This window comes from Bufo gargarizans, chromosome 2, assembly GCF_014858855.1.
Source record: "Bufo gargarizans isolate SCDJY-AF-19 chromosome 2, ASM1485885v1, whole genome shotgun sequence".
In the NCBI taxonomy this organism is placed as follows: domain Eukaryota; kingdom Metazoa; phylum Chordata; class Amphibia; order Anura; family Bufonidae; genus Bufo; species Bufo gargarizans.
The window spans coordinates 161,392,214-161,680,312 of record NC_058081.1 but is presented as its reverse complement, the minus strand read 5'-3'; the positions used below and the strand labels follow the sequence as shown (position 1 = coordinate 161,680,312).

The 288,099-nt window shown below is 45.4% G+C and overlaps 2 protein-coding genes across 2 annotated transcripts; both read right to left on the bottom strand.

Annotated features, from left to right (window-relative positions):
- Nucleotides 1-74,896: 74,896 nt before the first annotated feature.
- On the bottom strand, nucleotides 74,897-259,496 carry DMXL2 (Dmx like 2). The gene is given in 46 exon segments (XM_044279637.1): nucleotides 74,897-76,748; nucleotides 76,857-76,910; nucleotides 76,912-77,075; nucleotides 78,565-78,617; nucleotides 82,759-82,850; nucleotides 99,210-99,287; nucleotides 100,764-100,891; nucleotides 100,977-101,037; nucleotides 110,698-110,836; nucleotides 110,917-111,038; nucleotides 125,582-125,668; nucleotides 126,234-126,296; nucleotides 127,133-127,250; nucleotides 127,463-127,664; nucleotides 128,844-128,929; nucleotides 130,573-130,709; nucleotides 134,089-134,270; nucleotides 134,892-135,035; nucleotides 135,143-135,391; nucleotides 138,001-138,131; nucleotides 141,164-141,240; nucleotides 142,354-142,545; nucleotides 146,166-147,238; nucleotides 147,412-147,676; nucleotides 147,812-147,977; nucleotides 162,224-162,321; nucleotides 163,425-163,594; nucleotides 165,010-165,120; nucleotides 172,969-174,645; nucleotides 175,178-175,405; nucleotides 175,924-176,043; nucleotides 178,161-178,278; nucleotides 180,856-180,945; nucleotides 185,858-185,979; nucleotides 199,481-200,156; nucleotides 204,286-204,548; nucleotides 205,300-205,506; nucleotides 207,178-207,352; nucleotides 209,298-209,475; nucleotides 212,168-212,346; nucleotides 222,395-222,461; nucleotides 225,216-225,369; nucleotides 227,713-227,791; nucleotides 229,091-229,165; nucleotides 229,428-229,553; nucleotides 259,100-259,496. Coding segments are annotated over 46 exon segments (9,273 nt in total). The 5' UTR covers nucleotides 259,187-259,496; the 3' UTR covers nucleotides 74,897-76,538.
- A 16,327-nt stretch (nucleotides 259,497-275,823) lies between these two features.
- LOC122929638 (protein ALP1-like) lies at nucleotides 275,824-280,623 on the bottom strand. The gene is made up of 3 exons (XM_044283271.1): nucleotides 280,604-280,623; nucleotides 278,120-278,218; nucleotides 275,824-276,730 (listed from the first exon to the last, which is right to left on the bottom strand). Exons 2-3 carry the CDS (start codon nucleotides 278,164-278,166, stop codon nucleotides 276,115-276,117), a joined length of 663 nt encoding a protein of 220 aa, XP_044139206.1. The 5' UTR covers nucleotides 278,167-278,218; nucleotides 280,604-280,623; the 3' UTR covers nucleotides 275,824-276,114.
- Nucleotides 280,624-288,099: the final 7,476 nt, after the last annotated feature.

Below are 288,099 nucleotides of genomic sequence, written 5' to 3'. Positions count from 1 at the left end.
AACATGCTTTTTAGCCTGGCTGATGGTATAAATTAGATGTTCAAATGCTATTTAAAATGAATAGCCTACTAAGGAGGTAAGACTTCTAGTAATAAACACTTAAAGGGCTTGGTCCATCTGGAACATTGATGGCATATCGTTATGGGACTGCTGGAAATAGCTGTGCCACCTCTCTATTTTTGGAACTCCCATAGCAGTGAACAGGGGGTGGCCACACATGAGTGGGTGCTCTCTGTTCACTCTGGGGTTATCATTCTGGAGATAAGAGTGGGTCCCAGACAATCTGACATTGATGGCTTGCACTAGCAATATATTATCCATGTCCTTGAAGAGAATATCCCTTTAAATATTTGCCCTTTGATGAACCAATTTTCTTTCCAGTGGCTCTCTGGTTAATAGAATGGGCCATAAGTAGTAGAAACGTATACTGTATGATGTTAATTTGCCTAGGCCAAATGGAAGTGGTTGTGCTGATGGGACAATCCCTTAAAATGTAATTATTAACAATGCCTTTATATACAGTATTTCTATTACCAGAATTTTTCCTCATTGCAAGTAGAAATACTTTAAGCAAGGGGGTACGTAACGTAGAGTCAGTGCACCTGGCTCCTAAGGTGACCTTGGAGACTTGGGACAATGCAACTCCTCTGGAGGGAAGTCCTAGATAAGTTCTCACCATCTAGTTGGTCCTACCCCATTTGCTATTAGGTGATGAGAACCTATGTAGAACTCCCCTGCAGAGAAGTTGCATCGTTAACACACCTGGTGCTGAAAAAATGGCTCAGGGGTCATGAAATAGGGTAGAAAGGATACACAAACACCAGGCCCTCTTTTGTTGGGTGGTAAAAGCTGGCACCACAATAAAGGGTCTAGTTTGATCTTTGCTATACGGCCTTCTCTTTGTGTACAAAACTTGATTGAATATAGAAGAACGGCTATGGGGACATAATCGGCATGTGTGGGCAGGGCCGCATTCCATCGCTGCCAGCCTCATGGAGGTAAATATATGTGTTTATTTTTTTTAAATATAGCTCACAATGCAGGAATAGAGTGCTATGGGGCATCTGGGGCACTTTTTATTGGCACATCATAAGGGGCACTATAGGGGCATCCACTGATAGCAGAAAGAAGGGGTATTTTATATAAGGAATGGTGAGAGGAGCACTAAGAGGATATTTTATACTGGCACATTATGTGGGCACTATGGGGAAGGGGGAGAGGAGCACTTTGGGGGCACTAATAGGGTATTTTATACTGGCACATTGTGGGGGGGCACTATTAGGGCATCTACTGGTGGCTCTGTATAGGGGAATTTTATACTTGGACACATAATGGGGACACTATTGGGAAGGGGGGAGAGGGGCACTAATAAGTATTTTATACTGGCAAATTATGGGGGACACTGAGGCAATCTACTTGGGCACTATATAGGGGCATTTTATACGGGAACATTATGGGAGGGACTATGAGGAATGGGGGAGAGGAGCACTATGGGGGAATATGGCGATATTAGCTGAACTGGGGGCACACAGAACAGGGACATTTTTGTACTTTTGCACATTAATACGTTTTTTTTTTCTACTGTCGCATTATAAGGAGTATTATAACTATGGGGGGCATTATGGTGGCTTTATTACTACTGGGGAACATGATTACTAGTATGGGCACTATGGGAGCATTATTACTTCTGGGGCACAGTGGGGACATGTTGGGGGCACTGTAGGAGCACTATTACTACTACTAGTACCTATTCACTGTGAGCACATTCATTCTTTTAGGGAGTATTCATACATAGGTTTGTAGTGAAGTTTTTTTTAGTACTTTTATTGATTGAGGCTCCAAGATGACTTCTAGTTATTTTTGTTGCTTTTGAAGGCAAGTCAACACCAAACACTACAACAGTGTATTACAAACCATTACCTTATTTGCCTCCAAAGCCCTAATTTTAAATTGGCTGCAAAACATTTGAAAAAACCTCTCCTCCCAGGTACAGTTTTAGAAATTCTCATTAATTCCATAGCATTAAACACGCAAGGATATTACTTCATTGCCAAGCTGTTTTTATCTTTTTCTTTTTTGTACTGCCAACCCAGCTTTCACCTGACCAGTGCAAACATGTCTAACAGTGTATTTGCTAGGGATGCATTGTGTGAAAGGAACCTGTCACATTAAACATGGTTTCTGAACTACAGACAGCATTATAGAGAGCACGAGGAGCTGAGCAGATTAATGTATATTATTGTATTGTTTTAGGGCTCTTTCACACGAGCGGATGCAATGCGTGGAATCCGCTGTGTGAAAGACATCCAAGCCCCACTCCGAACAGCAGAGACACGAAGCATTAACATGATTGACAATGCTCCGTGCCTCTCTGTGACCTTTTAGCTACAAAATCACGGTGACAACTTTATCTCACTGTGATTTCGTAGTAAAAAGATCAGAGAGAGGCATGGAGCATTGTCAATCATGCTAATGCTTCGTGTCTCTGCTGTTCGGAGCGGGGCTTGGCTGTCTTTCACGCAGCGGATTCCACGCACAACATTCGCTCTTGTGAAAGAGCCCTTGTAGTTTTTTACAGTGGAAAAAGATTCAGTATTACTTGTATGTCATTCATTTATATCCTTTTTTATTCTGTGCTTGGAGTCAAGATGGTGGTCCTATCAGTGATTGACAGCCTTCCCTGTTTGATTGTGCTGCCAATCACTAGTGGGACCAAGGCCCAGACTGAGTAGGAATATAAATGGATGAAATATAAGTTTTCTTTTCCTACCAAACTAGACATCACTTTGCTCAGCTCCTCCTGCTCTATAACGTGCAGCTGAGATCATATCCTTAGCACATTAATAAAATAAAAGATTGTACACTTTGTTGGATAAGAAGTAGAACGATTAAGGGTATGTTAAATCCAGAAAGGGAAATAAGAAAGAAATTAACACACTTGTCAGTCAGTAGAAATATACCTGTAGTAGCTGGGGTCAAACATTTCTGCTCCCATTTTGACTTGTCACAGGAACTATACTGAATAGGTAGGTCTTTACACAAACATATTGCTCTCATGCACTAAACCTGGAGGGATGAGTAGGAGATAGGGACAAAATGATACCTCCTAGGACACTTAGAACTGTATTTATGTTTTTTACTCTTTTCAACTAGGATATTAGGAGCTTCATGCTACCTAATGTGTGGATGCAGGTTACTCCCTTCCTCATCCAAATATGACTTGAGAAACTTCCTGTTGGCCAGAAACATTGTTCATCAATTATAATTCTGGATGTTTCAACTCTTCAAATATGGCCATTAGATGAAGTACATACTGTAAGTGATCAGCTACTACTTCTCTGGACACAATTAAAAACCTGTGATTGCTTGCATCTTGAAGGGTGTGCCTCGGTTTTCCGTGTATTATACTGTGTAACGAAGAATTCCTCCACAGGAGCACCCTAACTCTATATTTGGGAGTTTGGTTACATTATATTACTTACAGAACAATATTGAGACAGTTGAGGATCTCACACTTTCTATAAATCAAGTGAAATTAGATGAGTAAATATACATGGAATTAACAAAATAATGAACTATACAAAATATATATTGTTAGAGTAAAGTTGACCATAGGAGCAGACAATTTATACAATATTTCCATAAAGAGTGTGTGTCCAACAGCTATGTGTCTATGGTAGCTATCCTAAATACATTCTGTTTAATTGTCCTAGCCTGGTTGTCCTTCTGTAGGAGATGATACACTTGAAGTAATAAAGGTAATAATCGCAATATATTTTAGCACAACTTTAATTTGTTATTATGTATCCATATGTGGATCCTTTCTTTATATGACACTGCCAAAAAAATGCTTGCAAATAGGCACCTTAAAATATTGCACTTGACAGATGTCTAAGGGGAGTGAGCAATTATTGGATTACTACTAAAGCCCACAGTGCCTTAGGGATCTCACTATCCATACAACTGACCCAGTTTTCATATTGTATATTAACAATAATAGGCAACACGTTTTACTAACCTTTAAATGAAATTGAAAGCTGTCCTACATTATGTAAACACTCCTACATTTACTAATGTAATACTGATATCTCATACACAAAGCAGAAACGCAAGACTTTAGGACTGCTATGGAGATACTTAATATTTAGATTTTTATGCAACCTTTTGTGGAATATAGTATAATATTTCATAGTCATAAAGACTAAGTTAATGAAAATGAGATAAAATGTAATCTTTAACTTGTTTCCTAAAATATTTATTATGATTTATGGTAATTAATATTCCTTTTAAATGGGCTGGTTACATTTAAAATTTGATTTAGAAATAAAGAATATTGTTAATTGCTAGCCTCTCCATTATATACAGTATATAATGTAATTTGTAGTGTTGATCGAGCACCGGAGTGCTGGGTGCTCAGACCGAATACCTCGGGATGCTCTACCGAGCACCCAAGCACAATGGAAGTCAATGGGAGAACCCGAGCATTAAACCAGGTACCCCCTGCTCTGAAGAGGGAAGGGTGTCTGGTTCATACGAAAAGTTCCTAAATTGATAGAAACACCACTGAAATGGTTTGGTAACGGCATGGGGTGGATGTCTGGATGCATCTTGGACTCCCAGGTCGCTGCTGGGAACGATGTTGTCCGAGTAGTACACAACTTTTACAGACTGATAATAATACGCACCAAACAGAAGATAAAATCGATTTTAGACGGAGGAAAAATTGTTAGGAAACATTATTTCCTGTATATTTACTTCTATATAAAGTGCAAGTGCAGCCAAAAATTACAAGGAAGAGGCACTCCGATTTAACCTGTAAATCACATAAAAGAGGGCCTCATTCACATTGTGGTACAATTGTTCAGGTAGTGGGACTCCTACACTCATAAAGCCTATGCACTAAGTGAAAGGGCTGCCAAAAATTACAAGGAACCGGCGCTCCAATACACCCTTTATTACAAATAAAGGAGGGCATCATACACCCTTGAAAAATTATGATTGATGGCCTGCTGGTGTGCTGACCCTCTAAAAAATTATATGCGAGGGGCTGCAGTGTAGCTGCCCCTGTAAAAGATTTTAGGTGAAGGCCTGCTGGTGAGCTGACCCTCAAAAAAATTATATGCAAGGGCCTGCAGTGTAGCTGCCCCTGTAAAAGATTTTAGGTGAAGGCCTGCTGGTGAGCTGACCCTCAAAAATATTATATGCAAGGGCCTGCAGTGTAGCTGACCATGTAAAAGATTTTAGGTGAAGGCCTGCTGGTGAGCTGACCCTCAAAAATATTATATGCAAGGGCCTGCAGTGTTGCTGACCCTGTAAAAGATTTTAGTTGCAGGCCTGCTGGTGAGCTGACCCTGTAAAACATTATATGCGAGGGCCTGCAGGAGAGCTGACCCTGTAAAAGATTTTAGGTGAAGGCCTGCTGGTGAGCTGACCCTCTAAAAAATTATATGCGAGGGCCTGCAGGTGAGCTGATGTCATAAAATTGTCCCAGGCTTTGTAGAGTGTTGCCCTGCCTCTGTTGGAACTGCCAAGGAACTACGGACTCTGCCGCCAGGCGTTGTCAGATGGAAGTTCTATATAAAGTGCAAGTGCAGCCAAAAATTACAAGGAAGAGGCACTCTGATTTAACCTGTAAATCACATAAAAGAGGGCCTCATTCACATTGTGGTACAATTGTTCAGGTAGTGGGACTCCTACACTCATAAAGCCTATGCACTAAGTGAAAGGGCTGCCAAAAATTACAAGGAACCGGTCAGACATGCATGCCTACTGCTCGCTTGTGAATAGCGGAAGCTGACTGGAAAGGTGACGACCATGTTGCAGCTGGTATTCCACTACTGCCCTCTGCTGCTCACAAAGCCTGGCCAACATGTGAAACATGGGAGTTCCAGCGCGTGCTCACGTCGCACAACAGCTGGTAAGCTGGCAACTTCAAGCGTTGCTGCAGCATTGACAGACCGGCTGAAGCTGTCAATGACTTGCGGAGCTGTGCACACACGCGGCACACCTTCAACAGTAGCTCAGGCAAATTGGGGTAGGTTTTGAGAAACTGCTGAACCGCTAAGTTTAAGACGTGGGCTAGGCATGGGATGTGTGTGAGCTTGCCGATCTCCAAAGCCGCCACCAAGTTACGGCCATTATCAGACAAAATCATGCCTGGTTTTAGGTTGAGTGGCAAGAGCCACAGCTCAGTATGGTCTCTTATCCCCTGCCACTGCTCTGCGGCAGTGTGCTGTTTGTCACCTAAGCAGATCAGTTTCAACACGGCCTGTTGACGCTTCCCCACTGCAATGCTACACTGCTTCCAGCTATCGACTGATGGCTGACTGGTGCTGCAAGAGTATAATTCTGAGGTGGAACTGGAGGAGGAGGTGGAGGAGAAGTGGGGGTTGGAGCCACTAATGTAGGTGGTGGAGGAAACCCTGACGGAATTAGGGCCCGTAATCCTTGGCGTGTGCCATCCCAGTAGCACCTGTATAACTCGCTCCAGGCCTCCACAATGTTCACCCAGTGTGCGGTCAGGGAAATGTAGCGTCCCTGACCGAATGCACTTGTCCATGCACTTGTTAAGTGGACCTTCCCAGTAACGGCGTTGGTCAAGGCTTGTGTGATGTTACGGGACACATGTTGGTGTAAGGCGGGCATGGCACATCTTGAAAAATAGTGGCAGTTGGGGACTGCATAATGCAGGACAGCCGCTGCTATCAGGCTGCGGAAGGCCTCAGTGTCCACAAGCCTAAATGGCAACATTTCCAGGGCCAGTAATTTGGAAAGTTGCACATTTAGTGCTATGGCCTGTGGGTGGGTGGCTGGGTATTTGCGCTTGCGTTCAAATGCCTGGGATAAGGACATTTGTAGGCTGTGCTGGGACACTGAAGTGGATGTGGTCGCTGATAGTGCTTGAGAAGGTCCAGGTGCAGGGCGGGAGGCACCCGGGTCTGTGCTTTCAACAGGGGATTGGCCAGCATGTAACACAGGGTAGGAGGAGGCAATGGTGTGACCCGCAGACACAGACTGTGGACCCAGGCGTTCGACCCACTTATTACGGTGCTTGGATGCCATTTGGTGGATCATGCTGGTGAGGTTGCTAGTATTCACGCCCCGGCTCACTACTATTCTTTAGTCGACGGCACTTTTCTCAAAAAAGGGCCATACTGCGGAACACCTACCCCTTGGCAAGGGAGATTTCCGCAAGGGGGTGCTCCGTGGAACAGTTGCGGGCCTGTTTGGTGTGTCCCGCCTTCTCCATTTTGCCAACCCACTGCCTCTTTAAGCCTGTTGCGGTGCAGGATATCCCTCCCCCTCTGTACTGCTGTCCTCGCTCGGCTTTCCACCTTCCCAGGTTCGGTCAGTGGCTTCATCGTCCACACCTCCTCTTCCTCACTCTGCTCATCCTCCTGACTTGTTGACCTAACCACAACCTCAGTGATTGACAATTGTGTCGCATCCTCTTCATCAACCTCTTTAGACAGTAATTGCCGTTGACTTATTGGCAACTGTGTCTCATCATCATCCTCCTCATTAAACAGTAATTGCTGTTCCCCACAGTCATGTTATTGTGACTGTGGATGCTCAAGAGTTTGGGAATCAGGGCACAAGATCTGTCCCTCTTCAAGCATGCTTGGCAAGAGGGCCAAATTAAGGAAAATAGCCCTTCAGAATATCTGAGTGTGGGATTACTTGTTTGCCCAGACTCTCCATGGTGGGAGGATCAGGGTGAGGATTGTGTTGAGCAGACTCTTGGCTACCGAGACTGGACTTGTTGGAAGACAGGGTGGTTCTTAAGCGACTGGAAGCATTATCTGCTGCAATTCAACCGACCACCTGGTCCCACTGGTCTGACTTCAAGAGTGGGGTCCTGCGCCGCCCTACAAACTGGGACATGAAGCTAGGTATCGTGGCTGATTGTTTTTCTTGTGCCCTGGCAGCCGGCACAGTTTCAACGCGCCCAGGGCCAAAGCCTCTGCATCTACCATCAGCATCACGGCCACTTCCCCATCCCTTACTGCTCGCATTCTTCATATTAAATGTTATATATGCTTGAATGTATGTCACACGTACAGTAGCGTAGGATTTGGAAGTGTATGCGGGAGATATCCCGCAGATAATGTCAATGCTGTCACCAGCGGCTAAAAAAAAATTACAGGGAATGTCACAGGTATTTGGGATGAGGAAACTTTATACAGGAGAGGTACCACCGGTAATGTCACTGTCCAAAGCGTTTATGTTAAAAGTACACTGTATGTCACAGATACATTTTTTAAGCGCACACTTTACACTGGAGATGTGGCCCTGGTAATGTCACTGTCAGAAGCGGACACAGTCACGGTCTATTGAAAAAGTACACTGGATGTCACAGATACATTTTTGGATGTGCACACTGGAGATCTGACGCAGCTAATGTCACTGTCTGCAGTGGACACTGTGTATGAAAAAAGTACACTGGATGTCACAGATATTGTTGGGATGTGCACACTTTACACTGGAGATCTGGTGCAGCTAATGTCACTGTCCACAGTTGACACTGTCTATTGAAAAAGTACACTGAATGTCACAGATCTTTTTGGGATGCGCACACTTTACACTAGAGATGTGGCGCAGCTAATGTCACTGTCCGCAGCAGACACCGTCTACGGAAAAAGTACACTGGATGTCGTCAGATATTTTTGGGATGCGCACACTTTACACTGGAGATGTGGTGCAGCTAATGTCACTGTCAGAAGCAGACACAGTCACGGTCTATTGAAAAAGTACACTGGATGTCACAGATAAATTTTTGGATGTGCACACTGGAGATCTGACGCAGCTAATGTCACTGTCCGCAGTGGACACTGTGTATGAAAAAAGTACACTGGATGTCACAGATATTGTTGGGATGCGCACACTTTACACTGGAGATCTGGTGCAGCTAATGTCACTGTCCACAGTTGACACTGTCTATTTAAAAAAAAGTACACTGAATGTCACAGATCTTTTTTGGATGCGCACACTTTACACTAGAGATGTGGCGCAGCTAATGTCACTGTCCGCAGCAGACACCGTCTACGGAAAAAGTACACTGGATGTCACTGATTTTTTTGGGATGTGCACACTTTACACTAGAGATGCGGCACAGCTAATGTCGCTGTATGCAGAAGCCTAACTATTGCATGCTATTTAGCGCATGATGCGCTAAAGATAGATATTGCTGCCACACACAATATTCCTTAGAAGGACTTTTGGGTCTGTAAAGTTTTAGCTATATTGCTGCTGCCACACACAATAGTTTTTTTTTAGTTTTGGTAGTAAAAATATTCTTAAATCACTCCCTACACTGTCTGTCACTTCCTCAGCACAACTCTCCCTGACTGAGAATGAGCCGAACATGCGTCATGGGGTGCTATATAGCACCCGATGACGCTTTCCGGTCAACCAATCACTGTAATGCCAGCAGCCAACATAACTACGGCATTACATTTAGGGCAGTACTTACTTGCACGTTTATTGACTGTGTAGCAGCAAAGAAACGTGCGGGGCGGAGACTCGAGCACATGTGGTATTTGGCCGAATACCGCCATGTGCCGAGCATGCTCAAACATCACTAGTCATTTGGTTTTAGGTTTGAACAACATGTGAGCATTATGTTTGCTATATACATTAGGAAATGTTCCTGATAAATAATGTATTACTAATGTGCCATAGCATTTTAAATAAGACAAAGATTAAACCATATTGAAAAGCACAAATACATCTGGAAGCAACAAAAAATATAAAATGTGTTTTTTGCAATACCAATAAGTGACATATATATATTTTTATATTTATAGTTTATTATAAACTATAAGCCGTGTTTGTTCTGAGGACATTTGAAGTAATGCATACTGTAAGTTGGGTTGGCATATACAGGGGAAATAGAAGTATTTTGCCAAAAGCACAGAAATCATTTGCATTTTTATTCTTTTCTTCAAAGTATCAACCCCAAGAAATATTTTGAGAGCAAATTGTACAGAATTCTTCATACTGCATGCATAAATGGTTGAAAGCCAATTTATGACAAGAATATATTGATGGTTATTTCCATTAAATGAATCACTGTTATGATGAAAATGCTAAAATCTATGGAAAACTGAAGATGAAATGTAAAAGAAAAAACCCAGTTGAACAAAATTCATTTATTTTTATAATTCTTCTTTTATTATTATTTATCCTGAATAATGCTACATTATTTGTATTTTAGTTTGTAGTTTCAAAGCAGAAGACTTGTTAAAAATGCTTATTTAATACTTGCTGCAATTTAGCAAAAAACAAAACCTACTTCAGATAATGTTGGAAGACAGCCATCATGTATTCTTCATTTTTCTTTTTGCTCTCGAGCATCATAAATACACATTTCTTTTCATAGCAGTTCCTTTCATAATGAGCCATTACATTTTTATTTTTAATAGTCAAAATGATGGAAGTTTGCAATGCTTTCTCTACAGGGGCAGCTCAGCCTGATCTAAGTCAATAAAATCTAGTCCGCTGACTGCAATGCTTCATTATACAGTTGCTTTTCATTATGAACTTGCTGGTTTCCTTTGTCTGTGACACATGTGGCTCAGTCAGCCAAGGGAACACACTGTGCTCTACTGAAAAACAGAGTGGCGCAAACAAACCAGAAAACAGAGACGCATGGCAGACACTTGAGCCAGCAGATGATAGGACAATATATGATTTTCTCTTTGTAGGATATATCTAAGACTTTTCAGAAAGAACTCCTTGTAGAGAGTTCACCGTGAAGGATACATATGTTACTTTAATAATTATTTTAGACAACTTTGGTTGTGGAGATACTAATTAAGTTTATGGTTTATTTTTATTGTTTATTTTGTAAAATTGGGAAATAGGGTAATTTTTTTATTATTTGATCTTTAATACGTTAGTTTTTTATTATTTTTGCAAACTTTTTTCTTTTAACTTTATTCACCATTAGAGAACTTGTGTGTTCAATTGTTCAATCAATTGTATAACAGACTGAAATACTCTAGTACTGTCTATGGGGATTGTGGCATCTACCTTTTAAGTCCTGCCACAGGAAAGGCTTATAGGGAGATCACAATAATAGGCCTGGGTGCCTTCACAAAGCACAAGGCTTGCATGTCACCCATTTGGCACCTTGCAATTTTTTTTGCATTAGGGGAGCAATTGGGGATCGAAGGGAGCCCCCTCCCAATGACCAATTGCTCAGATGCTGCAGTTGCTGTTGATTTTAGTAAAGTTATGGTACTGGCTCAGCTTATGAGTCGGTGCGATCTTTACATTATTAACATCCACTGACACAAAGGGGTTAATATTTAATTATAAAAATGAAATGGTCGGCACTCACAATTTACATGGGTCACGCAGAATATTCGTATTGAATTAAAATGTATTCACATTAAAAGCACAAACAAACGTGATAAAATAAGTATTGGCCAATACTACAAAAGTTACAATAAAAATGAATCAATTGCCCAAATCAGTGGGACTCGCATAAGGAATACCAATTGATAACAATGAACGTGTGTTGGTCTGTTATCCAAGATGGTTACAATGAATCAATTGGTCAGAATATATATGACAGTTGCTGTCTCAACTTTATATACCCATATATATTCTGACCAATTGATTCATTGTAACCATCTTGGATAACAGACCAACACACGTTCATTGTTATCAATTGGTATTCCTTATGCGAGTCCCACTGATTTGGGCAATTGATTCATTTTTATTGTAACTTTTGTAGTATTGGCCAATACTTATTTTATCACGTTTGTTTGTGCTTTTAATGTGAATACATTTTAATTCAATACGAATATTCTGCGTGACCCATGTAAATTGTGAGTGCCGACCATTTCATTTTTATAGTATTTATTTGGTAAACGGGGGTTTATAATTGATCGTGCACCCGGCCAGAATTCTCCACACAGAGTAGAGCCACCCATATCTGAATTTTATTCATATTTAATTATTAACTACTCTAAAGGTTTTACACCTGCATATACTGTAGTCGATTGTCGGGAGGGCAGTGTTCCTTCCTGGCAATCGCCTGCTCACTAGAGGAGAAGACCTCTGCTATTACATGCAGGGATCTCCTCCTCAGTATGAGGATGAGTGGTCGCTAATGCCATAGCCTGTCCGCATACTGAATCACTGTTTGCCGGTAGCAGAGAGTTGATTACACGGCACAATCTGCCGCCAGCAAATGAGGATTTTTAAACCTGCTAAAAGATTCCGATTACCTGATGAACGAACGTTTGCTCAGGTAAATGGCGTCAGTATTACACTGCCAGATCATTGCTAACGAGCATTCATACAAAAGCTTGTGCAGCAGACCACTCTTAGGTGTCTGGGGTATCCCTTGCCCCTTAGGGGGTTTCTACGTAATATGTCCCTCTTATAGAGCAAGTAGTCGTGATGCCAGTTGCAGTTAAGCAACGAGCACATGGAGTACCCTTTGTAGATGGCAGTGTGAGTACCCAGATCTATGATTGCCAGAGTGGCGTAGAGGGGCCTACAGTCTCTCTGAAGGTGTTGTATACACATGTTACAGTGCTCCTACCTGGATATCCTTGGATCCCAGACGTGGTGGTCCGAAGCAAGTGCAAAAAGGAAGATTGTTGAACTTGGATGATGAAGGAATAAAATATATTGATATTAACGAGGAACACAACTTTACTTGGCATAAACGGTTATCCAAACAGTTTCCAAATGGTATCTTGGTCATCAGCAAACACTTCTCCAACAATCTAAGCTCTGCTATGCTGCAGCCTTATCAGCTCTGCTATGCTAGCTGGGTTAAACAGGAAACTTCTCCTCTTCTGCTGGAACTTTACTTAGCTGTCTGTAGTCTGTCTCTTACTTTAATCCTAGGAAACTTCTTCCAGACTTCAAGCATGCTAAGCTTGGATATAGGCAATGCAAGCCCAGGAGGGAACATGCAACCATGTAGATCTTGCAGCCAGGGCCTGCGGGCCCAGCAGAGCAGGGGTGCTCTGCTGGCCAACACACAACCTTTCCTTAGGAAGGGGTAGACTAGACTTCACACAACCTGTCCCCAAGGAGGAGAAGGTTAGACTGACCTCTAACGAACTAACTCCTCCCTCTCTAGAGAGGGCTGGAAGGAACAAAAAGATTCCTCTCCTGTGCAGAGCTAGTTTCCCTGATTGCCGCCATCTGCTGGTGAACCAAGGGCAAATTACATGTTAACAGTTACAAAATCAGGAAATACATACACACACATTGCATGACATAGAAATAAATATAAGAGATGACACATAATGCACCAACCAAGATACTGGGGGTACAAAAGAGGTGGTACTGCCACTCTGGGGTATTGCACTTGTTAGAGATGGTGTTTACGATTATCTTTGGGTGTAATAGGGCCTTAACAGTAAAACTCCAAAGGTGACACTCTAGAGCTATGCAGTACCAGATACGGTGCATTTAATTCGATTAAATCAATAAAAAAAACTTTTGGAAGGAGTTTCCAAGGACAATGCCATAAAAAAGATGTATTGCTGTTTTTAATGATTACATTTATTTGTTTAGAATAGGCAGTTACTTTTCATGTATCTAAAATTTTGCTTGCAGACCTTTCATATATATATGCTGTCTCAACTTTATATACCCATATATATTCTGACCAATTGATTCATTGTAACCATCTTGGATAACAGACCAACACACGTTCATTGTTATCAATTGGTATTCCTTATGCGAGTCCCACTGATTTGGGCAATTGATTCATTTTTATTGTAACTTTTGTAGTATTGGCCAATACTTATTTTATCACGTTTGTTTGTGCTTTTAATGTGAATACATTTTAATTCAATACGAATATTCTGCGTGACCCATGTAAATTGTGAGTGCCGACCATTTCATTTTTATAGTATTTATTTGGTAAACGGGGGTTTATAATTGATCGTGCACCCAGCCAGAATTCTCGAGCCACCCATATCTGAATTTTATTCATATTTAATTATTAACTACTCTAAAGGTTTTACACCTGCATATACTGTAGTCGATTGTCGGGAGGGCAGTGTTCCTTCCTTGCAATCGCCTGCTCACTAGAGCAGAAGACCTCTGCTATTACATGCAGGGATCTCCTCCTCAGTATGAGGATGAGTGGTCGCTAATGCCATAGCCTGTCCGCATACTGAATCACTGTTTGCCGGTAGCAGAGAGTTGATTACACGGCACAATCTGCCGCCAGCAAATGAGGATTTTTAAACCTGCTAAAAGATTCCGATTACCTGATGAATGTATTGCTGTTTTTAATGATTACATTTATTTGTTTAGAATAGGCAGTTACTTTTCATGTATCTAAAATTTTGCTTGCAGACCTTTCATATATATATATATATATATATATATATATATACAGGTCCTTCTAAAAAAATTAGCATATTGTGATAAAGTTCATTATTTGCTGTAATGTACTGATAAACATTAGACTTTCATATATTTGAGATTCATTACACACCAACTGAAGTAGTTCAAGCCTTTTATTGTTTTAATATTGATGATTTTGGCATACAGCTCATGAAAACCCAAAATTCCTATCTAAAAAAATTTGCATATCATGAAAAGGTTCTCTAAACGAGCTATTAACCTAATCATCTGAATCAACTAATTAACTCTAAACACCTGCAAAAGATTCCTGAGGCTTTTAAAAACTCCCAGCCTGGTTCATTACTCAAAACCGCAATCATGGGTAAGACTGCCGACCTGACTGCTGTCCAGAAGGCCATCATTGACACCCTCAAGCAAGAGGGTAAGACACAGAAAGAAATTTCTGAACGAATAGGCTGTTCCCAGAGTGCTGTATCAAGGCACCTCAGTGAGAAGTCTGTGGGAAGGAAAAAGTGTGGCAGAAAACGCTGCACAACGAGAAGAGGTGACCGGACCCTGAGGAAGATTGTGGAGAAGGACCGATTCCAGACCTTGGGGGACCTGCGGAAGCAGTGGACTGAGTCTGGAGTAGAAACATTCAGAGCCACCGTGTAAGGGCGTGTGCAGGAAATGGGCTACAGGTGCCGCATTCCCCAGGTCAAGCCACTTTTGAACCAGAAACAGCGGCAGAAGCGCCTGACCTGGGCTACAGAGAAGCAGCACTGGACTGTTGCTCAGTGGTCCAAAGTACTTTTTTCGGATGAAAGCAAATTTTGCATGTCATTCGGAAATCAAGGTGCCAGAGTCTGGAGGAAGACTGGGGAGAGGGAAATGCCAAAATGCCTGAAGTCCAGTGTCAAGTACCCACAGTCAGTGATGGTCTGGGGTGCCATGTCAGCTGCTGGTGTTGGTCCACTGTGTTTTATAAAGGGCAGGGTCAATGCAGCTAGCTATCAGGAGATTTTGGAGCACTTCATGCTTCCATCTGCTGAAAAGCTTTATGGAGATGAAGATTTCATTTTTCAGCACGACCTGGCACCTGCTCACAGTGCCAAAACCACTGGTAAATGGTTTACTGACCATGGTATTACTGTGCTCAATTGGCCTGCCAACTCTCCTGACCTGAACCCCATAGAGAATCTGTGGGATATTGGGAAGAGAAAGTTGAGAGACGCAAGACCCAACACTCTGGATGAGCTTAAGGCCGCTATCGAAGCATCCTGGGCCTCCATAACACCTCAGCAGTGCCACAGGCTGATTGCCTCCATGCCACGCCGCATTGACGCAGTCATTTCTGCAAAAGGATTCCCGACCAAGTATTGAGTGCAGAACTGAACATAATTATTTGAAGGTTGACTTTTTTTGTATTAAAAACACTTTTCTTTTATTGGTCGGATGAAATATGCTAATTTTTTTAGATAGGAATTTTGGGTTTTCATGAGCTGTATGCCAAAATCATCAATATTAAAATAATAATAGGCTTGAACTAATTCAGTTTGTGTGTTATGAATCTCAAATATATGAAAGTCTAATGTTTATCAGTACATTACAGCAAATAATGAACTTTATCACAATATGCTAATTTTTTTTAGAAGGACCTGTATATATATATTATATATCCTGTATATATATTATTATATCCTGTGTGCTGACCCAGCACCAGTATGCTTGGATGTCAGTGGAGTGTCACATGACTGATGCTATGTTTCAGTTAGGCCATAGATGCATTACACCAAATGGACTGATTCATTAGCTATACCATTCTACTGTGCTGATAGGGGTCAAATATTTCCTATTATATAAACAAAACAAAAAAAAATGGAATACCCCTTTTACTTCTTCCCACCCAGCACCGCTTATATGCACGGCGCTTGGTGAGTCTTTAAAGATGGCACCTGCTCACGATAACATCAGTCACATACATTTAACCACTCAGATGCCATGGTCAAATGTGACCAGAGTTAAAGAAAACTATGGTGTATGTGCTCCAGGGCTTGCAGCAGCTCCCCTCCTGAATGATATGAGGCTGTCACAGAAATGTTGCTATGGAGACCCTGCTTGTGGCAGGGCTCCATAGGAACATAGTGGAATTCTAAATTATTACATTGCTTCTCTCATAGACTCCAATACTAATGCCATCTAATAATTGTATGTTCAAGTTCCCCATAGGAACTTTTAAAAAGTGTAAAAAAAAAATGTTTTTAAAAATATAAAAAAATAAATAAATCAGATCATAACCCCTCTTTCCCCAAAACCAAAATATACAAAAGAAAATAAACATCATAAGCATCACTACGTGTGAAAATGTGCATACTGATAAAATATAAAGATAGTTTTCCCATACGACAAACAGCATAACGTAAAAGAATCTAAAAGCCAATTCGCCGTTTTGGTCACTTCACCTCCCACAGAAACTGAATAAAAAGTGTTTAACAAATAATGCACACTCCAAAATGGTGTCATCAAAAAGTACAAATCTCCCCGGAAAAAATGAGCCCGCAAACATCTCTGTAGACATAACTACAAAAAAAGTTATAGGGGCCAGTATGGAGATGAAAAGAGGAAATGACAGTACTTATTTTTTTTCTAATTCCTAATGAAAGGTGGAATCTGATTGGTTGCAACTAAGCCGATTTTCCTTTACACCAGTTTTGATAAATTTATTCCATAGTACAGGGTGGCCCATGAAAAAGTATCTTATCTCCAATACCTCCAAATCAAACTGCCTAATAGTAAATCTGTTTTAGTTGACTATAGCAACCAAGACTGGAACAGCAATGGTGATTGTGGAATACGGTGTGCGAAGCAGATCGACTAAGGAAACGAAAAAGACCTTTGCCGACAAGTACATAGGAACAAAACCACTAGGTAAACCTTGTATTCAGAGTCTGGTTTGGAAATGGCATCAAACTGGATCTGCTGCAAACATGAAGAAACTGAGGTCTCCATTAATCAGGACGGCTGAAGTTGTGCATGAAATTCCGCAGCGGATCGCAAGTAGCCCCCAAAAATCAACTTGAAGACTGTCTCAGCAGTGACATACTATGGGGGGAAAGGGGTGTAGAGGACGGTCTGCACCCTGGGTGCCCGCTCCCAGGGGGGTGCCAGGGGGGGTGCCAGAAGCAATGAGCACTTCCATCAATACAATTGGAAGCGCTCATTTCTGGAGCGCAGGGAGCTGGGTCCTGTTACTCACCACTCAGCTCCCGCGCTCCTCCTCTCCTTCGGGCCGGTGTCACACAGAATGGTGAAGCAGGAAGACTTTTCCCTGCTCCACCATTCAGCCTGCAGACACAGATCGCTCTGCTAGCCTGTGTGGAGCCTGCAACACAGAAATCTGCTCCACCCAAACAGCGATCTGTGCCTGCAGGGAAGAGAGGACTGTGAGCTTCAGGAACGGGACAAGGTGAGTAGCTACTGCGTTTTTGTTTTTGTTTTGTTTTTTAATACAGAGGGGGCACAGAGGACTTTATTACTATGGAGGGGGCACAGATGACTTTATTACTATAGAGGGGGCTCAGACAGAGGACTTTATTACTATGGAGGGGGCACAGACGGCAATACTACTATGGAGGGGGCACAAAGGACTTTATTACTATGAAGGGGCACAGAGGGAATAACTACTATGAAGGGGGCACAGAGGGAATTATGAATGTGAAGGGGGCACAATGAGCATTTCTACTATTTCTTTTACTTCAATGAAGGGGGCACATAGGGCATTATTACTGTGAAGGGGGCACAGTGAGCATTATTACTGTGAAGGGGGCCCAATGGGGATTTCTACTATGGAGGGGGCACAGAGCGCATTACTAGCACAGTTGGCATTACTACTGTTAAGGGGGCACACTGGGCATAATTACTGTGATGGGGCACAATGGGCATTATTACTATGAAGGGGCACAGTGGGAATTATTACTATAAAGGGGCACAATGGGGATTATTACTATGAAGGGGACACAATGGGAATTATTACTGTGAAGGAGGCATAATGCAGATTATTACTGTGAAGGGGGTACAAAGAGGGCATTACAACTGTGAAAGAGCACAAAAAATGCATAACTACTGTGAGGGGGCACAATGTGGGCATAACTACTGTGAGAAGGCACAATGTGGACATAGCTACAGTGAGGGGGCACACATCTGTACAAAACTACTGTGAAGGTTGTACAATAAGGGCAATACTACTGTAAGGGGGTACAATTTTTTTTTAAGTATTGGGGGGTGCCAAAGAAAGGACCTGCACCGGGTGCCAAACACCCTAGGCACGCCACTGTGTCTCAGCAAGTTGGTGTATTAATAACGACGCGTCAGCGAGGGCTGAAATCTCTGAACCTGAAACCGCACCAAATAACGTGTGTGCAAGAACTGAAAGAAATGTGTAAATTACTGGACTTGGCTGCTGAGTATGATTGCTGACAGACATTTGGACCCATTGCTGTGCTTCATGACGGACAAAGCTTTGTTTCATTTACCAGGTATCACGATCGGCGTGACTATCACATACGTGACACAGAGGGAGGGAAAGAGGAAGGCCCTGCCCAAGTGAGGGGGAAGGTGGTGACCCCTGACTCACCTTGCGGCTGGCACCTGGCTGCCCTGACGTCCCTAGAAGGGTTCCTCACCCGTACGCCGATCACGTGCCTAAAACCCTGGCTTTCCCTAAGATGAGCCCTAGATAGTGAACAGGGCGGTGGGAACACTAGTCCGCACCACTAGCTCTAAAGGAAAACACCAAGGGGAGGACAGACAATACAGACTCAACATATAATCCCAGGTGGGCGACAACAGGAGACAACAAAAAGCCCAACAGGGATCCGGAGGGTAGCACTCTGGAACAACAACCAGGATTCACAGCTCCAGTGGGTCAGTATAGAAGTCCAGGCAGGAAGCTCTATAACTGGCAACTAGAGAAGTGTGAGAGGAGAATATAAGGAGGTTGGGAGTGGCAGACAAGAAACAGCTGAGGAGGAGAAGCTACGGATCCCTGAGTGAGACAAAAAGGATTGCAAGGCAAACACAGAAAACAATCACTAAGAAACAACGTGATCTTTAGACATAGAGCGCGCAGCCACCCGCTGCGACTTCCTGACCCCGGGTATAACGGAGTCAGACGTGGCTCTTGACACCCTCGTGACACTAGGTCACGTAAAGTCCCAGAATACTGAAAATCCTCATTTGACTCACCAAACACTAATTCACGACCAGAAAATTTGCGTTAGGTGTGCAGTGTCAGGAACATGAATAGTAGGCCCAATTTTCTTTTTTTTTTAAATAAATATATATTTTTATTTTCCAAGTCATAATATTAATACATAAAACAATATTAATCACAGCGGTGTGCCCAGCATGGCAATCATAGACGTCATTACAAGAAAAATTTCTACACAACATCCTAAGGACACCCTCAAAGTATTATATAATAATAAACTATATAACCCCCCCCCCCCCATTGGCTGCCGTCCCTCCATTCATTATTATATAGAATAGTATCAGTATTAGTTATAGCTATGCAGTTATGCGTGCAACTCTCCGTTTCCTTTCAATGTCCTCATATACCTTAATTCTTTGGAGGTATGAACCCCACTCCCTTATTGAGGGCGGGGAGACAGAGCCCCAATACTTTAACAATATAGCCTTAGCAACCATCAATCCCCGCATCCAAATCCGTCTAGCCTGAGGCGGGACTTCCACTTCTGACCCATAATCCCCGAAAATCACTATCAAAATTCCCGGGTTATAGTTCATTGAACTTTCCTTTTGTAGGGTAGCGAAAACCTCATCCCAATAACTTCTTATTTTGCTGCAGCTCCAAAGCAGATGAACATAGTTTGCATTAACATATCCACATTTAGAGCAGCAGCAATCCCTATCTTTATTTTGGGGAAATTTTCCTTGGGTTTTAGGCGTACAATACAGTCTATGGAGTATCTTAAATTGAATTAACCTATGCGCACTGGAAACTGTCGCCTTTTTCACATTCCTATAAATAGTAGACCACTGCAGTGGGGGGCAATTCAGCTCTTGCTCCCACTTATCTGTACTTTTAAAAGGTGTTACAGTTGCCAGTGCCGTTCGGAGTTTCGCGTAAAGTCTAGATAGCTTCACTTTTTCATACTTCTGAGCGTCACAAAAATCAAAAAATATATTCTCTCGTGAAAAAATAACACCCCTATTCCTAGAAGTTTCAAATATATGTTTCAAACGTGAATACATAAATAGGTCTAATGGTGAACTATCTAAAAAACCAAATTCCAAAAGTGATTTGAAACGACCCATATAAAAAAGGTCGGACACCCTATTAATACCACTACGTAACCAATAACCAAAATCTGTAATTTTGAAGAACTCCTCCAGCCCCCTGTTCTCCCACAGAGGGGTGAAACCAAACGGACCGGAAGATTTAAGGATCTTCTTCAATCTGTTCCAAATCCTCTGCAGTGAGCAGGGGATCAACAAGGACCTCCTCATTCCCATAAACCCAGTCTCCAAACATGCAAAGATATTCTCCACTGGTTTATTAAAAACTTTTGTCAAATAACGTGAAAGTAACCTCTCTTTAGAAAAACAGTGCTGAATCTGTGCACATAAAAAATAACCTTGAAAAAAAGGTAATGACAGCCCACCATCTGCCTCCTACAGCCATAGATATCTCTGCTTTATACGCACCCTCTTCCTTCCCCAAATTAAATCATTAATCATAGTCTCCAACCTATGAAAGAAAATATCATCTATCCAAATAGGGGAGGCACACAACGGAAACAAAACTAACGGTAAGATAATAATTTTAATCAAAGCTATACCAATATCAATATCAATTTCCGCCAAGCGCTGATTTTGTCCCTAACTTTATTCAAAACCGGGGCCAGATTAAGATCATAAAACCTATTTATAGGGACCCCAATCTTAACCCCCAAATAATCCAAAGTATCATTAGGAGCCAAAACACGAACTCGCCTCCCCTCATCTACAGCTTTGCGGTTTAACGGGAGGAGCGATGACTTTGACCAATTAATTCTATAACCTGATAATTTGCCATAATCTTCTATTACCTCTATGACATACGAGAGGATTTTCCATCCCTGATCTAGGAACAGAATCACGTCATCGGCATATAAGCTTATTTTTTCGCCCACTCCCGCCACCCCAAACCCATCTATACGATTATCTAAACGGATCCGGGAAGCCAATGGTTCAATAAAGAGAGCGAAGAGGAGAGGAGACAGGGGACAACCCTGTCTCATCCCTCTCTGAATCATAACAGGGGAGGAGCTGATACCGTTGACACTGATAGATGCAACTGGCTGTGCATATAACATTTGAGTCATTTCCTGGAACGAATCCCCAAGGCCAAAATGGGACATTGTAGCCCACAAGAAGGACCACTCCATCCTGTCAAACGCTTTTGCGGCGTCTAGAGACAGAATGGAGTGGTCTATACTACCCCCAACAGACAAATTCAAATACACCCTATATAGACTCATCTGTATTTACCGTCCCGGGATAAAACCCGTCTGGTTAGGGTGTACCAAACCCGCTATAACCCCTTTTAGACGATTGGCCAAAATTTTAGCAAAGATCTTGTAGTCCGTATTTAAAAGTGATATGGGTCTATATGACCCCATATCACATGGATCCTTCTCCTTTTTTAAGACCAAGATAATCACTGCCTCTCTAAATGATGGAGGTAAGGAGCAGCATGCGCGGGATTCATTCAGGACTAGAAGCAGGATCGGCAAAAGTACTTTAGCATGGTACCTATAGAGATCAAACGGCAGTCCATCTGAACCGGGGGCTGATTTATATTTTAGAGAGGGAAGAGTCGCCTGGAGTTCCTCTAAAAGAATGGGGGAGTCCAAGCGCTCCCTATCTTGAGAGCATAACTGGGGGAGCTCTAATCTTTGAAGATATTGATCCATCTCGGTACGACTAAGCATAGACTCGGATTTATAAAGGGTAGAATAATATCTCGCAAATTCCTCCCTTATCTCCTCTGCAGAACTCACCCCAACACCCTGTAAGTTCCTAATTTCTCTTATACTGGTAGACTCTCTCTGATTGGCCACCAGACGAGCCAAAAACCTACCCGTTTTACCGGATTCGCAAAAACGATTCTGGCCTTGAAATAGGAGCTTATGTTGTGCTTTTTTATATAGGAGCGTCTTAAGCTGTAAGTTAGCCTCTTTTAACTGATTAATGGTTTGCTCCGTATAGGAGTCAATTAATGCGGCGCGTAAACTCCTTATTAAGTCTGTCAATTGTTGTTCCCTGCGCCGTACTTCTATTCTAAACCTATTAATTTTACTAAAGTATAAGCCCCTTATATGGGCTTTCAAAGCATCCCACACGTAATGAATATGTGTCGATCCCACATTAAGGTCCCAAAATTCCTGAATATCCTGGTCTATTCGGGATTGCTCCCCTATCACGTCAAGCCAGTGCGGATTCAGTTTAAAAATTCTACCTATATTTGGGGCCTCTGCAAATATAACAAGAACTGGGGAGTGATCCGAGATTCCATGAGGTTCATACCTCATTCTCAGGACGCGACCGCACAGCTCCTGACTTGCAAACGCCAGATCTATACGGGACATTGACCCGAATGACTGGCTAAAACATGAAAAGATTTTTTTGTTGCCATAGAGGTGGCGCCAGATATCGACCAGCGCCAACTCCTGGCATACAGCAGTCAAGGGGGATCCCGTACGACCGCACCCAGAGAACGACGAGAACCGATCCAACTCAGGATCAGGTACTGCATTAAAATCACCTGCCACTAATAGTGCACATTGATTTTTTGTGGATATATATTGGACTAACTGTGAAAGCACCGTTGCATTAAATGGTGGAGGAATATAGATAAAAGCCAGTATGACCTCCTGCCCTTTCCAATACCCATGGAGAAATACAAACCTCCCTTCCTTGTCAATCAGGTTATCTAGCGGTTGATACTCCATCCCATGATGAATATATACGCTAACCCCTCTTGCATAAGAGGAGTAGCAAGCGTGGTACTCAAGAGAAGCCCATTTCCTTTTCAGTATGTAAATCCTATCTAATGTAGCGTGGGTCTCCAATAGTACCACAATAGCCGGCAAATGTCGGACCACGAGATCAAATACCACCGTCCTCTTCACCCTGTCTCCCAGCCCTCTCACATTCCAAAATAGAATATTACACGGCATATCCTATGGATAAACGGAATTTCAAAATCCCCTTTCTTAACGGAGAGGCACGCACATCTGCACCGCAAATGACGACAGCCAATCCCTCCCTTAAACCCACCCCCCCCCCCCCCAAAAAAAAAAAAAAACCTGCATGGTTGACAGGGCATTTCGCAATACCCATCAACCTCTCTCCTACCACCAAACCTCCCCCCTGTCACCTCCCCTCATTAACCTCCCTCCTCACCCACCTTCCATATATTTCATAGGCCCTTAAGGTCCAACCATTGCGCCGCTTCCAACTGTGTGGAAAAGAACCGCACAGAGTCATTATATACCACTCTCAATTTTGCGGGATATAGCATTGAATAGGTAATCTTTGCTGCAATCAGTCTTTTTTTCACCTCAAAAAAAGATCTTCTTTTATTTTGTGTCTCTCGCGAAAAATCAGGGAAAATTGAAATCAGATTACCATTAAATTGTATATTTTCTAGTTCTCTTTTTCGTCTAAGGACCCAATCCCGATCCTTTGAACAAACAAATTTTGCCAGGATTGCCCTAGGAGGGGCCCCTGGAGGAGGTTTTTTGAAAGGGATTCTATGGGCTCTTTCCACACAGAAGGTAGATACGTCATAGTCAGGTCCCAGACTTTCTAGCAACCACTTCTGAATGAAAATTGGCAGGTTATCCTGTTCTGCCCCTTCTGGAAACCCTACTAGCCGCAGGTTATATCTACGAGACCTATCCTCCAGCTCTACCACTTTTCTTCTTAACCAAGAGCGATCTTCATCTACCTCTTCTAGTCTGTTCTTTAATAAACCATTCTCTACGGTGACAGAGTTGACTGCAGACTCCAATTCCTTCACCTTTAGTCTCAACTTCGACATTTCATCTCTTATTATGGTAACATCGCCTTGAACCACTGCAAGGGAAGAAGTCAGCTCTGCCACCGAAGTATTAGTAGCGTTAACTACTCCCAATATATCCTGAAGTTGTTTATTAATACTATCAATACCTTCAATCTGGGAGGAGCCCACCTTGGATGAACCCCGTTCTAACTGAACCGTATTATCTACTCCTGGCTCATTCTGAGAAGCAAATCTCTGTACCCCTCCTCTAGTTTTAGGTGGTGGTGACTTCAGAAATTTATCTAACCGGGCCTGTGGACTCCCCCCTGATCCTCCTTTGGGGGAGGTCATTCCTCCCGATTTACGAAATTTTGGCGGCATTTTTGTCTAAGTAATAAAGCTGCAGTTATAAACACACTTCAAACCCCTCACAAGCAAACCACTCACAGGCAAATATAATTGGTACTCATTCTATGAGAGTCATATACATAAATAATTAAGTAACTTATTGTGATTGGGATTAGTGTGTAAGTTCAGATTTCTAAATACGACAGCAGAATAATCGGCAATGGCGCCATTCTTACGTTCTGGTTAGAGCCCCAAACATATAGCTTCTCAGTCACCCCACTATGATAACAAAAGCGCCCAAGTAAGTTTCCCATTGACGACTGCAATTTCCAAAGGGTCAATCCATCTAGACAGACCATCCAAATAATATAGATAAAGGTTGTCCTAACATCTATCAATGGAAAGAGTTCCTCTTGGGTCTTGTCGCTTCTTCTGTAGAGAGAAAAGAAGGGGGGGGAGGGGGGCCATTCCTCAAGCCGTTCCTCAAGTTCCTTAAGTTCCCAAGGCCCAGCTCCACTGACCACAACGAAGCATTATAACTGATAGGCCCACAGGGATCCAACTATGGCCACAGAGATTCCGTATAGTACACCCCAGCCTCACAACGCCCCGCGCCAACAACACCAGACCACTGCCGTGTCCCAAAAAAAAAGTTAGTGTATTAGTAAACGAGATGTCATCAAATTCACCCACCGGACACCAATCCCAGGCTCTCCACTCCGCCCACGGACACCGCGGCTCACCAACCCAGCAAGCTCACCAGCTCCAGCGCCCCCAATACCTCGCAGGCAGTAGGCCACATGCAGACAAACCACAGGGACACCACCGATCAGAGGCAAACATGAGGCGGGTCACAGCCAGCAGCAAACAAGGGGCAGAGCAGTTACCATACAGCGGGCCGCGGGCAGGCAGCGGATCAAGGCAGGTACCGTAGGCCAGCAGCAGCCAGCAGGTGGCAGAGGGTAGTAGCAGGCAGCAGACCGCATCAGAGAGCAGGAGATCGCTCAGGGGAAAACGGCAAGCAGCGTCAAGGCGGCAGGCAGCAGGACGAAGCAACCGGCAGTAGATCAGGCAAGTCACATCCGAAGGTTGCTCCAGGCAGAGCGCGGTCCCATCAGTCCCATCCAGGCTCGATTAGCCAGGGCCGGTCCGTTCTGGGATCGGCACTCCTGCGGCGATTCACATCCGGGAGCGAGGCGGGGAGAGAGAGGAGAGGGCAGCCAGAGGAGGAGCGCGGCACACCTACGTCATGCCCAATTTTCTTTAAATCAACTATAAATACTGCAATTTACCTGGACATCTTTGAACAGTTCTACAACCAACTAACACTAGAAAAAAAATGTCCTGCTTTTCCAACAAGATGGGGCAACATCCCACACCTCACGGAGCTCACTGGCACGGGTTCATGAACTGTTTACGGAGGAGAGAACTGTGAGCACGGGGTTATTGCCATCACATTCCCCAGACTTATCTACATGTGATTTTTATCTGTGGGGAAATTTAAAACAGAAAGTGTCCGCTAACAATCCACATCCCCTGGATAAACTCAAGGAAAATATCACAAACACTATGGACAGCATCACAAGCAGCATCAGCCGACATAATCCGACATGATAGATGTGAACGGGAACCACTTTCAGCTTCTTTTGTGGATTGTTGGTAACTAAAAAAAAAAAAATCCACTTGCTTGTTGATTTTGTCACGCTATCACTGAGGTGGGCTGCTTTTTCCTGGGCCACCCTGTACTTTTGCATAAAATTTTTTATTTTTTTGCTTTTGGGTTGAAGACTTTTGTGGCAATAGCCTTTGATACTCACTTTTTATGTTTTAACTAGATATGAGCAAATTATTTCTAAAATTCTATTCGCTGGTTCGCTGAATAAAAAAAATAATTCGGATCGATCCAAATATATTTGTGGCGAATTTAGTTAAAAACTATTTTCTGGCTGCAGAGAGCCTTTATAGTGGTGTAGAACACTGTGCCTTGCAGTAACACGCATAGGGAGTCTGCTTTGGTAGCGAAATAATACTGTAAGTCCGTATGACATGCAGATAATGGGTGTCGCTCTTAGAATCACTGCACACTTCACTTATTTGGGCGGTCACGGGGCCAAAACTGACCAAATAACTCAAGCATGAACTCAGCCTTACATGTCGATGTTAGCGCCAAGAAGAAGCGCACTCCTTTTACACCATCATCAGCCGATTCACATAGGTGTCTACAGAACCTGTTCCATTAAAAGCTTATACAAGTAGAGCCCCCCGACAGAGTGGAGAGGGTGTCAGCAGTAAGTTTGTGTTGATGTCACTTATTATTTTGCCCTTCCTCTGATCCATCAGAACAATAACCCGCAAAAAACGGATGCCGTCTGTGGAGCATCCGCCTTCATTCAGTCAGCATTTGGTCAGTAAACCATCAGTATTGCTAATGCCAAAAAAACAGGAGTAGATCCAAAACAGAGATGACACTTGAACTGAATATTTGCATGTCTTCTGTGTTGTACCCACTCCGGCTTTTGGCTACCAAAAGCAGGCTACCAAATCATAAGCCAATTCTGATGGGACCATACAGGCCTTACAGCTGCTACACAGAGAGGATCCGTTCTGTGTCTCATTTTTCCTTCCTTTTGACAGTTCAGAAGAAGGGTCAAATAAATGATGATGTCAGCCAAGCCAAAAAGGCTAAATAGTGGCCCGGTCATAAAGTGGGGAGGGTGGGAACAGCATGAGTAGGTGACATATTGTGGAGCTAGCATTAGCATCAGGAGGCCACAGAGTGGCAAGGTGACATATTGTGGAGGTAGCAGCAGCATCAGGAGGCCACAGAGTGGAAAGGTGACATATTGTGGAGGTTGCAGCAGCAGCAGCAGCATGAGGAAGCCACAGAGTGGCAAGGTGACATAGTGCTGAGGTAGCAGCAGCATCAGGACACCGCAGAGTGGCAAGGTGACATATTGTGGCGGTAGCAGCAGCATCAGGAGACCACAGAGTGACAAGGTGACATATTGTTGAGGTAGCAGCATCAGGACACTGCAGAGTGGCAAGGTGACATATTGTGGAGGTGGGTGACAATAACAGTACCCGCTGACGATGGTGGGTGTAAGAAGAAGCACTTGGTATCAGATGTGTGGCATCAGGTGGGTGGCAGCATCAGAATAGTAGCTGAGGCATGTAGCCAGAACAAACTGGTCTCTTTTGTCAAAGTGTTGGTGTGGCACCATGAATGATCTAGTCTGACACATCAGGCATTGCTGGGTGGAAAGGTGAATTCTTCTTGGGGTAACTTTGGCCCCGCCTCACTAAACACCTGCTCTGAAGCCACACTACTGGCTGGGCAGGACAGTTTTTCCAGGGCAAACTCATCCAGTTGCAGTCACAAATCCAGTTTGGCTGTCCAGTAGTCCAGTGGATCTTCAATGACAGCTAGCAGGGTGCACTTCAAGTATGCCACCACCTGCTGGTTCAGGTACTGCTCCAGGTCTAGATGCTGCTGCGGGTGAAGAAAGCTGCTCATCAGCGACTCAGACCTGCTTGAGGATGGGTGATGGCGCAGATAAGCTGCTGCCAACTGACTACATAGGATGTCTCTACAGTAATCCGTGCGGCTCCCGGGGCGCTCCAGAGTGACGTCAGGGCGCCCCACGCACATGGATGACGTGATCGCATGGCACGTCATCCATGCGCATGGGGCGCTCTGACGTCATTCTGGAGCGCCCCGGGAGCCGCGCGGACTGTAAGTATACCGCTCCCCCCTCCTACTATGGCAACCAGGACTTTAATAGCGTCCTGGCTGCCATAGTAACACTGAACGCATTTTGAATACGGATCAGTCTTCAAATGCTTTCAGTACACTTGCATTTTTCCGGATCCGGCGTGTAATTCCGGCAAGTGGAGTACACGCCGGATCCGGACAACGCAAGTGCGAAAGAGGCCTTATGGAGGGGGATCTTTGGATGACACATACCGTTTATAGCATCTTATGCTATGTGTCATCCACAGATCCACCCCATATCAGTGCCATATCGGGATCCCTCTCCCTATAAGGCCCCATTCACACATCCGAAATTTGCGTAACGGAATTGCGGACCCATTCATTTCTATAGGGCAGCACGGCGTGCTGCCGGATACGGAAACGCGGACCCGCACTTCCGGGTCCGCAGTTCCGTTCCCGAATAAAAATGCGGACCCGCACATTGCCGCTGTTATGGACGTCTGAATGGAGCCCAACAGTGGCACAGATCCCCCCCCCCCCCATAACCGCGTCATCTACAGATCCCCCTCCCTATAACAGTGTCATCTACAGATTCCCCCCCCCCCAGTAACAGTGTCATGACATCCAAAGACCCCCGATCCCCCTCCCTATAACACTATAAGAGTATCATCTATAGATCCCTCCCCCCCATAACAGTGTAATGACTCATGACATCCACAGACCACAGATCACCCTCCCCACCGCTCACATTTGAACATGATTTCTCTAAACGGTAAAGTAAACACTGTAATCATCCAGGCTGCACTGACAGTAACTTTAAAGGGGTTCTGCACTTTCATTTAACTGATGATCTATCCTCTGGATAGATCATCAGCTTCTGATCGATGGGGGTCAGACACCCGGGACCCCCGCCGATCAGCTGTTTGAAAAGGCACCGGCGCTCCAGTAGCACCGCGGCCTTCTCACTGTTTACCGCCAGCCCACTGACGTCACGACTAGTATTAACTAGCCTGAGCGCGGCTAAGCTCTGTTCACTTGAATGGAGCTTAGCCACTCCCACGCTAGTTGATACTAGTCGTGACGTCAGTGGGCTGGCGGTAAACAGTGAGCTACTGGAGCGCCGGTGCCTTTTCAAACAGCTGATCGGCGGGGGTCCCGGGTGTCTGACCCCCGCCGATCAGAAGCTGATGATCTATCCAGAGTATAGATCATCAATTAAATTAAAGTGCAGAACCCCTTTAACTTTTAAATCAGGAAGATTCTGGGGCAGCCGCCAGCCAGCTCTCCTCTCAGACTCAGTCAGATCTAATCTCTCTAGTTAGAATAGAAAGAGACTTAGTCAGTCCACTCAGTCACTACTTGTAAGTTGTACCTTATTATTATTAAGTTAACCTGCTACACACCGTCACCACTAGGTCAGGCTCAGTCCAGTCTGTTCGGTATCGGTAGGTTAGGGTAGGGTAGGGCCACGCCACGCCACACACGGTCTGTTCTCTAGTCTGGGCCTGGCTGGCTTAAAGGTCTTCTGTCACCCCACTAAACTAATTTTTTTTTTTTGCCAACTTAAATTCCTTATAATGCGATATATCAATATATAGTGCGCTTACTCATTTTGGTTGGGCAGTTTCTTCAAAAAACGGACTTTCATAATATGTAAATGAGCTCTCTACCAGCAAGTAGGGCGGTTACTTGCTCATAGCAGCCGCATCCTCCTTTCATAAAGATGCCCCCTCCTCATGTTGATTGACAGGGCCAGTGAACGCGCTCGTCCTCTGGCTGGCCCTATCTGCGTTCAAAATCTGGCGCCTGCATCGTACCGGTCTTCAGTCGGCGCAGGCGCACTGAGAGGAGGATGCTCGCTCGGCCGCTCCTTCCTCAGTGCACCTGCGCCGGGTGTAGATGTGATGTCATCGGCACAGGCGCATTGAGGAAGGAGCGGCCGAGCGAGTGTCCTCCTCTCAGTGCGCCTGCGCCGACTGAAGACCGGTACGGCGCAGGCGCCAGATTTTGAACACAGACAGGGCCAGCCAGAGGACGAGCGCGTTCGTTGGCCCTGTCAATCAACATGAGGAGGGGGCATCTTTATGAAAGGAGGATGCGGCTGCTATGAGCAAGTAACCGCCCTACTTGCTGGTAGAGAGCTAATTTACATATTATAAAAGTCAGTTTTTTTAAGAAACTGCCCAACCAAAATGAGTAAGAGCATTATATATTGATAAATCGCATTATAAGGAATTTAAGTTGCTAAAAAAAAAAATATGACTTTAGTGGGGTGACAGAAGCCCTGCAGCTGCTGCCAGTAGTTGAATGAATCAGAATCAGCTAGTCTCAACTAGCGGCACGCTGATTTATGCACAGCACTGCCACCGAGTTTGACTGAGTCTGAATCAACTTGTCAGGGCCGGGGGCGTGGCGGGGGCGTGGCCGGGGCGGGGCTGGGGCCGGGGCCGGGGACGCGGCAGCGGTGGGTGGAGACTATAGAATGAGACTGCAATGGCACCAAGTCAGATCATCAGATGTGAAGATGTCCGGTAGGGCTGCCTAGTGCCTACACAGTGCACAGCAGCGCAGCATAGACCATCCACCACCAAAATGAATGGGGGACATTTTAGTTGGGGGGGCACATGGGGGGGCACAGCTTGATGTAGGGGGGGCCGTGGCCCCCTCTGGCCCCCCCCCCCCTGGCACCACTGCTAATGTAAAGTAGAACTGGCTTAGTTGCCCATAACAACCAGAGTCCACCTTTAATTTTTCAAAGGAGCTAATCAAAAATTAAAGGTGGGCTGATTGGTAGCTACGGGCAACTAAGCCAGTTCAACTTTACACTTGTTTGATAAATAATCCATTAGTATTCACATTTGTCAGAGTTGTGCCTGGACTGTGAACTAGTTTTATTTTCTGTAAGTTTTTTTTACCATATAGAGCACATCTTCTATGCTATGATTTTAGTCATCCAATGGTATTTTACACACTTTCAAATTGTGTCCCTCACCCAGCCAATCTTTTCTTCAGTGACTTGGCTTTCATCTCTAAAAGGATCTGTTTACATAACGTTTGTGACATACCCTATGCATATGTGCAAGGAAAGCTCTGGGTGCACAGGCTCTACATATCTGTAGGGTCATACCTGACATGCCAAAAAGAGTGTCCATTCAAAAAATACAGCAAAAAAAAAAGTGCACTGATCACAAACCATTTTCATTTTTGAAGGAGACCATTGTTAAAATAAGCCACTGTATGCCAATAAGTTGTAGACTTCTATCTGAGGTATACGCTTGGAAATCAATATTGATGTTCAACATACCGGTATGTGAACAGGCTATTACGAAATTGTAATTAATACACATTTTTAAATAAATAATTTAGGACTACTTAGGGTGCCTTTACATGCTGCATAACATTCTGCCAGAAAATGAGAATCTCTCCATTCAATTTAATAACAAACTAATTCTGCAGCAGGATTTTATTGATTTAAGATCTTTCTGCAGCGCTTTTCACTGCAGAATCAGTTTGCCATAGGATAACATGGTGGAAGTCTTGATGTGGATTTTCTGGCAGAATATTCCATAGTGTGTGCCTAGTATCAGGGTTTTCAGCAGAGCTGAATATTTATTTTCTGACCTGCTAGAAAGGTACTGTCATGCCTTGCCCTGTGAATGTGCGGAGGTCTGTCAGACTGGCTGCACATGTCTGACTTCTCTGTTTGTTTTGGTTTGAGCTGGATCCACCTTCCACTGGGTTTAATGGTTAGTGAGGCTATTTTTCCCTCCTTCCCCCAGTGGCCTGTGCGGGTTATAGTTCTTTCCTGTGAGCTGGATGTGTGGTGGATCGTCTGCTCCAGCTCTGCTCTAGATAAGTCCTGTCTGTTATTTCCAATTGTGTCTTTTATCTAGGCCTCTAGGGAGACGCTTGCTTCCTCCGGGTTTGAAGAAGCAGGCTGCCTCTTCCCTACAGCTTAGGGTATGTCCAGGGTTTATAGGTTTAGGCACGAGGGCATGCGCATATTTACCATTAGGGTATGCACATGGGCACAGCAGTTTAGGGAAAACGTTTAGGGATCGATAGGAGGTGACCCCTTTCTCCCTAGCTTTTGGGCCTAGTCATTTGTTCTGTTTGTTTTCCTGTGTTTGTTTTTTCCCCCGCTTACCTACCTATCGTGACATTATAACCCGCCAAAAAACTGTCATTTCCCTGCTGTTTGCGAAATGGAGGCTATGGATGCTTTGGTTGATTGCATGCAGGGATTATAGCTGGAGATTGCTGTCCTCCGCAGTTCTATTACACAGTGTCAGAATGCTCTGGCGTCTGGCGCCATTGGAGGAAATCAGGTCTGCTTAGAGCCTAAAGTTGCTCTCCCTGTTCTCAGGGGGTGGTGATGACTTTATTCGGTTCAGGGAGTCCTGCAAGTTGTATTTTCGTCTGCGGACGATTTCATCTGGTGATGAGAATCAAAGAGTGGGGATCATTATATCTCTGCTCAAAGAGGATGCGCCATCCTGGACTTTTTCTCTGCCGACCGGTGGATGAATTTTTCAGAGCCATGGGCTTGATTTATGATGACCCAGACCGGGTCTCTGTGGCTGAATCTATGTTGCGCAGTTTGTTACAGGGAAAACGTACTGCGGAGTCGTATTGTGCAGAATTTAGAAGATGGGCAACTGACTCGGGGTGGAATGATCCTGCACTCCGGAGTCAGTTTTGTCAGGGGCTATCTGAGAGGTTGAAAGATGCCCTTGCTTTTCAGGAGTATCCCGATTCATTGGAGACGTCCATGTCTTTGGCAGTGCGGCTTGATAGACATCTTAGAGAGAGGTATAAGATTCCGCTTGAGCGGGGGGTCCTGTCTGAAAGTGGATCCGTCCCACCTATTCCCGGGGTAATATTACATTTGAATCTGGGGCAGGAGAGGAGCCTATGCAGTTGGGCCAGGTTTCCTTTTGCTCAGGTGATAGGGATTTTAGGAAGCTGAATAAGCTATGTTACTTCTGTGGAAAAGAAGGTCATTTTGTTTGTGCGTGTCCTTTTGTTAAACCTCAAAGCGTTAATGAAATACTACAGAGGTATTCACATAAAGAGAAAATAAAAAAACTTCCCTGACTCTTGGTAGTGTGAATAGGGAGTCTGAGCAAGCAAATATGATTTCTCCCTGCAATACCCGTTTCCTCCTGCCTGCCATGGTGGCGCTAGACTCAGAAAATTCAGATTTTGAGGTATTTGTTGACAGTGGTGCGGGAGTAAACCTTATTGATTTTCATTTCCTCCAAAATCTTGGTTTTAGAACTAGCACATTAGATAAAGAGATACCAGTGTTTGCTATTGATTTCTCCCCTCTCTCACAAAAGAGTCTTACTCATATTGTTCATGACATTCAGTTAAGGGTGGGTGATTCACATGTTGATTTCATTTCTTGTTTTGTTATGAAGGGCTTGCCTGCTCCGATGGTTCTAGGTTTACCGTGGTTGATAAAGCATAACCCTACCATTGACTGGCAAACAAGATAAATCAGTAGCTGGAGTGAATTTTGTACGGACAACTGTCTTTGTGCTTCTATCTCAGGGGTGTCAACTATGGTCCTACCTCATTCTCTCTCTGATTTTGCAGACGTATTCTCGGATGGTGGAGCTCAGGAGTTGCCCCCCCCCCCCCCCCCATCGAGAATATGATTGTCCGGTCAATCTCATCTCTGGAGCTAAACTGCCAAAATCTCAGTTATGCAACCTTTCCCAAACCGAAAGAGACGCTATGCAGAAGTATATTGCCGAGAGTTTGGCAAAGGGACATATTAGGCTATCTAAGTCCCATGTGGCCACCGGCTTCTTTTTCGTAAAAAAGAAAGACGGATCACTTAGACCGTGTTTAGATTTCTGGGAATTGAATCTCATTACGGTCCGTGATCCATATCCCCTTTGATTTCTGATTTATTTAATCAAATTGTCGGAGCCAAAGTGTTCTCCAAGTTGGATTTAAGAGGAGCTTGTAATCTGATCAGAATTAAGGAAGGAGATGAGTGGAAAACGGCCTTCAATACACCTGAAGGTCATTTCGAGAATCTTGTCATGCCCTTTGGTTTAACTAATGTGCTAGCGGTCTTTCAGCGATTTATCAATGATATTATCCATCATTTAGTGGGTAGGTTCATTGTTATTTACCTTCATGACATACTCATTTACTCACCTGATTTGGAGACCCATCAGGATCACGTGAGACAGGTGTTGTTGATCCTTTGGGAGAATAAATTGTATGCAAAATTGGAAAAATGTGTATTTGCTGTCCAGGGGCTACCGATTTTGGGATACCTGCTTTCTGACTCTGGTTTTCTCATGGACCCCGAAAAGGTCCGGGCGGTACTGGAATGGGACTGGCCTGAGAATCAGAAAGCTTTGATGCGTTTTGGGGGTTTTGCCAATTACTACAGAAAATTAATCTTGAATTATTCCACCATTATTAAACCTTTTGACAGATATGACTAAAAAAGGCGCCGACTTCTCTGTCTGGTCGGATGAGGCATTACAGGCCTTTTCTGCTATTAAGAAATGTTTTGCCTCTGCTCCCATTCTGATGCAACCTGATGTGTTCAATTTTGTGGTCATCTTTCGCCTTGGGATTAAAAACTTCAAGGCAAAAGCGTTGTCACGTAGTTTTCCTGGGGGGAGTGATTTGGAGGATCACGCTCCGATTTTGGCTGATGGGGTGGTGGTTTCCACTCTGTACCCAGAGTTGAAGATGGAGGTTTTGGGGGCCCAGGAGGAGGCTCCTGATTCTTGTCCTCCAGACAAGTTGTTTGTTCCTGCTGAACTGCGATACGAGGTGTTTAAGGAACATTATGATACGGTCCTTGCTGGACATCCTGGAAGCAAATCCACCATAGATCTTATTTCCCAGGGATTCTGGTGGCCTGAGTTGCGCAAGGATGTGGAGAGTTATGTGGCAGCTTGTGAGCTTGTGAGCTTGTGAGGTGGCTCACACTCAGCCTTCAGGATCCCTTCTTCCTTTGTCCATCCCATCTCGTCCTTGGACGCATTTGTCCATGGATTTTATTACCGATTTACCGAGTTCCTCTGGAAAAGTGGACCGCTTCAGTAAGATGGCCCACTTTGTACCATTACCTAGCTTGCCCAATGCCGAAACTCTCGCTCAGGTTTTTATTGATAACATTGTGAAACTACATGACATTCCCTATGATGTGGTGTCTGATAGCGGGACACAATTTGTTTCCAGGTTTTGGAGGGCGTTCTGCTCTCGTCTGGGAATTCAACTGTCTTTCTCTTTGGCTTTTCATCCCCAGTCGAATGGTCAGACAGAGCGCACTAACCAAAACCTGGAGACCTACTGTATTCGAGGTGTTCTGTTGCCAAGAACCAGGATGACTGGTCCTCGTTCTTATCTCTAACCGAATTTGCCTTGAATAACCGTAGACAGGAGTCCACTGATAAGTAACAATTTTTTGGCGCATATGGTTTTCACCCCCAGTTTGGTAATTTTTCTGGGACTGGATCTTCTGGGATGCCAGAAGAGGAGAGATTCTCTTCCACCTTGTCATCTATCTGGCGGAAGATCCAAGTTAATTTGGAGAAGATGGGTGAAAGATATAAACGGATGGCTGAGAGGAGATGTATGACTGGTTCGGACCTGTGTGTGGGTGATTCGGTGTGGTTGTCCACTAAAAACTTTAAAAACATTAAGCTGAAGGTACCATCTTGGAAATTGGGTCCAAGATTTATTGGCCCTTACAAAATCTCTGCTATTGTCAACCCGGTGGTGTTTCATCTGGATCTTCTGCAGACCTGGAAGATCCATAATGTGTTTCACAGGTCTTTATTGAAGAAATATGTGGAACCTGTAGAAAAATCTCCATTGCCACCTCCCCTGGTCCTGGTGGATGGCAATTTGGAGTTTGAGATCTCTTGAATTCTCGACTCAAGTGTTCTTCGGGGTTCCCTTCAGTACCTGGTGCACTGGAAGGGATACGGTCCCGAGGAAAGAATGTGGGTTTCACAGGGAACACCTGGATAAAGTTGGTCTGGGGTGTCCGGAGGTCACCCGTAGAAAGGGGGGTACTGTCACGCCTTGCCCTGTTAATGTGCGGAGGTCTGTGAGACTGGCTGCACCTGTCTGACTTCTTTGTTTGTTTTGGTTTGAGCTGGATCCACCTTCCCTCAGGTGTACTGGGTTTGATTGTTAGTGAGGCTATTTATCCCTCCTTCCCCCAGTGGCCTGTGCGGGTTATAGTTCTTTCCTGTGAGCTCTGGATGTGTGGTGGATTGTCTGCTCCAGCTCTGCTCTAGATAGGTCCTCTCTGTTATTTCCCATTGTGTCTTTTATCTAGGCCTCTAGGGAGATGCTTGCGTCCTCTGGGTTTGAAGAAGCAGGTTGCCTCTTCCCTTTTCCCTACAGCTTAGGGTTTGACCAGGGTTTATAGGTTTAGGCATGAGGGCATGTGCATATCCACCATTAGGGTATGCACATGGGCACTGCACTTTAGGAAAAACTTGTAGGGATCGCTAGGAGGTGGTCCCTTTTCTCCCTAGCTTTTGGGCCTAGTCATTTGTTCTGTTTGTTTTCCTGTGTTTGGTTATTTCCCCGCTTACCTACCTATCGTAACAGGTACATGATGTAATCTGTGATGAATGTATTCTTCTCACCAGTGTCTGTGTTTGCAAGTTATCCCCTCCCTTCTTATGCTCAACTGTGTCATGTGACCAGCAATCAGACTTTCCAAATAACACTGCATCTTATGTGTGAACAGGAAGTCATTTTCTCTATGTATTCCTATGGGAGCCGCAGTCTTCCTGTGCTGTGTCAGTTTGAGATCAGAGAGTTGGTCACATGACACAGCTAAATATTAGAAAGGAGGGGATAGCTCACAAATATAGTCACTGATGAGAAGATTACATTCACTACAAATTACATCATGCACCTTTCTAACAGGTCAGAGAATAAACATTTTTGTGGGAGTGCTTCTTTAATTGATTTGTACTATATAAGTATAAGTTATTGCAATGTGGGTTCCATATCTCGTGTGATGCTTTGATTCTTCATCAGATAAAGAGGAAAGCAGTGATGCCAGTATATTGTGCCTCGCTGGTTAGCACTGTCTATGAAAAGGATCACTGAGCAAATGTATTTTACTTATGCACTTAAAAGAGGTTGAATGAGATGAGCAAAACATGGCTTCTTTGTTTCAAATAAATGGGATAGAACTACAATACCATACGTAGCCGAAGGATAATAGTAGCGCCATTTTTGGATGGGAGAAAATGCATTTTTTTTAAATCCCATCAACCGTCAAGGAAAAAAAGAATAAAATAATTAAATGTGGTAATTTTTTTTAAAATATCCTTAGTATTTGTACATGAGAATAACAGCTGAGCATATCTTTTTGTACCATCTGGCTACCCATTTTTAAAGGGGTTGTCTAGACTACAGAAATTTGTGACCAATCTCCAGGATAGGTTATCAATATCATAGGGGCGTAATGAGGGGGGGGGGGGGCAGATGGGGCACATGCTCTGGGCTCAGAGGGTGGGGGGGGACCCAACCACCTGGCAGTTCTTTTCACTGCCAGGCAGTTCTTTTGCATAGGGAAGCAGCCGCCCACTCCTTGCTTCACTGTTCTGCCAGCGTTCCCCCTTTAGGCCCCACATCATTCTGCTGGCTGTGGGAGGAGTGCTGAAATCCTGGGAATCAGCCTCCTGCACTGGGCATAGCTACTGTGAGGGCACAAAGATGGCCATAACTACTGTGAGGGGGCACAAAGGTGGGCATAACTACTGTGAGGGGTACAAAGGTGTGCATAACTACTGTGACGGGCACAAAGATGGGCATAACTACTGTGAAGAGGCACAAAGGTGTGCATAACTACTGTGACGGGCACAAAGATGGGCATAACTACTGTGAGGAGGCATAAAGTTGGGCATAACTACTGTGAAGGGGCATAAAGGTGGGCATAACTATTGTGAAGGGGTACAAAGGTGTGCATAACTAATGTGAAGGGGCATAAAGGTGGGTATAACTATTGTGAAGGGGTACAAAGCTGGGCATAACTACTGTGAAGGGGGACAAAGGTGGGCATAACTACTGTGAAGGGGGACAAAGGTGAGCATAACTACTGTGAGGGGCCACAAGATGGACATATCTACTGTGAAGGAGCACTAAGATTTGCATAACTACCATGACAGGCACAAAGGTGGGCAAAACTACTGTGAAGGGGCATAAAGGTGGGCATAACTACTGTGATGGGGCACAAAGGTGGGCATAGCTACTGTGAAGGGGCAGAAAGATGAGCATAACTACTGTGAGGGGGCACAAAATTGGGCATAACTACTGTGACGTGCACAAAGATGGGCATGACTACTGTGAAGGGGTACAACGATGGGCATAACTACTGTGATGGGCACAAAGGTGGGCATGACTACAGAGAGGGGCCACTAGGAGGACATAATTACTATGACGAGCACAAAGGTGGAAACACTTACAGTGAGGGGCCACAAGGAGGACATAACTATTGTGAAGGGGCCACAATGTGGCCATAACTAATGTGAGGGGGGCACAATGTGGGCATTAGTACTGTGAGGGGGCACAATGTGGGTATTTATGCTGTAAACGAGGCACAATTTGGGCATAAGTACTGTGAGGGGGGCACAATGCGGGCATTAATACTGTGTGGTAGCAGTAAGGGGAAATTACCTAGATTACCCTGTTATACATTGGGATGGCTCAGTCTTACAGCACCAGCACAATGCCCCCTCATAGGTATTTACCAGGTGCATTTACCAACCCTTCCTTACGCGTTTTTTTTTCTTTTTGCTCTATTATCGCAGAGACCTTGTCCCGGATCCAGATGATATCACGCCGACTTGCCAGCGACACCCTGGATGAGGTAGGACCAGTTGGATCGTTCTTTTATTGCAAGGTGTATTGGTACCGCCATATACCCTATAATAGATTTTATTAGGTGGGACTGGGTGAGCATAGTTATGCATTGGGCGGAGTTACAGGAGTGGCCTAGTGTAAAATAAAACCAATGCAAATCTGAATCCTTGCCCTGGGTGCAGGAAAGCCTCGCTATACCTCTGAATATCACATTGGGGGAGATCTGACTCCCAGAACCCCACTGATCAGCTGCGGCACTGGAAACTATACAGTGTACAGAATTGAAGCAGACTGATCCATAAATTGCAGTTTCCGGTGGCATAATGAAGCTCAGCACAGACACTGAACGCAGAAGTATCCGAAGTGGACTTCAATACGAATTTCAGTAAAAATTTGATTCCCCACGAAGGCGAACTTCCTACAACTTTATGGTAATGAATAAATTTTTCCTAAAATGGTGTCTTAAAAAAATACACTCATGTCATCCACTTTATCGCGGAGAGGCCGTATTGATTGAAGAAAACCCACCAAAGGACCTGCTGCAAGCGTGATGACCTCACAAGTATGATTTTATTTTTAACCCCTGATTAACAGCTGAGCAGCTGAATGTGAGTCACAAGTGCCGCGATCAGAGTTGAATGCAGCATCTGAGCAATTAAATGACGGGGATGGCACCCGCTCCATACAATGGAAAGTGATTCATGATTAAGTAATTTGTAACCAATTGAATTTTTTGTCAAAATTCAGCGGAGCTGCCGAATAGAATTTTTCAAAACTTTGCTCATCTCAAGTCCTGGGTGTCAGACCCCCACCGACCTGATATTGACAATCTTTCCTGAGGACTGGATAAGTTCTGTTTTGTTCTCAGCTACTAAATTCAAGAAAGCAATCAGCTTCAATGGCAAACAACAGCAGACATGATCAGCAGAGTTTATGTTCTCTCTATAATTCCTGTATCCCAGGCCAACCAAAATCCAGGTCATCTTTCACCTAGCAACAGGACCTATTGTATTCTGCCTCTCTAGTGTCAGAACACAGGGAAAGCAATCACAGAGATGATTCTATATCAACCTCAAATAGAAGAAAACTAACAGAGAAGATGAGAAATTAACCCCTTGATGACCAACATTTATTATACATCTACCTAAAGAATTATTAGGAACACCTGTTCTATTTCTCATTAATGCGATTATCTAGTCAACCAATCACATAGCAGTTGTTTCAATGGATGTAGGGTTGTGGTCCTGGTCCAGACAATCTCCTGAACTCCAAACTGAATGTCAGAATGGGAAAGAAAGGCGATTTAAGCAATTTTGAGCGTGGCATGGTTGTTGGTGCCAGACGGACCGGTCGGAGTATTTCACAATCTGCTCAGTTACTGGGATTTTCATGCACAACCATTTCTAGGGTTTACAAAGAATGGTGTGAAAAGGGAAAAACATCCAGTATGCGGCAGTCCTGTGGGCGAAAATGCCTTGTTGATGCTAGAGGTCAGAGGAGAATGGGCCGACTGATTCAAGCTGATAGAAGAGCAACGTTGACTGAACTAACCACTCGTTACAACCGAGGTATGCAGCAAAGCATTTGTGAAGTCACAACACGCACAACCTTGAGGCGGATGGGCTACAACAGCAGAAGACCCCACCGGGTACCACTCATCTCCACTACAAATAGGAAAAAGAGGCTACAATTTGCACAAGCTCACCAAAATAGGACTGTTGAAGACTGGAAAAATGTTGCCTGGTCTGATGAGTCTCGATTTCTGTTGAGACATTCAAATGGTAGAGTCCGAATTTGGCGTAAACAGAATGAGAACATGTATCCATCATGCCTTGTTACCACTGTGCAGGCTGGTGGTGGTGGTGTAATGGTGTGGGGGATGTTTTCTGGGCACACTTTAGGCCCCATAGTGCCAATTGGCCATTGTTTAAATTCCACGGGCTACCTGAGCATTGTTTCTGACCATGTCCATCACTTCATGACCACCATGTACCCATCCTCTGATGGCTACTTCCAGCAGGATAATGCACCATGTCACAAAGCTCGAATCATTTCAAATTGGTTTCTTGAACATGACAATGAGTTCACTGTACTAAAATGGCCCCCACAGTCACCAGATCTCAACCCAATAGAGCATCTTTGGGATGTGGTGGAACGGGAGCTTCGTGCCCTGGATGTGCATCCCTCAAATCTCCATCAACTGCAAGATGCTATCCTATAAATATGGGCCGACATTTCTAAAGAATGCTATCAGCACCTTGTTGAATTAATGCCACGTAGAATTAAGGCAGTTCTGAAGTATGGTGTCCCTAATAATTCTTTAGGTGAGTGTTGTGAACTGTTACACCTTCCTGCGGGGTTATTTTGGGCAGAAACAGGAACAATCGACACCTTTGTAGCTTGTGAGTAACACTTTTGCTAATTTATTTTGCAAGTTGCTCAAAACAACAAACAAAAACCAAAATAACAATAGCCGTCTGGCTCCTTCCTATCTCACTCGGCAGCCCTAGCTAAACTAATAACACAAAACACAAAGAGCATTTTCAAGGGGAAAACAGAGCAACTTACAGTTCAGTAGTTAGGTGGAGAAGCCAACCACTCTCAGAGATCCTAGGCTTGCAGCTTCTCAGACTGCCCAGACTCCCAGAGAGAGAGCTCCTGGGTCAGGGCTGCTGACTTAATTAGTACATCTGTGTGAGCAGTCCCCCTAGGCAGGTAAAACCCGGACTGGTTCCGGGTGGTTAGGGAACCCACCCAACTCTTCCCTGACCGACTCCAGTACCCTAAACTGGCTTTCTTTTTCCCAGGAAGCTTCTGGATACAAAGAAAACCAAACCTTCCTGGAGCCATTTAATACATGAAGTGCCGGAAACTTGGTGCAATGTACACACCATCCAGCACTTTCTCTGCAAAACATTGTGACACCCTGTCACAGTGTATATATATTGTCCCCCTTCTCTATCAATCACAGGGGTCCTGTTGCAAGAGGAGATCAAGTATGACTATTAAAGGGAGTCTGTCAGCACATTTTCCCCCTTTTTAACAGGTTCCCCTAGTGCTGTAGCCGCAACACAGATGATTAAAACAGTACCTTTATATGCTTTTGTGGACTTGAGGGCTCGCAAGTGCCCAGGGGCGGCGTCCACCGCCTTGGTGCCCAGGCAGCTCTGCCTCTTCGGCTCTTATCCCCGCCCAGCCTCTTCCTCTGCCCGCCCATCTGTTTTCTCTCCCCCTCAGCAAGATCCCACGCCTGCGCAATGACTTCCTTGGCCGGGGCATGCGCACTGCGATGCCCATTGCTAGCACGGCATTGCAGTAGCTTATGCGCAGGCTAACAGTGCAAAAACTGCAGAAAGGAGGCGGTCAAACGGCGCAGGAGAAGAGGAAGAAATCCGAGCGAGCAGCTGTCACTGCAGACACAGAGAGCCAAGAGAGGTAAATTTATCTGTTTGATCTGTTAGCCGGCGCATAAGCTACTGCGATCCGTGCCAGCAATGGGCATCGCAGTGCGCATGCCCCGGCCAAGGAAGTCATTGCGCAGGCGTGGGATCTCGCTGAGGGGGAGAGAAAACAGATGGGCGGGCAGAGGAAGAGGCTGGGCGGGGATAAGAGCCGAAGAGACAGAGCTGCCTGGGCACCAACGCGGTGGACGCCACCCCTGGGCAATTGCGAGCCCTCATTTACATATGCATCAAAGTTCGTTTTTAGCAGTTTTACAAGTCCACAAAAGCATATAAAGGTACCGTTTTAATCATCTGTGTTGCGGCTACAGCGCTATGGGAACTGTTAAAAAGGGGTAAATGTGCTGACAGACTCCTTTTAACTGACTGCAACTGGTCCAGGTGCAATACTGGGCACCCAGACCAGTTGCTCCTATGAAACGCTTGTGGACCACATCATGAATATTAACAGTGGTTAATTGCTGTGCCTGTTGCCCTGATGAGTTTGAAGATACTTTGCTCTTGCGCACAGAGCAACCAGCATGATCAGGTTGTCACACTGACAGTCCGACTCTGTACTGTCACAGGGAACAGACTTTGCTCATATTAAGCAATGCGTCCCAATGTCACGGTCCCTCCTGTGAGAGAGGTGAGAAGATCGGATAGACTTGCTGCGCGTGAGGCTATCTGACAGATCTCTCTGTTTTCCTCTATGTATGTTGTTGTTTGGCAGGATCTAACCTCTCCTCAGGTCTTGCTCGTTATCAGTGATGAGGCTCTATTTAGATCCGCCTCACACTGCTGACCATGCAGTTGATAGTTTCTGCTTGGAGTTGCTAGTGCTGGTTTGTCTTGGATCTCTTGCTTCTCTATACTTCTCTAAGCTAAGTACTGCTGCTACCTATCCTAGAGCTCGTCAGTTTTAGCAGGGCTTTAGGTATCCGATGCTTCAGTATTTCCACCATCAGGATCTGCTCATACTGGCAGGAGTTAGGGAAAGGCCTAGGGATTACAAGGAGGTCACCATCCCTCTTCCTTACGCTGGGTTCACACCTAGGCGTACTCTGTTGCGCTCTGTATGCGCAATTGTATCGGGCGTTTACATACGGGCTCCGGAAACAAGCAAACGCCCATTGTCGCGCGTTCCCGGAAGTCTATGTGCCACAAAGAAGCTCCTGTACTTCTTGGGGCGTAGGGAGTTTTACAGCGCGTTCAGAGCTGAACCCGGACATATCCTTATTTTCACCCAGGCAGCCCCCCTGAGGCTAGCATCGGAGCATCTTATGCTCTGATGCGCTCCCTTGCCCTGCGCTAGATCGCGCAGGGCACGGGCTCTTTTGTTTATGATAACACACTGCCGGGCGGAAGCTTCCGCCCGGCAGTGTGTTCGGTGATGTCACCGACTCTGATGGGCGGGCTTCAGCGCTGCCCTAGCCATTTTACTGGCTAGGGCAGCGCTAAAGCCCGCCCATCAGTGCCGGTGACTTCACCGGGCTTCCTGGCAGCCCCATGAAGAGCCCTGGTACATCACCGAAACTCCTAAAAATGCCTTTGCGGGATTTAGCATGAACTGCTCCGATGCTCAGGTCAGGGGGGCTAAATGGGTGAAAATTCTGAGGACCCTGCTCTGATATTGGGGGGCTGATGGGGTAGTTGTATCCACCCTTTATCCTGAACTTGAGGCAGAGGTGTTGGATGCCCAGGGAGAGACACCCAATTCCTGTCCTCCAGGGAAGTTGTTTGTCCCTTCGGAACTACGATACAAGGTGTTTAAGAAACATCACGATACTGTTCTTATGGGACATCCTGGGAGAAGATCCACTGTGGATCTCACTTCTCAAATATTCTGGTGGCCAGGGTTACGTAAATGTGCTGAGGGCTATGTGGCAGCTCGTGAGACTTGTGCGCGTGCTAAGGTGGCTCATACTCGGGCCTTCAGGATCTCTACTTCCCTTGTCTATACCATCCCGACCCTGGACTCATTTGTCCATGGACTTTATCACAGATTTGCCTAATTCTTCTGGGAAAACTGTGATTTTGGTGGTTGTTGACCGCTTCAGCAAGATGGCGCACTTTATATCATTATCAGGTTTACCTAATGTCAAAACTCTCGCTCAAGTGTTTGTCGATAACATCGTGAAACTACACAGCATTCCCTCTTATGTGGTGTCTGATAGAGGGACTCAATTTGTTTACAGATTCTGGAAGGCGTTCTGTACTTGTCTGGGGATCTACTTGTCCTTATATTTGGCCTTTCATCCTCAGTCGAGCGGGCAGACTGAGCGCACTAACCAGATTCTGGAGACTTATTTGAGATGTTTTGCCTCTCAGAATCAAGAGGAGTGGTCTTCATTTTTGTCGTTGGCCGAGTTTGCCATAAATAACCATAGACAGGAGTCCACTGATAAGGCGCCGTTTTTTTATGCATATGGGTTCCATCCGCAGTTTGGCAAATTTTCTGGTACTGAGACGTCTGGTATACCTGAAGAGGAAAGATTCTTCTCTTCGTTGTCATCTATTTGGCAGAAGATTCAAAACAAAATATTACAAAATGGGCAAAAACGATAAATGTATGACTGACAAGAGACTTGTGAGTGGTCCAGACCTGAGAGTGGGTGATTCTGTGTGGCTGTCTACAAGAAACATTAAGTTAAAGGTACCCTATTGGAAGTCGGGGGCCCATACAAGATTCATAATGTGTTTCACAAGTCATTACTGAAAAGATATGTTGAACCTGCTGAACCATCCTCCCTGCCAGCAACTCCTGTCATGGTGGTTGGTAATCTTGAGTTTCAGATTGCCAGGATAGTGAACTCACGTATTCTTCGTGGATCTCTTCAGTACCTCATGCACTAGAAGAGTTACGGTCCAGAGGAAAGAATGTGTGTTCCTGCGACCGACGTGAATGCCAGTCGCCTTGTGAGGGCCTTTCACAGGGCGCATCATGATAAAAATCGCTCCTGGGTGTCCAGAGGTCACCCGTAGAAATGGGGAGGGGTACTGTTACAGTCCCTCTTGTAAGAGGTGAGAAGATCAGATAGACTTGCTGCTCGTGAGGCTATCTGACAGATCTCTCTGTTTTCCTCTATGTATGTTGTTGTTTGGCAGGATCTTACCTCTCCTCAGGTGCCCCTCGTTATCAGTGATGAGGCTCTATTTAGATCCGCCTCACACTGCTGACTATGCAGTTGATAGTTTCTGCTTGGAGTGCTAGTGCTGGTTTGTCTTGGATCTCCTGCTTCTCCATACTTCTCTAAGCTAAGTACTTGTTGCCTTCGCTGTTTCTTATTATCTGGTGTGTGTTGTTTCTAGGCCTCAAGGAAATGCAGGTTCCTTCATTCTGGAAGGAACCAGCTGTCTCATCCCCTGATACCAATCCTAGGGCTAGTCAGTTTTAGCAAGGATTTAGGTATCCGATGTATGAATATTTCCACTGTCAGGATCTGCTCATATTGGCAGGAGTTGGGGAAAGGCCTAGAGATTACTAGGAGGTCACCATCCCTCTTCCTTAGCTTTTGAGGCCTAGATTGTTGTCTATTCGTTGTGGTGTGTATTTGGTGTTTTCCCTTCCCCTTAACCTGTGACACCCAAATGCGGAAGTGCTGCCTCCACATGCGGGTAGTTGCTACTGAACCCCATGATCTCAGTGACGCTTAAAGGCATGCAGAGAGAATGTGATTTGCAGCCTTTCTGAATGATTGTCTATATAGATTGCAATAATCCATGGACTATTACCATTAAAGGGGTTGTCCAATAAAAAATATTCTACAGTTTTCAAAACAGCACCTGGATCTGAATACTTATGTAATTGACAATTTAGTATAGCCACTGAGTTAATCAATAAAATGTATCTGTATGGCGCCACCTGCTGTTTGTTTTTTTCTTATGTCTTTGTCCTGCTCACATGCTCAGTTTCATCCTTCAACTATCTCCTGAGTTGTGATAGGGAGATTTGAGACACGCCCCATGAGCTGCAGCAGAAAAGACACTCCCCTTGAGCTCTCAGCTTGATATAAATCTTGCAGAGCAATGAATGTGGAGATCTCTGGATCTATGTGAGGTAGAGGGCTTTGTTAGAAAGAGATTGTGTCACGGGTAAGGGGGGGGGGGGTAACACCAAATGACACACAGAAGGAATAGACCGGAGTCTATGCCTCAAAGCTAAGGGAAAGGGATGGTGACCTCCTAGGAACCCTAGACCTCTCCCTGACTCTTGTCAGTATGAGTAGACCCTGAAGGCGGAAATACACATACACTGGAACCTAGGCCCTGAAGACCCTGTAATGTCCTAGGAATGGTGGGAGGGAATGAGACTACTGGTTCTTTCCCAGATGAAGGAACAAGCGTCTCCCTGAGACCTAGATAACACACACAAGCGAACAACAAAATGCAAGACAAAATGCACTTCGCTTAAAGCAGAATGGAGAAGCAGGAGATCCAAAGGAACAACACACCAGCTCAACCAACTCCAGCAGGAAATATCAACTGCATGGTAAGTAGTGAGGATCCAAACTAAATAGGGCCTCAGTAATGACTACAAGCTGCACCTGACAAGAGGTGTGGTAATTATCAAACACAACACTGAAAGGAGAAAACAGAGAGACTGTCAGATACCCTCACATTCCACCAGTCTCTCTGATCTTCTCACCTCTGTCATGGGAGGGACCGCGACAGTACTCCCCCTCTACCGGTGACCTCCGGACACCCAGGGCCGAATTTATCAGGATGCGCCCTGTGAAAGGCTTTTACAAGGCAACTGGCATTAACGTCGGTCGCAGGAACCCACATTCTTTCCTCTGGACCGTAACCTTTCCAGATCGCGAGATACTTAAGAGATCAACTGAGAAATCGTGGGTTCACTATCCTGGCAATCTGAAATTCAAGACTATCGTCCACCAAGACCGGAGCTGGAAGTAAGGAGGACGGTTTAGCAGGTTCGACATATCTTTTCAGTCATTATTTGTGAAAAACATTATGAATTTTAAAAGCCTGCGGAAGTTCAACATGAAAAGCAAGTGGATTAATAATGGAAGAGATCTTATATGGCCCAATAAACTTTGGCCACATCTACCAAGAAGGTACCTTCAACTTAATATATATAATGAGACTGGCACTACCTCGTATGTAAATAAAGCAATGGTAATAATATGAATGTTACTCAGTATTTAATAAGGCACATTGGCTTAAAATACAATGGTAAAAAAATTCACAATCACTGTAGCAAAAACATAATTACAATCCTTAAAATACCTAAAGTCTAAAACTTCAATAAAAACTCAAAAAAAGTCCAAAAAGAAGGGAACCATACGTCCTGAATGAGAAAAAAATATTGCAAGCCAAAAATATGGATTATCCAACCAGTCTATTTCTTATTATGATATTGGTATTTCTTTTCCTATAGACAATATAACATGAAAAACCATGCAAGACACTTTTTCAAATATTCGGAATTGTCTGATTAAAATATTCGATGGAGTATCCGGTTGGACACAAAGTTTTTACTCACAGGTAAATGTCGATTATCCTGTGGTCCCAATATTCGGTTTTTACTCACGGTATCTTTTCGTATTCCTGTGATCTCAGTGTTTGGCGTCCCACCTGGTTCGTGAGTCACTGGTCTTGTACTGACCAGTTTGAATAGCTGAGATTCCAGATCTTTGTCTTTATATATTGGAGCGCTCGAATTCTTTAGTATATGTCCGGATATTAATGTACGAACTTCCAGTGGGGGTCTTTTGAAATCACAGAATCAACAACCACCAGAATCACAGTTTCCCCTCGGAATTCGGCAAATCTGTGATAAAGTCCATGGACAAATGAGTCCACGGTCGGGATGGGATAGACAAGGGAAGAAGAGATCCTGAAGGCCGAGTATGTGTCACCTTGGCATGCGCACAAGTCTCACAAGCTGACCCATAGCCCTCAACACATTTACGCAATCCTGGCCACCAGAATCTCTGGGAAATGAGATCAACCGTAGATCTGCTCCCAGGGTGTCCCGTAACAACAGTACTGTGATGTTCTTGAAACACCTTGTGCCGTAGTAGAATCAGGTGCATCTCCCTGTGCCCCCAGCACCTCTGCCTCAAGTTCAGGAGAAAGGGTGGATACAACCACCCCATCAGCTAATATCGGGCCAGGATCCTCCGAATCACACCCCCCCCCCCCCCCCCGGGAAAGCTATGCGACAAAGCATCTGCTTTGATGGTCTTAACCCCAGGGTGATAGGTGACAACTAAATTAAATCTGGTAAAAAAAACACCGACCATCTGGCCTGCCTTGGGTTCAGACATTTAAACGACTCCAGATAGGCCAGATTTTTGTGATCAGTAATTACCGTAATGGGATAAATCGCTCCTTCCAACCAATGACGCCATTCCTCAAAAGCCAACTTAATGGCCAGCAACTCTCTATTACCTACATAATAATTTCTTTCAGCAGTAGAGAGTTTTTTGTTTTTTTTTTAGAAAAAAGCACATCGGCACCATTTGCTAGGAGAAGGACCCCGCAACAAGACTGCTCCAAATCCTACCTCGGATGTGTCAACTTCCACAATGAATGGCTGTGACACATCAGGTTGCACCAGTATAGGAGCAGAAGCAAAACATTCCTTCACAGCTGAAAAGGCTTGTAATGCCTAATCAGACCAGAATGAGAAATCAGCACCTTTCTTAGTCATATCTGTTAATGGTTTAAAAGCAGTCGACTAATTCAAGATAAATTTACGGTCATAGTTGGTTAACCCCAAAAATCGCATGAGCTCTTTCAGATTTTCGGGTCCATCCCCGTCCAACACAGCACAGACTTTTTACAGATCCATATGAAAACCCGAAGATGAGAGTAGGTAACCCAGGAATTTCACTTTCGCAACCGCAAATACAGACTTCTTCATCTTAGCATACAATTTATTCTCCCTTAGGATCTGTAAGACATGTCTCATGTGATTCTGAAGCTTCTCCATGTTGGGGGAATAATTTAAAATATCATCCAGATACACCACAACAAACTTGCCTACCAGATGATGAAAGATGTCATTGATGAAATGTTGAAAAACAGCAGGAGCATTGGTCAACACAAAAGGCATGACCAAATTCTCAAAATGACCCTCAGGAGTATTAAAGGCCGTCTTCCATTCATCCCCTTCCTTGATCCTTATCGGATTATATGCCCCCTCAAATCCAATTTAGAGAACACCTTGGCACCGACAATCTAATTAAACAAATCTGGGATCAAAGGAAGGGGATATGGATCACAGACCGTAATGCGATTAAGCTCACGGAAGTGCCAACATGGCCTAAGGGTTCCGTCCTTCTTTTTAACAAAGAAGAACCCTGCACCCACTGGTGATTTGGATGGTCTAATATGATCTTTAGCCAAGCGCTCGCGATATATTCTCACATGGCTACTGTTTCGGGTTCAGAAAGATTATACAACCAAGACTTTGGCAATCTAGCCCTGGGAATAAGGTTAACGGGGCAATCATGCTCCCAATATGGAGGTAACTCTTGGTCTCCACTTTCAGAGAATACATCAGAAAAATCTGAAATAAAATAAAGTACAATTTTAGTGGTTACAACAGAAAGTGATGTGCTAAGACAGCTGTCTATGCAAAAATCAATTGATAGTAGGGTTATGTTTGGATAACCATGGTAAACCTAGCACCAAAGGGGCAGGCAGACCCTCCAACACAAAACATAAAATGGATTCTTGATGAGAATCTCCCACCTTTAGGCGAATGTCCTGTACAATTTATGACAAATACTTTTGTAAGAGTGGAGCGGAATCAATAGAAAACACTGAAATATTTTTGTGTAATGCGCTTGTAAAACCATTCATACGGACGAACTAGCCATCCACTAGGTTAACCCCTGCCCCACTGTCAATGAATACTTCAATTCCCACAGTTTTGGAGTCTAGTGCCACCATCTCTAGTAACTATAACCTGTAATATTAATACACTCCAGAAATACATCCAGGCCCCTCTAGAACTTTTAGTGAACTCACCATCACCACCTCCTCAAGTGGTGATGGTTGATCCAGGGATTTATTCTGATTGCCTGATTGGAGTCGGGAAGGAATTTTTATTCCCCTAAAGTGAGGAAAATTGGCTTCTACCTCACAGTTTTTTTTTTGCCTTTCTCTGGATCAACTTGCAGGATGACAGGCCGAACTGGATGGACAAATGTCTTTTTTCGGCCTTATGTACTATGTTACTATACTGTAAAGAATCCTCTTCTATGTTTGTGTACAAACCTTCTTTCCTCTAGACGCTGTGGATGTTGTAAAATTCTATTCTGGTCAGGCCAAAAAGAAAGGTCATGAAAAGGTTAAGACTGTTCATAGGTATATTCAAAGGGGCTATCAAACTAGTATTTAGTTGATTTCAGACATTAGACATATTAAATGTTTTTATCAATATGGGTCTTTTCTGATCAGTTTTGATATAACACACTGTCAACAGTCAATCTATGAGGTCATTAAGGCAACTTTCACACTAGTGTTTTTCTTTTCCAGCATAGAGTTCCATCCTAGGGGCTCTATACCGGAAAAGAACTGATCAGTTTTATCCCCATGAATTCTGAACGGAGAGCAATCCGTTCAGGATGCATCAGGAAGTCTTCAGTTCAATCTTTTTGACTGATCAGGACAGACAGGGCCGGACTGGGGATAAAAACCAGCCCTGGAAAAAGTTTCATACCAGCCACACAGCATTGCATCATTATTTACTTGTTTTTAATAGGAGAAAGCATTTATTTTAAAACACGTGTGTAAACACGAATATGAACTTTGCCCCACGATAGCTCTTTTGTAGAACCCCCATTGTTCATATTATCACAGTGTTTTCCCAACCAGGATGCCTCCAACTGCTGCAAAACTACAACTCTCAGCATGCTCAGACAGTGTTTTACCACGCCATTTGACCTGCCCCTTTTTTGTTGGCCACCTATTTAATGATTGTTGCATGGAACATTTTACTTGACCAGCTATTTTAGATATTCTACGCCAGTCCTGTTACAATCACCCCTCCCCCCAATGAGCCTTTCAACCAAATAATAAAAATATTTATAAAATCTCAATGTAAAATTGATAATAAAGATCAACTACAAACAAACATATTTCACATGAAAACTTACAGTTACTTGGCTCGGCCCTTGGGGATCTCGGACGCCACTTCCACACTTTGGCCGGGGGCTCGGCGGAGCTGATGTTGTGTTTTATCCTAATGAGAAAGATTTCATAATAAGGATTTGGAGAAGGGGCAGAGGGATAGCAGAGCAGGGAGAGGCTGGTGCTGCTACTAGGGGGTCATACCATGGGGGAGTAATAAAGCCCACCATAATGCCCCCCCCCCCCCGTAGAAATAATTCTCCTTATAATGTGCAAAACATACCCCTTTGTAATGCCCCCAGTTGAGCTAATGTTCCCATAATGTGCCAATATAAAATACCCCTTCTCAGTGCCCCTGTAGATGACCCCATAGTGCTCCCCCCTTCCCCAAAGTACCCACCATAATGTGTCCCAGTATAAAATGCCCCTATACAAAGCCCCCCATATAAAATACCCCTTTTTTTGCCCCCATAGTGCCACCCATTTATCTGCCAGTAATAAGTGCCCCAATAGATGCACCCAATTATGTGCCAGTAAGATGTGCACCCATAGATGCCCCCAATCATGTGCCAGCAGCCAGAGCCCCCCATATCATGTGCCAGTAGCCAGAGTGCCCCCTATGTGCCAGTAGCCCCCCTTATGTGCCAGTAACCCCCCCTTATTATGTGCCAGTAGTTCCCCTTATGTGCCAGTAGCCACCCCTCATGTGCCAGTAGCCCCCCTTATCATGTGCCAGTAGCCCCCTCTTATCATGTGCCACTAGCCCCCCTTATCATGTGCCACTAGCCCCCCTTATCATGTGCCACTAGCCCCCCTTATGTGCCAGTAGCCCCCCTTATCATGTGCCAGTAGCCCCCTTATCATGTGCCAGTAGCCCCCCTTATCATGTGCCAGTAGCCCCCCTTATCATGTGCCAGTAGTCCCCCTTATCATGTGCCAGTAGTCCCCCCTTATCATGTGCCACTAGCCCCCCATTATGTGCCAGTAGTCATCTTTATGTGCCAGTAGCCCCCCATTATGTGCCAGTAGTCACAGTAGAAATTTCCCGGTATCTCGGCAGGCCAGTCCGGCCCTGAGGACAGAGATAAAACCGCAGCATGCTACGGTTTTATCTCCGGCTAAAAAAAACAAACACTTGCCTGAATGCCATAGGAATGTATAAGTGACGGATCCGGCATTCAAAATACCTGCGCAGACCAGTTTTTCCAGAAGACACCGGAAAGACGGAGCCGGCCTTTCGATGCATTCGTAAGACGGATCAGGATCCTGATCAGTCTTACAAATGCCATCAGTTGGCATACGTTTTGACGGATCCGGCAGGCAGTTCCGGCGACTGAACTGCTTGCCGGATCACTCTGCCGCAAATGTGAAAATACCCTTAAAGAGGACCTTTCATCAGTTTAGCCCTAGTCTAATTATGGTCTTACCTTATAGGGCGGCCCCCACTGATGCCATGGCACTTTATTTATTTTTCCAAAGAACCCCCCCCGTTTGTGCGCTGTTGGCCCTGTTGATTTTGGTGCATTATAATGAGCCGACTTGGTTATACTAGGCGGAGACTCGCAGTTCCGCTGGGGGCGGTTCTCTTCTCCCTGGCTGTGAGCGCATACAATCTGAGCGCACCGCTCTTAGTCAGGGAGAATGAGCTCCTCCATGGCTAAGAGCCATGGCATAAGTGGGGGCCTCCTTATAAGGTAAGACCATAATTAATCAAGGGCTAAACTGATGAAAGGTCCTCTTTAATGCCCTGAGCGGGCCATATGTCCCAGAGCGGCATACATCGTGCAAAAGGGAGCGCACACCATCATAGGTTACTATGATACTGTGCGCATTGGGCCGCCTGCGGGACTTTTATCCTGCACTCATATGATCATATAAGTGCAGGACAGTAGTCCCGCAGACGCCCAATGTGCACAGTATCATAGTAACCTATGATGCTGTGCGCTCCCGTGCACACAATGTATGCCGCTCCAATACATATGGCCCGCTCACGGACCGTATGTCTCGGAGGGCATACGGTTGTGTGCATGAGCCCAAATACTGAGGAAAAAACTGAACATTCCCATAATTGCGGCAATCATCTCCTCTGTATAAGATGACTGATTGCTACAGCAATTGCTCGTCCTTGTACAGATACATTATTTGCAGGCAGAACATCCCAGTTTACACAGGGTGATGCATTGTTGTCAAAAGATGATTTTATCATTGGGTGATCAGCAACACATTTATATGGGGCATGAACATTCGTAGACTCATCCCTGATAATTATATAATGGCCTTTAGGCCTCCCGACCGTTGTTTTATTCCGTGTCCTTTGTGCCGTTTTTCGTGATTTTCTGCGGACCCATTGACTTTCAACGGGTCCGTTGAAAACTCAGCTAATGCACAGTTTGTCATCCGCCTCCGTGATCCATGGTTCCAGTCCGTCAAAAAAATATAACCTGTCCTATTATTTCCGCGGAAAAAGGTTCGCGGACCCATTCGAGTCAATGGGACCGTTAAAAAACAAGGAGGCACACAAGATTGTCATCCGCGTCTTCATCCATTTTTTTTCCTATCATTTGCATGGCAAACCTGTCTTAGCTTTTTTTTTTTACCTTCCTTCATGTCTGGTGATCCTCCAAAAATAAAGGAAGACACACGGAAACAAAAACAGAAACGGATCACGGAACAACGGAACCCCATTTTGCGGAACGGAACACAACAACGGTCGTGTGCATGAGGCCTTAGGCACCTCAGAGAAATACAGAAAACTGCTTTACTGTAAAAGAAAGCTTCGAATTGTGACCACATTTGTACTTCTCACGTATGATCCTACAGTTACTTGAATACAGACTTACACATGGTGAATAGAACTGAATATATCAATGAAAATGCGCTTCAGCAACAAGCCTCATGTTATCCTCATACACCATAGGACAGTAGGGGTTGAAATAGGGATTTGTATTAAAATATTTAAACAATCTGTTATCTTTAATATTATATTTCAATCATCAACCTCTCCAATGGCCCAGTGCAAACAAATGTTTCATGTTATCTTGTAGTTACTTCATGCTGACAATCGATACCAACAAGGTATTCACTCGCTCGCCAGCAAAGAAGACCGCTGCATTTATATTCAGCGATCTCCTCCACAGTATAGACAGGAGGGATCGCTAATGCCATTGCTTTTCCCCATACTGACTTGTTGGTCAGCAGCAGATGCTGTTTACACAGCACGATTTTATTGCCGGCGTTTCGCTCATTCATCGGGTTTACACAGCACGATTTTATTGCCGGCGTTTCGCTCATTCATCGGGTTTACACAGCACGATTTTATTGCCGGCGTTTCGCTCATTCATCGGGTTTGGAATTTTTACACCGCCAGATAATCGCTAATGAGCATTCCTATGAAGACTCGTTAGTGATTATCTGGCGGATTCTTGGCCCATGTAAAAGGCCCTATAGAAAGAAGGAGAAAAGTTCCTTTACGGCCATTTATGTCAACAAGTCTCACATTTGCAGGACTGCCACATTGAATTAGAAAACCAAACTGGTAGGAAGTTTCATTCTCTTATTTATCTAATATCTAGCTCCCTGCATGGTGCACATTTAGTTATATATTACCAAGCTTACCCTGTGGCTTTTATTGTGACATCATCAAACATCAGTATTACTGAAAAAAAACGATTTAACTTCCAATTATCATAACATTACAACCGCTGACAGGTGAACTGAAGAACATTGATTATCTTGTCACAATAACATTAGACAAAAAGTGGGATATTATAAGCAGCAAGTGAACTGCCAGTTCTTGAAGTAGATGTGTTAGAAGGAGGAAATATGGCTAAACTGTGATGGCTAGAAGACAGGGATTGACCCAGGTCTTGTGAGGTGTTCCAATTATGCAGTGGTCATTAATAGGGTTGAGCGAAGATTCGTCTCCGCACAGCATTCAAATGTATGGTCTCCGGCGAAGCAAATTCTTTATTCCTGAAGTCTCGTGTGACTTCAGTGAATAACTTCGGGATTTGATTTTTAAACTTTAAAATCATTTAAAAACATGGCTCCGAAGTCGGCTTCGGCACAGAAGCCAACTTCGGATCCCTGTATTAAAATGTTTTTTTATTTTTTAATCAAATTTGGACGTTATTCACCGAAGTGTTGTGTGACATTGGGAATAACTCACTTTGCCTCGCAGGAGCCCATACATTTTAATACTGTACGGAGACCCTTATCAGTACATCATTAAAACAAAGTTTTGAGCGAATCGACTTCGGATATAGGATTCGCTCAACAATAGATATTACCCACCAAAAGTGGGGCAAGGAAAGATATCTGTTGAACTAGAAACAGAGTCAAAGGTGTCCAAGGCTCACTGATGTGGGGAGAGGAGCCTACCCTGTTTGGTCCAATCCAGCTCAGGTGCTACTGTAGCACAAATGGCTAAACAGTTAAAAGGGGTTGTCCGAGATAAAAATCTTGGACAAGCCCTACAATGTCTTTAAAAGAAAACAAAGATGATATACTCACCAATATCTGGTACTCCTGCTGCTATGTAACCTGATACAGCCACTACACGGTGGAGAGAACCTTGTGCTTTCAACTCCATACTCTGTATAGTTCTGGTACTGTTGCCCATCTGAAAAGGATGATCAGTGGGGGTGCGGGGTGTAGGACCCCCATTGATCTGTAACTATCCTCAGGATAGGTTTAACACTTTTGAAAGGGGTGGTGATCTAAAGGATTGACATGCTCCCCTGAGGGCCAATCCAACCCTGATGAAGCCCCAACTTTGCAAAGGATCTACAGTGAATGTATTGGCTCCAGATAACATGGGACTCCTTCAGGGATGCTGTGGATTCATGCCTCATCAAATCAATGCTGTATTGGCAGCACAAGAGACCCACACACAATTAGGGAATCAGATTTAATTCTATTAGAAATTTAGCCTGATAATGCTTTTGCTTTACATGCAAAAAATTAACAAACTAAAGACATGTTATAAGTCATAATAAAGTATGACAATCCATGTACAATGTATTTCAAGTTTTAAAGGGAGCAAGCACATTTTTGGCTTTTGGATGGGTTTTTTGTTTCTTCCAGAATAACTGGTGAGTCATATTTCACTATGACATGTCAAAATGTACTGCAGAATGTAAATGGATGTCTTCCAGCTAGTAGACATGGTAGTTGTATAAGATTGGACAGATGGGTAACCAGATGTTCAACTTTAAATGTATTATTCCACCAGCAGCTGGGACAAAACTTTGCTATTCTCTGAGAAATGAGATAATGGAAGATTGTTCTCGGAGTTACTCTTTAAGGCGTCTTTCTGCTGTAGAGGATGGTGTAGGGGTAGACAGTGAAAATGTCAAAATACTTGAATTGTGAAACAATAACTGTCACTGTCCTTCTAAGAACGAGGTGTATTTTTCCCTGTCACTGTGACGACAATATATCAGTGGATTCAGGGAAGACATGACTGAGCGTTTACTGTAATAACATCTGATGTGAGTATTGAGCAGTTCTTTTGTGAATACCATTTGGAGGAAGGTTATTCTAAAAAGGCTCATAGATAAAACGTTCTGACAGTAGGACTCTACGGAGGTGGACAGTGACCGCCGTAGAATTATCAAGTAGGTTTTTATTATACATGAAAGCAAAGTATATATTAACTAAAGGACAATAACTGACACAGTAGTTCATTTTGTAACATTAAAAGGGTTATCTCTTAATTACTATTGATGACTTATCCTTTGGATAAGATTGGTGGGGATCGGACAACTGGGACCCCCGCTGATCAGATATTAAACGAGGCCGGTGCTCCGCAAGTGCTGCAGCCTCTTCCTAGGCCATATGACATCATTATACATCAATCACATGGTCTAGTTGCAGCTTAGCACCATTAAAGGAGATGGGGGTGAGCAGTATTACAACCAAGGGCAGATACACCAACCAGGGGCAGTTGTGCTCTACTAACTTGAAAGGTCTTCTGCTTTACGGATTAAAATATTTTTCAATTTAGTGTTAATTTAGCACTTGCATTTCTCTGTAGCAGCTCTGCAATTTAACAAACTCAGTTGGTAAAAGCCAGCATCCTTATATATTACGATTTAAAGACATTGAGCCCTTTATGAATGGGCGTGTTCCACAATTATCACATATCCAGTTGACAGATGATAAAAGTCGTTAAAGGACATCTGTCAGCAGATTTATAGCTATGAAACTGGCTGACCTCTTGACTTGGCAGCTGAAGGCACCTGTGTTGGTCTCATGTTCATATGTGTTTGCATTGCTATGAAAGTATTTGTATCAATATATACAACTGAGCCTCCAGGAGCAACAGGGGCATTGCCCATACTCCTAGAGGTATTGAGCTCTCTGTAACTGCCGTGCCCTCTCCACTTTGATTGACAGGGCCAGGCAGTGAAAACATAATGCTTGATCCTGTCAATCAAAGTGCATAGAGCAGAGTCTCTAGGTGTAACGGCAACGCCACCGTTGCTCCTAGAGGCTCATTTGCATATAATTAAGCATCATATGAACATGGGAGTAACACAGATGCCTTCAGCTGCCAAGCGCACATGTAACAGGTCAGCCAGTTTCACAGGTACAAATCTGCTGACAGATGCCATTTAATGGAACATCCGCTTTAAAACTCACTGGAGAAACAGATATACTGTAGCTGAGCTTAACCTCTTGGGGACATGGTAATTGATGTCATGGTAATTAAGGACACGTGACGTACCGGTACGGTCATGTGTAGTTCCTATCACCACCATGCTACGGGGGGTGATCGGAACAAGGTGCCTGCTCAAATCATTGAGAAGGCACCCTGGGAAAATGCGCGGGGGTGACCTGCGGTTTGCGGCATTACGGGTTGCTACGGCGGGCGGCAGTGCCATCGGGTCCCCGTGCGGCTTTAACGGGGACCCGATGGCATGGAAGGCAGCACGATGCCTTCCTTAGGCATCGCCGCTGCCTTCCGAGGAGCCTGTGAGATCTCGCAGAAAGCTGTATAAGTAATACACCCTGTATTACTCATACAGCCAATGCATTCCAATACAGAAGTATTGGAATGTATTGTAAAGGGTATCAGACCCCCAAAAGTTTAAGTCCCAAAGTGGGACAAAAAATAAAGTGAAAAAAAAGTTGAAAAAAAGTTTTCCTCCCAAAAAATTTAAACTTTTCCTCCCAAAAAGTAAAAAAAAAATAAAATTCATTTCCCCCAAATAAACTTAAAAAAAATAAATAGGGAAAAAAAAATATGTTGAAATATTGGGTATCGTCGCGTCCATCGACTCTTTAAACATATGACCTAACTCCTCAGATGAACACCGTAAAAAATAAAAACTGTGCTAAACCATTTTTTGTCCCCTTACATCACAAAAAGTGTAATAGCAAGCGATCAAAAAGGCGTATGCCTACCAAAATAGTACCAATCTAACTGTCACCTCAACCAGCAAAAAATTAGCCCCTACCTAAGACAATTACCCAAAAAATAAAAATAAACTATGGCTCAGAATATGGAGACACAAAAATTTTTATTTTGTTTTAAAAAAGCTGTTATTCTGTAAAACTTAAGTAAATTTAAAAAAGTATACTTATTAGGTATCACCACGTCCGTAATAACCTGCTCTATAAAAATATCATATGACCTCAGGTGAATACGGTAAAAGAATAAAAGCCATTTTTTGTCACCTTACATCACAAAAAGTATAATAGCAAGCGATCCAAAAGTCATATGCATCCCAAAATAGTGCCATTTAAACCATCACCTCATCTCGCAAAAACTATACCCTACCCAAGATAATCGCCCAAAATCTGAAAAAACTATGGTTCTCAGACTATGGAGACACTAAAACATGATTTTTTTTGTTTCAAAAATGAAATCATTGTGTAAAACTTATATAAATAAAAAAATAGTATACATATTAGGCATTGCAGCGTCCGTGACAACCTGCTCTATAAAAATACCACATGCTCTAACCTGTCAGATGAATGTTGTAAATAACAAAAAATAAAAAAGGTGCCAAAACAGCTATTTCTTGCTACCTTGGCTCACAAAAAGTGTAATATAGAGAAACCAAAAATCATATGTACCCTAAACTAGTACCAACAAAACTGCCACCTTATCCCATAGTTTCTAAAATGGGGTCACTTTTTTGGAGTTTCTACTCTATGGGTGCATCAGGGGGGCTTCAAATGGGACATAGTGTCAAAAAAAGTCAAACTACAGAATCAGGGCCATAAATATTGAGTTTTGTTTGGCTGTTAACCCTTGCTTTGTAACTGGAAAAAAGATTAATAAAATGGAAAATCTGCCAAAAAAAGTGAAATTTTGAAATTGTATCTCTATTTTCCATTAAACCTTGAGGAACACATAAAGGGTTAACGAGGTTTGTAAAATCAGTTTTGAATACCTTGAGGGGTGTAGTTTCTAGAATGGGGTCATTTTTGGGTGGCTTTTACAAAGTGACTTCAGACCTGAACTGGTCCTTTAAAAAGTGGGTTTTTGAAAATTTCTTAAAAAATTTTAAGATTTGCTTCTAAACTTCTAAGCCTTGTAACGTCCCCAAAAAATAAAATGTCATTCCCAAAATGATCCAAACAATAAGTAGACATATGGGGAATGTAAAGTAATAACTATTTTTGTAGGTATAACTATGTATTATAGAAGTAAAGAAATTGAAACTTAAAATTAGACTCCATTTTACCAGTGTCGTGAAGTACAATATGTGATGAAAAAATAATCTTAGAATGGCCTGGATAAGTCAAAGCGTTTTAAAGTTATCACCACATATAGTGACACTGGACAGATTTGCAAAAAATGGCCTGTCCTTAAGGTGAAAATGAGCCTGGTCCCTAAGGTGTTAAAGGGGTTCTGCACTTTGTTTAAACTGATGATCTATCCTCTGGATATATCATCAGCATCTAATCGGCGGGGGTCTGACAGCCAGGACCCCCGCCGATCAGCTGTTTGAGAAGGCAGCAGTGCTATAGCAGCGCCGCGGCCTTCTCACCGTTTACCGCTGGCCCAGTGACGTCACAACTAGTATCAACTTACCTGGGCGGGACTAAGCTCCATTCAAGTGAACGAAGCTTAGCCACGCCCAGGCCAGTGATACTAGTTGTGACATCACTGGGCCTGCGGTAAACAGTGAGAAGGTCGCGGCGCTGCTATAGCACTGCTGCCTTCTCAAACAGCTGATCGGCGGGGGTCCCGGCTGTCAGAGCCCTGCCGATCAGATGCTGATGATCTATCCAGAGGATAGATCATCAGTTTAAACAAAGTGCAGAACCCCTTTAACCCCTTAGGGACCGCCGCTACCTTCTCAAACAGCTGATAGGCGGGGGTCCCAGGGGTCGGACACCCGCCGATCAGATGCTCTATCCAGAGGATAGATCATCAGTTTAAACAAAGTGCAGAACCCCTATAATTTGATTCTGATAACATGTGTTATCTTGTGTCGTCTTTTGACAAAAGCCATTGAAATGCATTGAAAGAGTTAGTTAACCTTTATGTGCCATTTTTTACTTAACGCGTTAACCATCAGGTTTAGCATCTGTTTTAGGCCTCATGCACACGGCTGCTGTTTTGGTCTGCATCTGAGCCGCCAAAACGGCGGCTCGGATGCGGACCCATTCACTTCAATGGGGCCACATAAGATGCTGACAGCACTTCGTGTGTGTGCTGTCCGCATCCGTTGCTCTGTTCCGTGGCCTAGCTAAAAAAAATAACATGTCCTATTCTTGTCCACGCTTTGTGGACATGAATAGGCATTTATATTGAAGGCTGTCTGTGCCGTTCTGCAAATTGCAGAACGCGCACGGACGCCATCCGTGTTTTTCCGGGTTGCGATTTGCATGAGGCCTTACATGATCGTATATTTCATTTTATGCATGTGTGTTGCAGAAATGTCCAAAACCCAATATCTGGGACACATATTGTGGCCAAATAGTATATCCATATCTTAGTATTAGGTCATCTAATATATGAAGCAGTGTGCATGTATGTACAGTATGTATGCCCGTTAACGGAATCCGCACCGTCGCATTTACACTCACGAAATCGAGCACACAGGTACATCAGATGTCCGGGAAGATTTTAGACTGTTTCTCAGCTCTCTAGCACGTACCGTTCCTGAGATATTCTTAAAAAAATGCAAATATGGCATATCACATGACCTACATTAGCCTCTCTTCATATCCCAACTGCCATACACACAGTCACATGTCCATTATCAGCCAATAGAAGATCACAGGCTCTTAGTCTCCACATACACAGTTTTACTCCAGGTTTCTATAACAACCCAGCCATTTTTCTTCACTACTGCAGGTCATCTTTAAAGGGGCAGGGCGCTGTGGATACACTGTTAAGGGAGAGGAGTGCTGTGGAGGTGACAGTTCAGGGGGCAGGTAGGGTGGCCATTCAGGCCACCCTCAAAAGACGACTTAAAAACCCCACCTCCCGGTCCCGCTGAGCCACGCCCTGATCTGGTTAGGCCATACCCTTCCCACTCAGCAGCAAATGGGGATTGAAAAAATAAAGGTAAAAATCAACTTCTGTCAGCTGCAGGGGTGGGAGGGTGACTTTCTCCCAGCAGCTCACGCTCAGGCAGCACAGTGATGCTGTCTGAGAGTGAGCTGTTCAAAAGGACATCCCTGTGTTCGTCCAGGCCCTGCACCGGACGGAGGACAGGGAGTCTAAAAGCCTGACAGTCCGGTATAAAACCGGACCTCTGGCCACCCTAAGGCAGGCTGCTGTCGAGGTCACAGTTAAGGGGACAGTCCACTATGGAGATCAGTGTTAAGAGGCAGATTGCTATAGAGGTCACTGTTAAAGTGGCGGGGTGTTGTGGAAATCACTTTAAAGGAGATGGGGTACTGTGGAGGTCACTAATAAAGGGACGGCCTCTGTGGAGGCCACTGTTAAGGGGGTGGGCACTGTGGAGGTCTCTGTTAAGGGGACAGTCCACTATGGAGGTCAGTGTTGAGGGGCGGGGTGCTGTAGAGGTCACTGTTAAAGGGGTGGGGTGTTGTGGAAGTCACATTTTAAGGGAACGGAGCTCTGTGGAGGTCACTGTTAAAGAGGTGGGTTATTGTGTCACTGTTAAGGGGGCGAGGTGCTGTAAATGCCACTGTTATAGTGGATACTGTCTATATCTTAATGACACACACAAACATGAAATGAAATAGATTAAATATACCTGTGTGAAGCCGGGTCCTTCAGCTAATGAATCATAAATCTCATTTTTATACAACATTCATAATATTATCTGTTTGGTATGCAAAGGGCCAACTCACTCCCACTTACAGTATGTCACACAAGAATGAACAAACTTGTAGAGTTTGTGACAGAGCAGAATGTGTCACACAATTGAAAATAAAATTCCACCTCCATCTTATTTCATCATGGAAGCATTCGGGAAGAAAGAAAACAGTTTTCTCGACTGCTCTCTCTAAATATTCAAAGTGCCAAATGTCACTCTTTTCCCAGGCCAGCATTGCCCTCAACACAAACATAAAAATGTCTGTGGCTGAGCAGAATAACGTTGGTGTTATTGTCTGCTGGACCATCCAAAATACATTATTCTAATTATCAAGGCCCTGGACAAGACCCATTTTCACTTGCACCTTTGGTGGCAGCTAGAAGGGGGTCAATTCTTAAGAACACCCTTGTTTTAATAACATTGGGTTTGAGCCAGAAGCTTGATGTGTGGGAAATCGCTGCAAATCAAATACTGTAAGATGATGCCAGAGATGCTGTATTCAAGCCTCTTTATGCAAAGAATTTTTTGGAACTTTATATAAGACAATGACAATAATTGTCATTGTTAGTCACTTGAAAAATGTAATCTGAAAAATGTTTAACGCCCAAGTAGCAGCTTAGTAACTCAACAAAGTTCTTCTTTATCCCCAAAATCAAATAATTCATGGTTGACGTACATAAATACTTCTTTTTTTGAGAGGGACAACTACAGTATCCCTTTGCGTTTGTAGATGAAAAATGTGTCGGTGATTAAAATGAACACATCACAACCACATAATATTCTCATAAATTATGAGTGAGCGATATGCATTCATGAAAAATATGGCCGTCATAATGGTACTTAAAATGTGCAAGAATGCTTTCCACCTTAATGGAGCTTTCTCATTAAAATCTTTGGCCATGTCACCATTTTGAGGTTGCTGCCCTATTTTTACAGTAGGGTCAGGTACCTTTCAAATAGAATCATAGAATGATAAAACGAGTTAAATATTCTGAGAGGTTTCATATATTGTGCTCTAGGGTATTATATTTCTGGACCAGATGTTCTGGGCGTCTTCTTTTAGCCCCTAAGTAATATATAATTTGGTAAGCTAAGGTAGAGGATCAGCCAGCTGGATTTCAAAATGTCCATTTCTGCTACCAGAGATGTCTTCCAGATGTACTTCCCTATCCCAATTCAGAATACATACAGTCAGGTCCATAAATATTGGGACATCAACACAATTCTAACATTTTTGGCTCTATACACCACCACAATGGATTTGAAATGAAACGAAAATGTGCTTTAACTGCAGACTGTCAGCTTTAATTTGAGGGTATTTACATCCAAATCAGGTGAACGGTGTAGGAATTACAACAGTTTGCATATGTGCCTCCTACTTGCTAAAGGGCCAAAAGTAATGGGACAATTGGCTTCTCAGCTCTTCCATGGCCAGGTGTGTGTTATTCCCTCATTATCCCAATTACAATGAGCAGATAAAAGGTCCAGAGTTAATTTCCAGTGTGCTATTTGCATTTGGAATCTGTTTCTGTCAACTCTCAAGATGAGATCCAAAGAGCTGTCACTATCAGTGAAGCAAGCCATCATAAGTCAATCACCTGACCTGAATCCGATTGAGCATGCATTTCACTTGCTGAATGCAAAACTGAAGGGAAAATGCTCCAAGAACAAGCAGGAATTGAAGATAGTTGCAGTAGAGGCCTGGCAGAGCATCACCAGGGATGAAACCCAGCGTCTGGTGATGTCTATGCGTTCCAAACTTCAGGCTGTAATTGACTGCAAAAGGATTTGCAACCATTTATTAAAAAGTGAAAGTTTGATTTATGATTATCATTATGTCCCATTACTTTTGTTCCCTTAACAAGTTGGAGGCACATATGCAAACTGTTGTAATTCCTACACCGTTCACCTGATTTGGATGTAAATACCCTCAAATTAAAGCTGATAGTCTGCAGTTAAAGCACATCTTGTTAGTTTCATTTCAAATCCATTGTGGTGGTGCATAGAGCCAAAAAATTTTGAATTGTGTACATGTCCCAATATTTATGGACCTGGCTGTACTTGCTGGGCTGAAAACAGTGCGCATGTGAATGTGTGAGGAGGAGCAGGAAGAATAACTATTCAATCTAAAATGCAAGACCAGCTTTAGCCTCAAACAATTGATCTTTACCCGACAAGAAGTTATTTCAGGGTAGCCAACCTCCTTTTTCTGTCTATTTCGGACAACTTACTAAAACGTTATGGATAGTCAACATTTTTATTAATAAAGTGGCAGGGCTCCATACTAAAAAAAATATCAAAGAGCCATTGGCTCCTAACCTGAAAAATTTAGGAGCCAAATTTAAAATACATATAATTACGGTATAAAGAAAAAAAAAAACACACGTCTTACCTAGGGTTGTCACGATGCCATAAAAAATATTGCGATACTCGATACCACGTGAAAAAAATAAACCACCAAAAAAGCCACGTGCATTCCACATTTTATGGAACGTCTGGACCATAATAGAACAGTCCGATCCTAATCGGGACAAGGTGACAAAAAAATGGCAAATTGCACTTTTTTTTTCTGTTACGGTATTCACCGCATAGGAGATATTTTTAAATATTTTAATAGTTCGCCCTTTTTCGGGCCTGGCGATATGTAATTTTTTTATTGTTTATATATTTTATATGTAAAATTGTGCAAGGGAGTGATTAAACTTTTTTTTTTACTTTTTATTTAAAACCTATTTACCCCCCTTAGGGGCTAGAACCTGGGATCTTTCATCCCTTGTTCTATTCACCCTGATAGATCTCTATCAGGGTGAATAGGACCTCACACGGTCCCTGCTGCTCTGTGCACACAGCAGCAGGGAGCCAGCCGACTATGGCAGCCAGGGCTTCAATACCGTCCTAGCTGCCATGGTAACTGATCGGAGCCCCAGGCTTACACTGCTGGGGCTCAGATCGGAACTGCCACTGCCACCAATGATAATACTTGGGGGATGGGGGGGCGCACTGCACCACCAATTATTCAAATTTATAATACTGGGGTTGGGGCGGGTGGTGCACTGCACCACCAATAAAAGTCATCTATGCTTAATACAAATGCAGGCTGCGGCACCAGAGGGGTTAATAGAGGCGGATCGCAGCGCGCAGTCATAGAGGCTGGGTGCCGGGTATGGGATATGTCCGGCACCCGCAGCCTACGTAAACGATATTCATTGGTGGCGCAGTGGCAATAGCCCCGCCCCTCCCCTCCCCTCCTCCTCCCTGCTATCAGCCCATTGGTGGCAGCGGCAGCAGCAGTACAGGGGGGAGGGACTGCCTCCTTCTCCCCTGTGTTGTTGAGAACATGGCACGCGCTGAGAGCAGTGCGTGCCATGTCAGTTTGTGAGAGTGGCAGAGCAGCGGCGGGTCTAGGCGCAAATGGCAACAAGACTACAAAGTCTTGTCGCCATTTAGCAATTCTAGGTCGCATTTGTGACCATTTTGGTCGCCATCTGGAGCCCTGAGTGGCATCATATTCTAAGCAATATTTATCTATAGTTCATATTAATCTGAAAACATATACTGTGAACTAAAAATTATGATGATTACAGACACAATAAACCTTCCGAGGTACTAGTCGTAAACTAAGCAGAGTTCAGTTTCAACTTTCAAAGTGGTTTTTCACTTTAAAAATCAATTACCAAAGTTATTCAATGAAGTCATGTGAGACTTCGTGAATAACTTCAGCTCATCGGAGCCCATACATTCTAATACTGTATGGAGATGAATCTCCATCAGTATTAGGCACAGGTTTAAAAAGTTACTATGTCTCATATTTCTGCTAGCTGGTAAGGACTCTGATGCTGCTTTCAGAAATCTTGAAATCCATGGGTGATATTCAATTATGGCAGAAAGGTTTACTTTAAATGTATCAACAAAAACCTATATTTAGGCCCAACTGCCAGAAATTCTAAATCTAGGAATTCCTGAGCAGACAAACTGATGTATCCTTAAATACTTTAAAAAGTTTTCCATACCCTAGTCGTGTATGTTCTGGGGTGACAACTTGCTACTTCTCAACAGAGTGGACACCACTATTTCAGATAAACCCCTGGTCACAAACATTCTCCACTGAAGTTCGAGGCCGTCAAGTGTAGACTCCTTATTTGAGGCTGGACAATTGACCTGGAATTGACCTGGGATGAAGGAGGTCTGGGAGTTCTGGAAGAACCCATGGTTCCACAACTAGCATGACTCAGAAGCAGGTGAACCATAATCTTCTTAGCCAGAACAGAGAGATTATAAATACACTGGCTTGGTCCTCCTTTATCTTCTTCAATAGCTTTGCAATTAAAGTGGGTCTGCGAGCATGATCAAACTATTAAACCAGGCAAACTGCCTGATAGTGCTCCAAGTTGCTCATTTGCATATGGATAAAAACACAGATATGAGCCCTAAGGGCTGGGGCTGGTCCTCTGAGCACTGGTTTTGTAAAACCCTGATGCTCTGCACACTTCCTCCTCCCCTTGATTGACAGAAATAGACATCGGCATGCCGAAGGCAAAGCTGTCGTAGACTGTACAGTCGTGGCCAAAGGTTTTGAGAATTACATAAAAATTGGAAAAGTTGCTGCTTAAGTTTTTATAATAGCAATTTGTATATACTCCATAATGTTATAAAGAGCGATCAGATAAATTGCATAGTCCTTCTTTGCCATGAAAATTTACTTAATCCCCCAAAAAACTTTCCACTGCATTTCATTGCTGTCATTAAAGGACCTGCTGAGATCATTTCAGTAATCGTCTTGTTAACTCAGGTGAGAATGTTGACGAGCACAAGGCTGGAGATCATTATGTCAGGCTGATAGGGTTAAAATGGCAGACTTGACCTGTTAAAAGGAGGGTGATGCTTGAAATCATTGTTCTTCCATTGTTAACCATGGTGACCTGCAAAGAAACGCATGCAGCCATCATTGCGTTGCATAAAAATGGCTTTACAGGCAAGGATATTGTGGTTACTAAGATTGCACCGCAATCAAAAATTTATAGGATCAAGAACTTCAAGGAAAGAGGTTCAATTCTTGTTAAGAAGGCTTCAGGGCGTCCAAGAAAGTCCAGCAAGCGCCAGGATCGTCTCCTAAAGAGGATTCAGCTGCGGGATCAGAGTGCCACCAGTGCAGAGCTTGCTCAGGAATGGCAGCAGGCAGGTGTGAGCGCATCTGCACGCACAGTGAGGTGAAGACTTTTGGAAGATGGCCTGGTGTCAAGAAGGGCAGCAAAGAAGCCACTTCTCTCCAAAAAAAACATCAGAGACAGATTGATCTTCTGCAGAAAATATGGTAAATGGACTGCTGAGGACTGGGGCATATTCTCCGATTAAGCCTCTTTCCGATTGTTTGGGGCATCAGGAAAAAGGCTTGTCCGGAGAAGAAAAGGTGAGCGCTACCATCAGTCCTGTGTCATGCCAACAGTAAGGGCCGCTTCACACGAGCGGATGCCGTGCGTGGCATCCGCTCCGTGAAAGAGTGCCAAGACCCGCTGCAGACTGCAGAGGCACGGAGCAGTAACATGACTGTTAATGCTCCGTGCCTCTCTGTGATCTCTTTACTACGAAATCACAGTTGTCACTGTGATTTCGTAGTAAAGAGATCACAGAGAGGCACGGAGCATTAACAGTCATGTTACTGCTCCGTGCCTCTGCAGTCTGCAGCGGGTCTTGGCACTCTTTCACGGAGCGGATGCCACGCACGGCATCCGCTCGTGTGAAGCGGCCCTAAAGCATCCTGAGACCATTCATGTGTGGGGTTGCTTCTCATCCAAGGGAGTGGGCTCACTAACAATTTTGCCCAAAAACACAGCCATGAATAAAGAATGGTACGAAAACACCCTCCAACAGCAACTTCTTCCAACAATCCAACAGTTTGGTGAAGAACAATGCATTTTCCAGCACGATGGAGCACCGTGCCATAAGGCAAAAGTGATAACTAAGTGGCTCGGGGACCAAAACGTTGACATTTTTGGTCCATGGCCTGGAAACTCCCCAGATCTTAATCCCATTGAGAACTTGTGGTCAATCCTCACGAGGATTGGACAAACAAAAACACACTAATTCTGACAAACTCCAAGAAGTGATTATGAAAGAATGGGTTGCTATCAGTCAGGAATTGGCCCAGAAGTGGATTGAGAGCATGCCCAGTCGAATTGCAGAGGTACTGAAAAAGAAGGGCCAACACTGCAAATACTGACTTTTTGCATAAATGTAATTGTCGATAAAAGCCTTTGAAACGTATGAAGAGTGTGTAATTATATTTCACTACATCACAGAAACAACTGAAACAAAGATCTAAAGGCAGTTTAGCAGAAAACTTTGTGAAAACTCATATTTGTGTCATTCTCAAAACTTTTGGCCACGACTGTACATATCATATTCAGCACTTACTACAGCTTTACCACATTGAGAAGAGTTGATTTCTATGTTTAGAAAGGCAATATATATATATAAAAACACCATTGGGGTAGACCCAAGGCCGAAGGGCAATGCCACGAAAATGTGGAGAACCTACTGCGAAGCGAAGGTACCTCTGATGAGACAGGGCTATGGGGACATGCTGATAAACCATCCCGGATGTCGATGGACGACAGAAACTCGCCCACCTCAAGGGATGCAATCACTGACCTGAGGGAAACCATGCGAAAGTGACAGACACGGACAAAGTAATTGAGCGCCTTCAGATCCAAAATGGGGCGAAGAGAACTGTCCTTCTTGGGAACAGTGAAGAGGTTCAAGTAAAACCCCTTAAAACATTCCGAGGTTCGGACAGGAACAATCACTCCATGCATATGAAGGGAATAAATGGCCTGAAAAAAAGCGGCCGTCCAGGAGGGGGACCTGGGTGGAGAGGATTGGAAGAACCGACCTGTGGGAAGGGCGGAGAATTCTATTTTGCATCTGGAGGAAACTGCAGAACCCTCCAGGACCCAGGCGACGTCCACCCTTGCGCTCCAGTAATCCAGAAGGGAGAGCAAATGACCCAACACTCGAGGGGGCGGTTCGAGAGGGGGAAAACAGTCATGTAGATGATGGCTTTGCAGACTGGGTTTTAGCATGCCAGGAAGCCTTGAAGGAAGGACGAATAGTCTTTTAGCTCGGGAGGAGGAATCCTGAAAGGAGCGGAAATGCTGTGATTGAGATACAGACACAAGTCGGCGGCGGGGATGGTTCTGGGGCAGGAGAGAACTTTTCCCACCCGTGGCCTCAGCAATAAGCTCCTCCAAACGCTTCCCAAAAAGCCTACCACCCAGGAAGGGGAGCGATATGGACGCCTTTTTGGAGGCGGCATCCGCCGCCCAGGCACAAGGCCAGACCGCATGGCGGATGGCCACAGAGTTAGTGGCCGCCCTGCTAGTGCGGCGGGCCAATTCCATTGAACCATCACAAAGATACCAGGATGCCTGGAGAATATGAGAGGCAAGGAGATGGAGCTCCCCCTGAGTAGAATCCGGGGGCAAGGACAGAACCAGCTGTTTGGCCCAGATCACACAGGCCTTTGCCACCCAAGGCGGGACAGATAGCGGAACCTGCTGCCACGAATGCAGACTTTGAAAAGGAGTCTATCTTCTTGTCTGACAGATCAGACAAGGAAGCCGCGTTGGCCAAATGAAGGGTGGTGGCTTTAGCAAGATGGGCAACCTGTGGATCTACCTGAGGGGGGACAGGCCACATAGTAATGCACTCCTCGGAAAAGGGAAAAAGGACGTCTCAACTCTTGGCAGGCTGAAGACGCCAATCCGGGTGATGCCACTCATTGGCCAGGAGTGCTCTGAGATCCGCATGGTTAGGGAAAACCAAAACGGAGTGCCTAGAGTGGCGGAATGATACGGATTCCTGAGCCGAGGAGGAGGGGTCTTCCTGCATGTGGAGAGTGTCCCTAACTGCCCTGATGAGATCCTGCATGGCTGCAGACAGGGCAGTACTCTGCTCTGATCCAGAATTTGAGTCAGAGGTGTCCCTCCGAGGCGGTAGAAGGTGCGGCAGGGGAGGATTCGTCGCCAGCCTCAGACCTGTCCTGGCAGTGACCGAAGGAGTAGCGGGACATAGTTGTGACAACCCAAGGTCATTTGCAGGACCTGGTGTTTGAACTTGAGCTTGCCCCGTCTGCGGAGGAGTCCCTGGAAGGGGCAGAGGCGGCCGCAAGTTGGGCAGGCAAGCGGTCCAGCGACTCCACCATGGATTGGGAGAGTCAGGCAAGGTTCCCTATGGCTTGGTACAGGGAAGAGGCCCATTCAGAAGGGACCCACACAGGAGGGGTGGACAGGGCATCCTGAGAGGGCCTGGGGACAAGGTACTGTGCACAGACAAGGTCGGGCAGACCACATGGCAACTTCTTATTGCATTGGGCACACGTAAAATAAGTGGCAACCTCGAGGGGGGCTGGGAATGGGAGTCTTTTCTGGAAGAGGGAATGAGGGCTGAGTGGGAGCCTAAAAAAAAAAAAAAAAAAAAAAAACAACAAGCCAGCCAGAGGCTGTCCTTCCGGACCCCAGGTGCCGTGTCCCCGAAGAGGCGCTACAGCAGCCGCAGAGGAGTGTAGGGAGGCTGTAGGAGAGATCCACAAGTGCTGACAAGATGGAGGCCCAGAAGAAGAAGCTAAGAGCAAACTCATCCCACAGGGCAAAAGCCTGCGCTCGACTGAGATAGGAGGGGGGGGGAGACCCCTCCCAAGAGCCGAGAGGGGCCAAGAAAAAAGAGCGGAAAGAAAAGGGATGCGGCCTAGGCGAGGAAAAAGCTGGGGCCTCGATTACTGAAGCGGCCAGAAAAGGAGCGCCATCAGCTGGTAGGAACCGCGGGAAGCCGGGGGCCCTCTGACAAAGAAAGAACAGGTGGGCGGGGGGCTCCTTAGAGGAAGCGACGCCCAGGGAGGGAAAAAAAGGGGCAAAAAGGTGCACCTGGGACCTGAGTACAAGCTAGAAAAAAATGTGGCCTAGTCCAGGCAGAAGGAGGGAGCCCAAGGGAGGGAAGAAAAAGGTCCCCCCACAAGTGTGGAGAAGATGTGACCCCCCTGGGGTAAAAGGTAAACTCCCTAGGCCCCTGAATATCCCACCCCCTGGCCAGAAGAGGGGAACTAACCCAGGAGACCCCATGGGGTAGGGATTGTAACGGATCTCCTGGCACCCCCGTTGATGGATGTTTTTACATAAACCAATAACATGCAGTTACAGGCAGAAAACACATGTTATACAATTAATCAACACAATGGGATAACGTAATCACTCACAGGCAGAAACTACCCATATTTCCCTTTGTAGAATAATGAGCCTGGGGAGGGTGGGGGGGAAGGGGTCTCCATAGTCCATAGGAAGGAGGCTAGCCCCTCAGGCCGAATGTAGCGGAGAGCTAGTGCGACATATGCTTTCTCCGCTGGTATTCGAAGGGTTACTTCAGGATCAAGTAGTTAGCACAGGAAGAACAGCATCAGTAGTAAATAAAAACCATACACGAATACCCGATCACTCTTCCCAATAACTGGATGACACACAGTATCAGGAGCAGAACCCTGTTTAATGCCACATACCCTGCTTGTATCAACTCTCCCATGCAAGGGAGACACCCACAGAAATTTATACATTCTTCAATCACAAACTGGTTACAACCCACACATCCCCTCCCCTCAGCCTGAGAAGTAATCCAATCAACAGTACAGTTGAAACATACATTGTAGCCATTGTGTTTCTACCGAACAACCAGACGAATGCTCAGCAGGTCACTGATTACTTTTTGTCTTACAAGTAATGAACCATAGGGAATTGAACATATTACAATAAACGTTTTAGACAGCCAAAATTAAGGATGGTGGATAGTATGCTAATACTGGTGTCTTTATGATCATGTGTCTGTGAATAAAGTAGTAATATGTATATTTGCTTTCTAGGCATAGACATCCACTCTTCTCAATGTATGGTTACATATATGATATGTACATGCTAGTACACAGCTCTGCTATCGGCATGCCTGTCAATCAAGAAGAGGGGGTGCAGAGCAAAGGGGGTGTTACAAAGGCAGTGGTTCAAAGATTTGGCATGATGACCCCTACCAGGCAGTATGCTTGATTTAATTAAGTTGATCATGCTGGCAAAGCCACTTAAAATGCATTGGAGATAAAGCGGAGTACAATTACTGGTTCTAAATCTGATGAAAGGCATCTATTGCTAGCAGTTATCCCTGTGTCTCAAGGAATATAATTTATCTAGTTTTTCTTGTTGGTCTTTGAGGCAAATAAATCTGTTTTAGACTTGCACCACAATTTTCAAATTTTTACAAACAAGTGAAATTGTATTTGATTTATTAGTGGAACTTTCTCCCTGGTTCAGCTTCTCAACAACTGAGAAATGCCCTGTTACACAAGAATGCAAAAGCAGACTTAAAAGGGGTATTCCCATCTGAGGCAATGGAGGCATATGGCTAGGATATGCCCCCATTGTCTGATAGGTGCATGTCCCACCCCTGGGAACCGCACCTACACAGAGAACGGAATGGAGAAGGTGGTAGCCGGAAGACCCCAGGTTTCCCCAGGTCCAGCCACCACCAAGAGCTCTTCCCATAGTGAATGGGAGCCCAACGTTCCGACCAGAGATGGGACCCGCATCTATCAGACAATGGGGGCCTATCCTAGCAGTATGCCTCATTGTATGAGATAGGCCAACCCTTTTAACACCTCTATGGCTCGAAGTTTAGGCCTGACTTTTTGCATGACATAACTTAACAGGCAAATATTACTCCTTTTTTCACTTCAGATGAACAATACTCACATTTTGTGAAAGTATGCTTTACTAGAGACCATGCAGATTAAATTACAACTCATCTGTATCTGATTTTGTACAATACTGCTAATATTTTATATCCTAAATTCACAGGTGATTAGAGGAAGAATGAACCTCAAAAAGACAAAAAAATGTATGGTAAATAAGAAATGTATTTCCCCTCACTACTTGTCAGTCTGTAGAATTTTCTGCGTGATCAAACAATCCGTCTTGTACAGGGGCGGACTGGGAAATTAAAGTGGCCCTTGAAAATAAAAACAACTAAAAAGTGGCCCCATTTTGTAGGCAGGTCCAAATTAACAGAAGGTGGTGCAACACAAGTAGGCGGGTCAACAAAACCATAGTGCAATATACCATCCCAGCAGAACCAAATAACATAGTGTAGCACAATTTCCAGACCCAGAGCTGGCCCTCTGTGGTGGCCATCAATAGCTACCATCTTCTGTCCTCCTCCTCCAGTTGTCTATGGAGCAGGGTGGGTGGGTGATGGGGGTGCGTAGGAGAGGAGATGCGGACCACAGCAGTTGAATTCTGAAGGGCATGTGTGCTCACTGGCTGGGTACATGAGTACCTGATTCTCACAGTGTTAATTACTGTACCCAGCCAGCAGCAGAGAGGAGGACTGGGGCATCGGCCCACCAGGAAATTTCCCTGCAGTGTCTATGGCCAATCCGCCCCTGGTCTTGTACAAATTGAGCAGGCAGCACAGGTGTAAATCTCCTAAGTGATCTCTTGCATCTTTGGCCTGTGGATGACTGAGAAGGTGGAGATTAGTAAAGTTTTGAGGCCTAACAATCTTTTTGTCCAACTGCAGGTGTGGCAGAGTGGGATAGCTGATGCTCCAGCCAGTGGTTTTACATCCAGTCACAGGACAGGGAGGAGGAAAATGGTGACACGGTTGAGACAGGAAGATTACTTTTACATATTTCTCAGTTTTATTGGTAACATGAGACAAAATAGGATCAATGGAAAGGAATAGATGAAGGGGGAGGGTCTGTGCCATTTTTGTCCATTTTCAGTATTTAGTGTTCTTTTAAGTAAATGTGTACAATTATCTCAGCAGTAAGTCACAGACTATGTTTCCATGAAATAAAAGGGGTTTATTTAATTTATTAAAGTAGACTAACAATGACTCTTTCCTTTCTATACATACTGTATACCTTTAAATAGTCTTCGAGGAAGGCAAAGTTATAAGAGAAAGGTGATTGACATGTCATTATATTTTATAGTACCACACACACATTGCAGTAAAAATAATAAGACAACTTGGAGGATGACAGGAAAGTACACACAGACAGTAAGTTCGGGGTAGCTTATTACAACAGAGAAAGTACATCACACAACACTGCTTAGTATTTTACAAGCCGACAATATTCAACTCTGCATAGTTATACATATGCTGTGTAATAATTTAATTTATATCGCTTTCCACTAGTCACTATCTGGCCACAGGAAGCCTGACATTCATTGTAAAATGTGTTGCTGTGAAATCTATCAGAGCAGTGCTCACAAGATTGTGGTGGGTTCTGCATGCTGCCAGATGGATAGGCATAAAGCCGAGTGTGATCACTTATGTGCACAAACTCCAAAAATGCAGAAAAAAATAAAGACTAAGCATGAATGCAGAGAAGTATGGTCATGTTCACTACAACCAACACATAGGTTTCAATGAATGAGAACGACTTAAAGCCAACAATTCCTACGGACACGTGGTAATGTGCAAGGAAGGGAATATGGTAAACAGCAGTTAAATTATGTGCAAATTACAAGGTTTAATAAATAAAATACAAAACATTAAAAGATACCCAACCAAGGATAACAATGAGTACCCACTCAAAAACAGATTGAGGGCCTTTCGGCAGCTATGAATGATTTTTCCGTAAATGTCATTACTAGTTGTCTTGGTTGTTGTATCTGAAAGTGACGGTGAGCAAATACATTACCTTCATGTAGAATGTAAGACTTAAGGAAAACACATACATGCTTTCTGTAAAGTACAAGAGTCTGGTAGGAAATGTCTGGAATATGTGTAAACAGTTTAAAAAGTTAACAAAGGAAAGAAATTCAGCATTTTTCTTTCTAAAGTGACCACAGGGACAAAGTGAATGACTTCCTTTTTGGTGGACTCTGCTCTGCCTACTGTTTGTGTACATGTACTTTGCCTGCACTGTAGAGTGGCTACATGCTTGCAGGCATGTATGACTAAAATCATGTAAACTACAAAGACCACTGCATCCCTTTTGGTTCTTTGCTCATCCCTCTTAAAATCAATCTCCGTAAAGATTTTATAGCAATTTATGGTGTTCTCATCTACCTCAAAACTAAATTATAGCATCCCACGAGAAGTCAGAATGATGCTAAAATGTTCAGCGATACTTCCACACGTGCCCTAGGCTCACCAGGAAAACCTTCATGTGTTCAGTTTGACAGATCTATATGGCAGGCATGCATATCCACTTGGTTCAGCAGCATAAAACCTGGCTCTAATGTGAATACCCTTTGATGTATCTTTCCTAAGCAGCTTCTAACTCCCCAGTTTCTAAATCTTCCTACACATTTTGCATCTGTGGATCAACATCTGGAGGTGGAGACAAAGCCTAAAAGTTGAAGTCTCTAGAGAATATCGAAAATGCCCGCCTGGGTCCTCAAGGCAGTAGGCAACATCCTCATTTTCAGCGTGCCATCTGCTCCACAGGAGAAGATACGCTTTTTCTCTCCCACTTCAATCTGCATGACACCCGCACCAATATTCCGAAATATCGACTGCTTTGCATGCTCGTTCTTAAAAGAATGAATTAGACCATAGCCTGTTAACTTCCATACCTGTGTCAAATAAGACAAAAACAGCCATTTAGCCTAGAAGCAGTACAGTAATGAAACAGATTTTAATTAAGCTTTAAACACAATCGGACATGTATGGATATGCATTACCTTCATATTTCCTTCTGCTGAGCCAGTGACAAAACATTCTTCAGAACTATCCATGGGCAAGAGCCTTCACTGCAGAGTCGTGGGCCTGGAAGGTATGAAGAATTTGCCTTTGTCTAATGTCAAAGATACAGACGTATCCTTTCCGGCCACCAGTAATCAAGAGCTGTTGTTTTGGAGCATATTGGAGAACTGTGGCACCATTATCATGGCAGTTGAAAGCTAAAAGTAAAAAGAGACAAAGTTACCACACAACTCCCTTACTAATGCTATATGCACTTTATACCTGTTAATCAAGCTTCCGCTTTTACTCAGTCTAAGGGCTCATGCACATGACCGTTGTTTTAGTCCGCATCCGAGCCGCAGTATTTCACTTCAATGGGGTCGCAAAAGATGCAGACAGCACAAAAATCAGAGCAAAAAAAGTGCGTAAACCACAACGTGTGCAGGTAGCCCAAGTGAACATTGTGTGAAGCAGCATGTATATATACAGTAGTATGAGTAGTATGTGTAAGCGTATATAGGTATTGAAAAAGGCAAAATCAATGAGGTATATTAATTAGTATAGAATATAAGCGCTGATATAGAGGATGTCTGGTTTAACTGGCTTCTTAGTAAAACTTAGGTTAGTTTCCCTCCTGTGTCTGGCTTGGTAAGCTGTTCAGGCAAAAGTGCTGGGAATCGGCCGGACAACAAAACGCTGTGTGCAGGGTTTCTTTCCGGCCAATTTCTGGCATATTTGCGAGGTACTGCCTAGATCTCTACCGAACCCCATTATAGTCCATGGGGTTCAGTGGGAAGGCAGCAGTATCTGGCAATGTCGGATCCGGAGAACTCCGGCAAGCTGTTCTATGCTGGAAGAGCCTGCCTGGGAGGTAGCTGCAGGTGTGAGACTAGCCTTCGTTAAAGGGGTTGCACCCAGTTATCCAAAGGAGAGGGGGATTATTAACTGGTCCAAACACTGCGACACCCACTGATTCCAAGTATGGGGTTCCCATTTCACGTGACCTAATGGAGTGGCAGGTCGAGCATACACCCTGCTGCTCCATCCATTTTCTATGGGACTGCCAGAGATAACAAAATACATGCTCGACTATTGCCAGCAGTCCCATCAAGAATGAAGTGACAGATTGCATGAGGTTTACCTACACCAATCAGTTAGTTATCCCCTATCCTGGGGATATGCCAAAAAGTCCAGAGGGAATACCCATTTAATTGCCTTCCATCAGCTGTCCTGCAATAGCCTAAAATAAAAAATATAAATTTTTTAAACCCACCCCCTGTTCTCTGGGGCACTGGTCCGGTTCTGCTGCTGCTACTATTTATGCAAAGCAGTGACAGGTTGCAGTGTCAGTGATGTGCAGATTACAGAACCTCACCACTGCAACCAATTACTGACCTCAGCGTTAGAAAGCTGATGACAGTGATTGGCTGCAGTGGTCAAGTGCACTGGACGTCACCTCTGCAGCTTGTACACGAGCAGTGGCAGGCGGACTGCACCAGCACTGGAGAAAGGGGCGAGGTGATTTTATTATTCTTGGCTATTGCATGGAGAATTTTTCATTATCTTGGACAACCCTTTTTACACTCCCACAACTCTCTAGCCGGCAGCAGCTTTACCATCGGCTTATTCTGTAAGATATATCCATATTTTAGTGCCCTGTCCTGTAACACTTGCATATACAAAAACAGTGCTGTACTTATTTCTTACCATGAACAAGACTGTTACTTGGTGATATCAATGTGTCCCAGAGACAAACATTTCTAAAATAAAATAAAATCAAGAGTTATGGCTACGTAGCTATATAGCAAAAAAACAATCATTGTACAGGAAAAACAACCAGGCACTAGGGATGAAATGGATTTTTTAAATTGGATAATGTTACCGTTTAACAAGGTAGGCAAGTATTTAGTGCCAGCAACATACAGAGGTGTAGGCAGACTGGCAATGGTTACCGAGTTCTCACACCAGTTATTTCCACTTGGGTTAGTCAACCACTAATATATTGCTGACTGTTGTGACTTTTCATAGGTAATTACATTGATATCCAATTCATTCTAGTCAAGATGAATGTTAATTGCCTTTAAGAGCCATGCTCGACTATAGTTACAATTTTGTATGTCTTGAGTAAGGTCGCACAAAGGTTCCACTCTTTAGTGTTATTCTTCTCATGAATGTACCAGTCTGAGAAGAATCCTCCTTGTCTACTTTTAAATTTATGACGGGAGATAAAGATAAGCTCTATGCAGCTGGTGATAATTACCTATACAATTAGGTATTCATTAATGAAGCAAAATATATAATATGTATGTATTCATTTAATGAGCCTTAGTCCTTAGCATAAGACAATCAGTAGAACATATAATATATATAATACTGTTATATGTTATGAAGACAACATGTATCCAGTATATTATATATATTTCTCATTAGGAGAATCTTTGTCTCTAAAAGAGTGTCTGTGAAGATGTGCGTTTTGTAAAAATTATTCACCTCTTTGGTATGACAGGAGATACTGATATCTCTGTGAGAAAACAAGGCCATTGAAGTTATTTATGATACACAAATCAATAGTGTGAGAAACATTCTGAGAGACGCCTAGAGGTCTGTCTCTAATTGCTACAAGTGTCAGAATTAATCCCTATAGCTTTGAATTAAAGCTTTTAAGGTCAAATGTATATAATACGTTTTATTCAGACTTACATAAGTTAACCCTTTATACTATGATGCAAATAGCTTACACAGCAGTGCCACCTAGGTATGAGTAGGTGACATTGCAACAGTAGCAAAAGTGCTATCTGGGTAAGGTTATGATGTCACATTTTTTTTTATCAATGGTCACGCCCATCCGACTATGATTGGAAAGTTCCAAACTAGGAAGGTGTGTCTAACTGATAAGTTTGTGATAATAAATCATACACAGAGGGAGACAACACACACACAAGAAAGAGGAGAGGAGAAAGAGGGGAAAGAGAAGTTAAGCTCTTTAGAGGGGTCTATCAAGATGAAAGCCATGGTGAGATGTGCTATAATGGACCACCCAGCTTTCCTAGGAGCAGAAGTGAGATTTCTACTAGGACTTGGTAAGAGACACAGAAAATTATATTTCATTTTATTAAGACTAAATTTGATAGTGTGGGTGAAATTATACCATATAGATTGGCGAATAAATAAATAAATTAATTAATCGATCATCTCCATATTGAGATGTAGTCTTAGGATATTGTGAGGCTTCATTCTACCTGCAGAAGAATCTAGACTCAATCTAGGAAAGCATTAAATAATTGCTTAGATATATATTGATAGAACATTCTTTGCCAAGCTAAGTGATGCATTCCCACAGGAAAGACTTATTTCAAATCCTTCCCATTTAAGATATGGTCTAGCAATATTCTAGATCTCTGTTATTTGTCTTAATGGTCTTACCAAAGTTATATGTGTGAAAATAGTCCAGGATGGGGCGGAAGGATACAGTTATCTCTTCTAAATTATATCCTTTAATGGATTTGCCCATCTTGAAGTCATGTGATGTGTAGTTGGTTAGAGGGGGGTGGAATGTATTTAGCATTCCATATTGATGTCTAGGGTTAGACATGCCCATCCTGATATCATGAGGTTTTCTCTGAACAGGAGTAATATATATAACTTGCGTTCATACTTTGATATCCTAACCTAATAATAGCTTTGTTATAATGTGACAAGTTATTTCCACTCACATGTATTGTTAAGCTTGTAATGCTTTATATTAACGCTATATATATTCATTTGCATGTATCATTGCGTTTATTTACTTATATATGTTTATAACCTTGTAACCAATAAATCTGCATATTTTTTATAAACCTGTGTATTATTGTATAATGCAGAACTACATGTTTATCATTAACGTCATCTTATGTCAAAAAGAACTTATTTATCTGAGGAAATAGTCGGACTCAGATGTGAATTGTATCAATTAGGTGGTCTACAATTCACCAGATCATGATTTTAGGAATTTATGACACCTTTTATAAATTAAATTTTTTTATGGTTAATTATTTTTATGACCATAATTAATAATTCTTAATTGAATTATTACAACCCGACATGACACCGGGGTCTCAATGTCGACACCACTCTGGAAACAGCTGATTTTACCGGGAAGGAATCAGTGGCCAAAGCGGGATTAATCCAGTATTACATGGTGGCCATTCTGATATACACAGTGGGTGAATGAACGGAGTTCCATCTAAGATACCCCCATATGCCTATAGTAGGGTATACAGACAGGGGGCGTCTTTATGCAGATTATAAAAATGCATAATTTTTTTGATTAGTCTAACCTCAATGCCTAGAATATATGCACACTTTCAAACACTGGATCTAGAGAAGCTATATATTACCTATCCTATTAGCCCATTAAAAAGCGCTGGAGGACTGAATCAAATTTACCCATGTACTCAATTCAACACGAAAAAAAATATCAGTTAAAAAGTGACTGTCCAGTCAGGAGCTCAAATAAGTAAGATCGTACATGTAGAGGATGCATACCATTAATTTGCTTCAGATCTTGCTACATAGCAGCTTTTTAGCTCAGCCCCATTAGGGAAGAGCTGTGATCTGTGACTACCGCTTAGCTACAGTAGTCTGAAACACACCTGCTTGATCATGATTGGTTTAGGCTGCTGTTCTCTCTCAGATCTGCCTGCTGATTGGCTACTGTGTATAACCACCAGTATATCACAGGCTGATCGGGAAGTCAGTGCATGAAGAACTGACTTAGGCCTCATGCACACAACCGTTCTTTGGGTCCGCATCCGAGCCGCCGTTTTGGCGGCTCGGATGCGGACCCATTCACTTCAATGGGGCCGCAAAAGGTGCGGACAGCACTCCGTGTGCTGTCCGCATCCGTGGCTCCGTTACGCAGCCCCGTTAAAAAAATATAACATGTCCTATTCTTTTCTGTGCTTTGCGGACAAGAATAAGCATTTATATTGCCGGCGCCCGTTCCGTAAAAATTGCGGAAGGCACCATGGGCGGCTTCCGTCTTTTGAGGATACGTGGTCTGCGGACCGCAAAAAACGGCACGGCCGTGTGCATGAGGCCTTACATTTTAGTAACCGTAGAGAATGATTATAAAGTGCAGAAATAAAACAATGATTATCTGGTAACTGGCACACATACTAAGGAATGAGCATTAGTAAAGTGAAGTCTGGTGGCTCTGAATATATTAAAGGGGTTGTCAGAGTTATTTTTTGGTTCTTTGTATGTTTCTAACTAATCAAATGTAACAGCTTTGCCATGTACTTACAGCATCTGTAGTTGCTCCTTTCTCAGATTTCACTGAGGGTCACATGACCTGTGATGTCAGCTTCTCTCCCTGCTCTGATGAGGATTCCTGCACAAACCTGAAATATCAGATGTGTGTCTGTACACAAGACTTCACTGTGCTGGCTACGCCCCCCTTCACTGCTGTCTGCTCTCTCCCTGGATTCTTAACCCCTTGAGATGTACAGACTCAGGGCAGAAGGCTTTACTGAGTAGCTGCAGGCAGTGAGGAGACAAATATATATTTTTTTACCTAAAACCTGCTTAGTGCAGTTATATATTAATGCCCATCAGATTTACAATGCTATATATATTTTTTTTATAACTCGGACAACCCCTTTAAAGGAAATAGCTGATCTCTTTGGGAACATATAACAAAAAAGCGTAAATCAATCTAATACATTTATTACATACATATTATTTGAAAACCCCACAATTCTAAAATGCTGTATATCTAGGGTTATGCGATATAAAACAAAATAAACTTATTAAAAGACTGGTACAGGGGGGTGAGGGCTTATAATCTACAAAGGAAGAGGGATGGAGACAGTAACTGGTAAAAGTGTAAAATGCAAGCAACGTAATGATATATCATACCTATTATCATTGGATTGTCCTGATGTAGCAATCAAGCTTGACGAGGTAATAAATGCAAAGTCACTTGTGGTTTTAGTATGACACTGCCAACTCTGTAAAAATGCAATAAATAGAAAAGATATGAAACCTGTTGTTTTGGGAGTACTGTGTATTAGTGATTGACAGATATTTCATAGGAGCTTCAAACAATCTTACACACTGTAGGCCACATGGATAACATAAGGATCAAATGTCAGGCAGCCTAAAAGACCACTTCCCTCTTTTTTTATGTGATGAATAGTTATATACATAGATAGGGATAGTGATGTACTTTTACTTAAAGGGGCTCTCCTATATGAGGATAGGTCATCAATATAGGAGAGCTCAGAGAACCCCTTTAAAGGGAACCTGTCACTGGGATTTTGGGTATAGAGCTGAGGACATGGGTTGCTAGATGGCCACTAGCACATCCGCAATACCCAGTCCCCAAAGCTCTGTGTGCTTTTATTGTGTAAAAAAAAACAAAAAACGATTTGATACATATGCAAATTAACATAAAAGAGTCATATCTTACTTGTGTGACCAGAGAAAAGTCATATTTTCAAGCTCCGACTCATCTCAGGTTAATTTGCATATGTATCAAATCGATTTTTATACACAATAAAAGCACACAGAGCTATGGGGACTGGATATTGAGGATGTGCTAGCGGCGATCTAGCAACCCATGTCCTCAGATCTATACCCAAAATCCCGGTGACAGGTTCCCTTTAATAGCAAGGTAATAAATAAATAAATAAGGAAGCAACACTGAAGGTAGGGCATTGCTGGATTTGAGGATATAGAATATATAGAACCATCTGGGCTACGTTTAGAAACCGGATTCAAAATGGTGTCAAATTCATCCCTTTTCCCTTACCTAACACAGCTATAAAACTATGAAAGTAACCTTAGGTCTAGACGGGGAGTCTAATCAGCAGGTACTAACCATTTAGAGTGGCTGGAAGGGCTTGAATAGACTATTGGAACAGCACCTTAGTTACTGTATGTTCATCAATTGCTGTACTGCTTCTGGTTCCTGGCCACGAGAGAAGAAATGTATGGCACAAGGAGCAGGAGTGAGATTAGAGGACCAGGCAAAAATAGGATTCAAACGCCTTGCCCTGTCAATCACCTGAAGAAAGGATGAGCTTCATGGACACAGAGACAAACAGTGCGCTGAGGTGCTAGAGCCCGCCCCTGGTGCTCCAAACAGCTAATTTGTATATTTGAACAAGCTATTTTTTCCACTGAATGCAGTAACAAATTAACAAATATGCTAGCTAGCTGTATGGAGCACAAAGGACGGGCCCTAGCACCTCAGTGCACCATCTGTCTTGTCTCTGTGTCCATGATGCTCATCCTTTCTTTAGGTGACCGACAGGAGAAGGCGCCCAAATCCTGCTTTTGCCTGGCCCTCGCTCCTGCTCTCCTGGGCAGGAACCAGAAGCAGTACAGCAGTAGATTAAAATAATTAAGGTGTCGTTTAACTAGACTATTCAAGGCCTAGCAGTCACTATGAAGGGTCTGATATGTAAAAACCTGCTGACAGAATAACTTTCAAGAGAATGTGTCATTAGAAAATGAAACCTATTTTAAAGAATTTTTGATGATTTTAATTTTCCACGTATTCCATATATTTAAACAAGAAAGGGGGAGGTAGTTCTTCATTGTGTATAAGAAGGAGATTTTAAGTTTGTATATTTGTCTTGATGAAGGGCTAAGATGTAACAGCCCGAAACGCGTCACAGCATACTGTTCTGCTTTTGATGTCTGTTTTTAAAGAAAGTGGAATAAAGAAGCCTTTTATTGCGAAGAGCTGGAATCTTTGTTCTTTTTCACATATATTTAAACAAAAATGATAAAATCCTGCAGTTTTTGCACTGGCGACTACCGTATTTTTCGCTTTATAAGACACACTTTTTTTTCCACCAAAAAGGGGGGGCTGTGTGTCTTATAAAGAGAATACTAGTGAGCGCTTCCAGCACTCACCCTCCTAGGTCTTCTTTGATGGGGCCGGAGCTGCACTGTCCTGACCCCGTACAGAGTCAGGACGCAGTGCGCGCACTATGACCTGATGCTGCAATCAGGAGACAGTGCAGCGCGGGCTGGAGAAGACAGGGGAGCGAGACGCCAGACCCAGAGCGGAGCCTCGGTGCAGGAGAGGCAAGAGTAGTTTTTTTATTTTATTCTGATCTGAGGTCTGATGGGGGTTAATAATAAATGGCGGATCTGAGGTCTGATAGGGGTTAATAATAAAGGTCTGATTAGAGGTCTGATAGGGGTTAAAAATAAAAGTCTGATTTGAGGTCTGATGGGGTTCTGACATGGAAGGCTGATATGGGGGTCTGATATGGTGGTCTGATCTGAGAATCAGTTTTTTTCTTATTTTTCTCCTCTAAAATCTGGTGTGCGAAAAATATGGTATGTTTAATAATTGGCACCACTTCTTGGTTTATACAGATCCCTTTACTGCAGTTGTATACCATTCTAATCCTGCCTGTAATGTTCACCTCTGTGTATAGATAAAATAGGATCCACCGTTCACAATAGGTGATTGTCAGAGCTTATCTATTCTTCCCTTGTACAATGACCTCTGCACAGATCACAGAGCATGTGTAGAAGACTCTCCCATAGAAGTCACTGAGGTCCCCTCCTGACCATTGTGTCTATGGACCATGGGGCTGCCGTAAAGCAATTTTCTAAATGCTGTTAAGAACGGCTCAGGCAAGATAGCCCATAATCATGTTCAGGAAATATAATACATAGATCTGCAGTCAGAAAATAAAAACAGATTACAAAAAAGGACATTTTAACTGGCAGATTTTTGGTGACATTTCCTTTACAAGGGGATTACTTTTTCAATACAAGTTATTCTTTGTATGGTGAAAAGTTATATTGTTTTCTAATATAAGTCCTGTTGTCTACATATTTCAAGTACAGATGTACATCTCAGTATAAGACACAGGTCAGACAACTGACTTTAACGCTCTCTCTGTCTATCACACTGCCAACAATGGAGGTTTCTACTGAACGACTGCAAGTAGAGATCCTAAAAGGATCAATAGATTTTTGCATCCTAAACCCCCAACTTGCTCTACTGCTCAGAATGAGGGTACTAAACATAGGAAGGCGTCACCAGCAGCTGGCAGGACCAGGTCAGCAGTTGGGTTAATATAGGAAGAAGGGGTAGAGGGAAAAGTGCCAGGGAGGCTAGTCCTGAAAATAGTCCTAGTAAATATGCCTGTTCGGCTGATATTAGGGATGAAAGCCCAGGGCCAGCAACACCTCGGCAAGTGTGTGTCAGCTAAGGCTACTTTCACATCTGCATTTTCCTTTCTGGTTTATGGCAGGGGATCTCAAAACTGGAGGAAAACGCATCTGTTTGTATAATACAACTGGCTGCATCCATTCAGAACGGATCCGATGAACATACCAGATCCAACACTAAAACCACTTTGTGGCTAAAAAAAAACGGATCCGGCACCATTGACTTAAATGTTTTTCTTATGCCGGATCTGGCATGTAATACATGTTTATGGCATGTTCAGTTTCCCATGCCACACACAAAAACCGCTGATTGCAGTGCGGGAGCGCAACAAACTGGAACGGAATGTATTCTGGTGCACTCTGTTCTGGTTTGTTCAGTTTTGTCCCAATTGACAATGAATAGGGACAAAACGGAAGCGTTTTCCTCCGGTTTCGAGATCCTCTGCCGGAACTCAATACCGGTAAGGAAAAAGCAGATGTGAAAGTAGCCTAATCCCCCGTCTTGATGTCACAATGCAGAGACACAAAAGAGCAGTAGAAAAAGAGATGCTCCAACTATGGCAAACAGAAAAAGATAATAGCTATTACTTAATAACAATACTATAATGGGTTTTAGTTCAGCAAAAGAAAACAAAAAAACGCCAGAGTGCTTCTTTAAATTCAGGAGATGGAATAAATAATGTAGATGCATTTTACTGGGTTCATGACTGGATACAGGATTTTATTTTCCCTAGCCTAATGGATGCAGCTGCTATATAATAACTCTGCTGTGCTTCTGCTGTATAGAACAGAGCATCGTGCTGTGTTATTGTGGATGCCAAAGTGCAAAGGAAACCACATAAAGTGAAAAAACATATATGTGCACCCTATAACACAATGTGAAAAGCAAGCTCCTTCTAAGTTTCTCTGCACATATTGGTTAAATCAGTCTGTTAACAAGATGTAACACTCTGCAATCAGGAAGCCTTACAGGTGAAAAAATAAAATAAAAATCAGAAATGGACGATTATTCAGAGTTTTATGGAAAAGGGTGACTTAATTCCACAGAATATACAAATGGCTTCACTAAAATAGCAAAAAGTGTAGTTTTAAGGTTTGCTGGAAGCATATGATTAAATTAAATTCTACATCTTCAATGTGAATACATATTCAAACGGGTTATAATGAAAAAGTTTAATCCAGTTATCGCTCTGCTTGCAGCTCTAAGCATAAAAATGACCTTCAGGGAGGAAATCTTCCTTTTCTGACTATACTGCTGTACTAAGTGGCTGCTGAATAAGTGGAGTTAAAGAACCGGAGTTCTGGTGCTGAGTGTGATTTCGTGGGAGTGATTGCAGGTGGCTGAGTGAGGTGTGACGCGTTAAGTACTTGTATTTTGGTACTGCCATTTATTGCACCACTGATCTCTTCCAGAGCTTGCTGCACTAAGTGGGCTGCTGAATAGGTGGAGTTAAAGAATCGGAGATTAAGACAAAGAGCAAGAAACTGAGGTTTGATAGATTTTCCTTGTGTGTTGTTGGCTTGATTCTAGCTAGTCCTCCAACTGCAGCAGACAGGGTCTAATTCTAACTCATATTTACTGTTTTCCTTCTTTACTGTTCATCCCCATTTAAACATGCGCTCCATGGACAATGATACCAAGTGTGTGTCCTGTGCAATGTATGCGTGCCTTGAAGAGCCTTTTAAGGGTGATTACATTTGCACTAGATGCAATCATGTTGCATATTTGGAAGCCCAAATCTTGGATCTGAATAGGCAGCTTGAAACACTTAGGGGCATTGCAGACCTGGAGAGAGGCTTAGACCTCACTCTGCAGGCACTGACTGGGGTCAGTGAAATGGAGGTGGGAGGAGGAGGGCAAGATCAGGACTATCAGGTCAGCAGTTGGGATAATGTAGGAAGAAGGGGTAGAGGGAAAAGTGCCAGGGAGGCTAGTCCTGAGCTGGAACGCCCTAGTAAATATGCCTGTTTGGCTGATATTAGGGATGAAAGCCCAGGGCCAGCAACACTGCAGCAGGGCGTTTCTCCTAGCAACCAGGAGGATGACCGCTGCAGGAAGGATGGGAAAAGAAGTGCAGCAAAGGTTAGACAGATGCTGGTGGTAGGGGACTCTATTATTAGAAGGACAGACAGGGTCATCTGTCGCCGAGACTGTGAATGCCGAACAGTGTGTTGTCTTCTGGGTGCCTAGGTTCGGCATATTGAACAGACTGACAGATTGCTGGGTGGGGCAGGGGAAGCTCCGGCGGTCATGGTACACATTGGCACCAATGACAAAGTCAGGGGGAGATGGAAGGTCCTTAAAAATGATTTTAGGGAACTAGGAGAGAAGCTCAAGTCCAGGACCTCCAAGGCAGTGTTTTCAGAAATACTACCAGTGCCACGAGCCTCACCAGAGGGACAACGGGAGCTTAGGGAGTTAAATAAGTGGCTCAGAAGCTGGTGCAGGAAGAAAGGGTTTGGGTTAATGGACAACTGGGCCGACTTCTCTGTCGGTTACAGGCTCTACAGTAGGGACGGGCTGCAACTTAATGGGGAGGGTGCAACTGCCCTGGGGGAAAAATGGTTAGACAGCTGAAGGAGCTTTCAAACTAGGATCTGGGGGAGGGTGGGGGGTCATACTAATAAGGGGGTAGATAGTGGGATATAGAAGTGTGCTGTTGTGTTTAAAACTTCACTTTTATTTGGGTATATTTATTTAAACTTTTTTATTAACAACAAATACTGCGACGACTAAAATTCCCGGTGGATGCAGATTATCTCCTTCACTTAGCAGGTTCCTGCTGTCTGCAATCCTTCACAGCAGCGTGCTCGCTAATCACTAGCAACTTCAGCCTTAAGTACTCCGGCTGACAGTTATCTATATTGCTATACTAGCTGTAAATGTACTCCTCTTGAGGAGTTCCCCATCTGCTGGCCACTGCTACTAAAAACAGACACACAAATAAATCCTGCCTCCCGACATGTTTCGCTGGACACCCAGTGTCTTCAGGGGATCGTGCAGGTATGTGTGTTGGGGGCGGAGACCATCCTTTAAGGGTTCGGTGTCACATGACCTTCCTCTAATGGCCAATTATGTTCCCTTTATATCCATCCCTCTGTCATTATGTACATCCGCGTTCCTTGTCGTTGCAGTATTTGTTGTTAAGAAGAAAGTTTTAATAAATATACCCAAATAAAAGTTTTAAACATAACAGCACATGAAAAAAGACGTAGACAAGTCCTAAGGACCATTTTTCGTGGCACTACTGAAGTAATCGTCGTACATGTGCTGAGAGGTCCCATGATTCTGTAATATGGTTGGAATATAGAAGGGGACAGTGGGGATTTAGTGGGGGCTGGGGTTAGCGAGGAAAGTAGGGAGAAGACTGGGCATAACAATACACTTATGAAATATAGAAATGCTGGTAACAATTACATACAAACATCAACCAAGGTAACCCAAAAATCCCGGATATTCACTTTACAGGTAATAGTAATTTATAATGTATTTTCACAAATGCCAGAAGTTTAGCTAGCAAAATGGGGGAGCTGGAGGTTAGAACTAGAAGAACATATAGATATAGTTGGTGTGGCTGAGACATGGTTGGATTCTTTGCATGACTGGGTCGTAAATATTAAGGGTTTTAAACTATTTAGGAAAGATAGGGTCAATAGAAAAGGAGGTTGCATGTGCCTGTATGTGAGGAGTGATCTGAAGTGTGAGAGGCAATTGTGGGTGAGGATTTGGAAACATGGGTGGAAGTTCAAAGGGATATAAACACTGAAAAAATAACATGCAATATAAATTATACCGTGCACAAGGATTGTACCTGGTATCATTTATATTGCATGTTAGTTAGGTAATTGAGCAGCAGTGTTGCGGTCCTGCTGCGATACCGCAGCCTAATTTAGTGAGGCACAAAGATAAACGCTATTGAAGCAATTGATCACGGGACTGAAAAAATAATACTTGGTGTAATCTATAGACCCCCTAACATCACAGAGAAGATAGAAATGCAACCGTATAACCAAATAGAGCGGGCTGCACAGCCTGGTACAGTGGTCATAATGGGAGATTTTAACTTCCCAGACATTGACTGAGGTCATGATTCTGCCTCAACCGCAAAGGGGAGAAGATTCCTCAACTTGCTGCAGGACCACTTTATGGGCCAGTTTGTAGAAGCTCCCACTAAGGGCGATGCTCCGTTGGATCTGGTAATATCTAATGATGCAGAGCTTGTTGGAAATGGTACTGTTCGAGAAAAACTAGGTAATAGTGACCACAATATAATTATATTCCCCCTAAACTATAAGAAGCAAACTCTGTCAGGCAGAGCAAAGACACTGAATTTCAAAAAGGCCAATTTCCCTGGGTTGAGGGCAGCATTTCAGGGCATAGACTGGGAGCAGCTACTGTCACATAATAACACTGAGGATAAATGGGAGAGCTTTAAATCCACATTGAGTAACTGCACTAAAAAATGTATTCCTTTAGGTAACAAGTATAAATGGCTAAAATTAAACCCCCTATGTCTTACAGCTACTGTAAAAAGGGCAATAAAAGACAAAAAAGGACATTTAAAAAATACAAATCTGAGGGGTTAGATGGAGCGTTTGAAGATTACAAAGGGCTTAATAAAATCTGTAAAAAGGAGATAAAATTAGCAAAAATACATATGAACAGCAGGTGGCAAAAGAGAGGAAAACAAATCCCAAAACATTACAAGTTATATTTATTGATGACCTATCCTCAGGATGGGTCATCAATATCAGATCGGAGGGGGTCCGACACCCGGCACCTCCTCCGATCAGCTGTTTGAAGAGAAGGCGTGCGCGGTGTCAGCGCTGCCTCCTCTTCACTGTTTACCTTCTAGCCGTTGCATCTGCAGTGGTGAGCAGGTGTAATTACACCCAAGCCTTCCTATTGAAATGAATGGGACGGCTTGGGTGTAATTACACCTGCTCACCACTGCAGATGCAACGGCTAGAAGGTAAACAGTGAAGAGGAGGCAGCGCTGACACCGCGCACGCCTTCTCTTCAAACAGCTGATCGGAGGGGGTGTCGGACCCCCTCCGATCTGATATTGATGACCTATCCTGAGGATAGGTCATCAATAAATATAACTTGGACAACCCCTTTAAATATATAACTTGTAAAAAACCTAGGTCTGAGCAGGTAGGTCACTAAATAATGGTAAGGGGGGGTAGTCACTGAAGATAAGGAAAAGGCAGAGTTGCTAAATGGGTTTTTAGCGCTGTATATACAAAAGAAGAGAAAGGAGCCGATATCTGTGGTGCTGGGGCTGTTAGTACATCCAGTAATATACTCAATTGGCTGACTGTAGATATGGTTCAAGACAAGTCTAATAGGGTAAATGTGAACAAGGGTCCAGATGGATTACACCCAAGAGTGCTTAAAGAGATCAGTTCAGTCATTGCTGTGCCCCTGTTTATAATTTTTAAAGATTCTCTAGGTACTGGTACAGTGCCAAGTGATTGGCGCAAGGCAGATGTGGTGCCCATATTCAAAAAAGGATCAAGGTCCTTCACAGGTAATTATAGACCAGTTCGTTTAAAGAGGACCTTTCACCGGATTTTATTAATTGAGATAAGTACCTGAACTTCCGAGGTACCCCCCCTCTGCTGATGCTGCCACCCTGCCTGTTTTGTTAAAATAGCGCTCCTACGCCGCGCTGTGCCCCCCGGTATTTTCCCCACTCAGTATGCAAATACTGAGCATCAGAGCAATGGGGAGGAGACGCAGACTTTCTCTGTGGGTGTCTTCTTCTCCCCTGGCTGTAGCACTGTCCAATCGAAGCGCAGAGTGTCACAGCCAGGGAGAAAAAAAAAAACTCTTTGGCTGTGATGCTCTCCGATGCAATTGGACAGCGCTACAGCCAGGGGACAAGGAGACCCACAGAGAAAGTCTGCGTCTCCTCCCCATTGCTCCGATGCTCAGTATTTGCATACTGAGCTGGGAAAATACCGCGGGGCACAGCGCGGCGTAGGAGCGCTATTTTAACAAAACAGGCAAGGTGGCAGCATCAGCGGGGGATACCCCGCAAGTACAGGTACTTATTATGCGCCGAGCCCAGTGACAAATATAAAGCTATTGCCCTCAGGAGCTTCTTCAGGTCCTTCTAAAAAAATTTGCATATTGTGATAAAGTTCATTATTTTCTGTAATGTACTGATAAACATTAGACTTTCATATATTTTAGATTCATTACACACCAACTGAAGTAGTTCAAGCCTTTTATTGTTTTAATATTGATGATTTTGGCATACAGCTCATGAAAACCCCAAATTCCTATCTAAAAAAATTAGCATATCATGAAAAGGTTCTCTAAACAAGCTATTAACCTAATCATCTGAATCAACTAATTAACGCTAAACACCTGCAAAAGATTCCTGAGGCTTTTAAAAACTCCCAGCCTGGTTCATTACTCAAAACCGCAATCATGGGTAAGACTGCCGACCTGACTGCTGTCCAGAAGGCCATCATTGACACCCTCAAGCAAGAGGGTAAGACACAGAAAGAAATTTCTGAATGAATAGGCTGTTCCCAGAGTGCTGTATCAAGGCACCTCAGTGGGAAGTCTGTGGGAAGGAAAAAGTGTGGCAGAAAACGCTGCACAACGAGAAGAGGTGACCGGACCCTGAGGAAGATTGTGGAGAAGGACTGATTCCAGACCTTGGGGGACCTGCGGAAGCAGTGGACTGAGTCTGGAGTAGAAACATCCAGAGCCACCGTGTACAGGCGTGTGCAGGAAATGGGCTACAGGTGCCGCATTCCCCAGGTCAAGCCACTTTTGAACCAGAAACAGCGGCAGAAGCGCCTGACCTGGGCTACAGAGAAGCAGCACTGGACTGTTGCTCAGTGGTCCAAAGTACTTTTTTCGGATGAAAGCTAATTTTGCATGTCATTCGGAAATCAAGGTGCCAGAGTCTGGAGGAAGACTGGGGAGAGGGAAATGCCAAAATGCCTGAAGTCCAGTGTCAAGTACCCACAGTCAGTGATGGTCTGGGGTGCCATGTCAGCTGCTGGTGTTGGTCCACTGTGTTTTATCAAGGGCAGGGTCAATGCAGCTAGCTATCAGGAGATTTTGGAGCACTTCATGCTTCCATCTGCTGAAAAGCTTTATGGAGATGAAGATTTCATTTTTCAGCACGACCTGGCACCTGCTCACAGTGCCAAAACCACTGGTAAATGGTTTAATGACCATGGTATTACTGTGCTCAATTGGCCTGCCAACTCTCCTGACCTGAACCCCATAGAGAATCTGTGGGATATTGGGTAGAGAAAGTTGAGACGCAAGACCCAACACTCTGGATGAGCTTAAGGCCGCTATCGAAGCATCCTGGGCCTCCATAACACCTCAGCAGTGCCACAGGCTGATTGCCTCCATGCCACGCCGCATTGAAGCAGTCATTTCTGCAAAAGGATTCCCGACCAAGTATTGAGTGCATAACTGAACATAATTATTTGAAGGTTGACTTTTTTTGTATTAAAAACACTTTTCTTTTTTTGGTCGGATGAAATATGCAAATTTTTTGAGATAGGAAATTTGGGTTTTCATGAGCTGTATGCCAAAATCATCAATATTAAAACAATAAAAGGCTTGAACTACTTCAGTTGGTGTGTAATGAATCTAAAATATATGAAAGTCTAATGTTTACCAGTACATTACAGAAAATAATGAACTTTATCAAAATATGCTAATTTTTTTAGAAGGACCTGTACATCGTGCAGGCAGTCCACGGTACTGCGCCTGTGTGAGATTTCACATAGCGGAGGGGGGCAGCGGCAAAGAGTTCGGGTGTGGGCAGTTACTTATGCTGGAAGAGGCGTGCTTAGGCTCTAAAGGAAGGTGGGCTGGGCACTGTACGGAGGAGTTACTGGGCTCCAGATTAGGATAATAACACCCCTCTGGGCACCTTGGACACTCATTTGCATAACATAAAAAGTGGATTTTATCGCTAATGAAACCATGAAACAAAAAATAAAGACTACAGAAAGAAATAAGGTATTTTATTGTACATGGCAGTAGTAACACCTTAATATGCTCAAACCAGGTGACAGATTCCCTTTAAGGGGCTATATACAGGAGTTTGTGACTGTAAATAATATTATAAGTGATAACCAACATGGGTTTACCAAGGACAGAAGTTGTCAGACTTGTTTTTACGAGAAGATGAGTAGTAGCCTGGACAGAGGGGCAGCTGTGGATGTAGTGTTTCTGGATTTTGCGAAGGCTTTTGATACTGTCCCTCATAGACGTTTAAAACGCCCGACGCCCCAAGAAGTACAGGAGCTTCTTTGGGGTGTCTTGTCGCGCGTTCCCGTACATAGACTTCCGGGAAAGCACGACAATGGGCGTTCGCATACTACCGGAGCCGCGTATGTGAGACGCCGGAGAATCAGTACGCTCAGGTCTGAACCGGCTGTTATAGAGAAGGATTTAGGTGTCCTGTAGATGGTAGATTAAATTACAGCATACAATGTCAATCAGCTGCTTCTAACGCCACCAGGATATTGTTATGCATTAAACGAGGCATGGACTCGCGGGGCAGGGATGTAATACTACCACTTTACAAAGCGTTGGTGCGGTCTCATCTGGAATATGCAGTTTAGTTCTGGGCACCAGTCCACGGAAAGGACGCACTACAGCTGGAAAAAGTACAGAGGAGAGCGACTAAACTGATAAGGGGCATGGAGGGTCTTAGTTATGAAGAAAGATTAAAAGAATTGAATTTATTTAGTCTTGAGAAGAGATGTCTAAGGGGGGACATGATTAACCTATGCAAATATATTAATGGGCCATACTAAAAATACGGTGAAAAACTGATCCATGTAAAATGCTCTCAAAAGACAAGGGGGCACAGCCTCCGACTGGAGAAGAAAAAGTTCAGTCTCCGGAAGAGTCAAAGCTTTTTTACTTTAAGAACTGTGAATCTGTGGAGTAGGCTTCCTCAGGACGTGGTCACAGCAGGAACAGGGGACAGTTTTAAAAAGGGTTTAGATGAATTCTTGAAAGCAAATGAGATTAATGCTTATGAAAACGTGTAGAAATCCGGGTCTCACTTCCTTCTGGGATTCGCATCCCGACCTATCCCTTGGTTGAACTTGATGGACTTGTGTATTTTTTTTTAACTGTATTAACTATGTAACTACCGTATTTTTCGCTTTATAAGACGCACTCCCCCCCCCCCCCCCCAAAAAAAAAGTGTGTGTGTGTGTGTGGTGGTGGGGAATGGCCGTGCGTCTTATAAAGAGGATACTTCGCTGGCCGCTATGCTGCACAGCGCGGCCAGCAAAGTATCAGTGTGGAGGGAGGAGGCAGGGACACTCATGACGGGGCTCGGCGCAGTGACTCTACTCTAATATACCAAGCTCCCTCCTCATGCACCGCCTGCCTGTTCATTCATAAAGTGAGATAAGCAGGCAGGCGGCGCATAAGGAGGGAGCTGCGGCAGGCGGCGCATGACCGAGGGAGCTGCCGGTCTGCGCTGTCTTAATGCTATACATACGGTGCTACAGTAAGTACAGAACAGTGCGGTATACATTAAGATATGGATCAGATTGAATGTACTTAACAGCTGCGGGGCCCGGTGTATTAGAGTAGAATCACTGCACCGGGCCCCGCCATGAGTGTCTCCGCCTCCTCCCTCCACACTGATGCATCTGATGGGGGATCTGTGGATGACACTTATGGGGATCTGTGGATGACATAAGTGTCATCCACAGATCCCCCATCAGTGTCATCCACAGATCCCCCATCAGTGTCATCCACAGATCCCCCATCAGTATAATCCACAGATCCCCCATCAGTGTCATCCACAGATCCCCCATCAGTGTCATCCACAGATCCCCCCCCCATAACAGTGCATCATCCACAGATCCCCATAACAGTGCGTCATCCACAGATCCCCCATAACAGTGCGTCATCCACAGATCCCCCCCATAACAGCGCGTCATCCACAGATCCCCCCCCATAACAGTGCGTCACCTAGAGATCCCCAATAATAGTGTCATCCACAGATCCCTCATAACAGTGCGCCATCCACAGACCACCATTAGTTCAAAACCTACCAAAAGCACACCTTTTGGTTAAAAATATTTTTTTCTTATTTTCCTCCTCAAAAACCTAGGTGCGTCTTATCAGGTGCGTCTTATAAAGCGAAAAATACGGTATGTACAGTAACTATGTAACCATAGCAATTTCTAGATACAAGGCCATGGACATTACCAGAATTAACTGCAGTTGAAGATGAAACTCAGCTCACATTAGTGCTGAAAGTCATGAATAAAATAAAGGACACAAGTTGCTGATATTTTTTTAAATTAATGTAAAAATAAATAAAAAAATCTGTAATTTTGGCGAGCAGCAGTTTCATCGTCAAGTGTAACCTTGACATTGTCTTGATGACAGACAGGCTGATAAAGTAGATTAAAATGCATATCAAATGTCCCATTTGTCTTACATTTGTAGACTACACAAGCTCACTACCATAAACCATATGACCAGGAGGGACTCTACAAGACATACCTCAACTCAAAGACAGTTACTCTTCTCATTAGAAAACTGGCACATTTTACCAAGGTAATTTACTAGCATACTGAAATTTAAAGGTGTTTTGTTCCAAGAGTTTTATACTGATGACCTGTCCTTAGGAGAGGTCATCAGTATCTGATTGGTGGGGGTTTGATACCCAGGAACCCCGCCAATCAGCTGTTTGAGAAGACACTGGAGTTTGCAGTACCACGGTGGTCTTCTCTCAGCTTTCTCTGGGCCAGTGACGACACACTCATTGGTCAAGTGGCCTAGGAGAAGCTCAGCCCCATAGAAGTGAATGGGGCTGAGCATGATAACAAGCACAGCCGTTATATAATGTACGGCACTGTGCTCGGTGAGCACAGAGAAGGCAGTGGCGCTCACAGGAGCGCCGGTGCCTTCTTAAACAACTGATCATCGGGGATTTTACACGTAAATATGGCCAAGTCTACTGTCTGACCTTTCATTGATAGGAGACAGAATTCTGAAACATAACTAATCACTACATGGCTCTTTATGAGCTTTTCCCTAAAGAGTTTATCCCATGAGAAGTATTACTATGTAATGAATAGTGCATTTCAAATGAAGCATTATTGCAATACATTTTTTGTTTTTGTAGATATCTTGTAGCACTCTGATCTCAAGTTGCATGGAGTAGGGTTCCCACTCTCCCATATAGTATAAGAATAACTCGAGCACTTCTGCAAAAAGTGATTTATTTGCAGAAATCTAAACAAATGATGTTTCAATCAATTGGGACAGTTTTGATACTTTTAACACTATATATATATATATATATATATACTGTGTGTGTAATATATATATATATACACATATATACATACACATACATACATACACACACATACAGAAAGTGACAAGGAGGGACAATAGCAGCGGGGCATGTAGCACATAGCGGAAAGTGTTATAATACTAAGCCATGTCTCTAACATATCTATACATGCCCAATTCTGCCCAGTCCCCTTAGTGCCCCCACACAGTAGTTATGCCCACATTGTGCACCCTTCACAGTAGTTATGCCCACATTGTGCACCCTTCACAGTAGTTATGCCCACATTGTGCACCCTTCACAGTAGTTATGCCCACATTGTGCACCCTTCACAGTAGTTATGCCCACAGTGAGCCCCATTTTCAGTAGTTATGCCCACAATGGCCCACCCTTATTCTACAGGGTGGGCCATTTATATGGATACACCTTAATAACGTGGGAATGGTTGGTGATATTAACTTCCTGTTTGTGGCACATTAGTATATGTGAGGGGGGAAACTTTTCAAGATGGGTGGTGACCATGGCGGCCATTTTGAATCCAACTTTTGTTTTTTCAATAGGAAGAGGGTCATGTGACACATCAAACTTATTGGGAATTTCACAAGAAAAACAATGGTGTGCTTGCTTTTAACGTAAACTTATAAAATGTGTTCAATGTGCTGCCCATTGTGTTGTATTGTCAATGCAACCCTCTTCTCCCACTGATGATGTGTTTCCCTCTTTATGCACTGAAGCTGGCACGTTCCCTGAGTTTTTCCAGCAAGATGGTGCACCACCACATTGTGGGTGTCAGGTCTGAGCATTCCTAGATGAACAGTTTCCTGGAAAGTGGATTGGTCGTCGTGGGCCAGTTGAATGGCCCCCAAGGTCTCCCGATCTGACCCCCTTAGACTTTTATCTTTGGGGTCATCTGAAGGCAATTGTTTATGCTGTGAAGATACAAGATGTGCAGCACCTGAAACTACGGATCCTGGAAGCCTGTGCTAGCATTTTTCCTGCGGTGTTGCTATCAGTGTGTGAAGAGTGGGAGAAGAGGGTTGCATTGACAATCCAACACAATGGGCAGCACATTGAACACATTTTATAAGTGGTCAGAAACTTGTAAATAACTCATGAAATAATAAAGTTACGTTAAAACCAAGAACACCATTGTTTTTCTTGAGAAATTCTTAAGTTTGATGTGTCACATGACCCTCTTCCTATTAAAAAAAACTAAAGTTGGATTCAAAATGGCCGCCATGGTCACCACCCATCTCGAAAAGTCCCCCCCCCTCACATATACTAATGTGCCACAAACAGGAAGTTAATATCACCAATCATCCTCATTTTATTAAGGTGTATCCATATAAATGGCCCACCCTGTAGTGAGGGAGTGTGTATTTATGTGACAACAAGGGGCTAGCTTTTGGCGGTGCAAGCAACTGGTCATAGATGGCCTGAAAATATAAATTTTCATGACTTTTGTACCAGGACACAGGAGGCTTAAAGAGGTCGGTCCTGACTGATAGGTGTTGGGACCACCTCTGGGACCCACACCTATTTCTAGAACTGAGCCATTCATTTTTTATTATTCAGAGCACTGGCTCGGCTATTTCTGTCAGTCCCATAGAAGTGAAAGGAGCGGTGGCGAGAGCAAAATCGGGCTGACATGTTTACTTTGAAGGTTTATTCCAGTTATACGCAATCCAACCTACCCACTGGATAAATGCTAAATAATAAATTGGCGGGAAAACACCAATATCACTGGAGCGGCAGAAATACAGCAATTGAAAAAAAGACAATTTCTTCCAGACTATATACTGATACACAATTATTTGTTTGTTTTGTCAGAAAACTTACCAAATAAGGTTTTGGATTGGAAACTGTCTGATTAACTTGCCAAATGCTCAAGAATCCTTCTCCATCAGCAACACCACACTGTAAATTACAAAATGACGACATATTAAAGGGGTTGGCCAGTTTATAATAGCTGCACATGTACTAGGAACAGTATGTGCATAAGTAATAAGTAGTTTAACATGAATAACTCATGTCTACACACAGGACCCCTGATCTGCATGCCGGCGCTGAGCTCTGGGGAAGGCCGCTGATTCCACTGAGGACCGACAGAAAAAGTAGCGCAGTCTGTCGCTAGTATAAGTGAATTAGGGCTCCATCCTCCACCAGTGGCCGTGTTCCTAGCGCAGTGCCAGCACGTACTGCATGTAAACATGAATTATTCATATTAAACTATTGGACATAAGTGCCGACAATTTAATAATGCTCAGTACTAGCTGAATGCATGTGCTGTTCCCAGCACATGTGCAGGTGGTAATATACCTTGAAATGACCAAAACAGAGGTTTCTGTTCAACACATCCACCTCTCACCCTATTACTCCTCTGCCTCTCCCCTCTGCCAATCCCATCACTGGCTCCCCATTGCCCAGAGAAATCACTTCAAAGTACTAACAAATACATACAAGGCCGTCCATAACCTGTCCCCTCCCTACATCTCTGAGCTACTTTCCCGATACACCCCCACACGCATTCTCCGATCCTCACAAGACCTCCTTCTCTTCTCTTCTCTCCTCTCCTCTTATCGCCTCTTCCCACAATCGACTCCAAGATTTCTCCCGTGCATCCCCCATACTCTGGAACTCGCTACCCCAACATATCAGACTCTCACCTACAGTGGAATCCTTAAAAAAAAAACCCGTGACCCTGCTGCCTCTATACCGCCATGACCAGCTTCACCCGCACCTACTGTGTCCTTCTCCCATACCATGTAGATTGTAAGCCCTCACGGGCAGGGCCCTCTCTCCTTCTGTACCAGTTTGTAACTCATCTTATGATTAGTGCAATTGTCTGTATTATGTATGTGAATATCAACATTCTACATTTTCCCTTTAAATGCAGGGTTAAGGTATGTTGGACTAACAACTAACTTTTAATTTATGTCCTTTGGGACTTTATTAACCTATTTTTCCCTGCATCTACCAATAGTCATAAGACTTAACTTTTAATTTCTCTCAAATAAAAATAAAAGTGATTTGGTAATATACCGACATAACAATAGTGTATTAAAATTTTCAGTGTCACTGGCCTTTATTTGTCACTTCAATATCTAGATACTCAAGTTGCCACAGCAGGCTACGCGTTTGCCTAACTTTATTATCGGCACTATATCTAGGATTCCTACATTTACTGAGGCACTAGTGACTACTGTTTAAAATTGGAGCCTCACGCTGCCCCCCTATTATGTATGTGCACCCCTTATCATATGTACAGCGCTATGGAATGAATGGCGCTTTAATAATAAATAATAATAATAATAATAACATAGGGGGCTCAGCTGCTCCTCTGACCATTGGAAAACTTACCTCCATTAATAACAGGATAAAACAAAGACATACCTTATTGCCCTGGGAATTAAAGTACAATCTTGTAACCCGGGCATTTCCAGCTTGGCGGAAACAAATAAGCTGTTGAGGCCGACTCCACTCAAACATACGGACGCTGCCATCCTGAGCTCCAGTAAGATCTAGTGTTCGTTAATGAAAATAAATTACAATTGTGTAAAAATGTTTAAATTGTGGACATACTAGACATTCAGTAAAGGCACTTACAGCACTGGTGGACTGGGTGTGACGCCATTCTTTTAACATTATTTAGATTCCTTTTTATCAGCTTGAAAGAAGAAAAAACACACATAAGAGATCAATATATTTTAAAAGCTCATTAAATACACACTACAAAATAAAAATATTACATGAACATAAATTTATGCAACTATCACATTATCTGACACCTTTTTTTGCCAGATATACTTTTATTGATTATCTATTCTCGGGGTCAGCTGTTATGCAGTAGCTCCAGAAGATGATGCCAAAACTACACAGCTCTGGCCATTGTATATTGGACAGAGCTGGTAACTGCAAAGTTGCTGCCACTAGAGCAGGGCCGGAGTTAGGGGTGAGGGGCAAACTGGGCAATTGCCCAGGGCCCCCATTGTCTAAGGGGCCCCCTTGCTTCAGTGCTGCTGTTCAGCTAAACGTCCGAGGAAGCAAACTGGCGAACAGCTGCACTTTACAATCGTACGGTCCCCTCCCTCACATATAAGAGAAATCATTACCACAGTGCCGACAGGACCTGCCATAATGTCAGATACAGAAGGCAGAGCTCAGCAGAGAAGAGGGGATGAAGGACCTGCGATGACCTCACCATCATGTGACCAGAACAGGAGGCGGAGCTCAGCAGTGCAGTAAAGTAATGAAGAAGACGACCAGCCATGCATATGAAGATGTATGGATTCAATGTAAGTGCCAGGGAAATGCTGAGAGTTGTAGTCCTCTCCTCTTATACTTCCTGTTATGTAATATCAGAGTACATTACAAGAGGAGGTATGAGGAGAGGACTACAACTCCCAGCATGTACAGCTTGTTATGTAATATCAGAGTACATTACATGAGGAGGTAGGAGAGATGAGGACTACAACTCTCAGCATGTCCAGTCCATTATTATATAATATCAGGGTACATTACAACACCCTGGATATGCTGGGAGTTGTATACCTCCTCCTATAATGTACTCTGATATTACATAATAACTGCTTGGACATGCTGGGAGTTGTAGTCTTCTCTTATACCTCTTATTGTAATGTACTCTGATATTACATAATAACTGCTCGGACATGCTGGGAGTTGTAGTCTTCTCTTATACCTCCTCTTGTAATGCACTCTGATATTACATAATAACGCCTTGGACATGCTGGGAGTTGTAGACCCATCCTCTTATACGCCCCCCTGTAATGTGCTCTGATATTAAATAGTAAACATGCTGGGAGTTATAGTCCTCTCCTGTTATACCTCCTGCAGTAATCTGCTCTGAATTAGGGCCGGGACGATGGATAGGGGAGGGTACCCATAAAAGGGGGCACACTCATGGTGGTCCAACTTCAAAAGCCTCAGGCCGCTAGGCCTCAAGCCTGTGAGGCGTTAGAACAGAGCAAGAAAACGAGATTTTTGTATAACTTACCAGTAAAATCTCTTTCTCGCTCTTTCCTTGGGGGACACAGAAGACCTTGGGTATAGCTCATCTCCATAGGAGGCGTGACACTAAGTGAGAACTGTTAAGCCCCTCCTCCACAGCTATACCCTCAGCCTGGAGAGAGAGACTGCCAGTTGCGTGTCCAAGTAGTGAGAAAAGGCAAAGTCCAAAAGTGGAACCAACAAGCCAACTACCCAACGGGTAAAACAACTCGGAAACAAAGAATGGGTGGGTGCTGTGTCCCCCAAGGAAAGAGCGAGAAAGAGATTTTACTGGTAAGTTATACAAAAATCTCGTTTTCTCGCCCAATTTCCTTGGGGGACACAGAAGACCTTGGGACGTTCAATAGCAGTCCAAGAGGGGAGGGACCACAGCACCAAGGCAAAGCACCCGAAGGCATCAAGAAACCGCCGCCTGCAGACCAGGCGGCCCAGGGCAGCAGACGCCGAAGCCCCAGTGCGCACCCTGTAGAACCCAGTAAGGTGCGCAAGGAAGACCAGCGACCGCCTTGCACAAAAGCATGGCCGAAGCCTTATGCCTCCGGCCCAGGAGGCACCGACCGCTCTGGTGAAATGAACGGTGACACCAAAAGCAGAACCCTGCCCTTGGTGCGGTAACCACAGCAATAGACACAGAGAGCGAAGGAAAGCCACCCTGGAGGCCGTCAACCCTTTGCGCGGACATCCTGGAAACACAAGAGACCGAACGCCGACAAGAGCCGGAGATCTCCAAGTAACAACTGCAAACCCGAACAATCTCCAAGCGGTGAAGCGCCCGTTCCCGGAGACGGGAAGGGGATGACCAAAGCCTCGTAGATAAGAAGGCAGATACCACCCTCAGAAGGAAGGGACGGGATGGAGAAACAGCCCCGTCCTGGAAAAGGACAGAGGGCACAGAACACGAAGGGCCACCCATCAGGCACCCGTCAGACATGATGGCAACAGAAAACACAACTGTACAGGACAGCAGGAGTAGGGAGAACTTCTACAACGGCACCAAGGGAAAGAAGGGGAGCGCCAAGAGCTCAGTGTGTAGTTCCCAGGGCGGTACCAGGGAACGGTACAGAGGAACCAAAGAGCCACTCTGTGGAAGAAGGTCATGACAGGCCCAGGAGGGCCAGAAAACGCTGCAAGGGGAAGGACAGCGCCGACACTTGACACTTCAGTAACAGAGCCCCAGTCCCAGGGCCAGGCCGGACTAGAGAAAGACAGAACCAAGGGAGAGAAAAGCAGAGTGGGGGAATGCCCCACTTACCACAAAACCTAGTCAAGAACCCTAAGTCCGACAACCGAACCTGGACGAAGCACAGTCGGGAGCGAACACTAGCGCGCTCGCAGGAATCGCCTGGCAAGCGGGAAAAAAACCCAATGTGATCAGGCGCAGACCAGTAACACGGCCCAAGGGTCGGAAGAAAACTCCCGTCGGCCCCCGAACAACATAGTCCCGTATCCAACCGGAGTGGGTGAGCAGAAGGACAGACGGAAGAAACCGGAAGGGTCCGCCCAGCAGCCGAAAGATGCCAGGACAAGACAGGCCAAAGTCCAAGTCGACGTAGCCACCACAGGAAGGAGTTCTACAGTCCTGGTGAGGGAAAGTCAAGGACAACCGTGACCGAAGGGTAGTCCTCCCAAGTTACCGAAAAGGTAAGTCCAGCAGGACCATATGCCCAGAATGGAAAGGCAATCTGCACCCAGCGGGAGGACAGAACGCAATAGGCCTGGCAAACAGGCACACAGCTAGTACTGCCAGCGAAAACGAGGGAGACGGTACGAGACCACAAGTAACACCGGAACCATCCAAGTGAACAACCATGCTCACCCCGAAGGGGAGGGGGCAATGACGAAACAGCCTCTGAGGCCTGGCCGGTGCAGAAGCCACCTCGGAGTGACAAACTCAGAGAGGAAGCCAAAACGACCGAGCCGGCGAGGAAAAGCAGTCGAGACAGAGGCCGGCATAACACCCTCCAACCCGAAAGGAGGAATGGCAAACAGGGAAGCCACAGGACAGTTCAAAAGCCGAATACCTGCTACTCTGTGAGACGACCTGCACATCGCCTCGCAGAAGGCGAAAACCCTGAAGAACCCAAAAGTGGAGGTCCCTCAGACCTGGATAGACGAGCACCCAAGAGAAGTTGGGTGACCTACCCGAGAGGAGCGGTCTGTTCCTGGTAGCAGATCAGACTGAAGTGCAGAAGGCGCCAAAGACAACGCTCTCGACCCGACGGCTTGCGCGGGGAAGCAATGTCACGGGAGGACGAACGGGTACGCATCAAGGTACCCCGAACACTCCCCAGGTGGAAGGGCCAATGAACATGGCTGGTGCAGTCACAACGGGACCACACCAGAGAATGAGTGCCACCCAGCTCGGTGCAGTAGCGAGCCAGCAGAGCCCGTCTACATATATACAAGGTATACAGCGGTGAATACATTGGGCATTCATTTGTTGTGTGTTGGACAACACCTTAGGCTCATACAGGTGGACAGAATGACCTCCTCAGAAAAGAGTGCAAAGCTAGCGACAAGCAGCCTCACCCCAAGAGAAAAAGGTATGTCGCAGGAGGAAGGGAGGCATACGTACTAGCAAACCGCAGGCAGCGAGAAGGCCAACCCACCCACGGGAGGAGAAGGCAAAAACGGCCCAAACAACGCACAGAGCGCACAGCCAAGCATCCCACAGTATCCATGGAAGTGCAAAGTGCAACCCGAAAGGGAGTTATGCACAAGGCTAGTACAGGGGGCATGCTATGGAACGCAAGCAGTCCGCCCAGAAAAGGGGAGAGAAAGGCACCTGGCAAACTCTGCAGACGGCAAGAGTGCAAAGGCCCGCACCAAAGGACCTAGTGAAGGGGGAAGGGCATGCACAGGATTATCCTGGCATTAAATTATTGTGCAATAATCCACCCAACACCGAATTTTGTGAGAGTGCAACGAGTAGTTCGCCAATGAAAGGGGAACGTCCAGTACAGCATATAGAAGGACAGCCGCGAATCTCATGAGCGCGCAAATTACCGCCCACGGAATGAGAAGTGGTCATGCACAAGGCCAGCACCATTTCCAAAGGGAGTGCAAGCAGCGCACCCATGTTTAGAGGGCCATGCTCCTGGCCAGCAACGTATTCGGTGAGGGTGCAATGAACCGCACATGGCAGCATCGCATCCCAGGAGAGCGCGAGCACCCCGCCACGGACGGGGCCATGCACATGGCCAGCAACGTACTGGCGCAAGAACAAACACCGTCAGTGAAGGTGCATGTATGTCGCCTGAGGAGAGGAGGCATGCCCATGCCGGCAGCAAAGCCAGCGAGAGTGCGGTCCACCGCCCAAGGAAGGGGGGGGGGGCCATGCCTATGGCTGGCAGCGGATCCGGTGAGAGTGCAAGCACCCCGCCATGGAAGGGGGTCAAGCACGTGGCCAGCAACCTACCGCGAGAGAACAACCCCAGCCAGGAAGAGTATGTATGCCGCCCGAGAGAAGGAGGCATGCTCAAGGCCGGCAGCGAAACCAATGAGAGTGCAGCCTACCGCTTATGGAAGGGAGTCATGCACAAGGCCGGCAGCGAATCCATTGAGAGTGCAGCGTTCCGCTTATGGAAGGGGGACGTGCACATGGCCGGCAGTGAATCCAATGAGTGCAGTGTTCCGCATATGGAAGGGGGACGTGCACATGTTTTATACCCATGGCCGACAGCGAACCCAGTGAGAGTGCAGCGTACCGCCATGGAAGGGGGTTACACACACGGCCGGCAGGAATCCAGTGAGAGTGCCGCGCTCCTCAAGGAGGGGGGGTCGTGCACATGGCCAGCACCGTATCCGGTGAGAGTGCAATTCTTCTGCCCCAGAAGGGGGTCATGCACCTGTCCGGCATTAAATCCAGTGAGAGTGATGCACATGGCCAACCTGTAACAGGAGAGGCGACGTTCTGCCTATAGACGGGGCGTCTGCCTTTGGTCAGCGCCGTATCCCGGGAGATGGCAAGGGTCCGCCTAGAAGGGGAACATGTAGCTGGCCAGAACCGCAGCCGAGGATCGCAACATGCCGCCTACGGAAGGGGGGCATAGCGTGCGGCCAGCACTACTGCATCAGGCTGCAGCGTCCTGCGCAACCATTCCGTTATTTATTAACTTCATTATTCTTTTTTTTTTTTTTTTTTTTAAAACACAGCCACTCTGAGGCAAAAAAAGGGGCCACCATACAGGGGCACAATCTCATACAGGCCCACCAGGAAGCCCAGAACATAGAGGGTGTCCTCTAGATGGGAGCCGGCCCCTGGCGGCCGGTACCCAACAGGTTAACAAACATCCGGCCTAGGGGGCGGCGCTGCGATCCCCTGGGGGCGGGGGACCTCCAGGCGGGAAGAATTCGCGCCGCGAGAAGTTCCCGCCCCCTCCAACCGAGGCTGGAAGTTTGCGGCCTAGTAGGCCGTGAAGCCGGGGCCTAGATTTTCGCGGCGCCCGGCCGACCGGGAGTACCGGCGGTCGGCCGGGACCGGGAGGGAGCCGGCTGACGCATGCACTAACGGCCGCGGGTGCCCACCCCGCGGGCCTGCAGAGACAAAGGGCCGGATTGCGGCCGAAAGGGCCGGATTGCGGCCGAGCAGGCCGAAGCCTGGGTCAAAAGTTTGCGGCTCCCGGCCGACCGGAAGCCTCAACAGACAGCCGGGGCCTGCTGGAGCATCGCGCTCAGTACATGCAGGCCGTGAGGGCCTTGCGTCCGGCAGCTTCTGGAGCGGGCCCTTGGCCCTAGACACCGGTAAGGAGGGCGGGGGGGGGGGGGGGGGGACCCTGAAGTCCAGCACTGCACCCCCTGCCCTAACGGACCAGGCGCCCGTGGAGGAGGGACAGGGCAGTCAGCGCGGGCCCCCTGTACTGAATCTGCGACCGGTAAGGGTCAGGGCCGGCATAACCCCTGTGTCAGAGGCAGCTAGGAGCGGGTCTCCGGTCCTAAAGCAGAATTCCTCCACAGCAATCCATTGCTCACCCCTGTGCAATGCCCTATGAAGGGGCAGTGTATAGTCGCCCCGCGGTCACCAGTATGGTGGTGGTGTGGGGCTATATGATTATTGGGCAACAGCTGGATATGAGAGACAGCCCTGGAGCCAGAAAAATGGCTGTTCCCAACGACACCTCAGGGGCCAGCCTAGGTCCAGCAGGGACCAGTATGGGGGTCCAGCACGCAGGAGACCGGGGAGGGAATGAGGGGAACGTAGGGCTGGAGAAGCCTCTCTCTTACCACAGCCGTCTTCACCCTCGGTCCGTTCCAGCAGGGTCGCCCCTTCAGCTACTGGCACCGTAGTGGCAGGACGCTGGAAGAGGGACTTGGCGTGCGGGCGACCCTTGCGCTGGCGGGATGCAGGGGAGCTGGGCTGCCCTGGTCCACCTTGCCTTCTGTGGGGGAGGCAGCAGTGCGGATGACCGGCACTGGCGCAGCTCGACCCCGGGAGAAACAGAGAGGTCTAGTGCGTCTCTGTTGTCCCTGATGATCTGAAGAAAAAGAAAAAACCAAAAATCAAAACTAAAAACCAAACAGGAGAAAAAAAGCCCTGCAGTAGCAGGGAGTGTCTTGCCTCCTTGGACACTAAGCAAAAACTGGCAGTCTCTCTCTCCAGGCTGAGGGTATAGCTGTGGAGGAGGGGCTTAACAGTTCTCACTTAGTGTCATGCCTCCTATGGAGATGAGCTATACCCAAGGTCTTCTGTGTCCCCCAAGGAAATTGGGCGAGAAACCAAAAATGACATCACTGCCAGCTCCTGCTCTGGGTCTCGCATGATGACGTCATCACATGAGACCCTCTGAGTGTGATGTAATTGGGACCGCATGCATCAGGACGCAGAAACACAAGCTACAGATAAAACTGTGGTCTGCATCGCAGACAGCGGCTGGGAGACGGGAGGGACTAAATGTCCACACTGCTAGGGGCAGCAGGGATGGGGGGGAAGCAAATCATTATATACCGTATACTTGGCACTACTGGGGAGGAATGGAGGAGTATTATATACATATTGGCACTACGGTGGAACATTATATATATATATATATGCACTATGGGGGGAAGCATTATATACTGGAACTAGTGGGGAGCACTATAGGGGGACATTAGAGCCACTGGGAGCATTATGGTTATATTATTACTACTAGAGTACTGTAGGGGCTTCATTATTATTCGATGCAATAGGGAAGGCATTGCTACTAATGGGGCCATCTTGGAGAGTATTATCACTATTGGGGGCACCATTACTAATGAGGGCAGTCTGTGTGTATAGTAAAGTATAGTGTTTGTGGACATGGGGGGGGGGGGGGGGGGAGCAGAACAGGCACAGTATTGGGGGTAGCTTCAAGAGGCTCCTCAGGTTTTTTTATATTGATGACCTATCCTTAGGATAGTTCATAAAAGAAAAAGATCAGCGGGGGTCCGACACACGGGATTCCTGATGATCAGCTGTTTGAGGAGACTGTCTCCCTTCTCTCTTCCTGATCTGCTGCTGTATGTCTATGGGACAGCAGCCGTGAACAGCATGCACCGTCTCTTTAAACAGCTGATCAGCAGGGGTGTCAGATGTTGGACTGTTTTTAGCACCTCATTTGATTTTGCCCAGGGCCACATTTTGTCTAAAACCGGCGATGCACCAGAGTGAATGTGAGCAGTACTGCAATAACTAGCTCCGTCCATTATACAACAGATGAAGCTGTAGAGTACCTATGCCAACCTCCAGCAACTGAGCTTCCCCTGATACAGCTGATCATTTATTGATCGCCTAAATACAATCAAAAACAATCCCTTTTTTGTCATTTTTTAATTGTTGCATTTCAAGACCTATAATTTTTCTCTGTTGAAGTAGAGTTATGAATGTTTATTATAAGCTTAGGATACAAAAAAAATGCTATTCCACCATTGATTTTTGTTTTGCGTTATTTAGGTTGTTACTATTTTGATGGCATCAAATATGATTTTTTATTTTTATTTTTAAAGGTAGACCATTTTTTATGTTGTTGAAATGTTTCTTATGAGAAATTGTTTATTTTTTTGGTGGTGGGGGTAGAATTATCTAATTTTCTTTATTAAACTTAAAGGACTTCCGCATTTATTTATTTTTGTTACTGATGATCTATCCTTTGGATAGATCATCATGCGTCTGATCAGCAGGGATCCGACACCCAGGATCCCCGCCAATCAGTTGTTTTAAAAGGCAGTGGTGCTGGCAGTAGCGCCTTCTTGCTGTTTCGCGCAAGCCCAGTGACATCATGACTAGCATTACAGGCCTGGCCGCGGTTAAGCCACATAAATGAAGTAAATGGGGCTTAGCCACGCCCAGGCCAGTGATACTAGTCATGATGTCACTGGGCCCGAGGTAAGCTGAGAGATTGCTATGGCGCTACTGCCTGTGCCACTGCCTTCTTAAACGGCTGATCGGCGGGGGTCCCAGATGTTAGACCCCTGCCAATCAGACGCATGATAGCTGATCGGCGGGGGTCCCGGATGTTAGACCCCTGCCAATCAGACGCATGATAATCTATCCAGAGGATAGATCATCAGTTAAAAATAGAATAAAAAAATGCAGGTAGTAGCGCTGCGGCCTTCTCACTGTTTACCTCAGGCCCAGTGACATCATGACTAGTAACACTGGCCTGGGCGCAGCTAAGCCCCATTTACTTCAATGTGGCTTAACCGCGCCCAGGCCAGTGATACCAGTTGTGACGTCACTGGGCCTGCGGGGAACAGCGAGAAGGCTGCAGTGCTACTCCCGGCACCACTGCCTTCTCAAACAGCTGATCAGCGTGGGATCCTGGGTGTCGGACCTCCACCGATCAGATGCTGATGATCTATCCAGAGAATAGATCATCAGTGAAAAAACTAAAACTGCAGGACCCCTTTAATTTTACCTTTTTTTTAGCCCCCAAGAGACTTGATCAATGATATAATATTTCCAAAGCATGTTTATGGCAAATCTGGGAGCTTTTGCTAGGTCCTCACCTCCCACGGTAAGACATCAGCACTCCATGTTTACATTCTTGAATGCAGATGGACTGACAGAGGGAACATATGTGAGGTTAAATGGCCAGGATCAGGGGCTTCTCTGATCCCTGCCATTAAAGCTGGAGCCGAGCTGCCGATCATCGTATGTGTGACTGTGCGATCCAATCATTTATATGTACAGTATTGTTACATGTATGCAGAAGGGTTCATAATGGATTTCAGTTTAACTGTAAATGGTGCATATACAAAAAAAATAACAATTGTATGCATATATCTGCAAGTGAAGGCACCATTATAAAATATTTTTATAAGGTAAACTGCAAAATGTGCATACAATGCCAGCTCCAGTGCTCGTCTGGCCACTCCCCAGCCATGGCATGGATGAAGACGACTGTATCTGTCCCAGGTGAAAGGGAGCCACACCTGACTGGTGAATGGCTGTAGTAGACCCTCTGAAATCAAGGTCATCAGAACTAAGGAGAAAACAATGCAATATTTAGAATTTCTCTGTAACTGAAATGAGTGAATTAACCATCAATAAAGAGATGCAGACCTTTTAGATTCTCTGTCATATTCCTCTCCAATCCATATATAAGGCTGAGCAGCCAAAAGGCTTGACACGTCCAGCTCTTGCACATCATGTGTAGAAGCTAGAACAATTTCATTGCTATTAGCCTGCAAACAAAAAATATTAAGTATTACTTCCTAGCATCATAATGCATACAGAGTGACGCACTGAATTATCTGGTATTCACAATTCTTTATTTATACATTAAAAGGACTAAAACTTCAAAGTCATAGAGCAGAAGTCAACAAATGAAAATGACCGTCAAAAGACGTGCCCATATGTCCCAATTGTATCGCAATCAAGTTCTTTCTGTAGCTCCAAATGAGTTTTCTGCACTTGACTATATGGCCCGTTCATCTCGAGACGATTTCTTCCAACGGCAATTTTCCAAAGATGTTCAAAGAGATTCTGAAAAGGCCACTTAAAATAGTCCAATGTTTTCTACTCTTCTATACTTTCTAAATATAGTTTTGGGTCATTATTCTACTGAAGGACTCCTGTCGTACGTAGCTTCGCAATACTAAGCAGTACAACTTCTGCCCTGAATGCATCCATTGATCTCAGTACATATTTTAGGCAGTCTGTGCTTTTTTTTTTCTGTTTAAGTGAAATTATGGAGAATTACCATATAATTCACATTTGTCTAAAGGACTGTTTTCCAAAAAACAGTGAATCTTTACGGAGTTTCTTCTCAGAAGTGGTCTTCTACCATACAGCCTGTATTTATGCCGTCAGCCAAGAATGGTATGACTTGGAACTGCTGCATCTTGCGAGCTAAATTACTGCTGATGTAGTCCTTGGTTCTCTCATCAATCTTAGTTCAATTTTCTTTAAGGAATGTCGGCTTTAATCCCATATGCAATAAAATTATTAATGGCTACAGTTACTATGCTTGGCTATTACCTAGTTCTTAAGCTCCTCAGACAATGCCTTGCTTTTCCTTACAATTATAATGCGTTGAAAAAGTATTGAACTTTTCCACATTACACAGTATTTGCAAAATAGTTCAAGCTCAGTCAGATTGGATGGAGAGTGTTTGAGCAGCAATTTTCAAGTCTTGCCTCAGATTCTCAATGGGATTAAGGTCTGGACTTTGGGCCATTCTAACACATGAATATGCTTTGTTCTAAACCATTATAATGTAGCTCTGGCTGTATGTCTATGGTCGCTTATTTAGAAAAAAAAATTGATTTGCACACCCTCTAGTGGTGGGTGCTCATAAAGGACAAAAGTCAATCCAATATAGAGAAGAATATCTATGGCACACCAAAATATTCTTTTTTCAAGCGATGCTTTAATACATATTTGTGCAATTACATCAACATAATTTTGTGTTTAACTTTCAATACATGGGGCCGTAAAGAGAAGTCCCAACTAGGGATGAGCGAACTCGAACTGTATAGTTCGGGTTCGTACCGAATTTTGGGGTGTCCGTGACACGGACCCGAACCCGGACATTTTCGTAAAAGTCCGGGTTCGGGTTCGGTGTTCGTCGCTTTCTTCGCGCTTTTGTGACGCTTTCTTGGCGCTTTTTGAAAGGCTGCAAAGCAGCCAATCAACAAGCGTCATACTACTTGCCCCAAGAGGCCATCACAGCCATGCCTACTATTGGCATGGCTGTGATTGGCCAGAGCACCATGTGACCCAGCCTCTATTTAAGCTGGAGTCACATAGCGCCGCCCGTCACTCTGCTCTGATTAGCGTAGGGAGAGGTTGCGGCTGCGACAGTAGGGCGAGATTAGGCAGATTAACTCCTCCAAAGGACTTGATTAACTGATCGATCTGCAGCTGTGGATCATTGAGCTGCTGATCCTCAATTGCTCACTGTTTTTAGGCTGCACAGACCGTTTGTCAGTCTCATTTTTCTGGGGTGATCGGCGGCCATTTTGTGTCTTGTGGTGCGCCAGCACAAGCTGCGACCAAGTGCATTTAACCCTCAATGGTGTGGTTGTTTTTTGGCTAAAGCCTACATCAGGGTGAAGCTGTCACACCAAGTGCATTTAACCAGCAATAGTCTGTTCATTTTTTGGCCATATACAAAATCAGGGGCAAGCTGCGCCTGTCACCAAGTGCATTTAACCCTCAATGGTGTGGTTGTTTTTTGGCTAAAGCCTACATCAGGGTGAAGCTGTCACACCAAGTGCATTTAACCAGCAATAGTCTGTTCATTTTTTGGCCATATACAAAATCAGGGGCAAGCTGCGCCTGTCACCAAGTGCATTTAACCCTCAATGGTGTGGTTGTTTTTTGGCTAAAGCCTACATCAGGGTGAAGCTGTCACACCAAGTGCATTTAACCAGCAATAGTCTGTTCATTTTTTGGCCATATACAAAATCAGGGGCAAGCTGCGCCTGTCACCAAGTGCATTTAACCCTCAATGGTGTGGTTGTTTTTTGGCTAAAGCCTACATCAGGGTGAAGCTGTCACACCAAGTGCATTTAACCAGCAATAGTCTGTTCATTTTTTGGCCATATCCCAGTCTAATTCTGTCACTAAATCCATACCGGTCACCCAGCGCCTAAATACTAGGCCTCAAATTTATATCCAGCTAAATCTGTCCCTAGTGCTGTAGCTGGGCGAGTTATTTAGTGTCCGTTCAAGCACATTTCTTGTTCTGGGTTGAAATACAATTCCCAATTTAGCAATTTCATAATTTAGTGGTTCCTGCTATATCAGAGCTATTTGAAATCTATCCCAAAAAGGGTATATAATATTGAAGGTGCACATTGGGTCATTCAGAATAACTTCACACACACCCGCTACTGTGTATTTCCAAGTCTAATTCTGTCACTAAACCCATACCTGTCACCCAGCGCCTAAATACTAGGCCTCAAATTTAAATCCCTCTAAATCTCTCGTTACCCACCGCTGTACTGTTGTTGCTGGGCAAGATATTTAGTGTCCGTCAAAGCACATTTTTTGTTCTGGGTTGAAGTACAATTCCCAATTTAGCAATTTCATAATTTAGTGGTTTCTGCTATATCAGAGCTATTTGAAATCTATCCCAAAAAGGGTATATAATATTGAAGGTGCACATTGGGTCATTCAGAATAACTTCACACACACCCGCTACTGTGTATTTCCAAGTCTAATTCTGTCACTAAACCCATACCTGTCACCCAGCGCCTAAATACTAGGCCTCAAATTTAAATCCCTCTAAATCTCTCGTTACCCACCGCTGTACTGTTGTTGCTGGGCAAGATATTTAGTGTCCGTCAAAGCACATTTTTTGTTCTGGGTTGAAGTACAATTCCCAATTTAGCAATTTCATAATTTAGTGGTTTCTGCTATATCAGAGCTATTTGAAATCTATCCCTAAAAGGGTATATAATATTGAAGGTGCACATAGGGTCATTCAGAATAACTTCACACACACGCTTCTGTGCATTTCCAAGTCTAATTCTGTCACTAAATCCATACCGGTGACCCAGCGCCTAAATACTAGGCCTCAAATTTAAATCCCTCTAAATCTCTCGTTACCCACCGCTGTACTGTTGTTGCTGGGCAAGATATTTAGTGTCCGTCAAAGCACATTTTTTGTTCTGGGTTGAAGTACAATTCCCAATTTAGCAATTTCATAATTTAGTGGTTCCTGCTATATCAGAGCTATTTGAAATCTATCCCAAAAAGGGTATATAATATTGAAGGTGCACATTGGGTCATTCAGAATAACTTCACACACACCCGCTACTGTGTATTTCCAAGTCTAATTCTGTCACTAAACCCATACCTGTCACCCAGCGCCTAAATACTAGGCCTCAAATTTAAATCCCTCTAAATCTCTCGTTACCCACCGCTGTACTGTTGTTGCTGGGCAAGATATTTAGTGTCCGTCAAAGCACATTTTTTGTTCTGGGTTGAAGTACAATTCCCAATTTAGCAATTTCATAATTTAGTGGTTTCTGCTATATCAGAGCTATTTGAAATCTATCCCTAAAAGGGTATATAATATTGAAGGTGCACATAGGGTCATTCAGAATAACTTCACACACACGCTTCTGTGCATTTCCAAGTCTAATTCTGTCACTAAATCCATACCGGTGACCCAGCGCCTAAATACTAGGCCTCAAATTTAAATCCCTCTAAATCTCTCGTTACCCACCACTGTACTGTTGTTGCTGGGCAAGATATTTAGTGTCCGTCAAAGCACATTTTTTGTTCTGGGTTGAAGTACAATTCCCAATTTAGCAATTTCATAATTTAGTGGTTCCTGCTATATCAGAGCTATTTGAAATCTATCCCAAAAAGGGTATATAATATTGAAGGTGCACATTGGGTCATTCAGAATAACTTCACACACACCCGCTACTGTGTATTTCCAAGTCTAATTCTGTCACTAAACCCATACCTGTCACCCAGCGCCTAAATACTAGGCCTCAAATTTAAATCCCTCTAAATCTCTCGTTACCCACCGCTGTACTGTTGTTGCTGGGCAAGATATTTAGTGTCCGTCAAAGCACATTTTTTGTTCTGGGTTGAAGTACAATTCCCAATTTAGCAATTTCATAATTTAGTGGTTTCTGCTATATCAGAGCTATTTGAAATCTATCCCTAAAAGGGTATATAATATTGAAGGTGCACATAGGGTCATTCAGAATAACTTCACACACACGCTTCTGTGCATTTCCAAGTCTAATTCTGTCACTAAATCCATACCGGTGACCCAGCGCCTAAATACTAGGCCTCAAATTTAAATTCCTCTAAATCTCTCGTTACCCACCACTGTACTGTTGTTGCTGGGCAAGATATTTAGTGTCCGTCAAAGCACATTTTTTGTTCTGGGTTGAAGTACAATTCCCAATTTAGCAATTTCATAATTTAGTGGTTTCTGCTATATCAGAGCTATTTGAAATCTATCCCTAAAAGGGTATATAATATTGAAGGTGCACATAGGGTCATTCAGAATAACTTCACACACACGCTTCTGTGCATTTCCAAGTCTAATTCTGTCACTAAATCCATACCGGTGACCCAGCGCCTAAATACTAGGCCTCAAATTTAAATCCCTCTAAATCTCTCGTTACCCACCGCTGTACTGTTGTTGCTGGGCAAGATATTTAGTGTCCGTCAAAGCACATTTTTTGTTCTGGGTTGAAGTACAATTCCCAATTTAGCAATTTCATAATTTAGTGGTTTCTGCTATATCAGAGCTATTTGAAATCTATCCCTAAAAGGGTATATAATATTGAAGGTGCACATAGGGTCATTCAGAATAACTTCACACACACGCTTCTGTGCATTTCCAAGTCTAATTCTGTCACTAAATCCATACCGGTGACCCAGCGCCTAAATACTAGGCCTCAAATTTAAATCCCTCTAAATCTCTCGTTACCCACCGCTGTACTGTTGTTGCTGGGCAAGATATTTAGTGTCCGTCAAAGCACATTTTTTGTTCTGGGTTGAAGTACAATTCCCAATTTAGCAATTTCATAATTTAGTGGTTTCTGCTATATCAGAGCTATTTGAAATCTATCCCTAAAAGGGTATATAATATTGAAGGTGCACATAGGGTCATTCAGAATAACTTCACACACACGCTTCTGTGCATTTCCAAGTCTAATTCTGTCACTAAATCCATACCGGTGACCCAGCGCCTAAATACTAGGCCTCAAATTTAAATCCCTCTAAATCTCTCGTTACCCACCGCTGTACTGTTGTTGCTGGGCAAGATATTTAGTGTCCGTCAAAGCACATTTTTTGTTCTGGGTTGAAGTACAATTCCCAATTTAGCAATTTCATAATTTAGTGGTTTCTGCTATATCAGAGCTATTTGAAATCTATCCCTAAAAGGGTATATAATATTGAAGGTGCACATAGGGTCATTCAGAATAACTTCACACACACGCTTCTGTGCATTTCCAAGTCTAATTCTGTCACTAAATCCATACCGGTGACCCAGCGCCTAAATACTAGGCCTCAAATTTAAATCCCTCTAAATCTCTCGTTACCGCTGTACTGTTGTAGCTGGGAAAGTTATTTAGTGCCCGTCAAAGCACATTTTTTGTTCTGGGTTGAAGTACAATTCCCAATTTAGCAATTTCATAATTTAGTGGTTCCTGCTATATCAGAGCTATTTGAAATCTATCCCAAAAAGGGTATATAATATTCAAGGTGCACATTGGGTCATTCAGAATAACTTCACACACACGCTTCTGTGCATTTCCAAGTCTAATTCTGTCACTAAATCCATACCGGTCACCCAGCGCCTAAATACTAGGCCTCAAATTTATATCCCGCTGAATTTGAATACAATACATTGGGCCAAATAATATATTTGTTGTTGTGGTGAACCATAACAATGAGAAAAACATCTAGTAAGGGACGCGGACGTGGACATGGTCGTGGTGGTGTTAGTGGACCCTCTGGTGCTGGGAGAGGACGTGGCCGTTCTGCCACATCCACAGGTCCTAGTGTACCAACTACCTCAGGTCCCAGTAGCCGCCAGAATTTACAGCGATATATGGTGGGGCCCAATGCCGTTCTAAGGATGGTAAGGCCTGAGCAGGTACAGGCATTAGTCAATTGGGTGGCCGACAGTGGATCCAGCACGTTCACATTATCTCCCACCCAGTCTTCTGCAGAAAGCGCACAGATGGCGCCTGAAAACCAACCCCATCAGTCTGTCACATCACCCCCATGCATACCAGGGAAACTGTCTCAGCCTCAAGTTATGCAGCAGTCTCTTATGCTGTTTGAAGACTCCGCTGGCAGGGTTTCCCAAGGGCATCCACCTAGCCCTTCCCCAGCGGTGAAAGACATAGAATGCACTGACGCACAACCACTTATGTTTCCTGATGATGAGGACATGGGAATACCACCTCAGCATGTCTCTGATGATGACGAAACACAGGTGCCAACTGCTGCGTCTTTCTGCAGTGTGCAGACTGAACAGGAGGTCAGGGATCAAGACTGGGTGGAAGACGATGCAGGGGACGATGAGGTCCTAGACCCCACATGGAATGAAGGTCGTGCCACTGACTTTCACAGTTCGGAGGAAGAGGCAGTGGTGAGACCGAGCCAACAGCGTAGCAAAAGAGGGAGCAGTGGGCAAAAGCAGAACACCCGCCGCCAAGAGACTCCGCCTGCTACTGACCGCCGCCATCTGGGACCGAGCACCCCAAAGGCAGCTTCAAGGAGTTCCCTGGCATGGCACTTCTTCAAACAATGTGCTGACGACAAGACCCGAGTGGTTTGCACGCTGTGCCATCAGAGCCTGAAGCGAGGCATTAACGTTCTGAACCTGAGCACAACCTGCATGACCAGGCACCTGCATGCAAAGCATGAACTGCAGTGGAGTAAACACCTTAAAACCAAGGAAGTCACTCAGGCTCCCCCTGCTACCTCTTCTGCTGCTGCCGCCTCGGCCTATTCTGCTGCTGCCGCCTCGGCCTCTTCCTCCGCCTCTGGAGGAACGTTGGCACCTGCCGCCCAGCAAACAGGGGATGTACCACCAACACCACCACCACCACCTCCGTCACCAAGCGTCTCAACCATGTCACACGCCAGCGTTCAGCTCTCCATCTCACAAACATTTGATAGAAAGCGTAAATTCCCACCTAGCCACCCTCGATCCCTGGCCCTGAATGCCAGCATTTCTAAACTACTGGCCTATGAAATGCTGTCATTTAGGCTGGTGGACACAGACAGCTTCAAACAGCTCATGTCGCTTGCTGTCCCACAGTATGTTGTTCCCAGCCGGCACTACTTCTCCAAGAGAGCCGTGCCTTCCCTGCACAACCAAGTATCCGATAAAATCAAGTGTGCACTGCGCAACGCCATCTGTAGCAAGGTCCACCTAACCACAGATACGTGGACCAGTAAGCACGGCCAGGGACGCTATATCTCCCTAACTGCACACTGGGTAAATGTAGTGGCAGCTGGGCCCCAGGCGGAGAGCTGTTTGGCGCACGTCCTGCCGCCGCCAAGGATCGCAGGGCAACATTCTTTGCCTCCTGTTGCCACCTCCTCCTTCTCGGCTTCCTCCTCCTCTTCTTCCACCTGCTCATCCAGTCAGCCACACACCTTCACCACCAACTTCAGCACAGCCCGGGGTAAACGTCAGCAGGCCATTCTGAAACTCATATGTTTGGGGGACAGGCCCCACACCGCACAGGAGTTGTGGCGGGGTATTGAACAACAGACCGACGAGTGGTTGCTGCCGGTGAGCCTCAAGCCCGGCCTGGTGGTGTGTGATAATGGGCGAAATCTCGTTGCAGCTCTGGGACTAGCCAATTTGACGCACATCCCTTGCTTGGCGCATGTGCTGAATTTGGTGGTGCAGAAGTTCATTCACAACTACCCCGACATGTCAGAGCTGCTGCATAAAGTGCGGGCCGTCTGTTCGCGCTTCCGGCGTTCACATCCTGCCGCTGCTCGCCTGTCTGCGCTACAGCGTAACTTCGGCCTTCCCGCTCACCGCCTCATATGCGACGTGCCCACCAGGTGGAACTCCACCTTGCACATGCTGGACAGACTGTGCGAGCAGCAGCAGGCCATAGTGGAGTTTCAGCTGCAGCACGCACGGGTCAGTCGCACTACAGAACAGCACCACTTCACCACCAATGACTGGGCCTCCATGCGAGACCTGTGTGCCCTGTTGCGCTGTTTCGAGTACTCCACCAACATGGCCAGTGGCGATGACACCGTTATCAGCGTTACAATACCACTTCTATGTCTCCTTGAGAAAACACTTAGGGCGATGATGGAACAGGAGGTGGCCCAGGAGGAGGAGGAGGAGGATGAGGAAGAGGGGTCATTTTTAGCACTTTCAGGCCAGTCTCTTCGAAGTGACTCAGAGGGAGGTTTTTTGCAACAGCAGAGGCCAGGTACAAATGTGGCCAGCCAGGGCCCACTACTGGAGGACGAGGAGGACGAGGATGAGGAGGAGGTGGAGGAGGATGAGGATGAAGCATGGTCACAGCGGGGTGGCACCCAACGCAGCTCGGGTCCATCACTGGTGCGTGGCTGGGGGGAAAGGCAGGACGATGACGATACGCCTCCCACAGAGGACAGCTTGTCCTTACCCCTGGGCAGCCTGGCACACATGAGCGACTACATGCTGCAGTGCCTGCGCAACGACAGCAGAGTTGCCCACATTTTAACCTGTGCGGACTACTGGGTTGCCACCCTGCTGGATCCACGCTACAAAGACAATGTGCCCACCTTACTTCCTGCACTGGAGCGTGATAGGAAGATGCGCGAGTACAAGCGCACGTTGGTAGACGCGCTACTGAGAGCATTCCCAAATGTCACAGGGGAACAAGTGGAAGCCCAAGGCCAAGGCAGAGGAGGAGCAAGAGGTCGCCAAGGCAGCTGTGTCACGGCCAGCTCCTCTGAGGGCAGGGTTAGCATGGCAGAGATGTGGAAAACTTTTGTCAACACGCCACAGCTAACTGCACCACCACCTGATACGCAACGTGTTAGCAGGAGGCAACATTTCACTAACATGGTGGAACAGTACGTGTGCACACCCCTCCACGTACTGACTGATGGTTCGGCCCCATTCAACTTCTGGGTCTCTAAATTGTCCACGTGGCCAGAGCTAGCCTTTTATGCCTTGGAGGTGCTGGCCTGCCCGGCAGCCAGCGTTTTGTCTGAACGTGTATTCAGCACGGCAGGGGGCGTCATTACAGACAAACGCAGCCGCCTGTCTACAGCCAATGTGGACAAGCTGACGTTCATAAAAATGAACCAGGCATGGATCCCACAGGACCTGTCCGTCCCTTGTCCAGATTAGACATTAACTACCTCCCCATAACCATATATTATTGGACTCCAGGGCACTTCCTCATTCAATCCTATTTTTATTTTCATTTTACCATTATATTGCGATGCTACCCAAAGTTGAATGAACCTCTCCTCTGCCTGTGTGCTAGGCCTAAATATATGCCAATGGACTGTTGCAGTGGTGGCTGACATGAAGCCTGATTCTCTGCTATGACATGCAGACTAATTCTCTGCTGACATGAAGCCAGATTGTCTGTTACGGGACCTCTCTCCTCTGCCTGGGTGCTGGGCCTAAATTTATGACAATGGACTGTTGCAGTGGTGGCTGACGTGAAGCCTGATTCTCTGCTATGACATGCAGACTGATTCTCTGCTGACATGAAGCCAGATCGTCTGTTACGGGACCTCTCTGCTCTGCCTGTGTGCTAGGCCTAAATATATGCCAATGGACTGTTGCAGTGGTGGGTGACGTGAAGCCTCATTCTCTGCTATGACATGCAGACTGATTCTCTGCTGACATGAAGCCAGATTGTCTGTTACGGGACCTCTCTGCTCTGCCTGTGTGCTAGGCCTAAATATATGCCAATGGACTGTTGCAGTGGTGGGTGACGTGAAGCCTCATTCTCTGCTATGACATGCAGACTGATTCTCTGCTGTCATGAAGCCAGATTGTCTGTTACGGGACCTCTCTGCTCTGCCTGTGTGCTAGGCCTAAATATATGCCAATGGACTGTTGCAGTGGTGGGTGACGTGAAGCCTCATTCTCTGCTATGACATGCAGACTGATTCTCTGCTGACATGAAGCCAGATTGTCTGTTACGGGACCTCTCTGCTCTGCCTGTGTGCTAGGCCTAAATATATGCCAATGGACTGTTGCAGTGGTGGGTGACGTGAAGCCTCATTCTCTGCTATGACATGCAGACTGATTCTCTCCTGTCATGAAGCCAGATTGTCTGTTACGGGACCTCTCTGCTCTGCCTGTGTGCTAGGCCTAAATATATGCCAATGGACTGTTGCAGTGGTGGGTGACGTGAAGCCTCATTCTCTGCTATGACATGCAGACTAATTCTCTGCTGACATGAAGACAGATTCTCTGTTACGGGACCTCTCTCCTCTGCCTGTGTGCTGGGCCTAAATATATGCCAATGGACTGTTGCAGTGGTGGGTGACGTGAAGCCTCATTCTCTGCTATGACATGCAGACTGATTCTCTGCTGACATGAAGCCAGATTGTCTGTTACGGGACCTCTCTGCTCTGCCTGTGTGCTAGGCCTAAATATATGCCAATGGACTGTTGCAGTGGTGGGTGACGTGAAGCCTCATTCTCTGCTATGACATGCAGACTAATTCTCTGCTGACATGAAGACAGATTGTCTGTTACGGACCTCTCTCCTCTGCCTGTGTGTGTGCTGGGCCTAAATATATGCCAATGGACTGTTGCAGTGGTGGCTGACGTGAAGCCTCATTCTCTGCTATGACATGCAGACTGATTCTCTGCTGACATGAAGCCAGATTCTCTGTTACGGGACCTCTCTCCTCTGCCTGTGTGTGTGCTGGGCCTAAATATATGCCAATGGACTGTTGCAGTGGTGGCTGACGTGAAGCCTCATTCTCTGCTATGACATGCAGACTGATTCTCTGCTGACATGAAGCCAGATTCTCTGTTACGGGACCTCTCTCCTCTGCCTGTGTGTGTGCTGGGCCTAAATATATGCCAATGGACTGTTGCAGTGGTGGCTGACGTGAAGCCTCATTCTCTGCTATGACATGCAGACTGATTCTCTGCTGACATGAAGCCAGATTCTCTGTTACGGGACCTCTCTCCTCTGCCTGTGTGTGTGCTGGGCCTAAATATATGCCAATGGACTGTTGCAGTGGTGGCTGACGTGAAGCCTCATTCTCTGCTATGACATGCAGACTGATTCTCTGCTGACATGAAGCCAGATTCTCTGTTACGGGACCTCTCTCCTCTGCCTGTGTGTGTGCTGGGCCTAAATATATGCCAATGGACTGTTGCAGTGGTGGCTGACGTGAAGCCTCATTCTCTGCTATGACATGCAGACTGATTCTCTGCTGACATGAAGCCAGATTCTCTGTTACGGGACCTCTCTCCTCTGCCTGTGTGCTAGGCCTAAATATATGCCAATGGACTGTTGCAGTGGTGGCTGACGTGAAGCCTCATTCTCTGCTATGACATGCAGACTAATTCTCTGCTGACATGAAGACAGATTCTCTGTTACGGGACCTCTCTCCTCTGCCTGGGTGCCGGGGCCTAAATATCTGAGAATGGACTGTTCCAGTGGTGGGTGACGGGAAGCCAGATTCTCTGCTATGGAACCTCTCTCCAATTGATTTTGGTTAATTTTTATTTATTTAATTTTTATTTTAATTAATTTCCCTATCCACATTTGTTTGCAGGGGATTTACCTACATGTTGCTGCCTTTTGCAGCCCTCTAGCCCTTTCCTGGGCTGTTTTACAGCCGTTTTAGTGCCGAAAAGTTCGGGTCCCCATTGACTTCAATGGGGTTCGGGTTCGGGACGAAGTTCGGATCGGGTTCGGATCCCGAACCCGAACATTTCCGGGATGTTCGGCCGAACTTCTCGAACCCGAACATCCAGGTGTTCGCTCAACTCTAGTCCCAACGTTTCAGATGCGCATCCAGAGAAAAACACTCCTCATATGTGCCAAGATCCCTTGATAAAGGTCACTTTTGGCCGAAACGTTGGGACTTCTCTTCACGGCCCCATGTGTTGTTACATACTCTGAATGAAAATTAAACACAAAATGATGTTGATGTAATTGCACAAATATGTATTAAAGCATCGCTTGAAAAAAGAATCTTTTGGTGTGCCATAGATATTCCTCTCTATGTCTATGGTTGTTGTCCTCCTGGAAAGGTGAAACTCTGCCCCAGTCGCAAGTCTTTTGCAGCCGCTACCAGGTTTTTCAACGGGATTGCCCTGTATTTAGCTCTATATATCTTCCCATAAACTCTGACCAGCTTCCCTGTCACTGCTGAAGAAAAGAATCCCATCAGCATGATGCTGCCACCACAAAGTTTCACGGTGGGGATGGCGTGTTCAGGGAGATGTGCAGTTAGTTTTCCACCACACATATTGTAGCTTTTTGCTTTTAGGCCAAAAAGTTCAACTTTGGTTTCATCTGACCAATGTACCTTCTTCCACATGTTTGTCCCCGACATTGCTTGTTACAAACTGCAAACGGGTCTTCTTATGGCTTGCTTTCAAAAATGTCTTTCTTCTTGCCACTCTTCCATAAGGGAAAGATTTGTGGAGTACACGACTAATAGTTGCACTGTGGAAAGATTCTCCCACCTGAGCTGTGGATCTCTGCAGCTCCTCCATAGTGACCATGGGCATCTTGGCTGCTTCTCTAATTAGTGTTCTCCTTGCCTGGGCTTTCAGTTTAAGTGGACAGGCATGTCTTGGTAGGCTTGCAGTTTTGCCATACTCCTTCCATGTTGGGATGATGGATTGGACTGAACAGAGCTTGGGATATTTTTTTTTATAATCTAACCCTGCTTTAAATTTCTAAACAACTTTATACCTGACCTGTCTGGTGTGTTCTTTGGTTTTCATTATGCTGTTTGATCACTAATATTCACTAATAAACCTGTGAGGCCTTCACAAAACAGCTGTAGTGAATAAATTACATACAGGTAGACTATTTACTAATTAGGTGACTTTTGAAGGCTGTTTATTACATTGGATTGTATTTAGGTGTATCAGAGTACAGGGGGCTAAATACAAATGCACGCCACTATTTTCAGATTTTTATGTATTAACATTTTTTAAAACCATGTATCATTTTCTTTTAACTTCACACATACTTGCTATATTGTGTTGGTCTATCACATAATATCCCAATAAAATATGTTTAAATTTGTGGGTGTAACGTGTGGAGTTCAAGGGGGTAACCATACTTTTTCTAGGTACTGTATAGACACTCTGAGTACCAATTGAAAGAGTCCACCATTTATTTTAACTTTTAATGAGATACAACATATGTTACATGATTACAAACCAAACTTGAACCAAATGCATGCAATGCTATTTCACCACTAGATGATCAGTCGTAATATATATATATATATATATATATATATATATATATATATACAAAAGAAATATATATAAATGATTTGAGCCATGAATAAAAAAAATAACATCTATCAATGACGTAGTAAGCAAACCACCATTGTCTGCGAGTCCAAAGGACAGGGGATAAGAGTCTGATTGGTATGGGTCCAACCACTGGGGCCCCTGCAGATCATTAGAATGGGGGCCCATGTTTCCATGTTTGAATGGAGCAGAAGGCAAGTATGTATATCCAAAGTTCCATTCAACTCTATGGGACTGTTGAAGATAGCCAAGCACTTATACTCTATCTCTGGCAGCCGCATAGAGTTGAATCTAGCTCTGATCAAGCAGGAGAGTATGCCTGTTTCTTTGACGTGTTATAGGTTTACAATAGACTTTAAATCATTTTCTTGAACAATCAAAGAGTTTATAGTAATATTAAAGGTTTTTTCCAAGACTTTTAAACTGATAACCTATCCACTGGACACCTGGGACCCCCACCGATCAGCTGTTGGAGAAGGCACCGATGCCCACAGTCGAGCTGTGGCCTTCTCTCAGCTTACAAAGCACAGTGCTGTACATTGTACAACGACTATGCTTGGTATCGCAGCTCAGCCCCATTCACTTCAATTGGCCTGAGCTGCGTCTAGGCCAAATGACAGGTGAACATGACATTACATGGCCTAGACAAAGCTGTGAGAAGGCTGAAGACCCCCTCTGATCAGATGACCTATCCAGTATGAAAGTCTTGGAAAGCCCCTCTAACTTTAATAACACAATATATAGTTACTGTATTTTGCATTTAAAGTTTGAAAGTCCTTACCTTATTAATCGCAAAAGCCATTATTATATCAGACTCCTTGTGAATTATTTTTGCTTTCCCACCTGGATAACCAAGATCAGCTTCAACCTGTATGGAAAAAAAATCTGTGCATCACCACAGTGACTCTTGGAACAGACTTTCTTACAGGCACATATACAACAGTAAGTTAGTGCGGCTGAAGTTCACTTGTTCCAGCATTTTAAGGATCTTATTGTTGCGTTAATTGTTTGCTTGTAAGGCCAACACAGAAATATTCCCCAAACCATTTAGAAAGAAGGCACCAAAATAACTATTAGTATGAAACTAAGAAAGTTAAAAAGAATGATAAGAAGGTCATTTGTCAGCCAGGTGCTGTCAGATTTTGCTGAGGGTAGGCACACCGCTGCTGTTCACTGCTGCTGTTCACTATCAGCACAACATTATTTCACAATTGCAAACAAAAGGCTATTTGAATGTATAAATGATATTAAATTTTTTGTGAAAATCTCAAAGCACATGTTCATTAAAGCACTGCATACCATCAGCAAATAATGTGAACATCTAATAAAGCAACAAACCAGGAGAAGCCAGGAAAAAACATACATAAAATGCTGGCACCAGTGACCATGGAGGTAAGTGCGAGAGGAGTAGAAGCCTTTGTAGGACATACTACCTGGTTTTTCTGAAGATCTGCTATGGAGTCTACTCTGAAACGCTCCGCACTGTCTTCTACAGACTACATGACACCACACAGTCAAACACAAAAACACATGCACAAAGAAACACACATAAAAAAAGAAAATGTATGAGACATTCCAGTTCACTATTAGGAAACAATCATATTAGCATGACCAATACTTGTGTGATGCTTTGTCATGCACAGTAAATGCAAGTCTATAGCAACCACACAATGATCAGACACAACATGAAACAAATGGCAATAATACAAACAAAGCAAAAAAACAAAAACTAAAAAAACTGCAAAAAAATAAAAATAAATAAAAGAATCAATGGTAAATAAATCTGGGGAACAACATGGTGGAAATGTCATACTTAGGCTACAGTCACACGAACGTATTTTGTTTTCGTGTCCGTTCCGTTTTTTGCGGATAGAAAGCAGGCCCATTCTTTTTCAATGGATCCACAAAAAATGCTATCCGCATCTGTAGGTCCGCAAATAAAAAAAAAAAAAAAAAAAATAGAACATGTCCTATTCTTGTCCGTTTTGTCAAGGATAGGCATTGTTGCAATGGATCCACAAAAAAAAAAAAACGGATGCCATACGGACATCGCAAAACACATACAGTCGTGTGAATCTATCCTTACACAGACATTTCCTAAACTCTGAGTCCCGCTAGCAGTATTTACTATTCACATTATTTTATGTGAACAAAAGAAACGGCAGGTATTTTAGAAGATGCGTTCACCTGACATGTCCATGTAATAGCACTATAATATAAACTGATCAATTTAGCAATGTGATATATAAGCTGGAAAATGGGAGACAACAAAACAATACCAAAGAGACAAGCCATACTACCCAAAAACGGTGCACAAGGGGTGTAAGAATACCTCACTCTGTTTTCTTTTCTTGGTAAAGATGTATCTAATAAACGTTTCCTGGAGAAGTTCTTGCTTCACAAGGTAATGCCACAGGCGCTTGACAGGAAGGGCGGTGTAATCTTTGGATCTGCATTAAAATAGCAATGTCAGATATGCCAGACTGTAAAAACTCTGAACAGACATACAGGAAAATTTTGATAATTACTGACATTTTATCTAATTTGTCTTAATTGTACCTTAAACATATTTTAGGTCCAAATTCCTTCTCAAATTGAGTCTATAGAACATCATATTAGATTACCAGTAATTAAACAGTTTTTAATCAACTTTGTTCCGTACTTGAATGGTGTATTTTCAGGATCCAGCATTGCCTTGTGACGCAGAATGGCAGGTCCAGTCCCTACGGTCAGTTCACTAGGAATAGTGTTAATATAATTTGGTGGTGGGCCCCCAAACTGGTCCATTGTTTCATGAAGAATTTGCTCCCAGTTTTCTAGGTTTTTGACAACTCCAATGCCAAGTGGAGATGTTACCGGAAGATCTAGTTTAAAAGAAAACGTCAACACCGCTGTAGTATTATGGCAAGAGTAAGAACATGCTTTTTCTTTAATTTAACAATACTATTTATTATTTTAATATCTGCAAGTAAAGCTTATAAAAAAAAAAAAATATGCAGAAAACGATAAGTAAAAAAAAATTGACTAGTAAAGGACCATTTTCTTAGTTGAACTACATTCCTGGTAGATAAACTGGGGTGGCATTTAAGTTCACACACTGGGGGATATTTATTAAACTGGTGTAAAGTAGAACTGACTAAGTTGTCCAAAGCAACCAATCAGATTCCACCTTTCATCTTTCACAGCTCTTTTGGAAATTGAAAGGTGGAATCTAATAGTTTTTTATGGGCAACTAAGCCAGTTCTACTTCACACTAGTTTGATAAATCTTCCCCACCGTTTTTGCGGGATGCCTAACCCATTGCATCTTGTTGCCATTAAAGGAGCTTCATTGAGGGCAGCATAGTGTAGTGACAGACCCCTTGATTTTAGCGGTCTGTCACTCCTCTGCTGGCATTCAGTACTTTTAGAGTACGGACCTGCCAATGCCAGCAGTGTACGCCAGCAATGCAGGAGAGTCTGATGCCACACACTGCCTTCAGATGAGGTTTTCTTTCCTATGCAAAACAGGAAAGAAAAGGGTCAATCATCGTCTGGTAGAGGGGAAGACTGAAAGCGTACAGCATCGTACTCCTCTCACACACAACTGTGGCATGCTCTGTGGGCTTTGGAGGGTCAGTACTCTAAAAGTACTAAATGTCATCACAGGAGTGACAGACTGCTAAAATTGGAGGCTCGGTCACTAAACTCTGCTGTCCATTGTCCATTGGGGACAGCATACCAGAGCTGACAGGTTCCCCTTTAAGTACAGTTCTTAAACAGGACTGTTTTAGTGGTAAATTGTTAAAAAAAAAAAAAAAAAGAATATTGGCATTTCACTATGTCAATTTTTCATAACAACAAATATAGAAATATATTAAAGGGGTTGTCTCACCTCGAACACTGGTGGCATATCGCTAGGATATGCCACCAGTGTCAGATCAGTTTGTGTCAGAACATCAGACATTGGTGGCATATCCTAGCGATATGCCACCAATTTTCAAGGTGAAACAAGACAACCTCTTTAAGGTCTTCATTCGTTGAACGATTGAGAGCCAAACATACCTGTGAGTTCTAGTCCAGCAATCGGGAAAAAATTCTTAAGATTTTGGATCGCAAGTTTTACCAATGCCAAACGGATGAGTGTCCAGCTGAAAATAGAGAAATACTGTAGCTTGACACTGCAGTTCTTCAGTATCAGTAGAGAAAATATATACCATACAAAAACAAAAGTAACTGCATTAAGGGGACATCATCTTAAACTGCACTGGTTAACTAGTTTATAGGATAGCCTGCGAGTCCCAGGTCAGGCCTAGTTCACACCTTAGTGATTTGGTCAATGATTGTGAGCCAAAACCGTAAGTGAAGCCTTCACAGAGATCAGGTACAAGGGAAAGATCTGCACATGTTCTGTGTTTTTTAACCGGACCTGGTTTGGGCTCACAATCAGTGATGGAAATCAATGACTGACAGACTGTGTGAACTAGGTCTCACTCTTCTGAAATTGGAGCCTTATTGCATATGAACTGAGTTAGGAGTTTTCCAAGAAGTACTACATTTATCAAACATTGTTAGAAATTTGGTGTAAATTACGGAAACAGAAACTCAAGAAAAACTGCCTTTAAAAATTCCCCCCATAACAAACGAGGGATGTCCAGTTTGATCTCTGAATAATAAGTGTTAAGCAGATTTCTGGTGTAAATTAGAGCAGATTCACTAATCTACACTAAATACAGATGGAGAGCGTGATATGCGCACACTCGCACACTTCTCTCCCCTTGTTCTCCGCACAGAGCCCCCCTGAGCAAAACTTTTGATATGTCTGACAGATCAAAAGCTTCTTGAAAAGTTAGTTATGCTTTATGACTGTTTTGAGTCACACTTTAAGTGTTTTTAAACGTCCAGAAAAGCGAGAGCGGTTTAGTAAATGTGTAAAATACATTTATTAATAAAAGGCAGTTTTTTGGCACACAATTATAGACTAAATTAAGCCAGCCTTGAGCGGAAGTATGGAAAAGGAATGTGTGTAACTTCGGATCAGATGCAAAAAATCTACCACCCAGCATGTGCCACTGGGATCAATCTGAAGTATCTTCTGACTGAGGCATCTAAGTTTACAGGGACACTTCTGTCAGAAAGGGATATTTTATTTACACTCAATATTCATAGAAAACAATTTTAAAAGAATTTCTGGCAGTTTTTCTTTTTCATTTTGGCAGTACTATACCAATTAAATACAAAATTAAATACAAAATACTCCTTCTGAAGAAGTCTGTACAAAGATAAAACTCCTGCATAGATGGAGAACCTATTGTTATTTTACTGCTGCTGTTAGAGGAAGATGGTATCTCTTAGTATAATAGTACATTTCTAGAATTAGGAAAACGGTATGACATCTCTGTAGTTCTCTTTAGACCTAGATAAAGATGCCCACAGAAGAGCACTGCACTTATCAGCGTAATGTGTGATGCTCTTATTGAGTCACCCATCCCCTTCCCTCTCTGGTCAGAGTGACTGGTCTGAATGAGAAAGTCAAGTGAGACTGTCTGCCATGTCCAAACAAAGGAGAAAAGTAAGAGCCAGGACAGGAAATAGAATACATGTTAAGGATCCTGTATAGGAGGAGCCTGGGCCTAGCGGACGGTATTTGTACTGTTGGATAACCTTTAATATTAAAGGGGTTGTCAGACTTTTTTTTTTATTGCCCACAGGTTAGTTCTTTATCTGTATGCATTGATCTAGATCTGTCATGTCTGGCACCAGTCTTTTCAGAGGATGCAGACATTTTCTTTACCTGTAAGAACTGGAATTTATATGCTCTTGTATTTGTGTATCAGAAAGGAATGCATCCTCATCATCCTCATCTTCATCGCTTGGAATGCTTTCATCCGAGTCATAAATGACCCCACTGTCCGACAGAGGAAGGAAGGGCTGCAACAGAATGTATGCAATTCAGAAAATGCTTCAGCTATAAATGACATACTAAATATTCCAACTGTACTTTTTATATCACAAAACCAATTTCACGGATATGAGCAAACAGTTAAAAAAATCAACCAAGCTAACAATCTATGGTTACATATGTTTCTGTATGACAATCTATAAGCCTGCTGTAAATGCTCTGAGTCTCTATGAAACCCAAGATGATAATCAGAATAGAGGTGACATCAGACAGAGAAGATGAGGGACAGAACGTGATATACAAAGTCTAGTTCAAGTGGTCACAGCAGAGGTGTGGTCAGAGAACAGAGGAGGTTGAGGTCCCAGGCAAACGTCTACAACCAGGTGCAGGGGGACATGGGCTTATGCAAGATTTGACAAGGGAAAGGTTCCCTGGATGGACATTCATATGAAATCTAGAAGCTTCTAGATGACTTATCACATACATTACATCTGGTGGCATTAGAGGCGGAGCTTGGTATGAGCTCATTTGCATCCCTTCCCTCCCAGAATTCCAGAGGAACATGTATGGCCTATAAGTCTCCTCGCACTTATTAAGGTGCTCTCTCCCCAAGGAGAGTTAGTTCCCCCCTTACCTTACCACATACTGACGCTAGATAATGCTGCAACATTGTCCACATATATAATCCTATTATAATATGTATTATTACTCATATATAGCACTGCCATACTGTACAAACATATAGTGGCACATTCACATGGACACCAGGGGCTTCCTGTCTGCCGGCAAGGATAAGAAGACATGCTATGTATACTGGCCAGTAAAAAAATAGTCGGATGGGTCCCATTCAAAGTCAACAGGATCAGTCAGCATCCATTCATATACAACCCATCTGTTAAGGCTGATGGATGCCACTGACACCAATGTGAGCAGAGCATATTGCCTACATAGAATGGTCACGTAAATAATAAATAGCAGCCATCAAAAGGCCATTACGAATCTGAAAAGCAATGATCTTATATAAATCTGCTTCACACACTCAGCAAGAAAAAAAAAAAAACCTCTGACGTAAGGACAATATTGTGTCTGGTGGATAGAAACCGGGGCAAAAGGAACAAAGTAGATTCATAACCTTCAAATATTTTGTCTGCTGAATAAAGGAGGGGATGATGTGAAATTCAGCTTCATCATCAGGAACAGCTAGATGTCCTGTTCATTCAGTTACTGATACAGTGAAAATGAATAAATGCCCATAGAATAAAGAGGCTGAACTTGTATCATCCGTCACTAGGATGGGTGATAAATGGGCTCTACCTCTGGGGTCTCCAACAATCATTAGGGGTAGTCACAGATGCACCCTGATGCTCTAATCCATGTGTGGGGCTACTACATCAGTAGACCCCAGTTGATCCCACATAAATGAATGGAGCAGAAGGGAGCATCTGTGACCCCCACTCTATTCACACTGCTCCTCATTTCAGTCAGGCAGCGAGGAGTAATGGAGAAACCAGGACCCCTGTTCTGGTGCTCATGGTTTGTGGTCAGACATTTATCAGATGACAAAGGTCCCCGGTGGGACTAATGGTAATGGTAGGCAATGCAAGGTGAGGAACTTGTCACTTTCAGCTTTTTACATACATTACAAAGTTTCATATATGCATATGTACTACTGACTTAGAGGCTATGGACATCTTTGGAGGCGGATCAGTCATGGATCTGCAAAAACAGATCCGTTACAATAATACAACCGCATGCATCAGTCATGAACGGATCCGTTTGTATTATCTGTAACATAGCCAAGACGGATCAGTCATGAACTCTGCTGAAAGGCAATGGAGGACGGATCTGTTTTCTATTGTGCCAGATTGTTTCCGAGAAAACTGATCCGTCCCCATTGACTTATATTGTGTGCCAGGACGGATCCGTTTAGCTCAGTTTCGTCAAGCGGATAGCAAAACGCTGCAAGCAGAATTTTGGTGTCCGCTTCCATTGCGGAATTGAGATGGAACGGAGGCAAACTGATGCATTCTGAGCGGATCCATTTCCATTCAGAATGCATTAGGGCAAAACTGATCTGTTTTGGACCGCGTGTGAGAGCCCTAGCTGGATCTTATAAACAGAAACCAAAACGCCAGCGTGAAAGTAGCCTTAAATGGGTGTTTAAAAGCGGTTTGGAAAATGAAGATACCAGCTACAGACTGAGGGGCCGAAGCAGCTCTCTGAGGCTAAAGGGCCCTTCACATGGGCAGAGAGAATCCTAAATATAAATCGCTAACGAATATTTATAGGAACACTCGTAAGCGATTATCTGGCGGTGTAAATGTACTGCCAATTAGGCCACATGCACACAAATATTTTCTTGTCGTGTCCGTTCCGTTTTTTTGAGGACCGTTCATTTCAATGGCTCCGTGTGCATTCTGTTTCCATATGTCCGTATTTCCTATTATTGTCCGCATTACAGACAAGGATAGGACTGTTCTATTAGGGGCCAGCTGTTCCGTTCCGCAAAATACGGAATGCACATGGATGTCATCTGTATTTTTTACGTATCCATTTTTTGCGCAAAATACATACGGTCGTGTGCATGAGGCCTTACCCAGTTAACAAGCTAAACACTCGTTCATCGGTTAATCCGATCGTTTGTGCGTACACAAAAGTCATTGTTTGCCAGCAGCAGATCGTTCCGTGTAAAACACGTTCTGCTGCTGGGAAATAACTCGTCGATATGGGAAAGAGCGATGGCATCTCCTACACTGACGAGCAGCAGACTGTCAGGAAGAAACACTTCCTTTCCGACATTCTGCTGCTCTGTCGTACCATGTAAAGTGACCTTAAATTCACACAGCAAAATCCACAGAAGAAAAAAATTAAGAAGCCAATTACTGGCAGAGCTGAAAACAGGTTGTTTTTGGTGGCCAATTTCTCATTTAATGCTGGATTTAGAGGAGTGTTACAAGCGTTTTAGAAGAGTATTTGGTTGAGTTTTTCTTATCTATCCCTTGGTTGGGATAGAATTCAGAAGCATTTTGTTGGCGGAAATGCTGCTAAAAACAACCTGCTAGCGTTTATTTCTGCTTCCCCATTGACGTCAATACAAAATCCTCAAACAATCAGCTTCTAAGAAGTAACGTGCTACTTCAGATCTCAATTGAGCAGCAGAAAAAAAAAAACTGTCAATAAAAAGCTATTGATGGCGGATTTAATGCATGTGAACATACCCTGATGATTTACAGTCTGTAGATGCTGTGAAATCGAAGGCTGTAGAAGACAAACTCTTTAAAAAAAAAGACCAAAAATATATTTCTAGCCCAAATAAGATCTTATAAAAATACCATTCAATTTCTTAACTTTACTGTACGTATCACTAATACTGTATTGTGCGAACATCAGATTAACAAATCAACCTACTTTGGCCACAAAATAGTCCCACATGCTTAGCTCTGGGGGAATAAACTTCTCTTTGTAGGTTGGTCTCTCAGCAGGGACTGGTGGTGGGGCAGCAACATCCTTTACTGGTCTTCCAGGCACCAGCATTCTCATATTGAAGCGCCGGCGATGCTTGTCTATTTCTTCAGACAGAGCAGGAATCGCTGGAGGAAGAGAACAGACCAAACCTTTTCTAAGCTGAAGTACACAGCATGTCCTTATCCCTTATAACCGAGCATGCAGAATTAGGCAACCAGTTGAAGACTTGCAATAGTGATGAAAGACAGAGATTTCCGCAGGAAGATTTTAAAGGGAACCTTTCGCTATGAAAATGCTGATCGATCCGCTATACAGCAGGAGGCGCTGAACAGATGGATATCATTTTGGGGGAGAGGATTCAATACAACTTGTAATTTATTGATTAAAAACTCTGTTCATGCTGGCGTTTAGAGTCCAGTGGGAGGTCTCATTCAACATAGACCGCTTTTCTTGTATCAATATGCATCGAGATCAGCGAGTGCGGCTGCCCACTGGACTCCAAAGTATAGAAAGAGCAAGGATTTAGATCAATGGCCACAAAACTATTTATCAATCTGTTAAGCTCCTCCTGATCTATAACATGTTGCCGCCAGACCAGACTGCATGTTCAAATTGACGGGCTCCCTTTAACACCAGGTGTCGTTTGGTGCCACTTTGTTACATGCACTTTTTACAAGGTGCCTTCACGTGACAGTGATTGAAGAAAAGGAATTCCAAGCACAGCACTATTCACACTGGGTTCTCACCACACACTGCCGACTCCTGCCCTCTATCAATGACAGGAGCAAGGTTTTTAGTGTTAGATATAGAAGATTCTGCTGTAGGTTGCTCCTCATTTGGCAATAGCAGAGCACATTGTGGTTTTTGCAGATCAAAGCTCTTGGTTCTACCTAGATGAGATACACCAGTTTTGGACATATGAACAAATCTTCCACTTGTGAAGAGTCCACGTTTGATAGGAGTCAGAGTACTTGTACATGCAAAATGAAACTTGTACCTGGAATGCTCTCTGGCGGTTTTCTTGGTTTTACTACAAGCTTTACGCCACCTCCAAAAACTGCTGCCCACATCCGGTTGTTCAGGGGATGAGCAGCAAGACGGAACAGTTCAGTGCTAGAGTCAGTGGCCAGGGCGTGAATCAGCAGGCTCACGTAGACTGCTACAACTGCTTCACACAGCAGCACATTGAGTTTAGGCTGGTCCTCATCCTGAGCCGTATTTAGTAGATTTATTAGAGAGCTAACGCCTGAAAAAATAAGATGGAAAAAAAATTATAATTTCAACCAACAAAAAACAAAACAAAAAAACAGCAACATTGAATCTGTCTACAAAACAATGTCCCAACACATGAGACTGTAAAGGAGAATCTAGTCAAAATGAACTCAATGAACGCCTATGTTCATAGAGGTTAATTCAAAGTTGAAATTTATAAAAGCCTGAATGGACAAATGGACAAGTACCGATCATAGCTGAAGATTGGAAACACACACATCATTCACCAGAATGAATAGTGTTTAAAGAGGTTGTCCAGAAATTACCTTCAGATGTATTTATAGAGGGCATTAAGATATAATTTGTTAAAAATGTTTCTCTCCGGTCCCTATGGCACCGAAGTCCATACATGGGTGACTCCCTCGCTCTACTCCCACAGCAGTGGAAGCTACCAGAGACAAAGTGAAATCTCTCCAAAAGACCCACTCTTTTAGAAGACCTTCCACCCCAAGACCAGTTTTGCTTTGATGGATTTTCAATTCATCTTTATGTATAGTGGCCTCTTCTTCGAGAGGAACTTTCTGTAAGATTTGGGGATCTTGTCTCAAAGTGGTTTCACTGTCTGTGACATGGAGCCTCTCAGTGCAATGTAGGACACTGCGGAAATAGTTAAGGGGGGAAACCACAAAGACTCATTCAGTGGGAGCCATAGGGTGGAAGGGGGACATTTTTTAAATAGACATTTTATTGCAAAATTCTCTTATTCTGCAAGAATAAAACTACTATATAAAAAGAAGATAAATCCCAGACAACCCCTTAAAGGGAACAAGACATCAGAAAATGATTTAATGTCTTACGTTAAACATTTTTTTTTACAAAATGTTGCAGTTTTCACACTGGCCACTAGGCCTAAAACATGTTAAAAGGAACCAGTCACCTTGAAAATGCAAAATAATCTGTTACAGAGCACAAGGAGCTAAGCAGATTAATATAGAGTTTTATTGGAAAGGATTCAGTAAAACTTGCATTTTATGCATTTAAATTCCCAATTCATTCTGGGCTGTGAAGTCACAGAGGTGGTCCTATCAGTGACTGACAGCCTTCCCTCTATGACTGTGTATACAGAGAGAGCTGTCAATCACTGATAGGACCGCCTCCTTGACTTCATAGCCCAAACTAAATGCGAATTTAAATGAATAAATTCAACTTATACTGAATCTTTTCCCATAAAACTATATATCAATCTTCTCATCTCCTGATCTATAACATGCTGCTGTTAGCTCAGACACCATGTTCAACATGACAGATTCCCTTTAAGACTTCCTATCTTTTGCGAGAAGCCCCATGGGCCATAGACACAATGGACAGAAGCTGACCCCACTGACTTCTATGGGGGAGTTTTGTAGGCATCCTCTGTGACCTGTGCAGGGGTCAGGAGTGAGCAGATGAGCTGCGACACCACCTATTGTGAATGGTAGATCCTGTGTTATCTATACAGAGGTGTTACTTGTCATTGTAATTATGCCTGCAGTGATAATGATAATAGCTAAAAGAAAAGATCTAAAGTTTGAACACCACTTGACTAGTCATTCTTAAAGGGATTCTGTCACCAGGTTTCACCCCTGTCAGCTAAACATATGCTGATGTTCAGGGCCTCATCAGGATTCCTAATGTGGGCTTCTAAATGTGATCCGTAGCCTTATTTTGCTAAAAAACTGGTTTTACTAACCTGTCACTCAAAGAAATAAGGTGCCCAAGGGGATGTCAAGGGATGCAAGGTGCCGTCCGCACCCACCGCCGTTCGTGCCCAGCGTCGCCTTTCCAGACTTCTGCACCGCCTCCTAATCCTCTGTGCCGCCTCTCGCTCTCCCTCCCTCCCCCCTCCTCCTGCTGCTGTAAGATCTCGCGCGTGCGCACAGGGCTCTGAGAGGCTGGCGCCAGAGTGCAGGTCATACCTGGGTTGAGCGAAGTGCCGGCACATGCGCACTTCGCTTTAAGAAGCCAAATCGAGAGAGTCTGCACGGGCGCATCAGGCAGAGCCCTGTGCGCACGCGCAAGATCTTACAGCAGGAGGAGGGGGGAGGGAGGGAGAGCGAGAGGCGGCACAGAGGATTAGGAGGCGGTGCAGAAGTCTGGAAAGGCTACGCTGGGCACGAACGGCGGTGGGTGCGGACGGCACCTTGCATCCCTTGACATCCCCTACGGATCACATTTAGAAGCCCACATTAGGAATCCTGATGAGGCCCTGAACATCAGCATATGTTTAGCTGACAGGGGTGAAACCTGGTGACAGAATCCCTTTAAGGTCTCTTTACATGGAACGACAGAGCAGCAGATTGTCGGGACGGAAGTGTTCCTTCTTGACAATCTGCTGATTGCTGGTGCAGACCGCTATTACATGCAGCGATCCTCTCCAGAGTATGGGGATGAGCGATTGCTAATGCCATTGTTCGTCACCATAAAGGCTGGCTGTTCGCACGCAGCTGATCGTGTTTAAACTACCCAACGCTCGTTCATCAGCAGTACATTTACACCGCCAGATAACTGTTAATAAGCGATCCTATGAATACTCGTTAGCGATTATCTTTCCGATTCTCGTCCAATGTAAAGGGCCCTTTGGTGTCTCTCATGTAATGTTGTTACCTGGCCATGTGGCAGGTGGTGAATTTGGAGTCACGTGTTCTTCAATACTTTCCGTCCGAAGTCTCCTACGTTCACTCAGGAGGAGGCCTTGGTAAACCATTCCTGTGAAATGATTTGCATCTGTTTGACTGCTGCATAAAATAAATGAGAAATGAACAAGACAAGTGACTAAGCAGAAGCTGCCCCATCTTATGTATGTTTAAGACTGTGTGCTTTCAGGTCTGAATACTTAATACCTCCCTAAATATTTTACCTTGTCAATCAAGTCAGTATGCAGCAAGAGCTGCAGGAAAAAGAGACTCCTAAGAAATATATTATATATGTTGTATAACATACGCAATTTGTTCAGGTGTGCCTCACAGTGCACTAATAGGGTCTTTGAGACCCCCATTTATCCAGTCCACATTTGTGACACATTCTCAGTTCCACTATAAAATCTGTAATTAGACCAGCCTCTAAAATATGCAATTTTTCAATGCAATTTTGGGTGGCCTTCTCGTTTCACTGTATATCTCATATACATGTATGGCAACCGGTTGGCCATGGACAGTTACCCAAGTTTAACATGGCTGAATATTGCAGCAAATTGTTTTCCTGAAATACGGAAGGAGTAACAGATGTGAAGCACAAATGGCTTCTCCAACAAACAAAATACTAGGCGGATTAAAGGTGGCTTCACTCATTTCTGCTGCATGTGTTAGGTGCGTTATTCTTTTCCGGTATTGAGTTCCGTCCTTGGGGCTCTATACCGGAAAATAATTGATCAGTTTTATCCCCATGCATTCTGGGGGGAAAAAAGCTGTACACTTGCCGGAATGCCGGACGCATCCTTCCGGTCTGCGCATGTGCAGACTGAAAAAAATGTGAAAAAAATAAATGCTGAATCCGTACTTCCAGATGACACCGGAAAGACTGATCCGGCATTTCAATGCATTTGTAAGACGGATCAGGATACTGATCAGTCTTACAAATGCCATCAGTTTGCACACGTTTTGACGGATCCGGCATGCAGTTCCGGCGACGGAATCCTCTGCCGCAAGTGTGAAAGTACCCTTAGGCTGCTTTCACACAGTCAGTGTCTGATCAGTGATTTCCATCAGTGATTCTGAGCCAAAACATGCGCCGTTTAAAAATACAGAACACTGATCAAACACTGACTGTGTGAAAGAGGCCCAAGGGCTCATTCACACAATTGCATTAATGGATCCGCATCCGTTCCGCAACACTGTGTGCTGTCTGCATTCGTTGTTCCGTTCCATGGCCCTGCAAATTATATATTTTTTTTTGGAATAGAGCATGTCCTATTCTTACCTGCAATTGCAGACAAGAATAGGTATTTTCTATCATAGTCTTGACCATGTGTGGTCCGCAAATTGCAGAATGCACATGGGCCGTTGTCCGTGTTTTGCAGATCCGCAATTTGTGGACCGCAAAACACTATGGCCATGTGATTGTAGACTTATAGATTTGGGCGTGCGTCACAGAGAGCAATGCAAGGCAAGTCCACTTCCAAATCTGTGTGCAACATGCAGCTTTTCCAACAGATTTGCCTTTTGCCAAATCCATGCCTAACATGCGACTCTATAATGGACCGTACAGAGTTCATTTTCATCCACACACAGATCCACGTTTCATCCCTATTTTGCCAAACTGGGAAAACCTTCCATGAGATATCCCTGGCTCTCTACACAGATTTGAACACAGAGCAAAAACTTTTCTTCTTAGTATCACAAAACCTAGATGTACATAAGTGCCTTTTAAAAACAAAATGCAGGCTACATAACATTTCAATCAACCTACATGCGGGAAAGATGAAAGCCCAAGCAACCCCAGATTGTGAAGCCTTTAATCAGGGTAACAGGCCTGAAAGAACGCTCCCTTCAAGTCTGAATTCTGCACTTTGCATTTTCCTCTAATGGATCTGCTAAATGTATTTGCTGCCCCTGCAGTCACAGAAGATGCCAGATAGCAGATGCTAAAAAACCGCCAAATGGAAAGAAACGTCATGTCTATTCACAGGACAGGGAGAAATCACTGATGCAGAGTTTCTTTTCCAGCTCAGCTGCACAGTGTAGAGATAAAGACACCATTACGCTGACCGTTTGGACACTGCAGGCACTGAAGATTGGGCTCCCACGCGGCGCAGGTCTTCAGCACCTCCACATGTACATACAGCTGGAGCCGACAATATAACATTTTCTCATGCGGTTATTTTCAAACAACCCAATTATCCGTTCTCACATCCAACTCTCTGCTCACAGCTTTTCCTTTACATTCGGTACACACGCCAGAAAAATAACCGAAAATAAGCAACTGCAATGCTCTCCTATATTATACTGTGGGGTATTATTATTATTATTTTTTCTGTATGAGGCCTCTGCATTGAAAAGTAAAGTCGAATGCACCTTTCAATGTGTTTCAAACACAAGCCAGTCTTGGCATATGTCCTTCCTGTGGACACGATCAGGACAGATATCATATTTGATGAACTGGTCTATGAAAGCTTGTAGTTTAGATATGAATGATGAGTGCCCAGGGACCTCAGTACCCCAATACCAGGACTTTACCACCAGTAAAGTAAGAGATAGCGATAACTGGTACATATTGGGCAATTTCTCAGACTGTAGAGCAGTCTATGCATTTATGAATAGAGCACAGTCCTATGTAGGCAATTTTTAACAGACACAACAGACTAGCTCGCCATTTTGATCATTATGGCACCACCTATCCTCTGGATAGGTCATCAGTATCTGATGGGTGGGGGTCCGACACCCGGGACCCCCGCCGATCAGCTGTTCGAGAAGGCAGTGGCGCTTGCAGTAGCACCGCGGTCTTCTCTCCGCTTTCCCTAGGCCAGCGAGAACATGTTCATCGATCATAAAGTGAATGGGGCTGAGCTGCAATACCAGGCACAGCTGCTATACTATCACTGCATTCTCAAAACGGCTGACCGGGGGAGGGGGTGGTCCTGGGTGTCGGATCACATACTAATGGCAGTAAAAAAAAAAAAATTATGAAAACCCTTTTAAAAAAAAAACTGAGTGCTTCTTTGAATACTGCCGACAGAGCAAATCATCATCATGTTTCCAGTTGGTTCTGCCATCAATGAAATCGAGTGGGTACATAGGAAACCGTATGGCACACACAGAAGATCTGGATTTACCTGTAGCTGTGGCTGTCACACAGTGCTTGGTAGATGGATGCAGAAAGTGAGGCTGCCAACAAATGAAGGGTGTATACCTGTGGAGGAATAAGTACACCATGAGCAGTCACTTATTTCTGGGAGTGTGTACTATAGAAGCAACTAAAACAGATTAACCAGTTCAAGACTGGGCCAATTACCCCCCTATCTGACCAGGTGCAGGTTTTTTTTTTTTTTTCTTTTTCTTTAGCACGTGCATCACTGAAAGTCATGGCTTTTTTTTTCAGGTCGGTTGTACAAAAAAAATTTTTGGGCCTTTTTTCGGTGATACATAGAGCTTTAGTTTTGTTTCAAATTTTTTATATATTTTTAATAACCAGGGGAAAAAAGTAATTTTTTTGTGCAACTAAAATATATATATATTTTTTTATTATGTCCCCTTTCCATAACGGTCATTTTGATTTATGGGATGTATTGGTTACGGTCGCTGGGGCCTGGGCTACAAGCTGTGGCATCTTTTTATTTCATTTTTTTTGTGTATGTTTATAATTTTACACTTTTACACACCAGTCTACCACCAGGAAATACACAGGGAGCTGATGTAATAAACCTCATATGTATAGACGGGAAGGAGCCTTTGGTAAGGGGAGCCTGGAGGGTCTTTTAATTCAAACATAATGACTTTTTGATGGCTTCCGACGAATAATTTACTGAATTCAATATTGGTGACATCTTTTGAGCAGAATACCAGAACATACTGTAGCTAAGGAGAAAGGGACTTCGTAATAAAACTACTGCTTTCCCAGACAACTAAATACATCACATCTACCATTCACCAACTGGCTCTGAAAAAAGGAAAGCTGGAATTGATGACGCTAATGTCACTTACCAACCACTTTAATTTAAAAAAAAGAAAATAATCTGAGCTTCTGGCAGAATTTTGAGAAGCAGGACAGCCCGTCTGACATAAGAATACAATGAACCCTTTTGTGTTTATTGGAACTGTAAGCGTGTATTCACAGTATGTTTGCAGTGTATGTGGTAAAGCGCCTGACATAAATAAACCGTATCCATAGTCCCAACAGAGCGTCCTCTGGGCCATTCTGCACAGATATGTATTTTTAGCTGTATAGAATAGCATAGCTTTTCTTAACGTACACGGCAAACCTAGTGTGAATGCACCCCAAGACTGAATTGTGGGGTTTCCTTACCTTTGGATCCTGGTTGCCTGGGTGTGGAGGATTCTTCATCTGAACAATGGTATAGAGAATGTCATGGATGTGATTATTAAGGTAAAGCACAGGATTAGCAATCACGGTCTTCGTAACAGCAATGCTTGCAGACAGTAATGGAAGTGTTGTAGGCAGGGGAAGTGGAGACTGAAGTTGCTTGACTGTTGTTTCCTGTGGGCAAAATTGAGAAAAATATCAAGTATTAAATGTGTTGCAAAGACCCGAACATAAAAGTGTATTCTTATGGCCATTTACATCTACAAGCAACAGCTTATTTCCCTGAGAAAAAAAAGAAAGGGCCGTTGAAATCAAAATATCTGATCCTTCTTAACATCTTCTATTAGGGGGAGAGTGAGGAGAGCCCATACAGAATAGATGGTCATCTGGTCCTGCGGAAATTGGCGCGTCCAGGTGACATTTATCTAATGCATATAGCCTGCTTTAGCTCACTGTACTTTAGTTTCCATTGCAACTTGTTGGCAATAGTGGGACCTCTTGCTTTCTGACCCTTGATTATAGGCAATTGAAAATAACCCCTCCATGGGCCCAGGATCTTGACTAAAACTGGACTATAGTTAGTTATACTTTGTAACCCTATAAGATTATTAACTTCAATAACTATATATCTAACCAATAAAAACAAGCAGCAGTTCCAGTGGCTTCTCATTGTAAAAATATACAAAAAGTTCAAAAATATATATATATATATATACACTAGGAAAAAAATACTTCACAAAACACTTAAGATTAAACTTTTATTTCTAAAAACATTTTTTAAAATATATTTTCACACTTATATTAAAAGGGTTTTCCAGGACTTTACTACTGCTGACCTATCCATATCTGATCGATGGGGGTCTGACACCCGGGACTCCTGCTGATCAACTGTTTGAGAAAGCACTGGTGCCAAGCACAATGCCGTCCATATCATAGCAGCTGTGCTTGGTATCGCAGTTCAGCTTCATTCACTTCAATGGGGCTGAGCTGTGCCTTGGCCATATGACCAATGAACATGATATCACATGGCCTAAGAAAAGCTGAGAGAAGGCTGCGGTGCTACAGGTAGCATTGGTACCTTCTCAAACAGCTTATCAGCGGATGACCCCCACTGATCAGATCCTGATGACCTTATTCAGAGGATAATCCATCAGTAGTAAAGTCTCAGAAAAAACCCTTTAAGTCCCCTTAGACCTCTTTTACATGGTCAGTATTTTTGCATCAGTATTTGTAAGCCAAAACCAGGAGTGGGTCCAAGACACAGAAGAGGCACAGATATTTCTATTCTACCTTTTCTCTGCAGGTTCCGCTCCTGGATTTTGGCTTACAAATACTGACCGTTTGAAAGAGGCCTTACCATTGCAGACCCAGGGAAGACTAGGGAGCAGCGATTGCTGGAGAGCTAAGTCTATTTAGCTATTTTTTGTCTGATCTCAGCTCTGATATGGGGGTCTGATATGGGAATCTGATATGGGTGTTTGATATGAGGTCTGATATGGGGGGGGGGGTCTGATATGGGAATCTGATATGGGTGTTTGATATGAGGTCTGATATGGGGGGGGGGGGGGTCTGATCTGAGGTCTTATAAAGATTTAATGTCTAATGAAAAATGGTAATTTCCTTTACCCACTAATGAAAAATAAATCTGAAGGACCACAAAAGATCTGCAGTCATTTTCTGGGTCAGTGGTGGAATAAATGTAGCAGGGTTGGGGATAATCCCAGGACATAGGATGTTCTGGGGCACGACAAGTCTTTGTGATTAGGGATGAGCGAAATGACTTCGGATGAAACATCCAAAGTCGATTCACTCATCCCTAATTGTGATTGTATAAAAATCTCAAGAGGTAATTATATCAACAAGTATTATATTCAATGTTATATAGTTTCACTTAGTAAAAACTTTGCATCAATAAATTAGATTTCTTAGATTTTTTTGTTATATTTATCTGAATATTCCATCACCCATCATTGTGCGTGATACTGAACTGACAGATGGGATGGGGAAGATGGAAGGAAATAACCTATGACTGCAGGATCAGACTACAGTATAAACAGGTTGTTTGTTGTCTGTAGCCATGGAGACACTTAGTTTTTCATAGGTACTGCATCCATAAAACAAGAACACGTTTCTAATGTGGGGTTGTTGCAAGGTTGCTCAGATGCACTGAAGTGTCAAAAGCCTTCAGACCGTTATTTTGTATGATTATTCATGATAATGCAGATGTCCCTGCAGATTTTATACTATGTGCTGTTATAGTTATATTGGATAATAAATGAAAAGAGTTATAACACAAAAAAAAAAAAAAAAAAAAAAAAGCATACTCTCTCTGCCAAGAAAAAGAATATGGTTAGTTTCACAGCACGTTTGAGAACACTTCCTCATATATTGGTTTATTCATCTGCTGTGCTCATAGACTTTTATTCAGTAAACGCAGGTCAAACAAGTACACGGACTAGCAGAGTTAGGGTCCATTCACATGTCCGCAATTTCGTTCCGCATTTCGCGGAACGGAATTGCGGACCCATTCATTTCTATGGGGCAGCACGACGTGCTGCCCGGATCCGGAATTGCGGATCCGCACTTCCGAGTTCGCAATTCCGTTCCTGAAAAAAATAGAACATGTCCTATTCTTGTCCGCAAAATGCGGAACGCACATCGCTGATGTCCATGTTTTGCGGATCCATGGATCCACAAAACACAGACGGACGTGTAAATGGACTGTTACACTAAAACTCTTAACTCAAATTTCTTAACTTATTGTGATATCCCAAAACAAAAGCCACTGAAACGCAATTGAAGATGTTTGTGGAGCACAACTAGTTTAGTTACCACGTTAGGCAATACAAGGGGATCCTGCAAAAAATTACACTGCATGTCACACATTTTTTTACAATAGTAATCAATGGTAGATGTATACATTGTAGATGTAGACCTGTGTTGCGACTCTAAAGCCCATACTGCGGCTTCCTTCACTGATGAGCAGGTGATTGTCCTTCATAATGCTCACCTTCTAGTCCAGGAGTCAGCAACCTTCGCCAGTTCAGCTGTTGTGAAACTACAATTTCCAGCATGCTCCATTCATTTCTATGAGCGTTCTTTGAAGAGCAGAGCAAGCATGCAGGGAGTTGTAGTTTCAAAACAGCTGGAGTACCGGAGGTGCTAGTCTAATACAGCCCTAAGCCCTGAATCCAGTGTGCATCTAACCGAACTATAAAAATGTAAACAGATTACAGATTAGTGATAGAATAGGAGAACCCCTTTAGCCTTTTTTAAATTAGGCAGGGAGCAGAGGGCATTGTCCCCTGTTTCTCCTGTTCCACCACTCGCAGTCTGATCCCAGATAGGTCTTAAGCGGTCACATACATTCATTGTTCATGTGACGCTACAGCCATGATGCCTGCCGTTATGATGACAGGAACAGCTCTGCAAGTGATATCTTCAGCCAAATGCCCACGTTACACATGCACATGGGTCCAGATATTTAGACTGTTTCCACAACATATTTTTTAAGCTGTGTGTGAACTTAGGTTACAGATAATATAACCATAATTATTACAATTTTCAATATTTTTGCCATGATTTTCCTTGAAATTCATACATCTGTAGTAGGCCATTATGGGAAGGTACTAGAAACTTGGAAATTAAAGAACAAGCACAAAAATGTTGCGTCAAAATAACAAACAAGAACATGTAATGTGCTGAACATAACATTTCTAAATCTGCACAACAAATATAAATGATATCCTAAATTTCTGCAAGTCACGCATGCGCAAAAAGTTCCATGTTATTACCTGCTGAGACTCTTGTAATAAAAACTTCAGCTCCATCCTTACAGAGGCCAAGCCACCACCCTGAGCACCATGCAAACTGCAGTAGCTCAGGAACACTCGGAGAAGAGCTTGGTTCTTTTGCAACCACCATTTGCGTTTTTCAGCATGCTCCCGCTTCGCTTGTAACCTGCGGCGTTCAATTTGATGCCGTTCATAGGATCCTATATCTGATTTATCTGGAAATTCATGGCCGTCCAACATATCCACGGGCGGAGGAGTTTCAATTGTGAAGTCTTTGCTTTCAGTTTCATGGTTGAATATTTTGTGCATGGCAGCTATCTCTTTTTCCAGCCAGTTATACAGCTGGAACCTCAGTTTTCCACCATCTACTTCATGCCCTGTGGCCAAAGTCCTCAGTTCCGTCATAAGAATCTTCAAGCAAGCTCTGAATTTAAGCTGTTCTGCAATGACGTCAACTTCATTCCCGGCTGGCACGGAGTTGTCTATGGTTGGTGTTTCAGAACTGACATCTTTTAGGCTTTGATCTTTTTGCTCCAGATTTAAACTTTTTAACACCAAACCATCATCATCCCCTGTGTCACTCTCCTTATTCTCTTCCCAATCCAGCTGAAGTGGCTCATCCTCAATTTTAATAAGAGGAGAGCCCCAGTCAAAATTATTTACAGAGTCTTCAAACATTGATGGTTTGGCTGATGATGGTGCCAGGGAGAACCAGTCAGACTCACTCCCTTCCTCCAAGTGACTTTTTCCTATAGAATGGAAACTGTCCGGCCCAACAGATCCCACACTTAGGAGATCTTCATTATTAAACATTGACTTGCTAAGCTTGGGAATCTTAGACAAAACTTCTAAAGCAAGAACTGGACATCCTACTTTGAAGTGAGCATTTGCGGTGGTAAAAAATAATTTCCTTTCTATAAGATTTATTTCATCCATGTGGTTTTTATCTGTTTTTGAACTAACAGTAGCAAGAGTGGCTTCTGGAACAGTGACACGACGGCGGATCAGAAGAGGGTGAGTGCGAAGAAAGTTGTAAAAACTAAACACCACAGGGTTGCACGACTTGACTAGAACTAAAAAAAAAGAAAAAAAAAAAGACAATTAATCCAAGCTTCATATTAGTGTCTTTCCATCTACATATATGAAGACACACACTACTTATCAAGAAATGTACATGTATGAACCCTTAAAACGGATCCGCATGAAAATTTCTAAAAAAGGATTACTAACAAGGAAATATGCTTACCAGGGATTTCATCATCTTCCTTTGGAGTTTGTTCTAATAAAGTATCCAATGCTTTGGTGTAGTCCTTTATTATCCAGTAGGCAATACTCCGAAGGAAAGGGTCAGGATGCAGCTTTGAACAGCAGAACCCTGTCCCGTCTTTCTGACATCCCAATACTCTTTCGTAGAGGAGAGACTCATATGTAGAATAGGTGTCAAATTCTGACTCGTACAACCGAGCAATAACCAATGCCAGTTGAATGTCTTCCATTTTTTCCAGACAGACCTAAAAACGAAAAAGAAGTTTGCACTGGATACTGCTTCATTTAGGCAACTGCTAGATAAAGCTTAGTAATACAAAAACAAAAAAAATATATTATAATATTTAATAATAATAAAAAGCAGTGGTACCCCTGTATACCTCAATAGCATCCTTCAATGAACCAGCCAGTAAAAAGAAAGCTGCAGACTGCTCAAAGCGCTGCTTGCCAAGCAAGGAGAATGCATTCTTTAGGGCTGCTTTTCTCCATCGATCCTCCTTAAAATTATGGCTGAAGAATGTTGTCATTTTCTCATCGTGCTGTGATCTGCAAAAAGATGAAAAACAAAACAAAAACATAAAACAGTGTTTTAAAAAGAAGTGTCAGATATTCAATTACAGTTTTGTATTTACAAATGATCTCCAATTTATAAAAAGCCTCTAAATTACCATTACAGCAATTAAAGGCTTTGGACACATTTGACATGAAAAAAAAAAAAAAGCTATTTTGACCAAAAAAATTTTTACAGCGTTCACCTGATGGGCTAGATTATGTGATATTTTTATAGAGCTGGTCGTCACGGCGATACCAAATATGTTTACGTTTTACACACTAAGCATTTTTCTGAGTGCCATATTTTTAAAATTTTCTGGTTATGGTCTTGTATTGGTGTGGAAAGAGCCGATATTTTCATTGGTACAATTTTCACCTGATGGGAGATTTCATGTTATATTTTAATATAGCAGGCTGTTATAGACGGGGTGACACCAAATAATTGGATTTTTGTACTTACCGTAAAATCCGTTTCTCGTTCAATGCATTGGGGGACACAGCACCATGGTATATGCCCAGCTACCACTAGGAGGCACTAGATATAAAAAAAAAGGTTGGCTCCGCCCAGGTGGGCTATAGCCTCTCCACAGCACTAGGCTATTCAGTTTGTACCAATAGCAGTAGGAGAGAGAAACAAAAGCGAAGAACCAACATGTCCTGGACCGGGAAAGGAAAGGAGAACAGCAGCCCGGTGATAGGGAGAGTAAGTAAAGAGGGTGCGATCTGTGTCTCCAATGCATTGAACGAGAAACGGATTTTACGGTAAGTACAAAGACCCAATTTTCTCGTTAACGGCATTGGGGAACACAGCACCATGGGACGTCCTAAAGCAGTCCTCGAGGGTGGGATCGAAATCTCATGCAATTAGAAGGGTGCACAGGTGCAGAGGGACCATGTGACCCAACAGGACCAGGAGAGACCCTAGCATGAAATGGTTCCAAAGAAAAAAATGGGAGAACATCAGGATCCCAAGGACAGGTGCCTGGGAAACTAGGCCTGCAAGAAGGAACAAAGGGAAACACCTAGCTCCACCCAAGGTAGGGAAAAAATAAAGCACTAGAGGATAAGGGACAGGACCAGATGTCCTGCGCGAGAATCAAGAGTTGATCAAGAGTGCACTAGAGAGCCCAAGGAAGGATCTAGAAGAAACAGGAGAGTAGCACAGCAATATCTGTATTATATCGACCTAGCGCTCTGCATAGATAAAGAAGCTCCAGGAGGAGAAGCCCTAGGAGGACAGACCCAACAAGCCAAAATAGACTATGAGGGGCCTGGCAGGAGATAAAATGCCTGGAAAAAGGACAGAAGCAGTCCTCAACCAAAGACTAAAACTTTAAGTTGTCTCAGACCAAAACACGGCCTGTCCGTGGCCAACCACATGTAAAGGCCAGGGTAGAGAGGAAACAACGAAGCACTGGAGGCTAAACGCTTGAGAGAAGTCATAACAAAGACTCACAAGGGAAGGGAGCAAGCCTCTTTTCACAGCAAGGAAGGGGGGAAAGAGAAACACCCTATGAGAAGGTAGAAACCTCTTCCTGCCAGAGAAAACAGCCAACCCCTAGAGGAGGGGAGTCTTAGGTAATGGTCAGGAGAAGGGAACGTAAAGACCTGCTTCCCATACAGAGGAGGCGAGGAACAAGCCTCTGAAAGACATAATATCACTGTGAAATGTAAGACCAGAGAAATCTCTGGCCACATAAAGTCACAGGGAAAAAAGGAACCAGTCACAGGCCCTGGTAATACAAGCAGAGACCCACTGGTCTGAGAGATATTGGAGTAGAAGGAGAGGACTCCAAACAGCCTAGGAGGAACAGTTCTCCAAACGAGGGAAGGCTCCGTCCCAAAAGTGACCAATAAGATGTAAACTGCAAACCATAGCACTAAACAACTAAGTACCAGGTACTTGACCTGGGGGGGATGGGAAGAGAGGTTAGAACCTCAAGAAGGAAACAACCTATGAGGACCCAGGAGGGAAAAAGGAAACTGGTGTTCTGCCAGATTCCTATACCTTGGCAGAACGCTATACCGGAAGTGACGCAGCCGCACAGGAATCAGCTGGAGGAGGGTGTGTGCGGCGCTGCACAAGCGCACATCCACTGGATTAGCAAAAAAATCATTGCAGCATGCGGGAGTGCGCATGCGCACTTAGGGGTAGGTAGATTTTCCAGCGCAAAATGTACCATCAGAAATGTACCATCAGATCTCCCTACCCCGCACGCACATAGAAACATAGAATTTGTTGGCAGATAAGAACCATTTGGCCCATCTAGTCTGTCCAATATACTGAATACTATGAATAGCCCCTGGCCCTATCTTATATGAAGGATGGCCTTATGCCTATCCCATGCATGCTTAAACTCCTCCACTGTATTTGCAGCTACCACTTCTGCAGGAAGGCTATTCCATGCATCCACTACTCTCTCAGTAAAGTAATACTTCCTGATATTACTTTTAAACCTTTGCCCCTCTAATTTAAAATGATGTCCTCTTGTAGCAGTTTTTCTTCATCAGGAGCAGTTCATCCTTACTGCAGAGCTGAGTGCAGAATATCGAGGTCACCAAGCAGTGTCCCCCAATATCCCGCACTCAGCTCTGCTATGTGGTGACCTCGATATTCTGCACTCAGCTCTGCGGTAAGGATGAACTGCTCCTGATGAAGAAAAACTGCTACAAGAGGACATAGTTTTAAATTATGACCTGCTCCTGATGATTTGTTCGCGCGTGCGCACTCAGGGGTAGGGAGATCTGATGGAACATTTTGCGCTGGAAAATCTACCTACCCCCAAGTGCGCATACTTGGTGTACGGTTTTGCGCATGCGCACAAAGTCCTTCTCCCGCGGCGCTGCAATGATTTTTTGCTAATCCAGTGGATGTGTGCTTGCGCAGCGCCGCACACACCCTACTCCAGCTGATTCCTGTGCGGTCGCGTCACTTCCGGTATAGCGTTCTGCCAAGGTATAGGAATCTGGCAGAACACCGGGCCCAAAGAAGCAGCTGTCATACAGAGTCTGTGCGGTCAAAATGCCATGGGTAGCTTTCCCAGAAGGGAGCGGCCAGCTAGATGGTCTAAGAAAGAGTGGGGTCAGGGACTCCAAGCACGATTACCTGGACAGGGGCTCAAGAAGGGTCCAAAGAACTGGACCACCTAAGGACAACAAAAGCCAGAAAACCAAGGAAATAACATGGGTGACTAACGATCCCAAGTGTAGTGACCAGCCAACTGTATAACACTGTCCTAGAAGGGGCAAATACAGCAGCCTGGATTTGGTAAAAGAATCGACAAACATCCATATGCCAGAAAGGATGCAGAAGTCAGCAGGGGAAGCTGGGAGAGATTACACTGACATGTAGAGACCAGCTACCAGCAGAGCACAATGAAACCCCCAGGGAAGGGGAAAGGAACTGACAGGTGCAGACAACGTCCAGGACCAAGGGAACGGCCCTTCTGTCATGTAGCACAACTAATCAGAAAACATAAGGGAGTACCAAGAACACCCGGACCAAGGAAGAGGTTCGGGATCATGTCTGATACCAGAGCAAGCAGTGGAGAAGTCCACCCGCCGGCAGGTGTGTGGTACTCACTAGTCCTGTCACAGCCATATCAGAGGACGTCCGGCAAGATAGAACATCCAGTGGTGATCCCTGTACTCTGCCATGTAACTCTGTGAAAAGAAAGCAGAGAAGCAGTAATAACACAAGTACTCCATCATGAAATGGGGTAACGCGACTGTGCAGCATGCAGTAGTACTTTATAGGGTTGACAAAGAACAATCCTAGCATGGCAGCCAACAACCTGCCCTTGGGGAAGAGTAGTCGTCTTGTGCATAACAGGACTGGGAAGGCTTGTTAAATAGTGCGTCAGGCAATGAAGTAAAAATCATTCCTAGTATGCCCCTGGAGATGGAGCACTAGAGAACCAGACAGGTGTAATGACTACAGTATCTGGAGATGAAGCACCAGAGAACCAGACAGGTGTAATGACTACAGCATCTGGAGATGGTACAGGTACTATACCTATGAAGGGAGTAATGTAGATGCTCGGATACGGCTGCATAATGTACTGTAATGGCTACAGGCACTCACTCTGGTGAACCAGGGCTCCCTCTGTATATATGGTTGCATGTCGCACGCTAGCACCAGAATGGCTATTTTGGCTACAGCGCCTGGCGGGAACACTCTCCGACTAGGAGGGTGTGTAGAATATAGCCCCTGGTACAGAGAAATAGCTGCAGTGCTGGGTTCAGCATTTGGCAGTGGTACAAGTACCCCCCTGTTAAGCGGAAGGCGTACGTACCTGGGACACCACGTAGGTGTGTCGGCATGCTAACAACATGGCGGGCTGACTTACCTTGTGCAGCCAGGGGAGCACCATCCGAAAGTCCACTAGAGGGGATACCAACCCTGGAGAGGAGAGGTTCCTCAGTGGACATTTGTCTTTTACCACCCAAAGAGAATTAGTATGGTGGAAGACCGCCTGATGCTCTGTTACCGAGAGAGAATCGTAGCAGAGGTGTCCCCAGAGGCAACGGATGGAATGGCAGGGAAGGGTTTGTCACCAGCCTTAGACTTGTCCTGGGAGTGACCCGAGGATGCCGAGGAGGAGCGGGACATGGTTGTGACAACCAGAGGTCATCTGCGGGACCTAGCCGAGTGTGCCCCATCCGCGGAAGAGTCCCTGGGAGGACAGAGGTGGCCGCAATTTTTGGACAGGCAGTCGGTGCAGAGACTCTGCCATAGACTGGGAGAGTCGGACAGGATTCCCTATGGCTTGGGACAGGGAAGAGGCCCAGTCAGGAGAGACCGACAGAGAAGTAGGTCTGGGTGTCATGAGAGGGCCTGGGAGCTACTACGCACAAACAGGGACAGGCTGACCACATGGCAACCCTTTATCGCAACAGGCGTACCCAAATACATGCTACCCCCGAGGGGAGCTGGGAATGAGAGTCCTCAGAAAGAGGACATGAGGCCTGAAAGAAAGAAGCCAGCTAAAGGCTGTCTACTGGATCCCAGGGGCCGAGTCCCCAAAGAGGTGCTGCAGCAGCCGCAGAATCTCAGAGAGAAAGGACCCCCCTGCTGGCAAAATAGAGGCTATTTCTTCTAGAAAACAGCACCCACAGGGTTAAAGCCTGCGCTTGGCTTGCATAGGAGGAGGAACCCCTCCAGAAGCCGAGAGGGGCCAGCAAAAGACCGGGAAATGAGGGAAGGGGGTGGGAGAGAACGCGGCCTAGGCGTGGAGGAAGCCAGGGCCTCAATTAATAAGGTGACCGGAAAAGGTGCGCCTTTGGCGGGACGGAACCGCGGGAGACCGGGGCCTTCCGGAATGAAAAAAAAAAAAAAACTGTGAAGGGGGAGAGGGGGTTAAAGAAGGGGGAGTAGCACCCCGGACCCCTGACAAAGTGGATACCATCCCCGGCCACGACAGGGGACCTAACCCGGGAACCCCAGTAACTCTGGGACAGGGACACAGGGGGAATACTCACCGTCCAATGTCTTTTGGCGCCGGAGGGTCACCTCATTGGCAGACTCAACACGGGGACCTTGGGAATGCCGGCATGCCACTGTGGATGAATTCAATGGGGACTGGGTGACTAGCAAAGTACCTGACTGAGTATGCGCCAGCAGGGGGTCCAACTAAAGTGGCAGCCCACGATGGAGCACCCACCTGCAGCAGGTGAAAACCTGCAGAAGAGAAAAAAGCAGGTCAGGTCTGCCTCCTACAGACACTAGACTAAGGCCTCATGCACACGGCCGTTGTTTGGTACTGCAGACTCCGATGCGGACCCATTCACTTCAATGGGGCTGCAAAAGATGCAGACAGCACTCTGTGTACTGTCCGCATCCGTTGCTCCGTTTCGGGGCCCCGCTAAAAAAATATAACATGTCCTATTCTTGTTCACGCTTTGCGGACAAGAATAGGCATTTATATTAAAAGGCTGTCCGTGCCGTTTCGCAAATTGCAGAACGCGTACGGACGCCATCCGTGTTTTGCGGATCCACGATTTGCGGACTGCAAAACACACCACGGTGTGTGCATGAGGACTAAAACTGAATAGCCTAGTGCTGTGGAGAGGGTAGAGCCAACCTTTTTTGATATCTAGTGCCTCCTAGTGGTAGCTGGGCATATACCATGGTGCTGTGTCCCCCAATGCCATTAACGAAAAATGTCTTTGTTTTCTATTTTTAACAATTTTTAAATGGACTTAATTGGGGAAAAGGGCGTTTTTACAAAATGTTATTTCTTAGTTTTTATAAGGCTACTTTCACACTTGCGGCAGAGTGATCCGGCAAAACATATGCCAACTGATGGCATTTGTAAGACTGACCAGGATCCTGATCAGTCTTAAAAATGCCGGATTCGTCTTTCCGGTAAAACGGATCCAGCATTTTTTTCACCTTTTTTTAAGTTTGCGCATGCGCAGACCGGAAGGACGGGTCCAGCATTCAGGCACCAATACATTCCTAAAAAAAATGGCATTCAGGCAAGTCTTCAGTTTTTTTTGGCCGGAGATAAAACCGTAGCATGCTGCGGCTTTATCTTTTGCCTGATCGGTCAAAATGACTGAACTGACGACATCCTGAACGGTTGCTCTCCATTCAGAATGCATGGGGCTATACCTGATCAGTTCTTTTCCGGTATAGAGCCCCTAGGACGGAACTCAGTGCTGGAAAAGAAAAACGCTAATGTGAAAGTATCCTAACACACCATTTTATTTTGATTTTACACTAAGGTCATACAAGACCTCTGGGGGACATTTAACATCACATTTTGTTTTCATGTAGGTTTCTCCTGTAAATGGGGCTGACATAGCTATCCCAGTGACAGAAGGAATGCAGTCCCCAGGGAGGCTGTAAAGCAGTATACTATTCTGTACAGCCTCACTGCAGGGGCTGATGGAGGTCTAAGGAAGACAGAGCCGCTCCTGCAGTGTCACGGCCACATGATCGCTGGGCCAGAACAGGAAGTGGCATATCGCTTACTTAGCTGTACACACAGCGCTCACACAGCCATCCAGAAGGCAAAGACACCCTGGAACGGTCCCTGCCTTCTCTATGAGGTCACTGACTAATTAGGGTGCAGCTGCAATCTCTGAATGGATGTTCCAGAATGTCCATTCAGAGATAAGTCCCAACCCCCAGTGAATGGCCAAAGTGGCGACATGTCATCCATTCTTCACGTGACCCAGTGACGTAATGCATGGGTGACACGTCACCGCAGCAGCTAGTCACTGGATGCTGCTGGCATATGGCCCATGTCAAACTATATGTTAATGCGGGGAGACCCCAGGGTAGTGCTGGAGCCAGAACCCAGCGGTAGGGATCAAGCCACGCTAGGGAGCTTGCAGAAAAGGTCCCCACGTGTGAATAACCCTATTAAAGGGGTTGTCCAGGTTCAGAGCTGAACCTGGACAGCCCTCCATTTTCACCCCAGCAGCCCCCCTGACATGAGCATCGGAGCAGTTCATGATCCGATGCTCTCCTTTGCCCTGCGCTAAATCGCGCAGGGCAAAGGCATTTTTCAGAGTTCCGGTGACGTACCGGGCTCTCTATGGGACTGACAGGCAGCCCGGGGACGTCACCGGCACTGATGGGCGGGATTTAGCGCTGCCCTAGCCAGTAAAACGGCTAGGGCAGAGCTAAAGCCCGCCCCTCAGAGCCGGTGACGTCACCGAACACACTGCTGGGCGGAAGTTACCGCCCGGCAGTGTGTTATTGAAAACACAAGAGCCTGTGCCCTGCGCGATCTAGCGCAGGGTACTGGAGCGCATCGGAGCATGAGATGCTCCGATGCTAGGCTCAGGGGGGCTGCCGGGGTGAAAATAAGGGTATGTCCGGGTTCAGCTCTGAACCCGGACAACCCCTTTAAGGTGGTTTTCTCTTTAAAGTCACTTACACAGTCAGTACTTTGGTAATGGAAAGATTTTGACCTCTTCCATGTTCTGAAACCCCTACTAGTTTTTGCATTCAAATACTGATGCTAAATAATGACCAAATATTGAATGTAGCCTAAAGTTGTTGAAACACTCAGAAGTCAACTATACCCCTCTAGTCTATTGTGTCTACATCTCATATTGTTGCTGTAAAGCATCTCTCTAACACATGAAATCTTGAAATATTATTAGGCTTAGTGGCCAGTGCAAAAGCTACAGGATTTTATCTAAATACTTAAGACTGACTAGGGATGAGCGAATCGACTTTAGATCTCTTATCAGAAGTCGATTGGCATAAAACCTTGATGTAATACTGTACGGAGCAGTAAGATTACTCTTACCAGTAATTGGATTTTCCTGTACCCACGACAGCATCACGAGAGAGAGAGGCTCCACCCCACAAACAGGAAACCTGAAGTACAAAAAGGCGGAGGCTCTGCTCCCACTTCAGTATGTCTTTCCAAAGATGAGAAAAAACTGCACCGCAATTATTATAATCAACTCCTGTCAAAAAAAAGGTTTTTTTTTCTTTTTGCAACACCCACACATGCACCAACCACCAATAAAAATAGGGATGGGAAATAAGGGTGCTGTCGTGGGTTCAGGAAAATCCAATTACCGGTAAGAGTAATCTTAATTTTTCCCCTCACCCACGATAGCACCACGAGAGTGAGAACCAAGAAGACCATTAGGGTGGGTTGACAGCCAAAAGCACCTTAGTAGCAAAGGTTAGATCCGAAGAAGAGTCTAACTGTAGACTGTAATGTTTGAAGAAGGTAGTCGGAGAAGACCAAACAGCCGCCTTACAGATATCCTCTATAGATACAGCAGCCCTCTCAGCCCAAGAAGTGGAAATAGCCCTAGTAGAGTAAGCCCTAAGGCCTTCTGGAGGAGACTTCCCTGAGGAAGAGTAAGCCAATGATATTGCTGAAGTAATCCACCTGGCCAAGGTATTTTTTGATGCTGCATGGCCCTTTCTTTTCCCCTGAAAAACAACAAACATTGAGGAAGATTCCTCCAGTCTTTAGTCCTGGACAAATACTGAGTCAAACACCTTCTAACATCAAGACAATGATAAGCCTTTTTCTTCTTCAGTAGATGGTGACTGATAGAAGGTTGGAAGTACAATCACTTGACACCTGTGAGACTTGGAAGCCATCTTAGGAAGGAAGGCTGGATCAGGTTAAATCAGTGATGCCCAACCTACGGCCCGCAGGCCTGCGAAGCAGTGTAATGCGTCCCGCTCAGTGACCGGGCTTTATCAGCGCAGGGTGGGCTACGAACGGCACAGGCAGCAAAGCGATGCTGCCTGTGCCTGCAATCTCCCTGGCCAGCCCCGCCTCCTAGCTAATTTATTCACTGCACTTGCCTCTGCTAAATTGAAGAGAAGCACCGTAATGTCGCACAGGCGCACTGACAGAGGCCTGGAAGACGGTGCATGCGCACTTCAATGCCTCTGCCAGTGCGCCTGTACGAGATTATGGCGGCGCTTCACTTCAATTTCAGAGGCAAGTGCAGTGAATAAATTAGCTAGGAAGCGGCTCTGGGTGAGGGGGATATCTGTGGACGACACTGAAGGGGGGGATCTGTGGACGACACTGAAGGGGGGGGATCTGTGGACAACACTGAAGGGGGGGGGGATCTGTGGACGACACTGAAGGGGGGGGGGATCTGTGGACGACACTGAAGGGGGGGGGATCTGTGGACGACACTGAAGGGGGGGGGATCTGTGGACGACACTGAAGGGGGGGGGGATCTGTGGACGACACTGAAGGGGGGGGGGGATCTGTGGACGACACTGAAGGGGGGGGGGATCTGTGGACGACACTGAAGGGGGGGGATCTGTGGACGACACTGAAGGGGGGGGGATCTGTGGACGACACTCAAGGGGGGGCTCTGTGGACGACACTCAAGGGGGGGGGTCTGTGGACGACACTCAAGGGGGGGCTCTGTGGACGACACTCAAGGGGGGGCTCTGTGGACGACACTCAAGGGGGGGCTCTGTGGACGACACTCAAGGGGGGGCTCTGTGGACGACACTCAAGGGGGGGCTCTGTGGACGACACTCAAGGGGGGGCTCTGTGGACGACACTCAAGGGGGGGCTCTGTGGACGACACTCAAGGGGGGGCTCTGTGGACGACACTCAAGGGGGGGCTCTGTGGACGACACTCAAGGGGGGGCTCTGTGGACGACACTCAAGGGGGGGCTCTGTGGACGACACTCAAGGGGGGGCTCTGTGGACGACACTCAAGGGGGGGCTCTGTGGACGACACTCAAGGGGGGGCTCTGTGGACGACACTCAAGGGGGGGCTCTGTGGACGACACTCAAGGGGGGGCTCTGTGGACGACACTCAAGGGGGGGCTCTGTGGACGACACTCAAGGGGGGCTCTGTGGACGACACTCAAGGGGGGGCTCTGTGGACGACACTCAAGGGGGGGCTCTGTGGACGACACTCAAGGGGGGGCTCTGTGGACGACACTCAAGGGGGGGCTCTGTGGACGACACTGAAGGGGGGGGCTCTGTGGACGACACTGAAGGGGGGGGCTCTGTGGACGACACTGAAGGGGGGGGCTCTGTGGACGACACTGAAGGGGGGGGCTCTGTGGACGACACTGAAGGGGGGGCTCTGTGGACGACACTGAAGGGGGGGCTCTGTGGACGACACTGAAGGGGGGGCTCTGTGGACGACACTGAAGGGGGGGCTCTGTGGACGACACTGAAGGGGGGGCTCTGTGGACGACACTGAAGGGGGGCTCTGTGGACGACACTGAAGGGGGGGCTCTGTGGACGACACTGAAGGGGGGGCTCTGTGGACGACACTGAAGGGGGGGCTCTGTGGACGACACTGAAGGGGGGGCTCTGTGGACGACACTGAAGGGGGGGCTCTGTGGACGACACTGAAGGGGGGGCTCTGTGGACGACACTGAAGGGGGGGCTCTGTGGACGACACTGAAGGGGGGGCTCTGTGGACGACACTGAAGGGGGGGCTCTGTGGACGACACTGAAGGGGGGGCTCTGTGGACGACACTGAAGGGGGGGCTCTGTGGACGACACTGAAGGGGGGCTCTGTGGACGACACTGAAGGGGGGGCTCTGTGGACGACACTGAAGGGGGGGCTCTGTGGACGACACTGAAGGGGGGGCTCTGTGGACGACACTGAAGGGGGGGCTCTGTGGACGACACTGAAGGGGGGGCTCTGTGGACGACACTGAAGGGGGGGCTCTGTGGACGACACTGAAGGGGGGGCTCTGTGGACGACACTGAAGGGGGGGCTCTGTGGACGACACTGAAGGGGGGGCTCTGTGGACGACACTGAAGGGGGGGCTCCTTGGACGACACTGAAGGGGGGCTCCTTGGACGACACTGAAGGGGGGCTCTGTGGACGACACTGAAGGGGGGCTCTGTGGACGACACTGAAGGGGGGCTCTGTGGACGACACTGAAGGGGATGTTGGGGTGGGAGGTTCTGAAGGGGTGTTTGGGTGGGAGCTCTGGAAGGGGTGGGAGGTCCGATAGGTATGTGGGGGTGGGAGATCCAGGAAGGGGGGGGGGCATAATTTATTTTGCTATGGGGCCCAGTCATTTCTAGCTATGTCCCTGATTGGTAAGATTGGGCGGGCACTGGAGCGATAGAGCGCCCTGCTGTAGAAGAAGCCGGCGGGAGATGAAAGGTGGAGGGGCCAGCTCCTGGTGGTGTTGGGCACACGGAGCAAGCATGGCGGTGGAGGATCTGACTGAAGCCTAAAGACCAGACATCAAGGTAGACCTGCAGAAGAAGGTGACAGCGCAGTATGTGATGTATACATGTGTGTAATGTATGTAGTGCAGTGTGTGATCATCACATACTGCACTACATACATTACACACATATATACATCACATGCCCCCTCACAGTAATAATGCCAAGATATGTGCCCTCTTCACAGATGTAATGCTCACACATGCCCCCTCACAGTAGTTATGCCCAGATATGTGCCCTATTCACAGTAGTTATGCCCTGATATGTGCCCTCCTCACAGTAGTTATGCCCTGATATGTGCCCTCCTCACAGTAGTTATGCCCAGATATGTGCCCCCTCACAGTAGTTATGCCCAGATATGTGCCCTCTTCACAGTAGTAATGCTCACTCATGCCCCCTCACAGTTGTTATGCCCTGATATATACCCTCCTCACAGTAGTTATACCCTTATATGTGCCCTCCTCACAGTAGTTATGCCAGATATGTGCCCTATTCACAGTAGTAATGCTCACACGTGCCCCCTCACAGTGTTTGCATTTCTTTCTGGCAAAGCTACCTGGTTCCAGCCCGCAAAATTTATACCAAGTCTAGTGCGGCCCTCAGATGAAAAATGGTTGGGCACCACTGGGTTAAATGATCACCCCATCTTCTAGTATAGTGGTATAGGAAGGATTGATAGAAATACTGTGGAGTTCACTAATCCTACGGACCGAAGTCAGAGCTACTAAAAGACATAGTTTGAAAGATATACATTTTATGGAAAATTCCAAGGCGCTACCTTGGGTGAACGTTTAAGAGAAGAACGGGAAACTGATCTAAAAAACCTAGATATCTACGGATCCGATGACAAATTTTCATTAAATAAGGCCGAGAGAGCCTAACTGCAACTTCTTCTGAAGGAATTCTAACACCTGGAAAACCAGAACCTGGGAAGGGATGTCCCTAAAATCAATATCCACAAAACTGAGGAATTTCTTCCAGACTGCGATAAATGGAATTTGTCACCTTCTCTCTACATTTCAAGAGGGTATTTATTAAGTTGGATGAGAATCTCTTCTTGGCTAGCAGGAACCTTTCAAATTCTATGCCGTCAGATGGAGGCTCTTAATCTGTGGATGGAAACTTGGCCCCTGAGGCAGAAGGTCGTGGATTTCCGGAAGGACCCACGGGTCCAACACAGACCTCTTCCTTAGCCAAGTAAACCACGTTCTTTTGGGCCAAAAGGGAGCTATTAAAATCACCTGAGCACGATCTTCCCTCATCTTCTGCAATACTCTGGGAATCAAGGAAATTCACAGGAAATCTTGCGTCTTGCGAGATGACACGCCGATGCGCGACTGTGCCTGAGTGAGCCGCATACGGAACGCGATCCTGCGTTAGGCGGTCCGAAGGCGGTTAGTTTGATAAAGGGGAATGGGCGCATTTTGAAATTTTTGTATTTTGGGGGGTTTTGTGTGTTTTATTTTTAAACATGTTTATATATTTTCTTTTTGCTCTCTCAGGGAACTTGACAAAGCTCTCACTTGTACACTGCAACACTAAATTCACCATAGACTGCATTGCAGTGTATAGTGAGTTTACCAACAACCTACTACACCCTGCCAGAGGTTATAGAAGTCTTACATGACCCCCTGCCCCCCAGGCTGATATCTGCTTGGGACACCACAGGGAAAGAGGGGCGATTGGAGTTCCCTCCGTCTGTTTATAGAGTCCCTGTCACTGCTCCGGACATGCCTGTTTTAATAGGTTCCCATGTAATAACAATTCTGGAGCATCTATTCTTATGTTTTGCCATTCCTTTATTATTTCTACTAGAAGTTATCAATGAATTACCAGCAGTCTGCAGTAAGGGTACAGAGGGGTGGTACCCAGTTGGGGGGGGGATGTACCTATGCACATATTTGCTCTATCCAATCAGTACTGCCATTTTTAGACTGTGCAGGTACACCCCCCCCCCCCCAAACTGGTTACCACCCCTCTGTACCCTTACTGCAGACTGCTAGCAATTCATTCATAACTTCTAGTAGAAATAATAGAGGAATGGTACAACATAGAGCCATAAGGATAGATGTTCCAGAATTGTTATTACATGGGGAATGCATGATGCTATTAATACAGGCATGTCAGGAGTAGTGGCAGGGACTCTGACTGCTCAGATTCCACTGTTACTATGGACCATTTGCAGCAAGTGGGTGTCAGATGTGTAGCACAGCGGGCAACTGTTGTGTATGGAGTGGACTTAACTCCTGGGCCCGCTCAAGATACTCCTCGTACACCTGTGGCGTACATGTACATCAAGGAGCTAAAAGGGGCTAACATGGAAGCAAGGTATATAATAATAAACAAAATAACAATAAAAAAATGCTAATTTAGTAAAAGGATGACTACATCCCATACAAGCCAATAAAACAGGGAGGAATTACATATTTAATTCAAATGCCTTTTTAGAACAAGTAACACTTTTCTTAGGAAAGCTATGAACCACGTCAAATATAATATGGTAAATGTTTGGACAAAATAAATCAGATTTTAAGTATTATTTCATACAGAATTTCATTACACTGTACTTGCCTGAATAAACCCCAGAGAACTGCCTTCTTCTTCATTGCTAGGTAGAAAATTGCAGCATCTAAGGGATCACTGTTTCTCTGAAATGACGCTTTAGCAACCTGTTAAATAGGAACATTCAAATCACATCCATGTGAACATCAAAGTCATACATAAAATTTTTTATATTTCTGGGCTGACTAACCATGTAAAAAATTAAAGGGATTGTCCAATTAAGACAATGTATCCCCTATCCACAGGACAGGGGATAAGTGTCTGATAGATCAGTGTACGTGGCAGGACCAAGACTATTCTGATGCCGATGACGGTGACATCACCGGGCTCATTTCTAGGTGGAAGTCTCCGCCTAGCATAGTGTTGTGAAGCCCAGTACGTCACCGGCTCACAACAAACAGTGGCTCGCGATGCGGAAAGAAATGCCCGATGCCCCTCTCATACATAGTAAGGGAATACAGAAGAGGTGATATCCGGGTTCAGCCCTGAGCCTGGATAATCCCTTTAATTGGACAACCCCTATAAAGCACCCCATTTAAAGGGGTTTTCCAGGACTTAACTATTGGAATGGTGTGGGTCTGACTCGCTCCACCCCCATGATCCGCTGTTTTCAGGAGCTGTGTGCCGTAAGCAGGCACACCCCAATACAAAAGGCTACTAATATACTGTAATTAACAGAAATGTTTGTTTAGGAGTGACTTCATGAACTTCCTACAGTCAGCGATAGTGATAACCTGCATCCCACTGCATGGCAGATAGAGCCCTAACCACATCCGATTCTATAGTGACTGTTGTATGAGCCACCAGGTCTTTAGTGACAAGTGACAACACTGATCTCCGCAGGAGTCCAGGCATACACTGGGGTCGCCCATACATTGCAGCACCTGTCGCTTACAATGGGAAGCTGAAGATTTCATTGTAAAGTTGGATACTGTCTTGCTTAATGAGACCACAGGAAAAAAGCTTTTGGCCTCCATATATAGAGGTGCAGAACGTCCATGTACAAAACCACACAAGGAAAGCAATTTTACAGACATTCACTAATGGGAAGGGATTGTGCAATAAATATCATTCTCCAACATTACCGCACAATGGCAAGCCCAATTCCAGGGAATGAAACTTTACACCATTTACACCCAAAAACATTACACTGTGTAGTTTCAGTATTATTTTTATTAATGCACATTTCATTGAATTAGTAGGTAACTACCTTTTCTATGCATCTGCGGAGAGTGTTTATGTTCCGCACCCACCAACCAATGCCCATTGCTCTCAGTTCAGACCACTGTGGATCGCCCCTCTGAATCGCTGGGGCCATGTTGATTAATTCTTCCTCAGCCTCTGAGTGAAAGGCCCATGCAAAATGACACGTGGACAACCCTGCAGAAGATGAGAAGGCATGTCACCACAGCAAGTAAATCATCTAGAACTGACAAAGAATGTTTCTACAATACAGTAATGAAATAACCACAGATTAAAGGGGTTTTCTGAGATTTTGATACTGATGAAGTATCCTCAGGAGAGGTCATCAGTATCTGGTTGATGGGGGTCCGACACCCAGGACCCCTGCCTATCAGCTGTTTGAGAAGGCACTGCCTTCTCGCAGCTTACCAAGCACATTGTAGAGCCCCTGTGCTTGGTATTGAGCTCAGATTCATTCGCTTCAATGGGGCTGAGCATGATACCAACCACAGCTGCTATGCAACGTATGGCGCTGTGCTTGGTAAGCATGGAGAAGGTCGATTGGCTGGGGTCTCAGGTGTCGGACCCCCACTGATCAGATATTGATAACCTATCCTGAGGATTATCAGTATCAAAATCTCAGAAAACCCCCTTAATATGAAAAGTTAGATAATCTCTGTACAGAGCTGAAAGGGCCCCCTTAATAAAATCCACATATAAAACTTAGTTTGCGGTATGGATTCCAAATCTGTAACATGTCAATTTATATATAGGAGCTTTAATATGAATTTCACCCTTTGCAATGCAGCATACACAGAGAATTCCGGCAGATGTGCTGCTGTTTTTGCTGTGAGGATATAAACTGAAGGTCCAGCAAACTCCAGCTGAAGCCAGTAGTCTAGAATATATTATATGTAGTGCCATACCACACTATGTGCTGGTGCTAACAGAGTTACTTCCTATACAGGATCCAGTGTTTGGGGATTAACTTTCTTTTCTGGTATGAGGTAAGATGGAAATAAACATGATTAGGACCTTTTGTAAACCAATAAGCTATTAAAGGGGACCTGTCACCTCTCTGTCAGTTTTAGTAACTACTTGCATTCTCCACGTAATAACGATCCTGGAGCATCTATTCTTATGACTCTATGTTGTGCCATTCCTGTATTGTTCCTGTTAGAAGTTTACTAATTATTTGCCAGCAGTCTGCAGTAAGGGTACTGCTGGGTGTTACCAGTAAGGGATGTGTCTGACTTTATCCAATCTGTGCTGCTGGTGTCAGACTTTGTAGAGACACCCCCCCAACTGGTAACACCCATCTGTACCTTTACTGCAAGCAATTCATTAATAACTTCTAGTAGAAACAATAAAGGAATGGCACATCATACAGTCATAGGAATAAATGTTCCAGATATGTTATTACACGGAGAAAGTAATAATAAAAATAATAATAAAATAATAATCATTTTAATAATAATAATAAAAACACGAATGGAGAGGGGACAGATCCCCTTTATGTTACAAGTCTTTGTTCACAAATGAGAAGTAACCTACTATTCTTTCAGATCAGAAGTACCCACAGTTTTAAAGAAAGGGGGAAAAAAAAAGGATACCTTGGTGGAGTAGCTGAAGACGATACAACGGAGGAAGGGATGTTAATAGACATGTGTGCAACCTCATAGCCAACAAGTACCTCAAGCCACATTCATCAAGGTTATCTCCTCCTAGAAACACAACATTTATAAAGTGTAAGTACAATCTTATTGTATTATTAAGTATCGTATTAAGATTCGTATAAGGTTATTCCTCGCGAACACCGGCTAAAGGAAGGGGAGCAGTTACATATTAAAACGTAACTTTTATTAGAATTAAAAGAACGCTCCCAAGGCTGGGAGTAAAATGCCCCTCACAAACAAGTAGAAACAAACATGTGTAGGACCTAAATTGGTGTGCTACCCATAGACATGGCGACACACCAGGCTAGGTGCAAACCACCCCGATACTGAATGCACTTAGAACTAGGTGCATGCAGGGCAGTCACTAGGGCTGTATAGGTCAAGTAGGGTTTTAATAGGGATAGTTTATTTTTCATTTTGAGGTCTCCCTACTGTTACGATTGACCGAAGAATCGGATGCCTGTATTACCGACTGGACATCTGGTACTGACAAGCCCACACTGTGTGACCACCTTCTCTACCAACACTTTCATACATTGTGAATAGTGAGGTTTTCAACGAAACCGGTAAGACCTTTACGTGTTTTTCTAGTGTCCCCACAGTCCCGGCACCCCTGTTTGAGACTCGTACTCAGGGACCCCATGCCCTGCCCTGCATGCACCTAGTTCTACGTGCATTCAGTATCGGGGTGGTTTACACCTAGCCTGGTGTGTCGCCATGTCTATGGGTAGCACACCAATTTAGGTCCTACACATGTTTGTAAGGGGCATTTTACTCCCAGCCTTGGGATCGTTTTTTTTAATCTAATAAAAGTAAAGTTTTATTATGTAACTGCTCCCCTTTCTTTAGCCTTTGACCATTTTTGAGCAGTATCCAGGAAGAACTGCACACGCAGCCAATTATCCTGGTAAGACAACCCATTTTTTCCTTCCTCACGAACACCTCATACAAATGCATGCCCGGTTCAGTAGAGTATGCAGGTGTTCTCAATGGGGAGAGAGGAATAACGAGATTTTTGTATAACTTACCAGTAAAATCTCTTTCTCGCTCTTTCCTTGGGGGACACAGAAGACCTTGAGTATAGCTCATCTCCCTAGGAGGCGTGACACTAAGTGAAAACTGTTAAGCCCCTCCTCCATCAGCTATACCCTCAGCCTGGAGAGAGAGACTGCCAGTTGCGTGTCCAAGTAGTGAGAAAAGGCAAAGTCCAACCAGTGGAAACAACAAGCCAACTACCCAACGGGTAAACAAAACTCGGAAACCGTGTAGAAAAAAAAACCAATGAATGGGTGGGTGCTGTGTCCCCCAAGGAAAGAGCGAGAAAGAGATTTTACTGGTAAGTTATACAAAAATCTCGTTTTCTCGCCCAATTTCCTTGGGGGACACAGAAGACCTTGGGACGTTTAAAAGCAGTCCAAGAGGGGAGGGACCACAGCACCAAGGCGAAGCACCCGAAGGCAGCAAGGAAATGCCACCTGCAAAAACCAGGCGGCCCAAGGCAGCAACCGCCGCCGAAGCCAGAGTACGCACCCAGGAAAACCTGGGAAAGAGTGCAAGGAAGACCGTGGCCACCCTGCACAATGACATGGCTGAAGCCCATGCCTCCAGCCCCGGAGGCACCAACCGCTCTGGTGAAATGAACGGTGACACCAAAAAAAAAAACTGAGCCCTGCCCTTGAGCAGTAACCACAGCAATAGCCATGTGGTTAAGCGGAGGAAAGCACCCAGGAGCCGTGAACCTTGGCGCGGACCTCCTGGAAACAAGAGACCGAGCGTCGACAAGAGTCGGAGATGTCCAAGCAAAAAACTGCAGACGGACAAACGGAAGGAACCGAAAGGGACCCGGCCAGTTTCCAACAGACTCCAGGACAAGTCAGGCTAAAGTCCTTGTCGTTGTAGCCACCACAGGAAGGTGTTCTACAGACCCGAAGAGGGGGCTTGAAGGGTAATCTTGACAGAAGAAAGTAGGCACGCCAGGTTACCGAGAAGGTAAAGTCCAAGCAGGACCAGCGCCCAGAATGGTAAAAGTAATCTGCACCCAGCGGGAGGACAGAATGCGGCAAACCCGGTAATAGGCACACAGCTAGTACAGCCAGTGTGAACAATGGAGACAGTACGAGGTCATAAGGAACACCGGGACCATCCATATGAACAACCATGGTCTCCCCAGGGGGGAGGGCAGTGAAGGAACAGCCCCTGAAGCCTGGCCGGGGCAGAAGCCACATCGGAGTGAAACTGACCCAGGAGAAGCCAAAACAGAGCCGTCGAGAGAAAAAATAGCCGAGAAGACGGATGACACCCTCCAACCGCAAGGAGGAGTGGGCAACAGGGAAGCCACAGGACCGCTCAAAAAGCAGAACTCCGCTACTCCGAGATGTCCGGCTCACCAATTCGCAGAAGGCGAATACCCTAACGAATCGAAAGTGGAGGTCCCTGACCTCGGTAATCGAGCAACCAAGAGAAGTTGGGCGACCTGCTCAAAAAGAGCGGCTAGAACCTGGTAGCAAAACAAACTGAAGCACGGAGGGTGCCAACAGGAAGGACTCAAACCAAAACGCATCCAAGAGGAGGAATGGCAACAGGCGAGGGAACCGTAATCCGGCCAGAGCCAACGTAGACTGCGAGGGACGCTGGAGACAGCACTCTCGACCATGTGACCGCTTGCGCTGGGAAGCAACGCCACAGGGTAACTAATGGGTACGCATCCAGGAACCACAAACACTCCCCAGACGGAAGGGCCAACGAATATGGTGGATACCGTCACAACGGAAACACCAAATATACCCTCCGAACAGAGAACGGATACCACCCAGCTCGCTGCAGTAGAGAACAATAGAGCCCATCCAGGCCAGGTGAACAGAAAGATCTCCTCAGAGAAGAGTGCCAGGCCGGCGGCAATCACCGTATCCCAAGAGAAAAACGACAAGTCGCAGGAAGAATGGAGGCATACGTACAAGCAGCCCCATAAGCAGTGAGAAAGCCAACCCACCTACGGAAGGAGAAGGCATACACGGCCCAACAACGCACAGAGTAGCAGCCCCCAAGAGTGTCCGCCCACTGCGAAATAGTCATACAGCAAGGAGGGCCAGCCACAGAGCCCCACAGAAGTGCAAAGTGCAACCGGAAGGGGGGACACACACAAGACTAGTATGGCATGCGACGGAGCGCAAGCAGTCTGCCCAGAAGAGAGGGCAATGTACTTGGCAAACAGTGCGGGCAGCAAGCGTGCAAAGCCCGCCCAACAAGGGGGTGATGCCCAAGACCAGCACCTACTTCAGAGAAGGAAGACATACCATATTCCTCCCAGAAGAGGGCCATGCACATGGCCACACCGCATCCAGCAGGACGTCCACCTAGTGAAAAGGGGACATGCACAGGGTAATCCTAACATTAAGTGAGTGTGCAATAATCCACCAAACACCGAATTTTGTGAGAGTACAACTACTTCGCCAATGAATGGGGACAAGTACAAGTCCAGCACAGCACATACAAGGACAGGTGTGAGTCCTGTGAGCGTACAAAAAGTCCACCCATGGAATGAGGGGTGGTCACGCACAAGGCCAGCACCGTATCCAATGGGAGTGCAAGCATTTCACCCATCTTAGAGGCCAGCAACGTATCTGGTGAGAGTGCAGTATGCTGCCCAGAAGGGGGAGCCATGCCCATGGCCAGTATTGCAACCAGGGAGAATGCGAGCACCCCGCCATGGATGGGGGTCAGGCACCTGGCCAGCAGCACACTGGCGAGAGAACAAACACAGTCAGTGAGAGTGTGTGTATGTTGCCTGAGGAAAGGAGACATGTCCATGGCCGGCAGCGAATCCAGTAAGAGTGCCGTACACCGCCCACGGAAGGGGGAACATGTATATGGCCGGCAGTGGATTTAGTGAGTTGCAAGCATCCCACCATGGAAGGGGGTCCTGCACGCGGCCAGCAACTTATCAGCGAGAGAACGACCCCAGTCAGTGAGGGTGTATGCATGGCGCTTGAGGGAAGAAGGCATGCCCAAGGCCGGCAGCGAATCCAATGAGAATGCAGCATACCGCCTATGGAAGGGGGTAATGCACATGGCCGGCTGCCCAGCACCATAACCAATGAAGTGCAGTATTCCGCCTAGAGGAAGGGGGTCATGCACAAGACCGGCAGCGAATCCAGTGAGTGCAGCATTCCGCCCCTGGAAGGGGGTCATGCACAAGACCGGCAGCGAATCCAGTGAGTGCAGCATTCCGCCTATGGAAGGGGGTCATGCACAAGACCGGCAGCGAATCCAGTGAGTGCAGCATTCCGCCTATGGAAGGGGGTCATGCACAAGACCGGCAGCGAATCCAGTGAGTGCAGCATTCCGCCTATGGAAGGGGGTCATGCACAAGACCGGCAGCGAATCCAGTGAGTGCAGCATTCCGCCTATGGAAAGGGGTCATGCACAAGACCGGCAGCGAATCCAGTGAGTGCAGCATTCCGCCTATGGAAGGGGGTCATGCACATGGCCGGTATCAAATCCAGTGAGAGCAGCGATTTCGCCTATGGAAAGGAATCACGCACATGGCCGGTAGTGAATCCAGTGAAATTGCAGCGGTCCCCTATGGAAGGGGGGTCGTGCACCAGACCAACACCGTATCTGGCGAGAGTGCAGAGTCCACCTATGGAAGGAGGACATGCACAAGACCGGCAACGAATCCAATGAGTGCAGCATTCCGCCTATGGAAGGGGGTTGTGCACATGGCCTGCAGCAAATCCAACGAGTGCAGCGTTCTCGTGCACATGGCCAACACCGTATTCGGTGAGAGTGCAGTATTCCACCTAAGCGGGGGGTCATGCACCAGGCAAGCCTGCATCCCGAGAGAGTGCAGTATTTCGCCTAGGAAGGGGTTGTCTGCACATGGCAGTTACCATAGCTGGAGGGCGCATGCACTTGGCCAGCGCTGCATCCCGGAGAGGGCTAAAGAAGGGAAGCATGCACCAGCCGGGGAGTGCGACACCATGCCGCTCATGGAAGGAGCACGCATACAGGCGGCGCTACTGAGACAAGGCTGCAGCGTCCTGCGCAGCGCACAAGAAATCCATTAGCTTAACCATGTTATGCATTCCCAAATAAAAAATAGCCTCACTGAGGCAGAAAGAAGTGCCACCATACAGGTGCCCAGCATAGAAGTAGAGGGGGGGGGGCGCGCCAGCCATATAGGCCCATCAGCCGAGCAAAACAAACAGAAGCACGGGGGCCGGTACCCGAAGGGTTAACAGCCACCAACCTGGAAGGGAGGAGGAGGCGGCGCCGCGATCCCCTGGGGGCGGGGAACCTCCAGGCGGGAAGAATTCGCGCCCGGAGAAGTTCCCGGCCCCTCCAACAGAGGCCGGAAGTTTGCGGCCTAGCAGGCCGTGAAGCCGGGGCCTAAATTTTCTGCGGCACCCGGCTGACCGGGGCCGCACAGGAAACCGGAGCGGACTGCCTGGACAAACCGGCCGCGGAAGCCCACCCCGCGGACCGGAAGTCAGGGGCCCGGGTGGAGCGCCGGAATGCGGCCCAGTAGGCCGAAGCCTGGACCAAAATTTACGGCGCCCGGCCGGCCGGAAGTCGCCGACGGCCGGCCGGAATCGTTGGAGCATCGTGCTCAAGCCAATGCCGGCCGCGGGAGTCTACCCCGCAGGCCGGAACAGTCGGGGGCCGGGAGGAAGTGCGGCCCAGCTCGGAGGTGCGGCCCAGCAGGCCGGGAAGAAGCGCCGGAGGTGCGGTCGCCCAAGCAGCACTGCCGTCAGGAAAAGGCCCCCGGTCCAGAGCAGCGCATCGGTGAGGGGATGGGGGGACCCTGAGACCGGGTGCCCGTGAGGATGTGAGCACAGCGTTCCAGGAGGGACGCTGATATGTGAAGGGAGGCGATGTGGCTGCCTATTCGCAGCATTCTGCTGCTAAAATGTCCCATGAGGGCCAGAAGGGAGGGGAGGGAGCAGGGAGTGGAATGTCGCCCCGCAGCACCCCAGGGGCCAGCCTAGGTCCAGCAGTGACCGAAGGGTCCAAGTATGGGGGGTCAGGCACGCAGGAGACCAGGGTGGGGGGTGGGGGACGTAGGGCTGGAGAAGCCACTCTCTCACCATAGTCGTCTTCACCCTCGGTCCATTCCAGCAGGGTCGCCCCTTCAGCTACTGGCACCGTAGTGGCAGGACGCTGGGAGAGGGACTTGGCGTGCGGGCGACCCTTGCGCTGGCGGGATGTAGGGGAGCTGGGCTGCCCTGATCCACCTTGTCTTCTGTGGGGGAGGCAGCAGTGCGGGTGACCGGCACTGGCGCAGCTCAACCCCGGGAGAAACAGAGAGGTCTAGTGCGACTCTGTTGTCCCTGATGATCTGGAACAAAAAGAAAAGAAAAAGTAAAAATCTAAATTTAAACAAGGAGAAAACAGCCCTGCAGTAGCAGGGAGTGTCTTGCCTCCTTGGACACTAAGCAAAAACTGGCAGTCTCTCTCTCCAGGCTGAGGGTATAGCTGATGGAGGAGGGGCTTAACAGTTTTCACTTAGTGTCACGCCTCCTAGGGAGATGAGCTATACCCAAGGTCTTCTGTGTCCCCCAAGGAAATTGGGCGAGAAAAGACAACTCTAGCAAGCGGAAGGCTTATCTCCTGTGAAAACAAAGGATCAGGCATGTTGAACTTCAACTACTTAAAGGGTTCTCTGGGCTTTTAATACTGATGGCCTATCCTCAAGATAGGTCACATAGTAAGATAGTATATAAGTCCGAAAAAAGACATTTGTCCATCCAGTTCCGCCTGTTATCCTGCAAGTTGATCCAGAGGAAGGCAAAAAAAAATAAAAAATCCCCACTTAAGGGGAAACAAATTCCTTTCTGACTCCAATCAGATAACTCCCTGGATCAACGACCCCTCTCTAGTAGCTATAGCCTGTAATATTATTACGCTCCAGAAATACATCCAGGCCCCTCTTGAATTCCTTTATTGTACTCCCCATCACCACCTCCTCAGGCAGAGAGCTCCATAGTCTCACTGCTCTTACCGTAAAGAATCCTCTTCTATGTTTGTGTACAAACCTTCTTTCCTCGAGGCGCAGAGGATGTCCCCTCGTCACAGTCCTGGGGATAAATAGATGATGGGAGAGATCTCTGTACTGTACCCTGATATATTTATACAGTTATTAGATCTCCCCTCAGTCGTCTTTTTTTTAAGTGAATAACCCTAATGTTGATAATCTAGGTCATCAATATCAGATCGGTGCTGGTCCGAAACCCGGCAGCCTGCTGTCTCTCTTCCTGCTGCTGCTATGTCTATGGCAAAGCAGCAGCGAGCAGGAGGATAGACAGGAGACGGCACGTGTGCGCCGTCTCCTCATACAGCTGAATGGCGAGGGTGCTGGATGTTGGACCTCCGCCGATCTGATATTTATGATCTATCCTGAGGATAGGTCATCAATACTAAAAGCCCAGAGAACCTCTTTAATCCTTCTTTGCCCCTACATCTGCAGTTGAGGCACACCTGAGACACCAGAATAAAACAGCAAACTCATAGCACTAAATACAAAGGCTATATATAAACTAATACCCACTTTTCATATGATAAATAACTCTGAGGTTCTTGGCAAATATATTTTAATCAAAACACATCTGCGCCCACCTACCACGGCAAAGTGACCTCAGTCCAGGCAGGAACCTACTCTATTTACTACCCATCTCTATGCCAGTGAGCATCTACATATGCTGTGCTGCTACTTGTTACCTCTGTGTGCATTCAAGCATCCAATGAGAGGAAGAGCAAACTCTGCTATATGTACCACCTAATCAAGGTTGCCTGTGGAATAGGTGGGATAATAGGAAGTAGCGGGTTCAGACAATGTTAATCTAATGCATATTGGCACCTCTACATTTGTTTTACTAAAGTATTACACCGATTTATTACCTGTGTAGCTGTTATCTCTGCTTTCCCCGAGCTCCGTGCTGGTTGTTGCCACTGTGCCCGCTAGAGCCACTAGAAACATCTGTTCTAACCGGGTCAGGCCAGGTAAACTGGAATGCATAAGATGGCTTGAAAGTACACTGGCGTGTTCACGGCCAAAGTAGGTAGGCCCGTACTGAGAGAGATTGATAACTTTGGATCTGCTTTCTCTTTTTTCAGTTTCAAAGCCTATAAAATCGTCTGTGGTCACATTTTGTACTTGGAACAAATCAGAATACTGGTCATCTGTTTTTTTATCAAAGCTACGTTTTGAGGTTTGGGATTTTGTCACAGATTCTTCCGGCGCAGTGTACGCTGCATCTTGATCGGCAGACAGCAGTGCATAAAGTGGTAGTGGAGGAATGGAGTCAATCTCCGTATATTCCCGAGTACCATCCTTTCCAGTGATTATCATGTCCTTGGCTGTGCTGCCACTTACGCTTATAGTCCGTGAGAGGTGGCGTTTTGGAGCAGCCTCATCTCCAGTATCTAAATCCTTTACAACTGCAACCTCCCCTGCAATACACTTAACTAAATGTGAAAGGATGGCTTTTGCTCGTCTAACTTTTCCCAAGTCCATGAGTTCAAGCAGCTGAGTTGGGTGATACTGAGGAAGAGTTGGAGAAAGTACGTGGGCAGCCTCAAAAAGGCCACCATCTTGAATAACAGTTGGGCTGCCAAAGACGTCATCGACAATAGCTGCTCCATCAATGACGCTGGTTTTCTTAGAAATAGTATGCATTTGTTCTGACGGTTCTGTATTACCTTCAGAGGCCGAGTTGTCAGCGTCACCTAACTTCACATTATGTTTCCACTGAGCATAGACATGCATTTCACAATCCATCCCAACTACTAATATGCCATCTCTAACCCAAGACAAAGATACTGGTAGTGAAGGAGTACCATCAACTGACGATACCAGATCAATTGATCGCAGCAGGACCCATTTGGATTTTATGCCCTGTTTTATACTACCACCTAGTGGTAAAGTGATGACAGCAATGCCATCCTTGCTATTGGTCTGATCAGTAACAATGCCCGATAATCGTCCATACATAAAAATATTGGACCCAACTCCAACAGTAAGTATATGTGAGCCATCTTCTTTTGATACCCAGTCCAAATGCACCAAATGTTTAATGTTCGGCATGAGATGCTTGTCTCTATTAAGAAACACATCAGATTTAGAGTATACAAATAAATTACTATCCACGCTCACATGAGCGTCAAGCATGGTGCCAACTCTAATTAAGTCATCCAGATGTATAGTTTGTTCTAAAACCCATTCTGATCCACCAGTGGATTCACATTCAAAGAGACATACGTGCATAGAAAATTCTTTGGAGACAAAGCCATTATGCTGAATGGCCTGCTTATATGCCACCGCAAGTCTTCCAGTGTAGGAACAACTTACTGCAACTGGTTTTCCTGCTACACTCACTGAACTACTACTCTCATCCCGTCCTTCATTCATTAAAGACCATTCCTTCCAGTAATAGCTATGCTGGTCTTCACTTCCGTCCAGATCTTGCATGGTTTGCACACTGCACCTCCAGAATCGCACTTTGTTGTCAGAGCATGTAGTTACCACTAGGTATGGTGCAAGGCACACTGGGTAAATAGATGAAGAACTAAGATGGCCTGTTTGGAGAAAATATAAGACCTTTAGGGGGAAAAAAAACTACATTGGCATCAAAAACTAAATTCAATCTATCACTGAAGTCTTGAATAGATGCATAACCCTTTTAAAGGGGTTCACTGAGTGACCAAAAATGTAACAGCTGCAAATAACCTAAAATAACAAAAGAAGTTATACTTTTCACATTTCTTCCTGCACTCCTGTCCTGCAGCTGTGACGTCGTCTTCCTGGCTGCAGCAGTAATGTTCCATGCACACCACGTCACTGCTGCAACCAATCACTGACATCAGCAGTGATGTTCCATGTGGTGTTGAGGACAGTTATTGGCTGCACAATGACCTGCGTGCACTGAACATCACCGCTGCAACCAGGAAGATGATGTCCATGTTGCAGGACCGGAGTGCACCACAGGAAGCAGTAGGGGAAAAGTGTTAAGTATTGCTTCTTTTGTTACTTTAGACCATTTCTAGCTGCTTCCTGAATTTTCATTTAACATGGACAAGCCCTTTAAAAAACAATATCACAAAGACTCACCTGCCGAAGGCGTCGCTCTTATTACTTCTACACCATCTGGGATGTCCAGTGGTTGGCTGTATACTAGTTTGGAGCTCAGAATCAATTTACTGGCTGTCTGAAGATTAGCAATTGATGCAGAGCGGGTCATGGGGCTTGTGCCAGGAGATGTTTCTGGAGAAGACTCAACCACGACTTGCCCAGGAATTGTTAGAAAGTTTTCTGACGGAGTTGGGTCTGCAGGCTTTGCTTTAAAGACAAGATTAAAAGGCATCATACTAAAGAAATTCTACTGAAACTGACAACCCTGGCTGTTAGAGGGGTTGTCCAGGCATACTCTCCAACCCGATTTAATAAGGGGCTTGAAGATACCCAACAGAACCCTGGTCAGTCGGGTTGCTGAGGGACCTGTCAGTCACACATTGAGTGTTTTGCACAAGTTCCGTTAATTCAAAAAGGATCCGTGCACAATATCCACGGATTGGCCAGCCTGCAGTTGAGTATTCCCACATCTGATGTCAGATCAAGCAGGAGAACATGTCTTCATAACCCCCTTAAAGGCCTATTTCAGGCCTGTCTATTCTCTAGAACGTTTTGTGACCCCTTCAATGTTTATCCACTCATAGCACTAGTACATGTGGTTGTGCTTGGCACTGGAGCCCAGTCCCTTTCAAGCAAATCTCACTTCTTACACACACAGACAGTAGGAACTTTGTTGTATCTAATGTAAAACAAAAAAAAACTTTCAACGACAGGCAGACACTTACCAACACATGCTTGCACTGACTTCAAATGAAGATGCCACATATTTAGAACCGAATGGTTTTTACTATCTTTTTCAATCACAACGAGGAAAAATTTTTCAGAAAAGGGAGGTGGTCGGTAACCTGTAAATAATAAAATATATACGTGTCATTATTCAAATTCACATCAGACATTATAAATGTAAACTAGTAGCACGCAGAAACTGCAGACAGAAAATTAACACAAATTCTTTATTTTTCTGCCTCAAATCAGCATTGGATCCAGGGCAGTTTTTATTCCAAAACATCAACTGTACTTTACTGAAAAACACAGATACAAAAACTAATGTAATATTACAAAGCAATAACCAAAAGTTGATAAGATTTAATCAAAATTGTTTTATACATATACATGCATACATATAATTGACAGTAGCCATCGCTTGTCCCCATACAGTGGAGGTGATCACTGCAGGTAAATGCAGCACTTCACCTTCCCTGACGAGCAGGCAACTGTCGTAAGGAGCGCTTCCTTCCCGATAATTGCCTGCTTGTCGACCCTGTGTAAATGCAGCAATAGCATCCATATTTCCTTTGTTCCTATTTTATCTCGTCTGACTTCCAGCACCCCCTCGGATTAGCTGTCTGAAGAAGCCGCTGGGCTCACTGGAGCTCTGATGAGCGCTGTAACCTCCTTGGAGCTTACCAAGCACAGCGCCGTCCATTAGCTTTGGTTTCAAAACATCTGAACTAGAGAGGAGCGAATTTCAGGGGTATTATGAAATTAGTTCGCAATTCTTACTGGTAAAAGGTAAATTGCATTATGGATTCCGTTACCACGGACCATAACGCAATTCTATGACGAAATGCCTTTAGAGGCATTCCGTCATAATAGAAGTCTATGGCCTGCATAAAGGATCCATCCCGTTTCTGTTATGCAGGAGTGGACTCCCCTGCATAACGGAAACGGGACGGATCCGTTATGCAGCCTATAGACTTCTATTATGACGGAATGAATAACGTAATGCCTCTAAAGGCATTCCGTTATGCATTCCATCATAGAATTGCGTTATGGTCCATGGTAACGGAATCCATAACGCAATTAACCTTTTACCAGTAAAAAGAGCGTGAACGAATTTCAAAATATGAAATTCGCTCATCTCTAATCTGAACGTGTAACCCCAGCCTAAAAGGGTCCTAGTTCATAAAAAATTTCTATCAGGCAACGTCCAACCAGGACAGCTGACATAAAGCAAGTGCATCCAGCAGCACTGGATACACAAAAATACAGGAAGGAAGAGTGTCTTTCCAATATGGCCGGACACAAGAAAGTTATTTTTAATAACATAATAAATAACTACAAAACAAACACTTTTTTTTTTTTTTCTACATACAGTACTTATATCTAACAGACCTAATACACAGGACATTACTTGATAGACACTCTGTCACCCCCCAAAACATCATAACCGATGGCAACTCGTAAGCAGCTTAAAAGATGCCTACTCTGAATCTGTCATTTGTATCTTTCAACTCGCTATGGCAAAAGCCGGATCTGGATTGACGGAACACATGGCGCCGGATCCGGCATTAATGCAAGTCAATGGAAAAAAAATGCTGCATCCGGCGTTCAGTCAAAGTGTTCCGGATGTTTGGCCAGAAAATACAACATGCTACGGTTTTCTGAAAAGCCTGATCAGTCAAAAAGACTGAACTGAAGACATCCTGATGCAAACTGAACGGATTGCTCTCTATTCAGAATGCATTGGGATAAAACTGATCAGTTCTTTTCCGGATTTGAGCCCCTAGGACGGAACTCAGCACCGGAAAAGAAAAACGCTAGTGTGAAAATACCCTTAGATTTCCCCACAGTGTGCCTGCAAACCGGCTGATGAACAAGTCCTAGGAGTCTTTTTCATTATATTGCACAAGCGTAGGTGTCATTTATGTATCCGCCTGCAGCGCACGGCCCGTTTGCAGGCACACCGAGATAAAAGCATGTGAGTAGAAAGATAAAGCGGCATTCTGAACCAGAATGTGGTTTACTGGGATTTTGGAAGAGACGTAGTGTGTTTAGGCAATTAAGCGAATAAAATTACAAATGTTTATAGTACAAATAAAGTACTAAAGCACAATACAAAAACAAAAGATTAAAATGCTGTTTAAAAATTGTTTGATGGCAAATAAAAAAAAATAAGCTTATAATTTCTAGATAATTATAGAAAAAAAATAAAAATCAGTACCTGCTTTCAAGCTCATACCTTGCGACGGCTGAAAGAAAACCTCAGGTTCCTTTGCTTTTATTTCATCTTTGTGTTGCTTGTATCCCAAAATGAAGTCTTCTTGGAACACGTGAAGTAGCTGAGTCCGTGAGCCACACTGGAAATAAAATAAAAAATAGACAAATAAATACTCAACCAAGAGAACGACCTGTTTTACGTCAAAGAAGCCAACCATGCAAGCGGCAGCATGCATCAGTTAGACCAAATTATACAATTCATACAACTTACCAATATAGTGCTATACCATACAGTAAAAGGTTTACTAGCTGTACGTTAGTAGTCGGTAATGCACAGCCGGGGGTCAGGTTTGACAGAAATGATTATACAATGTGCAGCACAGACCTTTGGTTTAACAACTAAACTGACTTCTTTCCTGCTTGTAGAAAGACACATGAAAATCAAACTGAGATATATTTTAATCTTCTCACAGAAGATTAAAATTGCCTCCAAAGATGCCATTCTGTGTGGCCCCCAACTATCTAGACACACACACGTTTGTGTCAAGTTTTAATCTCAAAGAGAAGAAGAATTGTACACGGTGTGCGGTGTTCATGTACTGATGGTCCACTGTGTGGCCATATCTAGAGAATGGAAGTAGTTTGGGGCCTCTTTATAAACCTGTTGTGGTTGGTATAGTGCCATGGTGGTAGTTAAAGGGCAAAAAATATGGTGACAGGTTGCCCTTTAAAATGTCATTGTACAATTAAAATTGCGTTGATAGCTATATGGAAACTTGCAGTCTTCTACGTAATGGTGAGTGGTGGTCTCACACTAAGGGTCCATTCACACGTCCGTTGTTTCTTTCCTGATCTGTTCCGTTTTTTGCGGAACAGATCTGGACCAGATCTGTCCCAATTCATTTTCAATGGGTCCTGAAAAAAAATCTGACATTGTGCTGTCCGATTTTTTTCAGGACCCATTGAAAATTAATGGGTACAGATCTGGTCCAGATCTGTTCTGCAAAAAACGGAACAGATCAGGAAAGAAACAACGGACGTGTGAATGGACCCTAAACATTAGATACAGATGTGATCAATAGAACTGGCGGGACATCAAAGTCAGGACTGCATGGCTCTCCAGGAGACCAGGACCAGCCACATGACTCCTCACAGGTAATTAACATACCGCGCTCTGCACACTATAAAATAAACCATTCGATGGTTATCATTCTTTATAAAAGTGTAGTCTAAGGTTTTGGAAACTATGAGGTCCACTATTCCCTAAGTATGGAGACTTATAAAAACCACGCTGTAGTACTAGTTAAAGTCCTTTCCATATGTGAATCCAGCTCTCAATGGATGGCAGCAGCTTGTGGGTCTTTGAGAAGACTATTACGGTTCTTCTGGTCATTTGCCTTTGATACGAAACCTAAGGTGTGGATGAGACCCCCTAAGTGTTGTTGGAGCTGTTCCCATTTTATTGCTCATTAATACTGTGATACGCTTGTGTGAACTGTGTTGGAACATTTGTCGTTACAGGTCCAGAGCCAAAAAAACATTTCTGTTGCTGCGACAGTATTTTTAATGGTGTCAACACTCTAAGGCTACATGCACACGACCGGGAAAACTAAAAAAGTCCATTAAAAACCGATAAACTGTCCATTTTTAACAGATGTTTATTTTCACTGATGTCTGAGAAACAGACATTAAAAAGGACCCATTTAATTGTATGGCGGCAGTTGGTCAGTGAAAAACGGACATGTTCTATTTTTTTGACGTCCGTTATTTACTGGCCGTCAAAAAAACTGCTGTGTGAATAACCCCATAGACTAGACTACCATTGGTCTTAAAATGGACGTGTGATGGTCGGTGTTATTGCCTGTAGCCTTCATCTGTTGTATGCTTTATTGTGTATACTATACATCTTGCATCACACCTTATGTAAAGTTTGATGGTTTCTGGTAGGCAATGCTTGAAGACTGGAAAACATCCAGTGGAAACACTGCAGTAAGATATGGCCCAAGAAGCCATGGCCGATGGGGAACGACATAGTGTTGGCTTTCTTTAGGGTGATTGCGCATAGGCATATGGGCACTGCGCTTCTCATGTGGGCCAGTGGCTACATTATAGTCTTAGATAGTTTGGATGCATGCTTATCTTGCAATTACACCCCCCCGTGCAACAAGCTGGGTACTGCTAGAAGCCATGGGAGATACCATAAGAGTGCAGGCTGATGGTGCTTCAGGTATGAAGTCTGTTTGGCTGGATTCCATGGTGGACTGTGCGGCAACGTTGGCCGCATTAAGACTGATGCAGGAGGGAGAGGTAGTGGCGACAGCCTACAAGCAGGTTTTAGGGAGACTTTGTGGACTAACGCCACCACATTCCCCTGCATCAGGGGAGAATTGCAAGCACTGCAAGAGCTGGATCTGCACAACCTGGACACCACCGCTTCTACAGTTGCGAGTTGGACGACTGGTTGCCTTGCAGTAAGTGGTCAGAGCACTGCTTCTGTAAAGGCTGGCTTGTTAACCTGTCCTCCTTCAGTACAGTTACGTGTTCTTGCTGCACCCACTGTTGGATGTATTACTTACGATTTGACTAAACCTACTCTCAGCCTCGCATATACCTAGCAGGGCCACGACTACAAAGCCCTTAAAAAAAAAAAAAAAGCCTTGCCATAGAGCACATGAAAATAATTGACAGCAAAATCATTAATTTACAGAACTTCTTACCTTGCTAGTTATTGCATCAAGCTCAATGATGCAGCCAGGGCGTGCTGTAGACTGCTGGCTGACAATGTTAAACACTTCACCGATTAATTTCTAAAAGAATCAAATAAAAAAGTTAGAAGTCTGTGATAATAATTAAAAGGGTTGACCATTGTCCAGTTATTGTTGACCAATGTGTTTTTGATAGGATTATATGGCACCTACTAATATAGTCTGTGTTGAAATCACACATCATTTTCTATATTTCATAAGGTATACCCCCATGTTGGCCAAGTCTTTTGTGCTGTCCACACAGAGGTCCTCTCCATAAGATGGCTGCTGAAGGAGGGTCATGTGACCAGGCAAATCTCCTCCATGTGAAGTCTCCTCCATTCAGATACACTGCACCTGTCGTCTGCACTTGTTCTGTTGTGATTTTAGAGTAGGTGTAGTGTGTCTGAATGAAGGAGACATCACATGCAGGTGATTTACTTGGTCACATGACCCTCCATCACCGGTCATCTTATGGACAGGACCACTATGTGGACAACACAAAAGATTGTGTGTACAAGGAGGCAATATTTTGTTATATTAGTCAGTGCCATATAATCATCTCACAAACACATTGGTCAACGATAACCAGAAAGTGGTCAACCCCTTTAACATACACAACATATTTCTCTGACTGTCGCTGAGGGTCACTTACAATGGGATCTTCTAGAACAGAGCAATTTTAGCTCACTCAGCCAATATTTTTCTACTGGACAAAGATTTTTCCAGGTGCTGAATATCCTCAGTATAGGTCATCAACATCAGTTCAGCAGGTGTCTGATACCTCACAAAGCCACTTCCCAGCTGTTTGAGGAGGCCACGGTGCTCATAGGAAGTCACCTCACAGATTACCAAGCACAGTGCTGTCCACTGGATAGCAGCAGTGCTTGATACTGTAGCTCAGCCCCTTTCATGGGACTGAGCTGCACATAGGTCATGGGACCGATGAATGTGACCTCACTGGCGTAGGAATTGGCCACATCGTTCACCAGCGGGTTGCAGCTACTTTGCACAGCTGATCGGCAAGGGTGCCAGGAGTCAGATAATCTGATCTGATATTTATAACCAGTCCAGGGGATAGGGCCTCAATATCAAAATCTCAGACAACATTTTTAAGTATTAAATTAGCATGCCAGACTCTAGACGAGTAATTATTAGCTGCAGAGTAATCGACTAAGACAGGGATACACAAGGCATACACAAGGTGATGCACTTTTTAGTGATGGAGTGCTACTTTACCTAAAGTGGTGCTTGAAAGTTTGTGAACCCTTCATAATTTTCTATATTTCTGCATAAATTTGACCTAAAATAGATTTTTACACAAGTCCTAAAAATAGATAATTGTTGATTAGTCCTGCACATCAGCTTGGAGGAATTTTAGCCCATCCCTCCATACAAAACAGCTTCACCTCCATTATGTTGGTGGGTTTCCTCCCATGAACTACTCGCTTAAGATCCTTCCACAACATTTCTATAGGATTAAGCTCAGGACTATAACTTTATTTTCTTTAACCATTCTTCGGTATAATGAACTGCATGCTTAGGGTTGTTGTCTTGCTGCATGACCCATGTTCTTTTGAAATTCAGCATCACAGACAGATGTCCTGACATTTTCCTTTGGAATCTGCTGATATAATTCAGAATTCATTGTTCCATCAATGATGGTTATCCCTCCTGGCCCAAATGCAGCATAACGGGCCCAAACCCTCATTCTGCTACCACAGTGTTTCACAGATGGGATGAGGTTTTTATGTTGCAATGTTTTCCTTTCTGCAAACATAATGCTTCTCATTTAAAGGGCTTCTGTCACCCCACTAAACTTTTTTTTGGGGGGTACTAATAATCCCTATCCTGCGATATAGCTATACATTATGTCATTAATCATTTTCGTTCTGTAGATATGTCAAAAAACGTACTTTTATGATATGCTAAGTACCTGTCTACCAGCAAGTAGGGCGGCTACTTGCTGGTAGCAGCCACAAAAAAACGCTCCCTCCTCCTGTTGATTGACAGGTCCAGCCGCGATCTCCTCCTCCGGCTGGCCCTGTCAGCATTTCAAAAATCGCGCGCCTGTGTTGATTCGTTGTGTTGATGCAGGCGCTCTGAGATAAGGAGGCTCGACTCCTCAGCACTCCCTCAGCGCGTCTCCGCAGATTACGTCACCGAAAGAGAAGACGTCATCGGCGCAGGCGCACTGAGGGAGTGCCGAGGAGGCAAGCCTCCTTATCTCATCGCGGCTGGCCCTGTCAATCAACAGGAGGAGAGGGCGATTTTTTGCGGCTGCTACCAGCAAGTAGACACCCTACTTGCTGGTAGACAGGTAATTAGCATATCATAAAAGTAAGTTTTTTGCCTTATCTACAGAACGAAAATGATTAATAACAATGTATAGCTATATTATAGGGATTATAAGTACCCCCAAAAAAATAAAAATGAGTTTAGTGGGGTGAAGCCCTTTAAACCAAGAAGCTCTATTCCGGTCTCATCCATCCACAAAACATTGTTTTAATAGCCTTCTGGCTTGTCTAGGTGATTTTTAGCAAACTGCAGAATGGAGCGATGATTTTTTTTTTTGGGACAGCAGCGGTTTTCCCCTTGCAATCCTTCTGTGCACACCATTGTTGTTCAATATCCCCTCCTGATGGTGAACTCATGAGCAATAACATTAGCTGTGTGAGAATGGCCTTTAGTTGCTTAGAGGTAACCTTGGGTTCCTTTGTGATATCACGGACTATTACACATGTTGGCCTTAGCATGATCTTTGTTGGTCGATCACTCATGGGGAGAGTGGTCATGGTCTTGAATTTCCTCCATTTGCACACAATCTGACTGTGGATTGGTGGAGTCCACACACTTTAGAGATGGTTTTGTAAGCTTTTCCAGCCTGATGAGCATTGCTAACTCTTCTTCTGAGGACCTCAGAAATCTCCTTTGTTTGGTCCATTATACACCTCTACAAACGTGTTGTGAAGATCAGACTTTGATAGATCCCTGTTCTTTAAAGGGCATCTGTCAGCAGGTTTGGACCTATGAACCTGGCCGACCTGTTACATGTGCATTTGGCAGCTGAAGACATCTGTGTTAGTCCCATGGTCATACGTAAATGACCCTCTAAGAGCATCGGGGACGCCGACGTTACACCTAGAGGCTCTGCTTTCTCTGCAACTGCCGCAGCCTCTGCACTTTGACAGGGCCAAGCATTATGACGTTTTCACGGTCTTGCCCTGCCAATTAAAGTGTAAAGGACAATGCAGTTGCAGAGAGAGCAGAACCTTTAGGTGTAATAGCAACGCCCCAGTTGTTCCTAAAGACTAATTTGCATATATTAACTCAGTTTTAGATCAAATTTATAGATAAATAAAATTCTGATGGTTCACAAACTTTGAAGTACCATGGTATTAGAGAACATCACAGGAGTCACTAAGAAATCAAACTACAGCAACAATGTATTAAATCTGTAAGTTAAAACAAAAAATAAAAGTATAATAAAACTGGGTGAAGGCTAAGCATGGGAATGCCACCGTCTGTCTGAGAGAACTGCCTGCCTCTCTATGCTCTATCACCCCTCAAGTAAAAGCTTCAACTTGATACTAGTAATGTTTGGATTCCCTATGAAACAACGGTTACAAGTCTTCTTTCTTTAGAACCCTGCATTGTGCTAGAGCAGGGGTGTCAAACTCAAATGCATCGGGGGCCGCATCAGCAGTTTGGTCACCCTCAAAGGGCCGGTTGTATCTGTAGGACTATGTGTCCACTCACTGTATAATCGTATCTCTAATAGTTAATGGTTACCGTATGTATATAATCGCATAAGGAGCGCTGACAGTGGCGTTGCTAGGGCTGGTGTCACCCGGTGCAGTAGAAAATGGTGTCACCCCCCCAAGCCCCCCCCCCCCCCCCTAGTAGTTATTAACCCCTTTTAGCAGTCCCCTGCTGGGACTGCTGAAAGGGGTTAATTATAACTACTGTGGGAGAAAAAGAGGGAATAAATAACTACACTGAAGAGGGGACTGAAAGGGGTTAATAAATACTGTTAAGGAGGGACTGCTGAAAGAGATTAATAACTACTGTGAAGGGGCTTCACAGTAGTTATTAACCCCTTTCAGCAGCCCCCTTCACAGTAGTTATTAACCCCTTTCAGCAGTCCCCCTTCACAGTAGTTATTAACCCCTTTCAGCAGCCCCCTCTTCATAGTTATTTCCCCCTTTCAGCAGTCCCCCTTCACAGTAGTTATTAACCCCAGCAGTCCCCCCTTCACTGAAGGGGGACTGCTGAGTTTAATAAATACTGTGAAGACTGCTGAAAGGGGTTAACTACTGTGAAGGGGCTTCACAGTAGTTATTAACCCCTTTTTCAGCAGTCCCCCATTCACAGTATTTATTAACCCCTTTCAGTCCCCTCTTCAGTGTAGCTAATTATTCCCCCCTTTGCTCCCACAGTAGTTATAATTAACCCCTTTCAGCAGCGCCAGCCCAGTAGCCATTCACATACGGTCTTTCCCCCCTTTCAAGAGAGGAGGCAGGAGGCAGGCCGGGAGGACAGGCGCTGGCAGCGTGAGTCATACAACATGCGCCCACGCCGCCTGCTTCATTCATAAAGTGGGCGGCGCAGGCGCGTGACGTATTACTCACACTGCCAGCGCCCATCCTCCCAGCCTGCCTCCTCCCTCCTCTCGTCGAGCGCTTGTAGATGTAAGTACCGCCTCCCTCACAGCTGATCCTCCCGGCTCCTGTATCGAGTGTAAGTGATAATGATAATAAGAAGGTGAAGGCTGGCGGCGGCTACGCGGGCCACATGACAAGGTCTGGCGGGCCGGATTCGGCCCGCGGGCCTTGTGTTTGACACCCGTGTGCTAGAGGCTTCATTATTCTTGATGGGAGAGAAAACAAGATGAGCTAATTAATTTCATAATAACGTTTGACAAAAGGTATGGCTGTAAACTGGTCTGAAGACAATCTCCTTATACAGAACTTACAGATGATTCAGGGTCTGAGAGTTCATCAAGTAACTTTCGTGCATCGACTACTGCCTGATACAGCCTCAGGCTTGTCCCATCAGAGGCCACAAAGCAGGCACTGGCAGAATTACAATACGTGCCTGAAAAATGAAAGGAAGATCATATCATTTATGGAACAAGGTCTTAATGGCGGAGTCCAGAGGAAAGTATCATACATTTTTCATTTAATAACTTAACCAAATGATGACCGCATCTTTTTTTCTACTGCATTATACCACAGGGAGCTATTTGCTTTTGTTCATTTTGATATACAATGGGGCAGATTTACGGATTGTGTCTTATGGCCTGTTCACATCTCGGTGTGGATACGTTTAGACATACAGTACTAAAATGTATACAAACGCATGCAATTGTGTGGTTAGCCATCCTTTAACGTATAAGGCTACTTTCACACTTGCGTTCGGAGCGGATCCGTCTGGTATTTGTACAGACGGATCCGCTCCTATAATGCAAACGATGGTTTCCGTTCAGACGGAACCGTCTGCATTATATTTTACTAAAAAAGTCTAAGTACAATTTGAATTCAGACGGATCCATCCAGACTTTACATGGAAAGTCAATGGGGGGCGGATCCGTTTGAAAAATGCACCATATTGTGTCACCTTCGAACGGATCCGTCCCCATTGACTTCCATTGTAAGTCTGGACGGATCCGTTTGCCTCCGCACGGCCAGGCGGACACCCGAACGCTGCAAGCAGCGCCTGCTGAGCGGAGCGGAGGACAGACGGTGCCAGACTGATGCATTCTGAGCGGATCCACTCAGAATGCATTAGGGCTGTACGAATCCGTTCGGGGGCCGCTTGTGAGAGCCTTCAAACGGAACTCACAAGCGGAGCCCCGAACGCAAATGTGAAAGTAGCCTAAGTTTGATTGATGTGCATAGATTTTAAAATGCTTTTTTTTGTTTTTGTTTTTTCAAAACATATCTATTTTTTCTTAAACCTTTGGCTCTGGCTATGGATTCCTCTGGAGTTGGGGTGGTAGCAAGCATACTAACATATCGGCTGCCCTGGTCAACTGTTGTATACAACATGTCATAGTACTGAGGGTACACGGGCAGAGTGAAATTCAAAGGGCATGTATATTCTCAGATGTTATTGCAGATACAGTCAAATACTGTGGAAGGGCAGGGAGCGTATGGCCCCCTGTCCCACCTTTCATCCTCAGTAGCCTATAAGAGGGTGGATCTACGACATGGGGTGGGAGGAGGCCTGTGGCCAAAGCCAAACTACAGATGACGGCATGGAACAAAAGTGAGGTAAGTAATGGCTTTCTTGTTCTTTTAAAGGGACTCTGTCACCAGTTTCTAACCCCCCCTTTTAAAACTATTGTTCTCTCCATGGTGCCCTTGTGATTACAAAGCTGTTGTTATAAGATAAATCCGCCGTCTAGTTTTGATAAAAATAGCTTTTATCTAACCTGTCAATCTTCTGGATAAGGTGCCCAGGGCGTTTCTGAAGGTCTGAATCTGCCGCTCTCCGCCGCCGCCGTTGGTGTCCAGCTCCTCCCCTGATCCTTTCAGCGCCGCCTGAATGTAAAGAAATCCGCCTCCGGCTCTCCTCAGTGCCTCCTCCTCCTTTTCAAAGATCCCGCGCGTGCGCACAGTCCTGTGCCTGATGCGCCCGTGCGGACTTTTAGATTCTGCCTCGTTGAGCGAAGCGCGCGTGCGTTTGCGCGCATGCGCACTTCGCTCAACGAGGCAGAATCTAAAAGTCCGCACGGGCGCATCAGGCACAGGCCTGTGCGCACGCGCGGGATCTTTGAAAAGGAGGAGGGGGCACTGAGGAGAGCCGGAGGCGGATTTCTTTACATTCAGGCGGCGCTGAAAGGATCAGGGGAGGAGCTGGGCACCAACGGCGGCGAGCGGCAGATTCAGACCTTCAGAAACGCCCTGGGCACCTTATCCAGAAGATTGACAGGTTAGATAAAAGCTATTTTTATCAAAACTAGACGGCGGATTTATCTTATAACAACAGCTTTGTAATCACAAGGGCACCATGGAGAGAACAATAGTTTTAAAAGGGGGGGTTAGAAACTGGTGACAGAGTCCCTTTAATCTCACTGTGGTGAGGGCACAATGGGTAACCATTATTATTATGGGGAGGGCATATACAAAAGGGGGTACAAAATCAGGAGGCATTATTACAATTTGGGGCACCTGAAACAACACTTACTGTCAGGGGCACTATCTGGTCGGTACAATTACGGTATATACAGGGGGACACTCTGGGGGAGCATTACTACTAAGAGAGGACAGTATTACTAGTGGGGGGACTCTGGGATCTGTGAGAGTATTATTTTTACTGAGGGAACTCTTGTGGAATCATTATTACTATTGTATGCACTAATACTATTGGGGGCACTCTGGGGGAGAATTATTACTACTGGTGGCACGTTTAGTGGCCCTGTAGGAAAGAACTATTACTGTTGAGAGCACTCTGCTTGGCCCCATTTTTAGGGGAGTACTTGAGGGCACTATTATATGGAGGGCACTCTGCCCAACACATTTTTTTAAAGCACTATTTCAGACGTATAACTGTCAGGGGCACAACCTAGTTGCCAAATTTATTTTTCAGTAGCTTAAAGGGGTTGTCCCACTTAAGCAAATGGCATTTATCATGTAGAGAAATTTAATACAAGGCACTTACTAATGTATTGCGATTGTCCATAATGTCTCCTTTGCTGGCTGCATTCATTTAACCTCACTGTTGGTCAGGACCGTGGGAGTGTGCATACGCCTTTTTCCTATGGTGTGCAAGTACAATCACCACTGCTGGATTGTAGGGTGGTCATATATAATATGATGGAAAAATGAATCCAGCCAGCAAAGGAGGCAATATGGACAATCACAATACATTAGTAAGTGCCTTGTATTAACCCTTTCAAGACCAAGCAATTTTTCACCTTCGTGACCACATCTAATTTTGCAAATCTGACATGTGTCACTTTATGCGCTATTAACTTTCCAAACCATTCTGAGACAGTTTTCTCGTGACATATTGTACTTCACGATAGTCATAAATTTGAGTCAATATATTTCACCTTTATTTATGAAAAAATCCCAAATTTACAAAAAACTTTGAAAAATATAGAATTTTCTAAATTTCTATTTCTCTGCTTTTAAAACAGAAAGTAATACCTCAAAATATTTATTACTTTACATTCCCCATATGTCTACTTTATTTTGGCATCATTTTGTAAATGTAATTTAAATGTTTTAGAACATTAGAAGGCTTAGCATTTTAGAAGCCATTCTTAAAATTTTTAAGAAAATTTCCAAAACCCACTTTTTAGGCCCCTTTCACACGGGCGAGTTTTCCGTGCGGGTGCGATCCGTGCGGCGAACGTATGGCACCCGCACTAAATCCTGACCCATTCATTTCTATGGGGCTGTGCACATGAGCGATGTTTTTAACGCATCACTTGTGCGTTCAGTTGAAATCGCAGCATGCTCTATATTTTCCGATTTTGACGTGACGCAGGCCCCATAGAAGTGAATGGGGTGTGTGAAAATCGGATGGCATCCGCAAGCAAGTACGGATGCCGTGCGATTTGCACGCATGGTTGCTAGGAGACCATCGGGATGGAGACCCGATCATTATTATTTTCCCTTATAACATGGTTATAAGGGAAAATAATAGCATTCTGAATACAGAATGCATAGTAAACCAGCGCTAGAGGGGTTAAAAAAAATAAAAAATAATTTAACTCACCTTAGTCCACTTGCTCGCGAAGCCCGGCATCTCCTTGTGTCTCCGCTGCTGATGAACAGGACCTGGGGTGAGCTACTCCATTAAATAGAGCTTAACCCCTTAAGGACGCAGGGCGTATCGGTACGCCCTATTTCCCGAGTCCTTAAGGACTCAGGGCGTACCGGTACGTCCTAACTTTAAATCGGTATTCCGGCGCCGCGGGGGTTAATCGGAACGGGATGCCGGCTGAAATCATTCAGCCGGCATCCCGTAACAACGCAGGGGGGGGTCATTTGACCCCCCCGTATCGGCGATCGCAGAAAACCGCAGGTCAATTCAGACCTGCGGTTTTCTGCGTTTCCGGTCCATTCGGGTGTCCTGTGACCCGATGAACCGGAAAAAGACTGCGATCGGTGGCGTAATTATACACCACCAATCGCAGTCCGAGGATTTGAGGAGGCGGTGCTGGCCCTGGTGCTGAACACTGCTGTCCAGGGTGCTGATTGGTGCAGGGGAGAGAGGCGCGAGATTCAAACTTCCTGCGCTCCTCTCTCCCCTCCTCTTCCTGTTCTGCACGAGCACCCGGCAGCATCGTCCAGCACCAGCTCCTGTGTCCCCCTAATCGCCATCCATCACCCTCCTGCACCCATCGCCACCCAGGTAGGTTAGGGTCAGTGAGGGAGAGGCACCGTTAGGCAGGGAAAGAAGGGAAAAGTTAGAAAAAAAAAAAAAAACTTTTATTCCTAACTTTTTGATCCATCTATCAGACCCCAGCCTCCCCCCTGCCACTTGCCCCCCCCCTACCAGCCCCCCACCACCACCAGCCCCCCCACCCCCACCAGCCCCCCCACCAGCCCCTTCCCCCCCCCCCCCCCCCCCCACTTCACCACCAGCCCCCTTTTTTTTTTTCTGCGTGCACTGACTGGTCGGCACTTTTTAGTGTCCGTCCACTGTTAGCGCCCGCCACCCCACTGTTAGCGCCCCACCACCCCACCGCTGATCAGCCTTGTACCGCTGATCAGCAAGTTTTAACTTTTTTTCCTAACACTTGCCCTTTTTTTCTTGCCTTTTTTAGTACGCGAACACCCGTTGCCCCCACACACACGCACATATAATAAAGTTTGCCACACACGCACACCTACACGCACACACACCCATGGCCCGCCGGGTGTTCTCGGCCGAGGAGGCATATGCCCAGATTGCCTCCGACTCTGAGAGCCCCAGTGAGGATGAGGATGACCCCACATTCCTTTTATCATCCGCATCCTCCTCATCATCATCGGATGACGATGAGCCACCAAGGCGGCGGAGACGCCGCCAGGCGGAGCCAGGGGCCCCACATGCTAGGGATCCTGTGGCCCACCCTAGTACGAGCCGCCCTGGGGTTCGTACTGGTTTCCCGGCCCACCAAATAAGTTCACCGGAGCCCCCTGCCGATGAACTTAGCTGGTGTCCCCCAGTGGACTTTGAGCCTGAGATTCCGGATTTTGCTGGCAATCCTGGAATCCAGATTCCCACAGTGGGGTTTACTGAAATAGACTATTTTAGTTTTTTTTTCAGTAACCCACTGGTGAATCTGATGGTGGAGCAGACGAATCTGTACGCCCAACAGTTCGTCGCTCAAAACCCAGGCTCATTTTTGTCTAGACCCGGTGGCTGGACGCCGGTCAGTGCAGCCGAAATGAGGACATTTTGGGGCCTCGTGCTGCATATGGGTCTAGTCCAAAAACCCAGTGTCAGGCAATACTGGAGTGGGGACGTCCTATACCAGACCCCACTGTACAGTATGGTCATGACACGTCCCCGGTTTGAGGCCATCCGGAAATGTCTGCATTATTCCGATAATGCAGCATGTCCACCCTGAGGTGATCCTGCCTATGACCGGCTGTATAAGATACGGCCGGTCATCGATCACTTTGGGGCCACATTTCAGCAGGCCTACGTACCTGGAAGGGAGGTCGCGGTTGATGAGTCTCTCGTTGCGTTCAAGGGGAGACTCAGTTTCCGCCAATATATTCCCACAAAGCGGGCGAGGTATGGCGTGAAGCTATACAAAATTTGTGAGAGTACCTCAGGGTACACTTACAAATTTCGTGTGTACGAGGGGCGAGATTCCCGTATTCAACCCCCAGAATGTCCCCCCACTCTGGGTGTTAGCGGGAAACTCGTGTGGGACCTTATGTACCCACTGCTGGATAAGGGTTACCACTTGTACGTGGATAACTTTTATACCAGCATTCCCTTGTTCAGGTCCCTTGCCGCCAGATCCACGTTCGCTTGTGGGACCGTGCGGAAAAATCAACGCGGCCTCCCTGCCTACCCCCTCCAGGTACCTATCCCCAGGGGTGAGACCCGTGCACTTACCAGTGGAAACCTGTTGCTGGTCAGGTATAAGGACAAGAGGGATGTCCTTATGCTGTCCACAATCCACGGTAACGGCACCACCCCAGTCTCTGTGCGAGGTACCACGGCAACGGTCCTCAAGCCCGATTGTATCGTCGACTACAATCGGTATATGGGAGGAGTTGATCTCTCTGATCAAGTCCTCACGCCATATAACGCCATGCGCAAAACCCGGGCATGGTACAAAAAAGTTGCGGTCTACTTGGTGCAGGTTGCCATGTACAACTCTTTTGTACTATCCCGAAGCGCTGGCAGCACAGGGACATTCCTCCAGTTCTATGAGGCAGTCCTCAAGGACCTGATCTTTTCGGACCGGGAAAGAGCAGGCCGGAGTACCTCGGGAACTGGAGGCGCCCGGATCGTCCCTGGCCAACACTTTCCAGGTGTGGTCCCCCATACTGGAAAGAAGGGACGAACCCAAAAAAAGTGCAGAGTGTGTCGCAGGAGGGGGATACGGAAGGACACCACCACTCAGTGCGACACGTGCCCCGATCATCCGGGCCTCTGCGTTATCGATTGCTTCAGGGAGTATCACACTTCCATGGAGTACTAAATTTTTATAATCCCCAACAGTCCACTAGAGAACATAAAAAACTATGGCTCTCAGCCTTTGGAGACACGAAAACATTTTTTTTTTCCCCCAAAAATATTAGTTTTAGTGCAGGCATCCTCAAACTGCGGCCCTCCAGATGTTGTAAAACTATAACTCCCAGCATGCCCAGAAAAACCTACAGCCATCAGCAGGGCATGGTGGGAATTGCAGTTTTACAACATCTGGTGGGCCGCAGTTTTAGGATGCCTGCTTAGTGTCTCCAAAGTCTGAGAGCCATACATATGGGCATCGTCGCGTGCGTAAAAGTCGTCGCTATAAAAATAACTTTTGACCAAACGCCTCGGATGAACGGTGTTAAAAATATAAAAAAAAAACGGTGCCAAAACAACAATTTTTGGGCAAAATTTCCATTTGAATCCTTTTTGCCGGTAATAAAGCAAGGGTTAACAGCCAAACAAAACTCAATATTTATTGCCCCGATTCTGTAGTTTGCAGAAACACCCCATATGTGGTCGTAAATGGCTATATAGCCGCACGGCAGGGCATAGAACGAAGGGAACTCCATACGGTTTCTGGAAGGCAAATTTTGATGGACAGTTTTTTTTTTGACACCATGTCCCATTAGAAGCCCCCCCTGATGTAGCCTAGACTAGAAACTCCAAAAAAGTGACCCCATCTAAGAAACTACACCCCTCAAGGTATTCAAAAGTTACTTTACAAACTATGTTAACCCTTTAGGTGTTCCACAAACTAAATAGCGAATGTAGAAACAATTTTAGAATTTTTTTGTTACATTGCCTCAAAAAAGAGTAATATAGAGCAACCAAAAATCATATTTACCCCTAAAATAGTCCCAAAACAACAACCCCCTTATCCCGTAGTTTCCTAGATGGGGTCACTTTTATGGAGTTTCTACTCTAGGGGTGCATCAGGGGGCTTGAAAGGGTACATGGTGTAAGTAAACCAGTCCAGCAAAATCTGCCTTCCAAAAACCGTTCCCCTTCTTCTATGTCCTGCCGTTCGGCCAAACCGTAGTTTACGACCACATATGGGGTGTTTCTGCAAACTACAGAATCAGGGCAACTCATTTTGAGTTTTGTTTGGCTGTTAACCCATTTTTTCCAGTAATAAAGTAAGGGTTAAATTGGAAAATTTTCAAAAAAATAGAAATTTCAAAATTGTTTCTCCATCTGCCATTAACTCTTGTGGAACACCTAAAGGGTTAACAAAGTTTGTAAACCCAGTTTTGAATACCTTGAGGGGTGTACTTTCTTAGATGGAGTCACTTTTTTGAAATTTCTATTTTAGGGGTGCAACAGGGGGCTTCAAATGGGACATGGTATAAACAAAACCAGTCCTGCAAAATCTGCCTTCCAAAACCCATATGGTGTTCCCCTCCTTCTATGTGCTCCTGTTCGGCCAAACAGTAGTTTACAACCACATATGGGGTGTTTCTGCAAACTACAGAATCAGGGCAACCCATTTTGAGTTTTGTTTGGCAGTTAACCCTTGTTTTACTCCTGGAAAAAATTGATTATATTGGAAAATTTTCCAAAAAATAGACATTTCAAAATTGTTTCTCCATCTGCCATTAACTCTTGTGAAACACCTAAAGGGTTAACAAAGTTTGTAAACCCAGTTTTGAATACCTTGAGGGGTGTACTTTCTTAGATGGAGTCACTTTTTTGAAATTTCTATTCTAGGGGTGCAACAGGGGGCTTGAAATGGGACATGGTATAAACAAAACCAGTCCTGCAAAATCTGCCTTCCAAAACCCATATGGTGTTCCCCTCCTTCTATGTGCTCCTGTTCGGCCAAACAGTAGTTTACAACCACATATGGGGTGTTTCTGCAAACAACAGAATCAGGGGAACCCATTTTGAGTTTTGTTTGGCAGTTAACCCTTGTTTTACTCCTGGAAAAAATTGATTATATTGGAAAATTTTCCAAAAAATAGACATTTCAAAATTGTTTCTCCATCTGCCATTAACTCTTGTGGAACACCTAAAGGGTTAACAAAGTTTCTAAACCCAGTTTTGAATACCTTGAGGGGTGTACTTTCTTAGATGGAGTCACTTTTTTGAAATTTCTATTCTAGGGGTGCAACAGGGGGCTTGAAATGGGACATGGTATAAACAAAACCAGTCCTGCAAAATCTGCCTTCCAAAACCCATATGGTGTTCCCCTCCTTCTATGTGCTCCCGTTCGGCCAAACAGTAGTTTACGACCACATATGGGGTGTTTCTGCAAACTACAGAATCAGGGCAACCCATTTTGAGTTTTGTTTGGCAGTTAACCCTTGTTTTACTCCTGGAAAAAATTGATTATATTGGAAAATTTTCCAAAAAATTGAAATTTCGAAATTGTTTCTCCATCTGCCATTAACTCTTGTGGAACACCTAAAGGGTTAATAAAGTTTGAAAAAACAGTTTTGAATACCTTGAGGGGTGTAGTTTCTAGAATGGGGTCATTTTTGGGAGGTTGCTATTATCTAAGCCCCACAATATGACTTCAAACCTGAACTGGTCTATAAAAAGTGGGATTTTGAAGATTTCTGAAAAATTTCAAAATTTGCTTCTAAACTTCTAAGCCTTGTAACATCCCCAAAAAATAAAATATCATTCCCAAAATTCTACAAACATGAAGTAGTCATATGGGGAATGTAAAATCATCGCAATTTTTGGGGGTATTACTATGTATTACAGAAGTATAGAAACTGAAACTTTGAAATTTGCTAATTTTTCGAAATTTTTGGTAAAAATTGTATTTTTTTATGCAAAAAAATTCACTTTTTTGACCCAATTTTAGCAGTGTTATGAAGTACAATATGTGACGAAAAAACAATCTCAGAACGGCCTGGGTAAGTCAAAGCGTTTTAAAGTTATGAGCACTTAAATTGACACTGGTCAGATTTGCAAAAAATGGCCAAGTCCTTAAGGTGAAATAGGGCTGAGTCCTTAAGGGGTTAAGGACCTTCGATGACGTCACTCCGGTCATCACATGATCTTTTACCATGGTGAATCACCATGGTAAAAGATCATGTGACGTACCATGTGATGACCGGAGTGACGTCATCAAAGGTCCTTAACCTGTATTTAATGGAGCAGCTCACCCCAGGTCCTGTTCATCAGCAGCGGAGACACAAGGAGATGCCGGCTTCGCGATCAAGTGTACTAAGGTGAGTTAATTTTTTTTTTATTTTTTTTTAACCCCTCTAGCGCTGGTTTACTATGCGTTCTGTATTCAGAATGCTATTATTTTCCCTTATAACCATGTTATAAGGGAAAATAATACAATCTTCAGAACATCAATCCCAAGCCCGAACTTCTATGAAGAAGTTTGGGTTTGGGTACCAAACATGCGCGATTTTTCTCACGCGAGTGCAACGCATGACAATGTTTTGCACTTGCGCAGAAAAAATCGTGCATTTTCCCGCAACGCACCCGGCTCTTATCCGGGCAAAAAAACTCACGCCCGTGTGAAAGAGGCCTTAGGGACCAGTTCAGGTCTGAAGTCACTTTGTGGGGCTTAGATAGTGGAAACTCCCCATAAATGACCCAATTGCAGAAACTACACTTCTCACGTTACTCAAAACTGACTTTACAAACTTTGTTAACCCTTTAGGTGTTCCACAATAATTAATGGAAAATGGAGATGAAATTCAACTTTTTTGGCAGATTTTCCATTTTAACAGCCAAACAAAACTTAATATTTATTACCCTGATTCCGCAGTTAACAGAAACACCCCACATGAGGTCGTAAACTGATGTAAGGGCACACGGCAGGGCGCAGAAGGAAAGGAGCGCCACATGGATTTTGGAAGGCAGATTTTGCTGGACTGGTTTTTAGATGCTATGTCCCATTTAAAGCCCCCCTGATGCCCCTACAGTAGAAACTCCCCAAAAGTGACCACATTTTGGAAACTAGGGGATAAGGTGCCAGTTTAATTGGTACTATTTTGGGGTACATATAATATATAATATAAAAAAATGGCTGTTTTGGCACAGTCTTTTTTATTTTTTACAATATTTATCTGACAGGGTAGATCATGTGCTATTTTTATAGAGCAGGTTGTTATGGACGTAATGATATTAACTATGTCTACTTTCTTTGTTTGTTTCAGTATTACATAATAAAGCATTTTTTTTAAAATAATGTTTTTGTGTCTCCATTTTCTGAATGCCTTATTTTTATTTTTCTGCCATTCGTCTTGTGCAGGGGCTCTTTTTTTGCAGGACCATTGTTGGGTACATATGATTTTTTGATCATTCATTGTTACACTTTATCGGGCAACAGTTTTTGTTTATTTATTTTTACGTTCCCCTGAGGGGTTAGGTCATGTGAAATTTTTATAGAGCAGATCGCTACGGACATGTCAATACCTAATATATATACTTTTTCTTATTTATTTACATTTTACACAATAGCAGCATTTTTTAAACCACAAAAATGTTTTAGTGTCTGTCTCCTTAGTCTGAGAGCCATAGCTTTTTTATGTTTTGACTGATTGTCTTAGGTAGGATCTCATTTTTTGCAGGATGAGGTGACGGTTTATTTGGTACTATTATGGGGGGCATAAGCCTTTTTGATTGCTTGGTGGTGCAATTTTTGTGATGATAGATGACAAAAAATGGCTTTTTTTGGCACCGTTTTTATTTTATTTTTTGTACGGTGTTCAGCAGAGGGGTTAGTTCATGTAACATTTTTCAGAGCTGTTTGTCACGGACACGGCGATAACTAATATGTATACTTTTTAAAATTTATTTCACTTTAACACAAGAATAGTATATTTTAAACAAAAAAATTAGGTTTAATGATGCGTCTCCGTGTTCTAAGAGCTATATTTTATTTTTAATTTTTATTTTTTTTTTAAGAGATTTTCTTATACAGGGGCTCATTTTCTGCAGGATGAGGGGACTGTTTTATTGGTACCATTTAGTGGGACATACGCCGTTTTGATCGCTTGATGTTGCACTTTTGTGATGTAAGGTGACAAAAATTGAATTTTTTGACACAGTTTTTATTATTATTATTTTTTTATGGTGTTTATCGGACGGGGTGGATCATGTTATATAGTCAGTCGTTACAGACGCGGTGATATCTAATATGTGTAGTTTATTTTTATTTTTTAATCTCTTATAAATGTGCGGATGTGGAAAAATGCAATTTATTTTATTTTTTTATTTACTTTTTTTATGTTTTTACATTTATTTTTTACTTTTTTTTGTTATTTTCACACTTTTTTTTTGTCAAGTCCCACTTGGGTCTTGGATATCTAGTGGGGCTGATGGCTGTACTATACTTTGCAATGCTCTTCCATTGCAAAGTATAATGCTACCAGTTTTACACTGGACGATGGCAACACTGGACGCCTGGACGCTATGGCAACCATCGGGCCGCTGCCATCGCAGCACGGCAGCCCAATGGTTGAGAGATGGAGCCCCCCCCCTCTGTTAACCCCTTGGATGCCGCTGACAGCGGCATCTAAGGGGTAAAAGCAGAGTGTCAGCATACAGCTGACACTCGCTGCTGATGGTGGCGGCTCAGGAACAGAGCCGCCGCCATCACATAGAGCAGGGGCACCGCACAAGGGGGCACAGATGAAGGCTAGGGAGGGGACACAGATGGGCAAAAGACACAGATAGCAAAGGCCATGGATGGGGGCAGGCGGGCACAGTGCACGGCCGGCACAGGGCTCACATATTGGGGCCACGGAGCATATGGTACCCAATTTCAGGCTCTGATCTGAAGAGTGCAGATTGCAGATCAGAGCCTCAAATCAGCACTTTTACACTGCAGCGATCCGATTGGTTAGTCTGCAAAGACTAACCAATCGGAGCAATCGCTGGCAAGGGACCTCTCTAATTGGTCCCTTGCCGGCATTACTGGACTCTGCACTGTGCCCGACATTGGCAGTGCAGGGGAAGAAGCTTTAATCCAAGCGCTTTGCAGCGCTTGGATTAAAGAGCTGCCATAATGTTTATACACGTTCTAGCTGCACGGGGTATAGCTACACATATATAGCAGTATGGCAGTCGTGAAGGGGTTAACTTTATCTTCATAATAAATATAATTTGCTGAAGTGAGACAACCCCTTTTAAGGGCTCTTTCACACAAGCAAGTTTTCTGGACGGATGCGATGTGTGTAGTAACGCGTAGCATCTGGTCTGAATCCTGGCCCATTCAATGCAATGGGTCTGTGCACATGAGTGCGTTTTTCATGCATCATCTCTGCATTTTGGAAAAACCTTAGCATATTCTATAATGTGCGTTTTTCACGCGGCTCAGGCTCCACAGAAGTGAATGGGGCCTGCATAAAAAATAGAAGGCATCTGGATGTAATGCGCTTTTCACAGAAAGTTGCTAGGAGATGTAATTTGTAATACTTAGGTATTTTTGGGGGTTTTTGTTTTTTGTTTTTTTCACGTGCAAGAAAAACACATACAATCCAGACGGAAAAAACGCAAACACTGAATGCAATGCGCTGACAAAACTGATTGATGCAAAACCATCAGTTCTTTTCTTAACAGATCCTGATACAATCCGTATCGCTCATGTGAAATAGGCCTAAAAGCCATGACAGTATTAATGCCCACAATTATTTCAGGGGATGGCACTTTTACTGTCATGGGCAATATCTGGTGGGTACAATTATATTGAGGGGGGCTATCTGTATGGAATTAATATTCATACAGTACAGCATTTAGGGGCACCGGGCAACACGGTAGGTACAGTATAGTGTTAGACAGCAGGATAACACTGTTGGGTATCTGTGTGGGGAGTTGGAGTGGAGGGGATCAGGACCACGGATATGACACATTCAATGCCTAGTACAACCCCATAGTATATTGCATTCTGCTAAGCACATGTACTTAATAGACTGGAGCGCAAAAATAAAATAAAAATCACAACTACATATTTTAGAACACTCACCTAAACAATAACTTGGTATAAGTGTTGGAAGCCATGCCACATTACAAAAGGCAGAAGTACGAAGAGAGTTAATGCGGGCCAGTTCAGAAACTCCCCCACTGTATGATAAGGGCCCAATTGGATCAACTCGCCATAATATAAGTTCACTGTAAATTGCATTTGGGTCATGAAACGTCTGAGTAGCTGCGTTTCTAAAATGTTGCTTGGGGAACCCTTTTAAATTCCTCGCAGGATCCACTACTTGTTCTGTCTCCCATGGATTGCACTCAGAGTCTGGAGTCACCAGCACATTATGGTGAGAGGACGTCAACAGCAAAGGGAGTACAGAATGGCAGGCCAAATCATTCAAGTGGAATCGGTGGCCGCAATAGCGAAACTTGTGTGACACTGTGAGCACTGAAGAAAAGGCAGACTTATTTGCAAAGGTCACAGCCCATTGATTCAATGACCCATCAATATGTTTGGAAACCATCAGGACCGTTGGCGCCATACTGGTTCCATTTGGAAGCGCATTCAAAGGATTTACAGATAGGTCACTTGCCATCATCGCTTGCTGCAGAAGGGCAGAAGCATCTTCCTTGGAGGAGGTAGTACACGCATACATCATTATGTTTTTGCTTAGCGAGCTAGCATCTCCTGATGGAAAAGCAACTGGTATCCGAGAAGAGAAGGCTATCTGAAAACAAAACACACAAATTATCATCTAGGCATAAACATATTCCGTAGGCTGATCTAATGGTCAATAACAAAAAGAAGAACATTCTACAAAAATAAAATCATATGCCTGAAGCATTGTACTCTGGAAGTATGTAGGCACTAGGGGACCTGGAAAATGTCACGTTTTGCTTTCTTTTACTTAAGATATGGAACATCCCAGAAGCCATTACTACACCGCTGTCTCCTAGCATCCATAAATGAACATCGGCGCTGGAAGCTAGGCATTATGTGGATTCGGAGATACACAATAGAACTTGAGAGAAGCATATTATATACTAGTGGAAAAGCCTCAGGATAAAAGAGCAAAAGAACTTCAGGCACAAAATCTGTTCAGTTATTAAAAGGAAGGTCACAGGAGCATCCACTAATGGATGATGAAAGCACCAGGGAGTCCGAAATAACTAAAGGATTGTCGGCTCTGTGACCTTATGAATCTGCTAAACGCAAACTCAACCCACACATGAATGATGCTTTCTGCTGGATGGTTTTTTATACTGATGGCCCATCTTGGGCATAGGTCATCAATATCCGATTGTTGAGGGACGGACACCCTGCTGAGCAGCTGTTCTGCAGCACCTCCAGAGGTTTGCACTGGAACTTCAGCTCCGTTCACTGCAGCGCTGCTCCAACTGAGCAATAACCAGATTCATCCACTACACACAGTGGACGGAGTTATGTAGTACTGATGCCGACAGTACTGCAGAACCGCAATTTTTTCCATTCCTTTTAGATTGATGAACTATCCTTTAGATGGGTATCAATATAAAAATAACAGAAAAGCCCTTTACGGCAACTTCATAAAATGTGAAATTCTTAGCACTCCTGCAGATTATAATTTGAGTACACTGGATAAAAGGAATAATATAATAAACTATATATTTACGTAGTTCCAAAATATATTATGTAAAGCAGCTGGAGTTCCACTTTAAATGAACTTGAAAAAACTGGACATTAAGTTGTTTAATAAAAGGCATTTGACAACTAAAAAGGAGACTAAAGTTGCAAAAAGGCATAATGTTGTATAAAGCAAACAATTTGGGTTAGCGTCAGACTAATGTTAAAACCTTCCAGCAGAGAAACTGTCTGCCGGAGTCCATCGTGTCTGGCAGAGCTGACTATAATTGGACCCGGCAGAAATCCAGCATTAGTGCCAGTATTTGGCCGGCCAAAACCAGTGCTTGTCCAGCTGAATCCCAGCACTTATGCCAGAAACAGGCCAGCTTCCCGCCGGGTCATCATTATAGTCAATGTGCTCCGGCGGGGAAAGGCTATGCCAGATACAATGAACTCTGGCAGGCTATTCCTCTGCCAGAAGATTCTGTATAGTTATATCAACCAGGGACTTGTGAGCTCAACTATACTGTAGTCATGCTGCAAAGGAGCTTGGAGAAACTTCTTCAAACACAGGGGCAGATAGGTCCGCTAGTTGTTACATATAAAAGTAGAAAAATCAATAGTGACAAAAATAAACTGGAAACGAAACTTAAAAGACTTGTCAGTATTTCACAGATTTTTAACAGCCTTAGGCCCCATGCACACGGCCGTGTTTCACGGCCGTGTGCGGGCCGTGGAACCGCGGCCTGGATCCCTCCTGAGAGCAGGAGCGCACGGCGTCACTGGTTGCTATGACGCCGTGCGCTCCCTGCTGCCGGCACAGTACAGTAATACACTGGTATAGATCATACCAGTGTATTACTGTATTGCAGGCGGCAGCAGGGAGCGCACGGCGTCATAGCAACCAGTGACGCCGTGCGCTCCTGCTCTCAGGAGGGATCCAGGCCGCGGTTCCACGGCCCGCACACGGCCGTGTGCATGGGGCCTTATGCATCAACCTCATTTGGTCATTTTCTTCATTAAATGCTTGCAACAGATAGACTAGTGGACGACTACGCTGAACCTTTGCACACACCGATGCGCTGCATGTCAACAAATACAGCAACTTCTCTCGCTACAGCCCCATGGACTGATTGACATATTATATTATCAGGAACGAGCCGTTTAGCAGTGGAGAGCTGCATTTACACCTATATGATCCCTTGTCCCTATACAGATTCACTGTTTTTGGCAGGAGATCCCTGGTGTGGTGCCCAAAAATGACGAATTTGGGTGCTGACCGAAAGATAAGTGACCCAAAGAAAGAGCATGGAGACAATTATTAGGAATCAACGTTTCTACAAACCTTTATCACTGATAATGTCCCAATGATCTGCCCGTATAAAAGGACCTTTAAGGGGGTTGCGTCATCTCACACTTTCAGATAAGTGCAGGTCCCACCTCCGGGAGCTACACCTACTGTACCTCCAGAACGGTCCCCCGAAAGTGAAACAGAGTGCACCGTGCATGCGCGGTGTGCTCTCCATTAATTTCTATTGGAGTTCCAAAAATAGTTGAGCGAGTGCGCATGCATGGCCACCTCTCCATTTACTTCTATGGGACTGCCGGAGATAGCCGAGCCATCCTAGCGAAATGCCTCCAATGTCTAAGATGAGACAACTCCTTCTAAGATTGCTTTTACACAACCATTTTCTTATCCATGAAATCCAGTCCATGTGACAGGCACATCATAGTGACCTAAGATGCTGCGAGTTCTGCTAAATGGCAGGTCACAGTTGGTGAACGCAGTCTAAGAGTGGATCTCTGAATGGAACTTAAACACATACTTTAGTAAGATATTTTTGCTCTGTTGAATACCCCTTTGGCATCCCCACCGATCAGCTGTTTGAAAACGCCATTGCATTCGTGAGAGTGCTGCGGCCTCTTCGGTTTTTACTGTGCTATGCTGTTCATACTCAGAAGACCGTACGTCTCATAGCAGCTGTTCTAAGTACTGCAGCCTTGTTCCAATCAAGTGAATGGGATAATGCTGTGATTCTCAGAGGAGCCTCTATGAAAAACCCTGCACTCCGAGTACAAACATCGCATAGAGCAATGTAAAGTCTGAAGTGGCTGCAGCGCTCACACAGTGCCATGGGCCCTTCAAACAGCTGGTCGGCAGGGGTGGGAGCGCCAGAACCCCCAGCTATCTAATATTGGTGGCATAGGTATTAGAAACATGGATGTTTAACATTTTGCCATTGTTACATACCTTCTGTAATGGACAGTTCTAAAGAAAGAGAATAAGTAAATGCAATTGTGTATTTCAGCAACTGATCCTCTGACTAGTAAGAATCTCCGTAGTATTTCATGAGAGAAGCACAATCCCTGAAGCATCTTTCCACAAGTGTCCACTGGCATAGTCACAAAGTCTATTGGGAGTGGTAACTACCACTATTACATGTGAGCTAAAAAAAACTAAATTACTACAAAATTCCAAGTAATAAAAGAGCTGCCAAGAAAATAAATAAAATGGTCAGTACTTACAGGGCATCTGTCAGCAGACTTTGGCTGACCTGTTGCATGTGCACTTGGCAGCTGGAGGCATCTGTGTTGGTCCCACGTTCATATGAGCCTCTAGGAGCAACGGGGACATTGATGTTTTACCGAGAGGCTCTGCTCTCTCTGCAAGTGCCGCACCCTCTGCACATGCTGACCCTGATTGACAGTGTAAACGTGATCATGCCAGGCCCTGTCAATCATAGTGCAGCGGGTGCAGCAGTTGCAGAGAGATCTGAGCCTCTCGGTGTAATGGCAACGCCCCTGTTGCTCCTAGAGGCTTACATGCAAATGAGCTTCTAGGAGTGTGATCACATTTTCACACTTCTAGAGGCTCATTTGCATATATTGAAACGTCATTTTTCTCCGATGCGGGCACATATGACTATGGGACCACACAGATGCCTTCAGCTGTCAATCGGAGATGTAACAGGTCAGCCATTGTCATAGGTACAAATCTGCTGACAGACGTCCTTTAAAGTGGTATTCCGGTGTACACTTTTTTTTACCTACAAAAATGCTAAAAGCTAAATAAGCAGGGGGAGAATACTCCCATTGGTCAACTGAATGGGGGACTGCAAGACTGCAGCTAGGAGGAGTCTGAATGGAGCGGCAATCTGGCACCGGCAGTATTAGACGAGTGTTGTGCATCTACCGCGTGATTACACCACAGATGGGAAAACCTTTTTAATACGCACAGGATCATAAAATAATACCTGAACTTGTCTGAAGATTCCATGATTGTATTCATCCAAATAGTTAACATGCCACAGTAGAAAAGTACCATCCACAGGGTGAATAGTGAAGAGCATGTCCGCATTCTTGTTCCACTCTGCGAGGAGGGATTCAATTTTCCGCTCTAATAACACAGTGGGTAGAGGAAGGGTAGCACCAGGTGAAGATGCTTTTGTACTCGAATCCTTATCCACTTCTTCATGCTCAGGAGATCCAGTCAAAGACCTTTCACCCTCCAGCTCCCCTAGAACAAAGATTGAGAAAGTCTGTAGACGTGCAGTGATGGACACATCATTCCTTGTTAGAATTACATGTGATCCCATCTGACTGCCGGAGTTCACAATGCAGATGTAAACCCAGCCTGGGGATCTGTCGGTGCGCGGTGGTATCCGGCTATGCCGGATATGGTGAACTCCAGCAGTCTGTTCCTCCACCGGAACTGACTGCCGGAGTTCACAATGCAGATGTAAACCCAGCCTGGGGATCTGTCGGTGCACGGTGGTATCCGGCTATGCCGGATATGGTGAACTCCAGCAGTCTGTCTATTCCTGCACCGGAACTGACTGCCGGAGTTCACAATGCAGATGTAAACCCAGCCTGGGGATCTGTCGGTGCACGGTGGTATCTGGCTATGCCGGATATGGTGAACTCCAGCAGTCTGTCTATTCCTGCACCGGAACTGACTGCCGGAGTTCACAATGCAGATGTAAACCCAGCCTGGGGATCTGTCGGTGCACGGTGGTATCTGGCTATGCCGGATATGGTGAACTCCAGCAGTCTGTTCCTCCACCGGAACTGACTGCCGGAGTTCACAATGCAGATGTAAACCCAGCCTGGGGATCTGTCGGTGCACGGTGGTATCTGGCTATGCTGGATATGGTGAACTCCAGCAATCTGTTCCTCCACCGGAACTGACTGCCGCCGTTCAAAATGCAGATGCAAACCCAGCCTAACTGAAATATGTAGCTTCCAACAGCTTTTGCTGTTATACTAACCATCATCTAGTTTCATTAATAAGCCATCTGCATCCTCTTCATCTTCAGCATTCTCCGTCTGCTGGTCCACAATGGCTTTCAGATGCTGTATAAAGATTTCAATGGAAGCTGTAAAGTGCAATTCCTTGTTGTTAAGCCAATGGACCACAAAACCTCCATAACCTTCATCCAGGTTAAAAGCTGCTCCAGCCAAAACAGAAGGAATATCTGGAAATATGTAAATTATTGTTCAATTTAAGCAACAAGGGAAAGAAAAAAATCTCATTTGCTTTGCTAGTACTATTTTTAAAGAGGTTTTCTAGGAGTACAATGTTGCAGACCTATCCTCAAGGTAGGTCATCATTATTAAATAAGTGGGGGTACAACCCCCAGCACTCCCACTGATCAGCTGTTTGAAGCGGCCTTAACACTTCATTGACCAGTCCCATTGAAACATGGGGCTGAGCTGCAATACCAAGCACAGCCACTACAAGATGTATGGCGCTGTGCTTGGTATGCTGTGGCCTCTTCACAGAAGTGTGTGCAGCCTCTTCATACAGCTGATCAGCAGGAGTGTAACCCCCCCACTGAACTGATATGGATGGACTATCCTGTGGATAGGTCCTTAATATTGTACGTTATTTTCTTAGCCATCTTACATAAAACCAGGATTCTCTGCAGCAGACCGATCACAACAGGTACTTATAATCCCTATCCTGCGATATAGCTATACATGATGTTATTAATCATTTTCGTTCTGTAGATATGTCAAAAACGTACTTTTATAATATGCTAATTACCTGTCTACCACCAAGTAGGGCGGCTACTTGCTTGTGGCAGCCGCAAAAAAACGCCCCCTCCTCCTGTTGATTGGCTAGCCTCCTCGGCACTCCCTCAGTGCGCCTGCGCCGATGACGTCTTCTCTTTCAGTCACGTCACCAGCGCAGGCGCACTGAGGGAGTGCTGAGGAGGAGAGCCTCCTTCTCTCAGAGCGCCTGCGCCGAATCAACACAGGCGCGCGATTTCTAAAATGCTGACAGGGCCGGCCGGAGGAGGAGATCGCGGCTGGCCCTGTCAATCAACAGGAGGAGGGGGCGTTTTTTTGCGGCTGCTACCAGCAAGTAGCCGCCCTACTTGCTGGTAGACAGGTAATTAGCATATTATAAAAGTACGCTTTTTGACATATCTACAGAACGAAAATGATTAATAACAATGTATAGCTATATCGCAGGATAGGGATTATAAGTACTCAACAAACAAAATAAAGAGTTTAGTGGGGTGACAGAAGCCCTTTAAAGGGATTCTGTCACCAGGATTATGCGTATAGAGACGTTTATATGTGCAGAGCATGTTTTAAATATATTTGTGTTACTGCCATCAATGATTTAGGGCATATACAAAAAAAAAATGCAAATTATCTTCCTAAGGAGCCCAAGGGACTCTCCCTGTCGCTGTTGGAGCCCAGCCCCGCCCCACATTTAATGCCCTGCTTCCAGCCCCAAACTCACTGGCCAGAAGCACCGTAATCCCGCACACGTGCATGCACATGGCACATAAGCGCCCGCGCAGTCTTTCTTCCCTGTGCTGGCAGCAGCCTTAGGGAATGCACGTGTCAGTGCGCGGGATTACAGCGCTTATAGGCAGGGACGTCAGGGCTAAAAGGAGGGCATTTTTGCATGTGGGGCGGTGCTGGGCTGCAGATAAAGGGCCATGGCTGGGGTCCAAACTAAATGATTGATAACACAAGTATATTTAAAACCAGCAGAAGGAGACCTATGAACGTCTCTATAGGCCCAATCCTGGTAATAGAATCCCTTTAAATACAACACATACATACAGGAGGTATACACAACATAAGAGTACAAAAAGGGAAATCAAATATCTAAGCTTCCACGTTACCAGTGTTTGGATTTATGCTTGCTGCTATGTGAAAATGACACAAAGAATTAGCGTGATGCGAGATGTGCCTGTGGGCTTCCTGCTGGCTTGGCTGACTTGGTAGCAATTCGGTGTGAGCAGCCAGAACAGAAGAGCGTCTTCTGCCTCTTCTCAAGTGTTTCAAGTGATGAATTGTCTGAAGAAGAGCAAAAACAATAAGCATTTTCTATACGGCAAAGATACCGGGCTAAGAAAATAGTTTTAGCCTTTGCCTGCTATAGGTTGTATAGGTGTATAACCAGGCCCAGGAAGGTTTGCCATGCTATTCTTTTTCCTGTAGTCCACACAACGGCTGAGGCCGATGACGTAAAGTCAGGCTTTGTATGGTCTATGTCATAGACTGAAATTTGCTGGTTGTCTACTACGTTACCTCTAATGCTGAGTGTGCAGAGATCTCTTAGACACTGAATCCTGGGGCACTGAGGAACAAGTGTCATAACATATGGGGAAGATTTATCAGGATGAGTCTGTGTGGGAGATGGATCAACACCAGCATGTGCTATGACCCCGCAGCTTCCTGGAGGAGGCACAGGTCATAACTTAGGCGCATCCTCCGGCAGTCCGTGCACCTAAACGGAAACACATGGCAGCTCCGAGCTGCTGGAATTTGCTGGGCCCACTGTCCCTGTCCCTTCTCAGAAAGTGCTGAGGGCAGCATAGAAATACATTTAGTAGCAGTGGCATAGAAAAAGTAGCAAACATGAGATTTGTGGGGGGGGGTTTTAAGGCAGAAAACTGGCATAGGGAGATTAGATTGTGAGTCCCATTGGGGACTGTGTGCTGCGGAATATGTCAGGGCTATATAACTGCGTAAAATAAATAAATAATGATAAATCTCCCCGTTTTTCCATAATTTGTGCCAAATGTTGCACAATGTTTTAATACATTTGCTGCATCAAGTCTAACACAGAGATGTTCCTTCACTTTCTACACCACCTCCCTACTGGAGTAAGTTTGCAACACAATTTTGTTATTTTTTATATTTTTTATTAAGTCGCAGAGATAAACCTGGAGTAGAATTATTTAACATCGTTAACCATGCCCATTTCCCCCAAACACTTTTCAAAACCGGAGCAAGCAGTGTAAAATTGCAAAAAAATAAAAAAAAATGGACTTTTTGGAGCCAGAATTCTGGAGTGCAGGGCCTGATGAAATTCCTCTGTATGTCTTCTTCCCCAGGAGACGCCAAATGACGAAGATTAATCGATTGAGGGACGGTAACCCTGCCAGTATCATTTCCTTTCCAACCTGTCACAAAAATAGGCGATTGCAGTACCCACTGGGTATGGAATGGTCCTTCAGCTCTGGCATTGTGCTCACTGGCAACGGAGGTTTTACTGTGACAGCCAGGAGTCTAAGACTGGGTTCACACAGGCGTTGCGGGAAAAGATGCAGGTGCGTTGTGGGAAAATGTGCGATTTTTCAGCGCGAATGCAAAGCGTTTTAATGCATTTTGCACGAGCGTGAGACCACGGACCATGTGATGAGAGCAGTGACGTCACCAAAGGTCCCTTTCCTCCAGGGCCTCAAAGAAGAAGAAAGAAGACAAGCCGGGCTGCGCGTACGAGTGGATGAGGTGAGTTTATTTTAACCCCTTCATTCCTAATTTACTAAACATTCTGTATTAAGAATGCTATTATTTTCCCTTATAACCATGTTATAGGGGAAAATAATAAAGATTGGGTCCCCATCCCTATAGTCACCTAGCAACCATGCGTGAAAATCGCACCGCATCCACGCTTGCTTGCGATTTTCACGCAGCCCCATTCACTTCTATGGGGCCTGCGTTGCGTGAAAAACACAATATAGAGCATGCTGCAAGTGATGCGTGAAAATCGCCGCTCATCTGCACAGCCCCATTGAAGTGAATGGTTCCGGATTCAGTGAGGGTGCAATGCGTTCACCTCACGCATTGCACCCGCACAGAAAACTCGCCCCATGTGAAAGGCGCCTAATTGTCTGAAAGCAATTAGCGTAACTTCTTAAATTTAGTTATATTTTTATTTTCTACGTTTATTTGAAACGCACACATTTCCATATTTTCCATATTTATGTCCATATATTTTTTTTTTTTAACTTACCTCAAGAGCATGTTCAATCTTGTCCTTCCGCTTCCCTGCATTTGACAAACTGCTGCTGGAGCTGTCATAATTGACTATTTGGCCCCCGAGAAGGCTATCCTCTGGCAAAAGTGTCTCAGCCCAGAGGCGACAAATGCCATCTTGACAGGATGTAAGTAGCACATTGCACACAGATCCCCTGAAATTGAAATAAATGCTCAGTTAAGGAAATATAGCAAAACTAATAGAGGTCAGAGGGTAGTTAAAGGGGGTTGTCCGGGGTCAGAGCTTCTCCGATGCTCAGAGCTGCTCTCATGCTCCTATGCGCTGCCTTGCCCTGCGCTAGATCTCAGGCTCTTTTTGTTTACAATAACAAACTGCCGGGCCGAGGCTTCCGTCTGGCACTGTGTTCGGTGACGTCACCGGCTCTGATGGGCGTGCTTTAGCGCTGCCCTAGCTGTTTCACTGGCTAGGGCAGCGCTAAAGCCCGCCCATCAGTGCCGGTGATGTCACTTGGCTTCCTGGCAGCCCCATGCTTCACCGGAACTCCTGAAAATGCCTTTGCGCGCAGGAACTGCTCCGATGCTCAAGTCAGGGGGGTTGCCTGGGTGAAAATGGAGGTATGTTCCAGGTCCCAGGCAAAAAAGTTAAGTGAATTTTACAACCTTCCCCCATACCTCTTAGTTGATGTCCACATTAAAGGGTCACTGAGTTTTCAAACAAATTTTGATATGTCATAGAGACATGCCAAAAGTTTTGATATCATCTCAGACAGTGGTACTGTGACCGGTAACATCACTGTATAGATAGAACTGGATCCATCTTATCTACCCCCTGTTCCTGTACAGGGATCTCTGCATTGACCACATGAGTCTCAGTGGTCAGTGTGAAAACAAAAGGATTTTAGGATTGTTCTACACATAATGAAAAGGAAAATAAAAAAAAACAACATCACCAAAAGTATGTTTAACACAAAACATTAAAGGGGTTATCTTACAAGGTCTTAAAATGAAAACACATGATATACTCACCCGTTTCCCCTGGCCCTGGTCAGGCACTCTCGCCACTGTTTGTTTAAAGGGAACCGGTCACCGGGATTTTGTGTATAGAGCTGAGGACATGGGTTGCTAGATGGCTGCTAGCACATCCGCAATACCCAGTCCCCATAGCTCTGTGTGCTTTTTTTGTGTAAAAAAAAAAAAAGATTTTATACATATGCAAATTAACCTGTGAGATGAGTCAGGGACAGGACTCATCTCAGGTTAATTTGCATATTTTGTATGCAAATATTTGTATCAAATAGTTTTTTTTACACAATAAAAGCACACAGAGCTATGGGGACTGGGTATTGCGGATGTGCTAGCGGCCATCTAGCAACCCATGTGCTCAGCTCTATGGCCAAAATCCCGGTCACAGGTTCCCTTTAAGGTTTGTGCCTGGATATGGCATTTGACCACTGCAGCCAATCACTGTCCTCAACTGAAACCCGCTGAACACAATGATTTGCAGCCGCGTTCATGTGCCTATCCAGGCATAGGAGTACCGCACCAGTGCCGTAGACAAAGGCGCTAGAGAAACGGGCGCAGATATCATGTATTTTTATTTTAAGACTTTGAATTACCCTGCATGACCCTTTTAATTTAAACAATGGGTCATTTACTGAAGACACATTCCCTTTACACCAGCTCTTAGATCATTAGGCTAGGTCTACACGACGACATTTGTCGCGCGACATTTTGTTGCACCAATGTCGCGCGACTATTTTTATAATGGCAGTCTATGGTGTCGCACTGCAACATGCGACATGCTGCGACTGCGACGCGACAGTCGCAGAAAATCCATTCAAGATGGATTTTTCTGCGACTGTCGCGTCGCAGTCGCAACATGTCGCATGTTGCAGTGCGACACCATAGACTGCCATTATAAAAATTGTCGCGCGACATTAGTGCAACAAAATGTCGCGCGACAACTGTTGCGCCCTATCTGTCGCGCGACAAATGTCGTCGTGTAGACCTAGCCTTAGACAAAAAATACAAAGAAAACTCTAAAGGTACAATATGTATTACTTAAAGAACACACACGCTCTAAAGCGGCAACATGGGCCAGACACTTGTACTGCACACACTGCAGATGGGTAAACAGACCGAATATAGCTGACTTCTCTCTACAATATTTATCACTTATTACTGCACTTAAAAGGAATCTGTCAGCAGATCTGTACCTATGACACTGGCTGACCTGTTACATGTGCACTTGGCATTTGTGTTGGTCCCATGGTCATATGTGTTTGCAATGAAGTCTTAATATATGCAAATTAGCCTCTAGGAGCAATGGGGGCATTGCCATTACACCTAGAAGCTCTGCTATCATAGGTACAAATTTGCTGACAGAAGCCCTTTAAGGATACTTTGATTTATTCTTAGGGTAAAATTACACGTACGTAGTGCATTGCGGATCCGCAACACACCCAGCTGGCACCCCCATAGAATTGTCTGTTCTTGTCTGCAATTGTGGAGAAGAATAGAACATGTTCTATTTTTTTGCGGAGCCGTGGACCGGAAGTCCGGGGCCGCGCTCCGGAAATGCGGAAGCTGACAGCACACTGTGTGCTGTCCGCATCCAATCCAGCCCCATAGAGAAACGGGTGCGGACACATTCTACAGACGTGTATATGGACCCTTATTATGGTATTTTAACCTCCTAACGTTACTGCAGCACACCACGTAAAATATTACTGTAACAAAATAACTCCAAAAGCATAAGAAATTTCAGCCTCTAGATACAAAGTACACATTGTCACTTACTTGTAGCCAGCTAGAAAGAAAGGGCAATGAACATGTTACCACCATCTTCCACCTCAAACTATACGATGGCTCACAAAAATGTTTTACCTGGGCATAAACCTGCTTGTGTTCCTCCATGAAAAACCAATCACTGCTCGGGGGTGGGCTAGGTACACAAATGAAAAGTTGACATCAATGGGGCTCCCCTTTTTCTCTTGAACTTCATGAGGTAAAAAAGAGGATTTCCACCCTGTCAATGGGTACCAGACCTTCAGAAGACAGTCCTCCTGTTGAGAGATTTGTGTTTATTACACAGCTTTACATTTCCTTATAACGGTCTGGCATCAACCCTGAATATTCAGGTCAGGGTGTCTCGACACCTTTGCCTATTTTCCCCTTTTGCCTGTCTGACTTAGAGCAATATATGTTCTGACATCATGAAGGATCACCTTGATATTAATAACATTACAACTCCAATGGAACATTAGGCATTAGGATACCTACACACAAGTGCAGATTTCAAAACACAAATTCCACACGGTTTTTCATGTGGTTTTCTGTGCATTTCTGCACCAAAACCTATGCATTACTTGCGTTTTTTTCACACATCTCACCCGTGCATTGAAAAGGGTAAAATTTGTGCAAAAGAACAGACATAGAATTGACATGCTGTGGATTTCAAAATCATGACCGTCAATTTCCACACTGAAAAAGAAAACAGCTAAATGTGCCTGACAATTGACTAATCTCATACACTTTGCTGGCAGTGTACGCCGCAGTTTTATTGCATGAGAATGTGTAATCCACAATGGTGTGCCACAAGCCAGTTTTCAATGAAATCGGGACGCAATGCATTTTTCACGGATGGTTGATAGATGTTGAGTGTTAAAGTATAACTGTCATTTTATTTTTATTTTTTGGAGTATTGGATTGTGGTGATTAATATCACTTTGGTGGCCCTATTTCAACTTTTCACTGTGTATTCAATTACCCCTTAATTCCACAGTTTTGTTCTCTGTACTGCCTACTTTTACCTGTGCTTAAAATAGAGTTGCTAGGCATGGTCCGTCTATGTGTTGAAGGATTGAGGACGTGCAAGGTCACAGTCCTGACAGCCAGGGACTGTAAGTAAATGATCAAAGCCAGGTCCTCCCCAGCAGCTGATAACAGTGCCTGGGCTGTGTGCACTTCTCCCTGTCTCTGCACTTGGCAGACGCTCCCTCACTCAGCAGACTGGGACAATGCAGAGTTGGAGCAGCGCAGACCAGGGAAGGGAGATCTGCCATCTGCTCAGTGTATAAATGAAGGCAACATGTGATAAGAGGACCCCTTTGTGCTGCAGGAGATTAACCCTTTAGGGGGGGGAGGGCTCTGGTTACTGACACTTTTGGGGGGCTATTGTTACTGGCAAGTGAGGGCAGGCGGGATTAGCCTGAAGGTGAGGGCAGTGGCGGCCATCTTAACTGAATAGAGAAATTGCAGTTTTATGCAGACTGGTTGCTAAGGGCTGAATCTTATTAAATATGGAGTAAGTCAGTCTAATAGTACCCGATTCTGGAATATCATGTTATTAGTAACTGCATATATGAAAATTGAAATTGGGGTCTAAATGTGACAGTTATTCTTTAAATTCTTCAGTTTTAATTCATGTGCGTGAAAAACACATCAAAAACCGATTGCATCCATGCACAAAAAACTGTACGCAATTGCAGTCGATTTTCCCATAACAGATCCTGACAGAATCTGCATTGCTCGTGAGAAATAAGCTTTAGGCCTCATGCACACGACCATTGTGCGTTTTGCGGTCTGCAAATTGCGGATCCGCAAAACACGGATGGAGTCAGTGTGTGTTCCGCAATTTGCGGAATGGCACGGACAGACATTGATATAACTGCCTATTCTTGTCCGCAAAACGGACAAGAATAGGACAGGTTATAATTTTTTTTGCAGACCACGGAACGAAGCAACGGATGCGGACAGCACACGGAGTGCTGTCCGCATCTTTTGAGGCCCCATTGAGGTGAATGGGTCGTGTGCATGAGGCCTTAAATGTAGCATCCCCCCAATAGGCAAACATCTCTAAATCATTACTTACAGCAGAAATAAGAGGGCAAAAACAAATTCACATTGGATTGTATTCTTGAAAGTTTGTGATCAGTGCAACATAAGCATAGATTCATAAAGTTTAAGAAACTTTTCTTGCAAATTGTATTTAAAAGGCTATGGACGCTTTTGATTCTATCAAATTCCATGTATTATGGGCTAAAAAAAAGTTTTGTACTTGGCTTTTATTAAAAACTCTGCAGCCTGTTTGGTATCTACAGTCTGAATGTATTACAAAATATAGAAAGCTGCAGAGCGGCGTTCAATGCAAAATCCATCAGACAAGCTCTCTGATGGCTCAGTCCCCAGCCATTCGGTGTTCTCCTGATTGCTCCATGCTTCCTCTTCATTACACAACGCATCATCTCCCTTGCAGCCGTGACGTACTATAATTAAAAGTACTTGCTCCATTCAAGCGAATGGAGCGAGTACTATTAATTGCACTGCACTTCTGAGATGAGAGGCAGTGTAATAAACTGGAAGGAGGGGTTGCATGGAGCACCACCTCCTCTTCAAACAGCTGATTGAGGTGCCGGGTATTGGATCCCCGCCGATAGGATATTGATGACCTATTCTGACCCTTGCATAACCCTTGCACAACCCCTTTAACAACTTAAGGACCCAGGGCGAGAATCGTCCTAAATGGCCGGTACTTTGCGCCCCAGGACGAGCATTCTCGTCCTGCAGTCCTTCCTCCCACCAGGAGCGGTCCGGCAATCAACAGCACGGATCCAGCTGTTACTGACAGCCGGACACCTGCTGCATCAACCAGCATCGGTGATTATGCAGATGGCGGTGGATTAACCCCTCATATGCCGCGGTCATATGGGAGGTTTGTGCTCCCTCTCCTTAGCCATCAGGTCCCTGCGCTGCGGTGGCGGGGACCCGATGGTTGCCGTGGCCATTTTACACCGTGTAATACACTAATAGTAAATGCAGTACAATATAGAGTTGTTGCGATACCAAATTTTTTATTCGGTTTCGATACCATAAAAAAGTATTGCGATACTCGATACCACGCAAAAAAATAAACCAAAAAAGCCACGTGCATTCCGCATTTTAAAAAATGGCGAATAGCACAGTTTTTATTTATTTTTTCTGTTCCGGCGTTCACCGCATAGGTTTTTTTTTATATTTTAATAGTTTGGACTTTTCTGACGTGGCGATATGTAATATGTTTATTTATTGTTTAGACATTTTATATGTGAAATTGGGAAAGGGGGTGATTCATACTTAATATTTTTTTTTATTTTTTTTTACACTTTTTATTTAATAATTATTTCACCCCTTAGGGGCCAGAACCTGGGATTTTTTTCATCCCTTGTCCTAGAGCGCTAACAGGGTTAATAGGACCTCACACTGTCAAGGCTGCTCTGTGCACACAGCATCAGGGTTGTTACCATGGCAGCCAGGGCTTCAGTAGTGTCCTGGCAGCCATGGTAACCGATCTGAGCCCCAGGCTTACAATGCTGGGGCTCCGATCAGAAGCTGCCACTGCCACCAATGATTTTAATACTGGGGGGTGGGGGGAGGGGGCACTGTGCCAATGATTTTAATGGGGTGGGGAGGGGAGGGCACACTGCGCCACCAATGATAATTACCCCTTAATACAGGAAGCGGGTACTGGCAGATCAGCGACAGTTAACCCCTCAGGTGCCGCACTCTCTTCTCCCTGGCCAATCGCAGCGCAGGGAGAAGGAACGCCCCCTAGAGAAGCTGATTTCTCCTCCCCATTGCTCCGATAGTAATTGGCATATGGAGCAGGAGAGGAGACAGTAATGGGGCACTGCGGGCGAACTGATCGGCGCCCAGGAATAATGGTAAGTGCTGGGACATCGCTGGGCGCCACTCTGTGTAGTGAAAGTCGTATCATTGGTGGCGCAGTGCGCCCGCCCCTCCTCCGCCCCTCTCTCCTTTCATTGGTGGCAGCGGCAGCAGCAGCACAGGGGGAGGAAGAGACTGCTTTCTTCTCCCCTGTGCTGCTCAGGGAACATGAGAGCACTAAGAGCAGCGCGCTCATGTTCAGAGATACTAGACTGCGCTGCAGCGCAGCCTAGTATCGGAAAAATGGAAATCCCGGTATCGTATCGATACCGGGACAAAAGTATCGATTGGGTATCGAAATTTCGATACCCGCAATAACCCTAGTACAATACAGATGTATTGTGCTGCATTGAAACAGGGATCAGACCCTGTAATGTTGAAGTTCCATAGTGGGACAAAAATAAATAAAATATTAAAAGTGAATAAAAAAAGTGTTTTTAACAATAAAAAAATTTAAGTTTCAATAAAAAAAAGCCCCTTTCCTATAAAGAGACATATACAATTTTAAAAAACAGAAAAAAAATATATATAAAAAAAAAGACATATTGGGTATCAACGCGCAAATATCACATGATCCACTCCATCTGGTCAACACCGTAAAAAGAAATTAATAAAAACTGTGCTAAAAAAGCCATTTTTTTTTCACTGTTCATCACAAAAAGTAATCTCACCTCGCAAAAAATTAGCCCCTACCTAAGGCAATCGCCCAAAAAATAAATATGGCTCTCAGACTATGGAGACACAAAAATTCTTTTTTATTCTTCTATGGTGTTAAATGTAAAAAAAACATAAAAAAGTAGACATATTAGTCATTGCCGCGTTCGTAACAACCTGCTCTATAAAAATACCACATGACCAAACTCCTCATATGAACACCGTAAAAAAATAAAAGAAAAAGTTTGGCAAAAAAGCCCTTTTTTGTCACCTTACATCACAAAAAGTGTAATATCAAGCGATCAAAAAGTCAAACTGTCATCTCATACAAAAAAAAATAAGATTTGCCCCTACATAAAGACAGTCAAAAAATAGTTTTTAGCAAAAATGCTTTATTATGTAAAACTGAAACAAAGAACCAGAAAAAGTTGTCATATTTGGTATTGTCACATCCATAACAACCTGCTCTATAAAAATACCACATGATATAAGCTGTCAGATGAACATTGTAAATAACAAAAAATTAAAAATGGTGCTAAAACTGCTATTTTTTGTTACCTTATCTCACAAAAAGCGTAATATAGAGCAACCAAAAATCATATGTATCCTACAATAGTACCAACAAAACTGCCATCTTATCCCGTAGTTTCCAAAATGGGGTCTTTCTTTGGAGTTTCTACTCTGGGGTGCATAAGGGGGTCTTCAAATGTGACATGGCAACTTAAAATTATTCCAGTGAAATCTGCGTTCCAAAAACCTTAGGTCATTCCTTTCCATCTGCGCCCTGCCGTGAGCCCATACAGCAGTTTACAGAAACACCCCATATGTGCTCGTAAACTACAGAATTAGGGTAATACATATTGAAAAAAACAAAAAACATGAAGTGTGAATGATGTACACACTGTGCTGAAGCTCTCAAACTCATTAACCCCGTGCGGGGTATGCCTGGATGTATTTGGCTAGACAATGAGAAGAAAAAAAAAAAAAAAGGCACAATGTGAATGATGTACTACATATAAAAACATATGATAACATTACTAAAATAACCTAACTCATGCCAGGAGATTTTCAACACAAAGGATCTGTTCATAACCCCTAAGAGGAAGATGTATATAAATGAGCATAAATATAAATATGAGAACAATATCCTTCCTCAGTAATTTACTGGTAGATGTACATTAGCTCTCTTTTTAGATTTAATCCTGCTGGGACTCTGGTATTTAATCTAAATATCCAGAATGCCTCCCGCAGGAGGAGTTTTTTCCGGTGGTCCCCACCTCTTGGGGGTGCAGTAACCCTCTCAATTGCAAATGCATTGAAACTTTTGGCTCTGCGGGCGTGCATCTGCACAAAGTGTCTTGCTGCATTAGAGATGTTCAATGCGTTGGGATTACTGATATACTTCAGATGTTCCAACAACCAATTTCCAAATTTTCGCTTTGTACTCCCAACATACAGCAAGTCACATTCAGTAAAATCAGTTTTAAATACCTTGAGGTGTGTAGTTTCTAAAATAGGGCCATTTATGGGAGGTTTCTATTATTTAAGCCTCACAAAGTGACTTCAGACCTGAACTGGTCCTTAAAAAGTGGGTTTTGGAAATTTCCTGAAAAATGTCAAGATTTGCTTCTAAAACTTCTAAGCTTTCTAACGTCCCAAAAAAAGAAAATATAATTTACAATATGATCCAAACATGAAGTAGATATATGGGAAATATAAAGTATTAACTATTTAGGAGGTATCACCATCTGTTTTAAAAGCAGAGAAATAGAAAGTTGATAATTTTTCAAAAATTATTATTTTTTTAAATAAATAAAAATTAAATATTTGGACTCAAATTTACCACTGTCATGAAGTACAATATGTGACAAGAAAATCTCAGACTGGCTTGTATAAATAAAAGCGTTTTAAAGTTATCACCACATAAAGTGACATGTCAGATTTGCAAAAAATGGCCTGGTCCTTAAAGAGTCCCTGTCACCGCTCCTGACACTGCCTGTTTTAATAGTTTCATGCATCCCCCATGTAATAACAATTCTGGAACATCTATTCTTATGGCTCTATGATGTGCCATTCCTTTATTATTTCTACCAGAAGTTATAATTGAATTGCTATCAGCCTTCAGTAAGGGTACAGAGGGGTAGTAACCAGTTGGGGGTGTGTACCTGTACAGTCTGAAAATGGCAGTACTGATTGGATAGAGTCAGTCTGTGCAGGGACACACCCCCAACTGGTTACCTCTCCTCTGTACCCTTACTGAGGGCTAATAGCAATTCTATTATAACTTCTAGTAGAAAAAATAAAGGAATGGTACAACATGGAGACATAAGATGCTCCAGTATTGTTATTACATGGGGAATGTATGAAGCTATTTGAACAGGCATGTCAGGAGTGGTGAAAGGTCTTCTTTAAGGTGGAAAATGGCAAGGTCCTAAACCCCCTAAGGACTCAGCCCTATTTCACCTTACGGACTTGGCCATTTTTTGCAAATCTGACCAGTGTCACTTTAAGTGCTGATAACTTTAAAATGGTTTGACTTAGGCCTCATGGACACGACCGTTGTGTTCACCCGTGGCCGTTGTGCCGTTTTCCGTTTTTTTCTGCGGCTCCATTGACTTTCAATGGGGCCGTAGAAAACTCGGCTTGTGCACCGTTTTTACACTGCGCCCGTGACCCGTGTTTCGAGGCCGTGAAAAAAATATAACCTGTCCTATTTTTTTCACGGCCAATGGTTCACGGGCCCATTCAAGTCAATGGGTCCGTGAAAATCACAGATGCACACAAGATTGTCATCCGTGTCCGTGATCCGTGTCCGTGATCCGCGTCCGTTTTTTCCTATCATTTCAATGGCAAACTTGACTTAGATTTTTTTTTCATCTTTCATGTCCGTGGATCCTCCAAAAATCACGGCAGACCCACGGAAGAAAAAACGGGCACGGATCACGGTACAACGGAACCACGTTTTGCGGGACGTTAAAAAATACGTTCGTGTGCATGAGGCCTTATCCAGGCCATTCCGAGATTCCGAAGTGATTTTACAAACGTCGTTAACCCTTTAGTTGTTCCACAAGAGTTATTGGCAAATGGAGATTACATTTCAGAATTACAATTGTTTGGCAAATTTTCAATTTGAATCCATTTTTCCCAGTAACAAAGCAAGGGTTAACAGCCAAACAAAACTCTATATTTATGGCCCCCGATTCTGGCGTTTACAGAAACACCCCATATGTGGTCGTAAACTGCTGTACGGGCACACGGCAGGGCTCAGAAGGAAAGGAATGCCATACGGTTTTTGGAAGGCAGATTTTGCTGGACTGGTTATTTTGACACCATGTCCCATTTGAAGCCCCCCTGATGCACCCCTAGAGTAGAAACTCCCAAAAAGTGGCCCCATTTTAGAAACTACGGGATAGGGTGGCAGTATTGTTGGTACTAGTTTAGGGTACATATGATTTTTGGTTGCTCTATATTACACTTTTTGTGAGGTAAGATAATAAGAAATGGCTGTTTTGGCACCGTTTTTATTTTTTGTTATTTACAACATTCATCTGACAGGTTAGATCATGTGATATTATATTTTTATAGACCAGGTTGTCACAGATGTGGCGATACATAAATAAATAAAAAAGTATACATATTAGGTAAGTTTTACACAATGATTTATTTTTTGAAGCAAAAAAATAATAATCATGTTTTAGTGTTTCCATAGTCTGAGAGCCATAATTTTTTCAGTTTTTGAGCGATTATCTTGGCAAGGGTATGATTTTTGCGGGATGAGATGTCGGTTTTATTGGCACTATTTTGGGGTGCGTGTGACTTTTTGATCGCTTGCTATTACACTTTTTGTGATGTAAGGTGACAAAATTTTTATTTAGCACAGTTTTTATTTAAAGAAAATTACGGTGCTCATCTGAGGGGTTAGGTCATGTGATATTTTTACAGAGCCGGTCGATACGGACACGGCGATACCCAATATGTATACTTTTTATTTTATTTATGTTTTACACAATAATATAATTTTTGAAACAAAAAAAAAAAAAATCATGTTTTAGTGTCTCCATATTCTGAGAGCCATATTTTTTTCAGTTTTTGAGCAATTATCTTAGGTAGGGCCTCATTTTTTGCGGGATGAGATGACGGTTTGATTGGTACTATTTTAGTGGGCAAACGCCTTTTTTTTTTGATCGCTTGCTGTTGTACTTTTTGTGATGTAAGGTGACAATATTTTGGACGCGGTGATACCTAATATGTATACTTTTTTTCCCCTATTTAACAATTTTTTTAACTTTATTTGGGGAAAATGACGTTTTTGTTTATTTTAACTTGAAACTTTAAATTTTGGGGGGGGGGGGGGGGACGACATTATTTTTTCAACTTTTTTTTTCACTTTATTTTTTGTCCCACTTTGGGACTTGAACTTTTGGGGGTCTGAATCTTTACAATGCATTCTAATACTTCTGTATTGGAATGCATTGGCTGTATGAGTAATACAGTGTGTATTACTCATACAGCTTCCGGCCTGTGAGATCCAGGGGGCTGGATCTCACAGGCTCGTCACCGGAAGGCAGCGCGATGCCTTCCTTAGACATCGCGCTGCCTTCCATACCATCGGGTCCCCCCCCCCCCCCCCACAGCCGTATGGGTGTTAAGGGGTAAAAGGTCTCACTTCAGCAAATGGCATTTATCATGTAGAGAAAGTTAATACAAAGCACTTACTAATGTATTGTGATTGTCCATATTGTCTCCTTTACGGGCTGGGTTCATTTTTCCATCACATTATATGCTGCTTGTTTCCACAAGTTACGACCATCCTGAAATCCAGCAGTAGTGGTTGTGCTTGCACACTATAGGATAAACCACAAGCCTATGTGCGCTCCCACGCTCCCAGCCACCAGAGAGGCTGAAACTTTTTCCTACAGTGTGCAAGCATGACCACCACCGATGGATTGCAGGGTGGTCGTAACCCCTGGAAATGAGCAGTGTATAAAGTGATAAAAAATGAATCCAGCCAGCAAAGGAGGCGATATGGACAATTACAATACATTAGTAAGTGTATTGACTTTATCTACATGATAAATGCCATTTGCTGAAGTGAGACAACCCCTTTAAGTGTAAACTGTAAATCAGTTATTTTTCTTCCGCATGAGAACTTGAAAATAACTGGTCAATGCTTTTTAACCAATGACTAGTTTTAAATTTGCTTTACTGAAGTCACGGCACAGGGGGTGATCCCTCGGTCAGGCTGTTTCAGGGAGCAAGGCAAGCACAGATGAGTCACACCCATGATGGAAGTGGAAACAAACATGCCATCTGAAGCGGAGGCAGTAAACGCCTTCTAGCTGGAAGTCTAACCATGCCATCTGTCACAGAATCATATGCCTGGATAATCATGGACGCTGCAGCATGCCTTCAGAGGATAGAGCAAAACAACCAAATCTGGCATCACTAAGCTGCTAAGATACGCACAATATAAAACCTAACTCATCATCATTATGCGGTTTTATTTATCGCTACTGTCCCCGACCAAAATAGAAAAAGCAATTAAATGAGTATTACATTCAAATAAGGCCTGTATCAAGATTCCTTGAAGATATAGTCGAGTACGGTAGATGTACCCAAGGTAAGTGGATACTAAAAAAAGCAATAAAAATAACAGTTTCCTGCCCCAAAATATCATGCTTTTCTTGTGTTTTCAGTTATCACACAAGAGCACATATTGCATGGTTAGTCACCAACATGGCAGAGACATCTTACCTTTCCTGCAGTTGCAAAGTATTCGCCATCCGGGGACCATTTCATCAAAAGTACGGGCACTGCAGTTCTGCGAGCAAAGAGACATTAAATATTCATCGCCGCCGTCTGCCGTTTTGCAACATATGTAAATGAGATCAATAAATAAAGAGCCTGCTATATCAAGCAAGTTCCATCAGTCAGTCAAGCTGCAACCTAAATGATCAGGCCAAATATACAGTGGATCATACAGAAAACGGGCCGCTATTAGTCTTCCACAGTAATATACGGACCCCAGTCCTCGCTCATGCACAAGACTCATCCTACGTTACCGAGGCTCACTAGTGCCATGTATTTCTCAAGGAAAGTACAAGGGAACATCACGCATGCAGAAGATCCTACACTAAATACATACTCTACATTACTCCATTTAGATACATCACCAAGTTCTGAGGTAAGTAGCCGAGGGTCAACGCTGCTTAGAGGGAAATCCTTTAACTTAGCTGAATATAAAACCGCCCATGAAATCGCAAGGGCAGCTCAATACAGTGTCCAAGCCTTCAGTGTGACGGTACATGGCTTGCACTGAACTTATTATTTTTTTTTTATAGCTCACGTGCTTCCTAAACGAAAATTAAGCCCCCTCTTAAAGACTTTAATAGTCTTAAAAACGGCCTAGCAGTCTGCATTTTTCTGCCATCTTTCTCTGTTCTGACCTCCCTTCAGAGTGTATAGTGGGGGGAAGGGTGGGCAACTCACACTGGCTGCGGACATGTAGTAAATTACACAATGCAGCAGAAGTTCATAGGCTGTGAACAAGTGTAGGGAGAAAGCAAGACACCCCCAGCACGTTATAAATAAATACAATTATATATAACACTTCTGATGCTCCAGGGGTCCACCATGGCACACGACCACTGACGTCACTGATTAGCTGCAGCGGTCACCTACTAGATTGCTGGAAGCTTAAAAGGGAACCTGTCACCGGGATTTTGTGTATAGAGCTGAGGACATGGGTTGCTAGATGGCAGCTAGCACATCCACAATACCCAGTCCCCATAGCTCTGTGTGCTTTTATTGTGTAAAAAAAACGATTTGATACATATGCAAATTAACCCGAGATGAGTCCTGTCCCTGACTCATCTCATGTACAGGACTCAAAAAGTATTTTTTTTACACAATAAAAGCACTCAGAGCTATGGGGACTGGGTATTGCGGATGTGCTAGCGGCCATCTAGAAACCCATGTCCTCAGCTCCATACACATAATCCCCGTGACAGGTTCCCTTTTAAGATAAAGACAGGCAGGGGATCACTAGAGCGTCTGAGCAGGATTAGCAGAAGGTTGATGAAGTGAGTGGTGTTTTTTTTTTTGTTCTCATAACATTTGTGGCTTTTCTTCCCTCCAAGAACCAGATGACCCCTTTAAGTAGGTTTTCCAGGATTACTATGGTTTTTAACAGATTTGCTCATGTACTCACATACGTCTTCCGCAAACATTTTTGTTTGTTATTTGGACTCTCCTGACCTGTTTTCAGTATGTAATAGATGTAATAAATCACTCGGGTTTACATCCTGTATGCAGCACTTCCTGTTTCTGTATCCAACCAAACCCATGATGCACTTCTCCTTTCTCTGCCACAGCTCCAGCCCCGCCCTTACTACACCCAGCTAGTTTATAGCTCCTCCCACCAGCTAGTTACAGAGATACCCCCCAACCATTGCCCCTGTTGCTGCTTTGACGCGGCGCGGCACAAGATTATGGTGCTGTAGCTTTCTGACGTCGGGGAGCAAGGAGAAGATTCTGAGGATGCGGGGCGGTGCTGAGCTCCTTCACGCTGGACTCATCTCAGGTTAATTTGCATATGGATCAAATCGTTTTTTTTACACAATAAAAGCACACAGGGCTATGGGGACTGGGTATTGCAGATGTGCTAGCGGCGATCTAGCAACCCATGTCCTCAGCTCTATACACAAAATCCCGGTGACAGGTTCTTTTTAAATTTTATTTTGGGCCCTTGACATTGGTTCAGTCCGATAATGTGGGCCCCAGCCAGAAAACGTTGTGCACCCCTGCTTTAAAAGATGTTGAAGCAAACAGAAAAAAACCTTCATAGATAATGGGGAATGGTTCACAAAGACTTCCAGACAGCTATTGAGTTCTGAGATTTTATGCAATAAATTACTAGTTTTAGTGGATCTTTTCCCATAAAAAATGGTAAATCAATCCGCTCAGCTCCTCCTGCTCTATAACATGCAGACTGCACTGCATTTCATGGTGACAGGTTCCCTTTAAATATGACAATGCATTTAGACAGGTAAACCTTAGACCTACAAAGTTCAGAAAAAAAAACCACAGCCATTGCTACAGACATTCAGGTCATCTCCATGTATGATGAAGGACGGGCATTAATATGGAGCTGCTCTGTGTAAGCCTGCACTCTTCTTCCAAGGGACTCGAAGAACCGCATGCTGCGGTTTGCTTTCCGCCCTGGGACACGGAGCAAGACGGATCAGTCATGACCCACAATGCAAGTCAATGGGATGGATCCGTTTTCTCTGACACAATGTTACACAATAGAAAACGGATCCGCGCCCCATTGACTTTCAATGGAGTTCATAATGGATCCATCTTGGGTATGTTAAAGATAATACAATGTTGTATTATCAGTAACGGAAGCGTTTTTGCTCAACCCTGCCTAATAGGGCCGGCATACTCTGATAAATACCTCCCTCCTGGAGGACATTAGTATATCAACACGTTATGTCACATAAGAGACGGCAATTGTAATTTTAGAACATGAACAGAACTGCCGCAGCATGACCAGAGTCACTTCTCAACTTACTTGCATTGCCAGATACAGTTCCAGTCGTTCAAGGCAGGCTGAACTTTATCCTCCATGACATCTCTGTCAAGATCTTCCTCATCCTCTTCTAGAATATCACTGGAGGGTGGTGCCCATAATTGTAAGTAATTAGTGGCTGTCAGCAGTCTGTTACCTGCGGATCATTCATGGTTATACAGGAGATAACATAACTGCACCAGAGTTACACAAGATACCTCTTACATTCAACCCATCATTAGACGCCTTGATTTCTATTTTGCAGTCTCATCCCAAATTTGGCATGTGTCTACGGGAAAGTAATTAAAGGGAATATGTCATTTTTTTTTTCTGCCAGTTAAAACCATTTTTTTCTAATCTCTTTTTATTCTCTGATTTTTTTTTTATTCTGTTTCCCGAACATGCTTATGGGGGCTGATATCTTGCCCGAGCTGTTCTTAACTGCAATTACAGATCTGCTTTACAGCAGTCACATGGACCATAGACATATTAATCTGGAGGAGCCTCACTAATTTCTATGGGAGATTTTTCTAGGCCTTCTCTGTGACCTGTGCAGAGGTCGGGAGCGAGAAGATAGGCTTTGACAATCACCTATGGTAAAAGGTGGATTCTGTGATATCTATACGTAGGTGATATCGGTTATTGAAATCCTGCCTGTGAAGACAATGAGAGGACTGCTGAAATGTGATTTGTACAGACCAAGATGTGCACCCTTTTTATTAGACTTAGTGGTCAGTGTGAAAACTGCAGGATTTAAAGAATTTCTTTTAATATATAAATCGTGGCATAAAAAATATTACCAAACATTAAAAAATATGAGTAACATAAAACATGACTTTGATAACAGGTCATTTTCTAATGACACACTCTCTTTAAAGGAATGTGTTGTCAGAAAATGACCTATTCGTTAAATGTTTTTCTGTTGTCAATATAACATTTTCCAGTGTCAATATATTTTTTAAAAAGATTTATATAATAATGCAATTTTCCCACTGGCCACTGGGTCTAAAATATATTAAAGGGGTTGTCTGCTTTCGTAATATTGATGACCTATCCTCAGGCTAGGTCAGCAATACCTGACTGGTGGGGGGGCGGACTGCTGTCCCCCCGCCAATTAGCTGTTTGGAGAGAATGCACTCTATTCTCTGTTTACCTTTGCGCCGTCAACATTGCAGGGACGAGCAAGTGTAATAATTACAGATGAACTGTCCTATTCCCTTCAATGGGTCAGCCCCTTGCTAATTATTATGCAAAAAATAAATAAAAAATGCTGCAAAAATAAAAAACTAAATATGTTTAACATAAAAACGTGATTTAAACAATAGGTAATTTACTGATGACGCCTTCCTTTTAATTACAGCATCGGCAGGATTATCACTACCCATTCCTGTACAACACATATATAGCAAGCTATATGCACTCCAGTACCATCAATAATAAAGTGCCATACAAGATGGGTAATGGATACAGGCTACAAGCCTAGTTTCCTAGAACAGGTTCCCTCCTAAATGAATCCCTAAAACCGTAAATAGATGTTAAAGTAAAACCAGGAGTCAGTAATGGCTCTTTCACACGAGCGGATGCCGTGCGTGGAATCCGCAGCGTGAATGACAGCCAAGCCCCGCTCCGGACAGCAGACACGGAGCATTAACAGGATTGATAATGCTCCATGCCTCTCTGTGACCGTTTTATTACAAAATCACATTAAGATAAAGTTGTCACCTTGATTTTGTAGTAAAAAGGTCACAGAGAGGCACAAAGCATTATTAGCCATGTTAATGCTCCGTGTCTCTGCTTTCCCAAGCGGGGCTTGGCTGTCTTTTATGCAGCGGATGACACGCATGGCATCCGCTCGTAAAAAACAGCCCTAAATCTTTACTCAGAATCCTTCAGCACCGCAGAATAGAATTTGTATAAGGCCTCTTGCACACAAATGTGCCGTGTTTTGTGGTCCGCAAATTGTGGAACCGCAAAACACGAATGCTGCCCGTGTGCCTTCCGCATAGAAATGCTTATTCTTGTCCGCAAAACAGACAAGTATAGGACATGATCTATAATTTTTGCGGGGCCACGGAACGGAACAACTGATGCGGAGAGCATACGGAGTGCTGTCCGCATCTTTTGCGGCCCCACTGAAGTGAATGGGTCCGCCCCAGAGATGCAAAAACTGCGGCACGGATGTGGAACCAAACCATGGTTGTGTGCAAAAGCCCTAAAAAAGAAGGGAATGGGTGGAAGGTCAAAAGGAAAAACTAAAAAATCCCAATTAGGGCACTGTCATGCACAGCTTTTTGTGGCAGTTTTCAATCCAGTTTTCTGAGCTAAAGCCAGAAGTGTGTTGGAGGGGGAAGGAGAAATATAATGGAGGAATCCATACTTCTTCCTGCTGGATCCACTTCTGGTGTTGGCTCAGAAAACGATCACAACAAGCTGTGTGTGACACCACCCTGAATTCAATACTGAAAATCAACCATGTGCCTGAATAAACAAGGCGACTTACCTTGAGGGTCCCAAGCCAAATTGTAGGTCACAGAATTGAGGAAAAACTGACCCATCCGAATCCACTGATATTTAAGTTGCTAGACAACAAATAAAAGATATAACATGTTAGAGTTCATATGAACGGATGTACCACCAATGACAAACACATGTAATAAACTTGGTAAACAGGTTTATATGTTACTAGATCTTTGGACTCTAAACCACCAGCATGGGGGGGGAAGAAAAAGTCTTATACTCTGTCGGGATCCAGACCATGCTCAGTGAAGTGAGAACTACTGGTCTAAGCTTTATCTGCACACTGCGCATGCGTCAGATACCACTTCTGGACTTATGACACCCCTTTGGTAAGTGAGATACAGCACACTCTGTATGTAATCTTCCTTATATACATAATCCTGGAACAGACATGTTCCCCTAAACAGCAGAAGTATGACTTACTGGTGAGTTAGTGGGTTATTAAAAACTAATGACAAGTTCCTTTTAAGCTACTTTCACACTAGTGTTTTTACTGGATCCGGCAGGGTTCAGCAAAAACGCTTCCGTTACTGAGAATACAACCATCTGTTATGAATGGATCCGGTTGTATTATATTTAACATTGTCAAGACGGATCCGTCATGAACTCCACTGAAGGTCAATGGGGGGCGGATCCGATTTCTATTGTGTCATTGAGAACAGATCCGTCCCCATTGACTAGCATAGTAGGTCATGGCGGATCCGTCCCCGTTGACTTGCTCCACATCTCAGGACAGCATGCGGTTTGCTCTCCGGTATGAGAACGGAATGAAAGGCATTTTGGAGCATTCTGTTCTGTTAAGTTAACAATGAATGGGGACAAAACGGAAGCGTTTATTTTTCCGGTATTGAGACCCCATGTTGGGTCTCAATACTGGAAAACATTAACGCTAAAGTGAAAGTCGCCTTAACTGTAATATCAAACTTTACAGTCCCTTCAGTTAAAGGTGTTGTCTTGCAAATAGCATTTAGTTTGTAGAGAAAGTTAATACAAGACAATTACGAATGTATTGTGATTGTCCATATTGTCTCCTTTACGAGCTGGGTTCATTTTTCCATCACATTATACACTGGACGTTTCCATGGTTACGAGCACACTGCAATCCAGCAGCGGTGGCCGAGCTTGCACACTATAGAAAATAATGCTGGACTATTCGCACTCCCACAATCCTGACCACCAGAGAGGCCACCGATCAAATATTGATGACCTATCCAGAGCATAGGTCATCAACATCTAGAAACTGGAGAACCCCTTTAAATGCACTTTAAGATCACACTGCTAATGTTTTCTTGTGTGAACAATTCACTTCCTAGTACATTTTTCGAGCAAGAATGAAGTGCATACAAGATCTCACAACTTACACTATTTCTTTTGTAAGAGTTAGTTGTAGCAAGTGGTTCGAAAATGCAAACTGTGTTTCCATAAGAAGCAGCAATCTGGAGAAGAAAAACAGATTCACTATGAATGAAATGTTGATTGATGTTTAATTATGTTTATTAAAGTTTTATGAAATTTACAAAAAGATTTAAAAAAAAAAAATGGTCCCAACAAGTGAAAAAAAATGACAAGTAGAATATTCTGGTATAAATCTAGCCTCCTCTTGATGTCAGACTCTCCAAGATAAGAAGATAATGGGTCACATGTAGCTCTATTACATCACATAACAATAATTCATAGTGAAAAACACCACCACATTACCCGGCCTTGCTGTTGTGAACACTCCACACAACTGACTTGGATATTTCCATGTTTAGCACCAGGAATAATCTGAACACACTCAAAGTCATGTGATAGTATAACAATATCACAGCCGGATCCATAGGCCTGCAGAGAAAAGAAAAAGATTAAATATGACTACAAGAAATACTTCTTTAACCATGACAACAGACTATGAAATGTGTGATATTAGATCATGGGATTTTATAAATTATGGCCTGCAAAAATCACACTCAGATCTAAACGGCCAGTACAATAATAATAGGTGTAAGTAAGGAAGAGATAAGTGATTAGAATTAAAGGGGTTTTCCAGGATTTATTTATTTTTTACGGATGACCTATCCTATAAGTCATCAGTATCTCATCTGTGGGGGTCCGACACCTCGGACTTCCCAAGGATCAGTTTGAGAAGGTAGCGGTGCTCACAGTAGTGCAGCAGCCTTCTCTCAGCTCACCAAGCACAGCGCCGTACATTGTATAGTGGCTATGCTCGTTTAAACCGATGATCTATCCTCTGGATAGATCATCAGCATCTGACCGGCGGGGGTGCGACACCCAGGACCCCCGCCGATCAGCTGTTTGAGAAGGAAGCGAGTGACGTCACGACTAGTATCAACTGGCCTGGGCGGGGTAAGCTCCATTCAAGTGAACAGAGGTTAGCCCCGCCCAGGCCAGTTGATACTAGTCGTGACGTCACTGGGCCAGCGGTAAACAGTGAGAAGGCCGCGGCGCTGCTGGAGCGCCGCTGCCTTCTCAAAGAGCTGATCGGCGGGGGTCCCGGACCCCTGCCAGTCAGATGCTGATGATCTATCCAGAGGATAGATCATCAGTTTAAACAAACTGCATAACCCCTTTAAGGGAGGTGAGAGGCACCAAAGTGTCATGTCACACCATTCAAAACTGTTTAAATCAGCGTGGTCTGCATGCTAGACAACCTCCAAGGGTACCTGACCATAGGTGTCATCGTCTTACATGGGCCAGGGAGCATCTACACTGGACGAGGTACCAGTGGGCCTCAGTGCTGTTCGCTGATGAAAGTTGATTCACGCTGAGCAGAAATGATGGCTGCCAATGTTGGAGCGCGCTATGCATCAGCCACTGTTGTCACCAAATGAGCCTTTGGTGGTGGTGGTGTTACAGTGTGGGCAGGTGTTTCTAGTCCATACAGAACTGCCCTACACTTTGTGAATGGTACAGTGACAAGACCATACTACTAACAACATCATTAATCCAGTCATTGTGCCTCTGCATGAACAATACAGGTCTAATTTCATCTTCATGGACGACATTGCACCAGATCATCGAGGTCACATCATTAGGAAGCGGCTGCTGGAGACTGGGGTACCTCAAATGGAGTGGCCTGCACTTTCTCCAGACCTGAATCCCACTGAAAACCTATAGGATCAGCTGAATCTCCAGAGGCTTGTAACACTGTACCCCAAAACCTCAATGATCTAAAGGGTTAAAATCCTGCGCTCGCTATTATTGGTGGTCGCAGACATTAGCCGCGGGCCTCTGCGGTTTGAAACAGCAGAGACCCAGCAGCTATGGTACCTGCTGCGATTGCGAGTGGGCACCATATTTAAAGGCCTAAGGGTTAAAGGGGTTTCTAGGACTTTCATACTTAAAACTGGCCATCAAAATCATATTTGTTATGGTCCAACTCCAGGAACCCCCATCGATCTTCTCTGAGTACACTGCATCCCTTTCATTATTTAACAGGCACAGGCACACTACTCACAAAAAGTTAGGGATATTTGGCTTTCGGGTGAAATATATGGAAAACATAAAAAGTTCCCTCTACAATGACATTATATCATGAAAGTAGGGCATATAAGTAGAAGCAGCAATGGAGATTTCCTCATCTCAAACAAAGCCAGCAGCAGTGGTGGGTATACCCCCACAAAAATGTCACTGTCACAGTAACTTGTCATGTGGCCCTGAGCATCAGTTACAGCTGGAGAACGACGTCTCGTGCTCTTCACAGGTCGACTTATTGTCTGCTGAGGCATGGCATCCCACTCTTATTGAAGGGCGGCCCTCACTACCAGAAAACAAACAAAACTGAAAACTGGAAAATTTTATGCAATTAAGCAGATATTGAGAAAGTAAAGTCTTCTAGTGGTGCTTGGTCAATGATCACAAAACCAATGTGGTGCACCCTATATTTTTGGTTCTGCAGCAGGGTACATACAGAGGCAGGGACACATTAAAGGGGTTGTTTTACCTTAGGAATTAGTAGAATATCGCTAACCACCAATGTCAGATAGGTGTGAGTCCCACCTCTGGAACCCACTCCTATCTCAAGAACAGGTCTCCCAAAGAAAAGGATGCATTGTGCATTCACTTCTATCGGATTTTTAAATTAGCCAAGCACTGGCTTGGCTATTTCGGACAGTCACATAGAGGTGAATGGAAAGGTGGCCTAGTGATATGCCACCAATGTCTGAGATGACACATCCCCTTTAATAGTGGGTGGCAACTCCCCTTGCTGTGATACAGGCCACCACTCTGTCATAGTAATGGTCATCCAGATGCTGGATATCCTTCTGTGGCATGCCATTTTAAGTTTTTTCAATTTGGATCCATAGCCAAGGTGGTTGTTGACTGCTTCTCATGGGAGATCCATCGCCCCATCCAGCTCCTAACATTGTTGATGGGGGAGGGAGCTGGCGATAGAGCTGGCCAGGGGAGCTGCAGGATAGCCTGAAGAGCATGTTGTGTAATGTGGGCAGTGTGCGACGGGTGTTCTCTTGATGGCACTCCCCTTCTCCCGAGTCAAATGAGGTAGTAGGACTGGTTCCATGATGTCCGGGACAAACCGAAGGCTGGTCAATATCCATATGTAGACTTAGCATTTTGGAACATTATTAAAAAAATATAAATTTTTCCTATATTTCGTATTCCAGCTATATACCCATCTTCAAACAGAATCTGGATTTTAGAGTGCATCAACTTATTTCCAAAGGAGATATTTCTCGCTACAGCTGTAATTAGGGATGTGAGCCGGGTGGCAAATCCATGTAACACTTCTAAGCACTTTGAGGTTCCCAAGATAAAAATATCTTTCTGGCAAGAAACCAAAACTGTCAGCTCAAAGCCGACTGATGAATAGAAGAAGCAGACTAATTTGGGAAAAATACTTTCACTTGGCGGTATGCTTTATTCCCATTCATGTTAACAGCGAGAGACCACCCAAACATGTCCTGTCCTCCCCCAGGACTAAATCTGGCCTCATACTAAATCTGATGTCAGATTAATGTCAGATCAAGCTGAGATTTCAGCGGGACCAGCTCACCGTATAATAATGTGTATAGGGGTCTCCCAACTTTTCCCAGATGGCAGAAAGAAGTATTGGGCATGCTGGCTTTCTACAAGCCCTATTCTATTATTCTCAGGAGATACTGTAAGACACCCAAGAACTGTGTCTGGCCGCGGCTTTCATCCCTTTGCCAATTCAGAACAGAGCAAACTTGGAGAAGTTGAGTACGTAGGCATATGGGAGTGCCCTATAGGTGAAGAATAGCTAAAGCGATGGCTTGTCCCCATAACGATTCACTGCTTGCTGGTAGCACCCCCGTCTGTACAGGCCGAGGTGCTACCGGCAAGCAATGATTTTATGTGCCGCAAAGAAGAAGATGCGATCACCAGATGTACAAGCGTTTGCTCATTCATCAGGTGATCAGCAGAATGTTTACACGGCACAGTTATAGGGATTGAGTGTTAATACAAGGAGTCATTCCTTATAATTGCCTAGATCCTCAGCTCTTGTAAAGGAGCCTAAGGCCTCATGCACACGACAGTATTTTTTCACGGTCCGCAAAAACGGGGTCCGTAGGTCCGTGATCCGTGACCGTTTTTTCGTCCGTGGGTCTTCCTTGATTTTTGGAGGATCCACGGACATGAAAAAAAAAAGTCGGTTTTGGTGTCCGCCTGGCCATGCGGAGCCAAACGGATCCGTCCTGAATTACAATGCAAGTCAATGGGGACGGATCCATTTGACGTTGACACAATATGGTGCAATTGCAAACGGATCCGTCCTCCATTGACTTTTAATGTAAAGTCAGGAGTCCCTTTTATACCATCGGATCGGAGTTTTCTCCAATCCGATGGTATATTTTAACTTGAAGCGTCCCCATCACCATGGGAACGCCTCTATGTTAGAATATACTGTCGGATAGGAGTTACATCGTGAAACTCAGATCCGACAGTATATTCTAACACAGAGGCGTTCCCATGGTGATGGGGACGCTTCAGGTTAGAATATACAAAAAAACTGTGTACATGACTACCCCCTGCAGACCCCCCCACGGTTTTTAACTCATTGGTAGCCAGTGTTTAGCTTAAAATGTGATTTAAACAATAGGTGGTTTTCTGAAGCCACATTCACTTTAAGAATACACAACTACTAAAACACACAAAATACTTAGAAAATATCAGATTCCGTTAATAAATCTACAGTTGAGGAAGATTATGGAACAGATACATCTCTTCTACTAGTCTTAAAGTGCAAAGCTATGCACTATTTTCAACTGTACGGTGGCCCACAGAGAAGGAATGATAGGGGCATGGCCTGAATGGGCTTTGCACCTCATGGTGCCATTGAAACATGGATTTTTGTGGTGTTTCTACCCCCCCCCTTGTTTCTTTTCTTATTATTTTTCTCAGGTCAAGTGAGTCGGTGAGATACTGGACAGCTTCAGGATTGGTCAATTACCTGATTATTTCAGTAAAGGATTTTAATATTTATTCAATATGAATTTTATATTGGTTTGAAAATGGTTGAGTTATGTAACCCCCAAGAATTTAATAAAGACTGCGGCCTTTTCATCCATATTGAAGTTTGTCTCATTTATTTATTTTCTAAGGTTTTATTGTTGAATATGGCACCAGGGATGCATTATCCCACCCTCTTCTCACCATACACCTCAGGTTAACTGATCTAACAGGCTGTTCCAGCACAAGACAGCCTGCCAGAGTTCACCGGACCCGCCCTAACCAGATACTGTCGATACTCACTGCCAAACCCCATTGACTACAATGGGATCCAGATGGTTTCCGGCATGAGTGCAGCGGTTTGTGTCCAGCCAAAATCCGGCACTCATGTTGGAAACTTGACGGATCCCATTACAGTTAATGGGGTCTGGCGGTCAATGGCAGTACCCGGCTAGGCCAGATCCAGTGAACTCTGACAGGCTGTTTTCTCTGCCGAAACAGCCAGCCAGATGAGTTAAACTGAGGTGTGAACCTACCTTCAATAAATGCCATGTGTAGCTGGCCAGCTAAGACTTGTGAATAGAGATGAGGGGCAGTAACGTATTATAAAAAACTAAAGTTTATTAGGATTAATTAAGATCCCAGACTTGGGAAAACAAGCCCCTACTAGACGAAACAACACAGACAACAGTGTGGGGCTCACGTGGGTGAGTCCCCACAAGGTAGGTCCCTCAGTCAGAGCTGACCACCAGTTAAACACAAAATTGGGGTCTTTGGCAGGTGCCGTAGACCTAAAATGATGCCATAAGGCAAAGTGAAGGGTAGATCTTACCGGGAGTGCCAGTCAGGACAGATGTACTCCAGTGCACAGGAGGTGGAGGAGCTGCTTGTGTTATGAGACACGTCCTCTTGTCCGTGATACCAGGGTTCCAAGGGGCTACAGGGAAGAGTCTATCCCTGTTAATGCCCTACTTGGCCTATAAGTCCCTATGGTATCCTCCTAACACGGGGTCCTGTCCCCGCAAGGGGTGGCCACGTCCGGAACCTAGCCCTATTAGGTCGCCCTAGGTAGCCCTAAGGGGACAACAATTTAGTCCTGATGATAATAAGGGCTGCTAGAGTGAGATGGGGGAAATGGGTATGATATATGTACAGTCATGTGAAAAAATTAGGACACCCTTTGAAAGCATGTGGTTTTTTGTAACATTTTTAATAAAAGGTTATTTCATCTCCGTTTCAACAATACAGAGAGATTAAAGTAATCCGACTAACCAAAGAAAACTGAAGAAAAGTCTTTTCAAGATCTTCTGTAAATGTCATTCTACAAAAATGCCTATTCTAACTGAGGAAAAAGATAGGACACCCTTGCCCCTAATAGCGAGTGTTACCTCCTTTGGCTGAAATAACTGCAGTGAGACGGTTCTTGTAGCCATCTACCAGTCTTCGACATCGGTCTGAGGAAATTTTACCCCACTCCTCAATGCAGAACTTTTTCAGCTGTGAGATGTTTGAGGGGTTTCTTGCACGTACAGCCCTTTTCAAGTCACCCCACAGCATCTCAATGGGATTCAAATCTGGACTTTGACTTGGCCATTCCAGGACTCTCCATTTCTTCTTTTTCAGCCAATCTTTGGTTGATTTACTAGTATGTTTTGGGTCATTGTCATGTTGCATGGTCCAGTTCCGCTTCAGCTTTAATTTTCTAACTGATGGTCTCACATGTTCTTCAAGCACCTTCTGATACACAGTAGAATTCATCGTGGATTCTATGATGGTGAGCTGACCAGGTCCTGCTGCAGCAAAGCAGCCCCAAACCATGACACTTCCACCTCCATGCTTCACAGTTGGTATGAGGTTCTTTTCTTGGAATGCTGTGTTTGGTTTACGCCAAACATGTCCTCTGCTGTTGTGTCCAAATAATTCAATTTTGGACTCATCTGTCCAAAGAACATTATTCCAGAAGTCCTGGTCTTTGTCAACTTTATCTCTGGCAAATGTCAGTCTGGCCTCGATGTTTCTCTTGGAAAGCAAAGGTTTCCTCCTTGCACACCTCCCATGCAAGTTAAACTTGTACAGTCTCTTTCTGATTGTAGAGGCATGTACTTCTACATCAACAGTAGCCAGAGCCTGCTGTAGTTCTCGAGATGACACTTTAGGGTTTTTGGAGACCTCTTTTAGCATCTTGCGGTCTGCTCTTGGGGTGAACTTGCTGGGGCGACCAGTCCTGGGCATGTTGGCAGTTGTTTTGAAAGCCCTCCACTTGTAGACTATCTTCCGGACAGTGGAATGGCTGATTTCAAAATCTTTTGAGATCTTTTTAAATCCCTTCCCAGACTCATAGGCTGCTACAATCTTTTTTCTGAAGTCCTCTGACAGCTCTTTTGCTCTCACCATGGTGCTCACTCTCACTTCAACAGTCAGGAGCACACCAAACTAAATGTCTGAGGTTTAAATAGGGCAAGCCTCATTCAACATGCAGAGTAACGATCTACTAATTATGTGCACCTGGTGTGATATACCTGTGTGAGATCTGAGCCAATTTAAGAGGGAATACATGTGAGGGTGTCCTATCTTTTTCCTCAGTTAGAATAGGCATTTTTGTAGAATGACATTTACAGAAGATCTTGAAAAGACTTTTCTTCAGTTTTCTTTGTTTAGTTGGATTACTTTAATCTCTCTGTATTGTTGAAACGGAGATGAAATAACCTTTTATTAAAAATGTTACAAAAAACCACATGCTTTCAAAGGGTGTCCTAATTTTTTAACATGACTGTATATAGGGTCCCGTCCCTACGCGTTTCGTTATTACGGGAATATATCAAAGTATAGAGGGTGCCTCCACTTTACTACAAATAGACCCCTTAACTCTTCAGGGGACAGGGGTCAAAGAGTGGAGGCTGGTATCTCAACTCCTACCACCCTACGATATTGTACCTAGATCTATAGGGCCTATTGGTTAAAAAACCTGACTCGACCGGTGTGGTCCAAATCAGTCCAGACACCTGTGAACAGCAAAAATGACAAAGAAAAATCCATTCAAGTACCAAACCTGACATTAATCTAAATAGCTATGTCACATGGATCATAGATTTACTCACAGTTCTGTTCATGAGGCATAAGGCATAAGAGACAGCGCTCTCAGCCCAAGGTAGTAAATATCTAGGTTGGAAGGAGGGGTAAACAGGGGTAGCCCTGTGGGTTGCGCAGACCTGATTGGACTGGTATAGTCCAAAACAGTCCAGATACCTAGGAAAAATATACGTATATACAATCCATTAAGAACCTGTGTCTAACAACAACCATTGCAGATATGGCAAAAGAGTTTAAGAGTTAACTTACAGTTTTCAACATGGAGCGCGTATGGCGAATGCCATGTGAAGCGGTAGTGCAGGTGGACTGACCGCTTCTGTATCGGCGTCTGTCAGCGCTACATTGAGCGCTAGTCAGTTTAAATCCAGAGGCAGGCTGGCTGTGCGTGAGGAGTGCGGTCGGCGTCATGTGACAATCGCATGTCAGGTGACACAACGATCCGCCTCCGTCCCGGCGCTTGCGCAATAGTTCAATGGGCAGTCCGACTGCTGCGTAGTTCCAGTGACGCTGTAATGGACGTCATTGTCCGGATGCGCCATCACATATGGGGCGCGGCATCGGCTGCAAGGATGAGGATAGCGGTGGTGGGAGGAGTCACTCAATAGATAACTCCTACTACTACACCTGTGTTGGTGATAGGGGGGTCACCAACACCGTGGGACCTCAGAGAGGGGCATTAAATGACAGGCCGCCCCCTAGGCCTAGGCAAGGTGTGATTTGCCAATTTAGGCAATAAGACAATATTTAATTAATTTATTCCATTAACGAGTGGTGACATCCGAATGATGCCCACAATAGGTGGATGGGCCCAGATGGAGTATGATGGCCACTTGGAGACATAACCCAACGAACCATACATGATTTAGAACATAAGCAACTAGTTGCATCAGGGGGTATCGTTGTGAGATCCGCAAAGTATACTATGGTCCCATGACCAGATGGCCCTTAATATATGGTGATCGGAGTAAAACTTTGGGGTCATGAGGCCACACCTACAACTGGAATATTGCAAAAAATGCAGAAAATGCTGAAATTGCAAAAAATGCAGAAATTGCTGAGATTGCACATAATGCAGTTGGCAAGGATCAACAGGGATATCCAGAATCCATCACGGAGACTGGTGGAGGGGAGAGGGATATTGACGCAATCACAGAAAACAGCCGAATTGCAACTGGTCATTAAGACCAAGGGGGTTGGTGGTCCTCAACCTGAAGATCCACCAACACTCCCTCTGGAGAATTCTCCTATCCCAGTTCCCTCCGCGTGGTGGCTTCTTGATCACCTCCAGTCCTATAAACCTAATCCCCGATGAACTCCCGTCGTGGGCGGATTGGATGTGCCTTGCTACTGGGGTGTCCCTATTGTTGCGGATGTCGCCTAGATGCTCTCCTATGCGTACCCGTAGTTCCCTACGGGTCTTACCAACATACCTAATGCCGCACTCACAGGTGAGGAGGTAAACCACGCCTGCGGTGCGGCAATTGATAAAATCCTGTATACGGTGGTCTGGGTGCGCAGGGCCGATTGTAACCACTTTGTCCTGGGTGACATATTTGCAAAAGCTACATCTACCGCATTTGAAACAGCCATTCACCGGTTGGTCCAGCCACGTCTTCTTTTTGGGAGGATTGTAATGGCTATGTACAAATTTGTCCCTCAGATTGGTCCCTCTCCTGAAGGTCACTGATGGATAAGGGCCTACAACAGCGGTCAAATTTGGATCCATCAGGAGAGTGTCCCAATTGCGTGCCAGAATCTCCTTAATTTCTCTAGCGGCTGAATCAAATGTACCGATGATACGTAACTTCTTTTGTTGTGGGCTAGTTGTGGAACCCACCGTGGGATGTAGGAGGGTGGTACGCGTCTCCTGACAGGCCCTTTGGTAGGCCTTTCTCAGCGTATTATCCGGGTAACCCCGTGCCCGGAAGCGCTGTCTGAGCTAGTTTGCCTGTCGTGTAAATTCACGGGATTCTGAACAATTGCGTTTGAGTCTCAGATATTGGCCAACTGGGATCCCACGTTTCAGTGGGACAGGATGGCAACTGTCCCACCGAAGAAGTGAGTTAGTGGATGTTTCCTTGCGGAAAATGGTGGTCTGTAGACCCCCCATGGTGTCTCTCGAGATGCAGATGTCTAAAAAAGGCAAGTTGTTATGCACAATCTCCAGCTAAGACTTGTCCTAGGTTGCTACTATAGCTTGTGTTTTTATACAGCTAGACCTTCCAATAACCTTAATACAGTTCCTATATTTGTGTGTTAAAGACAAAAGCAGAGTTATTTACAGTGACTTCATGTTCGGATGTCATATAACTGTTATATATATATTGTGTTCACAGAAGCAGAAAAGATAATATGCCTTTAAGATTCATTATATGGATGTGAGGTAATCTCAATGACACAGCAGAAGCAACAGAAAGCATAGAGTTAAACTGTTGCTGCTGGGCAGGAGTCTAAACCAATCACAGCCAGCCTCACACACAGCCTGTGCGGGAAATTCCCTAGCAGGAATTGCTAGAAATTATTATTCACCAGCCAGAGAAGCTGAACAGACATTCACTCCACTAAGAGCTGTGTTTTATGGAAGCAGAGAGGCCAAAATAGGTATTTAAAACAGTTATATGTTCCTACTGTTAATATAGGGATTATAACTTGTGGGGATGTGCTCGTGGTAGGCTACGGTAGCGGCGGCAGTATTGAGGCAATCATAGACAGTCTTTGTGATACACTGTGACTTTATTCACACCAACGGCATAACAGGCAATGTGCAGACCACACAGGTGCATATCCACATAGTGCATAGAACAAAAGTCCTTCCATAGAAAATAAACAGCAGGTTTGAGTCACCTTGTTTTGGACAGACCACAGCAGCTCTGCAGGCTTCTAGGCTATCTGCCTTTGTCTCCCTCAGGCCAGAGCCCCTTTGGCTTGTAGCACCACAGGTCCCAGGGCTATCCTTCAATGTGTGCTGCGCCCAGACTCTCCTCCATCAGCACTCACTCTGTCTCTGGAAAATCTCCAGCTCAGCAAGACACACCCCACCCCCATCATCAGCAGGCTGGGTTCTTAAAGGCCCAGCTCCACCAAAAACCTGGGCTGGCCGTGGGGAACAGGCACCCCCCCACTCTTTACCTGTTCCCAGTAAGAACCGGCCCGGACACGCTGCGCCAGCAGCATTCGCCGCTGTAACCGCAATGATCCGGTTCTTACTCCACCGAGGCCAGGACCTCTGGTGGCACGTATCATCCGTCCATTATTATTCCGGGGACTCTCCTACATATCCCCCCCCTTTGTTCACCCCTGAGGGCTTGAACATACTGTTCAAGCCTGAGGGGGTGAACACATGCACAGCAGTGTACCCGGGACAGGGCATCTGCGTTCCCCTGTAAGCGGCCGGCCCTGTGCTCAACAGTGAACTTAAAGTTCTGGAGGGACAAGAACCACCTGGTAACCCGAGCGCTCCCCTCCTTAGCCCGACTCATCCACTGGAGAGGGGAGTGGTCGGTCACCAGACGGAACCTTCTCCCCAGAAGGTAATATCTGAGAGACTCGAGTGCCCACTTGATGGCGAGGCACTCTCTCTCCACAATGCTATACCGGGTTTCTGCTGGGGTAAGCTTGCGGCTTAGAAAAACCACGGGGTGCTCTTCCCCGTTGAGCTCCTGGGAAAGCACAGCCCCTAGTCCTACTCCCGAGGCATCTGTTTGAACTACAAACTCCCGCTTGAAGTCGGGCGTCACCAGAACTGGGGACTCACATAGGGCCGACTTCAAACGGGAGAACACCTCCTCCTCCTTCTCCCCCCAGCGAACCATCACCGACTTTCTACCCTTCAAGAGGCCGGTTAACGGGGCTGCCAAGGTGGCAAAATGGGGAATGAACCTCATGTAGTACCCAATCAGGCCCAAAAATGACCGTACTTGCTTGGACGTACGAGGCCTGGGCCAATTCCGGATTGCTTCAACTTTATTTACTTGGGGCCTAATGACTCCGCGTCCAATCACATACCCCAAATAGCGAGCTTCCTCTAGTCCCACCGAGCATTTTTTTGGGTTGGCAGTTAACCCCGCCTTCCTTAGAGAATCTATCACTGCCTGAAGTTTTGACAAATGACCCTCCCAGTCTGGGCTAAACACGACTATATCATCCAGATACGCGGAGGTATACTGGTGATGGGGCTTGAGGACGACATCCATCAGACGCTGGAACGTAGCCGGAGCGCCATGCAACCCAAAAGGCAACACCCTATACTGAAAAAGCCCCTCCGGGGTGACAAAGGCCGTCTTCTCCTTTGCCGCCTCCGTCAGAGGTACCTGCCAGTAGCCCTTCGTGAGATCTAGGATCGAAAAATACCGGGCTTTTCCCAGCCGCTCTATCAACTCGTCTACCCGAGGCATGGGATAGGCGTCAAATTTTGATACCTCATTCAATTTCCTAAAATCATTACAGAACCGTAATGAACCATCCGGTTTGGGAATAAGGACAATCGGGCTAGCCCACTCGCTCTTTGACTCTTCTATGACCCCTAGACGTAGCATCGATCTTACCTCCTGCGAAATGGCCTGTCGCCGAGCCTCCGGTACTCGGTATGGTCTTAGGCGGACTTTCACCCGGGGCTCGGTGACAATGTCATGCTCGATCAAGGTGGTACGTCCAGGAAGGTCAGAGAATACGTCCCTATTCCGACTAACAAATTCTTTCACCTCTTGTGCTTGTTTGGTCGACAGTCCGTCCCCTATCGTCACCCCAGCGGCGCTCTCCGGAACACCTGGTGACCCCGGGTCACTCCCTGACGTCCCGACAGAGGGCGGGCTGTCTGCAAACAAATTCTCTCTGTCTCTCCAAGGTTTTAGTAGATTCACATGATATACCTGTTCGGGCTTCCGCCTCCCTGGCTGGTATATCCTGTAATCAACTGGGCCCACCTTCTCCTTAACTTCATAGGGTCCTTGCCACCGGGCCAAGAATTTACTCTCGACCGTGGGCACGAGTACAAGAACTCGGTCCCCCGGGTGAAATGTCCTTACCCGGGCGGTTCGGTTATATACCCGACTCTGGCCCAGTTGTGCCGCTTCCATGTGCTCACGGACGATCGGCAACACGACCCCTATTCGGTCCTGCATTTTTCCTATGTGCTCTATCACACTTTTATGAGGCGTAGGCTGTTGCTCCCATGCTTCCTTAGCGATATCCAGTAGCCCACGGGGATGTCGCCCATATAACAACTCAAAGGGCGAGAACCCCGTGGACGCCTGGGGCACCTCCCGTACCGCAAACAAAACATAGGGCAACAGTAAGTCCCAATCCCTCCCGTCCTTAGCCACGACTCTTTTTAGCATGGACTTCAGGGTCTTATTAAACCGTTCTACTAACCCATCGGTTTGGGGATGGTAGACGGACGTGTGCAGGTGTTTAATATTTAATAGCTTACACAATTCCTTTGTTATTTTGGACATAAAGGGTGTCCCCTGGTCCGTCAGAATCTCCTTTGGTATCCCCACCCGGGCAAACATACTCATGAGCTCTTTAGCTATTACCTTGGCCGACGTATGGCGCAATGGGACCGCCTCCGGATAGCGAGTGGCATAGTCTAACACTACCAGGATGTGTTGGTGACCTCGGGCTGACTTAACAATGGGGCCTACCAGATCCATGGCGATCCTTTCGAAGGGCACCTCTATAATGGGCATAGGTACCAGTGGACTGCGATAGTGAGGTTGGGGGCTAGTCAGCTGACACACTGGACAGGACTGACAGAACCTCCGGACTTCCTCATATATCCCAGGCCAATAGAACCGTTGTAGAATTCGCTCCAGCGTTTTCTTAACCCCCAGATGACCACCCAACACATGCGCATGCGCTAAATCCAAGACCATTCGCCGGTAAGGCTGGGGCACCACCAGTTGTTCCACCACCTCCTGCCTCACCTTGTCTACCCTATATAACAGGTCCTGGTTATAGGCCAGGTGAGGAAATACGGTATCGGCGCCGGGACGCTGGGCAACCCCATTAACCACCGACACACCTTCTCTAGCCCGCAATAACGTCGAATCCTGGAGCTGTGCGGTCCCGAAGGTTTCTCGGGGTACCTCCAGATCCAGGATGGACGAACTTTCTACTGTCTCACCCGCCAATACTTCTAGGGGAAACCGGTCAGGGTTACACTCTACCTCCTCTACGGTGACCCCTACAGCTGGGGTCCCTGCCTCGGGGTCCTCGGGCTCGGGACCTGGACATTTTCCTTCCCCATAGGTAGGCAACCCGTTCCTCCACAAAGTCCAGAACAGGGGAAAGTCCCTCCCCAATATTGCGGCATAAGGGAGCCGTCTCCCCACCCCGACGACATGTGGTACCTCCTTTCCACACACTGCCAGGGTAACCTTAGTGGTGGGATACTCCCTGCAATCCCCATGTATACAGACAATGGTAAGGGTTCGCCTTTCTGGGAGTTTTTCCGTTACCAGCAACTCATGGACCAGAGTTACCAGGCTCCCAGAGTCCAGCAGGGCCTGCACGGAGTGTCCATTAACAACGACATCACACACCGGAGGGTTGTCCGCCGCCAGCAGGGGGTCAGCTATATACACCGGTTGGGCATAAAAAGAGGACCGGCGAGCGAACCCGCAGTCCATGGGTTCGGATGCCCTAGGGCAGTTGGATGCCACATGTCCCCAGTCCTGACAATGCCTGTTGCTGCTGTACATTACTCTGAATCAGGTGCTTAATGGCCTCCTCCATCTTGTCAGGAACCATAAAACTTGCAGGCCTGATATATGACATGCAGTCCAACACAACTTTTGCCTCAGGCCTGCCTCACTGCAGGAATGCCCGCATCCTCCACCAATTGTGGGGATGTGCTCGTGGTAGGCTACGGTAGCGGCGGCAGTATTGAGGCAATCATAGACAGTCTTTGTGATACACTGTGACTTTATTCACACCAACGGCATAACAGGCAATGTGCAGACCACACAGGTGCATATCCACATAGTGCATAGAACAAAAGTCCTTCCATAGAAAATAAACAGCAGGTTTGAGTCACCTTGTTTTGGACAGACCACAGCAGCTCTGCAGGCTTCTAGGCTATCTGCCTTTGTCTCCCTCAGGCCAGAGCCCCTTTGGCTTGTAGCACCACAGGTCCCAGGGCTATCCTTCAATATGTGCTGCGCCCAGACTCTCCTCCATCAGCACTCACTCTGTCTCTGGAAAATCTCCAGCTCAGCAAGACACACCCCACCCCCATCATCAGCAGGCTGGGTTCTTAAAGGCCCAGCTCCACCAAAAACCTGGGCTGGCCGTGGGGAACAGGCACCCCCCCACTCTTTACCTGTTCCCAGTAAGAACCGGCCCGGACACGCTGCGCCAGCAGCATTCGCCGCTGTAACCGCAATGATCCGGTTCTTACTCCACCGAGGCCAGGACCTCTGGTGGCACGTATCGTCCGTCCATTATTATTCCGGGGACTCTCCTACAAACTGTATACTGAACCTGTTATGTGTGTTTACTTACAGTTCCACCAATTGCAAACTACAATGTTCACAATTCAAATTCCATATTGCAATCCAAATTGCATATAACCATACCAGATCATACTCAACCAATCTGCAAATAGTTACTGCTAACTGCATATTGCAACCAAATTCAGCAAGTCAACTACTAGTTAGACCTCCGATATACCTCTCAAAGAGATCATAAAGTGCTTAAATAACAGAGTACAGATACTCAAGAGAGAAACATATCCACCATTTTATGTTGAATGACAATGCATATTGCCGTTCTGTGATATATTTTCAACACATGTTATGTACATGGACTATCTGCTGCGGAGGCGGCAGTGTTCTATATGAAGAAAAGTTTACGTTAATAAATAAGTTATTTCAAGCATTTGGTGTGCTCTTTAAACACACTGTTTCCATAGAACGACGCTAGAGGAATTGCAGAGTAACAGACAGTCTGGTTAGACTAAAGTCACAGATATCAGAATTCTTCTAATGCCACGAAAAAGGCACTTTATAGTGATGCGCCTGCCACACCATGCTTCGCCTAATCTGAAAGATTTTAGCATATTTCTCTAAGGCCTCTTTCACGCGGTCGTCGCGTGTGAGGACCGGATAGGATGCGGGTACGTCGCGGGAAAATGCATGATTTTTCTGCGCGGTTGCAAAGCGGTTTAATGCGCTTTGCACGCGCGTGAGAAAAATCGGCATGTTTGGTACCCAGACCCGAACGTCTTTACAGAAGTTCGGGTTTGGGTTAGGTGTTGTGTAGATTTTATTTTCCCTTATAACATGGTTATAAAGGGAAAATAATTGCATTCTTAATACAGAATGCTTAGTAAAATAGGGATGGAGGGGTTAAAAAAAATAAATTAATTCAACTCACCTCATCCATTTGTTCGCGCAGCCCGGCTTCTCTTCTTTCATGACCTGGGATGAAAAGGACCTTTAGGGACATCACTGCGCTCATCACATGGTCCATCACCATGGTGATGGACCATGTGATGAGTGCAGTGACGTCACCAAAAGTCCTTTCCTCCCAGGCCCTCAAAGAAGAATGAAGACGAGCCGGGCTTCGCGAACAAGTGGATGAGGCGAATTTAATAAAAATAAAAAGAATTTAACCCCTCCATCCCTCATTTACTTAGCATTCTGTATTACGAATGCTATTATTTTCTCTTATAACCATGTTATACGGGAAAATAATAAATATCGGGTCCCTATCCCGATCGTCACCTAGCAACCATGCACGAAAAATCGCACCGCATCCGCACTTGCTTGCTTGAAAAATGCCCAATATAGAGCATGCTCTGATTTTCTCGCAACGCACAAGTGATTTGTGAAAACCCCCCACACCCCTATAGAAATAAATGGGTCCTAATTCAGTGTGGGTGCATCTCACGCATTGTACCCGGTGAAAGAGGCTTGAGGGTGGGGGTCCGATACCCAGGACCCCCCTGATCAGCTGTTTGAAAAGGTACCGACGCTTGCAGTAGCGTCACAGCCTCCTCTCAGCTTACCAAGCACAGGGCCATACATTGAATAACGGCTGTGCTTGTTATCGCAGCTCAGGCCCCTTCACTTCTATGAGGCTGAACGGCACCTACGCCATGTGACCAATGAACGTGACATCACGTGGCCAGGGGTGGGCAAAGGCTCAGGGCAAGTATACATACTGGGAGTTTTAGTTTCACACATTATACATTGTTTGTATCCATGGTAACGACCACCCTGCAATCCACCAGTGGTAGCCGTGCTTTAGACAACCCCTTTAACCTATCCAATCTAAAAATACACCACATTTTTTTCACACTGACTGATCCTGGTTGATACATTTGGTGTGTCTTTAGACTCTCTTAAGCCATGTCTATCTTCCCAATTAGCAAAATAAAAGCGTCTAAACCACTTGAAGGAAATGTGTCACCCAAAAATGTTTTCTGCCAGTTAAAACCAGATAGTGACACATCTCCTTTTTCGAATCTGTTTTATTTTCTAATTGTAGATTGATTTATTCTGTTCCCTCAACATGATAATGGGGGCGGCCATCTTGTCTGAGCCGTTCTTAACAGCATTTAGAAAGCATTAAAGGGTTTCTGTCATGAGAAATAATGTTATGTAGCTGGGCAGTACATAATAGTATGCTTTATAACTCCCTGTCTGCCGCCGTTCTCTTAAAATAAAGACTTCTAAAATATGCTAATGAGCCTCTAGGTGCTATTAGGGCGTTGCTTCAGCACCAGGAGGCTCGGTCTACGCACCCTTTGGCACGCCCAGGTTCAGTTGATTGACTTTCGAGTTCTCATCAGTGTCCCGTAAATCCTGTGCTTGCGCCGTCCCTGTTAGTATTGGGCGCAGGCGCAGTGAGTGAAGGACGCGCTCCTGCTGCAGGCGTCCTTCCTTCGGCGCAGTGAGGACGCCGGCAGCAGGAGCGCGTCCTTCACTCACTGCGCCCAATACTAACAGTGATGGCACAGGATTTACGGGACACTGAGGAGAACTCGAAAGTCAATCAACTGAACCTGGGCGTGCCAAAGGGTGCGTAGACCGAGCCTCTAGGTGCTGAAGCAACGCCCTAGTAGTACCTAGAGGCTGCTAGGGCTGCAGCTAACGATTATTTGAATAATCGATTAGTTGCCGATTAATTTCTACGATTAATCGATTAATCGGCAAAAACGACAAAATTACAAAACAAAGAGGTTTATATGATCTTACTTGAAAAAATATGTTCAAAGGCCATATTAAAACAAATTGTGGACGACACTATTATGGGGGATCTGTGGACGACACTTATGGGGGATCAGTGGACGACACTATTATGGGGGATCAGTGGACGACACTATTATGGGGGATCAGTGGACGACACTATTATGGGGGATCTGTGGACGACACTATTATGGGGGATCTGTGGACGGCGCAGTTATGGAGAGGGGGATCTGTGGGCGGCGTAGTTATGGAGAGGGGGATCTGTGGGCGGCGTAGTTATGGAGAGGGGGATCTGTGGGCGGCGTAGTTATGGAGAGGGGGATCTGTGGGCGGCACAGTTATGGAGAGGGGGATCTGTGGGCGGCGCAGTTATGGAGAGGGGGATCTGTGGGCGGCGCAGTTATGGAGAGGGGGATCTGTGGGCGGCGCTGTTATGGAGAGGGGGATCTGTGGGCGGCGCAGTTATGGAGAGGGGGATCTGTGGGCGGCGCAGTTATGGAGAGGGGGATCTGTGGGCGGCGCAGTTATGGAGAGGGGGATCTGTGGGCGGCGCAGTTATGGAGAGGGGGATCTGTGGGCGGCGCAGTTATGGAGAGGGGGATCTGTGGGTGGCGCTGTTATGGAGAGGGGGATCTGTGGGCGGCGCAGTTATGGAGAGGGGGATCTGTGGGTGGCGCAGTTATGGAGAGGGGGATCTGTGGATGGCGCTGTTATGGAGAGGGATCTGTGGGTGGCGCAGTTATGGAGAGGGGGATCTGTGGGTGGCGCTGTTATGGAGAGGGGGATATGTGCACTGTTATGGGCATAACAGTGCACAGATCCCTTTCCTCATAACAGTGCACAGATCCCCCTTCCCATAGCAGTGCCATACACAGACACCCCCTCCTCCCCATAGCAGTGCCATACACAGACCCCCCCTCCTCCCCATAGCAGTGCTATACACAGACCCCCCTCCCCATAGCAGTGCCATAGACAGATCCTCCCCCCTCCCCATAGCAGTGCTATACACAGACCCCCCTCCCCATAGCAGTGCCATAGACAGATCCTCCCCCCTCCCCATAACAGCCCCGGCCCCGATGCTTATAAGTCGGACTAATCACGTCTGCATCTTTATTTTACCTTTTTACAATGACGCTCCTGTAACAGCCAGGCAGAGCGGACGGCAGCGTAACGTCACTCACTCACGTGAAGCACCTGCTCCGCCCACCTCATGAATTTACATTTCCATTGTTAAATTCCCCCAATATGTGGTATTTCAGTACTTGAGCATCAGAAGTGCTAAACATCAGCTCAAACAATTGCATAAACACTGAAAAAGAAATAAAGAGGTATCTCCTAACCACAGGATGGGGGACCAATAGATTGATGGGGGTCCTACTGCTGTGACCCCCACTGATCACTAGAACAGCGGTCTCGTACCCCTTTAAATTTCACAGAAGGAATGGTCAGCTTTAGCACCAGACAACTGAGATCTGGCCATCACCTTCCTACCCAGTCTCCGTCTGGACAACGTCTGTGACCATGATCTGATGACCAAGAAACCAACCACATTATGATACCACACATAGACATATTCCACTGAAAGAAGAGCAGGTACATTGTGATGTGTATAGTGAAATACTGTGACGGCATCATATAATCCAGCAGAACAGGTAAAACAATGGCGCAGCTCGTGTAGCCAGCTAGAAGATAAGACATATGTACTGCTCCGCAACGTGATCTGACGCCGCGCATACAGACTCAAGGACACGCTGCCTGACTCACCAATGACTCACCGCCCGCTCAGACAGCACAGAGAATATACATTGTCCATCTACAGCACAACTTTATCTTTTCCCTATAATCTATACATTTGTACTTGCATGGACTCCTTGTATCACATCCACAACATGAACAATAATGCTTCCAAGCTTTTCCACATCAAACATCATTTTCACTGACTTATTTACATCTATATATGTACTGTCAACGGAAGCGCTTCATGGTGTTTCCGTGGGCTTCAAATCCGTGTCTCTGCTCCTCAAAAGTTAGAACATGTCCTATCTTTGGCCATATCTTGCGGATTGCGGACCCATTCAAATCAATGGGTCCACATCCACAGCACAGAGTGCACACGGCCAGTGCCTGTATATTGTGGAACCGCCGTTTGCGGTCAACAATACGGGCACGGAGCCCTTACGTCCATAGGCATGACCCCTTAATGTGTACAAGGGCCAGCCCACTCCATCAAATCGGGCATGTTAGAATATAAGCAAATTTGCCATTATAGACCATTATGTACCATATCTTCCGCACCATAAGACGCATCTAGGTTTTAGAGGAGGAAAATAGGAAAAAAAATATTTTTCATCAGACCTCAGATCAGACCCTTAAAGGGGTTGTCCGGGATAGAAATTATTTTTTCAAATATAGTTTACTCACTATTACTAGCCGAGTCAAGATTCCCCCAATGTTTTTAGGTATTTTTTAACCTGCTGCATGGCTCCTATGGTCCCCAACAAATTGTGTACATGGATGTTTATTTCTGTGATGACTTCCTGCCGCACTGCACTGCGGGTCCCAGCACAGCGCGGCATCTCCTGGTTTCTACTGTCTTTCAACTCGTCCCTGCACCCGCCCCCCTCCTGCCGCACATCGTCCACTCCCCTATCGATCCGCCCCCCTCATACATATCCCGCCTCCAGCAGCGCATATTACTCCCCCATATTTACACCCATAACTCCTCGTAGCTCTGTCTTCATTCTGCCTCCATTCAGTAGAAAGATCCATGCCCGGTGACGTCACTGGACCGGAGGGGCGTGGCTTAACGCGATGTCTGCAGAGCCCCTCCGTGTACTTTTCCACTGATTTGATTGGGGATGGTAGCCTCAAAAACACTTCAAAGAAGTAACACACCACTTCTAAGTCATTTATTAAAAACATAAAAATACATGCCCAGGTAAACTTAGGCATGCATTTTCCACTGAAATCAATGGGAAGCTGTTCGGTAGTGTTTTGAATGCGTATTATACAGCGTAAAACACCCATTTTACAAGACCAAACATACAATGGTCCAGATTTACTAATATGTCTGAGCCAAAACTCTGTCTAAAAGGTGGTGCAATTTGAAGCATCTAGGTTTTCTACACTTTTTTCCAACATGCTTGACAAGGGGATGGGGCTTAGCAGAAAGCGGTGGGGCCTGTAGGGTTGTTGCGGGTATCGAAATTTCGATACCCAATCGATACTTTTGTCCTGGTATCGATACGATACCAGGATTTCCATTTTCTCGATACTGGGCTGCGCAGTCCAGTATCTTTGGACATGAGAGCACTGCTCTCACCGCGCTCATGTTCCCTGAGCAGCACAGGGGAGAAGAAAGCAGTCTCTCCCTCCCCCTGTGCTGCTGCTGCCACCACTGAACGGAGAGAGGGGGGGGGGGGGGGGGGGTCGGGCGCACTGCGCCACCAATGATAGGACTTTTCCTACACAGAGCGGCGCCCAAAGATGTCCCAGCACTTACTATTATTCCTAGGCACCGCTCCGTTCGCCCGTTGTGCCCCATTACTGTCTCCTCTCCTGCTACATATGCTTATTACTATCAGAGCAAAGGGGAGGAGACATCAGCTTCTCTAGTGGGCGTTCCTTCTCCCTGCGCTGCGATCGGACAGCGCTACAGGCAGGGAGAAGGAACGCCCACTAGAGAAGCTGATGTCTCCTCCCCATTGCTCCGATAGTAATTAGCATATGAAGCAGGAGAGGAGACAGTAATGGGGCACTGCGGGTGAACTGAGCGGTGCCTAGGAATAATAGTAAGTGCTGGGACATCTCTAATACTGAAAGTCTGGACCATATACAGTTGCAAGAAAAAGTATGTGAACCCTTTGGAATGATATGGATTTCTGCACAAATTGGTCATAAAATGTGATCTGATCTTCTTCTAAGACACAACAATAGACAATCACAGTCTGCTTAAACTAATAACACACAAAGAATTAAATGTTACCATGTTTTTATTGAACACACCATGTAAACATTCACAGTGCAGGTGGAAAAAGTATGTGAACCCTTGGATTTAATAACTGGTTGAACCTCCTTTGGCAGCAATAACTTCAACCAAACGTTTCCTGTAGTTGCAGATCAGACGTGCACAACGGTCAGGAGTAATTCTTGACCATTCCTCTTTACAGAACTGTTTCAGTTCAGCAATATTCTTGGGATGTCTGGTGAGAATCGCTTTCTTGCGGTCATGCTACAGCATCTCAATCTGGTTGAGGTCAGGACTCTGACTGGGCCACTCCAGAAGGAGTATTTTCTTCTGTTTAAGCCATTCTGTGGTTGATTTACTTCTATGCTTTGGGTCGTTGTCTTGTTGCAACACCCATCTTCTGTTGAGCTTCAGCTGGTGGACAGATGGCCTTAAAAGAGGACCCTTCACTAGAATAAAACTTCTAAACTAACTATACAGGCATGTAGAGCGGCACCCAGGGATCTCCCTGCACTTACTGTTATCCCTGGGCGCCGCTCCGTTCTCCCGGTATAGCATCCGGTATCTTCATAGTTAGGCTCCACCCAGGGGAACCTGCCGGCGTCTCATTCTCCCATGCTGTAGCGCTGGCCAATGCCGCACCTGAGGGGTTAATTGTGCATTTCATAGCCCCCTGTAAGAGATCAGGTGCTGCCAGGCAGAAGGGGGCCAGACCCCCCTCCCTCCCCAGCATTAAATTCATTGGTGACCAGTGCGGCCCCCTCCCTCCCTCCCCAGTATTATATTCATTGGTGGCCAGTGCGGCCCCCCTCCCTCCCTCCCCAGTATTAAATTCATTGGTGGCCAGTGCGGCCCCCCTCCTCAATTAAAATCCCCTCCACCCCATCATTGGTGGCAGCGGAGAGCTCCGAATCTTAGAAGCATTATACTTACCTGCTCTGTCTGTGGCCGGCCAGTCGCTTCTCTTACTGGTAAGTGAAAAGTCTGTGCGGTGCATTGCTTATAGCACAGACCTGTCACTTACAAGTAGGAGGAGCGACCGGCCGGCCACAGACAACACAGGTAAGTATAATGCTTCTAAATTTCAGAACTCTCCGCTGCCACCAATGATTGAGGGGGGGGGGGGGGATTTTAATTGAGGAGGGGGCGGGGGGGATTCCGCACTGGCCACCAATGAATTTAATACTGGGGAGGGAGGGGGGGGGCCGCACTGGCCACCAATGAATTTAAAACTGGGGAGGGAGGGGGGTCTGGCCCCTGTTGCCTGGCAGCACCCGATCAGGGGGCTGAGATCCGCACAATAAACCCCTCAGGTGCAGCACCTGAGGGGTTAATTGTGCGGATCACAGCCCCCTGTAAGAGATCGGGTGCTGCCAGGCAGCAGGGGGCAGTTATGTACACAGTTTAGTATATTCTAACTTGAAGCGTCCCCATCCCCATATCCGATGGTATATTATTAGGGACTCTTGACTTTACATTGAAAGTTAATGGGGGACGGATCTGTTTGCAATTGCACCATATTGTGTCAACGTCAAACGGATCCGTCTCCATTGACTTGCATTGTAAGTCTGGACGGATCCATTTGGCTCCGCACGGCCAGGCCACTCAGAATGCATTGGGGCTGTACGGATCCGTTCGGGGCCGCTTGCGAGAGCCTTCAAACGGAACTCACAAGCTGAACCCCGAACGCAAGTGTGAAAGTAGCCTTAGATGAAGATCAGATCACATTTTATGACCAATTTGTGCAGAAATCCATATCATTCCAAAGGGTTCACATACCTTTTCTTGCAACTGTACGTTTGTCTTTAACACACAATACAGGGGGCAGGTGCCGGCGGCAGAATCGCATTGCCGTCACCCTGCCCCTGACAGGGAGATGCAATCAGCAGCAGTTAACCCCTCAGGTGCAGCACCTGAGGGGTTAACTATTCCTTTAATCAAAGGGGTTCAACAGTTTAGTCACATATGTCTCAAGACAAATAAAGTGGAATGGGCGACACAGAGGAATAGAGGGATGGTGGCTCTTTAGTCCCTATGCTAGTATAAGACCTCATTCACATGTCTGATGACATCCATGACAAGATGGTCAGTAGTTCATCTGTGAAGATGTCCGTGTTTGGTCAGTGTGTCTAATTTTTGTCCTCCGCGTCTCATTCGTACTCCACATACACTGCTAGTGTGAATAAGGACTTAGGGCTGCATTACATTGGCCATCGGTCGGCCAGATCATGGCCAACAAGCTTTCTTAGGAATACTCGTTAACGATGATCTGCCCGTGTGAAGATGCCGCCGACAAGATTTCTTGCCACTGGCGCAGCGATTCCATTCATTTCTATGGGATGACAACTCTGCAATCCTGGTCGCAACCAGTGTCGCCGTGTAGTCCTATCCTAATACAGCCCTTAGGAATCATGCACACAACCGTGTGCCAGCCATGCCCATGCTGCGAACCGCAAATTGCAGTCTGCAATGCACGGGCACAGACTGTGTGTTCACTTGAATGGGGTCAACGATCAGCATCCAATGGTCTGTACCGCAAAAAAGTAGTGCATGCACTACGTTTTTGCAACGCGGAGGCATGGACAGAAAACTCATGGAAGCACTCCATAGTGTTACCGTAGGCTTTTGATCCGTGCCTTCATTCTGCACCGCAACGTACCTTTTGGATTGAGGACGCTCAAGGTCCTCATCTGTGATACGGTTCGCACATGGCCGGTGCCCATATATTGCGGACCCGCTGTTTGCATGGGCCTCCCAAGAACGTGTGCTTGAGGCGATAGGCTGGGGCTACACCTAGACTTTTTGTAGCACTACTAATCGATCTTAAAGAGTCCCTGTCACTACTCCTGACATGCCTGTTTTAATAGCATCATGCATTCCCCATGTAACAACAATTCTGCAGCATCTATTCTTATGGCTCTATATTGTACCATTCCTTTATTATTTCTACTAGAAAGGGTACAGAGGGGTGGTACCCAGTTTTGGGGGGGGGGGGGATGTCCCTGCACAGTCTGACTATCTAATCAGTGCTGCCATTTTCAGACTGTGCAGGTACATCCCCCCAAACTGGGTACCTCCCCTCTGTACCCTTACTGCAGACTGCTAGCAATTCATTCATAACTTCTAGCAGAAATAATAGAGGAATGGTACAACATACAGACATAAGAATAGATGTTCCAGAATTGTTATTACATGGGGAATGCATGAAGCTATTCAAACAGGCAAGTCAGGAGAGATGACAGGGACTCTAACGCTGGGTTCACACCTAGGCGTTTCTCAAACGCGCGTTTCTATGCGCGTTTTATGCGCTTTTTTTTTTAATAGTGAACGCGTGTTTGACACGCGTTTGGGTGATTGACAGCAGTGTTGTCCAAAGAGTCTATGGCCCAAACGCGCGTCAAACGCGCCAAAAAAAGCTCCTGTACTTGGTTGAGCGTCGGGCGTTTTACAGCGCGATCGTACGCGCTGTAAAACGCTCAGGTGTGAACCCAGCGTAACTGATTTTATCAGGCTACAGCTGCATTCCAAAGCAGTATATTGGTTTGTATTCAATCTTGTGTGCTGCAGCTGTGTGTAATGTAAAAATGTAAATGTAAAAATACATTTGTAGCACCACATAAAGTCTAGATGTAGCCCCAGCCTTAGACATCCTTAACATGAGCGTGTCTGATCCGGGAAACACGCTTCATGCGACGGCCGCATTTCCTGGGCTGAACACAGCTCCTCTAATCAGAACTCGCAGCACCATAACTACTTACTGTATGATGCTGCGAGTCCTTGCCTGACCGCAGGTCTACTGTACTGCACACACGGTCAGTCAGGAGCTCACAGTAAGGCCTCTTTCACACGGGCGTCATGTTTTTGGCCCGGATAAGAGGCGGGTGTGTCGCGGGAAAACGTGCGATTTTTCCGCACGAGTGCAAAAAATTTTAATGCGTTTAGCACGCGTGTGAGAAAAATCAGCATGTTTGGTACCCAGACCCGAACCAGGACTTCTTCACAGAAGTTTGGGTTTGAGTTAGGTGTTGTGTAGATTTTATTATTTTCCCTTATAATATGGTTATAAGGGCAAATTATAGCAATTCTGCGCTCATCACATGGTCCATCACATGATCCATCACCATGGTGATGGATCATGTGACGGACCATGTGATGACTGCAGTGACGTCACCACAGGTCCTTTTCCTGCACACAGCAAAGATGAAGACAGAAGAGATGCCGGGCTGCGCGAGCAAGTGGATTAAGGCGAGTTATATTTTTTTTATATTTTTTTTAACCCCTCCAGCGCTATTGTACTATGCATTCTGTATTAAGAATGTTATTATTTTCCCTTATAACCATGTTATAAAGTGAAAATAATAATGATCGGGTCCCCATCCCGATCGTCACCTAGCAACCGTGTGTGAAAAATCGCACTGCATCCGCACTTGCTTGCGATTTTCACGCAGCCCCAGTCACTTCTAGGGGGCCTGCGTTGCATGGAAAACGCACAAAGAGGAGCATGCTGCGATTTTCACGCAACGCAAAAGGGTATGCGTGAAAATCACTGCTCATGTGCACAGCCCCATAGAAATGAATGGGTCCGGATTCAGTGCGGGTGCAATGTTCACCTCACGCATTGCACCCGCGCGGAAATCTCGCCCATGTGGAAGGGGCCTCAAGTCTTTTATAATGCAGCGAGTTCAGGTCAAAGGAGCAGTTTTCTGTCCAGGAAATGCAGATATCGCACGGTGCGTGCATCCCGGACTGAAAACGCTCATGTGAAACTGGCCTTAGGCCTCTTTCACACGGGCTTGCGCGCCCCGTGGTCGTGCTGCGGCCCACAAATTGCACGAGCCGCAATGCATGAGCACAGTCCGTGGGGCAGCAACCGATCGCGGACCCATTAACTTGAATGGGTCCGCGATCCGGCCGTTCCGCAAAAAGATAGAACATGTCCTATCTTTTTGTGGAACAGAAGTATGGGACGAAACCCCACGGAAGCACTCCATAGTGCTTCTGTAGGGTTCCGTTCTGCACCATTCCGCATCTCTGGATTTGCGGACCCATTGCTGTAAATGCCCACGGAACGGCACCAGTGTATTGCGGATCCGCACACGCCCATGTAAAAGAGGCCTTAGGCCGGGTTTACACGTTTTATCTGTGTGTGGTGTCCGTGGCGGTTTTTCAATAGTCTGAAAAATGTACAACAGATGCTAGGTGGCAGCAAGGTGCAAATCGGGCCCTAAAGAGGACCTTTCATCGGTCCAAACATTGTAAGATAATTCTCAGGCTGTGTAGAGCGGCGCCCCGGGATCTCACTGCACTTACTATTATTCCGGGGCGCCGCTCCGTTCTCCCGCTATTGGTTATACTAGGCGGAGTCTGCCCTGTTTCTCCCTGGGCGTTCCTTCTCCCAGGCTGTAGCGCTGTCCAATCGCTGCACAGAGCTCACAGTCTGGAAGAAAAAACCTCCCTGGCTGTGAGCTCTGCGCTATGATTGGACAGCGCTACAGCCTGGGAGAAGGAACGCCCAGGGAGAAACAGGGCAGACTCCGCCTAGTATAACTAATTCAGCGAAAATAGCAGGGGACACAGCGGCACCCCAGAATAATAGTAAGTGCAGTGAGATCCCAGGGGGACCGCTCTACACAGCCGGATAATTATCTTACAACGTTTGGACCGATGAAAGGTCCTCTTTAAAGGAGTTGTCCACTTCATTTATATTGATGACCTATCCTCAGGAGAGGTCACCAGTATCAGATTCGGAGGGGTCGACTCCCGGAACCCCCACCAATTAACTGTCTGAGAAGAAGCAGCGCTCGTACAGTAGTAGCATTTGTCCAGCCGCTCCTTCATGCCGGAAAAGCAGCCAGATCAGCACCGTTATAGACAGACAAGAGGGATCCAGCGGTACACAGTAGTATACGGCAATGCCGGATCCAGGGAGCTCCGGTAGCCTGGTCCCCAGCCGGATCAGGCCACCGGAATTCAAATGTAACTGTGATCAGGGCCTTACCAGAGGGGTCCACCATGTGTAGAGGCCTTTATCACAGCAAACAGACTCACCTGATTCCATCAGTCAGACCATTCACTGGGCCAGAGAGGGAAAGGTATGGATTCAATAAGAGCATCACACATTCCACTGATAAGTGCGGTGCTCCTCTGTGGGCATCTTTATCTAGGTCCATCAGGAGAACAATAGAACCATCATACTGTTATCCCAAATCTACTAATCCACTATTAGGCTCTATTCACACATCCGTAATAATGGGTCCGCATCCGTTCCGCAATTTGCGGAACGGGTGCGGACCCATTCATTCTCTATGGGGACGGAATGCACTATGTGCTCTCCACATCAGCACTTCCGGAGCACACCGCCGATCTTCTGGTCCACGGCTCTGGAAAAATATAGAACATGTCCTATTCTTGCCCACAATTGCGGACACGAATAGGCATTTCTATGGGGGTGCCGGACGGATGCATTGCAGATCCGCAATACGCTACGGACGTGTGACTGGACCCTTATACTAAGACCAGGGTCACATCTGTGTTGTGGACTCCAGCACTGTGATCCGGTCAGTCTCTGGCATACATGACGGCTGTCAGCTACACACTATTTTTGTCCAGCCGAAAGTCTGCATATATACCGGAAAGTTGCCGGATTACTGTCGGAACCCACTACAGTGAATGGGGATCCAGCGGTGCACAGTGGCATCTGTTATCCTCCGCTGGAACAGACAGCGCAGACGTGAACGCAGCCCAACAGACATCTTTCTCTCACAGCAGCAGTAAACTGACATAGGGATAACTATCTATAATCAGGGAGCCACACAGACCCGCACCTCCAGGCCGCGTCGCACACGGACCCCAACACCGGACACCAAACGTTACAATAACTGTCCAGGTACCTTTTTTTTAACCCACAATGAGCACCCTGTCAATGCTCTTATTCAAGGGGTCCGTCTGAAGGCTGTTTCCTTTTAGAGGTGTCTTGAAGACAAGAAGCCGCATTCCCTCGGGTTGTTAGTGATGGAGGAAGAAGTCATGGGCGGCCACACATATCTCCAGCCCATCGGCTACATAATGCTACAGCAATATGGCGACTCTGGTCGCGGTCTAGATAGCAACAAAGCGGTCATCCAACTGTTGGATGGCGCTGCGACCCCATTCATTTCTATGGGATGACCGCTACTCTGAGATGTCGCCATATAGCCCTAGTAGCCTAAAGAGTTAAACATACAGCTAAAATAGTAGGAGCTGTAACTTCTCAGCTGGGGGGTGAGGTCTGATTTGTTACATGCGTCCTCCACATTTATAGTGGTGCGTGGCATCTTCCAGATGTCACTGCCCGGTCAGCGCAGGGCGATGACCCTCTATCTGGGCGGCTCGGTACATACTGCACACATCTGATACACTATGCTGCACAATGCACCAGAGATGGAGGCACAATCATTGTGGTCCCCTCGACCTGACCATTATGGGTACTGATGGTTGGTACCGGATACCAGTGCCTGCTGGTCCCAGTACCTGCAGCTCGTCACAACACTGCAGATACCATCATGCCCTCCCCCTCCTCATGACCGAGCACAACCAGACCCCAGGCCTGCAGCATTGGGGGGATTAGAAGGTGGGCACAGCAGGGGAATCCCGGGCGAGGCCACATCTAGCGCACATCATACCAGCCTGTCCTCCCCGGAATCCCTTACCGTGAAGGGGACGTCACTGACGCTGCCCACTGAGTAGCAGTTGTCCCCGGGGTTGACGGCTCCGGTGAGCACTTGGTGCAGATGCATGGTGGGGTGTGCGGAGAGCTGCTTCTTCAGTGATGGACGCCCTCCATGTAACGCAGAGGCCCCGCTCCCGGCCTCAGCTGCGTCTTATTCTGGCAGCTGGAGACAGCCGCTCCCGCTCAGGTGTTTGGCCAGCGGCCGCCCTTCTCCATGACCCAGGAGGGTGAGCGCGTCTCTTCCTTCCCGGATGCTGCTCCCGTGTTGGCCCGGCGGTGTGAGGAGGAGAGCGGGGATCCCGGCTGATGGGCAGGGAGAAGGCGCGTCCACTGAAGGCGGGTTCACCGGAGCGGACGCGGGACCGCGCACATGTGCCCGCCGCTCTCCTGTCACCTCCTGCGGCTCTGCCTGTGTCCCCTCCCGCTGCGTCCCTGTCCTCCCCTCCCCTCCCCTCCCCTCCCTGTATCTTCTCCATGTCTCTCCTCCCCAGGGCCGGTGCAAGGATTTTTGCCAAGACAAGCGAAACTACATTTTGGCGCCCCCCCCCCCCCCCACGCTTCTCCTCTCTGTGGTCCTGGTATCTTCTCTCTGCTTCAGACAATGGCTGGTTTGAGGACCCTATTTTTCGCCCTCTGAGACACACCTAGGTTTTAGAGGAGGATAATAAGAAAAAAATATTTTCCATTACACCTCAGGTCAGACCAGCAATCGGACCCCCAATGTTAATCAGACCTCAGCTCACTTCCCCAATCAGACCCCCAATGTTAATCAGACCTCAGATCAGAACCCCATGTCAGACATCATCCCCCAGCCATCAGCCCCCAATGTCAGCCATCAGACCCCCATGTCACATTTCTCCCCCTCCATGTCACATTTTTCCGCCCTCCCCCAGGGTGCGCCCTAAGGCGGCCGCTTGGTCTGCCTTATGGTAGCACCGGCCCTGCTCCTCCCCCTCTGCCTGTGAGAGCCCTCTCCGTATTCCCTCACTGTATTTTCTCCATAGTAGGTCTCTGCCCTCACTCTATGTTCTCCTGCATCCTCTTTTTGGCTCTGTGTCCCTTCCCCTATAGGGATTCATCCCTATAACCACCTGTATCTCTATCCTCCCTATAACCCCCTGTACCTGTATCCTCCCTGTAACCACCTGTACTTGTATCCTCCCTATAACCACCTGTACCTGTATCCTCCCTATAATCACCTGTATCTCTATCCTCCCAATAACCACCTGTACTTGTATCCTCCCTATAACCACCTGTACCTGTATCCTCCCTATAACCCCCAGTATCTCTATCCTCCCTATAACCACCTGTATCCTCCCTATAACCATCTGTACCTGTATCCTCCCTATACCCCCTGTATGTTTATCCTCCCTCTACCCCAGCACCTCTATACTCCCTATACCCCCTGTATCTCCATTCTCCCTATAACCCCCTGTACCTGTATCTCTATCCTCCCTATAACCCCTGTACCTGTATCCTCCCTATACCCCCTGTATGTCTATCCTCCCTCTACCCCAGCACCTCTATACCCTCTGTATCTCTACCCTCGGTATAACCACCTGTATCTGTATCCTCCCTATAACCTCCTGTACCTGTATCCTCCCTATAACCCCCTGTATCTCTGTCCTCCCTATACCCCCTTTATGTCTATCCTCCCTCTACCCCATGTACCTATATCTTCCCTATAACCCCCTGTATCTTAACCTCCCTATACCCCCTGTATGTCTATCCTCCCTCTACCCCAACACCTCTATACTCCCTATACCCCAGCACCTCTATGCTTCCTATAAGCCCAGCACTTCTATACTCACTATAACCCACGTATCTCTATCCTCCCTATACCTCTATCCCGATTTATCCTTTTAACCCTGTACACCTCTATCTTCCCTGTAACCCCTGAACCCAGGAGCAGACTGGGAACTGTGGCCCTGGAAAAAATACTAAAAGTGGCCCTGTTTTTTAGTCGGGTCCAAATTGATGGAAAGCAGGACCAGCAATACCATATTGTAGCACATTATACCGTCCCAACAGAGCCATCACAAAATACTGCCAGCAGCACAAAATACATCCCCAAAAACTTTCATTGGCCGGTCACAAGGAGTATTCAGGCGGCCCCCTGGGCATCGGCCCACTGGGAAATTTACCTGTAAGGTCTAGGGCCAATCCACCCCTGCCTGTACCTCTATCCTCCCTATAGCCGCTGTATCTTCTCAGTATCTACCTATATCGCTTCCCCTCACCATCTCTGTCCTCAGTGAATTACCTTCCTTCGCTCTCCCTGTATTCTCCCTCCACTGTCTTTGTTCTCCTTATATCCCCTGTACCTCACTGTCCCTACTGTTGACAGTTTTGGCCAGCTTTCATCTAAAGTGAATGGACTCCTTCAACGAGTTGAGGAATAAATGATAGAGGCTAAGGCTAGTTTAACGTCTGTGTTTAACTGATCCAACAGGCTGTTCTAGCAGAGGAACATCCTGCCGGAGTTCACTGGATCCAGACTAGCCAGATACTGCCGTTCACCGCCAAACCCCATTGACTATAATGGGTTACAGCTGGTTTCTGGCATGATTGCCAGGTCTTTGATGGACAAAAACTGGTACTGTTTTGTTTGGCTGCTTTAATGTGAATTCAAAGATTCGAGAATAAATAGGCTTACACGGGCTAATTATTTAAATATTTCAATAAAAAATTAAGCGTGATCATCGCACTATTAAGAGATTTGTGGCTGATTCAAAGCGCAGACGGGTTTGTGCAGATAAAGGCACATTGAGGAAGATTTCTGCCAGATCTATGCATCAGATCAAGAAAGCAGCTGATAAAACACCATTACATAGCAGCAAACAGATATTTGAAGCTGCTGGTGCCTCTAGAGTCCCACAGACATCAAGGTGTAGAGTCTCCCAGAGTCTTGCAACTGAGCATAAACCTTCTTTTCGGCCACCACTAACCAATGCTCACAAGCAGAAACGACTGCATTGGGCAGAAAAATACATGAAGACTAATTTTCAAATAGTCCTGTTCACTGATGAGTGCCATGCAGCCCTGGATGGTCCAGATGGATGGAGTAGTGGATGGTTGGTGAACGGCCATGCTGTTCCAACAAGGCTGCGACGTCAGCAAGGCGGTGGTGGAGTCATGTTTTGAGCCGGAATCATGGGAAGAGAGCTGGTCGGCCCCTTTACGGTCCCCAAAAATGTAAAGATGACCTCTGTAAAGTATGTGGAGTTTCTGACTGACCACTTTCTTCCCTGGTACAGAAGAAGAACTATGCTTTCCATAATAGAATTTGAATTGTACTCTTAGTAGTTGATAACATGAGAATTATGCTGACTGTTATTTATTTATATTTAGGTAAATTAGAAAAATATAATTTGCATAATAATTTGGAACAGGGTGTAGTATAGTGGGGATAGAGTGCCTGGCTATAAAGTGGGCACTAGAATCTCTCCTCTATTATTTATTGGGGGGAAAATTCCGCCTGATGATTGACCACTTCCCTCTCAAGTGGATGAGCCAGGCCAAGGACAGAAATGCCCGGGTCATGAAGCAAGCCATCATTAGGTGGAAAAAACTAAACAAACCCATCAGAGAGATAGCAAAAACATTAGACGTGGCCAAAACAACTGTTTGGAACATTCTTAAAAAGAAGGAACGCACCGGTGAGCTCAGCAACACCAAAAGACCCGGAAGACCACGGAAAAGAACTGTGGTGGATAACAGAAGAATTATTTCCCTGGTGAAGAAAACATCTTTCACAACAGTTGGCCAGATCAAGAACACTCTCCAGGAGGTAGGTGTATGTGTGTCAAAGTCAAAAATCAAGAGAATACTTCACCAGAGTGAATACAGAGGGTTCACCACAAGATGTAAACCATTGGTGAGCCTCAAAAACAGGAAGGCCAGATTAGAGTTTGCCAAACGACATCTAAAAAAAGCCTTCACAGTTCTGGAACAACATTCTATGGACAGATGAGACCAAGATCAACTTGCACCAGAGTGATGGGAAGAGAAGAGTATGGAGAAGGAAAGGAATTGCTCATTATCCTAAGCATACAACCTCATCAGTAAAGCATGGTGGTGGTAGTGTCATGGCGTGGGCATGTATGGCTGCCAATGGAACTGGTTCTCTTGTATTTATTGATGATGTGACTGCTGACAAAAGTAGCAAGATAAATTATGAAGTGTTTCGGGCAATATTATCTGCTCATATTCAGCCAATGCTTCAGAACTCATTGGAGGGCGCTTCACACTGCAGATGGACAATGACCCAAAGCATACTGCAAAAGCAACTAAAGAGTTTTTTAAGGGAAAGAAGTGGAATGTTCTGCAATGGCCAAGTCAATCACCTGACCTGAATCTGACTGAGCATGCATTTCACTTGCTGAAGACAAAACTGAAGGGAAAATGCCCCAAGAAAAAGCAGGAACTGAAGATAGTTGCAGTAGAGGCCTGGCAGAGCATCACCAGGGATGAGACCCAGCGTCTGGTGATGTCTATGCATTCCAGACTTTAGGCTGTAATTGACTGCAAAGGATTTGCAACCAAGAATTAAAAAGTGAAAGTTTGATTTATGATTATTATTCTGTCCCATTACTTTTAGTCCCTTAACAAGTGGTTAAAGAGCACTACTTCCTCTTTATTAGGTCTCATGCACACGGCTGCATGAGACCGCAATTTGGTTCCGGGGGGTTCCGTGCCTCATTTCCGCACTGCAGCTCCAAAGCTGTTTGCGGACCACAATACGGGCCACAGCCAACATTCACTAGAATGGAGCAAGTACTTGTAATTACACCACGCCACCACTGCAAAGGAGATTAGATATTGATGAACTATCCTGAGGATAGGTCATCAATATAAAACCTCTGCACAACCCCTTTAATTCATCAGGCACGCAACCGCCGTTTTGGTCTGCATCTGATTTGCAATTTTGGTGGACCCAATCATTTCTATGGGTCTGCAAAAAATGTGGACAGCACACGTATGCCATCCATGCATAGGCGTGCGCAGCCTATTGCATTAGGGTGTGCACCCTAAAGCACTAACACACACGCTGCGCACGCGTGTGTACTGTAGGAAGGCGCAAGGGTCCGTCATTGACGGAAGGTACGTGTCACTGAGGTTCCTGGCCTCTGTGAGATAAGAACCGGTTATTTTATGTGTCAGCCACAGCTAGTGCTCGCTGACATTGTTTATTCTTAGTTTGGCTGAAAAGCCGATCCGGGCCGGTTCTTATTGGGAGCAGCCAAAGAGCAGGGTGGGTGGCTGTTCCCCAGCTGTTTAAAAGCCCAGCCAGCAGCTCAGCTGGGTGTGGTATGTTCCTCCAAGTAATAGTGGAGCTGTGAAGGCTCTGTGTCTCTGGGAGCTGCATGAGAGCCACCAGCTGGAAGCCAGGCACCCTAAAGCCTGCTGTGGATATTCAGGTGACGTGTTTGTTTTGAGTTCTGTGGACTTTGGCCGTGTGAAATAACATGAGGAATTTCTGTGGTGTGAATTAACACCAGGACTCTGCCAAGTGTTTGTGTTATTTTTTTCCCTTGTGTGAATAAACTCTGACTTTTGCTCTACTAACGTGTTCTTGCCTCTGTACTGCGTCCGCTTACCCTGCCTACCAGAGCGAATCCCTACAATTGGTGGCTTGGAGCGGGCAAGCGCAGTGAGGCTGGCGAAAATATTTTTTTTCTCACGGTTGTATGTCATTTATCAAACCGGCTAGATTCAAACCGGTGTCAAGAGACGAAATGGAGGCTGTTATGAAGGCCCTCGTGGAAGCTAACCTGCAGCAACGCAAGGCTAATAAGCAACCAGTTGCTGCTACAACATGTAATGGCATTACAGTCAGCAGGAGCAACCCCAAGCTCACACGATGCCCGGAAAGCAGTACGTGCAGCGATCCCTAAAATGACCCCCGTAGACGACGTCGAGACCTACCTGGCGATGTATGAAAAAGTGGCCACCAGGGAAAAGCTGCCACAAGACCAGTGGGCTGAGATCGTCGCTCCGTTTCTGACGTCAGAGTCCCAGCAGGTGTTTTTTGACTTGCCTGACGATCAAGCGGCCGACTACCCAAAGGTAAAGGGGGAGATTTTGGCAAGACTGGGGGTGAATGTGCTGGTCCGGGCCCAGCGGGTGCATCAGTGGGGGTTCAACCCGGCGGAGCCCGTGAGACCCCAGTATTATGACTTGCTTAACCTGTTACAAAAGTGGCTACAACCTGACGTGTTGAGCCCCACTGCTATGTTGGACCGGTTATTAGCAGACAGGTTCTGGAGGGCTCTGCCACCCCCTCTCCAGCAATGGATTGGCCAGGTCTCCCCAGGGAATGCGCTGGAGATGGTCGACCTGGTGGAGCGCTATGAGTCTACCCGGAACTTACAGGGGGGGTTCTGTTGGGAGGGGGCAGTCAGATCTCGTAACTCTCCACCCTGGACCCAACAACCAGTGCCCACCAAACCTGCCCGGGATATAACCCCTGTGGACCCCGCTCCAATAATCTGCTGGCGGTGTTGGGAGCCAGGTCATGTTCGAGCAGACTGTCCACCTCAGGAGGAACCCATGGACACGAACTGTGGCTTCCGTCAATCATTATATGCCAGGAAACTGTGTGCAGTGGGTGCTTCGGAGTCTCTGAACCTCCTGTGCCAGGTTGAGGTGGGAGACACTCCAGCGGAGGCTCTGTTGGACTCAGGAAGTCTGGTGACCCTGGTAAGGGCTTCCCTGGTACGCTCCGCTGAGTACACCGGCCGTAAGGTTGGAGTCATGTGTATCCATGGGGACTTAAAAGACTATCCTACTGCTATGGTGTCTCTGTCTACAGTTTCCGGCAGGTGGATCCACGAGGTGGCTGTTGCAACCCACCTCCACTATGAACTTATAGTAGGGAGAGACTTCCCGGGTTTCACGGCACTGTGGCCGGTTCCGAGGGTGACTGATATGCATGATACAGGTGTAACCCTAGCAGAATGGCCCGGCTCAGGGGGGAGACCAGAACCCTGGGAACCTGAGTCCCGCGGTAGGGGTGACCGCCACTTCGGTGGAAGAGGAGGAGACAACCCCACTGAGTATAATGGTGGGAGACATGGAGGACTTGCTGTCGGGGCCTGAGCTGGCAGACCTCAATGTCTCTGGGGATAATTTTTTTTTTTTTTGTGGTCCATCAGGATATGTTGTATCGGGTAAATCAGCTGCGAGGTGAATCCATTGAACAGTTGGTGGTGCCTCAGGCGTATCGCAAACTCGTGTTAGAGTTAGCACACCAGCATGTTCTCGAGGGTCATCTGGGAATGCAGAAAACACAGGACCGGATACTACAACAGTTTTACTGGCCCAGTGTGTTTAAAGAGGTGGATGAGTTCTGTAAGTCTTGCCCGACCTGCCAGGCAACTAGCCCCCATCACCTTTTTCACAGTCCCTTGGTACCCCTCCCGATCATTGAGGTACCGTTTGAGCGAATCACTATGGACCTAGTAGGTCCTGTACCAAAGTCCACCAGGGGACACCAACTGCCTCCGGCTACTCGGTACCCGGAGGCAGTGCCACTGCGACATACTTCTGCGAAACTTATAGCTAAAGAGCTAATGGAGATGTTCTCCCGAGTGGGGCTACCTAAAGAGGTCCTGACTGACTAGGGGACCCCTTTTATGTCCAAGGTCATGAGGGAACTCTGCAAGTTGCTGCGTATAAAACAGTTACGGACGTCCGTGTACCATCCACAAACGGATGGACTAGTGGAAAGGTTTAATCAAACTCTAAAAACCATGTTAAAAAGGGTGGTGACCAAAGATGGAAAGGATTGGGACCTTCTTCTGCCCTATCTCATGTTCGCAGTGCGAGAGGTGCCCCAGGCCTCTACTGGTTTCTCGCCCTTCGAATTGCTATATGGCAGACATCCTCGTGGCTTGTTGGACGTAGCCAAAGAGGCATGGGAACAACAACCCACTCCGCATAAAAGCTTCCTGGAATATGTTACCAAGATGCAACAGTGGATAGAGACCGTTTTGCCTCTTGTCAGGGAACATATGGAGGCCGCTCAGCGAGCCCAGAGTCGGATCTATAATCGGCAGGCTCGGGTCCGGAACTTTAACCGGGTGATCGGGTTTTGGTTCTGGTTCCGACAGTGGAAAGTAAGTTCCTAGCCAGGTGGCAGGGGCCCTACGAGGTACGTGAAAAAAATAGGAGAGGTAAATTACAAAGTACACCAGCCAGGGAGGCGAAAGCCGGAGCAGGTTTACCATGTTAATTTGCTAAAACCTTGGAAGGATAGGGAAACCTGTACGGAAGACAGCCCGCGACCGGGCTTTCTTGGACAAGAGGTTCCGGCTCCTAAGTCTGATGCAAGGGAAGTGGTTGCCACAATAAAAATTGCTGACAGCCTCACCTCTAAACAGGCTCAGGAAACCAGGGAGTTTGTTAGTCGGAACACGGATGTGTTCTCAGACCTCCCTGGACGCGCTTCCGTAATCCAACATGACATTGTCACCGAGCCTCAGGCAAAAATACGGCTAAAAGCATACCGAGTACCCGAGGCTCGGCGAAAAGCCATCTCTGAGGAAGTGCAACTTATGTTGCGGCTGGATGTCATTGAGGAGTCTAAAAGTGAGTGGGCCAGTCCGATAGTATTAATACCCAAGCCAGATGGGACTTCCGCAAACTTAACCCCTTAAGGACCGGGCTCATTTTCACCTTAAGGACCGGGCCATTTTTTGCAAATCTGACCAGTGTCACTTTAAGTGCTCATAACTTTCAAACGCTTTGACTTACCCAGGCCATTCTGAGATTGTTTTTTCGTCACATATTGTACTTCATGACACTGCTAAAATTGGGTCAAAAAAGTTATTTTTTTTGCATAAAAAAATACATTTTTTACCAAAAATTTTGAAAAATTAGCAAATTTCAAAGTTTCAGTTTCTCTACTTCTGTAATACATAGTAATACCCCCAAAAATTGTGATGACTTTACATTCCCCATATGTCTACTTCATGTTTGTAGCATTTTGGGAATGATATTTTATTTTTTGGGGATGTTACAAGGCTTAGAAGTTTAGAAGCAAATTTTGAAATTTTTGAGAAATCTTCAAAATCCCACTTTTTATGGACCAGTTCAGGTTTGAAGTCATATTGTGAGGCTTAGATAATAGAAACCTCCCAAAAATGACCCCATTCTAGAAACTACACCCCTCAAGGTATTCAAAACTGTTTTTTCAAACTTTATTAACCCTTTAGGTGTTCCACAAGAGTTAATGGCAGATGGAGAAACAATTTTGAAATTTCTATTTTTTGGAAAATTTTCCAATATAATAAATTTTTTCCAGGAGTAAAATAAGGGTTAACTGCCAAACAACACTCAAAATGGGTTGCCCTGATTCTGTAGTTTGCAAAAACACCCCATATGTGGTCGTAAACTACTGTTTGGCCGAACGGTAGCACATAGAAGGAGGGGAACACCATATGGGTTTTGGAAGGCAGATTTTGCAGGACTGGTTTTGTTTATACCATGTCCCATTTGAAGCCCCCTGTTGCACCCCTAGAATAGAAATTTCAAAAAAGTGACTCCATCTAAGAAAGTACACCCCTCAAGGTATTCAAAACTGGGTTTACAAACTTTGTTAACCCTTTAGGTGTTCCACAAGAGTTAATGGCAGATGGAGAAACAATTATGAAATTTCAATTTTTTGGAAAATTTTCCAATATAATCAATTTTTTCTAGGAGTAAAACAAGGGTTAACTGCCAAACAACACTCAAAATGGGTTGCCCTGATTCTGTAGTTTGCAAAAACACCCCATATGTGGTCGTAAACTACTGTTTGGCCGAACGGTAGCACATAGAAGAAGGGGAACACCATATGGGTTTTGGAAGGCAGATTTTGCAGGACTGGTTTTGTTTATACCATGTCCCATTTGAAGCCCCCTGTTGCACCCCTAGAATAGAAATTTCAAAAAAGTGACTCCATCTAAGAAAGTACACCCCTCAAGGTATTCAAAACTGGGTTTACAAACTTTGTTAACCCTTTAGGTGTTCCACAAGAGTTAATGGCAGATGGAGAAACAATTATGAAATTTCAATTTTTTGGAAAATTTTCCAATATAATCAATTTTTTCTAGGAGTAAAACAAGGGTTAACTGCCAAACAACACTCAAAATGGGTTGCCCTGATTCTGTAGTTTGCAGAAACACCCCATATGTGGTGGTAAACTACTATTTGGCTAAACGGCAGGACATAGAAGAAGGGGAACGCCATATGGTTTTTGGAAGGCAGATTTTGCTGCACTGGTTTATTTACACCATGTACCCTTTCAAGCCCCCTGATGCACCCCTAGAGTAGAAACTCCATAAAAGTGACCCCATCTAGGAAACTACGGGATAAGGTGGTTGTTGTTTTGGGACTATTTTTGGGGTAAATTTGATATTTGGTTGCTCTATATTACTCTTTTTTGAGGCAATGTAACAAAAAAATTAAAATCTAAAATTGTTTCTACATTCGCTATTTAGTTTTGTGGAACACCTAAAGGGTTAACATAGTTTGTAAAGTAACTTTTGAATACCTTGAGGGGTGTAGTTTCTTAGATGGGGTCACTTTTTTGGAGTTTCTAGTCTGGGCTACATCAGGGGGGGCTTCTAATGGGACATGGTGTCAAAAAAAAAAACTGTCCATCAAAATCTGCCTTCCAGAAACCGTATGGCGTTCCCTTCGTTCTATGCCCTGCCGTGCGGCTATATAGCCATTTACGACCACATATGGGGTGTTTCTGCAAACGACAGAATCGGGGCAATAAATATTTAGTTTTGTTTGGCTGTTAACCCTTGCTTTATTACCGGCAAAATGGATTTAAATTGAAATTTTGCCCAAAAATAGGTGTTTTGGCACCGTTTTTATTTTATATTTTTAACACCGTTCATCCGAGGCGTTTGGTCAAAAGTTATTTTTATAGCGACGACTTTTACGCACGCGACGATGCCCAATATGTATGGCTCTTAGACTTTGGAGACACTAAGCAGGCATCCTAAAACTGCGGCCCTCCAGATGTTGTAAAACTACAATTCCCACCATGCCCTGCTGATGGCTGTAGGTTGTCTGGGCATGCTGGGAGTTATAGTTTTACAACATCTGGAGGGCCGCAGTTTGAGGATGCCTGCACTAAAACTAATATTTTTGGGGGAAAGAAAAATAGTTTTCGTGTCTCCAAAGTCTGAGAGCCATAGTGTTTTATGTTCTCTAGTGAACTGTTGGGGATTATAAAAATTTAGTACTCCATGGAAGTGTGATACTCCCTGAAGCAATCGATAACGCAGAGGCCCGGATGATCGGGGCACGTGTCGCACTGAGTGGTGGTGTCCTTCCGTATCCCCCTCCTGCGACACACTCTGCACTTTTTTTGGGTTCGTCCCTTCTTTCCAGTATGGGGGACCACACCTGGAAAGTGTTGGCCAGGGACGATCCGGGCGCCTCCAGTTCCCGAGGTACTCCGGCCTGCTCTTTCCCGGTCCGAAAAGATCAGGTCCTTGAGGACTGCCTCATAGAATTGGAGGAATGTCCCTGTGCTGCCAGCGCTTCGGGATAGTACAAAAGAGTTGTACATGGCAACCTGCACCAAGTAGACCGCAACTTTTTTGTACCATGCCCGGGTTTTGCGCATGGCGTTATATGGCGTGAGGACTTGATCCGAGAGATCAACTCCTCCCATATACCGATTGTAGTCGACGATACAATCGGGCTTGAGGACCGTTGCCGCGGTACCTCGCACAGGGACTGGGGTGGTGCCGTTACCGTGGATTGTGGACAGCATAAGGACATCCCTCTTGTCCTTATACCTGACCAGCAACAGGTTTCCACTGGTAAGTGCACGGGTCTCACCCCTGGGGATAGGTACCTGGAGGGGGTAGGCAGGGAGGCCGCGCTGATTTTTCCGCACGGTCCCACAAGCGAACGTAGATCTGGCGGCAAGGGACCTGAACAAGGGAATGCTGGTATAAAAGTTATCCACGTACAAGTGGTAACCATTATCCAGCAGTGGGTACATAAGGTCCCACACGAGTTTCCCGCTAACACCCAGAGTGGGGGGACATTCTGGGGGTTGAATACGGGAATCTCGCCCCTCGTACACACGAAATTTGTAAGTGTACCCTGAGGTACTCTCACAAATTTTGTATAGCTTCACGCCATACCTCGCTCGCTTTGTGGGAATATATTGGCGGAAACTGAGTCTCCCCTTGAACGCAATGAGCGACTCATCAACCGCGACCTCCCTTCCAGGTACGTAGGCCTGCTGAAATGTGGCCCCAAAGTGATCGATGACAGGCCGTATCTTATACAGCCGGTCATAGGCAGGATCACCTCGGGGTGGACATGCTGCATTATCGGAATAATGCAGACATTTCCGGATGGCCTCAAACCGGGAGCGTGTCATGACCATACTGTACAGTGGGGTCTGGTACAGGACGTCCCCACTCCAGTATTGCCTGACACTGGGTTTTTGGACTAGACCCATATGCAGCACGAGGCCCCAAAATGTCCTCATTTCGGCTGCACTGACCGGCGTCCAGCCACCGGGTCTAGCCAAAACTGAGCCTGGGTTTTGAGCGACGAACTGTTGGGCGTACAGATTCGTCTGCTCCACCATCAAATTCACCAGTGGGTTACTGAAAAAAAAACTAAAATAGTCAATTTCAGTAAACCCCACTGTGGGAATCTGGATTCCAGGATTGCCAGCGAAATCCGGAATCTCAGGCTCAAAGTCCACTGGGGGACACCAGCTAAGTTCATCGGCAGGGGTCTCCGGTGAACTTATTTGGTGGGCCGGGAAACCAGTACGAACCCCAGGGCGGCTCGTACTAGGGTGGGCCACAGGATCCCTAGCATGTGCGGCCCCTGGCTCCGCCTGGCGGCGTCTCCGCCGCCTTGGTGGCTCATCGTCATCCGATGATGATGAGGAGGATGCTGATGATAAGAGGAATGTGGGGTCATCCTCATCCTCACTGGGGCTCTCGGAGTCGGAGGCAATCTGGGCATATGCCTCCTCGGCCGAGAACACCCGGCGGGCCATGGGTGTGTGTGCGTGTAGGTGTGCGTGTGTGTAAAACTTTATTATATGTGCGTGTGTGTGGGGGCAACGGGTGTTCGCGTACTAAAAAAAGGAAAAAAGGGCAAGTGTTAGGGAAAAAAAAAAGTTGCTGATTAGCGGTACAACGCTGATCAGCGGTGGGGCAGGCGATGCGCTAACAGTGGACGGACGCTAAAAAGTGCCGACCAGTCAGCGAACGCAGAAAAAAAAGTGGTGGTGAGGGGGCTAGTGGTGGTGGTGGGGGGGGGGGGGGGGTTGGGGGGAGTGGTGGGGGGATGGGTGGAGGGGGTGGGGGGGCTGGTGGTGGTGGGGGGCTGGTAGGGGGGGGGCAAGTGGCAGGGGGGGGTCTGGGGTCTGATAGATGGATCAAAAAAAAAGTTGTGTGTAAAAGTTAAAAGTTTTTTTTTTTTTTTTTCCTAACTAACTTTTCCCTTCTTTCCCTGCCTAACGATGCCTCTCCCTCACTGACCCTAACCTACCTGGGTGGCGATGGGTGCAGGAGGGTGATGGATGGCGATTAGGGGGACACAGGAGCTGGTGCTGGACGATGCTGCCGGGTGCTCGTGCAGAACAGGAAGAGGAGGGGAGAGAGGAGCGCAGGAAGTTTGAATCTCGCGCCTCTCTCCCCTGCACCAATCAGCACCCTGGACAGCAGTGTTCAGCACCAGGGCCAGCACCGCCTCCTCAAATCCTCGGACTGCGATTGGTGGTGTATAATTACGCCACCGATCGCAGTCTTTTTCCGGTTCATCGGGTCACCGGACACCCGAATGGACCGGAAACGCAGAAAACCGCAGGTCTGAATTGACCTGCGGTTTTCTGCGATCGCCGATACGGGGGGGTCAAATGACCCCCCCCTGCGTTGTTACGGGATGCCGGCTGAATGATTTCAGCCGAAATCCCGTTCCGATTAACCCCCGCGGCGCCGGAATGCCGATTTTAAGTCAGGACGTACCGGTACGCCCTTGGTCCTTAAGGACTCGGGAAATAGGGCGTACCGGTACGCCCTGTGTCCTTAAGGGGTTAATGAGGTGTCCAAATTTGACGCGTATCCCATGCCCCGTGTGGATGAGCTTATTGAAAAGTTGGGCCAAGCCCGGTATTTTTCTGTGTTGGACCTCACCAAAGGGTACTGGCAGGCTGACAGGTACCCTTGACAGAGGCTGCCAAAGAAAAACGGCTTTTGTCACCCCAGAGGGGCTGTATCAGTACAAGGTATTACCCTTTGGTCTACATGGCGTTCCGCCACGTTTCAAAGGCTAATGGATATTGTACTCCACCCACATCGTCGATACTTTTCGGCGTACCTGGACGATATCGTTGTCCATAGCACCGACTGGGAAAGTCACCTACCTAAAGTACAGGCTGTAGTGGACTCCCTTCAAAAGGCGGGACTAACAGCTAACCCAAAGAAATGTGCAATAGGGTTAGAGGAGACTAAATACCTTGGGTATGTCATCGGACGTGGAGTCATTAAACCCAAAGTGAGCAAAATAGAGGCGATACGGAATTGGCCCCGACCTGCCACCTCTAGACAAGTAAGGTCATTCCTGGGAATGGTGGGCTATTACATGAGGTTCGTTCCCCATTTTGCCACTTTAGCGGCTCCGTTGACAGGGCTTTTAAAGGGACGGAAGTCCGTGATAGTCCGCTGGAATGACCAGGCGGAAGAGGCTTTCTCCGCTTTGAAGTCGGCCCTGTGTGGGTCCCCGGTTTTGGTGACCCCCGACTTCAAGAAGGAATTTGTGGTACAGACTGATGCCTCCGAAGTAGGCCTCGGTGCGGTACTGTCTCAGGAAGTCAACGGGGAGGAGCATCCCGTTCTCTTCCTCAGCCATAAGCTCACTCCAGCGGAGACCCGGTACAGTATAGTGGAGAGAGAGTGCCTGGCCATCAAGTGGGCACTCGAGTCTCTCTGCTATTATCTGTTGGGGAGGAAATTCCGTCTGGTGACCGATCACTCCCCTCTGAAGTGGATGAGCCACGCCAAAGAGAGGAATGCTCGGGTCACCAGGTGGTTCTTATCGCTGCAAAACTTTAAGTTCACAGTAGAACACAGGGCAGGCCGGTTACAGGGAAACGCGGATGCCCTGTCCCGAGTACACTGTCTGGGAGGTATGTAGGAAGGGGCAAGGGTCCGTCATTGACGGAAGGTACGTGTCACCGAGGTTCCTGGCCTTGGTGAGATAAGAACCGGTTATTTTATGCGTCAGCCGCAGCTAGTGCTCGCTGACAGTTTATTCTTAGTGTGGCTGAAAAGCCGATCTGGGCTGGTTCTTATTGGGAGCAGCCAAAGAGCAGGGTGGGTGGCTGTTCCCCACATCTAGGCCAGGTTTTGGGATGGGGTTTAAAAACCCAGCCAGCAGCTCAGCTGGGTATGTTCCCCCAAGTAAAAGTGGAGCTGTGAAGGCTCTGTGTCTCTGGGAGCTGCATGAGAGCCACCAGCTGGAAGCCAGGCACCCTAAGGCTGGGTTTACACCTGAGCATTTTATAGCGTGTTCAAACGCGCTGTAAAACGCTCAACACATGAAAACCAATGCTTCCCTATGGCCCTGGTTCACACTTGAGCGTTTTACAGCGCTGAAAAACGCCCTACACTCAAAAAAGTTCTTGAGCTTCTTTGGGGCGTTTTGTCGCGCGTTTGCAGCCATAGGATTGCATAGGAACGCGCAAATATGTTATTTTGTGAGCTTGTGACCAGAAAAACGTGCGTCTGAACGCGCGTTTGGCACATAGCAACAGTCAATAAAAGGCCACACCCTAGTGATCGGCAAGTGTCTAGCCTGACCAAGATGGAGGAAGCAGGGTGTGATAGTGAGACACTGATCAGGCTTGTGCAGGCAAAACGCTGCCTGTATGACATCCAAGATGCCAAGTACAAAAACAGGAGAAGCAGGCATGGGAGGACATTGGAGAAAGCATCTGGCCACAGTGGAAGACATTTTCCAAAACTGTGAAAGAAGGCAAAGGTATTGACATGTGTGTTCTGAGTGTAAAAAAACAAACTCTTTGTGTGCACTGGTGTAAAAACTATATGTAATAGTCCAACCCAGCTCTACCTGCGGCCCTCCAGCTGTTGTCCAACTACAACTCCCAATATGCTGTGCTGTATTTTACTTGCTGTAGCCTGTCCAAGCATGCATGGAGTTGGAGTTTTGCTACAGCTGGAGGGCCGCAGCTTCACCATCCCTGTTCTAGTATATGGCCAGTCAATGGTTCCCCGTCACCAACATTCTGGCACAATGTAGTGGGCCAGTATGCTCAATTTGCACTTGTTCCAATCTGGCAATGTATTTTAAATTCAAATGTTGGCCTACATTAGTGGTGCGGATTTGTGTTATAAAGTTGATATGGATATTGTCTACGTTGAAACATTATTGTGCTTGTGGGCTATTGCAGCACTGGCACATTATAGGTGATTGTATGTCTATATAGTACCAGTATTGGGCACATAAATGGGACCCGTAATTCCACCCACATTGTTTTCCCTTGTTAATGGACGAGTATTGGTGGGCACTATTGGGGCTTCTACAAGGGGCACGATATAGGTGAAAAAACGGCATGGCACAAATTCACTCTTCAAATCTTTTAATTCAGCCATTACAATAAACAAAGAAAATGGAATATTACAAGTTAAAGAAACAATCTTTGCAGCTGCAAAAGACTAAATAATATAAATTTAAATGGCTTGCATTTGCCAAGGTAACTCCCCCTGTGATGACATAAAATAAGCAGCAAAGTGGTCCCGAATGGCGGCACCATGTGTGGTCCCACGAACACCGCTGCGATTCTGACTCCATGGAATGGCTCAACGAATCCTCAAAATTGAAGCCATCCCTTTCTCGGCCAAAATTATGAAGAGCACATGCTGCCTTCACAACCGAGATGGCGGTCTCCAATTTGAGATTTATGGGAGAGTGCAGAGCTCGCCATTTGTTGGCTCATATGCCAAATGCGCATTCCACCACCCTGCGTGCTCTTGTCAGGCGATAGTTAAAAACACGTTGCGCAATGGAGAGATTATGGCTGGAGTATGGCCTCATAAGGTGCTCACCTAGAGCAAATGCCTCGTCACCAACAAAAACAAAAGGCATAGATGGATAAGTGGTGCCAGGCAGTGTGGTGTTCCCGGGAAGGTCAAGGGCATTACTACTGAGCATTTGACCAAAGTCAGAATGCCCAAAAACAGCAGAGTCAGAGCTGCTGCCATAGGAACCCACATCGATATAACGGAAACAATAGTTTGCATCACATACCGCAAAAAGAACAACCGAAAAGTATTTTTTATAATTATAAAACTGACTGCCGCTCCTCATTGGCTTCAGAACGCGGATGTGTTTTCCGTCAATTGCTCCGACACAGTTTGGGAAATTGCAGGTTTTTTGAAAAGTATCCGCAATTTTCATCCACTCCTCCTTGTTTGGTTGGCCCATCACAACAGCATGAAGGACCTGCCAAATGGCGCTGCAGGTTTCCTTCACGATCACACTGGCTGTGGATTTCCCGATCTGGAAGGTGTAATGAAGACTGATCAACGATTGGCCTGTAGCTAAATAGCTGAAAAAAAATGTGAGAAAAATAAAAATATAACAATTAATGGATGTTAATTTTTATTTTAGTAAACTTACTAAAAAGCAAGTGGAAGAGCCTCAAAGATGCCTTCATTCATCATCGACGCAAAGAGAAGGAACAGAGGAGCGGAGCTTCGCCAAGTGCACGGTCCAGCTATGTCCATGCGGAGGAAATGGCCTTTCTAATACCATGCACTGAAATGCGTAGGTGAGTCCAGGGCATACACGTGCAGGAGAGGGTGTGGTATGACATGCATTCACTTTCATATCTTGCACATACCTATGTATATTTTCATGTTCACAGCACCGATAGTAGCTGGTGGAAGAGACAACAGCAGGAGGAGGAAGAGGAGGAGGAGGTCACCAGGGACAGTGAGGCCTGTGAGTCTACGGGGCCACTAAGTCCTCCTCCACCCGATCCCACCCCTACATTCCAAACACCCACACAGCCTGCCCCACCTGTCGTGGAACCCGAAAACATTCGGACTCACCGTTCAAAAAGGAAAAGAACCGATCGCCAGAAGGACCGGCTAATTGCATGCCTGGATGCACTTGCCCATCCAGCACCCAAACTCACTAGTGATGCACATTTCTTACTAAGTTTGGAGGAAAAAATGCTGCAAGTTCACAGAAGTCACATAACTGAAGCGAGGGAGGCCATAACAAGGACCCTAGACAGCTTCATTACACATTATGACATCACACAGCCCAACAATGCACCACAATATCTACCACAACATCCACCAACCACTCACACATCACAAACATACCCACAAACTAACATACCACACCCTCACAACACATGGCACACACAACCACAATCATACAGCTATCCCTCCACCAGCATGGGCACCAACACCTCCACCACCCCTCAAATGCAACCTGCCCAGCAATCAGGCGGAATGAGAGAGGCCATGCGGGATACCGAGCCACATTTTGCATTACCACAATACCAAAACCTTTGAGAAATACCATACATAATTTGGTGCATCAGGGCTGTTCTACCTTCATTGTTAATATCGGAAAATTACCGAATAATTTTAAGTTAAAAAGTACGAAACTTATGTTGATTGTGTTAAACACAGTTTACACATTTTTTGAGGAACTGTAAGATGTTATTACTTTTCCCAAAAATAAAAACATTTGCAAACTTTTTGGGACTTTTATTTCAAAGAGAATGTTTGGTAGGGAAAAATGTGGGTAAACTATGTATGTATGGTATCTATATGCCAAATTTAAAAAGCATACACATCCAATACCCCCCCTCAAAAACACTTGAAACATCACAACCACCAGTAGAAAATAACAAAGGCCACACTAATATCCAGTCACACAATGCAAATGCTTTATTAGGCCACAATTACAGTCTACTTACCGCAAAGTAATGATCAGTCTTTCCGCTGGTGGTATACTGTCCCGCATAAAGGTGTCCTGACGTTGTAAACGGGTGCCCAACAACCCCAGGAGCTCAAAGCTGTTGAAAACGAAAATGGTGAGGGTTAACAATACCAAAAAACTACAACTGGTACCTTCACAATTGGAACCCCACTACTATAACTATTGTACATGTACAAACCTGGTGATGGACATCCGCGTGTAGGAAAAAAAAAAAAATTGTCTTCATGGGCCCAGAGGGTCTCGTACAGTGCCCAGAACTGTCCCCTTTCCTGTCGATTGGCAATGACAGAATGGACCCAGAAGCGTCGCATGCTCTCTCTCCTACACCTCAAACGTCGGAGAAGGATTGCTGACACAATTGCCGCAATTTGCCGCCTTCTGGAGAATTCCATGACCGCAAACAATCCACTCTCCCAACACACATGAAATTTATCACCTCCATTTCTCTCTCATTAGACACCTTTCATATAGACAGGGCTGTATTTTCATTGGACAACACTGCTGTCAATCACACAAACGCACGTTCTACGCGCGTTGACTATGGACAAAAACGTGTTTTGTTGCGCATAAAACACGCATCTCAAAAACGCTCGGGTCTGAACCCAGCGTAAAGCCTGCTGTGGATATTCAGGTGACGTGTTTGTTTTGAGTTCTGTGGACTTTGGCCGTGTGAAAAAACATGAGGAATTTCTGTGGTGTGAATTAACACCAGGACTCTGCCAAGTGTTTGTGTTATTTTTTTCCCTTGTTGTGGGAATAAACACTGACTTTTGCTTTACTAACATGTTCTTGCCTCTGTACTGTGTCCGCTTACCCTGCCTGCCTGCCAGAGCGAATCCCTACAAAAAAAATAAATAAAAATTATATATATATATATATATATATATATATATATATATATATATATATATATATTAATATAGGTCCCCACAATGCCCCTCTATCATGGGGTGCAGGTCCCCACAATGCCCCTCTATCATGGGGTGCAGGTCCCCACAATGCCCCTCTATCATGGGGTGCAGGTCCCCACAATGCCCCTCTATCATGGGGTGCAGGTCCCCACAATGCCCCTCTATCATGGGGTGCAGGTCCCCACAATGCCCCTCTATCATGGGGTGCAGGTCCCCACAATGCCCCTCTATCATGGGGTGCAGGTCCCCACAATGCCCCTCTATCATGGGGTGCAGGTCCCCACAATGCCCCTCTATCATGGGGTGCAGGTCCCCACAATGCCCCTCTATCATGGGGTGCAGGTCCCCACAATGCCCCTCTATCATGGGGTGCAGGTCCCCACAATGCCCCTCTATCATGGGGTGCAGGTCCCCACAATGCCCCTCTATCATGGGGTGCAGGTCCCCACAATGCCCCTCTATCATGGGGTGCAGGTCCCCACAATGCCCCTCTATCATGGGGTGCAGGTCCCCACAATGCCCCTCTATCATGGGGTGCAGGTCCCCACAATGCCCCTCTATCATGGGGTGCAGGTCCCCACAATGCCCCTCTATCATGGGGTGCAGGTCCCCACAATGCCCCTCTATCATGGGGTGCAGGTCCCCACAATGCCCCTCTATCATGGGGTGCAGGTCCCCACAATGCCCCTCTATCATGGGGTGCAGGTCCCCACAATGCCCCTCTATCATGGGGTGCAGGTCCCCACAATGCCCCTCTATCATGGGGTGCAGTGGTCTCCACAAAGCCTCTCTATCAGGGGGTGCAGATCCCCACAAAGCCCCTCTATCACTGCCACTTTATCAGAGGGTCGGGGTCACCCACTTCAGCAAACCAAGTCACCATCTCCACATGGCTACCCTCCAGTATAAGAACAGCCTGGCTGCAAGGTGAACCCCAACTTCAGCACCCACTCCGCTCCCACCCATCTCCGCTTCAGCTCCCACTCATTGCAGTCAGAGGGGTGCACGCCGCTCACTTACTGCTGGGGACACACCTGCTCCGGGCTCCCTCTCACTCCACAACTAGAAAGTTTGCCGGGCACCCATGCTATAACCTCGTTTTGACATAATTAGCTATCAGACACTAGCGATCCGCTAGTGTCTGTTCTACCAAACAATGCTATTATAATACCTTTGTGTGCAGCCGTTTGCCTAAAAAAAAAAAAACGCCTTTAGGTGCTATAGGGGCGTCTTTTCAGCACCTAGAGGCTCGGTCTACTCACACAAAATGCCGGCCAGCGCGTCCCTCCAGCCCGCTGTAACGGTCGCATACACACACACAGGGGGGAGGGAAGTGACCACTGCGCTCCACCCTTACCCCTGGCCCTGCCTACTTGCCTCGCGAGTCCTAATGACAGAGGACAACTGGACGGCAATCCCTAGCTTGAACTAAGTGCAGGGATGACAGAAAGACAAACAGAACATGAACGGACCGAGTCAATACCAGGAAAGATACAAAGTACAAATGGAGCAAGCAGAGAATTGTCAGGAAAAGCTGGGGTCATAAATACCAGGAGAGTCGTGAAGTACCAAAGGAGTCAGCAGAGGATCGTCAGGAGGAGGCCGGGGTCAGAATACCAGGAGAGCAGCAAAGTACACAAGGAGCAGGCAGAGGATCGTCAGGAATTCAGCAGGAGGTAAGTACGCCAGGAAAGACAAAATCACAGGTGGAACCTAAATTAACAGGCAACCTGTGGCCAGCAGGCTGCCTGTATTTATAGTGGGGAGTGAGGGTCATGTGACGTGGCCAGCGTCACATGACCGACAGACCAACCAGTCGAGCACCGAGTGATCAGCTCGGCGCTCAAGGCAGACTTAGGAGCAGGGACCTCCTATCTAGCAAAGCTGCCCTGGGAATGAGGTCAAACACAGATCCTCGCTCCTGAAGCTAAGCAGCAGGTCTGTGGCTAATGGGAGACCGAGTGCACCTTCGGAACCCTGTTACATCTCCTCTGGAATGCGATCCTCCCTCTAAGCCAGCGGACGAATTCTCGTGCCTGCGCCATGCATGTCTGTATTCGGTGCAGGCGCAGTGAATGTCTGATCGCTCCCTGCACAGACATCTCCACTGCGCCGTTTACATCAGAGTGCTCCGAGGAACAGATGGCACAGGCGCAGGGAGCGTTCAGACAGTCCCTGCGCCTAATGCAGGCGCGAGAATTTGCCCGCTGGCTCAGAGGGAGGATCGCTAGTGTCTGATGGCTAATTATGTCAAAACGAGGTGATAGAACCCTTTAACACATTGAGGGTTAACAGCCAAACAAAAAAATATTTATTACCTTGATTCTGCGGTTTACATAAACACCCCACATGTGGTTGTAAACTGATGTAAGGGCACACAGCAGGGCGCAGAAGAAAAGGATGGTTTTTGGAAGGCAGATTTTGCTGAACTGGTTTTTAGATGCCATGTCCCATTTGAAGCCCCCCTGATGCACCCTTACAGTAGAAACTCCCAAAAGTTAACCCCATTTTGGAAACTAGGGGATAGGGTGCCAGTTTTATTGGTACTATTTTGGGGTACATATGATTTTTAATTGCTCCATATTAAGTTTTTTGTGAGGCAAGGTAACAAAACATAATGGCTGTTTTGGCACTGTTTTTATTTTTTACAACATTTATCTGACAGAGTAGATCATGTGCTATTTTTATAGAGCAAGTTGTTACGGACGTAATGATATCAAATATGTCTACTTTCTTTGTTTCAGTTTTACATAATAACGAATTTTTGGAAAAATAATTTTTTGTCTCCATTTTCATATTTATTTATTTTTTCTGCCAATCATTTTGTGCAGGGGCTCTTTTTTTGCAGGAAGAGTTGATGTATTTATTGGTACCATTTTTGGGTACATATGATTTTTTTGATCTTTTATTATTACACCTTATGGGGCATTGACGCGTCATCTCGCGAGACGCGCACACAGGCGCGTGCGTTCACAGGATCGGCAGGTAAGCGAGTGGATCTACAGCCTGCCAGCGGCGATTGTTCGCTGGCAGGCTGTAGATGCAATTTTTTTAACCCCTAACAGGTATATTAGACGCTGTTTTGATAACAGCGTCTAATATACCTGCTACCTGGTCCTCTGGTGGTCCCTTTTGCTTAGATCGACCACCAGAGGACACAGGCAGCTCAGTAATAAGTAGCACCAATCAGCACACTACACTACACCCCCCTGTCACTTATTAACCCCTTATTAACCCCTGATCACCCCATATACACTCCCTGATCACCCCCCTGTCATTGATCACCCCCCTGTAAGGCTCCATTCTGACGTCCGTATGTGTTTTGCGGATCCGATCTATGGATCCGTGGATCCGCAAAACACATACGGACCTCTGAATGGAGCCTTACAGGGGGTGATCAATGACAGGGGGGTGATCAGAGAGTCTATATGGGGTGATCACCCCCTGTCATTGATCACCCCCCTGTAAGGCTCCATTCAGACGTCCGTATGTGTTTAGCGGATCCGTGGATCCGCAAAACACGGACACCGCGGATCCGCAAAACATATACAGACGTCTGAATGGAGCCTTACAGGGGGGTGATCAATGACAGGGTGGTGATCAACCCATATAGACTCCCTGATCACCCCCCTGACATTGACCACCCCCCTGTAAGGCTCCATTTAGACATTTTTTTGGCACAAGTTAGCGGAAATTGATTTTCTATTTTTTCTTTTTTCTTACAAAGTCTCATATTCCACTAACTTGTGTCAAAAAATAAAATCTCACATGAACTCACCATACCCCTCACGGAATCCAAATGCGTAAAATTTTTTAGACATTTATATTCCAGATTTCTTCTCACGATTTAGGGCCCCTAAAATGCCAGGGCAGTATAAATACCCCACATGTGACCCCATTTCGGAAAGAAGACACCCCAAGATATTGAGTCCATGAAAGATTGAACTTTTTGTCCCAAGTTAGCGGAAAGGGAGACTTTGTGAGAAAAAATAAAATAAAAATCAATTTCCGCTAACTTGTGCCAATAAAAAATCTTCTATGAACTCACCATGCCCCTCATGAAATAACTTGGGGTGTCTTCTTCCCAAAATGGGGTCACATGTGGGGTATTTATACTGCCCTGGTGTCACGGCTGGGTGTGGGGGAAACACCCAGCCGTGCGGTGCCAGGAAGATGTAAGGGTTACCCCTTGGCCGGGACCACAGAGTTAGGGAGCAGGTCAACTCCTATTGCGTCCCTAACGCTGACCCTGTCTCCTGTCAGTATGAGCCGACCTTGGTGGTAGGAGGGCTCATACGCCGGAACCTAAAAGTCCCTACGAGCCCTCAAGTCGGCCCTGTACTAGGGGACAGAGTGAGACGACCTGCTCCTCCTTGGCACGGGGGAGCAGGAGTCTCAACGGCCAAGCAACACAGGGGAATACAATAACAGACTTATGGAAATGACAATGGTTTTATGACCAGAAGGTTGGTCCTCACCAGGCAGATGGAGGAGACAGGAGGCTGCTCCAGCCAGCATGGCTGAGAGCAACCTACTGAAGCCTGCAGGAGTCTCAGGCTATATAGGCCGAAAGGCCACACCCACCAGTCAACCACACCCAGTGACAACACACACACTGGGAAGGGAGTTAACCCTTCCTACACCACAGAAGGGAAAACACCAACTGAAAGGGGAATAGCACACACACTCACTCACTCACCTGTCACCGCTGGCAACGGCATGCGTGGCCACCGTGTCCTGCAGAACAACCAGCAGGCAGAGACCCTGCCACCACATGCACAACACCAGACGTTGCCGCGGACAAACGCAGGTGAAGGGAGGTGTCCAAGTGCATACAACCTCGTGCACAACAAACAGACAAGGAAGTGCACACAAACACAGACGAAGGATGTGCACACCAAAACACGATGCCAAGGGCAACCGCACGCATGCCTGTTATTCGCGGCAACCGCACCTGAGGCAAACCACTAAGTGCCCCCAGCTGCGGTTGCGACAACACCAGACCGCGGATAACTGCATGCGGCTCCCAAGGAGTCACGACCATGACCAGGGGTCGTGACACTCCCTCCCCTCAAAGCCCCCCCCAACCGAAAAGGGAAGCTGGTGGGACCAAACAACAGGGAGGGGGGGAGGGGCAATGCCTGATAACCACCAGTGTCTCCCTCCAGAGCTGCCGCCAACGGACCTGGACCGTACACAACAGTCCCAGGTCGCCAGCCAACAGAGCAGACTGGAAGAGAGAACACTGGAGGCACTGCCAGATAGATGCCCGTATCTCCCCCCGGAACTGCCGCCAACAGACCTGGACCGTACACAACAGTCCCCAGGTCGCCAGCCAACAAAGCAGTCCGGAGGAGGAACACAGGACACCAGACCGATGCCCGTATCTCCCCCCAGAACTGCCGCCAACAGACCAGACCGTACACAACAGTCCCCAGGTCGCCAGCCAACAAAGCAGTCTGGAGGAGGAAAACAGGACACCGCGTCCAACTCAGGAGGACGTTCCTACTCCAGGTCGCTGCCAGCAGACACTCCCCAACCAGCACACCTGCCGGAACACCGAAGGAATGCTGCCAGCAGCCGACCAGAGATAGGAACCCTGAGAGGGACGAGGGGTCACCAACACGGACACGGTTAGCAAGGTGGCGGGGAAAAGCCACCAACCGCGCCGTTAACGGTGAACCCCGTAACGCTCTCCCTCCGGAGAACGCGCATGCACCCCAACGGTCAATGGATGCATGCTTCACCCTCTTTCGAGGGAAGACCAGGTGAGGTGCCAGTTCTGGTCATACTGTCACGGCTGGGTGTGGGGGAAACACCCAGCCGTGCGGTGCCAGGAAGATGTAAGGGTTACCCCTTGGCCGGGACCACAGAGTTAGGGAGCAGGTCAACTCCTATTGCGTCCCTAACGCTGACCCTGTCTCCTGTCAGTATGAGCCGACCTTGGTGGTAGGAGGGCTCATACGCCGGAACCTAAAAGTCCCTACGAGCCCTCAAGTCGGCCCTGTACTAGGGGACAGAGTGAGACGACCTGCTCCTCCTTGGCACGGGGGAGCAGGAGTCTCAACGGCCAAGCAACACAGGGGAATACAATAACAGACTTATGGAAATGACAATGGTTTTATGACCAGAAGGTTGGTCCTCACCAGGCAGATGGAGGAGACAGGAGGCTGCTCCAGCCAGCATGGCTGAGAGCAACCTACTGAAGCCTGCAGGAGTCTCAGGCTATATAGGCCGAAAGGCCACACCCACCAGTCAACCACACCCAGTGACAACACACACACTGGGAAGGGAGTTAACCCTTCCTACACCACAGAAGGGAAAACACCAACTGAAAGGGGAATAGCACACACACTCACTCACTCACCTGTCACCGCTGGCAACGGCATGCGTGGCCACCGTGTCCTGCAGAACAACCAGCAGGCAGAGACCCTGCCACCACATGCACAACACCAGACGTTGCCGCGGACAAACGCAGGTGAAGGGAGGTGTCCAAGTGCATACAACCTCGTGCACAACAAACAGACAAGGAAGTGCACACAAACACAGACGAAGGATGTGCACACCAAAACACGATGCCAAGGGCAACCGCACGCATGCCTGTTATTCGCGGCAACCGCACCTGAGGCAAACCACTAAGTGCCCCCAGCTGCGGTTGCGACAACACCAGACCGCGGATAACTGCATGCGGCTCCCAAGGAGTCACGACCATGACCAGGGGTCGTGACACCTGGCATTTTAGGGGCCCTAAAGCGTGAGAAGAAGTCTGGAATCCAAATGTCTAAAAATGCCCTCCTAAAAGGAATTTGGGCCCCTTTGCCCACCTAGGCTGCAAAAAAGTGTCACACATGTGGTATTGCCGTACTCAGGAGAGAAATATCTGGGTGAGAGAAATATCTCTCTAAAATGACAACTTTGTATAAAAAAAATTGAAAAAGTTTACTTTTAGAGAGATATTTCTCTCACCCAGCATGGGTATATGTAAAGATACACCCCAAAACATAGTGAGTTCATGGAAGTTTTTATTTTTCGTCACAAGTTAGTGGAATATGAGACTTTGTAAGAAAAAAAAAAAATCATTTTCCGCTAACTTGTGACAAAAAATAAAAACTTCTATGAACTCACTATGCCCATCAGCGAATACCTTAGGGTATCTTCTTTCCAAAATGGGGTCACTTTCGGGGTATTTATACTGCCCTGGCATTTTAGGGGCCCTAATGCGTGACAAGTAGTTTGAAATCCAAATGTGTAAAATATGCCCTGTGAAATCCTAAAGGTGCTCCCACCTAGGCTGCAAAAAAGTGTCACACATGTGGTATTGCCGTACTCAGGAGAAGTTGGGCAATGTGTTTCGGGGTGTCTTTTTACATATACCCATGCTGGGTGAGAGAAATATCTATGTCAAATGACAACTTTGTAAAAAAAAATGGGAAAAGTTGACTTTTAGAGAGATATTTCTCTTACCCAGCATGGGTATATGTAAAAATACACCCCAAAACACATTGCCCTACTTCTTCTGAGTATGGATATACCACATGTGTGACACTTTTTTGCAGCCTAGGTGGGCAAAGGGGCCCAAATTCTAAAGAGCACCTTTAGGATTTCACAGGGCATTTTTGACACATTTGGATTTCAAACTACTTCTCACGCATTAGGGCCCCTAAAATGCCAGGGCAGTATAAATACCCCACAAGTGACCCCATTTTGGAAAGAAGACACCCCAAGATATTTCGTGATGGGCATAGTGAGTTCATGGAAGTTTTTATTTTTCATCACAAGTTAGTGGAATATGAGACTTTGTAAGAAAAATAAAAAATAAAAAAATCTGCATTTTCCGCTAACTTGTGACAAAAAATAAAAACTTTTATGAACTCACTATGCCCATCAGCGAATACCTTAGGGTGTCTACTTTCCGAAATGGGGTCATTTGTGGGGTGTTTCTACTGTCTGGGCATTGTAGAACCTCAGGTAACATGACAGGTGCTCAGAAAGTCAGAGCTGCTTCAAAATGCGGAAATTCACATTTTTGTACCATAGTTTGTAAACGCTATAACTTTTGCGCAAACCAATAAATATACACTTATTGCATATTTTTTTTTATCAAAGACATGTAGAACAATAAATTTAGAGAAAAATGTATATAGAAATGTAGTTTTATTTGAAAAATTTTACAACTGAAAGTGAAAAATGTAATTTAGTTTAAAGTAGTGTAGTGCAGAATTGTAAAAAGTGGTCTGGTCATTAAGGGGGTTTAAGTTAGGGGGGCTGAGCTGGTTAAAGGAAATCTGTCACCAGGATAATCGCTATTGAAGTAAAGCCATGGCATAATAGCACTTAGTACCTTATTTCAAGATGTGCCTTTGTTCCAGCAATAGATGTTGTTATCCTCTGAAAATCCAGTTTATTTGATATGCAAATGAGCCAGTAAGGTGCCCAGAGGGGCGTCACTCTTGCAGGAAGGAGCCCAGACACGCCCCCGGCCACAATGTGTCCACCCTCAAAAGACTTAAAACCCCACCCCCAGGTCCCGCTAAGCCATGCCCCACCCCCAAGTTCGCATAAAAGGTTCAGGTTCAGGTTATGGAATTCTTAGATAACCCGAACCTTGTACGCCGAACTTAAAACACAAGTTTGCTCATCACTAATTGCAACGTTTTCGCTCATAGGTTGTAAAAAAAACTCTGTAAATGAGCTGAAAACCTTGCAACCACAGGAGTGAATAAAATGTTTAAGAGTGCGGACCATTTTTTTTTCTTTACATGACATACGTATATATATTTTTATATAAATAAAATAGTAATTTTTTCAAACTGGTGTAAAGTAGAACTGGCTTAGTTGCCCATAGCAACCTTTCAGATTCCACCTTTCTTTTTCCCAGCTCTATTGGAAAATGAAAGGAGGAATCTTATTGTTTGCTATGGGCAACTAGGCCAGTTTTGATAAATCCCCCCCCCCTGTGTACTTATGTGTACCAGGGGCGTAGCTATAGGGGGTGCAGAGGTAGCAGTCGCTACTGGGACCAGGAGCCTGAGGGGCCCAAAGACCC

Bases quoted from the DNA above. Each gene is read 5' to 3' on its own strand.
- LOC122929638 (XM_044283271.1), bottom strand. From the start codon at position 278,166: ATGCGGGACAGTATACCACCAGCGGAAAGACTGATCATTACTTTGCG. The intron at 276,731-278,119 runs GTAAGTAGACTG...ATTTTTTTTCAG, and splicing joins AGACTGATCATTACTTTGCG to CTATTTAGCTACAGGCCAAT.